At 39.0% G+C, this 288,358-nt stretch overlaps 2 protein-coding genes and 1 long non-coding RNA gene across 4 annotated transcripts; 2 read left to right on the top strand and 1 right to left on the bottom strand.

Annotated features, from left to right (window-relative positions):
- Positions 1 to 17,567: 17,567 nt before the first annotated feature.
- LOC127514417 (uncharacterized) lies at positions 17,568 to 20,743 on the bottom strand. The gene is made up of 3 exons (XR_007930628.1): positions 20,577 to 20,743; positions 20,206 to 20,321; positions 17,568 to 18,044 (listed from the first exon to the last, which is right to left on the bottom strand). It is a non-coding gene; the product is annotated as an uncharacterized LOC127514417 (long non-coding RNA).
- A 54,882-nt stretch (positions 20,744 to 75,625) lies between these two features.
- Positions 75,626 to 222,591, top strand: prkcaa (protein kinase C, alpha, a). Its single transcript, XM_051897540.1, has 17 exons — positions 75,626 to 76,004; positions 76,720 to 76,751; positions 127,379 to 127,461; positions 156,616 to 156,727; positions 156,900 to 157,028; positions 176,825 to 176,981; positions 178,932 to 179,066; positions 179,650 to 179,743; positions 189,222 to 189,362; positions 189,754 to 189,927; positions 192,164 to 192,255; positions 192,394 to 192,456; positions 193,535 to 193,673; positions 198,319 to 198,399; positions 201,354 to 201,461; positions 213,230 to 213,370; positions 218,957 to 222,591. The coding sequence occupies exons 1-17, from the start codon at positions 75,835 to 75,837 to the stop codon at positions 219,119 to 219,121; spliced, it is 2,016 nt and encodes a 671-aa protein (XP_051753500.1). The 5' UTR covers positions 75,626 to 75,834; the 3' UTR covers positions 219,122 to 222,591.
- Positions 222,592 to 223,548: 957 nt separating this feature from the next.
- cacng5a (calcium channel, voltage-dependent, gamma subunit 5a) lies at positions 223,549 to 282,713 on the top strand. 2 transcript variants are annotated; one of them, XM_051897543.1, is made up of 7 exons: positions 223,549 to 223,735; positions 247,638 to 247,874; positions 269,997 to 270,038; positions 271,683 to 271,769; positions 273,611 to 273,751; positions 278,836 to 278,981; positions 280,531 to 282,713. In XM_051897543.1, exons 2-7 carry the CDS (start codon positions 247,679 to 247,681, stop codon positions 280,786 to 280,788), a joined length of 870 nt encoding a protein of 289 aa, XP_051753503.1. In that variant the 5' UTR covers positions 223,549 to 223,735; positions 247,638 to 247,678; the 3' UTR covers positions 280,789 to 282,713. The 2 variants fall into 2 exon arrangements, with proteins under 2 accessions (XP_051753503.1, XP_051753504.1); XM_051897544.1 differs by lacking the exon at positions 269,997 to 270,038.
- The last annotated feature ends 5,645 nt before the right edge of the window (positions 282,714 to 288,358 follow it).

Raw genomic sequence — 288,358 nt, 5'->3', positions numbered from 1 at the left:
TGTTCAGCTGGAGCTCTTGAAGAATATCAAGCAGCTGAAAGATATCAGAATAACTGAATTTATAATAACTGAACAATTTACCTTTAAAGTCATCAAAATATTGCCGTTCTGGCAAGGTTCTCTTAAAGTTATGAACAATCATTCTTTCAAAATGGAATGTTTGCACAACCAAGAAAAAAAAAAAAATTTTAAACTGGAGGTTTGAATGTTTATGGAACGTATTCATAACTTAATGGGAAACGTGCAAAACGTGAAAACGTGTTCCAGCTTTGATGTGTTCTAGATGAGCTCGTGTCACTGGAAGCGTCTGCATTCATGTCCTCATTCACATAAACAAGAATATATTGTCCGTATGATCAACAGCTCATGTACACGTGCTGCTGTCAGTGTGTTTCAGATGATTCACATTGAGTTTGCAGCTGGTAAACGCATTACGCTGTGAGCTGCTGCAAGAATTGTTCCATTTCCCTGCAGCTCCAGAATTCCTCCAGTTTAATCTTTATTCCTGAAACAGTTTAAAGCCTCTGGGATCTGAAGCATCCATGAAGAGCTGGAAAAACTCCAGCACCACAGAATGAAGTCTTTGTCTTGCCAGTCATGGTGTCTGTATGAAGGAACCGCAACAATGATTTAGAGTTTAGCTTAAAGAAAACACTCATGTCTTTCACATTTACCCGTTTAGCAGATACTTTTATCTTAAAGTGTCTTACAAATGAAAAAAAACAAAACACAAGCACTTCATTTCAACTGAGCAACAGTATTAGAATTTAGCACAAATGCTCGAACAAATATTGTGTGAATCAATGAATGTAACAATCAGTTGTTTACCAAACAACCAATCACAAACCGACTCCAAATTGCCTTAGTTTAGGGCTTGGGTTTGTGTTGGGGGATAGAATATAATGTTTGTACAGCATTAATAATATGTCTATGGAGAGTCCTCATGAAACACAAAAAAGTGTGTGTGTGTGACTCTTATCAGGCTCACGCTACTTGATGCCATCAGATGAGACAATAATAGGGTCTGTCATTAGCGTCACAGATGCACAACCACACACAAAAACCACAGTAACGCTGCATTATGGGAGGGAAATCACTCACTGTTTGATTTTGTTCCAGGAAGGTACAAATGTGTGTCAGGTTGAATGAGGTCAAAGTCTGCTGCTGTTTCACTGTCTTACTGTATGTGCCAGAACACAACAGTTAAACAGACAGTCAAACAGATAGATAGATGTTTACCATTTTTGGGGGCCCTAAGCAAAGTCAGGACGTGAGGCCCTCCATGCCCCAACATTGCATTTTACTTTGAAATGCACAACAGTAGCCTAATATTGATCAGAATTAAGTGAGAATGGATTTATCTAACTTTGAACTGCATAACAACAGACAAAAATTGTCTACAATTTGGCTCCTGCTCCTTTCAGCTATAAGATATAGTAAAACTTCTTGGTTTTATCAGAAGTCTTGATTTTGTCAATTGTCTTCCATATTCAAAAATTATACAGGATCATTTTAGCTATAATCAGTTAACCCTCTTGATTTTAGCTTGAGAAAATAACACAGGCATAACACAGGCACATACAGCAGTCGGTTTCGGTCTGTCTTGTCGCTCACACAGGTTTGCAAAATTGTGCAATGGCTTGAGCCCCTGCCCCTTTGATCGCGAAAGTGAAAGTGCCCTTTGCGGTTGCATCATGGTGCCCGCGCGTTCCCATTCCCCACCCCCCTGGGACGCGATTTCGGCCGAGGGAGAAACCCACATTTGTTTTCTTTCTTTTTTAAAGGGTTAGTTCACCTAAAAATGAAAATTCTGTCATTAATTGTCATTCCAAACCTGCAAGACCTTCGTTCATCTTCAGAACACAAATAAAGATATTTTTGATGAAATCCATGAGTTTTTTTTTATCCTCAATAGAAAGAAAATTACCACATTCAGTGTCCAGAAAAGTAGTAAAAACATCGTTAAAATATTCAACGTGACTACAGTGGTTCAACCTTAATATTATGAAGTGTCAAGAATACTTTATGTGCACAAAAACAAAACAAAAATAACAACTTTATTCAACAAATTTGTCTCTCCCCTTTCATTCTGCTATGCTATTTTCGTTGCAGTGCTTCCAGGTTCTACGTCCGAACGGCAGCTCAGTATTGGCTCTGATCACATGAGCAGCATGAGGCATGTGTGTGATGCTGACACAGGAGCCGGCCAATAACAAGTTGGCATTCAGACTAGGTCAATTTACAAAAATTCCCATGATCGATCGCCATTTAAATTAACGATTAATTTAGCCTTAAAGCCCCTATTATGCTATTTTAAAGGTTCCTAATTTTGTTTAGGAGGTCCCCTCAACAGGTTTATATGCATCAAAGGTTAAAAAAACACTTTCATTTTCTCATAATATACATTGCACATTACAACATTATCCACTGATGCTCAAACAACTCATCTGATGCTTCAGTCTCTCTAAATCCCTCCTTTCCGTGAGCCTGCTCTGCTCTGATTGGCCAGATGGAACATTCTGTTGTGACTGGTCTACTGCTTATAGTGCCCAAGTGGCAACTTTCCCCAATTTCTCTTGAAGCCAATACGGAAGTGACTTAAACAGCAATTCATCGACTGGCCGCTGGGGACAGGCTCCAAAAGAGAGCAGAATCTCATTGAGCCCCATGTTAAAATGCCTAACTTTACAGCAGAAAGAATAATGTTTACAGCCTGGTACAAATTGTGGTTTTAGGTCTATACAGCTAATTTTGCCCTTCATGACAACTGTGAGGGGGGTGAATTTTTTTATAACTCATCTGTTTAAATTATATTAAGCCTTAAAGTTCTGCATAATTAAGGGCGTGGCCACTTGAGTGACAGGTGGGTTGCCGCTGCTGTCAGTACTAGCCGTATGTCTGCTGTCTGTCACCTCAGCTAATTCCAGCAGCTGAACTTGGCATCTCTGCTGTGTTTGTGCTTTTTTCGGGATTGTTTCATACAATTATCAAATAATATGGCTTGCTGTGCCGTTAATGGTCGAGACAGATGTACGTCTGTGTACATGTGCATAGTCTTGGCATTGGCTAAAAGTTTTGTCCACCAGATTTACTACAATGACAATGGCTGGAGAATATGCCTCTCAAGAAACCACAAAATCCAACAGCACTGCTTGGATATTACAGCTAACTGAAACTGCTACACTATTTTGAAAAATTATACTTTGGACGCGGGCTCATTTGTTTGTGAGAGTCCAATGTATACGATCGTATACAGTTTTACAACATAAACGCTGCTTAGGTTGCATAATTTCTTGAAGAATGATGATGGAGAGCAGATCGTTCAGAAGAAATGTGATGCAAACAATGGATGATATATCAATATTTCATGGATTTTTTTTAGACAAAAAATGCTGTTGGATGTTTTTCATGCTCATGGACATTTTACCCAAGTGGATTCATCTCGCGATCACTATTTTATTACAAAGGTATGAAGTCGATTTTGCGTGTTGTCATTTGCACACCTGACACAAATTACAATATTACTGTTGCTGGAGCATCTATATCGTAAAACAGACACTGCAGATTGACAGTAAACCTTTAGAACTTTCAGATGAGATAACTTATCTTTATTAATACAAATACAGTAGTCAACATCTGAAGTGGATCAAAACCTTTCATCAAAGTTGTCCTAAAACCTTCTTCTTAGGACAATTTTTATGAACTTTTTTGATCCACTTCAAATGTTGACTACTATATTTTAGATCAGTGTTTCCCAACCACATTCCTGGAGGCCCACCATCACTGCACATTTTACATGTCTCCTCAATAAAACACACCTGATGAAGGTTATCAGCTCATTAGTAGTGACTCAAAGATCTAAAATGGGTGTATCAGACAAAGGATACATGCAAAATATGCAGTGCTGGTGGGCCTCAGGAATGTGGTTGGGAACCACTGTTTTAGATAGTATCTAAGATAGATAGATAGCTCCTTAGCCTGAGCTAACTTATAATGTCAAGCTAGGCAGGCGTGGTTTCAGCAACCAGGCACCTCAGTTCCAACCACGTCCCGCCTCTTTGCCCATTTTCAGTTATCCAGGAGTGACGCACTGCCAAGATAGCAATGGCCCACTTTAGGCTTCAAAAATGCTCCTCAGAACCTAGCCTGCGTGGGAGTACTTTCCTCTGGGGTCATCTGGGTCTTTCCTTTACTGCATGTAGGGTGAGGTTTCCTTCACTGCATGGGTGTTGATTTGAGAGTGTAGAGTTATTTGCATTATTCACTACACCTTTTTAAATTTGTTGGTTGGTGCACGTGTGCTCTTGAGATTGTGGGTCCTTGGTCCAGTGACTTTTTCTCTTCTTCCTGTAGGATTGGTTGATCTTGCATTCAGTAATTGTGGGTTATGATTTTAATATTTGACTTAAAGTCTAGACATCTTAAAATTGTGATTCTCTCTTTTTAGATGGTTATAAATGTGAAGTTGACTGCTTACTCAGAGATTTCAGTACTGATTGTTAATAAAAGTGTTGTACTTGAAGGTCACGTCTCTGTTTTTCATTAACTATAGAACTTGTGTTGCTTTGGTGAGTAAAGTACAGTTGGTTGTCTTAAGTGAACATAAACAGTTTAGAGAGTAGGCTATATCAGATGTATATCAGTGTATTGGATCTGTGTATTGTTAGAGAAATGCTTACTTAATGCATTACAATTTAACTAAATTAGATTTTAGTTGACTAAATCTACTGTAAATGTAGTCGACTAAAACTAGACTAAAACTAAAACAATTTCCGATGACTAAAATATGACTAAAACTAAATGGCATTTTAGTCAAAAGACTATAACTAAATAACTAATAACTAGACTAAATCAAAATTTGCTGTCAAAATTTACACTGCTTGCTACACAATATAAAACGCATTTTGAACACTCGGTAGAAAATATATACATCAATAATTAATCGTAGGCCTACTTACAGGTTCTGATTCTGAGGAGCAAGTTGGTCCACAGTGCGTTCTGTCCCATCTTTAATGGATAAGCATTTTGTAAATCCCATTTAGACCTTACGGAGATTTAAGAAGCCATCATCAAGAGGTTATCCTGCTTCTATACTGTATTGCTGTGGTAATTTTAACCACTGACTCTTCACATCCTCATCCTTTGGAAGTGTTTACGTCTTCTCGACATGTAGTGTTTGAGGGCAGGTAGAACATAGGCGGGCATTAGGCAAATGTGTTACTTTTTTTTTTTTTTTTTAATACATATTTTTATTGAATTATACAGCGCATTTAACAAACAAACATAACATACACTTAAATACAAACATACCTTATTCAAATCCCTCCCCCTCCACAATAACCCTGACAGTCTTTTAATTTAAAAAAACAAACAAACAAAAAAACACTCTTCATGGAACAACTAAACCCAATGAATTCACAACAATTTATTAAAATAGTGTTCTCATTAATGTTATGTAATACGACAGTCCCAATCATAGTTATTATTAGTCGTGCACTGCTGATTGAGCTGTGCACACTGAGGTGCTGAATGAACACCGGTAAACTGGAGCACTTTGTTAGCACGTTATTTAACTCAAAGAAACGCATCCTATATGAGATTAATCACATATATACAAAATAAACATAATATTACAAATTATATCTGCACAAAATGACGTGAATGTACAAGTGAACTTAAACTAAGTTATGTGCTATAGCCTATTCAGAATGTCAACGGGATGATACAACTAATCCCAAATAACGGCAACTAATCCCAAATAATTCATAATGTTTTATTACAATATTGTTCTCTTTATAATGTTATTTAATATTACAGTCCCTATCAGAGTCATTATTAGTTGAGCTGCATGCGATGAAGCTGAAGCTGATCACTGGCATGCTTTACAGCATTAATTCTTAACCAAATGTATCCTATATGAGATAAATCAGATATAGATAGGCCTACACACAAAAAAAACAATATTACAACTTATATTTGCACAAAACAAAAGGCTGCGAACGCACACGCAAACTTATAGTCATGATGAAGGTGTAACTCTAGCAGTAAAGTGGTCCCAAACATAACTCTGGCACGCTCGCTTAATTTTTCTTCGTGTCTGCTTTACGTGTTTCGCGGTTGAGCAGCACTTGCACACATGAACCTGCCTAATCGACGATCGATAAGCTTTATCGATTAAATGTATTATTGACAATTAATTGATCGTCGATTAATTGTTAACATCCCTAGTTCGGATGTAAACATGGAAGCTCTGAACTGCGTTCACTGTGTACTAGACTGACAGGATAGAGAAATTGTTGAATAAAGTCGTTATTTTTGTTTTGTTTCTGCGCACAAACGTATTCTCGTTGCTTCATAACATTAGGTTGAACCACTGCAGTCATGTTGACTATTTTAACAATATCTTTAGTACCTTTCTGGACCTTGAATGACAGTAATTACGTTGCTTTTTATGGTGGATAAAAAAAACTTGGATTTCATCCAAAATATCTTAATTTGTGTTCCGAAGATGAACGAAGGTCTTACGGGTGTGTTAATTAATGACAGAAATTACATTTTTGGGTGAACTAACCTTTAAGTGCCACTTGGATGCGTGCTTCATGATTGCTTCTTTCTACTTATCCAGACTGCCCAGTAATAAATTAGGTCAAAAGGAATTATCATTTGCATTTGCATTGAATTATCATTTGCATTTGCATGGTTTGCTGTGGTGGTGGTTAACAACGCAGTAGCGTTCAGACAGATAGACAAATACAGATAGACAAACAGCAGTGGTGCTGCAAAAACAGATGTGTCAAAAAACAAAGCACACGGCTGTGTTGACAGCATTTTGACACATGTTGTGTAGGATTTTAACACACAATGTGTAATTTAAAAAAAAACTGCCTCTTGGACAGATTGGCACAATAAATGTGTTATCTCCTGGGCGGGCAGTTTGTGTTTATGGAAATAAAAACAATACATATGGTAGCACATAAAAAGCTCTAAAATGAATAAAAATCATATATAAAAATAAATATACATTATATTAAATTTATTAAACTTAAAATATTAACGGCTGTTTTTTGTCGGCTAATCACGTCATGCCTCTTGTCTTTTTTAACTGTGGCGGATCGCGCTCTTTTCACCAAAGACTTAAAGGGACTTTGTTTTCACTCTGGCCTGGTTTGAGGGGAATCACGATGCTGTTGGACCCATCCGTAAGTTACAGCAGATAATACTTGTTAAAATGTGTAGTGCTGAAAAAAATCGATCAAGGAAATAGTTAGCTAACAAATACGTTGTTAATTACTTGGAAAGGGGTTCTGCCAATCTCATGTTAATCTTGATTACTAGAGTAGTAGTACATCCTTCATATCTCCAAAAAGTCATTAGTTTAATCATATTTATAAAAGATACTCGCTGTACCGAGTATTTCTGAAAACAGCCGAGCGCCTGGAGGTGTGTCCTGTGAGCGAGCTAGAGTCACGAGTACGCGCAGCTTTTGTGTAGAGATCATCTATAAGCTATCAATAGTCAGCTAAACAACTGTATTTGAACACACAATACACCATCACATTATCCATGGATAACTTTTGAATCACTATAATGAATATAGTGTATGAATGATGAATAATGAATTTATGAATTCACTACGTTCATGTTGTTTACATTATATGCACTTAGGCACCTATTGTCAACAAAACAGACATTTAAATCAGTTTTACTCATCACCTGCGGTTCCGACTCATGACCGGGATCATTATCGCTGTGACCGCTCCATCTTTCAGTTTCAAACGATCTGTAAATCCAGTGTAGAACTGGGCCTTGTTTATGAAACCATAAGCGCCGATCATGAGGGCTCGAGCAGCCACGGAAAAACATGAGATATTCTCCATTCATTTTAACCAATAAAAAAGTCATTGCAACTATCAGTTTCTATGGTTATTTTAATAACAAATATCGAGAGCACATCAATGTAATGTGTGAGAACAAATCTCTCGTCCCTTGGTTCTCAGGGAGCAGGGGCCCCCTCCCCTATGCCCCGTTACGTTTTCTCTGGCTTCGGCCGGGGTGACGGTGCGTTAGCGTGTAGGCAGGGTGATCTGAGGATCACGGTCAGGGCTTCCCTGCCGAGCGCCTCTCCGCGGGCCCCTGTCCCCTCTACCTCACTGCAACCGGTGGTGTTGCCGATCAAGCGCGCTGGTCCCTCTACGGAGTGACCAGCCGTTTCCTTTGGCGCACCCGCGGATGACCGCATGTCGATCGCGGCGTCGGAAGGTGAGCAAGAGTCTTCAGGAGCTGGTCCCCAGCGTCCTGCCCCGATGCCTTTCTTCCCGGAGGTGCATGATAAGGTGACCAGGTCCTGGCGGACGCCCTATAGCGTTCGTGCGAGACCCGGTCCCTCGTCCGCCTTCACCAACCTGGATGGTGGAGAGGCTAGGGGATACACGCGGATTCCCCCGGTCGAGCAGTCCGTTGCGATGCAGCTGTGTCCAACGGCCGCCGGCTGGTGTGGTGAGCCGCGTCTCCCATCCCAGGCCTGTAAATTCTCGTCAGGACTGACGGCGAAAGCTTACAGAGCCTGCGGACAGGCTGCCTCCGCCCCGCATGCCATGGCCCTTTGGCAAGTTCATCAGGCAAAAGTGTTAATGGACATGCCCCAGGGAGGTCTTGACCAGCAGCTGCTTGGGGAGCTGTGTGCCGCCACGGACCTCGCCCTCCGGGTGACTAAGGTGACGGCACGTTCTGTTGGTCAAGCGATGGCCACGCTTTTGGTCCAGCAGCGCCACCTTTGGCTGACCCTGGCTGATCTGAGGGATACCGACAAGTATCGGTTCCTGGACTCCCCCATATCACAGGTCAGCCTTTTCAGCGATGCGGTAGAGAGCTTTGCCCAGCAGTTCTCTGCCGCCCAGAAGCAGGCTGAGGCAATCAAACACGTCCTGCCCCGGCGGTCCGCTGCTGCCTCCACCCCGCTGCCGGCCGCACAGCCTCAGGGCCAAGCCAGGTGGCAAATGGTCGAGGAAGACGCGACCCTGAGATGGGCGACCTGGCGGGGAAGGTTCCTGCTCTTCGGGAGAGGACTCCATCGTCTCTCCCACCCCCGGAGGAGGGCCGGGGGGAATTTGTGAACTTGTCTGTCCCGCCGCTGGCTCTCCAGAGTCCAGCGGTACCCACTTTGTCACAAAAAGAGCAGTTTCCCAATCCTCCAGGTCACAAGAGAGCGTGGCTGTCAGTGCGCGAGGCCCCGCCTTGCCACTCGCAGCCCACTCTCACTTCGCCAGCAGGTCCCAGTGTGATGGCCGAGGCCGCCTCCCAGCCGTCTCCCATTCACACTGTCACTTCGCAGAGTCTGACCCCACTTCGGCCCGCTACGCCGTCCGAGTCGGGTCCCAGCACTCTGCTTCGCTGGCCCACCCCCGGTGCATCTGTGGTGCCTTTGGTCCCGCTGGCTCTGTATCTGGAAGCCTGGATAGCGCTTCCCAGCCCGTCCCACTGGCTCATTCGCACTATCAGACTCGGCTATGTGATTCAGTTCCCCTGGCGTCCCCCGGTCTTCTGGGGTGTCCACTACACTCAGGTGTCCCTGGACAATGCACCTGTTCTCTGGGCGGAGATTGCTGTCCTCCTGGCGAAGGATGCAATCGAGCCGGTCCCTCCAGCCGATATGAAGTCAGGGTTCTACAGCCCCTACTTCATTGTACTGAAGAAGCGCGGTGGGCTACGGCCAATCCTGGATCTGCGTGTACTGAACTGGTCCCTTCACAGGCTGCCATTCAAGATGCTTCTGCAGAAACGCATTTTCGAATGCATCCGTCCCCAGGATTGGTTTGCAGCGATCGACCTGAAGGACGCGTACTTTCATGTCTCGATTCTGCCTCGTCACAGACCCTTCCTACAGTTTGCGTTCGAGGGTCGGGCATATCAGTACAAAGTCCTACCCTTCGGGCTGGCCCTGTCACCCCGCGTCTTCACGAAGGTTGCAGAGGCGGCCATTGTTCCGCTCAAGGAACAGGGCGTTCGCATCCTCAACTACCTCGACGATTGGCTCATCCTGGCCAGCTCGCGGGAGCAGTTGTGCGAACACAGGGACATGGTGTTAGCTCAGCTCAGCCGGTTGGGTCTTCGGGTCAACTGGGACAGGAGCAAACTCTCCCCAGGGCAGAGGATCTCTTATCTCGGTATGGAACTGGATTCAGTTGCCCGGACCGCGTGCCTCACCGAGGAGCGCGTCCAGTCAGTGTTGACCTGCCTGAGTACGCTCAAGCGCAGGACAGCGGCCCCACTGAAACTCTTTCAGAGGCTCCTGGGGCATATGGCATCCGCAGCCGCAGTCACGCCACTCGGATTGCTTCATATGAGGCCGCTTCAACACTGGCTCCACGGCCAGGTCCCGAGATGGGCCTGGCAGCGCGGTACGTTCCATGTCCCCGTGACACCGAACTGCCGTCGCACCCTCACCAAGTGGTTGGATCCTTCATTCCTGCGGGCTGGAGTTCCCCTCGAACAAGTGTCCAGGCATACTGTGGTCCTCACAGATGCCTCCACCACAGGGTGGGGAGCCACGTACAACGGGCATGCAGCATCGGGTCTGTGGACGGGGCCCCAACTGCATTGGCATATCAATTGCCTCGAGTTGCTAGCAGTACGTCTTCCACTGGGCCGCTTCCAGGAGCTGTTGACAGACAAGCACGTACTGGTCCGCTCGGACAGCACTGCGGCCGTTGCGTACATCAACCATCAGGGTGGTCTACGCTCCCGCCGTATGTCGCAACTCGCCCGCCATCTCTTGTTATGGAGTCAGAAGCATCTGAGGTCGCTTCGTTGCATTCATATCCCAGGCGTGCTCAACCGTGCAGCCGACGAGCTCTCACGGCAGCCTCCGCTTCAGGGCGAATGGAGACTCCATCCCCAGGTGGTCCAGCTGATCTGGCAGCGCTTCGGCGAGGCACAGATAGATCTGCCACTGCCAGTGGTTCTATTCCCTGACCGGCGGCACACTCGGCACGGATGCCCTGGCACTCAGCTGGCCCCAGGGCCTACGCAAGTATGCGTTTCCCCCAGTGAGCCTTCTCGCACAGCTCCTGTGCAAAGTCAGGGAGGACGAGGAGCAGGTCTTGTTAGTGGCTCCATACTGGCCCACTCGGACCTGGTTCTCAGAACTCACGGTTCTCACGACAGCACCTCCATGGCCCATTCCTCTGAGGAAGGACCTCCTGACTCAGAGACGGGGCACCCTCTGGTACCCGCGTCCCGACCTGTGGAAACTCCATGTGTGGTCCCTGGACGGGACGTGGAGGTTCTGAGTGATCTCCCGCAAGCGGTCGCAGACACTATCACCTCCGCTAGAGCTCCTTCTATGAGGAACCTCTATGCGTTGAAGTGGAACCTGTTCATCGAATGGTGAGAAGAGAGGACCCCCGATCATGTTCGGTCAGAGCCGTGCTTTCCTTTCTGCAAGAGGGCCTGGAGCGAAGGCTGTCTCCCTCCACCCTCAAGGTGTATGTTGTCACTATCGCCGCACATCACTATGCAGTTGATGGTAAATCGCTAGGGAAGCACGATCTGATCGTCAGGGTCTTGAGGGGGGCGAGGAGACTGAATCCTCCCCGGCCCCCCTCTGTACTCTCTTGGGATCTGACCCTGGTTCTTACATCTCTCCGGGGTCGTCCCTTCGAGCCTTTGCAATCAGCTGAGTTAAAATTACTGTCCCTAAAGACCGTCCTCCTGGTTGCATTGGCCTCGCTCAAGAGGGTAGGGGACCTGCACACATTTTCGGTTGATGAATCGTGCCTGGAATTCGGGCCCGGTGACTCTCACGTTATCCTGAGACCCCGGCCTGGATATGTGCCCAAGGTTCCTACCACTCCCTTTCAAGATCAGGTAGTGAACCTGCAAGCGCTGCCTTCGGAGGAGGCAGACCCAGCCCTAGCTTTGCTCTGTCCCGTCCGCGCTCTGCGCCTGTACGTGGACAGAACGCGAAACTTCAGGACCTCAGATCAGCTCTTTGTCTGTTACGGAGGCCAGCAGAAGGGAAAGGCTGTCTCCAAGTAGAGAGTGGCCCACTGGATAGTGGACGCCATCACCCTGGCGTATGAATCCCAGGGCGTGCCTTGCCCACTCGGGTTGAGAGCCCACTCCACCAGAGGAGTGGCCTCCTCCTGGGCGCTGGCGCATGGCGCCTCGGCGATAGATATCTGTAGAGCTGCGGGCTGGGCGACACCTAACACGTTCGCTAGATTCTATAGCCTTCGTGTAGAACCGGTATCTTCCCGTATACTCGCTTCCACCAGCCGGTAGACGCGAAAAGCCCGTTCTAGTGTCGGCTTGCAATGCCACTCCCGCCCCCCTGGGCCGGATACGTGCATCCTTTTTACTCCAATCGAGTTCCCCGCTTGGCGAACCCTGTCGAGTTCCTCCGCCTCCCCCTTCGGCTCAGACATCGCGGAGTGTCTGATGCCAGGCCAAACCTCCGTCACCGACGTTGACGTTTGGCTGGGTTCCACATGTCGTGACCCCTCCACGTGAGTGGTCCCATGTGTGTATTTGTCCATGGTCAACTCCCTACGGCGAGCTCGTGTCTTTCCCTTAGCAGAGCCAGCTCTGCTGTCACCTGTCAGATGAGTATCCCCCTACCCAGGTGGAGCCATCCCAGGTACTCCATATGCATACTGCCCACGGCCAGACCATATGTGTAATCTCCACGTAAATTCCTCCCCTACGGGTGGGTAGTGGTCTCCGCAGCGTCCCCCACGGGTTCGCTTCCCCAGTGTAGTCTAGTTTACTTAGTGGGTATGTCGGAACAGCAGTAGACTCTCTCGGCGTAAGCTCGCCTTCTTCCCTGTCTCACTGGTGCCCCGGGTGGCTAGAGCTTGCGCTGGGCACTGGAAGGGGTTCATACTGTGGCGCTTTATTTGGGATCCCAATTCGTCGGTTACTACTGACGTATGTCGAACGTGACCGACTGAAAGGGAACGTCTCGGTTACGCATGTAACCCTCGTTCCCTGAAGGAGGGAACGGAGACGTACGTCCCGTCGCCACAGTTGCTGTACCCTCGCTGTAGTGTGGACTAGATTGTCTCTTCAGCGAAAAACAGAGTGCGATGGTATCTGCTCCCCTATTTATACCACCTGGCGAGGGTGGTGCGCATTATGCAAATATCGCACGCCAACTCCATTGGCCTGTTGTAGTTCACTCGAAGCTGATAGGGCTCTCTAGCGATATCCCAATTTGTCGGTCACTACTGACGTACGTCTCCGTTCCCTCCGTCTCCGAACGAGGGTTACATACGTAACCAAGACGTTTTTGTACAGTAAATGCATTGTTAATGTGAGGATATTTTAGGTGACTTTTTTGTGCAATATAATTTGCAATCCATGTGCTGTCTGTCTGTCTATCTATCTTAGGCCTTAACTGTTGTCAGTTGGCCTTTAAATTACTCATGATATACTAACTTGCAGCTTACTACATCATCTGACTGTTTGATTGATATTAGAAATGAATGTATTTTGTTGAGATCAATACTTTGTTCTTCAATTCTTTGTTTTTTGTATCTTTGATTTAATCAGCAGTGGAGATGAACATCGAAGGGACTCCCACAATGGCTGAAATCTTTGAGTACTAATGCTGCTTGGATATGCTGGGTGTAGGTCTCACTGCAGTTCAGTCTTTACTTATTTTCTTCTTTTACATAAAGGGATAGTTCAACCAAAAATCATTTACTCACCCTCATACTGTTCCAAACCTGTGTGAGTTTCTTTCTTCTGTTGAACACACAAGAAGACGATCTTAAGAATGTTGGTAACAAGACAGCTGATGTTAGCCATTGACTTCCATAATATATTTTTATATATTTTTTTCCCAACTATGGAAGTCAAAGGCTACTGTCAACTGTCTGGTTACCAGCATTCTTTAAAAATATCTTTTATGTTCAGCAGAAGAAAGAAACTCATACAGGTTTGGAACATGAGGGTGAGTAACAACAGTAACAATAACATTTTCATTTTTTGGTGTAATATCCCTTTAAGATATTTTAATAGACAATGCAAAAGTTCTGATATTGTTAGTAACACTGATATATTTTGAAAATGTTTCCTCTTTTAAGCTCGATATTGAGTTTGGATAAATAAAAGATGGAAAGACTGAGAAGTTGAAAGCTGAAGCTACCATGGAAAGGAGTAATTTTCTCTTTTAGAGTGGATGGAATGCCAAGCAGATGCTATGTAAGTGTGAAGTCTTTACTTACACACACATCTCTTGTTTAATTTATTATAATAAATATTCATTAATATATGACTTGACGTGAAGGAGGACAGATGCAGGTAATTGCACATGTCGATCTCTGACTGTTTAGGTTTCTTTAGTTCAAATCTATGGAGCTGCTGTAAATAATCACAATGGTACACAAAGTCTTAATGAAAAAAAAAAACCACCTCTTCATTACTAACTTATTTAATGTTAAAAACACATGCATTGAGTGTAAAATGATGAGGGTTTAGCCTTAAAAAAATAAAAATAAACCATGTTTGCAGCAGTTATTTGCCATCCATATTGTGGTTAACACAACAACCCTATTTAGGCCGCTCTTAATCCTACACTTAAACATTCGTTGTATCTCTAATCTGTTTTCATTAATTTTCAGATTAAAAAGTGCTACACAATGATGGTTGTTCTTGCATATGTTCTGCCACCGTTGCCTGGAAGTCGATGCATTGTTAAATCTGAAATTTCATTCCTTCAATTTAATTTTGTACCGGTAAGTTTTACATGGACCGTTATTTTTGTAACGATGTCTTGATGCATTCTAAACTCCTAAAATGTAATTTGAATGTTTGTCTGATCTAAAATGTTTCTTTAAATGTATCCAAAAGTATCTGTCTGACTTGAGTTTGTTATGAGAAATGTCATCCACTAGTCTTGTTACTTGTAAGTGTAATTGATGTTGGCAACACTTTGAATGAATACTGTCATTAATGGCTAGTGCATTACAAATGCACTGTCTTATGAAGAAAACTAACAAACATTCTATAGATTTTGAAAATTTACTGTTATTGACAGACTTAAAATTGTTTGTCTGATTTGGAAATCTTGTATCTGACATTTTATAAGTTGATCTTATGTTATGAGAAATGTTATTTGCTAGTCTTGACTGTGTATGATTGTTTCAATCAGTCAAGGTGTAGTTGTTGGTAACACTTTAATGTATACTGTATTGTAGATAATAGCATTACAAAGCATTTGTGTCATCTAATCATCTAAATTAAGTTTATGAAATTGAGATTTAGAGCATTTTGTTGTGCCTCTGTGAATGCATTGTTCTCTACCCTGACAAAATTTGACTATAAATTAAATTAATAAAATATTTTACATCTTGTCTGTTTTATTTCAGTTTTGTAGAATTACAAATGGATGGTAATGCTTAATATTGTTGTATGAACATTAATTAGCAGATAATGATAATTTTCAGATACACTTAATGTGTTAAAATGACCTTACACAATTTGTGTGTTAAGATGGATCACACATCTACTGTGTTAAATTTGACATAACGTGTAGTCCCTGAGCACATTTACCACGTGTTAAAATTCTGCACAACGTGTCATTTTTAACACATCTCTTTTTGCAGTGAGGTGAGAGTGTAACAGACATAGGCTAGCAAGAGCTGTGCGCGTAGACCTCACTCCCCCGATCTCAAGAGACACTCTAGCAACTGACCCTAGAGACTGCGGTCTTTAGCCTCCTTGTTAGAGTGCACGACTCCCTTGTGGACAGGCCCGGGTTTGAGTCCCACTTAGAGCGGGTGGTTCGAACTGGAGGGGTTACAAGAGCAAAAACACAATCAATGACTGAATTTATCTGTTCTATGTAGAAAATACAGAGTATATCATACTGACATATGACTCTCTCATGTTTACAACCACTGCATATTACATCAGCTGCCACTGCAATTAAAATACTGCAGTGCACATGGAAAAGACTGAAAACATCAAAGATCTGATGCTGTCACTGTCAGCTGGTCACAGCACGTTGAGCACTGTTACATTAGAAGAGGCTGAGAAAATGTTTTAAAACAAAACTATCTGCTGAACTATTGGCAGGACTGTAACATGAATATGTGCCGCATGTGGTTGTGGTTTAACAGCTTCATCATAAGCCCCTTTCACACATACAGTCTTTACTGGTAAATTACCAGTAAATTACTTGTAAAGGGATTATGTGTGAACAGGACCTTTTCAAAAACACGGCAAATCGGTTCTGGCAATTTACCAGTAAGTGAAGTTGTAACATTACCAGTAAATTACCAGTATGATGCTGTGTGTGAACACAGAATGAAGAATGCTGGTATGAGCACATACAAAGTCAGAACGCGCTGACGTAAGAAGTTTGCTCGAGAAGGCCGATCATAAAGTTCTTATGGAGATTACGCGCTGTTTACAGTAAGCTCCGCTGCTTTTTAATAGTTTTTCTGGTAACACTTTAGAATACTGTTTCTTACTTACTGCATTACTAATAAAGAATTACTGAAGAACTAATAGGTAATTCTTCATTAACACTTAAGTCACTACTGTTAACTACTAAGGAAGATGTGTTAACTAATCAGTATATAATAGAATTTTAAGATTTTGTTAAGCAACAGCTAATCAATAACTAATGAATTCTGTCATACCTCCTGAAGAACTACTATTAATTATCAACTAATTAAGGTTCAAGAAAAATAACTATGAAGTAACTACTAATGAACAGTCAAACACAATTACATTGAGCTGTGTCCCTTTCTTATTTACTAATGTTATCAGTAGTAGTATTATAAAAATGCAATATTAATAAATGCAATAAATTTTATAGAGGTTTTTGCCTGTGTGGTAAATAATTGTTTTGTGAGTGTGTTCTGTAAGAAATCGACTTTGGAAAGGAACCCAACCCCCATTGTAAATGCCTTGCCATAGCCAGCTTACCTCAGATTAGTTTTTATATTTCATATACAGTACTGTGAGTGTGTCTGTTTTCCTCAGCTTATCACATTGCCATTGAGTAAATTCTAGTATGTAAGGCAGTGACTGAGGGAAAGTGAAAATACAGGGAACCCATTAGTAATTAATAAAGAATTATCAAATAATTCTGCAGGAATTACTTAGAACCTGAAACAGTATTCTAAAGTGAACATATAGGGAACCCATTAGCAATTCATAAAGAATTATTAGATAATTCTGCAGTAATTACTTAGAACCTGAAACAGTACACTGTCAGAAAAAATGTGCAAAATTTGTACCTTTAGTACAACGGCTTGTCACTGGGGCAGTACCTTTTAATGGGACAAAATTGTACCTTAATATAAAGGAACATATTTGTACCATTCCAGTTTGTACCTTTAAGGACATTTTTTTGTACCATGGGCAACCAAAATGTACCTTTTGTTTGTTGAAACTTGCTGGTACAATATTGTACCTTCATCAAAGGTACAAATCTTGTCCCCTAAGGTACCACCCCAGTGACAAGTCCGTTTGTACCTTAACAGTGGCAAATTTGTTCCTTCAAGAACTATTAAAGGCCATTTTCCTATTGAATAACATGCACATTCAACAACTGAATTCAAAAGGCACTTTAATATCAGAAAACTGTAAATACATATCAAATACACATAAGTGGTTGAACAAACACTGTTCCAGTTTACAGTAAAATATTTCTTTGTGTAAATACATCTTTCCAGTTTACAATAAAGACTTCAAAAATGATCAGAGTATTACTTTAAAAAAAGCTCAAGTTGCTGCAATTTCACAATACAATTACACTAAAATGTTACAGTACATAAAATACAATTACATTAAAATGATACAGTACTTAAAAAAACTAGACAACCTTCCACTCCCACCCCCCACACCCCACTTTTGACATAACATCCCTGCATTTATTTAACATTAACATTTTCAAAGAACACCATCCTCCACCTCAGCTGCTCAGCAAAATTCAGTTCCATTTTCCATCCCAAGATTTTCTTCTCACTGAAGACCTGTGTCCAGTCAGACATTCCCAAAATCTTCAGTGGGATATGGTGTGGCTGGTTCTTCCTGAACAAAATGAAGAATCAGTATTAGAAAAGACAAAGTAAATTGATTAAATTTGCATTTCCACTGACTAGTTACAACTGTACCTCTAGACTTAGGGCCAGATTTACTAACAGCATGCACCAGCGCAAACCCTCTTTTGGCGTTAAAAATCTACTGTCAGGATTTACTAAAGACACACAGTGAGAGATTAGCCCTGAAAAGGCGTGGACAGTTATCTGATTGCTTATGTATTTGTAGGAGTTTCCCTTTCAGACCTTAAATTTATGGGAGGAGAGAATTTAAATGAATCACGCAACGCAACTTACTAAGATTTGCACTCGTCAATTTACTGGTATTTGCCCCATTATTTAACGCCCAAAAAAAGCATGTCTTAAAACATAGGTAATTTGTGCTGCGGTTGGTAGATTGCGTTGGTCCTTATGGAAATGAGATGTTTCGTCTGTGTTCTCTGTGTGTGCGCCTTGTCAGTAAATAACACGTAGAAATTTCCACTCCCGGTGCTTTTATGGAATTGCCCTGTTTAGTAAATCTGGCCCTTAATGTAGAATATTTATTATCTTAATACAGTTTCTTTGCATATAACACCTGTCAGATTGTGACAATTGTTCACTTTCTCCCTGAATATCACCAGAAGTAAATCAAGAGCAGCATGAAAATCCACATCTAAAAAGACATTTAGCAGCTAAAGACATACAATATTCAGTTCATTCTTTCAAAACAAGCAGATTCTAAAGCCAAAACATGCATACCACAAAGATTCACAGCTTCTCTTCTGGCATCCATGTAATGTGCTTCTATAACGGATTTCCCCTTAACCAACATAAACACATTGTACACATTTTCACTCAAAGGGTTAGTTCACCCAAAAGTAACAATTCTGTCATTAATTTCTCACCCTCATGTCCTTCCACACCCACATTACACCAGCACATTTAAGCTTCTGGAAGAACCAATCAGATTTCTTCTTGAGTGTCAAGCAAGTATGGTTGAGCTTCTGATCAATATTTATTTAGAAATAAAGGGCTAAATTAGATCTATTCTCTATATAATGTGACCGCGTTTCTTTAGAAAACTTGGATTCAGCCACTTGATTCGTATGAATTTATTTTACAATCTCTTTATTATGGAAGCATACAGTATAAGCAAATGTCAATTTGAAATGTAATGACAATGCAATATGTAAAATGGCAATGTATTTCTTATTTGAATTTACTTTGTCCATACCATGTGTGCAACATTTAGGGCAAAGTGATAATTCAAATTCAATAATATAGTTAAATTTGCCATTTCCTACACTAGTTTTAACATATAATTTGAACATATTTTAAATTTTCATAAACTGCAAAAGTAAAATGAATATATATTAAAGAAATGATTAGATACGTTTAACATGTTCAAGCAAAAATTGTAGGAAAATGATCATTTAAATGTTATTTTTCATCATTGAATTTACACTCACATTTAAGAGTTTTGCAATTGCATTTTTATTAAATACCCATGATGAATGTAGCAAAATTCATTGTGGATTTGAAAATGCATTTTGAGCTGCCTTGATGCAATGATTGACAGGGCGAGTAGGAAACATGTTCGGCTCGGAATGCATTTTCAAATCCCCATTGAATTTTGCTGTATTCATTGTGGATATTTAATAAAAATGGTCTTAAGTGTCTTAACTGTTAAAGAATACAATTAGAAAAAAATTCTATTTAAATGATCATTGTGCTACAATTTATGCTTGTTACATATTAAACATCTAATAATTTTTGTAATACATTTTCATTTTAATTTCACAACTTATAAAATGTTAAAATGTATTTTTACATACATACAATTTTTACAACTTTACATACTGCATTGCCATTTTGTTACATTTCAAAAAACATTTGTTACCTGTATGCTTGCATGTTTTATGATTGTTATGAAGATTCATAGATTTGAATGAATAGACTTTCAATGAAGAGACAGAAATCTTACAGATTTCATCTAAAGTGCAGTTTTACTGTGCTTTATTTATCAAGATTTACATTACTGTCATTATGGCAAACAACTCTGAGAACTAAAATTTCCTGTGTGTGCTCCTCAGAAGAAAGAATATCATAAGGGAATATTGTAAGATTATAACAATAATAATAATTCTAACTCATTTCGTACTAATACTTGCCTCGCAGCTGAAGATGCAGACTTGTTGGATAAGTTTGCATCAATTTAACTTCTCAAAAAAGCTGTGCTATCCGTGAGACCAGCACTGACAGTTTCCCCATCATCTTCGTGATCTGAAAGTTAACGGCACATTTGTTTCATTATTAGTTTCAAAGTACTCTAATAAAATGAATGACATGTATATGACTTAGAGATATAGGGCAGAATCAGGTAATCACATTCTTTTAAACACAGAGACCGAACAATAGGAAAATCACACGGAACGCGCTCAATTTGTCAGTATTGTTGATATACGCTCGCTGGCGTCAATGGGTGGCTGTGACATCTTATACATTTTTGATTCGGTTAAATATAAACATAAAACTCACCTTTGAATTTCCTCCTCTCTTCGTCTGATAATTCGAGTCGAGCCTCTCGCTTATGAAGTTCTTCTGACGATAAAGAAGCCGAAGTCATGGTTGTGGTGGCGCTGCAAGCGGGCACTCTCCTTCCCGCTCTCCGTTGTTTGAAAATTTCGTAACGGCTGCTACGACTTCGGCCAGTCAAGTCTTGTATTGCTATGCGTAATAGTTAACCATTAATACTTAATAGTTACAGTGGGCAGTGTTGATCAAATGTCATATTGTATATGACTTAGCGATAATTTAATACTAAAGCCATTAATTTCATTTACAAGATTAAAAAATGTATACAAATGGCTAAAGGCATTTTAGTGCATACAGGGTTTCTACAGGTTTCATCAAATCTAATATAATGTTTTTTAATGCCTTTTTAATGCCAATTTTTAAAAATGTTAATGCCATATATATATATATATATATATATATATATACATATATATATTGCTAAATGTCAATAGATGACGTCATACGGCAATTAGAATATTCATTATGTCATTAAGTTGCATTCGCATTCTGCCAAGTGTCAGCCCTTTACATTTGTTTGCTTCTCTGCTGCTACCTCTTTGTGCTCACATAATGTATTTTAATACAGCCAAATTCCCAATAAAATTGTTTCATCTATATATTTTTCTGTTTTGTTGTCAGACAATATGAAATGGTGACTGAAATGTGGCCCATTAAGACTACATACAGGGCTCGACATTAAGCCTTGTCATGTGCTTGTCCTTCGGACAAGTAAATTGGTCATTCACTTGTCTGAGTAAAACAGTTGCTTGTCTGGAAAAAATTTGATTTTTTTTTTTTTTTTTTGGTGTAAATATAAATTTATTTTGAAGCAATATCCTTTCAGAATATTCCAGCTTTGACATATATAAATCTGCATATTTGTGATATTTACACTGAGGGCATTTTTTTTTTTTTTTTTTTTTTTTACCTTTACAAGGGGCAATTTTCCCCCACCCAATCCTGTATGATTCATGTAAAATGTATGATTCATCTTTTATTTTTAAATTCTTAAATTTGTTCAATAAATTCAATTAGAATAAGACACTAAGGGCTGTTACCAATCAAATTAAATCATTTACAATAAAAAAAAATTACAACTGCATTAAATAATGTTATGGGATTGTTTTAAATATTTTTTGAAAATTCAAATAAGAAATGTTGGGGGGAAAGTGATATTTTTAAAAATGAAACTAAACCACCAGTAGGTGGCGGCAAGTAACCGTCTTAAGTGAGTCATTGAGTCATTCATTCAAACGATTCATTCCAATGGTTCACAGTATACATATAATTGGATAAAAGTAATGCGTATTTGGCGTGCTGTCCAGGGGGAGGGCTCCGAGCTCGGAATTTTGGCCCGAACCCAGAGTACTCCCCCAAAAAGCAAAAAGAGCAAAAGGACAGCTGCCGGAGTAAAGACCCCTAAAAGACGCCGAGAATTGGCGGGCTGGCGTTTCAAGAAGCCTGGTCGCTTGACCAGGAGAGCCCATGTTGCCACTGACAGGAGCGTATCACTGTACCAGGCGGACGGGCCCTACTGGCCGACAAACGAGGAGTAGTTGAAATTTGGAACGACCGATCGGGAGGGCTCTCACGACATCTGATGGGAGACCAAGGCTCCGGGAGACCAACGCTCGTTGAATCGGATGGGTAAAGCCCTACCGGCTGATAAATGAGGAGCAGTATGATTTAAACCGTCCGACCGGGGGGGTCCGTGCTGCCTCTGACGGGATCGTGCATCGCCAGGTGGACGGGCCTTATTGGCCGATTGACAGGGAGTGCGTGATTTGGAGCGCCCGATTGGGAGGGCTCTGGTTACATCCGACGGGAGACCAAGGCTCATGGCATCGAATGGGTGAGCCCTACCGACTGAAATTTTTGGAACAACCGGCCAAACGAAAAAGTATTGGTCAATAGTGAGGTGGACGGAATTGGAATGCCCGGCCAGGAGAGCTCTCGCAGCGTCAGATGGGAGACCAAGGCTCCAGGAGACCAATGCTCATGGCATCAGACGGGTAAGCTTCGCTAGCAGACAGGCGGAAAATAAAGCGCAGAGGCTCGATCAGGAGGCTCTCGCGGCGTCCGACGGGAGACCAATGCTCCAGGAGATCAATGCTCAGGGCCTCGGACAGGTAAGCCTCGCCGGACGAGAAAAAATGAGCACTGACCGGGAGGCTCTCGCGGCATTCGATGGGAGACCAAGGCTCCAGGAGACCAATGCTTATAACATCGGACGGGTATGCCTCACTAGCGGACAGGCAGAAGGTAAAGCATTGAAGATCGACCGGGAGTCTCTTGCTGCGTCCGAAGGGAGACCAAGGCTCCAGGAGACCAATGCTCGTGGCGTCAGACGGGTAAGCCTCGCCGGACGGAGAAGAATATCAAAAAGGAAGCTGATCGGGAGGGCTCTCGCTTCGACCGATGGGAGATCAATACTCATGGCATCAGACGGGTAAGCCTCGCCAGACGGAGAAAGGGAAAAGTTGGAAACTTAGCAGGAGGGCTCTTGCAGCATCCGATGGGAGATCAAGACTCGCAGCATTGGCTTTTTTTTTTTTTTTTTAAGGGTTCGATCGACCGATAAGGGTTTGATGGGCTTTTTTGATATGGAAACGGTTGGTCCTGATGTAGCTTTGGAAAGCATCTGAAGACCATCTTCCTAGAGCTTGAATCTGCTGCTGGGAGAGGCCTTTTGGGGCTGCTGATGTTGCTGCCCCGATGCGGAACGAATGACTAGAACAATTTTGCGCTGAGATGCCGGATTGCTGGAGGACTGATTTGAGGTGTTTTTGAAACCAGAAGCGTGTAGCGGGTTTATTGGAAGCATCGATGAAAAAAGGTTCAAGAGGAGAATTAGCCTGCTTTTTTCTGAATTTGAGATACGCTAGGACGGTTTGGTATGGTTGAATTGGAGACGAGAGGTTGAAAATGTATATATAGTGGCCTTTTTTAGCTTGGTCTGCTTGCTTAATCAGGTAGGAGATTGTTTCGCTGTCGATTACTGAAAGGTCTGAAATGGTGGGGTGGATTTTCGGGTCGAATTTTGAGGTGATTGCGATTTCAGAGCATCTGAGAAAGCCGAAAAAGGCAAGAATGAACATGACATCGAGGGTGCGGGCGGTATTGAGGGGCTGATAATTTGTGCAAAGGGTATGGATACATTTGGTGAGGATGTCTAGTGTTATAGGTTGTCTGGAGTCAGGGCGGGAGGGCTGGGATCGTTGGATCCCTTTGATCAGGAGAGAGGTTTGAGAGTTGTTTATTTCTGGGGAGGGGGCGCCATAAATCAGTTTGTGGAAAAATTGGACGCCGCTCAGATAGCCTTTGATGGACCCGACCTGGAGGCCCTTAACGCTGTTGAGATAGGAGATGAATGAGGTGACTGAAAGGAGAGAAAAATCGGGGAACTGCATGCTATATGCGAAATGGAAAGCTTTGAAACATCTCCATGCTGTCACATAGGATTGGATGGTTCTGGGGGAAACTGCCTGCAGAATGGTGTCGAGCGATGCGTCGAGAAGGGGTTTCAATGGGTGGTTTACGGGAATATTAGTTCTGAATAATGAGGTACTGGAGTTGGGAATTGGTCTGCTTCTGGAGCCAGCGTCCTGAATTTCTAAAAAAGAAAACGAGACAGAGAGTCAGCAATCTGGTTTTGAGACCCGGGAACATGTTTAGCAATTATGATAAATTGGTCGCATGCTGGTGAGACGTCTAGGTGAGACGTCTCAGCATTGGCATCAGAGCGGGTGAATGGGAACGGCCTTTATTAATGTACTGGACCGTTGACTCATTGTCGCAGTGCACTAATATGCTGCTAGCAGACCATTCCTTCCCCCACAGGAAAGCTGCGACTATGAGAGGGACAACCATTCGCATTTGAAATACGTCCAAAAAGTGAACTTCTACACTGCGCCATGACGTTCTACGCTAGTACGTCATGTCATTGTGTACTACGTCGCGGAAGTTAATGCTTTTTGGATGAGCTATCCCTTTAACATTGTGCTTAACCTGAACTTTTCCTATTGATGCTTTAACTTTTACTCTTCAGTGTATTCCTACCTCTTTTGGGGGGAGCCCAAAGTATAAAGCTGTTGCTTTCCTCACGTATGAAACTCGTGCTTCAAATTTCCCGCGGTCGAAGAGGGCGCTAATACGCATGCGCGAAGCAAATATCACAGATCAGACTTGTTGCGCACGCAAGTTATTTAAGGCGTTTCAACTGTACCAACTGTACCTGGTCTACCCTAATTACAAAGGGAAAGCGCGGTGCTCGCTTTCTGTCATGAATTACAAGAAAAGTTATTGTTTTTCTTAAGATTTTTTGAGTACTTCATACTTCACATAGACAAAATGTATTTTTAAACCTAGCTATTTTATAATGTTTAATATTTAGTCAAAAACGAAGTGAAAAACGATTAGGGGAAATGGCTGATATATGCGCAAATAAATGCTACTTTGCCGCCACCTGCTGGTTAAAGTGGTAATTATTGTCTTTTTTTTTTTTTTTTTTTTTTTTAAATAAGTGTTTTCTATCAAATGTTGAATTTCTTACATTTTGAAACGTTCGGTTTTACAATGGGGACAGTCTCAGAAGGATGAACAAATAATGTTTGTGGTCATGACATTAAAAATAACGTTTGAAGTGTTGTGGGAAAAACAGACACTGCGTTTTTAAAAGGTCCCAATAGCTTCGTCTTTATTGCAATCAATAAAACTGATTATTGGAAAATTGGGTAAATGTGATAAGTGCATTAAAATATGAATACAACATTAAAAAGTCAACCATTGATGGTTTTGTGTCGATGTACAGCGACTACAGAATGAACAGCTAACAGTTCACCGGAAATGCCCGAGCTGGCTTAACAACAACCAGGAAGTAACCGTGCATATAGCCCATTCGTCTGTGCTGATGGAAGGATATAGACTACGTAAATTTACTATAATCCATTCTTCATTACTTTGCAACGGGCCGGCCCACATTGTCCAGCGGCCCACCGGGGAAAACTCCCGGTACTCCCGATGGCCAGTCCGCCCCTGGCGCAAGAACTGCTCTCTCCTGAAGAGGATGAAAATGCCCGCGCTTATTATTCCATAATAATAATAATAAGTGGTGGACTGTAACAAAGTAGTACAAAGTAGTTGTAATTTTACTCAAGTAATTTTGAAAATTAAGCATTTTCTGTTCATTAGTAGTTAGGCTACTTCATAGTTATATTTCTTGAACATTAATTAGTAGATAATTAATAGTAGTTCTTCAGGAGGTATGACAGAATCCATTAGTTATTGATTAGCTAACTGTTACTTAACATAATCATATAATTCTATTACATACTGATTAGTTAACACATCTTCCTTAGTAGTTAACAGTAGTGACTTAAGTGTTAATGAAGAATTACCTATTAGTTCTTCAGTAATTCCTTGTTAGTTATGCAGTAAGTAAGAAACAGTATTCTAAAGTGTTACTGTTTTTCTATGTAAATATGCGGTAGATGGACATCTTTGACTATTGGAACGCGTCTTGCAGCTTGTTCAATGTGTCGCGCTCGAGACATGCGTTCTGTTTAATAGCATAATTGTGTACCCTATTTATTCACCCGTAAAGTAATTCTGGTAATTTTATAGTAATTTACCGGGATTGCTGTGTGAAAGGGGCTATTGTCTCTGCATTGACTGACATGTTTGTGTTGCAATATTTTCTCATTTGACCATCTTTTTCGAGAGTGAAGCTGTGGTACCAAACACATTACCAATTTATATTTACCAATCCGTTAAAGGATTATTAGGCTGCATAAATTAGGTCAGCCGGAACCGGGAACACTTCCTATAACACCTGATGTACTCGTTACATCAGAAGAAGAATGGCATCTACGCTAATATTAGTCTTTCTGTTTATCCCGAGGTTCACCGTAGTCAACCGGATCCGGGCCGTATCCAGGTGAGACCAAGGACCTGCACCTTGACACGACCACAACGCAGCCCTGACGTATCAGCAGAGATTGAGTCAACTAGATCATCCACTGTGAGGGCCTCATCGACACGACAGCCACGACACAGTTCCTCAACAACCGTCCATACCGGCGTGATCCTCAATACGATCCTCAATTGGATGGAACTGAAATAAATACTTTTAATGTTGCGATCCTATTGGACTTATGATAGCAACCTGAATTGTAACAAAGCACTGTTGGCCAGAGGAGAACTGGCACCCCGACTAAGCCTGTTTTCTCCCAAGGTTTTTTTCTCCATTTTAACACCAATTTGCCACTTGTCTGCCACCTAATGTCACCTGATGGAGTTTGGGTTCCTTGCCGCTGTCGCCTCTGGCTTGCTTAGTTGGGGACACTTGACTTGACATTTGATATTCAACAGTGTTTTAATCTGCCTGCATTGACACTATTCTTTAAGAGCTGCTGTGCAGCCTAAGAATGTACCAGTTATCAATGTAAAGCTGCTTTGACACAATCTACATTGTAAAAAGCGCTATATAAATAAAGGTGACTTGACTTGACTTGACTTGGTATAATAGAATGCCTTTACTTATGGCCATCTCTGTTCATGTTCAAGGAATAAAACTGAGCAGTTCAACTGCTTGAAGCTGCTCCAGACCTTCATGCTGGTTTAGTTGTTTGTTTAGCCATTTCCCTTATAAATATGAACCTGCATCCAGAGAACTGAAAGCGTCCAAAATACCAAATACAGTATGGTTCGTATCTAATGAGGCACAGTGTTTGTCCCATGTTTGCAGTATGATAGCAAATAAAAGTCTGTTACTTTCAGTGAGAAATAGAGGATTTTTCCATGTAAAGTTCTGAGATGTCATTCATCAGTGTGTCCAGCGGTGCCACGGCCCTCAGGAGTCTCTCAGGGGCCCTTGCAGATGGACATCAGAGCTCGAGTTTCACATGTCCTGCTGTGACGGACCGTCACGCTAATGCAGCTCACAGACATCCTGTGTGTTTTTACAGTGTAAATTACAATGTTTACATGTGTACCAACAATATGATTATTTCCACTAATCAGAGTGAGGAATTAACCACAGTAAGATGTTTACATGTCAAAAGCAAACCTCTTCACTCCAGTTTGCATGCAATTTTCATTAGTCTGATTATTCGCTAAGAATTGTGGTTATTTTTACAGCATTATTCACATATACACAGCACAAATGATGAACTCACATACAGTCGGTGTTACTGGACATTGTTTTAAAAAAAGTGCAATATGTAAGATTTTCTGTCCGCTAGAGGTTGCTAAAGGCCTATTCAAAACAAAGGCAAAGGCAAGTTTGAACACAGAATCTTGGGACATGTGGTCTTCACCTCACAGCTGGTGGAAAAGAATTGGGATAGGACTTGGGAAGAAATCATGTTCATGGATGCGATTATTAACGTTACTGTAGTATGAAGCAGAGCAGGACCGAGTGTTGTGGGAGCTGAACAAGGCCGCTGGAGTGATTGCGGAACACACGCCGCGGAACTTTTATTATGCCACAGTCGCCAGCGCTGCTTCCGCTTTTCCGGTCATGAGTATGAGGTAACACAGCTCTGTTTATCATATTAGATACATGTGAGTGTGTTGAAAATGTTATAACGTTACTCGGTGGCTGCTGTGAGACACTTGTTGCACACTGCAGTAAGCTAGATCGATTTTAGAATATAAAATTAAATGCTGGATGGCTTGTGTTGATACATGGCATGCAATTCATTTTAAAACGTACTGTATGTTGGAGAAAATTCTGTATTACTGTTACTAAAAATAAAGCTGCATCTGATTATGGTATGTTAGCTACTTCACAAAATAGTGTTTTTCTCTGAGGCATGGTAAAAGCATGGTACTTGCGAAAAATCAAGAAAATTAGATTTAAACAATAAGACTAAACATGTTGAGCTATATAACAATAATGAGTTTTCTGTCTATAAATATATCAAAACAGTTGTTCCGTTGTCTATTAAAACATGTAAATATTAAAGCGTCTTTGGTGTTTCCAAGGTTTCTACAAAAGAAAACCGGAAACCGAGGCAGACCGAGGGTTAACGCGGGTATGACGCAATTGACAGGCGACTCCTCACACGTCCCGGAGCCTTGGTTAAAATTGCAATTTTCTCACGATTTACAAATAGTTGCAAACGTTTGGGATATTGTAAGTACTCAAGTGAACAAAATATATAACACTGGCCTAGTGATTTTTGCCACATACGCCACATATTTTATTATGATTATGGTTACTACAATTATGAGCTTAATCGCATCAATTTGATCAAAGTACTGTGTTTACATGAGGTGAAGTTTAATCGCAATACTGCCTTATTCACATTATGAGAGTGCATGTTAACATAGTCAATTTATACAATAATATACAAAGGACATTAATTACTAGCTTTAGAGTCTCTCCCTCACACACACACACTGACACACACATGTTGCCAATCTGTTGTGTCAACAGTGTCTTTGCTGCTCTTGTGTTTTGTTTTGTTCTTTAGTTTCATGGTGTTTCACTTTTTTTTTGTAGGAGTTACCATCTGGGGTCAAAGGCGAGGAGTCGTGTGACAGCTCCAGTTTGATAAACACATCACAAACAGTTGTACGTCTGCACTGAAACCAGAACCTCACCAATGCCAACAAATCAGCCCTGACAGATTTTGCTGAATGAATCTTTCCATCAGTGACACACACACACACATGAATGAACAAATATACAGTTCTCCACTGTTTCAATATGTGCATTCTGGCCATCCTCCTACAATTGCTTCTTGTTTTAAAAAGCAGACTTAATATTTATCTATTTCGGGTCCTGCTTATTAGATGATGAGCACTTGAAGCTTTTTGTCATGCTGCTTGTATTTATCAAGAAGTAAAAATGCATCCAAAAAAAGGTGACAGTGTACAAGAGTCCAAAACAAGCACTGGTGGGACATATTATCATGCTCCACTTCACAGATGATGAGAGAAAAGAGAATTTTAGAATGACACAACAGCCATTTATGACTATATTCAACAACAACAACAGCTCATTCTCTCACACTCTGCAAAAAAATGAGTAATTACTTCTTTTAAGCATAAACACTTCATTTTGACACATTTTCCGGAAAACAATACTTAAAGCTGCAGTCTGTAAGTTTTGCCTCTTTGTTGCCATCTCTGTTTGAAACATCCAATTGCAGTTATTTGTGGAATTATTGTTGTGCATCGCATGGCTCCTCAGCACGGATGAATCTAATGTTTGCTGTCAGTCACCGTAGGTGCATCTGCGTGTTGTGTTCAGACTCTCACGTCAACTCAACGCACATGCGCGAGTGTTCATGAGAGCTTCACGAAGCATGTGTTTTGTGTTCACGCGAGAGCTGGCATTGTTGCATGAAAGCGCTTTAGATAATATTATTTTGTAAATAAAGTGGTAAATTTATTTATTTTTTTTTTTGCACAAACAAAGCACTCACTTCATCAAAAAGATCTTAATTTGTGTTCCGAAGATGAACGAAGGTCTTATGGGTGTGGAACGACACAAGGGTGAGTAATTAATGAATTTTCATTTTTGGGTGAACTAACCCTTAAAACAGGGGTGGGCAAACTCGGTCCTGGAGGGCCACTGTCCCTGCAGAGTTTTGCTCCAACCCTAATCAAACACACCTGAACCAGCTAATCAAGGTCTTCAGGATTACACACAGGTGAGTTTTATCAGGGTTGCAGCTAAACTCTGCAGGGACAGCGGCCCTCCAGGACCGAGTTTGCCCACCCCTGCCTTAAAACGTTTAAAAATCTGGATGTTTTGAACTTTCAGAGAACATAGAAATAACATTTTCATAACGTAATGGCAATGTTAGCTAAATGTCCTTAGAATATTTGTAGTGGAAAACAAGACAAAAATACTGAGTAAGAACATTATTTTTTCTTTCTATGTTAATATGCCATTTATATGTCATTGCACATGCACAAAACTTTCCAGTTTCAGTTTTCAAATGTTTTAAGTGTTTTAATGTCCTACTAAATGGATTAGAAAAGGTTTAAAGACCCCTTACAATTGGAATTAAATTTAAAATGAATCTGGCCAATTCATTCCGACTGATGAGGTTACATGTGACTTTTTTATTTGGACTGGACTATTTGTCTGATTACATATGGATTTTTTGGCTCCATGTAAATGCAGTATTTAGTTGGATGGTTGATTTTCCCATTGGCAGCGGATCAGATGATGTTTGATCGCGAGCTGTCCGTGCACGTCTGGAATGTCTTTGGGGTTTTCCTGTTTAACCTGAAAGTGCTGTTACAAGTGGAAATTCAGTGTGATGCTTGCAATGACATAGGCTACACCTGAAATTACACTTTTTTTTTGTTGTTTTGCACAATTTCTTTAAAACGACTGTCGTACGGGAGTCACAGCAGAGAGCTGCAGGGATCCTGTAGGAAAAGATGGAGATGTTTAGTGTCTATTTATTACATCAATGTCTATCTATAATGTAATCTATCAACATTTGTTCAACATGGACAGACAGTTTTGTTAATCAGCAAATATCACCCACATTTATTCATTAGCAGATGCTTTTTTCAAAGAACAAACTAATCATAAAGAGCTTGTGACATTCGAAACAGTAAACCAGAGGTTTAGTAAAGCATGTAGTGGGTGTTGTTGTAGATGAAAATCTGTTTCACACTCTTTCATTCACGTTTAGCTGTTTGGTGTTTGGCGCCCTCTGGTGGATGATGCTTTAAATACCACTAGTAAACCATTACAGATTTTTTTTTTTTTTTTTTTTTTTTTTTAACAATCGCTAGGACACATATTTCAATACTTAGGTCACTTTTTCAAAACTCTTCACACAGTGAGCAGAATTTTGGTGGTTTTCTAATTCTGGATGAGTGATGTGGAATCTGAGACACCTCTGTAACCCCCCACTGTCCTCTTGAGAAGGCTCAGGAACTGCTTGTTTTTCCTCTTCTGGTGCACAGGGTTGAATCGAAGTGTCAATCCCTGAGCAATCAGTGTCTTTAACAAGCTCATCCTCTACATCCTCGCCATGTCTCCTGAACCATGTAAGACACTGGTCCGGTTTGCTTTACAATCACACTTGGAACCAATTTGTTCCCTCCTCCCGTGGTGTTACGGAGATACACTGCATCCTTTGCAGAAAAAGATCTCTCCACAGCCCGTTGGTCAAGATAGAACTTTCGCAGGTATTGCTTCCTGCGAACAGCGACATCTGGATGAACAGAGAGTCCAGGCGAGTGCGCACATGTCTGTTAAGAAAATGATCCACTGGCGATTGGCCTGTAGTGCAGTTTGGAGTAGTGCGATACTGCATGAGGAAAAGAGAGATCTTGGGACTTATCATACACCTGGTGCAATGCGGCACCAGGCACGACGCAAGTGTTTTTTGCTAGATTCAGCCTGACGCAGTTATCATTTTCATGTCCTGCACCACGTTGTTTAAATAGCAAATGCATTCGTGCCCATCTGTTCGCCCATGGGCGTGCTGGTCTGAAATCGAGGTGTGTTCAGGCGGATTGCTGGCACGTTGCTATTTTGAGGCAACTGAAAACAACTGCACCATTGATCAACTAAAACTTGGTCTAAATTGGCACAGTATTATTTTTTGTTATTTAAAGGGCGTGTTAGTAATATGCACCTATAGGCGGGTGCACAATGCGCGTACACACACAGGGACGTGCAGCAGCACACAAACATGCCAAATATTAAAAATAAAAGGATTACAATGTAAAAGATTATTATTGTGTACATAAAGATAAAAATGCTTTGGTGGAATCTGGCTTGTCCCATAGATGGCAGATCCGTTTCCTCGCAAGAGAAGCATTCAGTTTTTCTGCTTGCGAATTCCGCCATGTAAATAGCGAATCCTCCATGGCATGAGCACAACTGGCTTTTAATGGGAATTATCATTAAGAGAATAGGGACAACCCTTTTAGACCATGTGCCGGGCACACCGACCATTTTTCCCGTCATTAAACTAGCAAAAGTGGATTCGGACATGCCCGAATGTGTCCGAAAAGTGCATTTTCACTGTGCGCTTTAGGCATTCTGAACACCTCCAGGAACTTCGAATATGCATCCACAAGTATCATAAATGTGTGTCCTAGAAAAGGACCAGCAAAGTCTATGTGCAGTCTTTTCCAGCTCTGATCAGGAAATTCCCATGGGTGTAAAGAGACCTGACGTGGTGCTTTTTGTGCCATCTGACGTGGTGCTTTTTGTGCCATCTGACATGACTCACAGGCTCTGCTAACCTGCTCCAGATCTACATCCACTTTAGGCCACCACACATATTGGGGTCAAGAGCTTTCATCTTTACTATCCCTTGATGACCGACATGCAGTTCTTTCAGCACACTTTTTCTCAGTCTATTATCACCCTGGTGCCCCAGAGCATGCATCCTCTCTCTGCAAACAATTCATATTTGTGTGAGTGGTAAGCTTTCAAACTTTCATCCACATCCATTGGCCAACCCTCCATGACATATTTCAGGATTTTGGAAAACACCTTGTCTCTGCGTGCAACACGTGCCACCTGGTCCGCATTCAAGGGTGCTTGTTCGAAGTGTTCAGCTATCAGTGCATGAATATTCATTGACAAGGAAGCTGTGTCCACATCAGTTGTGTCAGGCTGGGGAAAACGTAAAAGGCATTAAAAAGTATTCAATATGGTAGTCGTAAGCTGAAAGAATGATTGCCCATCTTTGAATCCTGGCCGCTGCCGTGGTGCGTAGACTTTTATGCTCTCCGAACAAAGTCAACAAAGGTTTATGGACAGTTACCATCTTGAATTTCCAGTGGGATGTTCCTCTCCAGTGGTCATGGTGTGTTGCAAAACAGCTCCAATCCCATATGCTGATAAATCGCAAGCTAAAGTGAGTGGTAGATCATAGTGTACCATAACCCTATCGTTTGTCAGCAAGTCTTTACATTTTCCAAAAGCTCTTTGCTCTGACTGCTTCCATTCCCATGGTACATTATCTCTCAACATTCTGTAGAGGGGAGACAGCCACAGTACTTTGGTTGGGCAAAAAACGTCCATAGTAGTTGACCAAACCCAGAATATCTCTCAGCTCCTTCACACAGGTGGGTGCTGGTGCATCCCTGATTGCGGCATATGGTACGACTATCATATTGAATAATTCTTTTAAAAATCCAAAAGAGGAATAAAAAGATTATCTGTTATTTCTGGCTCCTCTATGCAACATAATAAATCTTGATACAATGTGGTTACAAGTGTATCATTTTTTCTATCGAGTTTCTATGATTATATTGTCCAAAAAGCTGTCTGTCTGAAATGACAGTCAGAAAGAAACAGTTCTACAGACTAGCATTTGTTCTTTTTTCCACACAAGAAACATAAAATGAGTGTTTCCATTTTAATTTAAAGGGGACCTATAATGCCCCCTTTACAAGATGTAATATAAGTCTCTGGTGTAGCCAGAATGTGTCTGTGAAGTTTCAGCTCAAAATACCCCACAGATTATTTTATTATAGCTTGTCAAATTTGCCCCTATTTGGGTGTTTTTGTGTCTCCCTTTAAATGCAAATGAACTGCTGCTCCTGGCCCCCTTTCCAGAAGAGGGCGGAGCTTTAACAGCTTGTGCTTTGGTTGCTCAACAACAACAAAGCTGGAGAATCTCACACAGTCAAAATGACAATTGCCAGTAATGGTGTTCAGCCTTACATTGTTCAAACCGGAGTCAGACACTGATGGAGAGACTCAGGAAGAAGTTACAACTTTTAGAATGCAACTGGACGTTTCTAAATGGTTAGTGGATAAACTTATGTAGTTGCTCTGGAGTTGATTCAACTCATCGACAAGCATGTGCTGTCATGTTAATCTTTTGTGCAAATCCAGCGTTGAATTTACCCTTGTTTGTGAAGCAGTCCGGTGTAAAATGACAGCATGGCAACAACACTCTACTACAACAACTCTTCCTCTTCTCTAAAGCAGCCCAACATGGCCCTTTGTTGCATGTTCTCGGGGGCAGGGTTTATGTAAATTTTAGGGTTAGTGATGTCACCAACCCGGGAAGAAGCTCGTTGTAGTCCCTACCAACCATTTGTTGTAGTCCCTAAACAGAGAATTCTGTAAAGAAAATATCTCTCTTTGCATTAAACTTTGAGCATCATAACTTTGCAGACGGTGTTTTATTAACTTTAATCACACAGATGGCAGCAGGTAGGTTATTTTAGGCTGCTGTCACTTTAAGACTGAATGCAATATTGCATCCAGTATATTGACACACAACGGATTTCTTTCTCAACTTTTTACATTCGGTTAAGACATAACCGACTGTGTTTACTATGATACTCGCCAAGACAGATATTTCACCATACTTTTATGTGTATTTGTCCATTCAAGCGCAAGAAGTGTATTCATGCACTCTCTGTGTATGAGCTATGAATGAATGAAGCACCATGCCTCAAGTTCTCAAGTTCAAAGGCGGCAGTGCAAAACAGTGAATCTAATCACTATACAGGCAAAAAGTTCACTTCAAGAGTGAAAAAAGTGGCATTGATTTGTTTTGCTGTAAAAACTGCGCAAATGGAAACAGAAAGGACAATCTATATTATATCTCTCCATAAGCAGAGACTTTATTAAATACACAGAAAGAAAAATATTGAAAAATGTCTATACACACTCTCACAGCTGGGTGAAGTCATTATGTAGATACATTAACAATAATTTTGATTTGAACAGCTCTTTGCTTGTTAGTTGCAAAACACAAATGATTAAAGTCCCCCTGTAGTCAATAATTTTATCCCTTAAAACTCATCTTTGATCACCAAAATGACACTGTTTGTTTGTTTGTTTATGATTTAACGCCATGTGAGCTACCTCAGCTATATTCATTGCGAGAACAAAATTTTTTTTAAGGAAAAAAAAAATTAAATTAGGTTCCCTTGCGATACTACACGAGTACTGCGTTGTCCGTCTTATAAATCAATATAGTTTATTAATAAGACAAGACCCTATGGGGAAAACTCCTTTTTCTCCGATTCTGAAGCCTTTATACAATCACGCAGTGTGAACTGCTGGTGCATTTGTTCATAAAGTTTAAGAAAACGAACCAATGACGGCACGGAACGCGCGAGCCAATGGTGAGCGAGCCCGCTCGAGCCCGCCAAAAGGGGCAGGGTCTCGGGCTATATAAGTGGCCGTCTCACCGTGGCAAATCGATTCATTCTCCTTCAGCGACGCAGATATCATCTCTTCGCTGATCTACGAGACTTGAAGCCGCCTTCTCTGCAAGCAGCTGGATTTGGCGCTGATTGACTCGCCGCTCTGCAGCAGTTTATCAGCTCGCCTCCCTGCTCACCGCTCTCAAGCAGCTCGCCGCTCTCTAGCAGCCGCCACCTCAGCTCGCCGCTCAGATCGTTCCAGTGCAGCGCTGATCGCCCGCCGCTTCACAAGCAGCCAGATCAGCTCGCCGCTCTCTAGCAGCTCTGTTCACGCACCACTTCCGAGCAGCCTGGTCAGCGCTCCGCCCCCGAGCCGCCTGCAGTTCGTGCAAGTGCACGGCGTATCCTTTACATATAAAAGAGCTTTTTTCTAAAGAGCAAATTTCTGAAACGTTGCTTCAAATGTCGCGCCACGATTGTGGCACGTGCAGAGCCACTCTGCACGCTGATGACGGGCACAGTGAGTGCATGCAATGTCTGGGCCAGTCCCACGCAGATCGACCTGCTCTCATTGCGAGAGCAGGAATCTTGCCTCCTTGCGCTCATGGATAGCGTTCTTTTTAGAACGCGACTCCGCCCATCGTGCCCTCCCGTTTTCTTCCTCCCAGGAACCTGTGAGGAAAAAACAGCGGGTCAGAGGATTCTAGCGTTTGGATGAGAGTGAGCTCACGTCGGCTCAGGTCCCGCGTGCCTCACTCTCTCCACAAGGAGAGGTTTTCCCCGTCTGTTTCTCCCGCCCAGACCAACGCCCCTCTGCCATCGCGAGCGACTTGGTATCGTTCGGGGGATCTGATGATGAGTCGCAAGATATCAGCATGTCCCTGGCGGCTTCGGATGCCGAGGAGTGGTCGGGCTCGCTTCCTGACCCCGCCCCCTTGCCGTCTTTGGAGCCGATTGACACCAGAGCGTCAATCGATTCTGAGCTCACCCGGGTGCTGTCAAAGGCAGTTGAGCAGCTCGGCTTGGAGTGGTCTGTGCCTGAGGAACCCACACGCAGCCGCTTAGACGAGTGGTTCCTGCCTGGACGTTGTCAAGCGCCTCCTCAGCGGTTAGCGCCCTTCTTTCCTGAGGTGCATGACGAGCTCACAAAGTCATGGCGTGCTCCCTACTCTGCCCGCCTGCATCCTTCTGCCTCTCACGCTCTCACCTCTGTGGACGGCGCTGGGGAGAAAGGATATGACAAGCTGCATCCCTTGGACGAAGCTGTGGCCGCACACCTGTGTCCGCCCACCCCCATTGGATGGAAGACAAAGGCCGCCCACCCATCCAAGTCCTGCCTTACCACCTCGGCCCTCGCTGGACAGGCGTACACCTCGGCTGGCCAAGCAGCTTCCGCTTTGCACTCCATGGCAGTACTCCAGATGTACCAAGCGAAGCTACTCAGAGACCTGGATGAGGCTGGACACGACTCAGCCACCTTTAAGGAGCTGCGTAGCGCCACGGACTTGGCTTTGCGCGCCACAAAGACCACGGCTCAGGCTATTGGGTGTTCGATGGCCAGCCTGGTGGTGCTGGAGTGCCACTTATGGCTCAACCTGACGGAGATCAAGGACGCGGATAAGTCCGTTTTCCTTGACTCACCGATCTCCCCCACTGGCCTCTTCGCGCCCGCTGTCGATGGTTTCGCCGAGCGCTTCACAGCTGCACAAAAGTCGTCCCAGGCCATGCGACACTTTTTGCCTAAACGCTCCAGCTCCTCTGCTTCGAGCCGCCCTAAGTCTGCGCCAGCTCAGCAGCAGCCGCCCAAAGACAAGCCGCCAGTCGCTAAGCCTGCGCCACAATCTGAGCACAGATGACGCTCGTGCTCTGCTAGGCACCACCCTCCTCCGGCGCGACAGGGACCCCGGCCCAAGATAGCGTTGGACCCTGCGCCTCAGAAGTCGGCCTGATGTCCAAGAAAGGAAGAGGAGGAGGCTAAGTCCCACCGCGGCCAGACCACCCTCCAAAACGCCTCACCCAGTTTTTCTGGCACCCCATTCAGTTCCGGGTGCTCAAGAAAAAATATTTGTTGCCTGCACAGAGCCTGTTCAAATGCCCTGGCAGTGCACTGCTGTTATAGTGACAAAAACAAAAAACAAACATACTCAAAAAGAGAGCATATTTCCTCTTCCACCCTACACATGCACCACAGTCCCTCACAGCGACTTAGTGCCAGAACTAATTCAGCCCCTGTCAGGCCATCCCCAGAGTGTCAGCTTGGGTTTTGAACATAATAAAATGAGGTTATGTACTCCAATTCGCTCAAAGGGCCCCGTTTTTCAATGGTGTGGTCCAGACCTCTGTGGAAAGCAAGGATGCGCATGTCCTGCGTTCCGAGGTAAACGCCATGCTGGCGAAAGGGGCCATAGAAGTGGTCCCTCCAGCACTGAGCGAGTCGGGGTTCTACAGCAGGTACTTCCTCGTCCCCAAAAAGGATGGCGGCCTCCGGCCCATCCTCGATCTCAGACAGCTGAACAGGACCCTAATAAAGCGCTCATTCAGAACGATCACTTTGAAGCAGATCTTCCCACAAATACGCCCAGGAGACTGGTTCTTTAAGCATCTTTCAGATCCAGGGTATTTTCACATCCAGATAGCCCCCCCATCACAGGCAGTTCTTGAGATTCGCCTTCGAAGGAATGGCATATCAATACATGGTCCTCCCGTTGGGGCTGTCTCTGGCTCCCCGCACTTTTACAAAGTGCATGGATGTGGCTCTCTCCCCTCTGAGACGAAGGGGCATACGCATTCTGAACTACCTCGACGACTGGCTCATCCTGGCTCAGTCGGAGGCGGAGCTAATATCCCACAGATCTGTCATCCTCAACCACTTAGAGTGCTTGGGGCTCAGGGTCAATTTTACGAAGAGCTTGTTATCCCCCAGCCAACGTGTTTCATTCCTGGGAATAATTTTACACTCGATCCACATGAGGGCCACAGTCACTCCAGACCTGCTCTCTGGCCATTCAGCAGCTCGTGCAGGCCTTTATGCCCGGGGCTTCTCTGCCACTCAGAACGTTTCAGAGGATGCTAGGTCTTATGAGCTCAGCATCTCCAGCTCTGCAGCTGGGCTTACTTCACATGCGCCCTCTGCAGTTCTGGCTGAAACCACGGGTCCCGCCCTAAGCCTGGCAACATGGTCGTTGCTCGCTCAGTGTGAACCAGACGTGTGTCACAACCCTGGATCCCTGGACGGACCCCTGCTGGTTCCAGCAGGGCGTGGCAATCGGGGCGGTGGACAAGAGGAAGGTCGTCTTTAAGGATGCCTCCATGATGGGTTGGGGAGCTCTGTGCGACAACCGTCCGGCCTTTGGTGCATGGACAGACCTGGAAAGCAAGCTACATATCAACCGCCTAGAAATGATGGCTGTATCGAGCTCTCCAGGTTTTCCTTCCTCTCCTGGTGGGTCACACGTCTTGGTCAGGTCAGACAACATGACGGTGGTGTCCTTCATAAATCACCAGGGCAGCCTCTCTTCGAAGCCCCTCTTCACTCTAGCAAAAACCATCCTGGAGTGGGCTCAATGCAACCTGCTCTCGCTGAGAGCAGCACACATACAGGGCGTGATGAACGTAGGGGCGGACATGCTGTCCCGGAGCAACCTTCCCTCAGAGGAATGGTTGCTCCACCCCAGCTCTGTCCAGAGGATTTGGGATTTTGGGACCCCCTTTAGGGCGCAGATGGTTGTTCTCTCCGCTCTTCCTCCTTCTCAGGATGAACAGGAGCTGAACCTGCTCTGTCCTGTCAGAGCCCTGAGGTCTTACATTGACCGTTCCGCCTCCTTTCGTCAGACAGAACAGCTTTTTGTCTGCTTCGGGGGCCGTTCAAAAAGTCTTCCGGTCTCGAAGCCCAGACTTTCCAGATGGATAGTCGACGCTATAGCACTCGTTTACTCCTCCTTAGGCCTTCAATGCCCCTTGGGTGTGAGAGCACATTCCATGAGAGGTATGGCCTCCTTGTGGGCGTGGTCTTGTGGTGTTTCCATTGCCGACATCTGTGCGCCGGCCGGCTGGGCCTCTCCGTCCACATTTGTCAGGTTTTATAATCTGGAGGTCCCTGCACTTCAGTCGCAGGTCCTTTCTGCATAGGCTTCTCTGCAGTATCTACTTATGGTTCTACATTACGACCCCGACCGGATCTGGGCGTAATTTTATTTCGTGCCCTCTTCTTATATATACTCTATACTCTAAGGGATGCAAGGTTACGTTAGTAACTGAGTACGTTTTTAAATTTGATCTTAGATAAAAATTCTGAAACTAAATCAGGCCTTACTTCATTAAAAATCTTTTCATAAAAGTCAACAGAAATTGATTGCTGGTGCGCAATCAGTTGGATTTAATAAAATAAAGAAATAAAGAAAACAAATACAATACGCTTCCTGTTATCTCAGTTTCAGTTAACTTGTTTGTATTGAGTGTTGTTTATGCTGCTATTAGCGCATGTAAAACTAAATCCCAGGGATTTTGCCCAAATTTCTTTCGTACGTTCATTTCGTAAATGATGCCCAGTGAAATCTGAAATCTTGAGACTGAGCCTGCGTCTCAATGTGCATACTATCCATTCTAAATATTATGTAACATTAGTTATATTCAATACTATTTAGGGCGGATAGGGTGGATAGTATGCACATTGGGATACAGGGCAAGTCTGCAAAACTGCAAGCACATTATCGGCTGTACACTCAGTTTGCAATTGAAAAACAAACTTTTTGAAATATGCTAAACACAGTTCTCTACATTAGACACATCATTTAAAACTACAGCAGCTCATGTGCTTCATTTATAAAACACTGCCATTTAAATCCCACGCTCATTTACTGATTGCCAACGATCATGTGTGAAAACACTTACACATTATTCATTCACTTAGAAATTGTTTTGAGAAACAAATACATTTTTCACCCTTGCATTTCAATTTATTTTGTAAATAAATTCTCCCAGGTGAAAAAATACTATAGTAATTTATAGTAAATACTATAGTTTTTTTGAACCACACTATAGTAAATTGTAGTATACTGTATATATTATAGTATTTACAACACTTTGTTAATGAATGCTATGCGTACTGTATATAATAAAGTATCATTGTTTTTTTTACATTCACTTTTTTCGCCGTGTCCTTGTGGGAAGCTGGGTGGCATAGTTTTACAAGGGGTCAGGTGTCCAGTAGTCTCTAGGAAATCCTGATCTACCACCTTAGTAATTTATAATTAAGTCCAAAATAGCGAAAGCCACACATACAAGTGAAGTCACCTCTATTTCTATTGCGCTTTATACAATACAGATTGTTTAAAAGCGACTTCACAACTCCTGAAAAGCAGCTCTAACAAGCTAATAGTGTCATCATTCAGCTCAAGTCATTTCAGTGTAGGTTCGGTTCAATAACTGTGAAATTCAACAATTGTGCATAAATGCTGTATATACAGTGTATTGTGCACTTAGATGTATGTTTGAGTGCTATGACAAAATCCTGTACACTCTACTGCACACTGAACAAGCAAAAGACAGTATAATGGTGTTTTTTTTTTTTTTTTTTTTTTTTAAACATCTGTGTGTAGTTTGTGTATAGGGCTAATCATTTGATGTTTTGTGTGTAGACTTACATACACTTTTTACATACACCATTTACACTTATTACTTACACCATTTTTAGATGTGTAATGTTCTGCATGTTGTTTGCATGTTTTGTGAGAATAGGAGGTAAAGTAAGATAAGGTTAGTGCTTTTTACAGTTAGAGCTTTTTACAGTTTTATTTTATTTTATTTTTTTTTGCTTCTACACTAAAAGTGGTACTTGAAGACATTCAGTGAAACCATTCACTCATGTACCTCTTGAGACCAAATATGCAAAACTGCAAGCACGTTATCTGCTTTACACTCAGCTTGCAATTGTAAAACGCAATATGCAATATTTTTGCAATATGCTAAACACAGTTCTCTACATCACACATATCACTCAAAATTATAACAGCTCTTGTGCTTTATTTGGGAAACACTGGCATTTAAATACCACACTCATTTACTGTTTACCTAGTCTAGGTTTATGTGTGAAAACACTTTAATTCACTTAGAAATAGTTTGAGAAACAAATAAATTTTTCACCCTTGCATTTCAATTTATTTTGTAAATATATTCTGAATATGCATACAAGTCAAATCATATCTATAATCTATAATTCAATACAGATTGTTTCAAAGTGGCTTCACTATAGTAACAAATTCAAATTCTCCTATAAAGCTAATAGTGTCATTATTCAGCTCAAGTACATACAGTACATGTATGTTTGAGTCCTGTGACAAACTCCTTTACACTCGACTATACACTGAACTCCTCATTAAAACAATTAAACATCAAAAAACATGATGTTGCAAAACATCAAAAAATAAAGGCTTCAGCCTTGAACATAAAAGTGTGAGTAAAAGTGTGAAAAACAGTCTTTCTTTGAGAACAAGAAGGACAGACTTGGCCAACACTTACAGTTTTTTTCAACTGCTTACACACAAAATCTTTACTTGTCACACAATTTCCGAAACCTGACACTCAAACACCAGAACCACACACCAAATCTGCAAAACCGTTTTCAATTTTATAAAACACTTTTTGCAAAACACAACACACAATTCTCTATGTAACACACAAAAATTTAACAGGAAGTATCTTGATTTCCTTTTTCAAACACAACCAATCAAAATGCCTCACACTAACTCCTCACATGTGCAAACACTCATTGCTTTACTTAACACCAACCAATCATGGCTTTAGAATAGGCCTATAAATAGGCCAAAGGTCAAGTTATAGGTTTTGAACAACTTTTCTGTTTACTTGCTTCCATATTCATCATTTCTAAACGCTATTGAGAAATTTTTCTCCACATGGTGCTGGAAAGTGCATGATCGTCGTCCCTATGTCAACGTAACACTTCTCCAGGCAATGGAGGAGGCATGTGGAGACACTGACACTGCCTCCATCCAAGGTTGGATACGCAAGAGAGGACATAGCATGTGACGTGGATGAAGTATTGTGGCCGGACCCAGCCAGGAGGAGAGATACCGAGAGATACCGAGGGGAGCCTAGATACACCCAACCAACTCGCCTACCAACAAACACACACGCACACAACACACACATGTTGGGTTTCCATGTTCTATGGGGACATTCCATAGGCACAATGGTTTTTATACTGTATATTCTGTATATGAATGTTCCCACAAAGTCAAAATGCACTGGTATTACTATACTTGTGAAGACATATGGTCCCCTACCAGGACACAAATACACACCATTCCTTTGGAATATTCACCTTTTTCAAAATGATGCTAGTTTTTTTTTTTTTTTTTTGTCCAACTACACATGGTTGATGTATTATATTTTTTTTTACGTACTGTGCAATACTGTATTCACAACCACAAATGCTTACAGTAAATTAAAATTAAATAAATAAATAATAATAAAATAATCTTGCTTTCCTGTTTACCGTGAATTTTTCAACATCTCTCTGCCAATTACTTTCAATCTTGTACAGAAATGTACATAGCAGCTTATGAAAGAAGAGCTTTAGGTTTTGAATAACTGTGTATATATATATATATATATATATATATATATATATACACACACAAAAATAGAATATTATGGCAAATGTGTTTGAAAAGTAAGACAAATGTTTGCTTTTGAGATGTGTTTGTGATATTTTGAATGCAGTGCTTCATTTTGCAAGAGATGTGAGGCATTTTGCATTTTGTGTGTGCAATTCTTGGATTTGTGTGTAAAGGTTTGAAAAAACAGAGGCAAAGTTTTGAAAATGTGTGTAAGCAGTTGAAAAAAACTGTAAATTTAAGACATAAATAAAGGCATTGACCGCAATGATACCATGTAGAATTCGCCATTGTAAATCTCCAACTCTTTTTGCTAACGGTGGCTTATAAAGGGCTCTCCAATCTGGTTTAACATTGTTACTCATCTTAAAAACATCACGCTATGGTGTGTCAACTCTTCTATGTAAAAAGATTTTTATTAAGATTTTACACAAGCTTTATACATTTTTTTACCACTACATTCATACAAATCCATATCTTCGAACTTTTCAGATTTTTTTTCCAAAAAAAAAAAAATCCTGTGTATTCACCTAATTTTGGTGAAAGAAGCAGATTTTGAAAACTGTGTTTTTCGTTAAGGATGAACTTCCCCTTACAGTGACCTTGAAGCATTTTTTTCTTCTGCTGTAAAAACATACCGTAGTTTCTGTAGTACATGTGCAACAACTCGAATGGATTCAACCCTTAAAAAAATCAGCTACATTGTTAACTTTTTCAAAACTTGGCCCGGCCAATTTTACTAAACATCCAAGTGTTATAATTTTGGATTTAATGAATGCTGTAGTCATTGTCCCACATGCACCTACAGTGTCCAAACGTGAGCCGTAGATCAAAGGTTCTTTCAATAACCAGAATAAAAAAAGTGTACAATCAGTTCTTTTCACTTAAAAGAGATCCCATACTTGAAAAAAGATTCCTGTAAAACTCTGGCATGCTGTGTTTACTCTTCTGGGATCTAACAAGAACAAGGATTTATCCAGACATAGTCCTTCAGCAGTCTTTAAAATCAAACTGGCCAATAGCCTCCAACTTACAGTTAAAAAAAAAAAAAAAATCTATTAGAAAAGACGGAATTTTTACTACTAACCATGCAGGTTGATCAATACAAGCCAGTTGGTGCCATAAAGAAGAGGCCACCAAATTATTAATGATGATAAAGCAAGCAAGCAATGACCGAAGCAAGCATCCATGCATAGTTTTTGGAGATTTGTGGCCTGACATACACAATTGTGATAACAAATATTGCATTACCACAAAGTAATCTATACTGCTTAAGATTAAAAATTTCAATATCCATCATGGCACCAAGTCAAGACACTATATGAAAAACTTCAACAGATTATAAATAAGTCTGAGCTTGTATCACTAAAGGAGATGAGCAGTTTTATTAATATTACATAGGCTTCTTCGATGATATAAATCACATGTTTTAGTGCAACAAAAACATTTGAATTTCCACAGTTTCTGTTATTAACAGAGGTGGGAATGTCTGTATGTGTTCACCCAGAACATCCTATCAACCACATACTCACACACACACCCTATCAATCACATACTCTAGCAACACTCAAACACCTGCATAGCAAGAGCCTAGCAACCACTCAGAATCTCCTAGCAACACTTTTGCAAACACCCAGAACATCTATCTATTCTGGCCTAACTGACCAAACTATTTACGTTTTTTTTTTTAAACAAGCCAGCATAAATTTGTCTTTCAAACTTTTCAATCTAGTTATTGTTTATCTATAACACAATTCAACATTTTCTCACAACTATAAACACAATCTCAAAACTATACACCAACTTGCACAAACCTCACATTTCCATGTCAAAATAAAATGTTTTAGTCAAAAACGTATTCTCTTCTGACAAAATCAAACTTTGGCCTCAGATGATGCACAAAACTTTGCACAAACTAGTGCACTGCCCAGTGAACACTAGTGAGATCAAATCATATAACACAGCAACAAAAAACCTCTTACTGGGATTCAGGAATTATTCTGCAGCACAATGTCTTCTACACTATACAAAAATAATTTTACAGATGCAGATACAGTAAAATACAGCAATGAACTTTTGGGGAAAAATAGTTTTCATTTTACTATTGTAAACTGATTTGCAGTAGATGAAAAGAATGAGAAAAGTATATGTATATGAACTTGGTATGTACCACAGTATACTGTCAATTACAGTACAGTAAAAAAAAAAAAGTAAGTTCAGCATCCTCTGCACATTTGGCCAAATTTCATTATAGTATATAGCAGTGGCGAGCGGTGACTTTTTTAACCGGGTATGCTGGGTGGTGCGTCATGTAAAAAATGTAGCCGATGCAGTTACGTTGAATGGGTTTATAGCTAATAAACGAGACGCTCGCGTTCTCTCTAGACTAGGGATTCCCAAAGTGTGGTACGCGCACCCCCAGGGGTACGCGAGCTGCCATCAGGGGGTGCACGAGAGGAAAAATGTAATGGCGGTCTGTTTTTTTTAAGTCTGATTTTTTCATACAATAAAAAAAAAAAAAAACATGAACAGTAAACATTTCCTTTGTAATCGCTTTTATTTTAAATAAAAAATTATAATTTATTAGTTTTTGATAGAAACGTAGAAGAAGACAGCTGCTGTCTTCTACGCACTGCTCTTCTTTTATGCACTGCAGGCTAGGCTATATGCGTGCCAACTCGTTTCATTCATTCCATATATATATATATATATATTATAAATATGCTTAACTGGCTGAAATCAGGGAAACTGTCAAGTGGGACGTCTTATCTATTTCGGAGCTTATTCTCTTTAATGTTGTGGATCGTTTGTAACTTCATTGCAATTTAATTCAATGTAGCCTACTGTCGTTCTAATTTCCATAACCGTTGTGTTATGATGATGATGATGCTAGCTCCACGGTCATTTAATAGGCCTAGCCTATTGCTGCAATGTTTCTTTTACGCGGCTGAAAATAACCATGCTTTCTGTTACTAAGCCTGTGTCTGTCACTCGTCCTCTTAAAAGTGGAAGCTTGTGCGTAGCTTTGTTGCATTATATTGAAACTTTGTTGATGTTGTTATTGTCATGCGTGTTCTGGTTATTTGCGCATGATTAAATATGAGTCTTTATATGGCGATAAAGACTCTTATTTGTTGCGTTTTTTTTTTTTGAAGTGGGGATTGGGGGTGCGCCTACCCGGTTGGGACATAGAAGGGGGTGCGCAGGAAAAAAAGTTTGGGAACCGCTGCTCTAGACATTGTTAGTTTACTGTTACTTAGTTCGCTTGCTCATGACAAATAGCAACACAGCGAAAAGTATTTCTAATATGTTGGACCTTTTATTGAGAGTAGTCTACATTTACCTGAGACGTGCCCTCACAAGCAACCTTAAGAGCTTTTGTGATGTTTGAGTCGACTGAGGCGCAAAATATGCTGTATTTTTGTAATCCGCTAGCTGCCGCTAGTGTCACAGAAACGACATACTTCACCTTTAAACGTATCAGTTTAGCAAAGATTGTACATTATAGGGAGATAAGAGGGTCTGTATCTCTTACCATTGGAGAAAGCGTAACGGCTAACTTAATCACGTGCGGCACCTCTCAGCCTATTGTGTAATGGCAGTGACATCAGTGCCCGCCGTTCAAAACTCCTTCACTGCGTACCGCCAGAGTTAGCATTAGCCGTTACGCTTTTTTGGCTAAAGGTTGCAGGCTTGCCTTCCAGTGGCTTTGAGTTTAGGACCATAGACTGTAAAAAAAAAGACAGATCTAAATCAGACACGACAAATAAAAAACGCCATTGTGTCAATTTAAATGTATACCAGTACTTTTTAAATTAATAATTAAAAATAAGTATAACATAATTAGTATTAGCAGCCTATTATAAATAAAAAATAAAATGTAATTATAATTAATATAAGTAGGCTATAATAATAATAATAAAAAAATTTGTATTCTTTAAAAAATAAGTTGAAATTATGCAAACTGATGACTTTAACAAATGCACAGACTATCGATTAACATCCTCTGATAGGCCTAGTTACAGCAAAGAACTTATACTTATATACTCTTTGGTTACAGTAGGACTGTCTTAATTTATAAGTTTTCATAAAAAATCCCTATGGAGAAAATGAAATACTATGAAAATAGTTTTAGTTATGATTTTTTTCCCCATTCGGTTAAGTCTAGTTAGTTTTGTATCAAATACAATGTGATTTTCGGTGATCAAGATCTGGCAGCAGCTCATTTTTCCTCTTGGGCAAGCTATCAGCTCACAGCTTATCCTGCTTATGAAATTCGCCATAGGCCAGCAAACCAATGAGAACGCGCTACAGTGATGATGCTCCACAACAAAAGTGCGAAGGCGCAAAAGCTGGGGCACGTTCAAGCTCAAACCGGTGTGCAACGTTTTGCTATGGTTTCCGGTTGAACGACATGTTTCCTGGAAACGGTGTGCAACGGTGTGCAACGGGTTTGAGATACGTTTTCTCTTGTTTGGTGGGTGTGTCAGAAATGTCAGCCCAATCAGCGGCAACATGTATATAAACCACGCGGTATTAAAGAGACAGCTCGCACAATGGGTATGAATGTAACATAAAAATACTATACATATTTATATATTTTGCTATTGTATTGTGAAGTGACACTTTCATAAACTTTCTATACTCCTCTGATTATATAATGGTAAATATTACAATATCATAGCACAACAACAGTGATCAGCAATAATGATAAGCCTAATACTCACAATAAAATTAATAAGGTCATATAGACCATAACACAGTCTCGGAGGTAAGAAGTGGATTATCCTTCACCTGAAATGTTTGTCTTTTCATCCTGAAATGCGAGGAAAATGTTGGATCACAATAATTAGAAGTTTCCACAAATCCCTTCACTTGATTGGGGTGTTCTCTTTTATTCTGGACGGCAAGGGCAGTGACTATAACATCGAGCGTATTTTGCAGTATTAAACACGTATTTATACCGATTTCATCAGGCTCCGAAAATTCTTCAAAAAGAACACAAAGAATGGCCTTCTCAGCTGCCATAGTTGCAATGCTTGCGTCATCAGAACAGGGTGTTCAACGCACCACCGTTTCCGTTTAAAAAACGTTTTGCAACGTTTTGTCGGGGCTGAACGCAGCCCTGCTGTAGATCAGCTTACCCGGAAGTCTCCGTAACTGGCAGATTTAAAGAAAATTAACGTTGTTTGGCAAATAAATAAATTACGGACAGTTACATACGCATTGCCAATCATGTAGGCTTTATGGTACAGCTCAAACAAGGGATTTAATAGTAATTTATAATGTTAATATTAATTGCCGAGTACACCAATGCCTTGGGTATGCAGAGCATTTGCAGCTTATATGGACCGCACGCCACTGGTATACAGAACTATAGCAGTAGCCTATAGCCTATTGGTCTTCTGACACAAGACTATATCCCTAGGCAGTCATTTCTCAGTTCTGCAAAAATACAATGGCTACAAATAAAGTTGACAATCACAAGTTTGATGGTGTACAACATGTGCTACAGTTTACTGTACATAGTGAACTTTCCCTCATCTAAAGTACTGCTACTGTGTGTACTACTGTAATTATACTGTATGTGTAAGTTTTAAACCCCCGTAAATGATTCTTTCAGCTCTCTCTCAGATTTCGACTGGTGTGTCGTCAGTTTTGCTATCTAATGTTGTCATTTTAAACGTTTTGAGAAATGTGTCTTTGTTTTGAGACGAGCAAATGGTTTGGGAAACTGGGCCAACTGAATCACTTATAATGTGTTAGCAGCAATCGAGAAAAACAAAAATACGTTTAGATTCTTAACTAACTCTGCTATTAGTTTCTGTGATCGGGATCTTCTTATTGATTTCATGTTATTGTTTCGTCGGATGGCAAAAAGTCCTTTATCCACGATGAAAGTGGAGCGGGCAGTCGGAGAATTAGCTCGTCAAAAAATTACGAAATGAATCTCAGACATATTCGGATGGGATTACATTTGTCAGAGGAATTCTGAGTTAGTCGAGAAGCAGTCATTTTCCGATTCACGAACAAATGGAAAAACAATTTGTAAGTATACTTGGCTGCAGGGATGGGCAAAAATACATCAAAATGTATTTTAAAATAAAATACCAAATACCTTAATTTTAAGTGTATCAAAATAAACTACAAAATACAGCAGCCACACCATGTATCAAAATAAACTACTGTATTTTTGTATTTTAAAAATACTAAAAAATACTTTTACAAGGGAGCATGAAATTTCTTCGCAAACCTTTCATCAATTGGCCTATTTGATCTATCCCTCCACCATTACACTGACTCAGTTGATTAAGTAAACAATGTTCGATAGCAACAGCTTTTTCTGCCCGAGTCATGCAATAAATCTGACATATGCAACCAGTTAAAGGTACAATATGTAGGATTTTTAGATTAAAATATCCAAAAACCACTAGAACAATGTTATATATTTTGTTGACTTGTGTACTTACATTATCCCAAATGTTTCCAAGAATGTTTAAATCCAGAGAAATAAGCAATTTTAACCAGGGCACAGACTGTGTCCGTGTGTCGCCTATCAATGACATCATTACCCTCAATTTCCGGTTTTATTTTGTCGAAACCATGGAAACATCAAAGACACTTTAGTACTGTATATTATGTGTTTTATTAGACAGGAGAGCAACTGTTTGGATACATTCATCAACAGAAAACTCATCATGTTATATAGCTTAACACATTAAGGGCCAGATTTACTAAACGGGGCAAATTAGCGTGAGAGCGCAATTCCACAAATGTGTCGATGGGAGTGGCAAGTTTTGGCGTGATCTATTGCTGACACGCAAATTAAAGATCACAGACACAGTCAAATCATTTACATAATGACTTTTGACCTATAGGCCAACATAGCTTGGCAAACGATATGTTCGCATAATGCCATACTCTGGCATTTCAAAGAAATGAATAATCTTCCTTCTACCACGCGCTCTCTGTTCTCTGCAGTGTCTCCTCCTAGCAGCAACAATTGCAGCCATGTAGCAAAATGGGTTAAGACATGCTTTTTTTGGGCGTTAAATAATGGCGCAAATACCAGTAAATTGACTAGTACAAATATTAGTAAATCGCATTGCGTGATTCATTTAAATACTCTCCTCCCATAAATTTTGCATCTGAAAGGGAAACTCCAACAAATGCATATGCAATAAGGTCAGCCGCAAAAACAACTCAGTCCACACCTTTTCAGCTCTAATTTTACACTGCGTGTCTTTAGTAAATCCTGACAGTAGTTTTTTAACGGCAAAAGAGGGTTTGCTCTGGCGCAAGCTGTTAGTAAATCTGGCCCTAAGTCTTTTTTTTTTAATCTTGTTTTCTTGATTTACAGCGAGTACCATGTTTCACCATGGCTAATATCGATCTAGCTTACTGCAGTGTGCAACAAGTGTCTCTGAGCGAAAGCACAGAGTAGCACTATAACAACTTTCAACACACAAATGTATCTAATATGATAAACAGCGCTGCTTTACCCTACGTGCACATGACCAGAAGAAGCGGAAGCAGCGACTGTGGCATAATAAAAAATCCGCTGCTGTCGAGACGTGTGTCGCGCTCGTCTCTCATTAGCAATCGCTCCAGCGGCCTCGTTACTGCTCCCCCATGCTCTGCTTACAGTAACGTTAATAATCTCATCCATGAACATGATTTCTGCCTGAGTCCTGTCCCGATTCTTTTCCACCGGCTGTAGACGTGAAGACAACACCTCCCATGATTCCGTGAAATCAAGGTGTCATCGAGCTACGCCTTTGTTTTGAATGAGCGATCTCTAGCGGCGAAAATTTACATATTGTGGCTTTAACAGATCAAATATTTACATATCCCTGTGATCTCCCAGATGAAGGTTCGTTTTAAAGTAACCAACAGTATAATGTTTGCAAATGACTCATAATTGTATCCTAATTTAGTTACTTGGTGTTTGGTAACAAAGGGCCTACTTTGCATCAGCAAACTCAATGACAAACAAGTCATTTATAAGAAGACAACTGATGGCTCCTGTATTCATAGCTACTATTTCTAACTAATTAATCAATTGATTAATTAATCAATTGATAGCTAGTTTCTAACTAATTAATCAATTGATTTTTAATCATAAATAATGGGGGGGCAGCTGCTCGGTATAATTGTTTTCAAGAACATTATGTAAATTGGTATACTATTTAGCCTTGGCTACCAAAACGAACACCAAAACTTAACATGAACTGTTAAAAATTATAGCAATTTATGCAAAAAATTGATGGAAAGCTGGCAGCCTGCACGTTTCTTGACCACCTTCTTCCATATGGATCAATTTTCTGTTCTGATCGCAACAAGTCTCTGCAAACTATTGAGTAGGCACCAATCAGAGGCCGCAATTTTATGATGTCATCATGTAGACTTCTTACAAAGTATTTTACAGTATTTTAAAAATACAAAAATACAAAAGACTAAAGTATTTTGATACAAAATATGAAGCCATTTTCACCAACCCTATCAAATACAAATGACAAAATACTATTTTGTATTTGAAATACGTATTTGAAATACATGTATCATAAATACTGCCCATCCCTGCTTGGCTGCACTCTGTGTTTTTGATTCACAAAAAATCGGTTCATAAGAGTCATTTGTTAATGAAGCGGACTACACTGGACCCGCTGCGTGCGTGCAACCATCATGCACATTTGATTGAAAACGTGTTTTCTTGCCATTATTTTGCGTTATGCTGTCTTTTTTTATGTCATCACATTTAAGTGCCATTGCTGAAAAGCAGTACTCTAAAACACTGCTTACATTTATATTTAATTCTGTGATAATTCTAGGGTGGCAGATGGGGTGGCAAAGCTTTTTCTTATAGGGTGGCAGTTGCCACCCCGTGCCACCCTGGTAGATCCGCCCCTGATTAGATGACCTTTACGTTTTTCAATTATTCACAGTTTTTTTGATCTCCTAAAAACACCTAAATATTTTAAACTTTTTTCCAACTTAACCCATTTAGGAGTATTGGTTATTCCCACTGTTTCCCAGTTAATTCTTGCTGAAGAGATAGTTTCAAAATCTCTTAATGTTTTTAAAAATATTTCCACATCATTTTGCTTATTAAGTATTATGACAACATCATCAGCATATGCTGATAAGCAGAAAGTGCTTTTACAAGCTTGGAAAGATACCCCTTCTAAAACTCAATTTATTTAAAAGTGATTCTATTGTCAATGTGTAAATTATCCCTGACAGAGAACACCTCTGTCTTATCCCACGGCATACTTTAAAAGGAGCGCATAAGCCACCGTTAACTTCCAGTACACTCTCAATGTCATTGTATAAAAGTTAAAATAACCTATAAAATCAGAACTAAAACCACATGCCAGTAAATTTTTGCACAGGTAGTCATGTTCTACACAGTCAAATGCTTTCTCCTTACTTCCTCCAAAACCCTTCATAGTCTAGTAGCTAATACTTTTGAGAGCAATTTAGTTATAGCACAATAAAGATACAGGTCGCCAGTTTTTTATGTCTCTCACATCACTTTTTTTTTTGGCAAAAGAGTAAGGACTGCTTTTCTACAGTTTAGTGGGAGATGGCCTCCGACTAGACTGTTGCTGAGAACTGCCAGCAGATCCTCCCCTATCACAGGCCAAAAGGCTTTACTCAACTGGGATTCAATCTATCCCAGGAGCCTTGCCATTCTCCATATTTTGGAGAGCTTCATGCAGTTCTCCCAGGCTTATAGCTCTCTTGAGTGCTGCATCAGTGTCTTCAGAGACCTTTGGCAGCTTTTCAAAAAAACACTGTTCAACAACCAGATCTTCTTTGTGTTCACAACTATAAAGCTTTTCATAAAAACTTTTTGCTCTTTTCCGAATTTCAATAAGATCTGACAAAAGATGGTCTCAGAAAATAAAGAATGTATAAAGTGTTTTTGACTGTAGTTACTGTACATGTGACAAGACTATGATCTGAACAGACTTTCCTCCAAAAAAACCCAAAAACGACCCTATAGGTCATTTTTTCAAGCACCTTATTACGACCTATATTGACATTTTAAAGTCATGTGCCCTCTAGCTGGCGTAAAAATAATGACAGTGTCGTGTTACGTCTGTCGTCATGAAATGACGTATGACTGTCATTACCAATCAAAATATGTGTTAATTTAAATGAAATATGTGGACTTTTTACACCATTTGTCCTATTTCCATTTATCAAAACTCATTTTTTATTAACGACTACACCTACACCTACCCCAACCCTAAACCTATCCTTAAAGATTTATAGTGCATATACACTTTATGAGCACATGCGCTCCCTGGGATTGAACCCACGATCGCATGATTGATAGTGTTGCATATTGCAATGCTCTACCATTTGGGCTACGCGAAACCCGAAATATGATGCAGATAAAAGGGTACAATGCATTAAAATGAAAGTGTCCTGTTGCCGATAGGGGCGCAACTTTAGCAAACGCTCCTATGGGTCGTATTTCATGCATTAAAATGAAAATGTCCTGTTGTCGATAGGGGCGCAACTTTAGTAAATGCTCCTATGGGTCGTATTTCAGGGAAGTGACAAACGACCTATATGGGCGTATTGGTTGGAGGACATGTTGGATCTGAAAACTCAGCTGGGGTTATGAAACAGTTCTTAAGTAGGGCCTAAGATCTCCTGTGGCTTCCTTGAGCTATAGAGCCTGGATGATGAGAGTTATTAGGCAAACTGCAATATGCTTTTCTCTCATTTGCCTCCCTTCTTGAACAGTGGTAGGGTGTATGCTCCCCCTTGGTTGGGTGGCAGTTGTAGTTGCCCACTCCTTGTCTATGCTGAGGTTCTGATTACTGAGTTTTTAGCACCCTGCATGCTCCCTTTGGTAGGCTGCTCCAAAAGAGCCTTTTTTAGGTAATATTGCTGAGGTGCTGTCAAGGCATACCGGGCATCTCCCCTTGACATTTGATATTCAACAGTGTTTTAATCTGCCTGCATTGACAGCATTGTATGCGAACTGAACTGAGCTGGATGATGACATCACTGTTCACTCCAGTGCTGATATAGATAAATTCACTAAATTAATAACTATTGATTCTTACAACCGAATGAATCAATACTGAATTTACTTGAGATGGACAATGACACCATTTTCTTTAAGAGCTGCTGTGCAGCCAAAATTATATACCAGTTATCACTGTAAAGCTGCTTTGACACAATCTGCATTGTAAAAAGCGTTATATAAATAAAGGTGACTTGACTTGACTTATAGTTCTACTATGTCTCAGGTTGCGTATGCAACCCAGTTCCCTAAGAACTGCCATGCTTTGGGCTTGCCTGCAGGTCTCCTTCAGACAAGAGAGTTGATGATGTGTAACTCAGGCTCCCTTTAATACTTCGCATGTAATGTCATGGACTGTCATCTGCCAATGATCATTGGCTTTTGTTTACATGTGCTTTGGACACCGGTCATGCTGATAGCGTTCTCCATAGCGTCAACACCAAGATGCAGCATCTCGTTTCCCTTCTCAGGGAACTGGGTTACATATGCAACCTGAGATGATTTGTCAGTAACCAGGCTTTGTGTGGCACTGTAGAGATTTATACAGTACCTACTAATTCGGCTGCTATACATATACATAAAATATTGTCTTTTGGTGCAACAGATAGAAATAAAGTAAAATATAATTTTTAAAATGACGTATTCTTACATAAACATATAATATATTCTATATTTATTTATAAATATATAAATAACTTGTCACTACTTGTCATTTCAAAATACTGAGAAAACAAGACAAAGAAATAATTATTGGCTTCTGAGGGTTTCTATATGACAAAAATTATTATTGAAGTGCGGTCAGTAATAAATGATAAAAACAACAGATTAGTATTTTTAAAAAAGAAATTATCTTTTAAAAAGGTCATTTACATGTGACCTTTGGCAGCTGTATAAAGAGTTAAATGTATAAAGAGTTAAGAGAGTAAACACGAAAGGCTTATGTCTCACTGTTCTTGTTTTCACTCTGTTAAAAGGGAAGCCCTAAGATGGAATCTTTTCACTATGCAGACCACTGGGCATGTTTTAGTGGGTACTTCATGTTATATTCAGCATCTTATTGATGAGGATGAGAAAACGGAGGCACACCTGGTAACACCTGCATGTGTCAGCAAGCAGTTACAACATTAAATTTTGGTGTCCTGTTTCATAGCTTGGGCAAACTAAAAAGAGTGCACTACTTGTAGATTTATATCTTGCTAATGTTTCTAAAAGCATATTTGTGAATTATTTACTTCTGCATAAACAGTAACATATACAGTTAAAACTGTGCATAAAATTATAATTTACTATTAATAAATACTGCATTTCCACCTACAAATTCTTGATTAAACATGATTGATATACTAAAATTACAGTTGTCAAAGTTAACATGTATAGTACAACCCGAATTCCGGAAATGTTGGGACGTTTTTTAAATTTGAATAAAATGAAAACTAAAAGATTTTCAAATTACTTGAGCCAATATTTTATTCACAATAGAACTTAGATAACATTACAAATGTTTAAACTGAGAAATTTCACACTTACTGTATATCCACTAAATGAGCTCATTTCAAATTTGATGCCTGCTACAGGTCTCAAAAATGTTGGCACGGGGGCAACAAATGGCTGAAAAAGCAAGACATTTTGAAAAGATTCAGCTGGGAGAACATCTAGCAACTAATTAAGTTAATTGATATCAGGTCTGTAACATGATTAGCTATAAAAGGGATGTCTTAGAGAGGCAGAGTCTCTCAGAAGTAAAGATGGGCAGAGCTATGAAAGAATGCGTAAAAAGATTGTGGAATACTTTAAAAACAATGTTCCTCAACATCAAATTGCAAAGGCTTTGCAAATCTTATCATCTACGTTGCATAACATCATCAAAAGATTCAGAGAAACTGGAGAAATCTCTGTGCATAAGGGACAAGGCTGAAGACCTTCATTGGATGCCCGTGGTCTTCGGGCCCTCAAACGACACTGCATCACTCATCGGCATGATTGTGTCAATGACATTACTAAATGGGCCCAGGAATACTTCCAGAAACCACTGTCGGTAAACACAATCCGCCGTGCCATCTGCAGATGCCAACTAAAGCTCGATCATGCAAAAAGGAACCCATATGTGAACATGGTCCAGAAGCGCCATCGTGTCCTGTGGGCCAAGGCTCATTTAAAATTGACTGTTTCAAAGTGGAAAATGTTCTATGGTCAGACCGAGTCCAAATTTGACTTTCTTGTTGGAAATCACGGACGCCATGTCTTCCGGGCTAAAGAGGAGGGAAACCGTGTTATCAGCGTTCAGTTCAAAAGCCAGCATCTCTGATGGTATGGGGGTGCATAAGCGCATACAGTATGGGCAGCTTGCATGTTTTGGAAGGCACTATGAATGCTGAAAGGTATATAAAGGTTTTAGAGCAACATATGCTCCCCTCCAGACAACGTTTATTTCAGGGAAGGCCTTGTGTATTTCAGCAGGACAGTGCAAAACCACATACTGCAGCTATTACAACAGCATGGCTTCTGCGTAGAAGAGTCCGGGTGCTTAATTGGCCTGCCTGCAGTCCAGATCTTTCACCTATAGAGAAAAATATGTCAAAGACGACCACGAACTCTTCAGCAGCTGGAAACCTATATTAGGCAAGAATGGGACCAAATTTTAACACCAAAACTCCAGAAACTCATAACCTCGATGCCAAGATGTCTTCACACTGTTTTGACAAGAAGACGAGATGCTACACAATGATAAACATGCCCCCGTCCCAACTATTTTGAGACCTGTAGCAGGCATCAAATTTGAAATGAGCTCATTTTGTGCATAAAATTGTAAAATTTCTTAGTTTAAACATTTGTTATGTTATCCATGTTCTATTGTGAATAAAATATTGGCTCATGTGATTTGAAAGATTTTTAGTTTTAATTTTATTCAAATTTTAAAAACCTCCCAACATTTTCGGAATTCGGGTTGTATAAACATGTTTAATGTTATCTCATTAATGTAATTTGAATGTAAATTATTACTTCCATCCTCATAAAATGGTAAATTCAACTTTTACACATACTCTATTTTGTTTTCTTTCCTTAAAAATGAATAAATGTAACAATGTAACTAAACTACAATAATAATAATTGATTAGTTGTGTTTATATGTTTTAGTCAGTTGACAGCCCTATTAAAATGGTTTTAAAAATTTTCATTAATGTTTGCCTAAAATATGTACTGAAGAGAGTATTACAGGGGTGAGTGCCTTTACTATTATTCACTATAATACTGTACTATTCCACTATACAGTTACAGAGTCCTTTTTTTAACCAACATTGTACAACTTGATGCAGAACTGGCCAATGCAGGTGCAGTCAATGAGCTACAGATTACTGTTTATGGTTTTTACTCTTTGAGACAATTCCACATTTTCCAACCTTTATTACCTATTTAGCCATATCTGACATACTCCATACTCTAAGAACAGCAGCCATAAAAACATTTTCAACAAGATGGCACTCTGCAGGACACTTCTACAAAGAACACAGTTGAATCAATTATAATTATGTATATTACTTTTTGAACTATGTTCCATCTCAAAAAGAAGGCCATCAGCCCATTGTGTTCATATCAGCTGAACAGATATGTTATATAATATAACCATTGTTATAACCACTGTTCAGTCTGAGATACAGATTGAGGCTTGTTGCAATGTTTTAAGGAATCAGCAATATCGTTTATTGCTGATTTTATATATGAAGCTGCTATTTATTAACACAAAGCAGGTAAGTCTAAAAGAACATAGAAGAATGAACCATACGATTAACATGTTAACAGTAAAATCATGCTGTGAGGATTGTATTACCAAACATTTCCACAAGAGGGCAAAAGACTGTATTTAATAGATTTAACAGAGAGAGATAGAGAGAGAGGTGCTTTTACCATGGCACTCAGGTGGATCTGTCTATGTTCTATTAGTAGTGCATACCTTTAATTTTTGAACAGCACCAGTAGTGTTAAACACTTGTACGTAACCCTGAACCCAAACTCTGGGTGATTCATATTTGGGAATGACTGGTAGCTTTCAAGTCACAAGAAATATCCAATATAAAAAGAACCACATCTTGAGGCCCCCTTGGAAGTTTGTTGAGGCCCCCTAGTGGGCCCTGGACCTGATTGAGAACCACTGCTTGAAGAGATAATAGTCTTCTTAATAATAAATGATATCAATAAATGTTCATCATTGTTAAGCCACTGTACACTATATCCAAGAACAAGTGTTGGTGAAAATCCTCTAAAGGCAGTTTCAAATCTGTTCCAGCATCCTTTCTATGACAGCAGATGTGACTGTATCTCGAGTCAACTCACATGATAAGATAACTTCGACTGTTTGCCCATTTGAACTATAATAATGATTGCTTGTTCAGTGTCATGGCCGCTGGCATTAGCATTACTTATTTGCTATCATCTCTGTGCTCTCTGAGCTGAGTCTGACCAAAAATCTTAGATATAACAAGATGGTTCATTCATAATATTATTATAAAAATGGGAGAAAGAAAGTGCAAATGCACTGTATGGTGGAATAAGTCCCGCCTTCTGAATGAATGTGCCAGTCGTCAATTGGTATAGTCATTGTGTCACTGCAGAAGCTCTGGTTGCCATAGAAAAATGACACTGCTTTAGCAGTCTCAAGCGCGTTAGCTGGAGCAACCTGAAATATAAGCTTTTTAACGCAATTTGAGCATCATAGAAAATTATTTCCCACCTCACACTTTACTAATCCTAATTTTACAAGCTGCAGGTTACAAAACACATGCACAGCACTGACTGAAAAAAACCAAAAACTTTATTTAACATTTTCTTCTCTTCCGTATCAGTCTCCGACGAGCATTCACGAGAGCATTACAATGCATGTGTGAAGTGATGACGCAGGAGCTGGATTATCCAAACTTTTAAGCTGTGGCATGACAGTATCACAGTCGATGCAGCAGAGGCACTCCTGTTCAGTAGGCATCACCTGGCACTGATGACATCTACACTACCAGCTCTCCATTGGTCTGTCATTCAGAAGCTTGTGGCTGTGGTTGTGTTGCAGTGTTGCAATTCCCACATGAGCACCTGTACAGCGATTTATAGATTATCATGACAGAGCATGCTAATCGATGACTTGAGGATAGTTAACTCAACATCAACTACATAAATTCATCAAGTGACCATTCAGAAACGTCCTGTTGCATTCTACATGTTGTCACTTCTTCTTGAGTCTCTCCATCATTGTCCAGCTCCGGTTGAACAAATAAGGCTGAAAACCACTACTAACAGTTTCTGACATTTTCAATGCATGAGATTGTCCTGTTTTGTGGTTGCTGGAATGCCAGACATGAGCTCTTGAAGCACCGCCATCTTCTTGAAAAGTGGTCAGGAGCACCAGCTCAATTGCATTTAAAGGGACACACAAAAATGGCGTATTTTTGCTCACCCCCCAAATGTCAATTTTAACATGCTATAAAAATGATCTCTGGGGTATTTTAAACTAAAACTTAACATACACACTCTGGGGACATCAGACTTATTTTACAGTTCACACAAAAATGAAAAAGTTGTCATATTTTACTTACCCTCATGTTGTTCTAAACCTGTATGAGTTTCTTTCTTCTGTTAAACTCAAAAGAAAAGAATTTTTAAAGAATGTTGGTAACCAGACAGTTGATGGTAGCCGTTGACTTCCATAGTATTTATTACTATTCAGGGCTCAACGCTAAGGATTTTTTCTACTGGCCCGATTGGGCAAGTGACCGTTCCGTCTACTGTCCCGAGCGTCGTTCGCACTGGCCCCGGGCCATCGGGCAGTCCTTATTGTCGAGCCCTGCTATTATTATTATTTTAGTCTGGGACTAGACTTAAAGGGTTAGTTGACCATTGTTTATCTTCGGAACGCAAATTAAGATCTTTTTGATGAAGTCGGAGGGTTAGACCTCCAACTCCATAGAGATGCAATGCAACTACCACTTTCAAGGTCCAGAAAGGTATAAGACATCATTAAAAGTACTCCATATAACTCTAGTGGTTTAACCTTAATTTTATGAAGTGATGCGAGTGCGGTCTTGGCAGGTCTTGAAATTTGCTTGAAATTTGAAAATAAAACCCCAGATGAGCACATGACATATCACACTGTGTCATTATTTATTTAACAAAAATAAAGCCAATATGGAAAAGCCATGGGTGCATGGGTGAAAAACTAAGGACACCCTATGATTCAATTGCTTGTAGATCCACTTTTAACAGCAATAACTTGAGGTAATCATTTTCTGTATGACTTTATCAGTCTCTCACATCATTCTGGAGGAATTTGGGCCCATTCTTCTTTACAATGTTGCTCCAGTTTACTGAGGTTTGTGGGTATTTGTCTACACACAGCTCTCACCACAGCTTTTCAGTCAGGATGAGGTCTGGGCTTGACTGTGCAACACCTTGCTCTTTCACCCATTCTGTTGTAGATTTGAGTGTAGATTCTAGTTGCATGACCCAGTTTTGGCCATGCTTTAGCTGTCAAACAAATGGCCTCACTTTTGACTCTAGAATACTTTGTTATACAGAGGAGTTCATGGTCGACTCAATGACTGTGAGATGCCCAGGGCCTGTGGCTACAAAACAAACCCAAAATCATCACTCCTCCACCAGCATACTTGACTTTTGGTCTGATATGCTGTGTTTTTTGTTTTCACGAAACTTGGCGCTGTGCATTATGGCCAAACATCTCCACTTTGGTCTTGTCTGTCCAAAGGACTTTGTTCCAGACGTCTTGTGGTTTGTTCAGATGCAACTTTGCAAACCTAAGTCATGCTGCCATGTTTTTTTTAAGAAATAAGAGGCTTTCTCCTAACAACCCTTCCAAACATGCCATACTTGTCTTTTTCTAATTGTACTGTCATGAACTTTATCATTTAACATGTTAACTGAGGCTTGTAGAGTCTGAGGTGTAGTTCTTGGGTTGTCTGCAATTTCTCTGAGCATTACACGGTATGATCTTGGAGTAAATATGCTGGGATGTCCACTCCTGGGAAGATTGGTGTTTGTTTTGAATGTCTTTGTGAATAATCTTTCTCACTGTAGAATGATGGACTTCCAATTGTTTGGAAATGGCTATATAACCCTTCCCAGATTGATGACAGCAACAATTGCTTCTCTAAGACAATTGCTGTTTCCTTTTTGATATTGTATTAAAACACACCTGAATGCTCGAGACCAGCAAACTGCCAGAACTTCAGCTTTTATAGAGGTTACAGTTGGATCACACTTGCTGATTGGCATTTGATTAGCAGTGCCTGACCACTACATATCATATTAATTCAAAAGGAAACAGTAAGGGTGTCGTTAGTTTGTCACCCATGACTTTTCCATCTTGGCTTTATTTTTGTTAAATAAATAATGACACGGTGTGTTGTTGTTCATCTGAGGTTTTATTTTCCAAATAAAATTAGTCAATATACATATATATTGATTGATTGATTGATTGATTTATAACATTATTAATCCCCAAAGGGGAAATTTACTTGTCACAGCAGCAACAACATACTACAAATAAATACAATAATTACATTAAGTAAAATAAAAAACTGCCCCCAAAACCCTCCAAACATAACATATCAAACACAAGTCATGATCACAACTGATTAAATAATCTCACAGCAGTTGGAAGAAAAGACCTTCTGTAATACTCCCTTGAGCACTGCGAATATATAAGTCTCTTACTAAATGAACAGGACATAGCATGCACTGTATCATGGAGGGGGTGAGATATCCACTTCATGATGGAAGGAAATTTCCCTACCATCCTTACTTGCACAATTTCATCAACCGAGGGCAAAGAACACCCTATAACTGAGCTTGCCTTCCCAATCAGTTTGTCAAGTCTATTTTTGTCCCTCACAGAAATACCCCCACCCCAGCAAACCACAGCATAAAAGATTACAGATGCAACAATGAGAAAAACCAAAGAATATAGTGCTGAAAAAGATTGTTGAGCTTCACAAAATATAAAATGGCTATAAGAAAAAAGCTAACGCATTGAAAATCCCAATTTCCACCATCAGGCCAATAATTAAGAAGTTCCAATCAACTAAAGATGTTACAAATCTGCCTGGAAGAGGACATGTGTCTATAGCGTCCTAATGCACATTAAGGAGGAGAGTTTGAGTGGCCAAAGACTCTCCAAGGATCACAGCCGGAGAATTGCAGAAATTAGTTGAGTCTTGGGGTCAGAAAGCCTACAAAAAATAACCAAACAGCACCTACATCACCAGAAGTTGTTTGGGAGGGTTTCAAGAAAAATCCAAAAACAAACTCCAGCATATTCAGTAGTCAGACATGACTGGAACTTCAAAAGGGACCTGGTTCTATGGTCAGATGAAACTAAAAAAAAGAGCTTTTTGGCAGCAAACCCACCAGATGGGTTTGGATGAATGAAGCTTCTGCCATGGCCGTCCCAGTTCCCTGACCTGAACCCTATAGAAAATGAGTGGGGTGAACTGAAGAGAAGAAGCACCAACATTGAGCTGGGAATCTGAAGGATCTGTAGAGATTCTGTGATAAAGGAATGGTCTCTGATATCTTGTCAGGTGTTCTCCAAACTCATCAGGCATTATAGAAGAAGACTCAGCGCTGTTATCTTGGGAAAAGGAAGTTGCAATAATTGGGTGCCAATAATTGTGGCCAACGTGAACTAGAGAAAAACATTTATTTCATAATGAGTTTTTCCCCCCATTTTCAATTGTTTTACTTAAATGAAAGGTTAGAATTTTGTATTTTTTTTAATGAAAGATCAAAAGGATAAACAATGCAGATTTATTTTCACAGCCACCTTCCTGTGAAAATAAATCTGCCAGACATTGTGTCTGACTGAGAGCCACAATTCATCTCCCGAGTCTGGCAAGCCTTATTCAAACTCCTGGGTATCTCAATCAGTTTATCCTTCGGTTATCATCCCCAGACTAACGGCCAGACTGAGCACAAGATGCAAGAAATTGGGAGGTAACTGCGGTCATACTGCCACCAGAACCAGAACAGCTGGAGCCTGTTCCTCCCCTGGGCGGAGTTTGCCCAGAACTCTCTCTCCGCCAATCCACCACTGGGCTTACTCCGTTCTAGTGTGTTTTATGATTCCAACCACCCTTGTTCCCCTGGTCCAGTGAGCCATCGGAGGTTCCAGCTGTTAACCACTGGTTCCATCAGAGCGAGAGGGTATGGGACTCAGCTCATGTACATCTATAACGGGCAGTGCGAAGACACAAAGCCCAAGCTGATGTCCGAAGATCCGACAGTCCCCGTTACCATCCAGGACAAAAGGTTTGGCTATCCACCCGGGACATCCGTCTTCCCCTGCCCTGCCATAAGCTGAGTCCCTGCTATATAGGTCCATTCACCGTGCAGAGGCAGCTCAATGATGTCACTTATCGTCTCAACCTTCTCGCACAGTACAGTTACCGCTTCCGGCCGTCAGGAGCTGCCCGTGGAGGAGGGGGTACTGTCACAGACTCAATCATGCCATCCATCCAGCCATCAAACACCAGATCCACCCACTCATTCACAATCACCGGAGTTCTAATCACCTGCACGCCCTCATCAAGATATCCTACATAAACCACCGTTCACTTCCCCTCATCGTCTGGTCTCGGCTCATGACACTACAGACTTACCTGCTCTACTCACCTGAGTGACTTACCTGCTTTTCCTGTTCCGTCATCTGTCTTCTGTTGTCCGCATTCTGTTCCTCTCGTCATCTCCCCAGATCTTCAGCCCAGTCAGCACTGCCTTCACCACACCTGCACGCAAGGACTGCATTGCCGCCAGCTAACTCAACCAGCAACAATCATCTGTGTGCCAATCCATCTTCTTGAGCCCGAAAAAGTTATAAAAAAGTTCAAACTAATCTCAAACTTACCTGAGTAGGATCTGAAACCAGCTTCATGCAACAGACCTCTGAACTTACACTACACAGCTAACCTGCTTCTGAGCAGGTTTTATTCTTTTTCTTTTTTTCTTTCTATTTATGTAAGTCATATAGATCAGTGTCTTATACACCAACAATGAGACAGGTATACTTTTAGCCAACGTTGACCAAAAATAACCTTGTTTCAATGATTTTATTCCCTTTGATACTCTAAAAATGCATTATTGAAAAGTTGTTTTGGGGGGGCTTTAAATCTATATGGGAAGTATTGGTGCAGTATAATAAGGCCCCCACCCCTAAAAAAGACTTAAATCTCTTAATGTACCACCAAGAAAGCAAAAATATATCATTTTATATACATATACTCATATTCATTTTATATTCATATTCAACTGGCATCTCACACTCATGTCTTTGTTTATCCCCATCTTTATGGCTTACCTTCTTATGGTAATGCAATGAAATTATACAGTCCTATAATGCAATAATATGTTACACTTACCACAGCTTTACATACCCATTTCTTGAGTCTTTTTCAGATCTGAGGTGTGAACAACCAGAGTTAAAACAGGGGGGTTTCAAAAAAAAATCTAAAATATTATATACAGAGCCGGCCCTCCCTATAAGCAAACTAAGTGGATGCTTAGGGCCCCGTTGCCACTAGGGGGCCCCCAAACTATGGTCTGACCATAGACCCTGACCGTGACCTGTAACATTACCTGATTCTGACTGATCTGGGCAGCCCTACGAATGTTGGTAATGAAATGTACGGTGTTGCTGATAGAGCGACAAGCAGGGATCATAATGTTTGATTGATCGAAAACTGGCAACAGCGATGACCTACAATATATACGTAGCGACGACCGCTGCCCAGCACTGTCGCTGATATACGGCCTCTGCCTGTGTCCCAGCTCGGCCCGCTGCCGCCACCTTCCCCTTCCCTGGACTGGACTTGGATTTATTTTGGACCGTAAAAATGAAACGAGTCTATCCGTCGGGTGCAGAAAAAAGGAAAAAGCAGATGACGATGAGAAAAGAAGAGACAAGTGCAAAGTAATTTTTAGTAACATAATTAAATTTTTTTAAGATGTGGTAACATTACATTAACATCTTAATTCTGTTTTGATGGACACATCCTTAATATAACTGTTAGTCATTATTATCTTATCTTTACATATTTGATTTGCAAGCTGATGAATGGGCGTTTAGTCATAATAGAGTAACTAATAATAACTAAAACTAAATAAGAAATAATAATTCTAGGTGATAAATATCATGTTATTTGGGGTTGCTTCAACCCACGGACATGAAAAACAACCCACGGCAACAGTGTAAAAGTAGCCCAATTCCGCGGGAAAACCGCTGACTTGGCAACACTGGTGTGGTCAAAATGGGTTTGATTGTTATCCCAGCTACCTGAAATACTGTCTCAAATATTTGAACCCAATATCTATGTAAACTTGGGCAGGACCAGAACATTTGTGCCAAGGTTGCGGGACCCTGGCGACAGTGGTCACAGTTAGGATCAACATCAGAGTAAATTTTAGAGAGTCTGACCTTTGTCCAATGAGTGTGAGTATTTTGCATTGGATCCAACCATGACTGGCACATAAAGATGAAGAATGTACCCTGTATAAGATATTTTCCCATAATTCCTCTGGAATATATTCTGATAGGTCTTCTTCCCACTGAGTTTTTATAGATATTAGTGAACTTCTATGTAGGGAACATATTTTATCATAAATATATGAAATCATCCCTTTCCTATAGACATCAGTTCAAGGAATGAGTCCAAGGGAGTTGTAGTGGGGAGACTAGGAAATTGAGGATGAGTATTATGAATAAAACTGTGAACCTGCAAATACTGGGGGGAAAAAAGTTTTTGGGCATTGAAAACTTATCTGAGAGCTGTTGAAAGGATGCAAAAACATCTATATAAAAATCTTTAAACATTGATATCCTGTATGTTGCCCACTGGGAAAATGTCCTGTCCATCATTGATGGTGGGAAAACAAAATTTGACGCTATAGAGGCAGACATAGAAAAAGCTTGTAATCCATAATGGCGCCTAAACTGTCTCCAGATTCGCAGTGAAGTTTTTACAATTATGAATAGTTAATAGGGGAATGTAACAGGGCTGTTAATGTAGTAGGCAAACAAAATGGTACTTCTGTGGCAAGCCACATGGGTGAACACTGAGGCTGGAGTTAGTTTAGCCAGTACTGAAAGACTCTGAAGTTAGCGACAATGTAGTAATACTGAATGTTGGGCAAGGCCATACCTCCAAGAGACTTGGGTCGTGAAGAAGTTCTTTACAAATTCTAGCAGTCTTTTTATTCCAAATAAACTCTGAAATTAATCTGCTTAGTCTATGAGAAAAAGTCTGAGGAAAAAAATGGGGATAAGTTGAAACAAATAAGAAAATTTTGGGAGGATATTAATTTTTACAGTATTAATTTTGCCAGCTAAGGATAAAGGAAGCACGGGCCATCTTTCAAAGTCCTTTTGAACTTAAAAAGATATTGAAATCTATTGGTTATCCAAACCCCAAGGTATTTAAATTTAACCTGTGCAATCTTAAATGGCATGTTAGTGTCATGTTAGTATGTTAGTATATGGGGAGCGAGATCTGTTTGGTTACTGACACCCTCCAAATTTTCGCACTTAGCATCCAGATGAGTTAAGTGATCTTTGAGAGACAGTCAAATTCTCCAGTTCCGTTATGCGATCGCTATGATCCGAAGAAGATCGCTCCAGTTCTTTGATGGTATTAGTGTTGGATTCAACCATCTGTTGTAAAGGTTCCAACCAGCCTTTAAAGTCTGACCGCACTGTGGCAATCTTCGAGCGTAAGTCAGTAGATAATGAGTCTATTTTCTGACAAATCTCATTCTTGACAGAGTCGAACATCATCTGAAGATAAGTTATATTCCTGGATAAGTTATCCTTCACTGTAAAAAAATTATTTTCATGATTTGTTATCACAACATTTTTTCTTTTGTCAGATCAACTTCAATAATTAATGTGGTTCAGATAACATAATATTTTGAGTTTCTGTTGATTAAACCAATTGCCTTCATTGTATTAACTCAAATTTTTAATTTCAATGAATTCAAAATTTTAAGGCAACCAGTAACTTATTTTTTTAAGTTAAACCAACAATTATTTTTTACAGTGTTTGCGCACTCATTTGTCGAGGACCCGTTAGCATCGCCTGAAGAGACCGGGCCTTTGTTGCCGCCTCCCTTACCCCCATCACTCATTAATGCAAGTGTATTTAAAGCTAGTTTTAAAACGGTTTACAAAAAAAAACATGTTGTACTGTTGAATGAATGAATAAATCTGCTGCCTTCTCTGCGAGCGGTCAAAAACACATCCTCCCAGGTAAAAAAAAAAAGTGCACTAAAATACACTTTATTTCTCTACACTTAGTATGCTTCCATAATGTACTTAAAGTGCTCTATTTTTGTGCACTAATTTTGTACTTAATATACTAAAAATTCTCCTTTAGTACTTCTTAATATAATCTTAAGGACATCTAAATGTACTCAACTGTGCTATTTTGAGACACCATGAATATGAACTAAAATGTGCTTTTAACATGCTATCTCTGTATTAAAAAAATGATTTAGTCACCACTTGTAGTACACTTGAACCCGTCTTTCATACACTTTTATCAGACATAGAAAATACACTTATGAATTATTTAAAATATAATAATAATATATGATAAATATATACAAACTGTATTTATAATGTATTGGCCACATATTTGTATACATTAAATAATTAATTTCAAATGTATAGCTAACTATGTTAATATTCCCTTTATATGATATACTTAACTGCATGTTAATGGTGTCTTTAAATAGTACTGTCACGTGAAATAAGGTGGGTGCAGATGGTAAAGTATTTCTTGGTAGCGCAGAGACTGCAATGGGCAAACGGTCCTCTGACAAGAGTCCAACAGGTAATCCAAAACGGTCTCGATGGGGAATATCCAGAAAAGGAACGAGAGACTCAAACAAAGCCAGGACTAACACTGCATGAACACACCAACGATCTGACAACACAGGGCAAAATGCAGAGACATTAAATAGCGGCGCTGATGAACCCCAGCTGACCCTGATCAGCTCATCAGCAGCAACACACACTCACAGAGAGACTGAGTAAACCAGTGAACCTGTGAACTGTGACAAGTACAATCAAGTACAATCACACTATTAGTATGTCATTAGTAGCGCATTTTAAAAGGTGGGGTCTAATGCTATTTCATGCATTCTGACTTATTTACACTGTTAAAGGGTTGCACTCTCATGCTAAACATGGCAAAAGTTTCAAAACACGAGTTAGATGTATGATAGAATATTTCTGTGCCAAATACATTACTTCTGGTTTGGGATATGTTTTGGAGAGTTTTTTTTTTGAGTATGGCCCTCATCACGTAATAAGTGCGGAATTCCTTGTCACCAAAGAAGTGTGTTTTTGGTTGTGAGGGAAAGATAACCTTTTTCAGCTTCCCTAAGAACCCAGCATTAAGGGAACAGTGGATGAAGTTTGTTTTTCCGGGGCAGCAATGGAGTTGTGCATGTATGTTTGTTTGTTCCCGGAATTTCGGTGATGAATGCTTTGTAAACAAGTCCCAGTTCGATGCTGGATTTGCAAATCGTGGGTGATGAGTAAAACTGCATCAAACGTCTATGTTTTGTTGGCAATCGGCACTCAAGTGCATATAATGTAAACAACACAAACATTTTTGTTCCCTTTTTATTAGGGCCCGAGCATCGATGGTGTGAGGACCCTGTTGGAATTGCTCAGTCGATTATTCTCCTTCTCGAAATGAATCATATTTTTGAGGGCCTAAACATGCTCGAAATCTCACAAAACTTTGCACATGCGTCAAAAGTGGTGAAAATTTACGTCTGATATGGGTTTCAGAATTAGGTGTGGCAAAATGGCTCGATAGCGCCACCTACAAAATTTAAATTAAGTGCCCTTTGCGCTACGTTTCACGTACAAGTATGAAATTTGGTAGACACATGTAACAGCCCAATACATACAAAAAAGTTCATGGGTGCAAAACCTGAAAACCCAACAAGAAGTGAGATATTCTGAATTTTCTCTGCAAATTTTTTGCAGTTTTTGCCATTTCCAGATGTTGTATTTTAACGAACTCCTCCTAGAGATTTTATTAGATAAACATCATATTTGGTCAGTGTAATCTAAAGGCCTTTGTGAAGTTAAATTGCAAAGATATGGAGTTTTCGTTGAAGGGTGTGTCCGTGGTGGCCTGACAAAATTCGATGTTTCGTCATGAAACAGGAAGTTGTAACTCGGGCATACAATGTCCAATCTGCCCCAAAATTCCCATGTTTTATTAGAGTCCTGGCCTGAAGACATCTACATGCAAATATTCAGTTAGTCATAGCAACACCTGTTGACAACAGGAAATGACATGCTTTACACTTTAATTCACTCCCTGAAACACATTTAAATGTGCCATGAAGTAGCAAACATGCCAGAAACACGTTAAATCATGCAACACTTGGCCAAGAGCTAATGTATGTGATTAACGGCACAGAAAGGGAAGTTGTTGTAACTCAGGCATACAATGTCCAATCTGCCCCAAACTTCACGTTTGAGAAGAGTCCTGCCCTGAACACATCTACATGACAATATACAGTTATAGTAATAGCGCCACCCACTGACAACAGGAAGTGATGTGAAGTGTGAGTTCAAGTCATGTAGAGAGGTATGTGCAGTTTGATCGATTTATTTGTTTATTGAACTAAATGAAGTAAGAGATCAGTTGAAGCTATAGCTTATTAACTTTTAACGGATATAAGCAACTGCTGTTGTAATCAGATGTCCCATTTTGTCCAAAATGAAGAGGAAATTATGCTTGTTTTGTTGTATTTTAGCTGCGGGTACAGAGCCCCTCAGATAGATTGCAAAACAATCATCTGTGGCCAGTGTCCACCCTAGCTCCCACTTAGCACTGGCCTCAGCGAGATCAGCTTTCATATTGTTTAAATAGTGAATAGACCAAATTGTATGAGCACTCATTGTTTAGTGATGACGATATTTGTACTTGGCATTTGTGCAACAGTATACAGTGTTACATTATTACACATTTATTGTTTCTATGCATTTTTCAGGATTAAACACTGTTGGCTTGACATCTGGATATCAGTCACAAACATCTTAATTTATTTTGTTTCTTTATGCTTTTATATGTTATGTATTAATGTCTTAATATATCCAATATTCATTTACTTATGTTCTGTGCTGTATTGTCATCTGAAGGTTTTTAATGTCACAGGACAATGTTGTGAAGCAATAATTGGTAACACTTTACAATAAGGTTTCATTTGTTAACATTTTTGAATGTGTTAACAAACATTAATTATGAAGGCATACTGATCAGAGATTAGCAATTAACATTATGCAACTAAGATTACTCAGTAGCCTAAACTCTTTTCAATTATTTCACCATCACCTCTTGTACTGGGTGCTGACTGCTTAAAATATCAAACCAAAATCTGAAACACTACAATCATCGCTGAAGCCCAGCTTCAAACTGTTAGTCAGACAATCTCACAACTATGGAAGAGACAAATATTTCTCTGTACTGAATGTTGTGCTCCTTCATACTAGAGATTGCCAGTACATGATCTTCATATGTAACAGATACAATATAATTTATCATGGTCTTTTATACAGATTTTATTTCCAAAGGATTCAGAAACTTTCAAATTAATAAAACATTTTCATCAACTGTAGCAACTGTTGAATCTTTTAATTCTGACATAAAACAAGAACATTTAATAATGCATAGCAGGGCTTTATTCCTTGAGCATGTACATATAGTCAGCAGGATACAAATGAATAGTAACAATGTATGATTTTCAACCTCTTGTTGAAACAACTGTCAAATTGGATGGCGTGCAACATGACTGTTTTGAAAGAATTACAGTAGGAATGGTAAAGTCAGGGTACTGGTTGTCTCTGCAACTTCATTATTTGCCTCGGAGATCTGAAACAATAAAATACATATATATGTGCAGCTTAAAACAAACAAACAAAAAAACGTAAATGTTCTCAATGTTTATGTCATTACATTATCATCATCAGTTGAATATGTGGTGGATGTAACATGCAGTACAGGTACAAACACACTGCTGTGACTAGGGGTGTGCGATATAGACAAAATATTATGATCAATCTGAGATTTTATCGATAACGATAATTGGATGATATTTTGCTGAGCGTGTTACTGTGCTGGTACCTTGGCAGGTTTGGGACTGTTGTGGACAGCTGACTCAGGATGTTTTTAATAATCTTCATATTCAGTTCACAGCAGTAACAGAAATTATTTTTTTCCAATACGTTTCAATTGATTTTTTACCTTTTATGGGCATTTTTACCTTTATAAATCCATTCTTTAAACCTTATTATACATGCATCATCTTTTATGTCAATGTAATCAAATTCAATTATAATAATAAGACACAATAAGGACTGTCACCAATCAAATTAAATAAGTCTCAACAAAATTCATCTTTGCAATAGAGAGGAAACAGAAACTGCATCTAAAGTGGCATTTAGATGCATTTACACCAACAGTTTAATACAGCTCAGAGGTGGCAAATGAATAACCTGCAGTTACAAATGCACAAATGTTTTGATGTAAACATAAAACGTTGAATATTGATATTTGCAATGATTAAAAACATGAAAATATATAAAACTGCCAATAGATGGCAGCAAGTCATCGTGACTGAGTCATTGAGATTCAACCGATTCATTCAAACGGCTGATTCATTCAGGAACGAAGCATTTGACTATAATAATACATCGTAGTCATTGAATCATTGATTCAACCGATTCGTTCAAAAAGCTGATTCGTTCTGTAAGCATTAACCTCTGTGTGTTGCTCAGAGACGCAATTACAGTGCTGTGGCTTTATTTTGAACCATTTTCGTTGGCGAAATAGAGCAAAAACAGGCAATATGGTGTCACTAAATACTAACTTGTTTATTAAACTTGAATAAATCAATGTCACATTTGTTATCATGCTGATATCTGGAGAAAAACTGCACTCTTCGTGTGATATTTATTAACTACATTAAAATTATATAAATATAGACTAAATCTTGCAGTGAAAGCGTGCATTCTAAATGTACAATCGCTAGTCTAATCTACAAGGCTACATCATGTAATGTATGTGTGCATTCTCTGGGTGTGTGTGAGGGATATAACGTTACTTGATGTCAGATCGCACGTTGTTAAAACGACAATGATTATCGCAGATGATATTTATCGGACACCCATATCCTCAACAAATAAATAAATAAATAAACATTATATTTTCATTATCGTCTATACAACATCTCTCATCAGTCAAACCACTGTTATGCGTTCTGTGGAGTTTGTCTAAATTCCTAACGTTGTATGATATGCACATTAATTATTTATGAAGTAAACATAAGAATCCATCAATACTTAAAATAAATATGTTCACACTCGGACTAAACAGAAGTTAATAAACTATAGCTTCAACTGATCTTTAACTTCGTTTACTTCAATAAATACAGATAAACGATCAAACTGCACATACCTCTCTACATGACTCTGGTCGACAGCTGATGACGTAACACCCAGGTAGGCACGCCCTCACGTGATAATAATTGGTCGATTAATAAGCTTTAATCTTATTGGCTGAAGAGTACGAATGATCCAGATGCAGTGGTAGGGGAGTCTCAGAAATACACGAGGTCATAGCCTACAAATCCAAGTTGATTCACACGCGAATGTGAGGATAAACTTGTAAGTTTCAAACATTCGAAACTTTTGTGCACAGTTGTATATCTATAAATTGTGTTTTGCATTTGTGAATTGTATTTTATTAATATATAATTTTATTTTGCGCATGTGAATTGCTTTTTGTGAATGTACAGGTGCATCTCAATAAATTAGAATATCATGAAAAAGTTTTTTTTTTCTGTAATTTAATTCAAAAAGTAAAACTTAAATATATTCTAGATTTATTAGACAAAGTAAAATATTTCCAGACTTGTTTGTTTTAATTTTGATGATTACAGCTTGCTGCTCATCAAAATCAAAAAATCAGTATCTCAAATTATTAGAATATTTAATTTCAAGTTCTATTAAATTACCATTCTCAGGGTATAAATACTGGGTTTAGGTCCGTAATCCCAACAGCAGTCATAGGGAAGTCTGCTGACTTGACAGTTGTCCAGAAGATGATCATCAAGACCCTCTACAATGAGGGTAAGTCACAGAGGGTCATCGCTGAAAGAGCTGGCTGTTCACAGAGTGCTGTGCCAAAGCATATTCATGGAAAGTTGACTGGAAGGAAAAACTGTGGTAGGAAAAGGTGTACAAGTGGAAGGAATGACCGCAGGCTTGAGAAGATTGTCAGGCGAGGCCCATTTAAGAACTTAGGAGAGCTTCAAAAGGAGTGGACTGAAGCTGGAGTCAGTGCATCAAGAGCCACCGCACACAGACATCTTCAGGAAATGGGCTATACATTCCACGTACCAAGCCACTTCTGAACCAAAGACAACGTCAGAAGTGTCTTACCTGGCTAAGGAGAAAAAGAACTGGACTGTTGCTCAGTGGTCCAAAGTCCTCTTTTCAGATGAAAGTAAATTTTGCATTTCATTTGGAAATCAAGGTCCCAGAGTCTGGAGGAAGAGTGGAGAGGCACAGAAACCATGTTGCTTGAAGTCCAGTGTGAAGTTTCCACAGTCAGAGATGATTTGGGCTGCCATGTCATCTGCTGGTGTTGGTCCACTGTGTCTGTCCACAGTCAATGCAGCCATCTTCCAGGAAATTTTAGAGCACTTCATGCTTCCTTCTGCTGACAAGCTTTATGGAGATGCTGATTTCATTTTCCAGCAGGATTTGGCACCTGCCCACACTGCCAAAGGTACCAAAAGCTGGTTCAATGACCATGGTGTTACTGTGCTTGATTGGCCAGCAAACTCGCCTGACCTGAACCCCATAGAGAATCTATGTGATATTGTCAAGAGGAAGAGACACCAGACCCAACAATGCAGATGACCTGAAGGCCGCTATCAAAGCAACCTGGGCTTCCATTACAACTGATGCAGTAATTCATGCAAAAGGAGGCCCAACCAAGTATTGAGTGCATAGAAATGAACAAACTTTTCAGAAGCCTGACATTTCTGTTTAAAATATCTTTTTTTTTTTTTTATTGATCTTATGAAGTATTCTAATTTTTTGAGATAGCAAATTAGTGGGTTTTTGTTAAATGTAAGCCAAAATCAAAGTACTTCAGTCTGTGTGCATTGAATTTATTTAATACACAAGTTCCACAATTTGAGTTGAATTACTGAAATAAATGAACTTTTCCACGACATTCTAATTTATTGAGATGCACCTGTATATAGTTTTTTCACGCACGAGAATTGTTTTTTGTGCACGTGAATTAGGTTTCACGCATGTGAAATTGGCTATGCATGTGTGCTTCATGTTTTTTGCGTGAATTATTATTGAGTCAAAACTGTCTCCATAGAAGTGTGGCAAATACAAATGACTGACATAGTCTTCCTACTGTATATTTGCATACTTAAATGCATATTGCCCGTGCTTTGTTTTCCTAAAGTCACCGGTTGGCGGTGGCACGGGTGCGAGAGCACTTTCATCGCTGCTTGCAGCTTTAATTTAATTTTAGTTTTAGTATAACATGCATATTTTTATTATTATTTTTTTTTTAATTAAAGAAGAAACCAATCCAATGTATAGTTGACATTTTAGGCTTAATGCTATAGAAGAGCAAATTTCTTCAGGAAGATTGTTTTCAGCTTGTTTATTTTCTTATGAAAATATGGCATGCAGTCAGATGATACTTTTTTTAATTAAGAAACTTTTCATCATTGGGTGTCAAGTCAAGCCTACCCAGCTAAAAAGATCTAGGCGCTACTGCAACCAGCGTAAGTCTTTCTGGTCACGGTTTGATGTCTTGCTGGTTAAGCGAATTAACAAGCAAATTAAAAATTAGTGAGGACTGAGAAGACCAAGATCATGTTGAAGAGCAGTCTCCACAGCAAAACATCCAGCAGGACGTGTATAGACATGCAGTTCTGAAAGAAAAAGAAAACCACACGTAGATGCAGACTTGTGACAAAAGTCTTCGACGGCAATCTTGTGGATTTCTCACCGAAACTTGCACACTGGTTTCTTGACCGCCGGATGACGCTCACTGCACGGGACTCATGATCCAGTGGCGAGCGTTATTATCCACTCCCAGCAGAAGGACACTTCGGTGACGTCACCTCGAGCGAGAAGGAAGCACAGCGCTGGCTGGAAGCTGTCACACAGTAGTTGTGGTGAAAGCAGGAGAAACCCTTTCCGCACGCGCACCCAACTGTTGCGCTACACGGACGAACGACACGGCAGAAAAACAACGTTATATTTTTTGACAGCAACTTCTACCTACTCTTCGAGGAATTATTCTCTCGTGTTTCTGCAATGGCTGATATCATACAAAGCAACGACCAATCCTCATCTGACGTTGCAAATCGATTCGCCCGTAAAGGTGCTTTGAGGCAGAAAAACGTCCATGAAGTGAAAAACCACAAATTTATTGCGAGGTTTTTCAAACAGCCGACTTTCTGCAGTCATTGCACGGACTTTATTTGGTGAGTAGATCATTTAATACTGCAATTATTGCAATTTAAGTGTAAGTTTAAAGATTAGTGTAAATTATGCAGCTGGCCTGTTACCAGACGAACACTTAAAAACAGACACTGGTTTAAGCATTTAAGAAACCAATTGCTCCTAGTTCAGTTGTGTTAAAAAAATTCCCATACATAAAACACATGTTTAGAGTTTACCGGACTGTCATAGAACTTCACACTGCTCACGCGCTGTAATTGCTTTCGAAATAGAATGTATTTTGTCTTTGGACAAAACTAATGCAAAAGTTGCTTAAGTTTCAGACTACTTCAGTATTCCTCATGCTTCACCGTTTACTGGGGTTGCCATGATTTGGGGGTGATCAGTTTGTCCAGACTCATAGTGGGGCATTGACATCATTGATTCACACTTGTTGATAGCTTATGTAGTAAACTATACAAATTATACGATTTAATTTTGAACATGTAAGCGTGAACTGCTGTAATGATCCAATTTATGGCTCCCTTTAAAAAGTTACTGTGAAAGTACATGCCCTTTTACGATTTCTTATGTGCATTGAGACAAATCAAACATTAGATACCATAGCTGTCCATGTACTTTTTAATCAAGGGATTGTTTGTTCAGTGGAAGAGAACTGATAGCTAAAAGCCCATTAAAGGATTTAGAGAGACAGGTCTCTAATACATTGTTTCTCTCTCTCTCTCTCCTCTTCATCAGGGGGTTCGGCAAGCAAGGATTTCAGTGCCAAGGTAAGCAGCCATAGATGTCCTGCTTATTCTCTGAATGGTCACTCTTATAGGTCCTAACTTGAGGAGACATTGCTGTGGACCTCAGTTCAAAACAAGACATCATCTAGAATTAGTTTCCTTTCCACACATGATCAGCTCAGTTCAATGCCACAGAACAAGCAAATTGCAGATTGTAGTAGATTCACTGTATCTGGTGATTGAGGCCTAACTTAGCAGAGAAGGAATGAGCTGTAATGTCTCTTATAAACATCCCTTGGTTGGCCTTGAACTAAATAACTCTGACTTAAAGACAGAAACCTAATAGCTTGGTACCTCAGTGAAAAGACTCACACAGGGGCAGTTCATGGAAAAACAAGTATGGAAACTACTTATGAATCATACATGTTGCGTAACTTGTTCTTTCAAATTTTAGATGTTTTATTCAGTTGAAATTTTGAATTTTTGCTCACATTTTACACTTGAAATTATGAAACAAGCATACACTTGCAGCTGTTATCAGAAGTAACATTGCTGATTTCTGTGTATTGTGTTCCTCAACTTTTACACAATAACCCACACAGAATAGCCAAGTATATTTACATATGCAGTTATAATTGAGCTACAGCAGGTTTTTGCGTAGTCAAGCCAAAGTCTCCTGAGTTTCTTTGTCCAAGAGTCGCTCTGTCCAAGTATACATGAAACAATGCATAATTACATTTTTGAAGTATTAGTTACGCCTTGCTTGTCACCTTGTCAAAGCCAATTGTATTGTGTATGTGGGCACATGCTGAATAAAGCCAAACTACAATTACATTACCTAGGGCCCCGTTTCCACCTTGTACTAAGTTGTTTTCGGCGCTCCAATCACAAGTGGTCACTCATCAGTCCTGTGACACTGTTGTCAAAGATGCATTCAGGGCGAATTTGAAAAATGAGGTAAAAAAAACATTCTGGACCCCATTTCCACCTGTATTTAACACTGACCACATGTGATCAGCTCACCAAAAACCCATCTACCAGGTGGAAACAAGGCCTGGGTAATGTTAGTCCAACTTCATAAACTTGACTTGTGCGATTTCAATCAGGCCCTGTTTACACCTAGTATTGATATTTACAAGTAGTAAAGATGCGTTTTGGTCGATCGGCTCACAAGTAGACGAGGGAGACACATTCCTGTTTACACCTTGTGTTTGTCTCTTTTGTCCACTTTCAACCACTTCTTTTCTGATTTTTTTTTTTTTTTTTTTTTTTTCCCCTGCCTTTTTAAATTATACTTTTTTGAAGGTGAATGTGGATGGACTGATGTTCATGGTATTTTTGTCAGTCTGGCAGAAGACGAGAGGGAGAAATATGTTTATGTGTTGCAAATCGTTAAGGAAATCAATATGAAGGCCAAAACATGATTTGAAAGTATTTGAAATATCTGAATCAGTATTAATTGTATATACTTTGGTCAGAGTTTTGCTCAACTGATAATGACCCAGATAATATGTTTGAGGTCATGCATATGGTAAGGATAAGAATGAGATTATCATGAGTGTATTACTCTGCTCTTGGGGCAGGCGCTGTCAGCTGAGTAGCAACCTAAGTCTCCAGTTCCCTGATAATTCTTAGGCTTTGGTTGCATCTATCTCTAGATGTTTGGAGTATTGTCCTCAGGAGTCCACATTTCACCTAAAACTGAGCTCTTGACATGAGATCATCAGCTGTGATTCAGCTGCCAATACTTGCTTTGCAAGACTGAGTTCGATTCAAGCCCTCTGCCCCTGCAGGTCTCTTGTCTCATTGTATTATTTGGTTGGGAAATGTAGTATGTTTGTATTATCAATGTGCCATTATCAGTATTAGCAGCCAATATTATCACCAGAACATAGAATGCGTAGAGTGACACTCGAGTCTGTCTGCTGCGTATATATTGCACACAAAGAATGTGAGCTGCTCATTCAAGGCAATTTTTTCCAGAGACATACCACAATGACAAAAGCATTTTCCATTCTGCACGCAGGGCATCAGCCTCAGTTGTCATTGGTTTAGAATTAGTAGTCATCTCTCGGATATACAGATTGCAAACTGTACTTGAGCCCATATGAACGTTACCACAGAGCTTAATTTTTAAAGGGGTGGTTGAGTATGATTTCACTTTTTTAACTTTAGTTAGTATGTATGTTGCTGTTAGAGCATAAACAACATTTGCAAAGTTACAACGCTCAAAGTTCAATGCAAAGGGAGATATTTTCTTTTAAAGAATTCACTGTTTAAAGACTACAACTAACAGCTGGTAGGACTACAACAAACTTCTTCCTTGGTTAGTGACATCACTAACCCTAAAATTTACATAAACCCTGCCCCCAAGAACATGCAACAAAGGGGACAAGGACATGTTGGGCTGCTTTAGAAAAGAGGAATAGTTGTTGTAGAAGAGTGTTGTTTCCATATTGTCATTTTACGCCGGACTGCTTTACAAACGATGGTCAATTCAATGCAGGATTTGCACAAAAGATTAACATGACGGCACATGCTAGTCGATGAGTTGAATCAACTCCACAGCAACTACATAAATTTATCCACTAACTGTTCAGAAACGTCCAGATGCATTCTAAAAGTTGTAACCTCTTTCTGAGTCTCTCCAATGTAAGGCTGATCACCGTTACTGACAATCATCATTTTGGTTGCGTGAGATGCTCTAGCTTTGTTGTTGTTGAGCAACCGAAACGTGAGCTGTTAAAGCTCCACCCTCTTTTGGAAAGCGGGTCAGAAGCATTTACATTTAAAGGGACACACACAAAAACGGCATGTTTTTGCTCACACCCATATTATCAGTGGGGTATTTTGAGCTCAAACTTCACATATTCTGGGGACACCAGAGATTTATATTACATCTCGTAAAAGGGGCATTATAGGTCCCCTTTAAGGAGAATCGAGCAGTTCCTGCACCCAAATGCAGAATAAAACTTTCATACTAACCAACCAACCAAGTCTGGTTTAGTTTCAGATACATGTCAAATTCTTGGAAATGGAATTGTTGTATTCATGTCGGTTGTATTCATATGGTTTTGAAAACTTTTTAAGTTGAATTTTAACTCAAATGTAATGTGCTGCAACCAGCAAGTAAAAAATGTTATAGGCCTAACATATTTTCTTCACATCTGGATTACATGTGTAATGAGGGTAAACCTCTTAACATTTATTTTCAGGAAAAAAAAAAAAAAAACTTATTTTTTTCAGTATACATACAGTAGATTTTGTAAACATATTGTGCTTGAAGTCAATTGGTTTGTGTGATAACACAACGAAGCATGCCAAATTGTGCGGACAAAAAATATTTAGCCAGGCATTCATACAAAGAAATTATGAACACATGCAAAAGTCAATGTATGCATTTTCCTGTGAGCTTTTTGATTTTCTATGCATTTTTTTTTTTGCATATAAAATAAAACCCCTAGCTGTAGTTTTCCTTTTGCCAAATAATTTTGTCAGATAAATAACCAATTTTAGTGTTTTGTTCTTTCCTCATATAATTTTTGTTCTTTCCTCATTTAATATATATATATAATCTTTTCCTCATGAAGAGTCATTTAAAAGAAATATCCTCTCCGGACATCACTTATGGCCATTACTGTACATATCTTTAAATAATGTGATTATGTAATTCACTGTGATTCAAATATTATTTTTAGTAGTCACCTTCTTTTCGGATCATTACTCATCAAATCCTTGGCTCTGTAAACACTGCAGGTGTCATGATGGTCACAGATGTGGAGGTGTACCTTTAATTTTACCAAGCTAAGTGCTCATAATAAATAAATAAATAAATAAATAAATAAATAAAACTGCTTGCTCACAGATAACACAATATCTGAGTGGGTGAGTTGTTTAGTCTCTTATTAGTCAATCTAGCCTTCGCCCATTATATAGGCTGATTTCCAGAATGTTCGCAAAAATTAAGAGGCGGGACCTTTCCCTAGTCATAGATGATTACACCTCCACCCCATGACATTGGGGCTCTATTAAGAACTTACAAAGCTGAAGAGAGGTAAAAAAGATGCTTGTCTCCCTCTGAAGCTTTACCACCAGTCTCACTGTTTGACAGTGTTACCTTAAAAAATGAGTGATTTATTTATAGCTGTTCTCATAATTTGAGCCAGCTCTGGGATTGAGCCAACTCTAGTGCATGGCTGCTGCAGTAACTGCTTTCCGATATGTATTTCATATCTATTTTATGGTTTAGAAATGCTTTTCATCAGCACAGTACACTTGGATCGGCACGCGTCCCTCTTATGTGCTCTTTACAAAAGTTTATCCAGTGTTTTATTTTTCAGTTACATTATATTTAAATTATTTGTAAAAATATAATTATTTGCAAGTGTATTAATTTAAGGATATTGCTTAAATTGTTGCCAATCCGTTGCCAATCTCTCTTACATTGAAAGTAACATCAGATTGGTTTGGCCCTTAAATATGCCTTTCAGCCTAGCAGCTTAAACTGCTGAAATTACTGATATCATTTGAATGATGGCCTTCAGAAGTGACTTATGATGATTGTCCATATGTCCAATCCCTCTTTTTAGTAAAACCACTTACTACTTACCAAAGCTGTTCATGGTATTGGCTCTCTCATAACTAACTCTGCTACCAGATCTAAAAGAAATGACTAACCAAGGATTGAACAGCAGCGTCAGCATCAATTTTTGGATTGTATTTCCAAGACATGACACAATAAAGGAAAGGATCAGATGAAAACATTTATAAGGTGCCACAATGAGAGACAAAAAAACTTGAAAGAATATATTAAAAGGATAATTATAAAAAGATACATTAGAGTTACATTGCTCTTAATAATCTCTGCAGAGGTCCAGAGCCTTGATAATTGTTAAGAGCACTTTAATGTAACATGGATTTTTTGCACTGAACTGTAACTCCATATTTTAAGCTGTAATCCTTCAGCCATTCATGAGGTGAGCTGCCCTCAAGCTTTTAATGCTAAATCTATATTGTTAGTTCCCTTTAGCATTAATATTTAGCATTCTTTCTTTTTTTTGTTACAAAATGTACTCCGTAAGATAAGCATTGTGGCAACATTTCAGGCAAATCCAGATTCTAAAGGTCTCAGTAGTTATTTATGCGCACAGTAGGGATAGACATTTTAGTAATATTTCAAGAGAGACTGGGTGGAGGGTATAATCTGTCTACCTGTTTGAAAGAAAGACTTCAATATAAAGCTAGTTTGTAGTTGTCATTGAATGATGTTTTTAGTTAAAAGTCACATCATGTATGATTAGTGACGTAAGTATGGCCGTGGCCAGTGGCCTGTGACAACCAGACTCTTTTGTGCTTTCATGCATTCAATCCTAAGATATGTTTTTGAGTATGAGATCTTTAAAAGAATACAGTAGCATGAAAAATTATTCTTTTTTTACTCACAGTCATATCATTGTAATCCTGCATGACATTCTTTTTTTTGTGTAACACACAAGGAGCTTTTTTCTAAACAGCTCTTTTCCATGTCTTTTCCATCTTTTCAAAATTAGAAAGTTGTTTTTTTTTTTTTTTTTTTTTTTTTTTTTTAAATAGATATCACTATACTCTAATATAGGGCTCTATGAGATCTGTTAAAGAAGCTTCCATAGTAAATGAAATGCAGTTGCAAGCAGAGTTTATTGCAACAAAAATGAATGTACAAACTCAGAGTACAGTACTCAGTGACATAAACAAAAAGAGAGAGCACACAGGCAGCATATTCAAATCGTAAGCAAACAAAAGGGCCTTATGTGAGTCTAATGCTAACTGAAATCCAACTAAAACTGAGGGTAGATATTTTATCCAGCTTATTTTGCATCACGGAAGTAAGCTATTTTCTGTGAATGTGTGAGACTTCCGATTCATTAGCTGCTATAGGTAAAAAACTTGAAGAATAAGAAAGTGTAGTAAAACTATGCTACAATTCAGCGTGATTATTATAAATTAAAATAATATGATAACAAATACCAGTTTGCAATACAAGCAGCATAAAGGACTGTTTTTGTACAAGTAAAATAACTGGAAGCGAATAACACTGGAAGCCTTGCACATTCACATGTTACAAATGTTGCAGCCGCTCTTACGTTAAAAAATATCCAAAACTATTAGTCCATATTGATTAATGTGGGAATTAGGAGCAGGTGATTACAATTTAGAAGGCTGGTGAGGTTGATCTCTTGACAGGTATGGCCGAAGGACAAAATGAAGTATTTCAATTTGTCCCAAATCCTGTTTTCCAAATATTTTAGTTAATGGTAAACATTTTATCATTAAAAAGGGTGTCTAATCAAATAAACTCATATTTTCTTTTGTTTAGTAAAACAATTATTGAAAAGTTAAGTATAAAAATTTAACAATTAATTTACAACATAACCTTGCTTTAATTAAAATATTTTTGGAGCTTATATGTTATTGTAGGTTTGTACCATTGTTGACTGACTGCTTTTGACCCACTGGCTTCAGTTTTTTTTTTTTTTTTCCCAACCAAAAAATTTATTTTAGTCCATGCCTTTTTTTTTTTTTTTTTTATGTACACAGCTTTGTTGTCTGGACATGCCTAGTTCATATCTTTAACCCAATCCTCTCTGATGAGAGCTTGAGAGCTTGTGCTTTTCTGATGATGCGTGCATACAGGATCATCCAGTCATCTGTACCTCCCATACACCTTCTGAAAAGCTCCTCTCTGTTTGAGCTGAGAGCTTCAAATGGGAAATCATTGGGTCTGACACACCATCATATTTCAGACTTTGATATGGACATTTCACTCTAATGGATACTCTCTTTTGTGGGGGGATAAAAGGAATAAACTGTGCTTAAAAGATCAGTGGATTATGTGATTATTCCGAAAAGAGCTTTTGTCATGAAGTTCATAAGCTGTATATTATTTTGAAAGACAGTCATAAAAAATATCATTATCATTAAACTGCACTCAGCACTAGATGTAATTTGCAATATTGCATTTTTGAATTGCAGCTAGTCCGACAGAAATCAGAAACATGCCAGAATGCATCCACATATTTTTGTATGTGAGGGGAAAAAAAATGTTAGTGGTCAAGTGTTGATGCTTGTGTTGAAAAAGTATTGTTTAAAGTATTGAGTAATATTTTATATTAAATATTAATCATTTGTTGATCTCAAAGGCCAACATGCTTTTGATATTTATTGGCCAAAGGACTTCAGAGAAACTTCCTAGGATTAGTTCATAAAAGTATAGCACAAAATCAAGTATGAAAAAGATTGGTTTAACTGACTGAAAACATCAACCATTGTTTTCTGATAAAAAAATAAATAAAAAATATCATAACTGTAAAATGAAAATTGATGTGCAAAGTTTAAATTATTTTTATGTGGTATTTAGACCTTGAAGTCTTGTCTCAAATTTTAATTTTAATATCAATGTGGTACCAAAATACCATTAGTTTTAACATCTCTAGTGTGCACTGTTTAGGGTTGGATCAAAACCAAAAGTTTGACTTCAGTACGATACCAAGCTCTGGTTTCTTGGTATTGATACTAAATCATTACTGTAGACAACAAATAAACCACCTCAGATTACTGATGAGATGAAACTGAAAATGGTCAACTTATAAGTCCAAACAAAATGTTTCATTTGTACAACAGGGCACAACAGAATTAGAACAATTAACTCAAGAGTAAACATTTAAAACATATTACATAGAACAAAGGATTTCAAAAATCACTGTTTTGAGTCTAATTTTTACCCAAAAATACCTGACCTTCATTTAGTTTTGTAAACGATTATGGAACACAATACTAAATCATGCTCTTACCCAACAACCAGTACCTTTAAGCAGCTTGGTTGCTGCTGTGATTCTGTGTTGGGTCATTCGAGTGCTACTGTCATTCATTTTGTTCACTTCTGCAGTTGGAATATTATGGAGAGCTATGGATTAACAGTCCATATTCACATTGGTGCTATTGAATTATCCAATGAGGAAGTGATGTTTAGATGCAAGTGTGAAGGGGGTGGGGGGGTGGTTGGGTGTTTCAGGGAAAGCCGCATTATGAATGCACAGATCAAGCAAAGCTCTGCATTAGTGTATATTACTGCTGTGTTGCCTGTGCAAACACATTAGTCATGTAATGCATCCACTCTATATTACTGTACAATCTGACCGTAATTGCACATAGTTTTGTTTGGATAATATTATTTGATGGGGAAGCATGGATTCTTGTCTTTTAAAGGGGAGAGAGTGGTAGTTGGTGGATTTTTGATGGGAGATAACAATATGACAGTAATTGAACAAATGGAGAGATGAAGGCTTTTGGCTTCCTCTTAAAGCAGATCATCAAAGCAGATGTGCTTGTGTGCTTCTGGTGAACTGCAACATTATACTTCCACTGTTCACATCTCTTTGCACCATCATTTATAAAACAGGCAGTCTCTCTCTCGCTCTCTCTCTCTCTCGCTCTCTCTCTCGCTCGCTCTCTGTTTACACCTGACATTAATGTGCCCCTATTATGGCATTGGAAAGGTACCTATTTTTGTTTTGGGAGTCCCCAACAACAGGTTTACATGCATGCAAGGTCAAAAAACACATTCATTGTCTTATAATATGCATTTATTTTTACCTTATTTGCTCAACGACAATTACGACAATTGCGAGACAATTGCTAGCAAACACATATTGCTGTTAGCTGGTTAGCTGGAGACCTAAAAGCTGCGCAGTGCATAAACAACACACACAACTAAATACGTATTGTGCGTGTTACAGAGAACATAACATAATTAATCATACTTACAGGTTGTGATTTGAAGGAGAAAGAAGCTGGTCCAAATAAACTGGGTATTGACCCATCCTTCAATAACAGCCGGCTTGCGAATCCCTCGCATTTAGGTTGAAGAAGCAGTCGTCTGTAAAATGACAGGAACACAGCACAAGATTCGGGCTATACTGCTGTGGTATCGTTGTAAAGATGAACTTTAACCACTGATTCTTCACATACTGACAGTGTTTGAGGGGTTTCAAGTTTTCCCTGGTGTCTGCACACGCAATAAGTGGGTGGGCAATATGCAAATGTTTAATGTTCTCGTTTAATTGACTCAGAGTCGACTCTTACTTTTGAGAGACAATAACTTTATTTACAGTGCACTTTCAGATTTAAACATTTGCAGGATGTTTTCATTCACTTAGAGCTATGTTACACACTACATGAAAGGTAATTTTCAAAAATCCATAATAGGGGCACTTTAAGGTCTGTTTTGCTTGATCTGATCACAAGTGTTCAAGCAAAACACATTACTACATTATTGACGTTAGTCTTTCAGAGCTGTTCAAAACTGAAACACTTATGTCTGATTCAAAACAGTGAAGCAGAACCTGGCCATAAATGACTGTGCTTCTGGACAGCTATCTATTTTGAGCTATTCTGTAATTTGGCAGCTAACGAGTAGTTTTGCACCTAAATGTTTCATGTTAATAGCCAATGTTTCATTCTGTCACTGAAGGAGTGTGTTTTTGGTTGTGAGGGAAAGTTTACCTTTTTCAGCTTCCCAAAGAGCCCAGTGTTAAGGAAACAGGATCAAGTTTGTTTTTCTGAGGCAGTAACGGAGTTGTGCATGTATGTTTGTTTGTTCCCGGGAATTCGGTGATGAATACTTTGTAAACAAGTCCCAGTTCGGCGATGGATTTGCAGATTCCGGGTGGTGAGTAAAGTAATTTCCACTGAAACAGGAAGACAGGGTGAGATATATCGAACAGCTCCTCCCCTTTTTAAAAATAGCCATATCGCTTTAAAATATAGCATTCTGTGCAGAATTCAAATGGGTCTGATACATTCTGTGGTCTGCGCCGACTCGCGCATATGATCTGCTCTGTGCTATCATGTCTCTGGACGCTCTGGTGCTTAGTCAGTTTGATCCTAAATTAAAGGGTTAGTTCACCCAAAAATGAAAATTCTCTCATTAATTACTTACCCTCATGTCGTTTCAAACCCGTAAGACATTTGTTCATCTTCAGAACACAAATGAAGATCTATTTAATGAAATCTGAGAGCTTTCTGTCCCTCCATTGACAGTCTACACAACTACCACTTTCAAGCCCCAGAAAGGTAGTACATCATTAAAGTAATCCATGTGACTCCAGTGGTTTAACCTCAATCTTATGAAATGACACAAGTGCTTTGCAAAAAAAACAAAACAAAACATTTACCACTTGGGTCACATGGATTACTTTTGTGATGTCTTTACTACCTTTCTAGGGCTTGAATGTGGTAGTTCTATAGGCAGTCAGTGGAGGATCAAAAAGCTCTCAGATTTCATTTGTGTTCCGAAGATGAACTAAAGTCTTACGGGTTTGAAACGACATGAGGGTGAGTAATTAATGACAGAATTTTCATTTTTGGGTGAACTAACCCTTCAATGTCAGATAATTGCTGTAAATAAGGACTACTTCAGTATTTTTGTTCTTCATTGTTTTGCTTTAGATGTTAGATGTTTAAACGTTCATTGCCTCTTACGTCACACAGGGTTCCACAGGGTTCTAGAGCACATTCTAGAGAAAATGCTCACTCTTCAAAATCTAATGGGAAACTAAAAGATGAATGAAATATAAATATAATATGGAAGTATAAATTAAATAAAAGATATTGATTGTACTGCATGTTACCTTGCTTATTGAAGTCCACATGTCATTCTATCAAGAATTTATGTTTCTAACCACAGGTAGCTGTCCAACCACACAACTTTGTGTTTGTGTTTGTAAATGTTTGTTGGAACTATGGTTTCAGAACTTGCGACCGTAGTTGGCTAACAGTGCTTTTGGGAAAACATCCCAGGATGATTCACATATCCTCAGGCATGCACAGATGTTTAATATTTTTGCATATGACTGAGAGACAGCAGCTGTAGTGCACAAAACATTACAAGAAACATGTATTACAAAAAGAGTTTTTTTTTTTTTTTCTAATTCCTTAACCTACAGCAACTCATTTGGTTGCAAACTAGTGGCCTTGAGACAATGGAAATTTCCTTTGTTCAATCTTACATTTGGTCTGCTATCAGGAGACAAAAGCTTAGGTTGCTATAGTGACTCTCAGGACAGCCTCTGTGACTATAGTCAGGGCTTCAGCCCTTCACTGTGATTAAGATTCAGTGAGGTGGTCTAGTGATTCCTCCTTTAAAGTAAATAAATAAATAAAGACTAGAGAACCATTAGCTCCTAAAAAAACTACAATAATTCAGTTAGGGTTTTTCACATTGTTACTACCATTTTAGTCGCAGTCTGGAGTCCTGCACTGTTTCCGAAATTGCATATTGTATAGTAGGTACCACATTTGGTTTGAAACTTCATGACCTTTGAAAAAGTATGTTCTATATAGTAGTAATGTATAGTATGTGTGAAATTCGGATGTACTACATCCACCATGTTGTTACTGTCATGTGACCTACCAGCGTCAGTTGTTTTGTTCACTGCCACTCACAAATCCTCTCCCATAGCCTAATGGGATAGTAAAGTGTCTATCGACTGCACAGTTCAGAATCTTGCGGTGATAGGTGTCACGTTCACCAGCTGGAGTGCCCATGAGTTCTTCCGACTTTGTTGTTCTCCCATTCCCCACAATCCTGTGCCTGGACTCATAACTCATAATTTCTCCCACCTGTTGATCATTTACTGGTTTCAGTTTGCCTATTTAAGCTCTTGTGTTTTAGTCGTGGGTCATGAGTCGTTGTTTGTATTTATTTCTCTGTTGTGGTACCTGGATGTCTTGTTCCTTCCTTTGTGGTTTTTGGATTATGTTCCTGTTTCTTTGTGTGCACTATTTGCCAGTTTCCAGGTTTGGAGTGTCTGTATTTTTTGCCTTTTGTTATTAAACTGTGTGTGCATTTGGATTCTCTCTCTGCCTCATCAATACATTACAGTAGGTCACATTACAGTAGTACTTTTCACCTACCATTTTAATAATACTATAAATTCTGACATACTAGTACTTGGCTCACATACTGTTTTTTGCCCTCTTATATGTTATGGAAAAAGGCATATTCAGATGCAGCTCTGGACAACTCTTGCTGAGCCTCATGCTCAAGCCTCTCCTTTACAGACAGCAAGCCAAGTATGTTTTCCCTTATTAATCTAGAAAAAGTAAAATATTTGGAAACACATCTATCCATTCTAGCCAGGAAAACACATGCTGAAAATCAAGCTATGCATTTCAGGGGTGATTTTAAATTTCATTAGTAGAATTCATTAGTTCATTAGTCTGATGTCTATTCAAGACTAATGAACTAATGAATCTCAGCATGGCAGAAATCGCTTTTGATCTCACTGCAGGTTTTCCCAGAATTGTGTCGGATTATAGGGCTGAACTGGCTATGTTATCAGGCTTTACCTGCTCTACTGAATCTTAAGCAACACAGCAAAATAAAGAATATTTTATCTTGGTTGTGAAGCTGTTTCTGAATCAACATCTGACTCATTTATTGAACTGCAAGTTTTGGTTCTTTTTAGTAGAGATCGACAGATAATCATTTTTTTCCTGGATATTTTTCCTGATATTTAAGCATTTTCCTTAATTGTATATTGGTTTTGTAATATTGTATTGACCAGTAAATCTAGCAGGCATTTCAAGAATTGCGTGGTCAACATATAGGTTACTCTCTAATTTTTTATCATGTCTGTATCGAAATTAATTGAATTAATGATTACTGATTGATTGCCCATATGACATATTGTTAGAGATGGACATTGGTAGCAATTTTTTTTTCTAATAAATGTTGGAATGTTCCTGATGTCTTAAATATACAGTATACATACACAGTTGAGTGCTTATGTTTGTGTACTCATTGCAGAATCTCCAAGAAGTTTATAATTCAAAATAAAGAAGAATCATAAAAAAAATCCTTTTTTGTTTGAATTACTGCCCTAATTAAAGTTGATTTGGAACCAAAGTTGTGTTCATCTATTCTTTCCTATTGTTATGAGTAAAACAGATTCTTGAATGAGAAAAAATGTAGTAGAGCAGGATTTGATTTTGTCCATCGAGGATCGTTATCATTTGCTAATTGCTATGATCTCATGTCAGTGACTGGTTGCTGGAGGGGGGGGATTATTGACCAGCACTTGCACCATTAGAAAAGAGTTGTCGTTGCGAGGGCACATTAATTTAAAAAAAAAAAAAAAAGATGATGTGTTTTTTATAAATCATTTGTAATGAACTCTGATATATTAAATAAATAATAATTGTCAGTTTTGATTTCCTAGTGACTTTAAGATATTTCACTTATCTGACAAGACAAAACGATAACTGAATTTAAACAAATGATCCTGTTCAAAAGTTTGGACCTTGGTTCTAATTATGGTGTTTATTGAATGATCAGCGACAGTTTGTATGTTTTCTGTTAGTTATGCATGAGTTCTTGCTTTGCCTTGCAAATACATTGTCCTATACATTATTTCGTTTTTCTAGCGTATGCACATTTGAGCTCTTGACTGCCCAAGAATGGCTATATGATGTTGAGAACCAGCTTTTCACACCGAGGACAACTATTACAAAAGGTGCAGACATTCATTAATGCTCAAGAAGGCAACACACTTTATTAAGAAGCAAGAGATTGTAAACTTGTAACCAGGATGATCAGTATAAAATTGTTATTATTATTTAAGTGTTAGTATTATTTATCATTTATCTTATGTTCCTTCTGAAGGGCAGTACTAAATAAATAATAAAAAAAATTCACTTATAATATTTGTATAAATTCTTCACTTTCATATATTCTATAAATTCAGCAATTTTGTATAATTTTGTTCTCCCCTGTATATATAAATTGAAAGGTGGATTGTGAATTCTGTATAATGAGTCTATTTTTAAGTGACAGTATTTTTTAGACAAGAACCTGAATATTTTACCTTTTCTGACACTTCAGCTGAGGGCCATAATGTCCTATGATGGGGAGTGTAGTATTTTATGGCTCATTCTTTATTAAGAGTAATTGCAGCTCCAGCCGTCCAGACAGCACTGCAGCTCAAATGTGGCCCATGAGGTTGATGTAGGATGTGGGAAATGACTCTGCAGTCACCTAAATTACTATGGCTGAGGTGATTTATTTACCATGAGATGAATGTAACTCTACTCTCCAGTGATACTGATAAACTAGTCTTTGAATTTATTCTGTACTAAATTCACAAAATTATACTTGGTAGAATGCACTTGCACAGCAGTATACATTTTAGAAGTTTAATTCTTAAATCGCTCCTCTCTTTTACATTCAGTTTCTCCCAGATTCATACCTTCTCTCCATTTTGTGGATGTGTGCTGTAGCAGTGTAGTAATGTTATTTAGTTATTTTATGTAGTTTTGCTGGCAGATCCCAGGGGGTTGACCTCTATAATAATTATCCATGATGGAAAGGTCAGGCAAAGACTTGTAATAAAACCTCTGGGTATTTATGAGCAGGACGTTACCTACTAATTCACCAATATTATGCTATTATGCAAAATTCACTTTTATAAGGTGTTTGAACACTTTATTACAGTCCATCGGAGTTGTTTTATGGATATAAAGTTTACCAGTTTATTAAGCACCCCCGAAAAGGCATAAGGTCTGTATATATTTGTTTACTGTCAGTTGTAATGAGTGTTTTTGTGTAATTCACAAGGGAGAAAGGATTTATAGATAAAAGACTTTAATGCGCACTTCTTGTACTGTTTTATTCAGCTCTTATGGTGATTTTCTGGAGTGAAAATGTTTTGTGTGATGTACAATAAACTTCATAAAACTCATCAGTAATGATTTGGCCATCAGACGGGGTCCGGTACAAGAGGCTTGTAGTGGATAAAAGCAAGATGACAACATAAGTTATAACCGCAATTAAACTGAGCTATACCTGTTCTGTCTCCATGCAGCATATATTCTCTGGCTCTGTATGCATCATTTTCAGACTCTGGTTCGAAATGAACACAGCTACATTGAGTTTCTGACATTATTAGTGCGTGAGATAGATCTGTCACCAGAGCTCGGAGTATCAGCTCTTGAAGCTCCGCCCTCTTAGGCCGGGAGCAACAGCTCATTTGCATTTAAAGGGACACACTAAAACGGCGCATTTTTGCTCAACCCCAAAAAGTGGCAATTTTAACATGTAATAAAAAAATATCTGGGGGGGGTGTTTTGAGCTAAAACTTCACATACACACTCTAGGGACATCACAGACTTATTTTTACATCTCTTTGTTTGCATTTATACTGTATGATGTTTCAGAACACTGCTTTCTGCAACAACCCTGAATAAGCATTTAATTTAAGCACACCCCTAATTCATTTAAGAATTAGGGGTGTACAATGTATCATGATTTTAGATTGTGAATGATTAAAATGCCTCCACGATCTGCCTTTGAAGAGGGATCGTAGAATCGTGCTACAGTGCACATTCTAGCACTTGCATTTCTGGTGCCTCTGTCCCAAAATACTGTACAACGTGACGAACGTTCACATCACGTTTAGCAACGCAGCGGTCGGGTTACACTCACGTGACATTTCAGTTTTTCACCATCATGAAAGTTTATTATTTGCATGTGTTTTAAAGCATTGCCAGTTAAACTTTTTATTTGCACGCTGATCTGACATAAGCTTTTCTGAGCGCATACTTCCCAGTTCGGATTTGTATCAGTTTATTAGATCCATTCAGTCGGTCTTAAAGTGACAGCCCCCTAATAAACCTGCTGTTGTCTGTGTCATTAATGTTAATCAAACAAAATAAAAAGAGAAAATCACTCACTGCTCTTGACTAAATAATTTCAGTAGCTTTAATAAGAATCAGTGTATATTTAATCCATACTGTGAAGTCTATGTACTGTTTTATTTTTATATTTGTTTATTCAATTTCCTACTTGAATGCTACCATTACAGTGAATACACCTACTGTAGCTGAAAATGTTAATGCACTGTTTATTTAATTTGTTCTTTTTCTTCAAACTAAAATCAAAAGCGTGATAAGGCTTTGTCTCCTCATCAAATCGCAAAAGACTGCAGTGAACTCCATCTTTGCATGTGCTTAGCTTAGTTTAGCGTGCATTTGGGAACGTAGCAGCCACCAGTTACGCATTATTTTCACATTTGCATAGTTGACGATTACAGAATTTCATTAGATTTGTAATGAGATGCATTTGTAAACTTGTTTTCCACCAAAATAAAAGCCTGACTGCAGTTTCCGTCAAAATAAAAGATCACGTTTATCTCTTTTAAGTATAAAAATTATGACAAAACTAATTTATGAAAATTTCATTTATTTTTCCCTGGAGGGACCGAGGTGAACCCACTATAGTTTCACAAAATCCAGGGGGAAACACTGTGATGGTATGTACATTAGGTCACTTCATGTGTTTTTACTGATCAGATAGCTGTCTGATCATTAAAAGACCAAGGCTGAAATTTCTGTAATAAAAATAGTTCTGAAATAATGGAGACGAGTTGAATTTTAAGACTGGGGGTGACAACAGCACGGAATAAAGGCACACTAGCCTGCTACGTTTGTGCCGCTGCCTCAGAAGACAATGTAGTCCAGCGTGCGGTGGCCACACTTTGTCATGCTTTAAATAAGACAATGTCTGTATTGCAAACCTCTCCATGTTGCTGCTGCTGTTGTTATTTTTGGCATATACCTACCAATGCAAATATCCCAGAAAACGAAGGAGCGCCATGGGACACACAAATCAGTTCTAAATAGTTCCGATACACAGTGTGGATAAATCCAGATCTTCTTCTTCTTCTTCTTCTTCTTCTTCCTCTTCCTCTTCTTCTTCTTCTTCTTCTTCTTCTTCTTCTTCTTCTTCTTCTTCTTCCTCTTCCTCTTCTTCTTCCTCTTCTTCCTTTTTTTTTAACCTATCTGCATATTGTAATGTCTGTTCTGGGTTTGAGTTTTGTTTCAGTCGTGATCTTGTTTGATTTGTAGTGTCCTGTTCATTTTTTTTTTTTGAGTTAGTTTAGGTTTCCTTTGTGTTATTTCTTTAGTTGCCATGGTTTTTATATAGCCCTTATTTTCAGTTGTTCTTTGTCAGATCTCATCTCAAAAAAGTGGTTGTTCTGTTTGTCATGTTTTTGTTTCCCTGACATCCTGAGAAGTGTAAATTTTGAATTTTGTTTTCATTAAAACTGCTTACAAATAGATCCAGTTCTTTCATTTCCATCTTTGTTTCAACCTCTTGCTGACACATATCTCCTGTGCTGTAAACTGTATCTCACTCTTACTTATCGTTAACACACTAAATACAGCAACAAACTTCCTTGATTTGAACTTTTTTCATATCCTTTGTATTCACACGTTTTATGTTATGCTTAGACTTTACATTCACTGAAGACATAACTACATATACAGTTAATATCACATCAAATGAGATTTTTGGTCAAACCTTCACTTACTCCTCAATCAACTAATTGTTGTTTCAGAAGTCATTAACAGAAATATATGTGCAACTTTTAGCTGTTGGTGGCGCCTGAGGTGGAGACTCCAGATTTGCCACCAGGAATTTTCCGACACTCCCCACACACAAAACACAATTATACGATTTGTTTAATAATACTGTATTACACACCAAACTCCAGCTTATTTTAACTGTGTATTTGTATTCACTTGTATAATGACTTTTGCCCATTTACAAACAGGACAGTACATTACATATCTCAGAGCAAACAATTATTATCTTAATGTGGTCAGGATACCACTAATACAGGTTTACATTCAATAGAGAAAAACAACAACAACAAAAATTAACTTGTTATATCATTCTATACTGGTCTAGTTGTTTACTAGTTGCATTCATCTCCTTTGTCTCTGACAGCAGGTTAGGCTCACTGGTCTATGGAAAGTTATGAGGGCAGTATAGCTTATGGTTACTTGTAGCTCATTGTAATTACAGTTTTATTTCACGTTAGCATGTCTAAAAACAGAAATAATCAATATAATTTATGCATCAGTTGCAAGGCAGTCATCCTCCACAGGTTGGCCATTATACCTTCCTCTTGTCTTGGTCATGGTCGTGCTCTCAAGGCTAAAGGAAATCATACAACCTGCATGAACTGTTTATCCTTACCACCTTATTTTTGACGAGCCTACTGCATTTTGAATTATGGGTGGCACTTCTGGTTTGGGGAACTTCCATTCAAAAAGACTGAAACGAATCATTTCAAATCATGAGGTTGCCCTACAAATAAAACTTAGGTTAACCGCCAGTTTGATTGAACGAGCTGTCAATTTTCCTTCATGTTTTATTTTCAGACATCATGAGAATAAAGTAATGCTTGGTATTATAACGTGACATGTTATAACAAGAATATATATGGCAAGAGCTCTTTTTAGTCGCTGCATTTTTTTCCTCATGATTATTTTCTTTTTTCCCTTTGCATTCAGCTGTAATAGTATGAAAAAGAACAACAAATACTGCACATTTGTGGTCTGTCCTCCCGATTTAATTTATAATATATCCCATTAATAATTCACAGGAATGCACAAAGAATCTCTCGTTTTGCTCCTCAAATCCTAACGTCTCTTTCCAGGTTTGTTTTCACAGGTAAATATAATTGTTTCTCTGTCAAAATGATGGAAATCTCTTTGAAATAGTATCACACAGTGCTGAAGTTAATGAACATTTTTGATTAAGGCAACGTATGTTACATAATACAGATATATATTACTAAAGTGATATTTAACCCGTCCGCTATTGCTGTGAAAATAATGGGGTTTATTCTACTTTTGGGGTTATTCATGGTCTGTTGAAAGTACCTTTTACTCTTTTAAATGTCCTTTTAATGTTCGATGGTTGAAGGGTGAAAAGAATAATGTCATCTCATTGTACCCAGTTTAAAAAAAAAACAAAAAAACATATTATTGCGTTCATAGAGCGAGATTGTTTACAGTTTGACGAAAGTTACACCCATAATTTACGCAAAGCGTCATGGGGCGTAGGAATAAGGTGGATAAGCTAATGCAGTGTTACTTATTGCGCGGCTTTAATTTGTGGCTCGCATGACAGTAAATAATACAGTTATGACCTAACGTGAAAATGAGCGGGGCAGCCAGAAATCTGCTCTCTATGAGAGCGCGCTGCAGTTCCATTTTTCACCACAGATTTACGTTGGAAATTTGTGGGGCGCTGTAGAGCTAGGGAGGGCTCCACACACCCTCCGAGAGACCGGCTGCCCGCTTAGTATCGTAAATACATGCCTGCCGAATCTATGCGCTACATTTGAACCTATATCCTGCTCACTTTACGACTTAAAATAGTATAGAAAATACGAAAAAATCTCAACCATGAACACTATAAAGAGGAAACAGAGAAACCGCCTCACCAATGAACATCTTGCATGCCTCGCAAGGATTGCAAACAACAAGCTACAAATACAACATAAAGTCAAGGAAATGCATGCTTCCACTCATCCCAGCATTAAGGTAATCCTGCTTTTTTGTCATTAAGGGAAATCATCTTGCCTCAATTAAATGATAAAGAATGATTTTCCCCCCCCGCCTTTTGTATTTATTATTGCATTGCATATTGTATGTTCAGGGATGACAGATTGATAAGCAGATATGCTATTTATGAACATGACAAAATACTATAGTAATTTATAGTAAATACTATAGTGTTTTTGAACCATACTATAGTAAAGTAACTTGAATTAACTCTAGAATGTAATTCTAGAGTTGCTGTGGTAATATAACAACTATAGTAATATAACCAAATTACTTTACCCAATACTGTACTAAGTTTTCTACAACTATAGGGTATATTATACTACAATACACTACAGTTTACTGTAGTAGAAACTAAAGTTTACTATTGCAGTTGATCAGTTCACTATAGTTAATAATACTACAGTATGCTGTAGCATTCATTAAAAAAGTGTTGTAAATACTATAATATATACAGTATACTACAATTTACTATAGTATGGTTCAAAAACACTATAGTATTTACTATATAAATTACTATAATATTTTTTTCATGTACTAAATGTAACTTTTGATAATTGGTGGTAAAAGTGGCTCACCTATTGACTTTGACCTATCAGTGTCTCATGAAAAAAATAGTGAAGACCACTGAGCTAATGCAAGGGAGGGTCACTTGTGCGTCTTTTGAAACAAATGACATAGCAGGCTTCTTCCTCAACCTAGATGACATAAGCAGGATCTTGCTGCAACTGTGCAGGCAAAAGAGGTTGAGGATTTGACAGCTAAGATGAACGCAAATGCTGGCCTTATGGCCCATGATCTCATATGAGGAGTCTGGGCATGAGGGCCAGCTGTCTTAAGCACAGACTCCTTACACTGAGAGTTGGTCTGGCTGAAAAGTCAGAAAGGCAGGCTCAGATCATGCCTTATCAGATGTACTGGATGTAAATACAGATGTGACTTTGTTCTATATGAAGGAAGTACAGACACACAGTTGAATATTGAGGGACTGTTGAGTTTTCAGGTTCAGACCCCAATCTTCTTTAAGGGCTGTTTGAATGGACTGTCAAATCTCTAAACATACTCCCTCTGGCAGAGCATGCAAGTACTCTCTCTTCTCTCAATGAAACAGATACTGCAGCACATGTTTGTTACTTTTCTGATCTCTGGCACAAGCTCATAAACCCCCCATGATATCTCAAAAACCTCCCATGGAATGCAAAACCTTAGTGTCAATGCAAGATTCTAACAGTGTGGCTGTCATATCTATGACATCTATCTGCTGTAGACCAAACCACTAGTTGTTAATGACTAGAGTTGCCAAAAGTACTAACTTCGGTACCAATTGGTACTGAAATTTTAAAAATGTGATGCTTTCAGCTCTGTTGAACAGATTCGTAAACACCTCTGATTGGCTCACTGGATATGTCTGAGATTGGCTACAATGATCAACACACGGGAGCATTTAAAAGCACACCGAAGTGTTTGAATTTGAAAGCGTTTTGAAAGCAGGAGTTTTTGAAAGCAGGCTTCTATCAGCGGACTGGTCCATAATAGATGCCTGCTTTCAAACGCTCCCTTGTGTATCTGTGTAAGCGCTGGGTGAAGAGTGTCATTGATGACTATTTGTAATGTTTTTGAAGCATTGATCAATGAAGCCAATCACAGACATATCTGATGAGCCGTGAACACAATGGCCAATCAGAGGTGTTTAGGAATCCGCTCAACAGCACCCAAAGCGTCACATTTTTAAAATTTCAGTACCGATGCGGTACTTTTGACAACAATATTAATGACGTATTTTAGCATGCATCAGAAATGTTTCTCTCTTCTTTATGTGCCATGCAGGAAATCACAGGGAAAGCTGTATAAGTCTCGACTCATTTGTGTTGCCGGAACTTGTTGGAAAAACAGCAAACAGGAACAAGCCCACAATAAACCTAAATAAATCCAGATGCTTTATGTTGAAAATAAGACTAAAATTTTGTGACCTGCACCTGCGCACTTAACAACTCCATAAACTTGATGGTTTTATAAGCCAAGCTTAAACGACAAGCCCAAAAAAGCTTATAATAAGTTGACATGGCAACACTGCAAGAGCGCGCTCTGTGAAGCAACCTTTCCAAGCATAAGCAAAACATGATGCCTCCGTCGACTGTGCTTTAGTTAAAATTGCTGAACATAATGAGACTTGTCGCTGCAATATTTCTTTGGTCAGAATAGCGGTTATGAAACGTGAAATGCCGTTAATAGTAACAGTTAATAGTAAAACGAACTTGGCTTGCTGTCCGCGGAGGAGGCTCGAACCCGAAGCTCGGCTTGAGCTCCAAGTTACCTCCCCCACACTACAGAACTGCGTGTAGGAGAAAAGAGAGAATTAGAGGAGGAGACGGGGAGGAGGAGGGTTGCTGGAAAAATTTGTCAATGAAATGACGCGGTGTTTGCAGCTTATATAGTACGCACGTATTTATGATTGACAGGACTGAATGTTTAGGCTCCTCCCGAACCTACATTTGGAACTTCATATAATTTAGGGGACTCGCTCTTACATTTAAATGCGGTTGTCACTCCTGAAACTTTACCTTGTGTATGTGGCCTATGTTTTAATCCATTTATGAGTAAGACTGGGAAAGACTGCGACACACTAGTGATCACTGAGAGAGCCATATATGGTCTGCGGTTCTCGATCGCATTTGTAAACAGACTGTGTGTTCACAGTCATGAATATGCAACTACTGACAAACTCCTTGTAACCTATTTTGTTTGTTTATATTGAGCAGATTGAAAAAAAAAAAAAAAAAAAAAAATTGAATAGTGTCAGAATGCCCATCTGTCAGTGAAGTTGAACCAAGACGCACCCCGTAGCATTGCGTTATGGCAACAAGGTCTCAGACTGTCTGACTGCAGATACATAAAAATAAAGAGAAATTTTCCAATTTTCTGATTCCTTACCGTAATATTATTGTTGATCATTTTTAAGAGGGGCACTTTTAATTCATTTTAAAAAAGTACAAGGGCTTGAGCCCCCAGAACCCCCACCCACCCTACGTGCCTGTTGGGGCTTTATCTGAATCAATTGGTACAGAGTCTAGTCTGAAAATGAAAGTTAGTTTCCTCAGTTCTGTGTAAGATTTAGGATTTGAAAAGCCAAAAGCTGCATGTTTGGTAGAGAGATAGGACAGCAGGGTACCAGACCACAACTCTTTTTAGATGGTGTACATATCAGTCAGTCAACTTAAAGATGGCTCACCCAGTCTAAGCTACATACTGTGGACTTTGCATCTACTTGAACTACTTGAAATAGCAGCTGTTGCAAACATGGGAGGGACAAGAAATGTAGCCTGTGGCTACAATGAGAACAGAAAATCTTGCTACTCTAGAGGTCAGAGGAATCCGGACAGATGTAGTGACCACAGTCGTAATAACTTAACATATCAGCCTGGTAGCCGCAGACATAACAGAGTTTGTGAATCAGGAGGTAAGCCAAATATGAAAGGCATATGCAAAATTATACTATGCCTTAATCAGACTATTTGTATACTATTTGTAGAGCCCAGTCAGTTTGCACATTTTTTCAGCATTCATGGGAGCCTGGAAAGCTTTTTTTAATGAACCATGGGTAATTTTAACTATATATCCGGGATATCGCTTTTAGTTTACAAGCAGACCTCATGTATCAAGGGAATAGTCTTTAGAGCCATGCCAAACATAAAAAGACCTTGCAATGAGAGTGCCAAATAGTGGAGGTGGAGACTTCACCAGGAAATGGTCCAATTAATTTGTTATCATACTCAAGCGTAATGTACGTATGATTTTTAAGGGTGCAAGACAACTTCGACCTCAGGGAGAGATATCCCTAACAACCTGGAGAAAGTTCTGAATGCTCTGCTAGATGGACATGCTTGAGTAGTCACAGGTGACACAAATAGACAGAGACAGAACTCAACTGAATGGAGCAGAACATAGGGTCTTGATTTTTAAAATAAATGTATTAAAAACAACAACAACAACAAAAAACCATAACGCTAATTGCTGACCTCCAGTTAAGCCATTCACAGTTTGAAAATAGCAGAGCGTAATTTGATGATTACTGTATGTGTCTTTATGGGAGCTAAGTGACACGCATGCACAGGTGATTGTGTGATTGATAGTGAAGTAGAGCAAGTAGGGAGAGTGCCATAATTGAAATTCTCCTCATAGTGCTTTGACATATAGTCCCAGCTCGTGGTCATTTCCTATCCTGTCCCCCCTTCTCTCTCTTTCTCTGTCCCACTTTGCTTCCTGATTGCTCTCTGTATTGTTCTGTATGAATCAAGGCAAAATGCCGTAAATAAAAAGAAATGATTTAATTATCTTAGTGTACCAATATTTTCATGTAAGCTGGCTTGACTGTGTATTTTGAAACCGTGACTGGCGTGACTGGAAATGAAAAATGCTAGACATTGCATTTTTTTCAGATGCTAAGTTGAGTTAAACAAACAAACAAACAAACAAACAAACAAAAACATCCTTTTAACAAAAAAAACAAAAACAAACAAACCTTTTTTTAATAGGTCTGTGCTTTGATCAGGGGAGTAAACTATCTGAGGAACACTGTTCCCTCTTTTTCAGAGAAACATGGATAATCACCAAAAATCCTTCAACAAACACATCCCTTTCATAAAGAGGAAACATTTTTCAAATTAAACTTGTGATTAAACCGTGTCATTCATCGTTAATCCAGGAAGGATGAAATGTTCAGCTACTGTAGAAGGGCAGTTAGCTTTTAACTGCTTCTACCATCTAAACTAATGTGATTGAGTTTTGTAACTGTCTAATCACTGGATAAACTTAGATTCATGACTCTTGCATATAATTTGTGTGTGCGTGTGTGTTTAAAACAACAATTTTAGCAGGTTCACTGCAGTTAGTGCTGTTGCTGTATGCAATATTCATTAAATGAAAACAGTGAATCTGTTTGCTCTAGTCCGGAGAAGAAATATTTTATTGCTTCTGAAGACTTTGCCCCAGGGTGGAGGTGGTTAGTACTGATCCTCTGATAAGATACAGCTGTAGGACAGTACGGGATGGATCGCAGTGACACCAATTGTTTATTTAGAGCTGACAACTTTTTTTTTCAACAGAGATTTTAACAGATCTTTGTATAGCATGTGACTGTTGTTTGTAGAAGGTGGTATCCATCACTTTGGCTTTCTGTTACCTGTTAGAAGTTTTGTGCTTTCGTCACTCTTATTTGCTTATATTTTAGTGTGTGTGTGTGTGTGTGTCTATTTGATGAGAAAATAGTGGAAATGTTATTGTAATGTATAACTTGAAAAAAAGTATTTTAATATATGTTTGTGTTTGCTTGAGTCTGTTCGGTCATTTTAGACATTCTTCCTTCAATGGAAAACTGCTTTAGAAGGAAACATTTTGAAAAATGTTCACTCTGCTCTTTCCTATGCAGTGTTAGACTGAGGCTGTCGATCTCCAAATCTCCAAACAGCAGCAAAAGTAAAGTAGTCCATAAGATTTAGGCCTATGCACTATATGCAAATGTGCTGAAGACATGTTATTTAGGAACACACTGAAATTAACACATTTCCTATAACTTCTTTTTTTTTTTTTATCCTAAGAATAACAACTTACTGTTTCTCATACAAAGCTTTCACTAGACTTTGAATATTGTGCACAAGGCATATGGACTACTTTAATGGAGCTCAACATCCTAAGCCCCCAGTCGCTTTCATTGTATTAGAAAGAGTATTCTGCCTAAACTCTCATTTTGTGTTTCAGTGATGATACGGTTTTAGAATTACATGGAGGTGGGTAAATGATGACAGAATTTAAATTTTTGGATGAATTATTCCTTTAATTGTTATTGTAATCATAATCATTCTCAAAAACACAACATAAGAGAACATCTGGGGTTAATCATCATTTGATAACTTGCCATAGATTTTGAATGTGTGATGCCATATTACAGATAAGCAGAATCAGAAAAGTACATCTCAATCACTATCTGCAGGAAATTAAACAGATTACCATGATTTGATGGAACATTGTTGTCGTCATTTCTTTCTTTCTTTTTTTTTAATACAGACTATTATATTAAAACTAAAGTAATGATGTTTCTGTATGATAAGAACAAATTATTTTTTTTTCTGTGGAAAAGGTTGTTCAGAAGCTGCTATTTGTATCTGCTTACATTTTGTGTTGTTTGTCTTGTCAGTGAATCTAGCTTATTGCTTCACTGAATGTCTCTCACAGGAATGAGCTGAAGTGATATGTCTTTGCACTTTCAGAGTTGTACACCACTTATTATTGTTGTTGTTGTAATATCTAATTATATGTAAGAATAAATATTCCCAGTTGATTGTTGTGACTAATGAGTGAGAAAAGGATAGTTGTCACGAGTCTGTATGTTGTAAAGTGAGGTCTGCTTGTGTATCAGATAATGTATACATGTACAAGTGATAGAACTGTTTGTCAAAGGATGGTCTCCTGTGGAAATGCCACTGTCACATGTGTTGTGTTTAGTTTGTGTCACTAAGGCGGATATTGCTTTTTTCTGTTTTTTTTTTTTTGTTTTTTTTCTCCAGTATGACTGGATACAAATTTAAGTAATTAAAATGTATTTTCTTAGTTGATACGGAGCTGTGTTCATGTGTGATTTAGAGGGAAACCAAAATAATTACACTATATATTGAAAAATCTTGTCATCGGTCAAACTGATATTTGGCAATGAATCATTACACAGTACTGTCTGGTGGTAGGATTTTAAATAGCAAGATTTCACTTTTTTGTTTTTCATTCTGTCTTACTTCCAGCAGTGGGCTGGAAGAAATATGGTGAAATGTTACATCTCAATACTCTCTTCAGTTCACACAATGAGTTACTGTCTCTGATAACTCTTAGTTGCTGATAGAACAGCATTTCAGTGTCAGTGCCCTGCAGTAAGCATCACATTTTCTGCTCTTCTGAGTAAAATTGTTCACGGCATCTGTTCACCGTGTTTTTAGGATTTCCACAGACTTTCCAACCAAACTCCAGAAGACACTGTCAACCGAAACTGTAGTAGCTGATTTTCAAAATGTCCTCACACACAAAATATGAACCAGCTCAAGAGGGAAGAAATTCCCTCTTGAAAAGATAACAGAATGTCTCTCAGCCTTTGGGATGTGGTAAAGTTGCTTTAGAGCTTTTTATTAATAGAAATAATCTTTTAAACACAGACATACACTCAAAATGACTGTATGACACTGTTTGAATGAACTGCTTTATCTTTTCAGCTCCACAATACAGCTATTGTAGTCAAGTCCAGTGGTTTTTATTGTCATTTCCCACCTTGTGACAGGGGAAGAATATGAAACACAATGTCCTAAGCTACAGTGCAGAAAAAGTGACTGTTAAGCCTAGCTAAATGTAAGTTTTCCATGGTTTTCTTGTAGATATTTTGGGGTGTTTCCAGGAAAATTATGATTTTAATAATACCAATGTGTAGGTGTAGATGACATTTAACATGACATTAGACTCTTGAAATGTGTAGTTTTGCTCAGTTTCTGAGGTGTTTCTTGGCAGTGTGTGTTCAGTGACTGGTGATGGCGGTGAGTGTGGATCTTATATTTTGTTTGGCTATGCAAATGTTCTTTATAGCAGGATATCTACTTGTCATGATAGCAATAGGAGGACAATAGGGTTTCCTGCCACATACACAAACATATAGTGAAGTAGTTTGATTAGCACAGTTTTTTCAGCGTGTTGACATATAATTTAGACTAGATTGAAACATGAAATCAGAGCATTTAATTTACGTCTGTTATGAGCCCCTGCTCTTTGTCTTGTTTTCTCTTTTCTCTATTTTTCTGAGCATAGTTGCCAATTGGATGGGGGCAGAGCCTGATTATTCCTAACACCTGAGGCCTCTGCCTATTTAAGAGCTGCTGGTGGCACATCACCTTGGCCTACCTCAGGAAACCTGTTGTAGTTTGTGTTTCTTTTCTTTTTTATAGGATGGTGAGTTTTGTTTTTTTAGTTATATTAGAATAGAGGGAAAGCATAGGTAAGTAAGCTGACCTGGAAGATTCTTTTGTGTTTGTTATTTTTTCTATGAAAGTTTTAACTTGTAGTTTAGATTAGTTAGCTCACCAGTCCTGGGGTCTGTTCTTCGTACCTTGCTTAGTACATCTGAGATTATTTGACAGATGCCAGATCTTCTAATCGTGATAACTGAACTCTGGCTAATTTGGTTCTTATAATGAATTTTCGGATTGGATTAAAATATCTGGATTAAATTGTCTGAGATTACTGTGCATTCTTGTGTCCCTTGAAAAGGCCAGATTTATCAATACTCGAAACCACGATCAGCAATGCAGCAGTTGGCTGGCATCAAGACGGTGATGTAGTGACATCATATAACCTAATTAAAACAGACACCTTTTTTTTTTTAGATTCCCAATTATTTAGGCTATATTCATGATTTCTAGTAGGCTATTTGTACAGGCTTTACATTTTTATTTCAATGTTGTAATTAGCAATTAATTTAATTTGACCCTTGAAGCAGATATGTTACGTGTCAGTATTAACAAATGTAGTACTAAGTATTAATTAAAGTTTCTTAAGGGTCAAGATCAAGTTATCTGCATCTCCTGCGCCTCCGCTTAAAAAAATGCCATCTAATCCTGTTTACATGAAATAAGCCTGCTCCTGAGCAGGTTTAAGCTTACGGACATGTTGCTATGACAGCAAGTCCAGGATGAATAACCGAACAATCCAAGATCATGCCAAATCGTCATCAGTCAAATCCAGCTGAGTTAGCGACATATGAAGAAAGAACTTTTACTGCCAATAAATTTGATCTTTTCTTGCCCTGGCCATTGCAATTTGTTTGTAACTTTTTATGTTGGTCCCTAATCTGGGTTGTAACATAAATTGGGGGCTCGTCAGGGATAGATCTGAACTGCTTTTGTTTGAAATGCTACTTTTTTTTTTTTTTTTTTTGTAGCTTGCATTAACTAAATATTTTTGATGCAATGCTGCTTTTGTTTCTGTAGCATGCTCTGGTTAAATTGTGTCTTTTCGGTAGCATGATATGTGTTTAATTGTCTTTTTTTTTTATAGCATGCTTTGTGTTTGCATTGCTATTTTTGTATTTTGTACAACCCGAATTCCGAACGTTGGGATGTTTTTTTAAATTTGAATAAAATTAAAACTAAAAGACTTTCAAATCACATGAGCCAATATTTTATTCACAATAGAACATAGATAACATAACAAATGTTTAAAAATGTTACAATTTTATGCACAAAATTAGCTCATTTCAATGATGCCTGCTACAGGTCTTAAAATAATTGGGACGGGGGCATGTTTACCATGGTGTAGCATCTCCTCTTCTTTTCAAAACAGTTTGAAGACGTCTGGGCATTGAGGTTATGAGTGTCTGGCGTTTTGGTCTTGGAATTTGGTCCCATTCTTGCCTGATATAGGTTTCCAGCTGCTGAAGAGTTTGTGGTCATCTTTCGTTTAATGATGCACCAAATGTTCTCTATAGGTGAAAGATCTGGACTGCAGGCAGGTTAATTCAGCACCGGACTCTTCTACGACGAAGTCATGCTGTTGTAATAGCTGAAGTATGTGGTTTTGCATTGTCCTGCTGAAATACACAAAGCCTTCCCTGAAGCTGCCCATACCGTATGCACTTAGGCACCCCCATACCATCAGAGATGCTGCCTTTTGAACTGAACGCTGATGACACGCTGGAACGTCTCCCTCCTCTTTAGCCCAGAAGACACAGCGTCCGTGATTTCCAACAAGAATGTCAAATTTGGACTTGTCTGACCATAGAACACTTTTCCACTTTGAAACAGTCCATTTTAAATGAGCCTTGGCCCACAGAACACAATGGCGCTTCTGGACCATGTTCACATATGGCTTCCTTTTTGCATTAAAGAGCTTTAGTTGGCATCTGCAGATGGCACGGTGGATTGTGTTTACCGACAGTGGTTTCTGGAAGTATTCCTGGGCCCATTTAGTAATGTCATTGACACAATCATGCCGATGAGTGATGCAGTGTCGTCTGAGGGCCCGAAGACCACGGGCATCCAATAAAGGTCTTCGGCCTTGTCCCTTACGAACAGAGATTTCTCCAGTTTCTCTGAATCTTTTGATGATGTTATGCACTGTAGATGATGAGATTTGCAAAGCCTTTGCAATTTGACGTTGAGGAACATTGTTTTCCACAATCTTTTTACACACTCTTTCACAGATTGGAGAGCCTCTGCCCATCTTTACTTCTGAGAGACTCTGCCTCTCTAAAGGGGGTGCACACAGTGCGATTTATAATAGTCCTTTATGATTGTTGCTTGTCAGACAAAGAAATCTCTAGCGTTAATTTTAAACACGGCTTATCTTGAAAAACGAAGACAATTTGATGTTTGTTGTAGGAGATGTCACACTGCAGGACTGTGTGCCAAATTTTCTGACACTGCCAGAATTTCGTCGGAGGTCAAATTTGATCGCAATGGTGTGACTGTCAGTGAACATGTCAAACTAGCAATCAAAGACTACAGATTTTTGCCTAGGATTATAGGAATCTTTTAGGATTCTCAAAATTTGTCTCAGACGACCAAATCGTGGCCAAAATTGCACAGTGTGCACCAGCCTTTAGACATCCCTTTTATAGCTAATCATGTTACAGACCTGATATCAATTAACTTAATTAGTTGCTAGATGTTCTCCCAGCTGAATATTTTCAAAATTTCTTGCTTTTTCAGCCTTTTGTTGCCCCTGTGCCAACTTTTTTGAGACCTGTAGCAGGCATCAAATTTGAAATGAGCTCATTTAGTGGATAAAAGTGTAAAATTTCTCCATTTAAACATTTGTTATGTTATCTACAGTACAGTATGTTCTATTGTGAATAAAATATTGGCTTATGTGATTTGAAAGTAGCTTTTTAGCTTTCATTTTATTCAAATTTAAAAAACGTCCCAACTTTTCCGGAATTCAGGTTGTAGCTTTTTTATTTATTTATTTTTGGCTGTATTTGGTTTGTTTTGGCAGTTTCATTGGTGTTTTTTTCCCCATAATGCTTTAGAGTAGAATATTTTGTTTAAAATTTAAATGGGTTTGATATGTTTTGTCTCTGTGTCTTTTTAGCCGGAAGGTGAAAGACAGTAGATCCTCAGACCCCAGAGGGTTAAATCTGTATATTTTCTGAAAATGAATTTTGTCAAGTTTTTTAAAGTGCAATTTTCCTGAGTGGAACCTAAAGTTATTACAGAAGTCTGAGCTTTATTTAAAGTCCCCCTGTAGTCAATAATTTTATCCCTTAAAACTCATCTTTGATCACCAAAATGACAAAATAGCTTGAATGTAACTCATTCAGTGTACACCCTTTGCCTCATTTAGTATACGTGAATCAATTAATTGCTAAATCTACCCGATTTTTCATATCAACAGAAAAATATACCAGGATAACCTGGGTTCTCTCGGGACTCTCCTGCTCGTTCGCTGTTAATGATATGCTAAAGCCCGCCGGCATGTTGACGTGATTGGTTACAAGGTAGTTTGTGATGTCACAAACACCAGCGATTTCAAACCGCAGGTATTTTTTTTGGTGTTGACATGAATTTGCACAGGGTTTGTCTTAAAGCATATTAAAAACACCACATAGACATTAAAAAAAAAAAAACTTCTAGACTTCTGTAGTTATGAAAGATTTAGTTGTTTTGACTGTTGAAATGGTCAGAGTAAAGATGTTAGAAATGTTCTATTTTTAAGTTATTAAAGGTAAAAAAATTTTATTTTTGTTAAAACATTTTGCAAAAAAAAAAAAAAAAAATTCGTATCACTCGATTAATTGTCAACTTATCAAATTGCTTTATTCCCGATATAATCAATATTGAAAGTTCTACTTAAATTGTTACTTAATTATTTTAGGTCGTTCACATTTCAAGAGCATATAGATATATGCATATTGGCTCCTCTTTGTTCATTTTGGCCCCTCTGTGGCTCCTCATTTAAACCTTTCTACTGTTGCCACTGCTTGAATGGAGCATTAGTGTGTGTGTGTGTGTGTGTGTGTGTGTGTGTGTGTGTGTGTGTGAGTGAGTGAGTGATTCATTGAGTGTGTGTTGATAAATGGTGTCAAGCGTGTTAATCTCTCCTGTTAAGATTACACAGCTGAACGGATTTGAGGAGTGCCAGAGCTCACAGTCTAGCTTTACACTGCAGCTACCGGAGCACAGGAAAGGCTATGCAACTCCAAGAACAATCACACACTTGCTCTTCAGTTATCCTCCAGCTTAGTTCAAATAGTGCTTACATTAATAACTGCTGAGAGAGGGGAAAAAAAAAAAAGATACAGGCAAAAGTGTACTTAAAAAACAAACATGTCAATATGATTAAAGTTAGTGTTAGAGATACTTACAAATGTGTGTGGATTAACATACAATAAATGAGTTTAAGAGTGTTCATGTTTGGTGACATTCATTATAACATTTTGCAAAATTTGTTTTTGCAGTGTTTAAAAATGGAGACAAAAGATTGAGTTGGAGACAAACTCTAAGTTTTGAATTCAAAATTTTTAATTTATGTAATCAAAAATTTGTTTTCAAATGGTTAGTTGCAACATCTAAGCCTTTTTCCCCCTGATGACAGTGGATTATGATAATACTATTTGCTATAATAATAACAAAATGAATTAGTTAACCAGTTACAAAATTTTTGAACTGAGTTAAAAGGCAGTTGCAATTTTTTGTTTTGCCAGTTGTTCTCATTTATGCAATATAGAGTACAACCTGAAATGGAACCCGAAGATCCTAGCATTCATGTACATTTAATTCATGTAGCTGTAATTCACAAGTTAATGAACTACAAGGATTATGCTAGTTGTGAATACATGTTTCCCTATTTACCACTGACTGGAATTAATTAACAAACATTTAACGGTGTGTGTGTGTGTATATATATATATATATATATATATATATATATATATATATATATATATATATATATTAGGGCTGTCGATTTAATGCGTTAATTCATTGATTAATTAAGTATAGGGAAAAAATAATGCGTTAAAATTTTTAACGCATTTAACGCACTTGCCCCACCCCCAGACCTACGTAAGTAATGTTATATTTCATACAGTTGATGATGAAGGTTGTTAAATAATTGCCTAATATAGAATTCAGTCTAGTGCTGCAAGGATATTGCACAGCACCAAGATAACCGACCTTCTCATCTGAGCTGTTAGCGATCTGTCACAGGTCGTCAATGTTAAAATATTTGAGATGACCAGTCAAATCAAACTAGGTGGGCTTTATGTTAGCGGAAGCTGCTGAGTGTGAATTCCATTGAGAAGTCTTTTATGCTTGAAATGTTAAATGACTGACAAAAATAAAAAAGAATAAACTTCAGTCTGATTCGCCGTTTTGAATAGTAGCCTAGTTAATGTTATAATTTACGTGATTCATGTAATAATTAGTAGTAGCCTAACTGTCAATGTGAGGGGTCAAGAAACAATAGCGAAGCCGTTTTCATCAGATATTAGGCATATGATTAATAATAAATACAAATATTGCAAATTAATTTAATAAACTTATTTAACATCAATAAATTAACTTCTCTAAGAAAATGATTCATGAAACATATAAATATCAATTGACCCTATGTTTACTTTCTACATTGATACAGATGAGAATGAAAAGACAGCTTTCAAAGCTCAGCTTTAAGAGGGGAAGAGACAAAGATAAGGAGACTGAGAGGAAAAAAGAAAAAGAAAGAGAAATTGAAAGAGAAAACCAACCAGATTTAATGTTATGGTATTAGCAGATAATATTATTATTATTATTATACCTAGATGTTGCACACACAGAAGAGGCAGTGTTTTCTGGTGGCACATACGGTATTTTATTTCTGTCACACACTGCAAAATCAACAAATACTATAAGAAATTCGTTTTTGTTTTAATGTGTTGAAATGGCTGGCAGTGTGACTTCGTCATATCAAAGTGAAACTCTCTTGTTCAATAACTCATGTTACACAATCCCCTGATATACAGTATGTCACAGAAAATGAGAACATTGTATTCCACCAAATAAAAACTGACTTACTGACATTAGCATAACAGTAAACAGATAATAATGCTCAATGAACATACTTAAAATGTAGACAAGCACTTTAAGTAACTATTTAACTCTGGATGACAGAATGTTATATAGACCACAAATATAATTTGTTCGCCTTAATAAGCAAATGTTACTCAACTCTCTTTACAAACAGCATTGAGCGCATTGTAATTACAATCTTTGACGATATCAAGCATTCTTTCAAGTCGCAATCCCTCGCGCAGCATCCTCCGACAGCCACGGGTGCGCCGTTGTGGTTATTTTTATTGAGTACATCAAATAGACACATCGAATTCACATGTATTTTGACATTGTACGTTTTGCATATGCCAAGTACTTTACAGAGCAAACAAAGTCTGCCCATCTCACTCTTTGAAAGCAAACTGATTCTTCCATTCTTCTTATCTTCGATGCTGATGCTACGACTTGTTTGCAATGCGTTCCTTCATTGGTATGTTTCTCATTTAGTTTTTCTCCTCTACTAACAAATTTGTCCATTTTGATCCCTAAATTTACAAAAATAATGGCTACTATTGGAATTCCGCCAAAGCTCACCCTTGTAAGTGTTCTTTAACTTAGTACTCAGTACATAGTAGGTCTGCGCATTTCTGAAAATAATATATGATCACCAAAATGATTTTATATGACAAAAAAACATTATAGTTCAAACTTATATTCATTTAATCCATTTTAATGTAATATAAAAACAAAAATTGTAAAACTGGAATTTATTTTTTTAAATGTGGTCGGCATATCGTGGGCCGCATTTGCATTTGTGACGGGCCGCATGCGGCCTGCGGGCCATGGGTTGAGGACCACTGTTTTAGATAATACTTCACTCCTGAATGAATCAGCTGTTTGAACAAATGGAATAAATTAAACATTTATCGCCACCTACTAGCAGTTTTAGTTCCTTATTTAGAGTATCATTTCATTAAAAATATCATATTTCCATATTAAAAAATGAAAATTCAATCATCATTTACTCAACCTCATGGTCCAAACGTTTGTGTAATAAATTCTATGTTGAATCAAATAAAATATTTATTTCTGAATCTACTTTTTGTAATGTTTATTTGATGCTTTACACAATAATGACTTCAAATAATCTTTTGGGGGTAATTTCTCAGCCAAATTTGATGTGCGAGTAATCATGTAATTAATTACATAAAAAAATGTAATCGCTTATATATATATCAGGGCTCCAGACTAACATTTGAGAGCAGTTCTACAGAAGGTGGCGCCAGCACCTGATTTGGTGGTGCTGGGTTTTTTTTTTTTATCATTAAGGTAATTTAATCAAATTGCTATTGTTTTGCATTAATAAGTGCAGTAACTAATAATATTACGTTTATTTATTGGAAATTTGACAGTAAAGCACTGAGCTTCAATTGAGATGCAGATAAAATTAACAGTAACATGCAAAGCATTTTTATATTATTAAATGTACCATACTGAACTCACCGACAGCATCAGTGATTATAAAAAGAGCGCTCCTTACTTGCTTTCTGTGTAATTCAGTCACAGTTTGAAGAAGTTTTTGTTTTTCATGAGACTTTTCCTACTTTTCCATATATTAGGGAGTCAATAAGTGTTTTTCTGCCACCATCTAGTAGTAATTTCATGTCTTTTTTTTTTTTAAAAAGACATGAATGTGTCTACTTTGCCTAGACATATTAGTTTTCCTTCTTTAAACTTTGTTTTACAAATCATCACATTAAAAATACATTAAAGTTGGATAATATTTAGAGCTTTTAAGTGCTGGAAAAAGTGTAAAGCACTTTACAAAGTCCTTGAAAAGTGCTTGAATTTCACTCTCAAAAGTTTGCATGAACCCTGAAATGAATAATGTAAAAGCATTCAAGTATTTCTGCCATAATAAAATTTTTTCGGTAAGCGTTACTACATTAAATACATGGTGATTTATGGACTGGGGAGCCTTAACTTGTTTGTGGCACAGTGTTTCTCTTGTTTTCCATGTCAGCGCTATTTAATCTGATATCTGTTTAGCAGATAATTCTGCGCTGAATTTGAATGCTTTCCACTAGATCTCACTGCGATGTTATTAATTTTGCAGTGAATTCAAATGCTTTCTGACTGGTTCTCCCAGCGGTGTGTAGTAAGCAGTGTCACATGATCGAGATCAGCTCACGCTGCACTGTCTATTATTGCTCAGTGCTGATAAACAGTCCGTGCTGCACAGCTCAAATGAGTAGCGGTTTCGTTTCACTTTCGTTTAGTTTGCCATTTGATGTTTTTCATATGAATATCAGTTATCAGTTGTGCAATGTGGTGGTACCAGTGCGACCTCTAACAAAATTTAGTCGCACTGGCAGAAAAAAAGGTTGCAAAATGTGACCATTTAGTCACAGTCTGGAGCCCTGTGTATATGCGTGGGTATATTTATAACCCTATACTTTGAGAAAACACTGCTGTGATTCTAATCCCCCCCCTTTTTTAAAGAAGATTGTGAAAATGCAATAGTGGATTTGTTTTCTTTTGTTAATTGGAGCTAATGCGAATGCATAAGTAATATTTCATATGATTTTCTTCCAATGCACCTCTACAGAAGTTTACCCTTATTTTTTACTTGCAGTGTTCCAAACCTGTAAGTGTAAAAAGATAACAATTACATAATGAGAGATTTATTATATATCCAATTTAATTCAGGGTGCGTTCACACTTTGCATGTTTGGTTCGATTAAAATAAACCCTGGTGCGATTGCTCTGTTAGTGCGGTTCATTTGAACGTGTGAACGCTGCCATCCGAACCCTGGTGCGCTCCAAACAAGCGGACCGAGATCGCTGAAAAGATGGGTCTAGGTCTGCTTCCAAACTTTGGTGCAGTTCGAATGATATATGAACGCAATACGGACCAAACACATGTAAATGAACGAAAAAACAGGAAGATGAGACCCTAAAAAGGACAGAATTCTCACGCATATCGGTTTTTCTCATCATAGTCGTGAGTTTGCCCATCACAGGCATCAGATGCGCGTCTCTTCACAGCAGATCGTTTGTGTGTGTGACGGGGGGATTCCCACCGCTGTTTTGACTCTTTTACACATTTTATAAGCTCTTCATGAGTTCCCAGCTGGTCATAATACCATCATATGCAGGCTACGCATACACAACAAGAGCATTTATCTCAGCACGCAGCATTGTTTTGGATGTTCGGTAAGTTCCATCTCAAAATAGGCAATACGTCATAAAATCTGACCAGTCAGGTTGTGAACGTATTCCTATGCCTTTAGGTTCGGTAATAAAATTGCCAATCTGAACGCTAATTGGACCAGGACTAAATTTTTTTTTTTTTCTTCTTTGGTCCAGACCAAACCGAACTACAGTGTGAACGCACCCACAGATGTATAAAATTGGACCAAAAGAAAACTATAGCACAAATGGGGAACAGACCATTGAAGCTAGAACATTTTTGATTCATGCCACAATTATAGGGCCACCTACTGTCTAATGGACACCACATTTTATATGGCTCCTTAGAATTACATTGTAGAGACAAGCAAGTTGTGTAAAAACTCATTCAGGAGTTAAAGACTTTGAGCAAATTCACTGCCATTACTATTAAAGGTTCTTGGTAATCATTGACTTACTATATAAAGTCCAAAGAATCTGCCTACTTTGTTTTTGCCGCATACATTGTGTAATGTTTTTGATCACTGTGGGTGTGTGTGCATTGCAATTTTTTGTTTTAAAAACACAGACGTATTTGTTTTGGCAAATATTAAACACACAAAATACTGTGAAACAGATTTTTTGTGAAAACTAGTCCTGTCAAAATAGAGCTATAGTCGATCCCCTAATCCTAGTTCATCAAGAGCATTTAAGAGAATTCTGAAAGAGGGCTTTAAGTAAAGATTGGTAAATGGCCACTCATAAATATATATTTTTCAAATATTTTTTATGCATAAGGGTTTCATCATTCCATTTCTGTATTCATCACTTAAGTCTGATTGTTTTTGCACTTAGACACATGCAGATTCTGTTTATACAGTGGGCCAGTGAGACAGATCCAGTGAGAGCAGCCCACACAACAGGAAACTATTGAATATGCGAAACTGTTGAATATGCGTTAAAGTGTTGTTTCATTATTGCCATCATGATGTGAAGGGGAGCAGGACATTTATTTTTATGTTCTGATGTGAATGTGGACCAGATCTGATTTGAAATCTGACTTTTTTTGACTGCCATAACCATTTTGTAAAGCTTAGTTTTTAGATTGTCTTATGTTACCCCGACAGCGGGGCCTGTACTTTCCTCACTGTTTTGATGTGAACTCAAAATCTGACATCCACCCATACATTCTCCAAGCTGCTTGTCATATGTAGGGTCGTGTGGATGTAGGAACCTGTCCCAGTGTCTTGGGCCAAAGGCAGGGAAACACCCTGGACAGATGGGCAGGCCATCACTGGGCTAACACAGACATACACATTCACACTCACACCTACAGGCAATTTTAGCTTCTCCAGTTCGCCTGACCTGCATGTCCTTATGGGGGAAACTGTACTGTGAGGTGACAGCACTAACCACTGAGCCACTGTGTCATCAGATATGTTACTGCAGAAGTGTTTGTGTCCCTTATGTATACATGCTGTTTCATTTTCTTTTCTTTGTCAGCTCATAACAGGTTATTAGGAATATGAAATTTATAGAAAATTGATTTACTTTATTATAATTCTTTCTCAAACAAATGCTTTGATCCATGGATATTATGGAATGTGCTAGGAAGAGAAACAGCCCATCATTCTACCTAACCGATACATCAATACCTTACTGACTAGCCGTAATGATCACCAAGTCGTACGTCAGGGTAGACATTTCACAGAAGATGGCTCTTTGGTCAGCAGAGCTGTGGATAATTGAGGCAAAGGATCAGTGTCAAACGTCATACAACTCAGTGTAATCTGCAAAAGATTAAGAGTAAGGGCCTGTTTACACCAACACGAAAGTTCAGCATTGAAATTCGGTCTGATTCAAAAGTTGTCTTGTTGCTTAAAGGGACAGTAGTATAATACATTACACTTTGAGGGAGTGTGCTGACTTTACCTAATTGATGTTATAGTGCCATGCAAAGTAGTCCCCAAAAATGATGTCCAGCCTAGGAAGATTGACATATTCAACATTTATTTAAATATTATAAAAAATTGGTTAAAGTTTTTGTAAGCATATTGTGTAGCTTTGCTTGGAGTTATTGTTTTATTTGTGATAATGCAATGAATGCAATTGTACAGACAAAATTTTTGGCCAGGCTGTCATACAAAGAAATTATGAACACATGCAAAAACGAGATGACTAATGAAATAACTAATTATGTTGTAGTCAATGTATGCTTTTTCCTGTGAGCTTTTTGTTTTTCTATGCATTTTTTTTGGATATAAAATAAAACCTGTAGCTGTAGTTTGCGTTTTTTGCCAAATTATTTTGTCAGATAAATACTGTAACCAAATTCAGTGTTTTGTCCTTCCTTCATATTTAATATAATTAAAAAAATATAAAATATTTTCCTCATATTCTGATGGATTAATTGAACTTGTAGGGTCATTAAAAACAAATATCTCCTCTGGGCATCACTTGCCATAGTTCAGTTGTACCTTCAGAGTTGCTGTAATTCAGACTAACTCTGCAATCCTAGTGAGCCTGTATTTAATTTAAGCTAACAATATATTAATTTAAACAATGTATTAATTTAAGGCAGAAACAATGAGCTCATTGAAGTAATGAATACATGTAGCAATGATTAGGATATATACTGTAGCAAAATTTGGAATGGTGCATGTTGATCCAGAGTTTGCATCATCTGAAGTCCTCACAGGGGTTGGGGTCATCTCTTCACAAGTATTGAGGCATCTGAAGTCTCCATAAAAGGCTGGATCCAAACTGGAGCTGATGTACTCTCTAGTCACCTCGGGACAGGCATCCCAAGATAAAACAGAAAAGCAAATGGAGAATAATTAGCGTAGCTGCTGTTCATAACATTAAGCAAAGATAGTCATGTGCATTTGATCTGATATAATTGGAGTATGTGAGATGCATTATGTGAATGCTTGGCAAAAGAGATGCGTCTTTAATCTAGATTTAAACTGTGAGAGTGAGTCTGAGCCCCGAATTATTAGGAAAGCTATTCCAGAGTTTAGGAGCCAAATGTGAAAATGTTCTCCCTCCTTTAGTGGACTTAGATATCCTAGGTACTACTAGAAGCCCAGAGTTTAGTGTGATGGATTGTAGGGCAATAGAAGATCGGTTAAATACACAGGAGCTAAACTAAAAACTAATTGTAGCTTGATTATTAAGGATGCAGGACAACCAGCTAGTAATGCATTCCAGTAATCTAGTCTAGAGGTCATGAATGCATGAACTAACTTTTCTGCATCAGAAACAGATAATATGTTCCGTAGCTTAGCAATGTTTCTGAGGTGGAAAAAGGCTGTTTTTGTAACGTATGAAATATGATTTTCAAAGGACAAGTTGCTGTCTAATATAACACCCAGGTCTTTGACTGTAGAGGATGAAGTAACAGTACATCCTTCTAAATGCAAATTGTATTCTAAGAGATTCTGTGTACAGGTTTTTGGTCCAGTAAATAATACCTCAGTTTTATCTGAATTTAGTAGAAGAAAAGTACTGGTCATCCAATATTTTATATCTTTAACACACTGTTAACTTGGATAATTTAGAGATTTCATCTGGACGTAATGAAATATAACTGAGTATCATTGGCATAGCAGTGGAAACTAATTTTGTGTTTTCTTATAATATTACCAAGTGGGGGCATATATACTGAAAATAGCAAATTTACTGATGTTATCTTAGATTTTTCTCCGTTTAAATAAACAAAATGGTAACAGTCTGATAGGTAAGATCTAATCCACCTTAAAGCCTGTCCCTGAATAACAATGTAATATTGTAGTTGATCTGAGAGTATTTTATGATCTATAGTAGTGATAAGTTTATTTAGCTCTTCCTTCCTATAGTTGTAAAGCACTGCAATTGTTCTTGAGGTGTGATATTTGAGGCTGTATCATGCTGTCAAAGGTTGTACATTCACAGTTGTATTTCTGATGCTTTCGGTTTTCTCAGTGAAGAAATTAAAGTCATTACTACTAAAATGAAATGGAATATTTTGTTCAGGTGATGTCTTTTTATTTGTTAATCTAGCCAATGTACTAAACAAGAACCTTGCATTGTTTTGGTTATTTTAATGAGTGAGTTTGCAGAGATGCTTGACCCAGGAAGCTTTTTGTTGGAAGAATTGTTCTACCTAGTCGATAACGTGGCGCAATATGGCAAATATCAGCAGTACACAGTATGCTGAGTCCAAGGTAGTGATCAGTGACATCATCACTTTGAGGCAGAATATCTATATCGGTAGGATTGGTTCCATGCAATATAATTAAATCTAGTGTATGATTAAAACAAAGAGTGGGTCTAGTTTTGCTTGACCCCAAAGGAGTTTAGTAAGTCTGTAAACGCAGCCCCTAATGCATCATTTGTATTATCTACATGAATGTTAAAAGAGAAAATCTGCAAAATCTTTTAGGAAATCAACATAGGGCCCTGGAGCTCTATAAACGGTAGCCAAAGCAAGAGATAGTAGGGACATTTTTCTTATATCTGAGAGTGTAACATTTAGCACAAGCATTTCAAACAAATTAAACCTTTTCTGTTTTCTGAGTAACATTTAAGAATATCTCTATAGATAGTTGCAACTAGGCATGGGCTGGTTACCGGTTTCAAAGTATACCGCGGTTTGAAAACGTCATGGTTTCAAAACCACTAAATTTTTCTGTGATACTGATCCTGCGGTATGAGGTGTTTTTTTTTACGTCGCGTCAAAGACGCAAAGTGCAGGAATCCTCCAGGCTGTGTGCAGCATAGTGAGTAACACAACCCCTCCCCGCCGTTGGTGCGAGCAGTCAGTCAGTCACCTTTGTGTATGTGTGTGTGTGTAGGATGGCAGAAGGAGGTGAACCCCTGAAACTTTTTCCCCTATCGAAAAAGATGAAGTGAGGTGGCTGGTAATGTCTGATGACTGAAACCGCAAAATGGCCTTAACAATTACTTAATAAACTGCAAAATGTTACGTTTTTATTTCATTCATGGATTGCTTCTGTTCTGCAGCGCCATTTGCGGGATTCGGAACACTATTAGCCTGATCGCCAGGGTTCAAAGCGATTTGAGGAATAGACACAGTTTCTACAGACTGTATTACATTCACATTTCTATCAATTCAGTGGGTAGAAAAAAGACTGTGATTTGAGGTTTGACTTATTAGTCATGCGGTGCGTAGCATCTTAGAGATGTTGTCCGAAAGAAGATCCGCTCTGATTCTGCTGGGGTGCAGACCATCAGCACGTAAGAGCCTAGGGGGCACTTCCACGCAAAGGTCATCCTTACCATGAAAAAAAAATTTTTTTTCCAAAAGAACAAACCCTTTTTAAAGGGATAGTTCACCCAAAAAGGAAAATTACCCCATGATTTACTCACCCTCAAGCCATCCTAGATGTATATGACATTCTTCTCTCAGACGAATACATTTGGAGTTATATTAAATAATGTTCAGGGTAATCCATGCTTTATAATGGGAGTGGATGGTGCCCCAAAATTTGAAGTCCAAATAATTGCACCCATCCATTATAAAAGAAGTCCACACGGCTCCAGGGGGTTAATAAAGATTTCAGAACTCGTTTTGTATTTCCACTCTTCTCTGCCTTGTAATCCTCGGAGAGGAAATGTTGACTGCACAGCACGCGTTTATATCATTTTTCCACGGGTGTATTTACATCCCAGCGAATAGCGAGCAGCCATAGCTTCAGTCGCTCCGGATCCTTTACAGGGAATTTGTGAAATGGTGCATCTCCCTTTGATGTCGGCGCACGTAATCACAAGACTTTAGCTTTGTTGAAGCAACCTGGATATTCACAAGAAATAAGCATTTTAACTCTAATAAAATGTAGAGTTTAGCTCAAACAATTCGCGTGGATTTCCTTTGCTGTACGCTGCTTGGTTCTTGCGAGACTAGCATATTCTCACCGGAGCTCACGCTTCGCCTGCATCTGGGACGCCACTCTTTCGTGAACGCGCGTATGACGGTTAGCGGAAGCTAGAGATTACAGGTTATAAAGTTTTAAATATGGATATTTTTCTTACACAAACGCATAGCTTTGCTTCAGAAGACCTTTATTAGCCCCCCGGAGCCGTATGGACTTCTTTTATAATGGATGGCTGCATTTTTTCTGTCTTTAGAATTTGGGGCACCATCCACTCCCATTATAAAGCATGGATTAGCCTGGACATTATTTAATATAACTCCGATTGTATTCGTCTGAAAGAAGAATGTCATATACACCAAGGATGGCTTGAGGGTGAGTAAATCATGGGATAATTTTCATTTTTGGGTGAACTATCCCTTTAAGTTGTCCATTTAAGTCTGTAACATACTGTATTAATGTGCTCTAACAGAATTTTTAAGAAAATTGCCTTGTTTATCCACAATATATGAGGTAAGCAACAGTGCTTAAATAAAATTTTCAACCAACTATATTTCATGCTTTCAAAAAAGGGATCAAAGACCCCTTTTTTTAAACTTTATTTTAACAGTAAGCATTATGAAGAAAGATGGAGGCATGCCTGAGAAATAAATACTCATTTTGTCATAACAGCACTACCTGTTGAATTTATAAGGGCTAGAATAAAGAGGTTACGACGCTTCAGTGCTCTGTCACGTCCGTAACGTTTTAAAGATTAAGTTTATGTGATATAACAATTATAAATACAAATAACTTTAAAATTTTATATGCAAAGCTAAATTATATTTATGCTTATTAGGATCGACAGTTCATCTCACTACATTGTTCTTTGCGTTATAGAGGCATCATATGCATATGACTTTGCTTCTTTATATTGCTGTGATCTGTTTCAGGCTTACCATGTATCAAAACATATCCAATAATCGCAATACTCTTTGTGCTTCGTTAGTTTTAATTTGAAAAAAGGTCTCAACTTCCAAATTCGGTCGATTTTATAACAAAATTTGAACAATAGATGTTAAACGCTCTTTAATACGTTGCGTGACAGATTACTGTAAGCGGCAGATCAAGCGCACATGAACTGATCTTCTCTTCCTCTTTGGAGGTTACAAAACGAAATATGAACAGTAGAAGGTAACATTAGGCCTATATGATACAGTACAACTTACAGAAGAGCATTGTGTCTCATAGGACACTTCCCTTGAGATGTCGCGTTTTTACCTCTTGGTTAAAAAATGAATAGCCTATTGATCATAATCCCGCGATCAAGCTGACAAAATAAAAATAATAAGATTGCAAAAATTTTGACTTGAAATAAAATTTTATCATTTTGACTCGAGACTTTGCTTTAAACTGCGCAAACTAGCCGAAAACCGTGCGATCATTTAGACACAAAACATAGATCTGACATGATTTCGAGTGATAATAGTGTCAATCGGTTCGCCTGACTATGGGAGAAACCTGCGATTTTAAACTGCTATATGATAAACTTTAATATTTGTTAATGTATTTTAGCATGCAGTTCTGTTAGAAGGAAAATTATGGTCTCTAAATTGATTCTTGAACAACGCACACGCTTGTCAACATGAAAAATAGGTCTAATCCATAACCCTTTGCAATACAGAGTATAAAGTTGTATAAAGTTTAGTAATTGTGCAGTCTTACCATGCTGGTATCCCATATTTCAATATTTGGTGGTTTAAATGCCTGCTTGAGATCTCTTTGAAAGTTTTAAAGCAGTCTTCCTTGCTGCTTTCGGATCGGTCATGTCTGTAACGGAGAACTGTCACGTCCGTAAACGTTGATATTTTTTTTTATAAATGCAAACACAAAAAAATGAAATAAAATTATTATTTTATGCTCTGTGAAGAGCCACCCCTTCTTCATTCGGTGGGCAGTATTACTTTTGGTTTGTGCAGTGTAATTCACAGAATTCCTAAAAAATATATTGTCACCTAAAACTTAGTGACTTTTTTTGTCACATCCGTAAAGCCCCGGGTATACTTTGGCTGTCCGCGTTCGTGTACGAAAATTACGTCATGCGGAGGGCTCGCGGCCGGCCGCACACCCCGTCTGCGTGCAGCCCAAATTTCGAGACCGCGCGGACGGTGCGCGTGCAACAGCGCATGCGCAAGCAGGACAGAAGAGTCCACTAGGTGGCAATACGCACAGTACTGAGCACAATGTGCAGTCGTTGAAGAAGAGTGTGTAAAGAGCGATTCAAAAACAAGACGAGTAAACTCAGAAGCATGCCTTCTCCATTGTTTTTGATTCCTGTTATCTTGGTGTATCTTCTGAACTATGTTGCAATGGTGATGCACTATTTTTCATCTCCGATCCTGCCCAGTGAATGTCCCGTTGATGACACGATGTCTGGTAAAAGTATAGAAAAAATTGTACTGCGCTTGTGTCGAACTCCGTCATGCGCGGATGCGACTGCGCGCGAGATGCGTCCGGGCGCGGAAATTGAAGTATACCCGGGGCTTAATGCATGTATATTTCCCTCATATAAATATAAAACGATTGTATAGACTGACATTTTTCTAATGTCTGGACTCCTTTAGTAAGGGATTATGAATATATAAACAGACGGTTCAATATGTCGGTATTAAATGCATTCTCTGGGAATTTATATTTCAAGTTTTGACTTCAAACTTCACGTCCATAAAAGATTCCAATTTATAAAGAGCAGCTTCTGTTCATTACACCAAGACATTAACCATTAATTTAGAGCAAATAATCTACTGAATGTCCTCATTGGTACGCGGGCGATGTGCTTGCGCACCATCTTGATCAGGCTCCTGAAGTCCAGCTTCAGAACCTCCGTCTGCTGCAGTCTAATGTTGTTCACCTCCGCGTGCAGCGCTACATCTCCGATGCTCTCGTCACCATTCAGGATGGCAGGAACCTGCACAGCGACATCGAGAACATGAGCACCAGGAAAGCAGTGACTATGCACCTTACCTTTAGCTGAGGTAGCGAGGACGTGACTGGCGATAGAGTCCCCAATGACCACAGTGTCGCGTTTTATAGTGTCGCGAAGAGGGGAGAAGTGGTTCCGGGTGGAGATCTCGAAGACGGGGGCGGTGGAGGAGGAGAGGTCCTCATCCTCGGCCTTGCTCATGCCTTACGCTGCTGAAGCACATGGTCTGTGGTGTGTCAGCGCCGGAGTAAAAGAGGGCTGGGAAGAAAACATTCTGGGTGCTCGGGGCCTGTGCAAAGAAACACACTGAGTAGAAGAAGTTTGAGTATTAATACCCGCTGCAAACTTACCGCGGATTTGTGAGCGTCAGCCCGAGATGTTTCCAGCGCTGTTCGGCATTTCCGTAGCTTGGCCTGCTTCTCTAGTAGGTCACAGACCTGCTTTTCCACGGCCTCCAGCTCCAACTGCACCGTGTGCAGCTCGAACGTGTCCTCACTTGCACTCAAAGGTAGAGACATCTGACACATTCACCATTAGAATAGATGAACAATAATTTTGTGAGTGAGAAAAGTGTAAACAATACAAGCAATAGCAGGACCACGCTACTAATGCTAACAGGCTAAAGCTAGTAGCAGATGTACGGGAAGTCGGATAAAACTAGCGATATCAAGGTAATCCCATTTTTATATAGAATAATGTTAGGGATATGTTCACCCGCTGTAAAAAGAGAAAATAATAGGTAAATTTGATTTTAAGAAGAAAACAGGCATTTAGGAATCAACTCGACGGAGCTTCAACTCAAACAGCGTGCCAACGTCTGTCAACATATGTTTTTACATAACCTGGCGCATCCTGTTTGCGCAGACATCATACATCATCAGTGCTTTTCATGCTATGCAGAGTACAGACAGATGTCAGTCACGGTCCGGAGCACCGTAAACAAACAGCAGCCACTTTTTATAGTTCCACCAAAACAACAAGCTTATGCTGCGTTCAAGCCATAACTCAGACTCAGAATTATGTGTTTCCAATGTCAGCAGTATCAACACCGAAATTAATCTGCAGCAGTCACTTACATGCTCTCTAAATTACATTTATTATAATTGTAATGTTATGTACTTTGAGACATGAGGTAGTTTAACGCCGTCTCTTGTCATGCTTTGCCGAAGCAGCTGTGTGTGTGTGTGTGCCTTCATATGGTTTGGTGGAAGCGTGGCTTTGGAGATGCTCTGAAGGGAGGGTGAGATCTTATGATTTGAAAGCTAGCTTGCTATTGCTAGCCTCTCTGAAAATGCCCTATCGCACTATTTCACTGATTATAATGGATTATTTTGTCACGTCACACCATTCACGTATAGTGTAGACACGGTGTTAGAACTTTTGTCAAGAATCAGTTTTGCTGATCAGAATCAAACATTCAGCAGCACTGTGGTCATAAAACAAATCATACAACAGGAAATGAGGGCTCCTGCACACCCTCATGACTGTGTGTCCAGAAAATCACCTTCTGTACATCTCTTAAAATATCAGATTTTACCAATTTTCTACTCAATAGCACAGGGACAGTGTAAAAGACACTCAGGACAGTTGATGGAATTGTGGACACTGCATCATCGTGAGTTTTTTTCTACGATCTCTGTTTTTAATGTCACATTTATATACTGTCGAGCAAGCAGAGGTAAATAACCATGGTGTCAGCTCTATCTTGTATAAATCTGAAAATAAATTGGTTCGCCTTACATGGTCCTGTCTTTCATATGTAGCTTTGGAAAGTCTGATTCATTCTAGTGAATCGCTTTGTTCAGAAGGTTCTTAATAAACAGATTCACCGACCACCCACTTTGAGATTTCTGGCCTTACCCTGTTGTATTTAATCATCCTATTGCTTATAATTAGTAGTGCTGTCAATCGATAATTTTTTTTTTTTAACTGAAATTAACGATTAATCATGATTAAAAACATTGGAGTTATTTTTATATTGTAATAACTTCACAGTTACTCTCCAAATAAATGTAGAAACAATTTTAAGACAGTATATTTTAAATGTTTGTTTAATGGCATTTTTTTATGAATGAAGTCCAGTATCACTGATACTAATAGGCTATTGGTACTGGTCTCTATGAAATTGATAAAAAAACATTAATTATAGACATTCAAAATTACAGTATAACTGAAAGCTGTCAATTTCAATATTTATTAGGCTTATATATATATATATATATATATATATATATATATATAATATAATAATAAATGTACCTGTGGCCTTCCTATCTGTCTAACAGGTAGGAAATATATAGAAATTGAATAAAGTTATCAAATACTTTACAGCCTTCACTGTATAGGTTCCTCCACTGTTACATATAATGTAACGCTAGATGCTGTGTTAATTGTGTTAAATATTTTTAATGCATTTGTTTAATTTTTTCAGTTTAACGTGCTAAAAATATTTAACAATTAACACGGCATCTATTTTTTCCATCATAATTTGGCTAGCGTTACATTATATAATCAAACTCTTATTCACACAATTTTGACAGCACTAGTAATTAGTAATAAGACTGTTTACTTGTTTTTTAATAAGCTTAAACTTACTACTACTTGCATTAGATTTTTCTGTTATATATAAATATATAACTATAAATATATAGATATATAAAAATATCCACTAAACATTTGGTATAATATCAACCTTATTTCTAGCAAAAATATTTATATTGTAATATTATCATGAAGTATGGACGAAGAGTACAAAATACACAATCTTTATTAATAAGCATACCAAAACACATAGGAGAGTTGAGAACAATAATTATAACCACCCAGAAAATGAAGACGAGAACCGACAAGGAGTAACTGAAACACAGGGCTATATATACAAGGGACAAACAAAGGCAACTAAACTAGACACAGGTAAGACTAATAAGTAGCTAAGGCAAATAACAAGGGTTAATCAAGAACTAAACTGAAAGGAAACACAAGAACAGAATGACAACTTAACTAAACGTAACAAATATTATCATGAAATAACATTACTCTCAGACCCTCACATACTGTATCACAAGTCATATATTCCTAAAAAAAAGTTGACCTACAGTAACATGACAACTTAAATACTTTTGTTCATCTAATGAGTAACAGGCAGTGTTGAATTTAAAAGGTAACTAAAGATTGTTAAACATATTACCCTGAATGCAAATATATTAAATCCTTCAGTTGCAATGAAATGCAACATATACTTCTACTTTAATGCACATATACTTCAACACAAATCTTAAACACAGTGATGATCAACAAATTCAGTAAAAATAGGAACTCTGAACCAGATGACAGCTAACTAACAGACAACAACAGCAGCATATATTAAACCAGTAAAAAGGAAAACAATGATTTTTTTTAATAATACACACATAATGGTTCAAGCTGAAATGCATGATGGTAGCTTGCACAGCATTGTGCAATGTACAATTATTTGTTCAGATAACTTAGTTTGGAAAGCTGGGACAACATTTGTTTTGAACAAATACTTGAAGGTCAACAAAACTACATGTTTAGAGTGTTTTTATGCAGTTCACACAAAATGATAAACTGTCTCCTTCGCCTGCTAAAAAAAGTTTGTTCAAGCTACTCTTGCACATTTTATAAAAACTTTTCAAGTTATATTTTTTACAGTTCACCTCTAGGCTATATGCTTTTAGGTTTATCTTACTTATTGGATGTTGTGAATGCAAGTAAAAATCTAATTGGTCACTGGTCCAGTAGAAAAATCCTTTGCATGGAGCCCTGCATTTTACCATTTTTTGACAGTGCAAGGTTCATGAGGTTCACAGTGCACAACTTAACAACATTTATGAATTACTAATTCTTGATATTTGTAAAAACAAACAAACAAAAAAACTTTTTTTACCTTGAAAACACTTTTTGACAATAATGTTTACATGTACACTCACAGATATTAAAAACAAAGGAAAACTTGGTATTTACTTTAAAGGAATTTTCTTCTTTTGGGCTCACTTACTATATGTCTATATTGATCTGTTTATTCACATTATTTTATCCAGACAGTGGTTACAATAGAACCTTCCAGAATATGTCATCTGTTATAATGTAATAATTCGCTGTATCTTTGAAATATGATGCTGGTGGAGATTTCACACCGAGTCAGTCATTCGTGTTGATGTGGGACTTTAGTCTTCTAATTCACACTATACACAATTACTGATCTTTTATGCCTGGCTCACACTACAGGAGTTTTTAAATCCTAACCGAATATGAAATCTGGTTGCAGCACACACATAAGGAGAATCTTCACAGATTTTATTCTCACAAATCTCAAACATGCACACACTACAAGATTTGAAATTTGTAGCGCAGTACACAATACAGGATATTATTAAGATTATCATACCCAGAAGAGCACCTCATGTGATTTCATTGGGAAGCGGATGTAAACATATTCGTCACTGACATAAACAGGTATGTTTACATTTGCTAGCAGCTTTCTACACTCACCCGGTATGTTCAAAATCATAGCGATCTGTACGGTTGTGTCATGTTTTTGAAGACGGGTTATTCAAGGAGTTGTGTTGTTGCAACACTTCAACGCTCCGTTCCGCCATCTCCACTGTCCAACGGACCCATACAGCAGCTGGTTTCGCGGTCGCAATTTCAAAAGTGCTCTCATTCACTTCTCTCATTGGCTGTTGTTAAAGAACTGACGTAATCTTCCCAATTTAAAATCCTAAATATCAAACATGTTTGATATGATTGGGGCGGCCCCCGATTTTTGTGTGAGAGCAGATTGGGAGGTGCAAGATTCAATCTGTGAACGCCTCACATTACCAGATAATCTGCACCGAACATCAGAGCCGATCGAGGTCCTCGACAGCATTTTTTTCTCTGATTCTCGGGGGGGGGGGAAAATCGGGCATAAATCAGCCTAAAACTCCTGTAATGTGAGCCAGGCATTAGCATTATCATCCTCAGTGCTGATTCAATAAAAAATATATATGCACACTCAAACCAGAGTAAGATTGTCTGTTAACATTATTTACGAAACTTGGTTTGAACTGTTAGCTCATATCTTTTTACCAGTGTTTTACAGTTTATGTGTGATTTTGTAAATGTAACAAACATCTCTCTCTTTTTCTCTGTTAGTGTGCTGTTTTGTGGTTCATAAACGTTGCCATGAATTTGTCACATTCTCATGCCCTGGAGCTGATAAAGGGCCAGACACAGATGTGAGTATGCAAATACACACACACACACACACACACACACACACACACACACACACACACACACACACACACACACAAACAAGCAAACAAACAAACAAACAAACAATGGTTCTGTTCAATGTTTCTCTTTAACATTTGACATCTTTATAAAGTATAAGTGAACTTGGTAAAGACGCATGACACGTAATTTGTGTGTCACCCCAGCTTGATAGAACAATGCTCATCTTACAAAAGACATGTTTGTACTTAAAATACATCAAACACTTTATATATTTTAAAAGAATATTTAAAGTTAAAAAAAAAAAAACTTAAGGCTGAAATATGTGTTGCATTTCTCCTATACCAACTTAATATGCTGAGACAACTATAAGTAAACCATTGATAGGTGTGTTGGTGGTGGGACTGTTTTTTCAATGACTGACTGGTGGTGTATTAAGAAAGCTGTTTTGAAAGCAATGTTTATTTTTGCAGTTTTGTGCGGTGGTGAAAAAATGACATACTTCAGCTTTTAACCAACACACGAGTACCGTCCCACTTTACTTAACAGACAAATAAATTGTAAGAACATGACTAATACTGATGAATAAACACTATAAGGTAAGGCTATTAAAAGCAGTCCCAAACTAGTTTGTGAAGGTGAAAGTGATGTGAAGGCCAAGTATGGTAACTATACTCAGAATTTGTCCAATGCATTTAACCCATCCAAGTTAGTGCACATACATTAGGAGTAGTGAGTAGTGAACACACACCCGGAGCAGTGGGCAGCCATTTTGCTGTGGCGCCCGGGAAGCGAAAGGGGATTAGGTGCCTTGCTCAAGGGCACTTCAGTCATTTTCTGCCGGTATTGAGAATCAAACCCACAACCTTGGGGGGTTACCAGTCTGACTCTCTAACCATTAACACAACTTTTAATACAATACAGTTAGTAAGTTGGAATGAGGCACCACAGTCATTTAAAAATAAACATACCTCCATGCAAATCATTCCTAGCTAACAGACGGTGTTCCAGTTATGTAATTTGTTGATACTTTTTTGGTAATTCACTTACTAATTGACAATCCAAGTACGACGTTACAAACTTGTCATTTCTTTTGCGCTTTATTTATAATAATGTTATATACAGCACGTGTCTCCGCATTTGTGCATGTAATTGTAGAGTGCACACTACAAACACAGTATAACGGCTGACGAGACAGGATAGTTTGTTTTTCTGAGGTTTTTCTGAGGCAGAAACTGAACCTGGACCAGAACAACGCATCTTTCTCAGTCACTCTTTACTTAAAACTGCGTCTGACAGAAGAGTCAAAAGCTTTCACACATTTCATAAAATAAAAGTCTTGCATCAGAAAAACATAAGATTATATTTGTTGTTTTTTCCTTGATGGCAACTCCGTGACCCAGTCAAAATGGTCTTTCGACCCACTTTTGGGTCGCAACCCACCAGTTGAGAAACACTTATCTATGACATGCTGTCAGTTATGTCAAGCAGTGGTGCTAAAATCTTATTTGATTTGTTACATTTATAAATTAGCTATCAATTAATTGCTGTAGTCAAGTTATAGTTCCACCTACACTACCACGGCACTACTAGTTTATATTTCATATTTCTTTATTTTGCACATAATAGGCCCTATTTTAACAATCTAAGCGCACAGTCTAAAGCACACGGTGCAAGTGCACTTAGGGCATGTCCGAATCCACTTTTGCTAGTTTAGCAATGGAAAAAAATGGCCGCGCGCCCGGTGCATGGTCTAAAAGGGTTGTCCCTATTCTTTTAATGAGTAATAGGTGTGTTTTGGGAGTAACGTGCAATAAACCAATCAGAGTCTCATCACCCATTACCTTAAAAAACCAGTTGCGCTCGCACCATGGCGGATTCGCTATTTACATGGCGGAATTTGCAAGTGGAAAAACTGAGAGGAAACGGATCTGCACGTGCGCGAGGTTAAAGCACACAAGCAGACCATCTACGGGACAAGCCAGATTCCACCAAAGCATTTTTATCTTTATGCACACAATATTAATCTTTTACATTGTAATCCTTTTATTTTTAATATTTGGCATGTTTGTGTGCTGCTGCACACATGCCCTGTGTGTGTAGTGCACACGCGCCTATAGGCGCATATTACTAACTCGCTCTTTAAATAACAAAAAAAAAAAAAATATATATATATATATATATATATATATATATATATATATATATATTGCGCCGTTGACTTTAGACCAGTTTTTTTTGGTCAGTGGCGCAGTCTATTTCAGTTGCCTCAAAATAGCAATGCGCCAACAATGCGCCTGAACACACCTCGTTTTCAGACCTGCACGACCATGGGCGCACAAATGGGCACAAATGCATTTGATATTTAAACAACGTGGCGCAGGACGAGAAAATGATAACTGCGTCGGGCTGAAACTAGCAAAAAACACTTGTGTCGTGCCTGGTGCTGCATTGTGCCGGGTATATGATAGGGCCCAGTGTTTCTCTTACTTGCATTTTGTATCTTATATTTCACTTAAAGTGTTACCAAATTAAGATCTTTTTGATTAAGTCTGAGAGCTTTCTGTCCCTATAGAGATTCAACGCAACTACCACTTTCAAGGTCCAGAAAGGTAGGAATGACATCATTAAAGTTCTCCATGTGACAGTGGTTTAACCTCAGTTTTATGAAGCGACGCGAGTACTTTGTTTGCGCAAAAAAAACAACATAATTTACCACAAAAATATTGGATCTGCAATGCACGTTCACAAGAGCTTAATGACTCATGCATGTTGTGTTCAGACTTGCGCATCAACAAAACGCACATGCACGAGTGTTCACGAGAGCATCACAACGCATGCGTTTTGTGTTCACGCGAGAGCTGACATTGTTGAATGAACACGCTTTGGATAATATTATTTTGTAAATAAATTGGTAAATTATGTTTTTTTTTTTTTTTTTGCACAAAGCACTCACCTCGCTTCATAAAATTAAGTTTAAGCCACTGGAGTCACATGGAGTACTTTAATGATGTCTTTTTCCTACCTTTCTTGACCTTGGAGTGGTAGTTGCGATGGATCTCTATGGAGGGACAGAAACCTCTCAGAATTTACAAAAAGATCTTAATTTGTGTTCCGAAGATGAACGATGGTCTTACAGATGTGGAACAATATGAGGGTGAGTAATTTTCATTTTTGGGTGAACTAACCCTTTAATTTTGTCTACCTTAAAAGCTGCAGACTTTTTACACTCAAATGATCACTATAAGCAAACATTCTAAAAACATTGTATTTGTAAGTAGTGTGTGCATGAACTCTCTTGGCATGTGGTGTAGTGGTGGAGTAACCAGAGATTGTGTCAGAATGTCATTCAAGCTTCTGAGACACTCCTTTTTATAGAGCACAGCATGGACGACTGTCATACTGTAGCGGTGGAATAATTCTCAGTGAGAACCGATCACAGAATCTGTGCATAGACGGAGTTTGTGTGCAAGCAGTTTAATCGAGCGTTCAGTGTTTCCAGTGTTTAAAGTCTGAACAAATGCTGCAAAGGGCAACACACATACAGTCTACTTCATTGTGATTAGCTGAAACTGCAGGAGTTATAACATTGCAAATATCCTTGTGTTACTGACCTTGAGAGCTCTCTGCTTTTCATCTGTAAATGAATACCCAGCTCCTGAGAGGGGTCAGACAAGCTCACATCTGTCTTGAGGAAAGAGCTTTAATTGGCTGAGAATTTCCTGTTGTTATATGTACACACAAGTGTAAGCAGAACAAGCTTGTTAATATTGCAAAGGCTTATTCTCTTATTGACTGGCATACAATCAAAGCCAAATGATTGTGATTGCCAACCTTAATGTGTCTTAGTGCGATCATTAAATCGCAACGGTTGTGATGTAATTATAGAAATATATAGTCTGACGCGCTGTATGGAGTGAAACAGCTTTCAGCTTCGATTCACAGAAAATGCTGCTCTGCAAGTGCTGTGTATTTGAGTCGCTTATCATTTGCATTTAGGAATGTAACGTGCACCAAACATCTGTACTGAGAGTGTAGTTTATAGATCTGTTGTCAAAGAGAAACATCTTCCTGGATCTCCCTGTGGTTTTCCGTCAAAATAAAAGCTCAATGATTTAACGTTTGAAAGCAAGAAATAAAGACATCCATGAATATTAGTATTGTAATCTTACTGTTGTTCTGTAATATAAAAATAACAAATGATTATATCATATAATTTTAATATTTTTATTATAACTATTAATAACTTGATTAATAAGCTGATCACATGCTTAACTCACTTAAGTATGCTTAACTTAACTTTTTTTTTTTTTACAGAAAATAATTCAATTTCTGTTCTAGTTATTGTTGAGCTGCAGGTTTAGGCTCACTTAAATGACTGAATTTATTTTATTTGATATAATTTTAATTTAATTAAGAAGAATGAAATTATTTATTTTAATTATTTAACCTAAAATACATGTTTACTACTTTTCCAAATATTCTATGTTGCTTAGAAATAAATATATTGTGTTCAAAGGGGAAAAAAAGCTGTTTTTTACCTAGACATTTTAGAGCTGTAATAGCAATACCGTGATACCGTGAAACCGTGTTATTTTCGCTTAAGGTTATCATACCGTCAAAATCTCATACCAGCCCATGCCTAGTGTTTGTGTGTGTGTGTGTGTGTGTGTATATATATATATATATATATATATATATAATATAATATATAGGGATAGTTCACCCAAAATTACCCCATGATTTACTCACCCTTAAGCCATCTAGGTGTATATGACTTGTGTATATTCGTCTTTCAGATGAATACAATTTGAGTTTTAAATAAATAGTGTCTTGGCTCTTCCAAACTTTATAATGGCACTGAGATTAGAGGATGAAATTTTGAAGCCCAAAAAAGTGTGTCCATCCATCATAAAGGATATCCACATGGCTCTGGGGGGTTAATAAAGGCCTTCTGAAGTGAATTGATGCATTCGTGTAAGAAAAATATCCATATTTTAAACTTTAAAAACTAATATAACTAGCTTCCGGCAAGAGTTATTTTTGGGTGAACCAACCCTTAAGTGAGTGAAATAACAGTTACTATGCATTTGAATTTTGTTTGAGTTGTTGGCCAGAAGTGGCCAAGAAAATTCTGATCTTCTGATGGTATGAGTTATAGTATGTTGTCCCAAATACCACCTGGTGGATATCATGTGAAGCACAACAAATATTTTTAAATTCTAAGAAGCGCCTGTGCTGTGAGTGTTTCTATGACAAACATTTTAAGGCCACATCTATATAAACAGAATAATTGATCTTGATTCATCAAACCATTTAATCAAATTAAATAGATGGATATTTGTGGGTGAGTGTGTTGTGTAGGGAAGTGATTGCAGATGGTCACCAACTTATCATTAAAAAAAGTCAGGAGGTGGGAGGAAGTGGTGGAGGACAGATTTAGGAGGAAAATGTTGTGAACAGTTTAAAAGTGTATGAAGTGTTTTTGTAAGTGACTTTGGCAGCAGAAACACTAGAAGAGGAAGGGGACAGGAATTGATACTTTTTTAGTACAGCTGGGTCTTTTGACTTTAGCATTTCTTTTCAGTAGAACTATATCAGTGAGCTAGGGGCTGGAAGATGTTGGATGTGCTGGTCTAGATGTGAGAGGACAGATACTGTCAAGACAGGAAGGTAAAGCAGAGCAGAGAGTATCGCCCTGTCCCAAATGGCACACTACATATGCACTTACGGTCTTGTGTGCGTGTTCGTTAAGTCCACAAGACCATAGGGTGTCCCATTTGTCAATTTAGGTTTCAGAAGGATGCTTGGGTCCTTTGTGGCCGATATGCACCCTCGATGCACACTTTTGCTGAAGCTGCGCCGAAGCGAGCTCCGCAGCAGACTTCTACCCGACAGTTAAAGTGGCATTATGTCATAAAAGTGTGGACTCGGAGGAAGATAGCGAGGGTTCCACTATGGGAAAGGGTCTATCAGTAGCATAATCATCTCTTAAGAAAATGGTTCTAAACAGTACCAAATTATGTTTTTTTCAGTTTGTAACCGTAGCAACTTTGAATCATCTGATCCAGCAGATAGCACTTTTCTGGCTTCAAGCCAGGAAGAGCAGGATGTGGCTGTCGAGGGCAAATATATGGTAATGGAGCCCTCTCAGCCTGCCTGCCTCGCGTACAGTGAACTGTTAGAGGTAATGGCACATCTGCGAGATTAGATCTTCCTTGGAAGCACGAGAAGCCACAGATCGCTTGCTGTAGATTAGACAAGAGTTTCTTAGCTGGCCATAACCGCCCAGGTCCAGTGAGTCTTCCGTTTCTGCTGGACCTTCATGCCGAGGTGGAGAGGTCCTGGAAGAAACCATATTCAGCTTGCGTTCATCTCTTTCACCACTTAAATTATGCCGATGTGGAGGGGATGTGCGAGCACGGATATGCTTCGATGTCTCCCATTGAAGATATGTTTGCAAACTTTCTTTCAATGGGGGGAACATTGATGTTAAAAACTCCAATCCTGCTGTCAAAGCCGTTAAGTACATCAAAGCTGAATGGCAGGGCATATGCAGCTGCAGGTTAGGCCGGTGGGGCTTTGCACACGATGACAGTGTTGCAGGCCTACCAGGCCGACCTGCTTAAAGACCTGGATGACGGCAAGAGTCTGTCCCCTGAAGCGGTGACTGAGCGAAGATAAGGTCAGATAGGCAAGGGTCTGCTCCTGTCTTATATCTTGTAGCTTCTATTTGGGTTTTACATAAAAAAAACATGTCATTTGAGTACTTCATTAGGGGCCAAGCACCGAAGGTGCGTAGGTACCTATTGTATCTGTTGGCATTCTTTTTTTTTTTCTTTTTTTCTTCTTCTTCTTCTTCTTCTTCTTCTTATTATTACGCTCTGTAAGTCTGTGGCAGCCCATAGAACCGCTTGCGGGAAAGTTGTGTAATTTGGCACACAGTTAGAAGACAGTCTGAACTTCGTCCATAGCAAATTGACGTCATTTTGAAAATTTGATGAAAATGAAATGAAAATTTTTCCGCCATTTTGAATTTTCTGAAAAACCTACTTTTTCAAACTCCTCCTAGGCCGTTACTCCGATTTTCATGAAAATTGAACCAGATCATCTTCAGACCATGCCGACAAAAAGTTATGGAATTCAAGTTGATTTCTCAAACCGTTTTTGAAAAACACGCAATTTTACGTAGCGCTTTTGAAAATAGACGTAAGGCTGTATCTCTGCAACGCTTTATCGTATTCAGACCAAACTTGGTACATGTCATCACAAGCATGACCTGAGGCATCATGCAGCGTTTCGGCGCAGTGCCACCTACTGGTCCGGAGATATGAAAAATTGATATTTTTGCAATTAACTTCTGATGGGTTTGTCCAAAAATCATAAATTTGGTCTCGTTGGATTCGGGCATCATGCCGAATCCAATGATATCCAATTTTCCCATATCTGCCATTTTGAATTTTGTGCTAAAATGCTGTATTTTATGAACGCATTAGCATATCGTTACGAAACTCGGTATGGGTCATCAGCACAATGCCCCGAAGGAGCCTGAGAAGTTTCGGACCAGCACCACCTTAGTGGAGAATTCTTTTTCCATATATGCTTATAACTTTTGATCTGGTTGACTTATTTTCACGAGAATCATATTGTTAGACTCTTGAATCCTTGCCGAGTCCAACGATACCAAACATGCTAGGTTTCGACGGTTTGTGCAGCGTGGTGATTTAGCGCTTAAAAAATGATTGCGAATATCTTCGAAACCGTTAGTCCGATCGAGATGAAACCAGCGTAGGAAACACGAAACCTAAGCTGGTTAACTATATGTCACAGCCCAAATGTTAAAATTTTGATAGGAAGTGGCAAAAAAATCAAAACAAAGTCGTCCATGGGTCATTTTTTATGATCTCATAGATATAAATGTCTATAACTCCAAAACAAAATGAGATATTTGCATCAAATTTGACACACACATGTATGGGGTCACCCTGAGGACACATAAAAAAAGTGGTGGGATTGTGCCTCTAATTGAACAAAACATGAAATTGCCATTAACTACAATACAGTATTATGATATAAAATGCTATATTATATGAATGCATTGATGTACCATCACGAAACTCAGGATGTGCCATCGGAACCATGCTCTGAATTTTCTCAAATGGTTTCGAGACAGACATTGTAATAACATTTTTAAAAAATGCTAATAGCTTTATATAAATGTGGCCTATTGTAATGAGACTGGTCTTAATAGATTCCGTGGGTAATGCTGAGAACATTGATGCCAATTTTGCCAAAGTCAGCAAAACTTCGTCTTCACCACTTTGATTTTCTATAAAATCACACTTTTTCAATCTCCTCCTAGACCGTTGGTCCAATTTTCACCAAAATCGAATTGTATCATCTTCAGACCATGCTGGCAACAAGTTATGGATTTCATGTTGATAGACAAAACCGTTTTCGTATACCGCAGCAATGAATTAGAGGCTTGATGCCAAAATGACTGTTGAGTTTGTATCTCTGCAATGCTTTGACATATTGACACCAAACTTTGCGAGCGTCATTGTCACCTCACTCTGACCATACCGCATGAATTTGGTCACAGCGCCACCTATTGTTCAAAAGTGATGAACCAGTAAATCCTTTTTTTTTTTTTAAATGAATTTGTTTTTTCAGCTCTTTTGCCTAAAATGATCTTAATAGTTCCTTATTTGCTCACTGTTGGAGTTGGTCTGATGCTCACAGCCATGTTGGCTGGCTTCTTGTGCCTCTTTTGTGCTTGGCCCCGTAATTGCTGCTTGCAGCTATATTTTCTATTGACATGGCAAATTGTAGCAAAAAATGACAGTGCTCCAACAACAGTTATTATCTTAATATAAATGATAATTGACATTAAACATGATATAGATACTGGAGACCAAGTTCCAGTGAAATATCTTCACAATCCTCTGATCCTCATTATGTCTATCATTATGTGTGTTTTTAGAGTGGCAGTTTCTCTCTGCAGATGGTGAGGTTGTGGGATGTGACGGCATCTGAAATACATAATTGAGTTTAGAGTTACAGTGTGTCTCTTCCATTTATGTAAAAACAGTTATGTTTATGAAGGCCAAAATTAGCAAAAATGAACAATATGTGAGCCCTTTACAATGTTAAAAGAAAAATATGAAATAAAGTCATGGGATAGCTGTAATGTTTTCTGTGACTTGGTATGTTTATGTATAATGCAATAATAATTAAAAAAAAAACTAACAATATGGGTCATAAATTCAATGTCTTTGTTACTTAGTGGAGAAGAGCAGATAAGTATTCTTAACTGAACAGAGTTACTCACACTTATAGGTTTTGTTAAACTAAAAAGAGAAAAAGACATGACTGGTAGGAAATCAGTTACAATTTGAAAATTGAAATGTATAGACATATTAAGAAAGAAATAATTTACCTGTTGAGAGCATGCTAACAGTCTTTGTAATTGGATGACTGAGCTCCAGAAAATCACTAATGAGGTGGCTTTGACAATTATAGATTTGAACAAAAAGAGGTAATAAAGAACCCTACACAGCAAAAAAAAAAAAAAAAAAAACAACAACACGAAAAATTAAGTCACTGAAATAAGGCCAAAAAACACATACTAAATATGTGTCCACAAGAATGAATGTAGAAGCCTAGAATTTTTGCTTCAAAATGAAGTGAAAATCATCCTGCCTACTCATTCACATTAACAATATATTAGGGCTGATCTGAATGCCATTTTTTGAGCTTCGAAGCTCGGTAGTAATCAGCACCGAATATTCGAAGCTTCGGCGGGAGGAGGCTGAAGATATTCTTCTCTCTAATAAAGGCATGTGTAACGAGTAGAAATATGGTATGGCCCCTTTAAGAGCTGCGCGCTCCCGGTTGAACTGTGTTGAACGACCTGAGCACCGCATGTATGCGGGTTATTTCTGTTTTTCTGTTGCTCATTTAAAGTTATTTTCTTTATTAAGTAACACTGTAGACGGCATAACATTTGCAACGGACAGTTACACGTGTTTCATGGGGAATAAAGCACCAGTTGTGAAATGTCAATCGCCTCTGTTAAGTCTGTGTGGTATCAATAACTCAAGCTAAGTGAGCTAACGTTATCGCTATTTGCTCCGTAGACAACGCGTTACAGGAGGAATCTCTGTGTATCTGTCTGCCTGTTTGCATTTTGATTATGTCGAGAACACGTTCAGAATTAATAAACTTTTAATAAACTACAGAACAGCGTGAGCCGGAAGTGACGCGCCTCATGTGGGCAGGGCTTAAATGCTATGAGAATGGACACTGCACTAGTGATATAAAACACAGGTCTGTTAACTCCCTCGGGTCGGCGGTCACGCCGGCGATACCACCTCGGTTTTTTTCTTACCAGTGTGAAAGAGACTCAAAATACTCCGTCAATGTTGCACATACAATTAAGAGTTATACACCATTTTAATCTGTGGAATATCTTCTTTTATTTGTGTACACTCAGAGTAAAAACAAAATGTTGTGCTTTTTGCAAAATAAAGAAAACTTACATGATGCGTGATCTGTCGTCTCCCTCTGAACGAAGTCCAATCTGATAGTTCTCAGAAAATGAACTGTAACTTAGTGAATACTAATCACAAAAAAATTAGACTTATGTCTAAAGAAACGTTGAAATGTCAGGTTTTAAATCGTGTAAGTCAAATCGAAAACAAAAATTCTGTGTTTATGTAATCTGTATGAAAAGAGACACATGTCAGAAGTCCGTGATTCAGCTCATTATCCACTAATGCGGCCACGCCCACGGAGCGAGCGCTATTTAGACGAAAATTCTGAGGCAATACATGTATACATCGTCTCAATCGTGTATTTATTGTCTTGTCTATCTGTATGTTAAAGCCATGGTTAGAGACCTCTGGAAGACATGCCATTAGTTCCTGGAATGTCCTGTTCTTCTTTAGATTAATTTGTGGACTAAATGTGCACAGAGCGTCCTCCGGCTGCAAGTATGAATTGAAAACACAGTATCCAGCGTTCATAGTGATGACAATAAATATTGAATAAATATTACTCCTCTGTATAGAAAATTGACATAACATATGAGAATCCATCAATATTTCTCCAAATGTGCATGCTTTTAAGCTAAAAGGCTATATGAAATGCCATAGAGGTAACATGAATGTTCAGACGCTTTGCATCACAGAAATACATTATATTTTAAAGTATATAATAGAATACCATTATTTTAAATTGTAATAATATTTCACAGTATTGCTGTTTTTTCTGTATGTTTGATATACACCATGATGAGCTTGAGACATGATCACAGAGGGTTTTTTCACAGCCTACCTGACTGAAAGGCCTCATTATTATGCAGGTCATTAGAGGTCTTTATGCGATTCTTTTGTCTTCTCAGGTGTGAATTACCTCATTATTCATGATGATTCACGCCTCCACGCATACTGTGTTTCTTGACAAAAAGTGTCTTACAAAAACTAAATCAATATATTGTTTTATATGAACGAGTAGGCAGGATAATTTTTACATCATGTTGAAGCAAAAACTCTAGTCTACAACCTCCAATACCCAGAAGTCTTGTGAACACAGATTTAATATATTCTTTTTGGCTGTATTTCAGTGACTTAAGTTTATTGTTTTTTCAATAACCACGCATAAATGTTATTCCTTCAAAAACACAAACATGTACATACATGTTCCTCACATATTATTGTAGCCTACTTTGTGCTGAATACAGTGTAATGACACTTTTTCCATTAATATGTTTATGAACAACTGAAAAAAGCACAAATGTCAGGGCATGTCAAAACTTCTCCAGGGCCCCGAAAATCCTCAGACCACAGAGGGTTAAGAGCAATACTTTTAAAAAGGTAGCCTAACATTTTTCTGACAAAAAAATCGCTCCCAAATCAGAAATTAGCAGCACAGTAATTACTGACACAGTAAAGGGTAGGCTATTTAAATAAAAGACGAATGAAAATGAAATGAACGAATGGTGATAAATAAAGAACACGCCGTCCCAGTAAAATATCACGTTTGAGTTTTAACAAGCTCCTATATTTCGCAGTAGATACATTTAGACTGATAATAACGGGTAAAAAGGCTATTACATTTTGTATCTATTCTATTTTCCACAATGTCAAAGCAGCGCAGCTTAACCCAAAATGCAGTTGTGTGCTTCAGACAGAATACTCCAGTTGCAGGGAACACATTAGAGGGCTAAGAAGACAATTTATATTTATTAAGTATAACAAGGTTGGGTTCCTTAAACTGTCCATCATATTAAAAACGGCTAGGCTATATAAGATAATTGCAAAAAAGAGTATTGTATTTCGCCATATTTTGTAGTGTAAACATATTCAAGCGCGAATGAGAACCGTTTCGCGAGGGGTATGCCAGATGTGCAAAAAAAAACAAAACAAAAAAAATTGAATATTTGAATCCCAAAATTGAAAATCGAATACCAACATACCAAACGAATATTCGAATATTCTAGTCAAGCCCTACAATATATTGATTTAAATTTTGTAAAAAAACTTTTTTGTTTAGAAAGACAATATGCGTGAAGGCGTGAATAATCCTGAATAATGCTGTGATTCACACCTGAGGAGACCCGCATAATGAGACTTTCAGTCAGTTCTTTGAGAGAGAACTATACAAGAAAGGATATACAAGACGACAAAGTCATTTATTTTGTAGTTTATTTAGAATATAGTTAACAATATAAATGAGAGTCAAAGGCACATTTTGAGTACACAGTTATACCTGGAAATAAATCCTGTTCAAGGATATAAGTGAACATCACTTACCTGGCATTCCAAAGTGTTTGGTGTTTCTATGCACTGGAGAAAAGAAAAAACAACAACAACCCTTTCCTGCTTCCAGTCAGTGATCTCACCATTATATTCATTTAGAATGTCCAGTGTGGGCCAATATCTGGTCACTATGATTCTCAAATCTGTGAGATAAAAGAAAAAACCATCTGTGAGCATGCTGATAACAGGTCATATCAACTATTGTTTTAATGTTAATGTAATGTCCACTATTAACAGAAAACATGATTTTTTTGTTGTTTTTTGTTTTTTTATCTCATGCATGCATGGCACGTATTATTGCACATCATCTGAAGATCTGATCATCTTTGTTTTTGGCTTCCTTTTGCAACAAATTTTGTATTTTGGCAAGCACTGTTACAAAGACCACAAACTGACATGAAAAGTAAAGCGTCATATTGCCCAACTAAATGAAACACTGGTCACCATAATGGTGACTGAACATTTTCAATAAAACATCAACATCTAAACCTTTGTTAATTCTCAAAAAGAAATGTAGATGAATGGCAGAAATAAAGTCAGTCTGGTTTGTAATAAGAGAGATTTAATGTCTTTTTTTAGTTGATTTCATCTAAGGCAGTGGCTGGAAGCCAGTTGTGGTTGTGTTTCTCTTTCCTTCAGTGATTCTGCTCTTTATCATCAGCTGTCTTCAAATAATCGAACAATCATAACTCAATTAATCAAGTACCTAAATTAAGTACCCAATTAACTCTAACGCTGCTTCAGTGTTACTTTTAACACCTTGCTGGTGGTTCCCATATGTACACCAAGCAGTGTTAATTTAACACTGAGGAAACTAACGCAAAGAACCATTTCAGCATATAAAGGGTTCTTCAGGACAATACGGTTCTAAATAGAATTGTTACTATGTGTGAAGAACCTTTAAACAACCATCTTTTTTTAGAGTGTACATGGCTCAGTAGTAGTGGTCGACCAATATATTACCAAGGCGGATATATTGACTGATATTTGGCATTTTTAATTATCGGCATTGACCAATTCGTTTTTCTGTTTGGCCAATGTGGCGACATCTGAACTTTTATTTTGACAGCGTCGGAGCTCACGTTCTCCTTCTTTATTTGTTTACTGTCTCTGATGTAATAAATTAGAAATAAATGGTATATGAAAACACAGTGTTTGCTTTTCAGTTATTACTAATAGAAAGGCAAAGGCTATAATACTTTCTCATCTACCGCCAGCATTCAGCAAATACACATTTTTATAATTTAAACTAGGCTTTGAATGTCTAATAAACATTTAACTTAGCAAACTTTGAAGAATCCAGCTGTGAGATCTTGTGAAGTGTGCATTTGTATCCTGAATTAACACGTGTGCACTTTGTGCGTAACGCTCGATCCATACGAATTGAATGCAGACAGGTGAATTCAGCTGTCACTGGACACACACGACTGAATAACCAAAGTCTGGCTTTATTTCGTGATTAAAAGGTTAGTTCACCCAAAAATTAAATTTCTGTCATTAATTTATCTATGACAGATGTAAATTTATAATACATTTACATTTATTGATTACAAAATTAAATTTCATTTTTTGGGTGAACTAACCCTTTAATGACATACTGACTATTAATTATCCTTTACATATGTCAAGTTTCTGTAAACCTCCAAGTGAACAGAATTATTTTTCACAAAATAATTTATAATGGGATTTCAGCCTCATCTCTCAAAAGTACATCTACATACCTTAATATTTTTATTTAAAAAAATATTTGCATACGATTATTTGAAATTTTATCTTAAATTTACTTTGCTCCACTATAAGCAAAGAGTGTCATTTGAGATACAAGCAACCCAAAGCAGACTTCCTGTTGTTGTCTGCTATAGCATGCAAATTACAGTACTTGAAATTTGAGACCACATTTCCCATTTTGACTAGACATTACATGTGATAGTGTTGTTCACAGGCATTTTTGAATTGAAGGTGATAGTAAATGCCTGGGGCAGCAAAAGCAGTTTTTGTGTCACTGATGCAGTTAAATATACAACACATTTGACATGCTTTCATAAATTTTACATCTGATAAGATGGCATCACAGTATTTTTTTTATTTTTTATTTTATTTGTTTTACTCATTCACAAGAAAAAAACTGGCCTCCAAAAGTCTGACATTAGTCTTTGTTATTTACTACTGTACCTTGTTGTCATTTGGTCAATTGTACCTTGTTAAATCCTGTCAGATATTGCCCTAGTGTTTAGTGCTGCTGCTGTGGGTTGAGCAAAGCTGCTGAAGAGGCCTTTGCAATCTTTGCATATTCCCAGCTCTTGCCAGGTAGAGCGAGAAAGTGGTCTGCCAGAACAGATCCTATGAGCAGACACCCTGCTCCGATTACCACAGAAGTGACCAGAGGAGCTGTCCTGACAAAGATTTTAACCAGTAAATATGCTTAACCATTCATGGTGAGACCATGAATTTCCCTATTAAATTACAAGCCTGCCATTCTTTTGAATACTTGCACAGATTCAAATGCAAGTCAACTCTGACTGGATAAATTGAATAACTGTGGAACTGTAGCTTTAGCATACTTCAAAGTTCACTGTAGAATTGTTTTGGTGTGGCTGTAAATGTAAGCTTTGGAAATGGCCCAGGCAATTATAGCGTATTGGTGTGACACCCCCTAGTTAGCTTGACACTCCATGAGAAAGAGATGGTAATTGGGCCTATAAATAAAACATAGATATGACAAGTGTGGTACCCACCTGCTCAAAAGAGCACCAGAAACACCTGGTCAGACAAAAGAATGGAATAATTGCAGAAGAAACTGAAAATACAGAAAAAATATGTGAGAAGAGGAGGGAATGATGGAGCAATAAGACTAAGTGTAAAGCATGAGTTATGAACGAATAAACATAGCTAGAGTAAGTTGATACCACCTGCTAAGAGTTGACTTTTAAAAGGTCAGGCTGAGCCAAGTTAAATTCTACACTAACATTTACATCTGCTCAACTGATGACAAGCTTATTACAATTAAGGTATTATTCACTGGTAGACAATTACAAAGTATTTTTACTTTGTTACTAAACTTAAGTACATTTTTCAATTATATGAACTTTAGTATTTTGGATTTTGGGACTTTTATACTTTAAAACTTTAATAACATGAGATTTTGTCCAAATGACAGAAGAAAAAAAACAACAAAAAAAAAAAAATGAGCGACCACATCACTACAGTAAACTTGTATACAGTATAACCTGTAAGTTGATGAAAACGAAATGCAATGCACTAACAATGGACAAAAATTCCATCCTAACGACGGACAAAATGTTCAAAATTCTCAGAAATTCGTTGGAGCTCATTTGAGCTTGATTTTGGTAAAATGTTAATAATATAATGACACATGCAAGCCACAATATCAACTTTGACAATGTGGTGTTTAATTATTTAAAAATAATAATAATAAAAAATAGTGTTTTTTTCCATTTCTTCAGAAGTATAGCATTATTGGAGATACGAGGTTTCCGCCCAACATCAACAATATATTGTACTGTAGGGAGTCAAAAAGAAAATATTGAGTACCACTGGTTTGAGCCTGTCATATGAAATGCCTGAAGATACTGTATCCACCTTTGTGTATCTCCATCTATATAGATTTCTTCTCATTATCTTTACACATTAACATGTAATAAAGAAATTAGGAGTATTTTAACTTAAGTAATATTTCATTACGGTATTGCTCTCTTAACTCAAGTACCTGATTTGTGTATTTCGTCCACCACTTGCCTGACACAGAAGAATTTGTCTGAAACTCTTGATTACATTCTTTTTTTGCATGCTATTTGACTTCTAAGTAAGGTATAGGGCTGCTTGATTATGGCAAGAATCATAATCACGATTATTTTGGTCAGGATTGAAATCACGATTATTTCACACGATTATTGGTGGGCAATATGATCTTTGATCTCATTTTATAACATTCACTTATTCGGCTGATTTGGATGTTAAGTTTGGCTTAGGGAGGAGCGAAAGCATACCACTGAATGTGGCAGCGGCAAAATAAGCATTTTACCTTGATGATCTTGTTTTCATAATCGTTGGAAGCCAAAATCGAAATCATGAATCAATTATGATTAATCGCACAGCCCTATAAGGTTTTTAAATTTTAGAATTTTGATGAAATTGTATCTGTTGCTTTTCAGTAAAACCATCTGCATTTGGTCATTTAGTTTTCTTCTATTTGAATTTTTCTCTGTACTGTCTGAGATCCTAAACAGGATTTTTTGAGACCAACAGCTCTTCAAGCTATAATCGCTTCTTTCAGGATGTGGCCTTATTGGAGTGAGATTTGATTGGCTGTTGCCGTGGGAGCTGGGAGACTCATCACGGTGGGTTACTAGCAGCAGGAAGTGATTGGTTGGTAAGTGCGGCTGTAAGAGGTGGATGGGTTCCATCTACCAAATGTCAGGAGTTAGAATAGGTCTGAGTGGTGGCAGCTGGGAGTCGCTTTTACACACTTTATAACCCCTGAGTGATTCTGGCAATGAAGTCTGACATCATATATTCATTACACAAAAGCTAGGATTCTCATTAATTAGTTAATGCTCTAAGATTTTGTCAAATCAAATATGAGGTATAGTTTTCCTAAACAGGTATTACAACACCTCTGCCCATTCATTGTGCTCCTCTTGCTTTCTTTCTCACAAACAGGCAGAACAACACACTGATTGTGCATTCATTCATTCTTTGTTTCTCCCTAATAACTTGGTTTACCTGTTTTAAGGGCTCTTATGCTCTTATTGCACATTTGCTTAGGTGTAACACATAACAATATTTACTTAATATTTAGAATTGTTTGCATATAAATACAGTGTTGCACTCTTTATGGTCAAAGAGGAAGGTTTTTTTAATAGTATTTAATGACTTTTCTATCAAGACTACAATGACTGATGTATACACAGTGATGTGGTCTTTATGTCTTGGGTTGCCAGTACAATTTTCCTCAGAATAAATTAACGAAGCAATGAAAAGTGTGAATAAAGAAACACTTCACTGAGGTGTGTGAATAAACGAGAATGTTCACTGAGGTGTGTGAATAAACAATGGTACTTAAGTAGTGTATTATGTAAATAGATGTCTGGGAAATGTAAATTACCTGAAATCGCTGTGGGGTCCCCATGGCTGTAGATCTTGTAAATCTTTCCTGCTTAATAACAGCCCTGAGCATAAGGATGCATAGGAAATTATGAATACTTTCAGAATGCACTGTAAGTTATATTGTAACACATGGCATGGGCTCTTTATCTGAACACACACATTGGGGCTTATAATAATGAAAGGTGTCTACTGTATGTAAAAGCAGGTCTGTATGAAAATGGCATCAGCTCTAAATCGTAGCCCAGTGTCACTGTTTGACTGAACCCAGAGAACGTTGTCCCTTATATCACAGGCTACAGCTGCAGCTGCAACTATATTTAGACCCCTTTTCCACACTCACACACACATATACATATTCTTCCCTGGCTTGCAACGTTTCTGCCTGTACCACCTACAGTGCATCAAGCAGTGTCTGTCACCCACACCCTCCGAGTGTGTGTGTGTGTGTGTTCTGTGCACACACAGACATGGTAGTGAATGGTTGAAAGGAATGACTAAGGAATTAGAAAAAAAATGTTTTTACATTTTCATAAGATTCAAGTCAAATCACATTTATTTATATAGTGGTTTATACAATACAGATCAGTAATAAAGCAGGAAAATAAGTGTTAATGTTGTAAAATTCAATTATGAAACAAATTCAATTTCAGCTGTATCTCTACAGAAGATAATAGTGTCATTGTTCAGCTCAATTTAGTTTAATGTTGTTTCAATTCAATTTAGTAGCTTTATTGAATTGAAACAACAACTCTTTATTGAAGTTTATCAATTATGAAACGAGTTCAATTCAGCTATAAGAAGTCAATATTGTCATTATTCAACTCATATCAGTTAATCTTTGATTCAGTTCAGTTCAATAATAGTGTCTTGCAAAATTAGCGTCATTATCCAGTTCAATTCAGTTCATTTTTCGTTTAAGAATGCAATTACAGTATCTCGTAATTTACTGTCAGAATATTTGCATCACATTTTTGAACATTATTTTTATTTCTGTTTGCATGTGATTGCACAATGAAGCTGTGTGATGCAGGGTTTACTCTTGTAGTTATTGAGTTATTGTGTAACTATTATAAATATTTATAATTTGTTTGTGAACTATATAGCATTTAGCATTTTCTGTATGTTTTACAGTTCACAAAGATATTAATCATATTTTTAACTTCCATGAACCAGCATACACCCAAACATGCAAAATTACACACATACACACACACACACACACACTTGTGGTTATGGGGAGAGGTTATGGTTATGGGAAGAGTTTTTCCACTGCGGTATAGAAACTGAAGTCAGGTTTATAACAGGTTTATAACTGCCACACCTTGAGTGATGCATTAATAATAAACCACAGAGTATGGCGGGAATGGGCTAATTAACACAAGCCTCAAATGAGAGACAACCCCCCATCTCCTTTACCACTTTGATCTAAAATATATGCCACATCACATTATACTCTGTGTACAATGTTGGAAGTGGCAGCAAAGTGTCCACAAGCAATGGAGGAGAAAAGAAATAACAGAATGTTGACAATGCGAGAGTGTTTATATCAGACATGTGACGCCGCTCACGCTTCCAATATAAACACTTGCATTTGCTAATATGGGCACCAAAAAAAAGTGGATTTAAAATGTGTCAGAAAAAAAGCCACTCAACCACGGCACTGTAAGTCAACCATTTAATTTAAACTATTAAATAAATAATTGATTTGTTAATAACAAATTGCTGAGAACTGCATCATGTTTAGCAACAATGTTAAAGGATAATATTAGCTATTTTAATGGTTACGAGTTACATGTTACAGAGTTTACAATGGAAACTGCTTACCTTTTGTCTTAATTCTGTATTTTGAATGAAAGCACATCACTTATGTTTCATGCACTTTCAGTACATTTTTTCAGGCGATTCAACCCCTGAGGGCGATTCAGCTCCTAGCCTTGAAGAAAAAAAATGCCCTTTCATGTTAAAATCCATGTTAATGTGAAAAACACTAACAGGGTTTTTGCTTTTGATCATCTGATTGCTTGCTTTAGAAGACAAAGTGCCCACATCACAAATGCACAGAAATAGCTGTATTATTGTTTTATAATTTCCAAATAATTCTCAGTTCTTACAAAATAAACTTGAAGTATTTATGCACAAAAGAAACATAAGAGCAAGATAAAATATATACATCTAAAATGTGAGCATGGTATAAAATTAAATGAAACGTCTTCATTCATATTGATGATTTTAAAAACTACCATCTATTAATTGGGTATTAGCCATATTTCAGAATTTTTGTAATCACTATTGGAAAAATTCACTATTGATCAACCTCTAATGCAATATGTAATCTTTGTAAAGCAAATGTGAAGAATGTTGATAACACTACAGCTATCTAGAATCAATAATAACAGTTATGAGGGGCGACAGGTATGGTTTCTGTAGTAATGAACAAAAATTCCTGAAAATGAAAATATCCTGCAATTGAGGCTATCACCAAATACTTAGAATAAAATTAGGAAAACCTTTAAAAGTTTGTATTATATTTTTTGTACATGTTTTAGAATCAGTTTTAAGTTTTTAATTAATTGTTAGCTTTACATCAACTCAGAAACACCCTGAAGTTCCCTCACAAACCTCCACGGGTTAGCAAACCTCAGTTTAGGAAACCAAAATCTAGGCCATTACTGATGACGGTGCTTGCACTTTGTAGTTTGACCTGTCTGATAATTGGATGACGTGGAGCACAATAATTTCAGAAGGCATAAGGCTTTCATACTATTAGATTTTAATGGCTATTTTGATGTTAGTGGGATTTTAATGGCAATATTGGATCATTATTATGATTTCCGGAGCAACATAGATGCAAGTGTTAAATGTTGTAGTAAGCCATTATAGCTAATTATATTCAACCATCCATGAAATATTCATCCATTTTTAATAATGGATGGTTTTCTGAAGTGAGGGAGTGTCTTTAATGTTTGGCTATGGTCAGACCTCTGAAATGAATCTCATCTTTGTCTTTGTCACATTATGTCTGAGGCCCCGCTGGATTAGACATTCTCCTTTCCTCTCTATAATGCGTTGGGAACAAAGCAAGGGTATTAAAACACCATAATCAATGCAGAGGATTTAAGGCAAACAGAACAATCACTCGTTTCTCCACTGTAGCTCTGGAGAAACTTCTTCAGGAACAAAGATGTTTTGCTTTAATGTGCCACAACATTTTTTTTTCAGGCATTTTACAAAGTGGAGAATAACACAGGCCTGGTTTCACAGATAGGGCTTAACCCTTAGTTCAGTTAGGATGTTTAAGTAGCTTTTATAAACATGCCTTAGAAAATAAAAACATTACTGGTGTGCATCTTGAGACAAAACAATGGCACTGACATATTTTAAAATATGTCAGTGCAAGTTGCTTTCAGTTAAGGCAGCTCAAACATGCATTTCACTCTTGGACTGGGTTTAAGCCTTGTCTGTGAAACTGGGGGATAAAGTATTATGTTTTATGGGCCATTATATAATATGCCATATGGCATAATTTTGGCATGATTCCCAGCTTTGTTCAGTCACTAATAGTCCTATTATAAATTTTCATGACACATGTATTGGTATAGGTTATAGGGTTTTTTTTTTTTCTTCTCAGTTAAAACATATTTATCTATGTCTAAATCAGGGGGGGAACTATGGGTAGGCCCACCCAGATTGACAGCTTGCCCACCCTGTCAGATCCAGGGAAATACATATATATATTTTCAATAATACAATTTTCTAACTTTTAACAATTTTTCAATAATTATTTCAAATGTGATTTGTTTTGTCATGCATTAGAACTCTATCCTAATAATAATAGCCTACAAATATGCTAATTTGTCTCTTCAGTTGCATCACGCCAGTAGTAATGTTATGTTCTTCTTCGCGCCAATATCCGGATTCCAACTAGCAGTGCCCCTTTTATGTTATTACAAAAATGGCTAAATTGCTATCTATGACAAAAATGACAGGACGCCGTATCAACTTGACACTTTTCTTTTGAAAGAGAACTAACAAGATAATTAGAAGTATGGTGATATTATCAACATCTTAAATTCAAAACCCAGCAGACTCTGGGCTCTATTTTAACGATCTACAGTGGGTACGGAAAGTATTCAGACCCCCTTAAATTTTTCACTCTTTGTTATATTGCAGCCATTTGCTAAAATCATTTAAGTACATTTTTTTCCTCATTAATGTACACACAGCACCCCAATATTGACAGAAAAACACAGAATTGTTGACATTTTTGCAGATTTATTAAAAAAGAAAAACTGAAATATCACATGGTCCTAAGTATTCACACCCTTTGCTCAGTATTTAGTAGAAGCACCCTTTTGATCTAATACAGACCACCATGCTTCACTGTTAGGACTGTATTGGACAGGTGATGAGCAGTGCCTGGTTTTCTCCACACATACCGCTTAGAATGAATGCCAAAAAGTTCTATCTTGGTCTCATCAGACCAGAGAATCTTATTTCTCACCATCTTGGAGTCCTCCATGCGGGCTTTCATGTGTCTTGCACTGAGGAGAGGCTTCCGTCGGGCCACTCTGCCATAAAGCCCCGACTGGTGGAGGGCTGCAGTGATGGTTGACTTTCTACAACTTTCTCCCATCTCCCGACTGCATCTCTGGAGCTCAGCCACAGTGATCTTTGGGTTCTTCTTTACCTCTCTCACCAAGGCTCTTCTCCCCCGATAGCTCAGTTTGGCCGGACGGCCAGCTCTAGGAACGGTTCTGGGTTCCACTTTTGCTAGTTTAACGGCAGGAAAAATGGTCGGCGCCCCCGGCGCATGGTCTAAAAGGGTTGTCCCTATTCTCTTAATGAGTAATTGGTGTGTTTTGGGCGTAACGTGCAATAAACCAATCAGAGTCTCATCTCCCATTCCCTTTAAAAGCTAGTTGCACTCGCACCATAGTGGATTCACTATTAACATGGCAGAATTTGCAAGCGGAAAAGCTGAACGCTTCTATAGTGAGGAAACGGATCTGCTCGTTTGCGAGGTTGAAGCGTGCGAGGAGACCATCTATGGGAAAAGCCGGATTCCACCAAAGCATTTTTATCTTTATGCACACAATAATAATCTTTTACATTGTAATCCTTTTATTTTTAATATTTGTCATGTTTGTGTGCTGCTGCGCATCCCTGTGTGTGTAATAAGCACAATGTACGCGCATTGTGCAGCCTCACATAGGCGCATATTACTAACGCGCTCTTTAAATAACAAAACAAATATTGACTTTAGACCAGGTTTCAGTTGGGCAAAGGTGCAGTCTATTTCAGTTGCCTCAAAATAGTAACGTTCCGACAATGCGCCTGAACACACCTCGTTTTCAGACCAGCACACCCATGGGCGCACAAATGGGCGAAAATGCATTTGCTATTTAAACAAAGTAGTGCAGGACGTGAAAATGATAACTGCGTTGGGCTGAAGCTAGCAAAAAACACTTGCGTCGCGCCTGGCGCCGCATTGCACCGGCTGTATGATAGGGCCCTCTGACTTGTTTAGAACAGACATCAGCCATACAATGTAAGCTATGCGTACGTTTTTAGTCTGGCCCACCATGGCATGGTTATGCAATATTTGCACTTAATATTTGTGAGCAAGGGGTTTTCTGAAATGTACACAAGCCGCATGTACTGTATTAGCTATGGCCGGTTGTCAATACAGGACTCAGACATTGTGATTTCTCTTTGTGATATAGTTGTTATCAGGACACAGGTTGGATCTCTCTCTCCTGCTTTGTTTTTGTTTTAATTTTTTCATGTGTCGGTCACTCACACTTGATCGCACCATGCAATTAGAGTTGATGCTTTAAAGTTGAAATATGTCTGCGACACTAGGAATTTCAAAAATAAAGCAACCTTGCAAACAGCCCTTCCGTGCGTTGCGCCTGAGCATCTCAACTCAAACATCACAACACAGCTCATATGGGGGTTTGAGAAGGCATGTCTCAACAAGTAGAAGTAGACTATATTAAAAGACAATAGACCATAAAAGGACCAACATATATGTGTCATGAGTAAGCAGTTGAGTAGGGAACACTGTCTAGAGTGAACGCAAGCATCTCACTTATAATATATCCATCCAATCTGCACCGGGATATATAAATATTCTGACGTGCCACAACTATTTGAGGCTGTTCACACTGGACACATCTTTATCTTACATTCTTCACCTTTAAGTCGTGGGCATTTATAGTACCGTCATTTTTTTTCTTCCAAATTAACAGGGTTCCCACTCATCCTGGAAAACCTTGAAAACCTGGAAAATTGATGACAAACTTTCCAGTCCTGGAAAACACATGGAAAATGAGAGAAAATGTAAAATGTCCTGGAAAATCTTGTTGTTGTCCTTGAAAATTATTTTTTTAAAAAGTTCTTCAGTTTTTTCTTAGCCAAGAACAAAGAGTTTATCACTGGCCAAAAACAATTGCAGAAATCACTTACAGAAAGTGCAATGTTCCGGAATGCTGAGGTTTGACATGTGAGAGTATTATTTTCAATGGTGTTTAGTCTTGTGTTGCCACTTGCAGCAGTTAGCTAATGCTATTAACTGCTTTTCACAACATTGCAGAACTTCGTGAGATTGTGCTGCAGTGATTTAAAAGGGAACTCTTTATCTCACAAATTCAAAAAAATTCTCACAATTGCGAGCTTACATAATTGTGAAATAAACTTGCAATTGCATGATATAACGTCAGAATTGCGAAATGTAAAGTCAGAATTGCATGATATAAACTCGCAATTGTGATATAAAGTAGGAATTGTGAGATATAAAGTCAGAATTTTGAGATATAAAATCAGAATTGCGTGATATAAACAATTGTTATAAAGTCAGAATTGCGAGTTATAAAGTCACTAATTTTATAGTTAAGTTATGGCAACAAACTGTAGCTACGCCTTTTAAAGACTTAGAGAGCAATATATTACTTTAGAGTGTGATCCTTGTCTTTTATTCCTGCTATCGTAAAATTGAAAATGTCCTGGAAAAGTCCTGGAAAATGATTGCTGAAAAAGAGTGGGAACCCCGATTAAGCTGGTTGAAAACATGGGGTGATACGAATTATTCCGGTGCACCCACACTTTTAGAGGCCCACCCCTCTTCCACTTTTTGCATCCACCACTGGTCTAAATGACTAAATGGATTTGTGGTAATTATTTGTTTCAAGCTGATTTTATAGTTGTTGCTAGGGCTGGACAATTAATCGAATTTCTAATTCAATTATGGATCGAATTTCTAATTCAATTATCAATATATAATACGATTATGGATGCCACTATTTCGTAATCGTTCAAAGGCACGATTACAAAAAAATATCCACTTGCATTATTCTGCTTGCTTAAGAGGTGTGTTTAGAGCATGTTACATTGCGAGAGGCAAATCATGACTACTTCAGAGTGTAAAAGGTCTAACCCAGCACAAAAAGAACTACCAGTGACGTAAGTGTACACTGATTGGTCGAACGAACGCGAAACGCCAGCACCCGCAATTTTTAAAAAGCTGTGTATACAGCCTAGGGCTGCACAATTTATAACACGACACGAAAAATAACATTGAACTTAAACGACTGTTTCACTTGAACTTAAGTGAAACATTTATCACTTGAACGTGATTCTTAGTGCAATCCTGAAATCGCAAAGGCTGTGATTATTTATTTATTTATTTATTTTTATGTGCAGCTTGTCAATGATTCCAATGCTAACCCATCTGAAAGCACTGCGAGTTTGAGTCGCTTATAATGTACATTTGAAAAAGCAACACGCGTCTTTCCAGACATGAGAAGCATTTATTAATATCTTGTCCAACAAAAGACAACATTTAATAACGTTTTTACTCCAAACTCACTTTATAACGACAGTTGAGCATCCTTCTGTGAGATGATGTGGCTTCTTATACAGAATAAGGCAGTTGTGTGTTTATTAGTCATAGCGTTTCAATCTTTTGTTTATTCAGCTACAGCGATATGACGCGTGTTATCTTTTTCTACGGCAGGGCATATTTGGAGTTTCTGTGCAAGAGTGCCCTCTGGCTTTCAGATGTAGAAGCATTTACTACTGATCACAGAGCCGTACAGCTCTGACAAGCTGGGCATAAAATAATCGCAGCCTTTGCCAAATCGCGTGAGGTTTAATTGCGATAAATCGTGCAGCCCTAACACAGCCTATATATTTACTCCACAAACTAACTCTACAAACATGGAAAACCATGATAGATGGACCTCTCAATCTTACGCTAAGGAGAAACCGAACAAAACATAATTATGTATTTCTGCTCAGCTAGTGACATTAGGCATCAACCACACGGCAAAAGCTAATACTTTTTCATATACTTTCTACTTTCTTTGTATAACAGTTCTATCTCATAACATATCAGACAGGACTGTTAAACAGATGAATGAAGACTCATGAAGATGGAGAATGCAAGTGCTCTGTTCTCGGTGCCATCAAAATAAAAATTGTGCCATCAAAATAAAATTTACAACAAGTGTAGTTTACGTCCTTTCAGAGTTCCTACTAGTGGTGTGAATGCAACCAGGAAAATGGCCCTAGGTGAACATTAGTTCTCGGGGAACCACCCTGGTGGCTAGTTCCTATAACTAAGTTCCTAGAACAACATGGTGTGAAAGCCCCTATTATTAAAGTAAAGTGCAAAAAAGAAAGTAATCCTCAGTCAATGGAAGATTCTGAAAAACATGTGGACTATAGTAAAAAAAAAAAAAAAAAAAAGAGAGAGAAAATTCATAATTTACTCACCCTCACTTTATAAACCTATATGATTTTCATTCTTCTGTGGAACACAAAAGTGTAGCAGAATGATAAAGTGAATTGAGAACAGGGGCTGTCAAGCTCCATAAAATAACAAAAAGCATGTTAAAAGTAGCTTTTGATAATATCAGGTAATATTAGTCCACACTGATGTTGGAGGCAGCCTCCATGTTTTCCTTCAGGATGTCAATGTTTGTTTTTCAATGACATAACTACAGATTATGTCTGGCTTGAATAATGTTTTCCTTGAGTTTATAATTAGATAGAAGAACCTATATATTGCTAAGTAGCTTAGGAGCCTATTTAAAGGAAAATATCCAGATTTTTGCTTCCAAAATGACTGAATAATGGAATTTAGTTTAAACCAAACACCGTCTTGCAATTCTGCAAATTAGACACTAGACGTGTCACATTCTCACACACACACACACACACACACACACACACACATATATGTATGTATGTATGTATATTATATATATATATGTGTGTGTGTGTGTATTATATATTGACCTGTACATATACAAACATTTTTTTTTTACCTTTGTAGGGGCCAGTAATTATAATTAGCTTATTAAATTCTACATTCTACTTGAATCTGCCTATCTTTGTTGTTCAAATATCTTACTTTAACCAGTTACTTTAAACAATCACAATTCTACAGATTGTTACCAATGAATTTTATTTTCATCCATCAGCTAAATAGCCTATAAACATGAAGTCATTATAGGGGTGAAGCTGCAATATCATGACAGAATTATTATGTTTGACTATTGCTCTTGAAATTGTAATGATGATGATTAGGTCAATAAAGTTATTTGGTGGGGAAAAAGCACATCATATTCTGGCTACAGACAAAACAAGCTAAGAACCATTAATGAATTTGCTTATTACTTATTATAAAGGACTGAACATTGGTTATTTCAGTAGCATGAAAAACAAAATGGTTTTTCAAACTGGGAATGTAGCAATTACATCAAGAAAGCGATCAAAGGACACCGAAGCGGTCCATGACTTCAGTCTAATGTGAGTTATGCACTTTCGAAAAAACTCTCGATATAATCTCTGAAACTGTCTATAATGCAAAATGAATCTCTTACTTGCATCTTTTCTGCCTTTTGTTGTCGTGTGAGTTCAGATTAAGAATTTAGTCAGTGTAATTTACACAATTAAGGAGGCCAATGTCACAGCATGACTTCACAACTCTTATGATGTCACATGGAATGATAAAGTTAATTATAATAGCATTCTGACTCAGATTAATTCTACAAGGCATTCTGAATTTTAGAATTTAATGAGCCTAAGTACTTGTTTGTCAGTAGCTCTAAATGGCGTGCCAAGGTGAAACAGGGATATGTTGTGAATGTTTAGTTGTGCTTTGGTCTTCTGTTACGATATAGGCCGCATTTAAACTGCGGATCTTGATGCCCAATTCCGATATTTTGACTACATCCCATATTTTTGACTTTCTTTTAAAAGTGACCCATATCTGATATCTGCATTTACACTACACTTGGAGAAACTAATAAAAAATAACACTATGATATCAAGAAATCAATTTCTATAGTACATTGAGTTTAATTTATTGACATGGAATTCATAGAAACATTTTATTGCAGTAGTTTTATCCTTAAATCAAAATCACTATATAGTACAAATTCTTCAAGACAGTGATTATGTGTACAGATCTGCTATAAAAGTTAGTATGGTCTGATGGTAGAACTTTTGTTAAGCATGTCAGAGGTTCTGGGTTCGAATCTGCCCTCATATAGTTTTTTTTTTCTCATTAAAACCAAATGTGTTCATCAGTGATTGTATATCAAGACCAGGGACATGTTTGTGTGCATTTTATTTTGTGATTTCACTGGAACGAATAGAGAATCTCCACAACGGGACTGAAGCGCTCATGAGCTGCCGTCACTGATAACAGTGGCAACGAGCAGTCAGGATAATTTCAAAAGCAACACATTTCAGCACCAAATCGCCTCTTATTTAACACAAACAAACTAAATTAATACTCTGTTAGTCAACTAAAGATGTTTAATTTGTTATAGGTATATCTGTACCACAAAATATTTCACAAAGTCACTTTTTTTCAGTGACGCACGACTCGCATTGACAGGGGAACATCCGATCTGTCCGCTTACATGGCAGGTGCAAATACATCAGATTTAATAATTAGATTTATTTCCACATATGAACGAGGTCTGAAACCAATCTGAGAATATCAGAATCCATATCCACTTTTTTCTTGCTTACACATTCGTGGGTCATATCCGATTTGTGCCACATGGGAGGAAAAAATCGGAATTGGGTCACTTGAACCATGCAGTGTAAATGCGGCCTTAGAACCTTGTGGGTTTTTTCAGACTCAATCTCCTGACTTATTCTCTGTCTTTATCTGTCTTTTTATCTGTCTAGGACCCTAGGAGCAAGCACAAATTTAAGATCCACACTTATGGCAGTCCAACATTTTGTGACCACTGTGGATCTCTTCTATATGGACTCATACACCAAGGGATGAAATGTGACTGTAAGTACAATACTAAACCAGAGGAAGTTCTAGGGTCATTGGTTGTTTAAAATTTAGCCCATACCTATATCGATGTACAGTATATGCAGTAATCATTTGATTAATTATTGGAATATTATATACTTTAAAATAAATGTTAATATGTTACATGCAAGATATAATGTGTTCACAGCCTGTGATATGAACGTCCATAAGCAGTGTGTGATGAATGTGCCAAGCCTTTGTGGAATGGACTTCACAGAGAGACGAGGACGTCTTTACATGAAGATCGAGGTGATTGGAGACAAAATGCATGTCACAGGTAAGTTTCCCTATTTTCCATGACCAAAGATGCAACAGTGCAAAACACTGTTAATTCTGTTGGATATTTATTTTCTTCTGAATACTGAGTTGTAAAGCCCCTTCTCCCATGTCAAGACAGAAATATATTATATCACTTTGTATTTTTTTTTTTTTTTTTTAGCAATATCCCTTTCTTATCTTTACTAACATCCTCTCAAATATCACTGAACTTACCTTTCCTTCTGACATTATCACCAGATACAACACACAATATGCATTCATAATGCTCTTCATGTACAGGCCTCCTTTTAAGATTTGACATAGTTCCACCTAAACATTGTGCCTTAAAAACAGCTGGTCGTCACTTTGAGTGGCTCTACAAGAAAACTTGTCTAACTGTAAAATTCTTTTGCGTACAGTACATTGACCACATGCAGACATACATACAGTAGGTAATGAACCAAAATGCCTAGTATCGCTGCTATGAGGGTGCGGTTTTAAATATAACCCAGTCACATGTGACGTTTGTTTGCAAAATCACCATCAGGTCGGGCAAAGGGACGGCTTGCAACATTGCTCAGTTAGGCTGGAATTGTGATATCATAAATTGTGGTATCATAAATGCTTAATGTCCCAGCTATTTGACTTCTGTTACAATGAAATATTACAGTGACGGCAGGACACGAAGTGTGCTTACTTTTTACTGTATAGTAGCCTACTATTATTTATGGTCATATTTCCTGTTTGTCATGTGTTTCCCCTGCTCCTCATGTGATCCTGTCATGTGCTTCCCCTGTTCATGTGTCTTGTTCTGATTGGTTCTCTTATCTATGTGTCTTGTTCTCATTGGTTCATTGTTCGATTGTGCACAGGTATCCCTTGTTAAGTCATCAGTCTTTGTGTATATATAGCCCTCATTTTTCATTTTCATTTTCTCTTGTCTTGTATTGTTTGTGTAACCGCTGTTGGTGATATTGCTACGTTCATGTTTTGTTCATGTAGTCAAGTCAAGTCATTGTTTTGTTCACTTTGTATCTTATCCAGTAAAACTGCTCATAGGTTCTAATCAACACACCTTCAGTGAGCTGCCTCATTACAAGGTGGATTACTCTAAATGGGAACAAGTGATATAGCCTAGTTTTCTAACACACAGATTTTTTTAATTTATCGAAATTGTGATGAAATTATTTACAAATAAAACTACATTTAATAATTTACTGATGTATTTCAACAGTTCACACATATTCGTTATATGTCCTTTTTGAAGCATCTATTCCCATACAACACAGAGCCGTGCACACTACATGCAGAAAAATAGTGTAAATGAATTAAGAAATTGTTCATCACTTTTTATTAAATCGTTCCTTTGTAGCCTTTTAATGTAAGAATATTAAAGCTAAAAGTTAGCCACAATTTAATTAAAACAATGGAGTTAAAATGCAGGAACATATAAGCATAACAAAATGTCCTCATGTTTCAACTGAAGTGAATGATTAATAAAACATGCTTGTGAGTTGATATCTTTTTCCCCCAAAGCCCGGGATACACTGCATGATTTTTGCAATCCTTTAAGATCATTACAAATCACACTGTGCGACATGGATCCATTGAACTTGGGCACGACATGCATGTAAACTGTACGATGATGACACCTATTGACTCGTAGGCTACGATGCAAGTTTCTATAGAAGAATAAAACGTCATCAGCATGCGCTAGTGGTTAACAAAAATACCATGTTGAATCACACTTTGGCAGCTGTAGATTTTATGTGGGCTGAAAATAAAAAAGGAAGCTGCAAAATAAGAAGGGAAAAGAACTTGAAGTAAGCTGTTTTAAGTTTTTTTGTCATGTTGATTTCATGTCGCCTTTTTATTGGCTGGTCAGTAGACGTAGGCAAGTACAGGTCGTAGCAGCAAACACACTTTGCGTTGATCATGCTGAATTTCTGACACTGTCAGAAAATGATCTTTGGTCGCAAGATCAGGAAAATGGCCAACTTTGAACCTCTCTCACTGTATGACATAAGACCACCGACTAAGAGCCACGATCACAGAAATCGCCACGATTGTTTCACAATGGCAATCTTTCGTCTGGGACAGCCAAAAATCGTGCAGTGTATCCCGGGCTTCATGCACTGGGCTCCATAAATTGGCCTACACTTTTTAAATGTAACCCTAGGCCTAAGAACAAGTTTAAGAACAGTTAAACTTATTAATTTTTGCAGGTTTGCATATAGAGATGATTGTTTGAATTCCCTATGTGATCTAATGTAAAATTAGGAATACATATTTTGTTTTGAAGCCAAAATCATTTAGTTATTTGTGTGATTCGTGCAGAAGTTTTGGCATGCGTGTGCTTTGGGGGGAAAATATTAATTAGCCAACACAACCTAAGAGTTTCATTATTTAATGAGATATTATCCATTTACATTTCAGCCTTTTTTGAAGATGACTTTTGCAGATCGGCTGATCCAGAGATTCTGTGTAGCAGATGTAAAGCATTTCTGAATGACTACAGAGAACAACACCTAATTCAAAAACAAATTTGCTTCCAAACACAAAGATAAGGTGCAGTTTAGACTTGCGGTGTCCAAAACTGATGGTTTAATTTCCCAATATAGAATAGCATGTAAGATGGAGGACTATTAGCGTCAGTAAAGACGTTAATAATGTATGATCGTGCTTTAGTTCATAATTCAGAATGAATTCAAAAAGACGTAGTTATTATTACAATGAAAATGTTAGTTTTTATTATAAATAACAATTATTTTTATGTGATGTTGGGTTTTCCCCATGAAACATAAACTAAAATCTGCTGTTTTCCACAAAATGCAGCAATCACTGGCAGTGGAGTAAAAAAAAAAAATAGCCTATATATAAATCAGGATATGAATACAGCCCCCTTGCACTATAATAATAATAAAAAAGAAATACACCACTAGACCATCATATCTCACAGTCAGTACCAGAACTATCACTTTAAAAACATGTGCATAACTGTTTTTTTTTTTGTTTTTTTTGTGAAATGAGACGAATGAAGAGTGATTCTTTCTCGCATGTTCTCTTGGTTGCTTTTCTCTCTTTCTCTCTCTCTTTCTCTCTTTCTCTCTCTCTCTCTCTCTCTCTCTCTCTCTCTCTCTCTCTCTCGATTATTGCAGAGATTTGTGTGTCCTGTAGTTCTTAAAACATTGATTTATTTTACACCATTTTTGCTTAAATTTACATAGAATTACCATGCATGTCCATTTTACTCTAAGCAAAACATATTATACAACAGTGTGACTAAATTTACATTTCAATCAGAATATTAACAAAAAGCAGTTCTGGAAAAGACTTTGAGGTTTGCTATTCAGAAAGAATTTAAAACATGGTTGTAAAGATCCCATGGATCCCTGTGGAATTTAATTATTAGGTTGACAGTATTGTTGATGGCAACAAAAAAGTGTTTGAAGTGTCTGCAGGTTGACATAGAACCTGAAGAGCGGGAAGTACCATTCTATTTTTTGCTTGGGAAAAAATAGCCTACCTAGTAAAATGAAGCAGAAATCATTTGACAAAGCAAAGCATCTGACTCTGATTGAACTTTTCAGTCATTTAAATAATGAAATATTTAACAATTATATTAAACTTTAATGACAAAGTACTGCAAGATGTATATGATTTAATTCCTTCATTATCTATGCTTTAATCATATTAAGTCCGTTTTTTTCCTGTGAATATCTCTTTGTTTTTAGTAGTCTGCCTCAGATGCTTGATCGCCTCCTAACAGATATGGGGGGTTGGAACAGTTCAGTAGCTTCATGGTGGGGGTGGACAATACAAAGGTAAATCGCCGCTCTTTTATACGGAGAGTGTCGGCTACTGGATGATGAGTGTTTTAAACTTACAGAGCAGGCATAGATAAAGTCAGTTTCAGGATAAATGTCTCAATGTATCCATCTGTATTTTATTAAGTTATAAATATTAGTTTATAAAATTATACTATAATATCAGTGTGTTATGATTGTCAACAATCTTATATTATGTAAACATGAACTGTTGAGGTAAGCGCCCCTGCTAACTATAGAAACAAATATGAATACAGTAAGATGAACTCAACAGGGCATCCAGTTCCTTTTAAAGAACAAAAGCTAAATCATTTGATTGGTTTTTGCAATTGGTGTGGATGACACTTAAGGGCATATACGGTATTATATAGCCTACAATATAATATGCAGTGCTTCCCTGAAACATTTTGCCTGAGCGAGAGAGACCCGACAAAACTTCTGTTCTTCATTTATGTTATGTTGCTTTTTTTCCATTGTGCAATGTTTTAATAGTAAGCAGTAATGCTGACATTTTTTTTTGGCAATACAAATGTAAAAATGTCGCAAGAATAAGAATACAAATCTGTACTCCTCATTTTACATCAAATCGGACACAGGGAATACAAACACTAAATTTTATATGCAAACCTGTAATAAATGAGCAGCTTAAAACTGTTCCGAGATTTAATGTAAACCTTAAAAAAAAAAGTGTAATATATTGGGGAAAAATGATAAACTTAAGCAGATTTATTATAGCATTGGTTCTTTAAATTACATTTATTTTTGTGTTATTTTCAGTTTTCAAGTGACTTTCAGTCATTTTTGTTTTGGTTTTAATGATTATCCTTTAAGTAGTTCATCTACTTATTAACTGAGGGTAATAATTATTAAAACAAATAGGCCTATACAGATTTATATGTATCTAATCACAGTCAATAGGACCAAAAATCTTTAGAGGGTTTTTAAATCTATACTAAACATATTCAGCCAGCATCGATTTGTTTAATACACAGATCTATTTTGAAATTTGATGTTTTTCGTCCGTTGCTATGGTTATTACTGTCTGTCATCTCAGTTTCTTGAATGACTCACAAAATGATAATTTAGCATGTTAAGGATGAAACTTCTTCAGGCGATTGTGACTTTCTGTTGCGATTGCCTGACAAAAACTGCTTGCAACAGATATATTGAGAACCTTCAGAAGTTTTTGTCAGCTGCAACAGAGTCTTCACTGAAATGTTCAAATTTATTGTAATGTTGCAACTTGCCATTATTTATTAAACCAAACACTTGACCATAATACTTAACTGTCTCTTATCCTAAGCATCACTAAGAATGGAAAAATATAAACGCTGTCGGCCAGCATCTTCAAGTGCAAATATTTACAATGTTTGACATAAAGTATCAATTAAAAAAATAGCCTAAACATACTACTAATAAAAATGACAGATAATGAATAACAAAGCACTGGAAAGTGTTTCTAATTAATAAGTGTACATTTAAAGGTTTCTTACTTGTGACAAATATTAAATAATGTAATCACAACATTGACATAAAGCCTACAAAAATGTGTAGCCTATAATTCTAATTCCCTATCTGTCAGTCACTTTGTCACCATGATGTCCTGTATTGTCTGCACCTGTTCTCGTTAGTTCCTGATTAGTTTACCTTCCTCCACCTGTGCCTGTTTAGCTCCCTCATCACTCTGTGTATTTATACTCCCTGTTCTGTTCATCCTGTGTCGGTTATTGAATGTGGTCATGCTGTTTGCTACCTGTTATTCTCCAGTAAACTTTAGTGTTATTTGTATCCTGCATCCCTCATCTTCTTTACACGGTAGGACCGTGACAGAATAATTGGCCCTCTAAACAAGTATATATTTATAAGAAGATGGAATCACCCGCACTGCACCACCTTCTTCGCCCGGAGAACTGATGGTGGCTGGGGTATCTGGCAGGCGGATCAGTCCATCGCAGAGCCAGGAGTGGACATTGACCTAATAGATCTGTGGTCGGCGAATCCTATTTCCACCCAAGTCCCCACTCTTGTATAATCAGTCTCTTCAACGGTTCCGTCCGGAGACCTTCTTCTGCCCTCTTCCCACCCTAATATCGTGTTACCGCTTCCATCGCTGGTTTCGGCCGGTCTCTTGGATCCGTCGGCAGCCCTGGTGTCTTCAAGCTCCTTGCCTCTGCCACCGCTGCTAGCTCCGTGCAGCTTACCTGCCTCGGGCCTCTCCAACACCAGCGCGTCACCTGCACCTTGCCTCACCACTCCTTCGTCACTGCCGTGGCCCGTCTGCCCGGAGACTCCACTGGGTTCCATCGGGACTCCAGGTCGGCCTTCGGCGGTCGACGCCTAGCTGCTGACACGGTTTTCTGAGGTTCCGGCGACGAGTACACCCTGCACCCCTACATCATCATCGGACTCATCCCTTCCTCTGCCTTCCCTGTCGCCCTCTCTCACCACATTGTCGCCCCGGTCAGCCGGATCCCCGTCGACGTCTCAGTCACGTGAGTCAGCAGCTGGGCTCCAGGCTTCCAGCACTTCGGATTCGCCCCGGTCTGTCAACCTCTCTACTACGCCGGTTCATATCTTCACCACGGTTCCGCCTCCGTTGTCCGGACCTTGGATTCTGCCCAACCCGTCACTCAGGTCTCCACCCTGGCTCCTCCCACCTTCAGCTCCACCATGGTCCACCATATTGCCGACTCTTCCACGTCATCATCCGTCACCAGCTCCACGCCCTCCACCTAAGGCCGGTTTCACACCGCATGCGTCAGCAGAGCATAAGCAGCGTGTAAGCAGCGCGTATTTTTTTCCGGCGCCCATGTTAACAGATGAGAGCTTTCACACCGCACGCAGAGGCTGCGCGGCAGTGCGTAGCAGGAGCAGAAGCAGCAGTGCCGTGATCGTTTCGGCGCTGGGTCTATTTTTGCTGCGCTGCTAATGCTCAATTAATGTGAAAGTACACCTTTGATGGACAAAATAAATATGATTTCACACAAAAAGTGCTCAAAATGCACAGAATAAGCATATCTAGTGTGTTTTAACCCTTTGACGCGTACGATCACACCGGTGTGATCAGTCTTGACTGGTCCCTGGAGCGTACGATCACACCGGTGTGATTAGAACGTTCAGCGCATCACGTGATCAACTGCCAAATTCAAATGTGCTGGCGCCAAGCTAGAGCCGGACGCGGTCAGCGCTTTTCATATCACAAATATGCAGTGTTTTCAACCATATAATGTTTATTTTAGGTTTCAGACATTTAGATACAGATGAGTACTAGCAAAACAATACATTTAGAGTTTATAAAATACACACTAATGTCTATAGAAGCGGCAATAACAATCCTTTCCATTATAATTAGACAACACTTTTTATTCATATCAGATACACATTGTGTAAGTAACTTTAAAGTTTACTCTATTCTTCCCCAGTTCACCGACTCACTTACTTTCATGTATTTCGGGAGAAGTGGATAAATTCACATGTTGTAAATCCAACATATCCGATTCTCTGTAGTGCGGCGCCAACTAACATGATGGCACCCATCACGCATGTATCTCAACTAACGTGATCGTTAAAAAGGTGTTTAAACAGCAAAACACATCCACTTGCACATATTTGACGATTGGAATATCAGAAATTTCATGCTATAGTTAACAAATTTGTGAATATTTTGAATAAAAAAGAAAAATGAAATAAAAGCAGACCATCAGTCATACAGCACTGCAGTGTGTTACGTGACAAGCAATGACTCGTCACCATGGAAACAATAAAGTGATACGTTCTAAATAACGCCTTAAAAAACTCAGGCTGGGGGCTCCAGTCAGGATATTCTAAACTTACGTGCGAAAGAGTTAACAAGAATTGGATTATGTCAGGAAAGAAAATTAATATAAAAAAATATTTATAGAAAATTTACTCATTTAAACTTCTTTTTAAAGGGATAGTTCACCCAAAAATGAAAATTTGATGTTTATCTGCTTACCCCCAGGGCATCCAAGATGTAGGTGACTTTGTTTTTATTCAGTAGAACACAAAATGATGATTTTTAACTCCAACCGTTGCGGTCTGTCAGTCGTATAATGCATGGCAATGGGAACTTCGTCTATGAGAGTAAAAAAAAACATGCACAGACAAATCCAAATTAAACCCTGCGGCTCGTGACGACACATTCATGTCCTAAGACATGAAAAGATCGGTTTGTGCGAGAAACCGAACAGTATTTATATCATTTTTTACCTCTAATACACCACTATGTCCAGCTGCCTTGAGCATCCGGTGTGTGAGGTCTGAACGCGCTCTGACAACGGAAGTGATCTCTCGCACTCATTGAAGTGTAAGCGTGAGAGATCACTTCCGTCATCAGAGCGTGTTTTCAGACCTCACACACCGGATGTCGAAGTTCCCATTGCGAGTGTTGTGAGTGTTGTACACCTCCCCATGTTAACAAACTTTCAAGACTATCAAGTTAATAAATGACCAACTTATAAAAACAAATTTATAGTTGTCTTTGTAAAGAAATGCTCACTTTATATGCAGCTTGGAGCCTCTGCTGTGATGCTGTACAAATGCTTCCAGTGTGAATACTCACGCGTCTCTGCAGCTGCAGTTCACGCTGATGCTTGCGGTGTGAAACCGGCGTAAGCCTCCGCCTCATCTACACGCCCTCTTCTCTGTCGTCATTACGGCGTGAGGACGTGCCTATCCAAGGGGCGCGTAATGTTCTGCATTGTCTGCACCTGTTCTTGTTAGTCCCTGATTAGTTTACCTTACTCCACCTGTGCCTGTTTAGCTCCCTCATCACTCTGTGTATTTATACTCCCTGTTCTGTTCATCCTGTGTCGATTATTGAATGTGGTCATGCTGTTTGCTACCTGTTATTCTCCAGTAAACTTTAATGTTATTTGTATCCTGCATCCCTCGTCTTCTTTACACGGTAGGACCGTGACACACGTTCCACACTATGTCGAGAGACTGACAAATGGAGTCTTACTTGGGAGCCCCAATCACCTCTGAGTTTTAGAAAAATGGCCAATGGAATTGGTGAATGGAATTTGCATGCCCAGCCACTCCCGCACATACAGGTATATAAGATGGTGGCACGCATCCATTCATTTAGATTTCTGCTTCAGCGTCGAGTGGTTGTTCTTTTGAATGATCGCTGTTCCATTCGTCTTTACAAGAAGGAAGCCCTCTTGCTGGTGGTCTACTGTGCATCCAGCGGTGTTTTGTCTGTGTTTTGCAAGGATAAGTGCAGCGATTCCCTCCTGGGCACTTCAGCATAAAGAGCAAAATGGAGCAAAATGTCTTTTTTAAAGATGCATTTCCGTACGTGTGTTTCTAGATGCGGTCATTTCCTGTCCTCATCTGACGGCCACTATCGAGGATGGTTCATGTCCTCATTGTGAGAACATGACCATGTCAACACTGCGCTCGCAACTTTACTTCCTCGTGTAAGGTTGAGTGCCCTCTGTTGAGTGCCCTCTACACAAAGCAGAGCTGTGAATATGATTGACACTCTGGGAGACCTAATGGTTACAGTGTGAGCATTTCCACTGGGCCAGTTCCCATGGACCTCCTGCTCCTTTAGCGTGTCGTGTCAAGTCAAGTCTCCTTTATTTATATGGCGCTTTTTACAATGCAGATTGTGTCAAAGCAGCTTTACAGTGATAACTGGCAAATAATTTTGGATGCATAGCAGCTGTTAAAGAAAATGGTGTCATTGTCCAGCTTAAATAAATTCAGTATGGATTCATTCCATTGTAAAAATCAAGAGTTATTAATTTAGGTAATTTATCTATATATCAGCACTGGAGAAAACAGTGATGTCATCGTCCAGCTCAGTTCTGTTTGCATACAATGGTGTCAATGCAGGCAGATCAAAAACATTGTTGAATATCAAGTGTCCCCAACTAAGCAAGCCAAAGGCAACAGCGGCGAGGAACCCAAACTCCAACAGTTGACATCAATTAACCAACAGGCAACAAAAATGGAGAAAAAAACCTTGGGAGAAACCAGGCTCAGTCGGGGAGCCAGTTCTCCTCTGGCCAACAGCGAACAGTGCATGATTATGATTCAGGCAGCGTTACAGGTCATAAATCCGATTGCTGACACTTCAGGGCTGCGTTGTCATCGTGTCTAGGCACAGGTCCTCCATCTGATCTGGATACGGCCCGGATCCAGCTGACTACGGTAAACCTCGGGATAAACAGAGAGACTAATATTAGCGTAGATGCCATTCTTCTTCTGATGTAACAAGTACATCTGGTGTTATAGGAAGTGTTCCTGGTTCCGGCTGACCTATTTTATGCAGCCTAACAATCATTTAACGGATGTGAAAACATATATTGATAATGTGTTATGTGTATGCCAGGTTGTTTACTGATGTTTTATAATATCTGCGTCACATATATTTCCCTATGTGTCGTGGTAGATCGGACTCTTGTCATAGAATTTGATTACGTATGTCCGTGTATTGCGCGTAAACTTGTAAACGAAATGTCATAAAAGTCCCATGAAACATGACGGGAGCCACCATGCCATATGTTTTTTCGTTTGGGTTTATTAACATTTAATTGTTTTCCCACAGAATGTGTCCATAAGAGAGATAAAAATAGATGTTAATCCATTTATTACTTAAAGCTAATATTTTAACGTATCGCAATCAGCATGCGTACAGTTTTCTATTGACTTAAACATTCCGAGGTTTGATATTTTCTGATAATGACTGTCGTCAATAACAACGAAGCTGTATAACATACTGCTGTTAACAAACCGTGACTCACTGGCGCCATCTTGCGTCCACTTAGCGACTGTATTGAAAATGACTACTCTTGTTGCCAGGGCGATTGTTTTGTACATTGTAATGGATTATAAAGTAACAAGCTGGATGTACATTATCCCTTACATCATAGGACCTTAATTTCAAACAAAACAGATAGAAAGATCATATTATTTTGTCTATATAATACAAATAGGAAAAAAAATAGGATTTGAGTATGAGATTTAAAAAAAATAAATAAATTTAGTGAGACTCGAGACTCGACCCGGTCTTGTGACAAAAGACTCCAGTGATAAAGACTTCAGACTTGACTCGTACTCCAGCTTAAAGACTTCAGACTTGACTCGGACTCCAGATAAAAGACTTGTGAACGTCTCTGGTGGATGATAAGTCTTTAGGGAACTACAACCTGATAATCAGGTTCCTCAGAGGTGCCAGGAAGTTAAATCCTCCTAGGCCACACCTAATTCCATCATTGAATCTCTCTGTAGCCTTGCTGGGCCTACAGGGAGCTCCTTTTGAACCCTTGGAGTCAGTAGAGTTAAGTACCCTCTCTTTAAAGATGGCTCTCCTGACCAGGCTCACTTACATTAAGAATGTTGGGGACCTGCAGGCATTCTCTGTCAATGAAACGTGCCTTGAGTTCGGTCCTACATACTCTCACATGATCCTGAGACCCCAGCAGGGTTACGTACCCAAAGTTCCCTTGAAATTGCATCCCTTGATATTGCGTTACTATGATTTCTTAATGTAATTATACATGTTCCATCCCAATACACTCTTGTTCTTATTTAGGGATGCGTTAAAATTTTGGACATCAAAAAAGGAAAATGGAGAAAAGCAAAAATCATCTCCAAAAATATGAACAGAATCCAGATTAGTTTTAACAGTTGAGATAAAAGAAAAATTGAAATGACTAATAAACATATTTAATGTAAACGTTAATTGTGCGCACACAGTGTGACTGTCACATGTATGTTCTGTGTTCATTCAGTTTTCATTGTGTTGTTTCTAGTGTGTATATTGGTTCTGTCTTCCCACATTCCCAGCCAGTTTGTCATCATGGTCCCTAATTAATTTGAGCATTCAGTTCAGGTGTGTCTTGTTAATCATCTCATTAGTTCTCTTTGTTTGCCATGTGCTTATATACCCTGTGTTTTCACCTGTTCTCCATTTGTCCTTGTTTGAGATAGCGTTTGGTTGTGTTTATTCCTTGTTATTTTCCAAGTTTGCTATTAAATTCTACTTCAGTTCATTCTCTGTTGTGCGCTTTGGTCACTCAACCAAACCGTGACAGAAGGACGAACCATTACAGCAAGATGTATTTCACAGCACTGCCAATTGAAATGGTCACAATGTCTCCAGATCCAGAGATAGCAGCATTGCCAATACAAGTGGTCAGTATGATTCCAGTGATGGCTCCAGCCCCTGACCAGAGTCCAGTGATGGCTCCAGCCCCTGAAAATGGTACAGAATCCGCTCCAGTATGTTTTCCAGAGTCAACTCCAGAATGCTCTCTAGTGTCCGCTTCAGCCCAGAGAGCATTGAACTCTCCATAATGGCTATAACATTTATGTGTGTCTGGGCCACACGCAGATCCTCACCAGCCCCTGAGTCCACTCCAGTGTTGGCTCCAGCCCCGGAGTCCACTCCAGTGTAAGCTCTAGCCCCTGAGTCCAATATGCCCGTGGCCATAGTGGCTGAGCCTGGGGTCCGGGAGAAGGCCACGAAGGCCCATCCTCCTTGGTCTCCTGAACTGCCGGCTCCGCCCTGGTCACCTGAACTGCCACAGTGACATTGTTTGAATACATATTTGCATTTGCATTTTCCAAGATATTTTCAAGATTTTTTTCTGTACTTGAACAGACTTTTTTTCTGTACTTGTACTCTGTACTTGTACTCTGTACGAATGAATTATACTGAGAGTTAGACACTAACTGACATCTTATGTAATATTGTATATAAAATCAGTTATAGAATCAGAACAGTTATTTTGTTCCACATATTATGTGTCAAAAAAGATTTCTGAAATGGTATAAAGTAAATATTAAGTAAATATGGTATGCTGTTTGAGGCTGTGGCTAGTGTCAAACCTAAACATCTAGAATCTATTTGTAGATGAGCTTTGTATTTTTTTTTCAAGGATAATATGGATAATTCCAGATGCTGCTGCTGAGATACTCTGTGTTGTGATGTCACAACTCTGTTACATTAAACATTACATTAGCTGTGCATAGCATTTCTACAGCTGAATTGAACTCCAGTATTATAACAGTGCTGTCAGTTGAAGAGCCTGAAGGCTCCGTCTTTAGATCCACACACAGTCTAGCTCTGGAGCTGCACCTGCACAATCAGCCTGATTACAGCATGCCAGCTAACTACACACACACACACACACACACACACAGCTGCAGTGTGATTTAGTCTGTGTGACGTTCACTGGCTGAAGAAGAAAATGCCATTAGCAGAATGTCAGACCGATGAGTTCAAGAATAGATCACAGGCTGCATTCACACTCACTGTTTGAGTGTGCACACATAACCACTTGTACATATAGGACAGCGTTTGCTTGTTGGCATGTGCATATGTGCATTTTTTGTTATTAGTATGTGTATGCATATGTGTATGTTTTTGTTAGTGATGATGATGATGTGGTGTGTTATGTCTATATTGATAAGTCAAGTCAAATTTATTTTTATAGTGCTTTTCACAGTGTTTCAAAGCAGCTTCATGTCTTCATGCCTTATAGTCACATTTAGCAGACTGGGACTCTGGCTAGCGTGTGTTTACATGCTGCTGTTGGTTAATGAAGTTTTGATGGATGAACTCGCGGTTAAATTAGTCTCTTGTCATGTCAAAAGTGATAATACTTTTCAGTTTCGCCATCTTTAATATTATGTTGGTCACTGTCGTTATGGTCACTAGTAAGAGAATACGGGCTTGGCACTCGTTGCACGTTCATACTGGCAGTGTTTCAGACGCTCCTGTGAGTTGCTGTGTGAACGAGACATTTCAAGACTCGCACCTGTAAGTAAATGCGGTTGTCAATCCCAAAATCTGACAGTGTGAACGTGGCCATAGTTGGTTGGTAACATAACTGCACTAGGTTAACTAGGTTATATAATGTATTTTATAGTAATTAAGCACCTGGAACCTTATCAGTTTGACAGAATGTTCTAATTCAAAGTACCATGGAAAGTCAAACTAACTTTACTTAAAATTTTCTTAAATTGAAAATTCCTATTCCTTAACAGTTTATCAGGCTCTTAAAGTGCCCATATTATGGATTTTTGAAAATTACCTTTCATGCAGTATGTAATGTAGTTGTATGTGAATGTAAACAGACTGCAAAGTTGTAAAGCTTAAAGTGCATCATAAATAAAGTTATACTATGGAAGTTTATTTATGCCATATGTTTTTGAAGTAAAAAGCTTGTTGAATTGCACTAACTGAAAAATATGCATTGCATTAGCCATGCTTGCATTTTAATACATTGTATTTTTAGGGCTTGCATTTTTATGGGCTAAAATTCAACGTGGTTGTATATTCAAGCTGTGAATATTTCAGTTCAAAACACATTTTCATTATTAAAAATTCAAAGGTTCATATTCACCTTTCAGATTTCACTTCCAACATATTCAGTCTGTTTAAAAATACAACCTAAAATATTCAACAGGCAATTTTCGGCCCTTTTTATTTCACTTTACAAATTCGCTGTGATCTTGTAAAGTGATCTTTTACAATGCATGATCTCCATCTGCTGTTAGTCATCCTCACAAGCAGGTGCCGCTAGCGGCTGTTAACGAAGACCAGAGCAACGGCTAGTAAGTCATCATTCATTCACAAAAACGGCACCTTTAGCACCAATTATAGCGTCATGTCTTTTTGAGTATGATGCTACAAGCTTGGCAGACCTATTTTTAGGCAGTTTCTCCCATTCTTCTTTGCAGGATCTCTTAAGCTCCAGCAGGTTGGATGAGTAGCGTCGGTGCACAGTCATTTTCAGATCTCTCCAGAGATACTCAATTGGGTTCAAGTCTGGGCTCTGGCTGGGCCACTCAAGGACATTCACAGAGTTGTCCCGTAGCCACTCCTTTGTTATCTTGGCTGTGTGCTTAGGGTCGTTGTCCTGTTGAAAGATAAACCTTCACCCCAGTCTGAGGTCCAGAGCACCCTGGAGCAGGTTTTCATCAAGCATGTCTCTGTATATTGCTGCATTCATCTTTCCCTCGATCCTGACTTGTCTCCCAGTTCCTGCTGCTGAAAAACATCCCCACAGCATGATGCTGCCACCACCATGCTTCACTGTAGGGATGGTATTGGCCAGGTGATGAGCGGTGCCTGGTTTCCTCCAGACATGACGCTTGCTATTCAGGCCAAAGAGTTCAATCTTTGTTTCATCAGACCAGAGAATTTTGTTTCTCATGGTCTGAGAGTCCTCCAGGCGGGCTTTCATGTGCCTTTTACTGAGGAGTGGCTTCCGTCTGGCCACTCTGCCATACAGGCCTGATTGGTGGAGTGCTTCTTCTGGAAGGCTCTCCTCTCTCCACAGAGAAATGCTGGAGCTCTGTCAGAGTGACCCCTGGCTAAGGCCCTTCTCCCCCGATTGCTCAGTTTGGCCCGGGCGGCCCGCTCTAGGAAGAGTCCTGGTGGTTCCAAACTTCTTCCATTTATGGATGATGGAGGCCACTGTGCTCATTGGGACCTTCAATGCTGCAGAAAGTTTTCTGTACCCTTCCCCATATCTGTGCCTCGATAAAATCCTGTCTTGGAAGTCTACAGACAATTCCTTGGACTTCATGGCTTGGTTTGTGCTCTGACATACACTGTTAACTGTGAGACCTTATATAGACAGGTGTGTGCCTTTCCAAATCATGTCCAATCAACTGAATTTACCACAGGTGGACTCCAATCAAGTTGTAGAAACATCTCAAGGATGATCACTGGAAACAGGATGCACCTGAGCTCAATTTTGAGTGTAATGGCAAAGGCTGTGAATACTTACGTACATGTGATTTTTTTTTTTTTTTTTTTTTTTTTTTTTTAATGAATTTGCAAAGATTTCAAATAAACTTCTTTCATGTTGTCATTATGGGGTATTGTTTGCAGAATTTTGAGGAAAATAATGAATTTAATCCTTTTTGGAAAAAGGCTGTAACATAACAAGTGAAGTGCTGTAAATACTTTCTGGATGCACTGTACTATATAGTGCATAGTTAACTAATAGTTTTTTTTTTTTTTTAATTTTATAAGTTATATTTATGGGCTTTTTGTGCCTTTATTTGGAGAGGACAGTAGAGAGCAGACAGGAAAGCATTGAGCAGAGACGGGGGCAGGATCGGCAAGGGACCTTGCGACAGGAATCGAACTCGGGTCGCCATGAACGCATTTGCTCCATATGTCGGCACACTAACCACTAGGCTATCGGCACCAACAAACTAATAGTTTTTACTATTCCAGTAATTTTTGTATAATGCCATAAAGTGAAATTAAACAGAATTTACAACTTTGTCGCAGTAGTTTGGAGAGGGTGCTTTTTCTATTTAAGCATGGCAATGTCCCTATATTAAAGTCCATATACTGTAGTCTGGCATGGAAAAACTTGAATGCCTTGCAGAAAGCTCAGACCTGAATCCTATTGAACACCTTTAGAAATAATTGGAACAGTGACTGTGAACCAGGCCCCAATGCCTATGCCCCAATCACTGATGCTCTAATTTTTGGATGGCAGCAAATCCCTGTACAACATCTAGGTAGAAATGCTTCCAAAAAGAATGGAAGTTGTTATGGAAGAGTGATTGTTTCCATGCTTTTAAAAATTAAAATATAGGCATCAGGGAGGTCAGACACTGACGTTGGGTGATGGGGCCTGGCTCATTGTTCCAGTTCATCTCAAAGGTGCTCAATAGGGTTTCAGGCCTGGGATTATGTGTGGGCCCATTAACTTTACTTTGTAGACACTGTACAGGCACTTTTATTCTGTAAAAAGGCCCTCCTCAAACTGTTGCATAATATTTGGAAGCACATAATATACATTTGGCCATGTAGTGTATTTTTATGTTGAAGATAATCCATCATACACCATGACTCTTGAGGAGAAGTGCAGTTAAAAAGCTATAAAATATTTACTCTTAGAGGAAGACAAGAGTAAATGGCCCAAAGGGAGGAAAACAGAGCTTTTTTTTTTTTTTTCCTCCTTGATTGTCTGTTTGTGGGCTTGACCCTCCATTTTCATACCATAGTTTTCTCCTGATAGTTTCAGCATAATAAAAACTGAAGCATACTATGGACTAGGGGTGGGTGATATGGCAAAAATATCATTTCACGATTTTTTTCAGGAAAATCACGATTTACGATTTTATCACGATTCTTCATGTTGTTTTTATTATTTTGCAAGTGACTGAGCATTACAGCCAAACTAATTTCCCTATTTTAAAAACAAAGCCTTACAAAATAACAAAATATAAAATAAAAAAAAATAAAAAAATGGCAGACATTTAGGCCAAAGTGGCGAAGATAAAAATCGTTGTCATTATTTTATCTTTGTTATTAAAAAAGAAGAAAAACATAGGCTACACATTATACAAATGAAATTAATAAAATGCTTTATTTTTTCAGCTACAGCAGGTGTATTTAACAGTAGCATTCAAGTAAAAAATTAAATGAACAAATATAAAAATAAAACACTAGACTTCACTGTATAAATTATACATTGATTCTTAATAAAGCTAATGTATTAAAGTTCTCAGTCAAGAGCAGGTCTTTTTAAATGTAATGTTAGAAATTTGTTTTAGAATGCCATGTCTTTAGAAATATGGACCTTTACATCCTGTTAGTAGCATGTCTTGCAGCTGCGTATTTTCTTGTTAACAGATTTATTTTATTATTATATTTTTACATTTTTATTTTTGTTGCATTTTTATTCTATATTGTGTTATTGTGTCTAATTATTGTGTCCAATGAAGTGCTTTGAGATGGATGGATGGATGGATGGATGGACGGATGGATGGATAAAAATAGAGAGAAGCATACACAAAGACATATGGTGTCTTGAAAGTGTAGGGCGCCTTCTAGATTTCAAACCTAGGCAATTCAGGCATTCAGGTTGTCAGTGTTGATATTTGCATTCTCAGACAGAGTGTGTTAGATGTTGTAATCTGTCAGTGTCTACTTCACACACTAAAGTCCCTCCACAGATCATCCACTATTTTCATTTACTATTTCACTATTTATTTACAGTACCTGTCAAAATGTTTTTGAAAAAAGTCCTTTTATGCTCACCAAGGCTGCATTTATTTAATTAAAAAAAAAATACAGTAAAAACAGCAATACGGTGAAATTCAAATAATATTACAATTTAAAGTAATTGTTTTCTATTGTAATAAATTTAAAAATGTAATGTGTTCCTGTGATGCATAGCTGAATTTTCAGCGTCATTACTCCAGTCTTCATTGTCACACGATCCTTCAGAAATCATTCTAATATGCTGATTTGTTGCTTAAGAAACATTATTATTATTATTATTATTATTATCAATGTTGAAAACAGTGTTTGCTGCTTAACATTTTTTGTTGAAACATTTGTGGTAAGATTAAAAGAGAGAGAAATTAATACTTTTATTCATTAAAGATAAATTAAATTGATCAAAAGTGACAGTGAAGACGTTATAATAATGTTACAAAAGATTTCTATTTATTTATTTATGTATTTATTTATTTTCTACTTGTTTATTTCTATATAATAAATGCTTTAATAAATAATAATAATTTAATATTTTAATAAATGCAAATAAATGCTGTTTGAACAAATGGAGCCTCTGGAAATGGTAAAGCTGAATGACTTACAGGTCGATGGATGTTAGTTTTTGCACAGATTTAGCATGAATCTAACACCAATTTGGTTGTCTTGTGTACATCTGCTATGCTATACAAAGCATTAATTGCCTGGGCTGTCTTTGCAGCATTGTGTGTGAGAGACCATGATAGTGATGTATAAGCAACACAAGTGTCCCTTCAGAGTCTCTGATAATTCCATCATAGCAACTTCCCCAAATTCAAATTGCCTTTTTGCTTATTTTTTTAGCAGCCTCTTTAGCAGCTGCATCGGCCAATTGATTACCTCTTATCTCTTGCTGCATGTCCCCTCACCTTGACTATGGCCACTTTGCTCGTCAGCAGCACTGCATTAATTAAATCTCCTATCAAATCAAAATGCGCTATTGGTTTTCCGTTCGCTGTCTTAATATCTCTTTGTTTCCATGTTTTGTCAAAGTCATGGACTGCCCCGTACGCATAGGCTACTTAGAATCTGTATAAATTGTGACAATTTTATCTTTTGAAAGTTCACAAGCTCTCGTTAGTGCCACTAGTTCCACTGCCTGTGCTGATTTGTATGGTAGTGATTCTGCTTCTACCACTTCGTCAGGGAGTCTAACTACTGCATAGCCACATAAATATACACCATCTGATGGTTTACAACATGAACCGTCAACATATAGACTATCCCCTTCTTCTAGGGCCGTATCTAACAGATCGGTCCTACAAGCAGTTTCGGTTTCAATTGTTTTCAAACAGCAAAACATTAAACATGTAATGTTTCCAAACTTTTTACAGGTACTGTATTTATTATTTTTTTCATTTTATAGATACATATATTTTTTTATTGTGCCCCCTGTGTTTCATTGTATTCATAGTCACACATTTTAGTGGTACACCACATGTTTGCATTTGCCTTTCTGGTTGTGACATTTATATATATTCAAATTCTAACCTTTCTGTGGATTTGAGTAGAGGAATTATGTTGCAGGTATTTCCATGTTGTCTTATGCATTTGTGTGTGTGTGTGTGTGTGTGTGTGTGTGTGTGTGTGTGTGTGTGGTTCATTTTGTCCCCCTTCGTTTTGGGGACAAAATGTCCCCACAGAGATGGCAATATCTGAAATCCTTGTCCTTTGAGGGACATTTTGGTGTAGCTTATAAGATTGGTTTAACAAATAAATAACACCAATGATCTGTATTTGCATTTCTGTTCTGACAGCATGACCCTGATCTAGAATGTTTTATAATGTGTATGTGTATGTAATAATATGTAATAAGTCAGTTCTTCATATTATGTCACAGTTCAGAGTTTATGAGCAACACCACCTACCCTATTTTATTTACGTTTCTATTTTTTAATGCTGATTTGTTCTCTTATTTGGCATGTTGTTGTGTTGCAGTTGGGGAAGGCAAGAACATGATTCCAATGGACCCGAATGGATTGTCTGATCCATATGTAAAGCTCAAGTTGATTCCAGACCCTAAAAATGAGACAAAACAGAAAACAAAAACAATCCGTTCTTCCCTGAATCCGGCTTGGAATGAGTCGTTTACATTGTGAGTCCCAACATTTTATTACATCCTGATATTCAGGATTAATGTGCCATTGGTGTTTAGTTTTATGTGCATGAACATTGTATTATTAATTGATGTTTTACCCATTACTATAATCTTCCATACAGGTTTACTGTAGCATCAGTTTTAATATATGGTTTTAACTGCTTTAGATCATGGTTCTTTAACTGATGGCCCATGGGCCAAATCTGACAAACATTTTATATAACCCTCAGATTGATTTGGATGAAATCACTATTCTGCCTGATACCTCAGAACCAAGGAGGACTGAGCGATTCACACCTTTATAAGACATGCATATGCATACCAAACATTCAAAATAACAACTATTTATATCTTCCTGGAAAATAGCATGAAATAATATCAGCTAAAAAATAAGGTTATTAAAAGTGTAAAAATAAACATAATGGAGATATAATTAATTTTGAAGTTTTATTAAGTGTTAACAATGAGATTGTGGCTTTTATAATAATTTAACACTGCTTTTGTCATTTTTTACAATATGGACAAAATTTGTCAAAAAAAAAAAAAAAAATCATTTGGTTTAACCAAAATTCTGGTTTTACCGAATGACACTTTTGGTTATACCGAATGATGATATTTTCAAACAATGCTAACAGACTGATATCTAGCTAGCTAGCTAGTTGGATTGCTAGCTAGCTAGCAAAAGGACAGTCAAACATTTCATATTTAATACAAGTTTTTAAAATATTACAACATTTTCCATGTTTTATAGCAGCTGTACTGAATGACCTGATGTTTCGGGACATGCGTATGAGCAAGTAAAAACATTAATTTTTCCAAATAGTTAAGAGAGAGTTAGCTACTTTGTTTCATGACCATGTGGTCCTTTACAGGTGTCTGAATGATATCACATCCTGTCACATGATATTGACGGCGTGACTTGATCCAAAATGGTCCCTTTATATTGGTTACTCTGAATGACTTCAATGAAATTAATTTTTCCGGACATTCTTTCTTAAAACAAAGCAACTACTTCTACACATAATTTTAATATCATTTTGCACTATGCTGACATATGGTGTTATAAAATCATGCCAGAATAAAAAATATATACATTTATTACATTTTAAGATATTTTAATCACAAATGAAATGGCTGTATTGGCCTTTGGACAGTTAAACCGAATGACCTTTGGACACTTCAAAATCTTTAAAATACTTTATATGTAGCAAAATATAATTAAAACCTTTTGGATTCAATAAAAGAGATCTAGTTGTACTACCTTACATACTTTGGATGTCATATTTTTATTATTATTATTATTATTATTAAGGCCCTTGGACAAAAAAATGACCCATCACGTCATTGACCCAAATACAAAAGTTATTAAAGATGTCACATGGCTGCTCACTGGTATAGTGGTGTGAACATTTATATAGAGTCACATCCATAGGCCAATGTACAAATCAGTGTAAGGTCACAAGTTCAAATCAAAGTATATTTATTAGGTGTAGGTTTAACTCGATCTGTACTATACAGCACTATAATAAACAAACCCCCCCCATCTAATTACTTAAGAATTGTTTGGGCTGACTGCCCAATTAAATGCATGTATGCAAATTAAGTGAAATATTTCATATTCAAAAAGAGAACATAAACCTGCCAATATGTAAAGAATTTGACAGTCTGTTCATAAATCTGAACTCAGCATTTAGTTAAGGGTGTGAACTCATGTTTCTCTTTTTGAAGGAATTTATGAGCAAACCTTAAAAAACTTTATAATTATAAATATTAACATGTTATTATTTACAACAAAAGTGACAAGATAAATAGAAATAGAAAATGTTTGGAGTTTTTAATCTGGATACTATATATTGCTGAAAGAAAGCAGCTGAAAAGCGCTGCTTTAGAATATGATGAAGGGGAGTGCTAATGCAATGCTTCATCCTGTATGCGTGTGTGTTCCAGTAAGCTGAAGCCATCAGATAAGGACCGTCGGCTGTCTGTGGAGGTGTGGGACTGGGACAGAACGACCCGCAATGACTTCATGGGCTCAATGTCTTTTGGTGTATCCGAGCTCATAAAGGCCCCAGTGTGTGGATGGTAAGGATGTGTGTCTTTGGGAAGGTCTTGGAAAGGAAAATGGCTTGATCACTGATTTTGTTCAGCAATCACTTTCTGCCATTATTAGGTATGCCCTATTAGTTAAAAACCAACATTAAATCCCCAGAAAGGTAGTGTACTTTATTATAAGCATTCTAAAACCTGCAAAACTTCAGAAGACATATATAGTCTATTGGACATATGGACTACTTTTATGGCCTTTAATGAAGTTTATTTATTTATTTGCCCTTAGAAAAAATGTTCTCTAAAAATATACTTAACAGCATATACGCTATGTTTTTGGAAATTGGTTTGGAACATGAGTGTGAGTAAAAAATGGCAGATTTTTATTTATTTATTTATTTTTTACTGTGCAAGCTAGTGTTAGTGTTCTGAAATTGTGTGATATTATTTGGTATTATTTTTAAATATTATTTTGCTGTGGAAAACATATAATGATATTGCTTTTCAGACTCAGAATGAACACTAGGCAGTAAACAGAACTGTGGGTACTTGAAATGTACTTTGATGAATACCATAAATAAACAATCAACTTTTTACCATCTCTTTACCTGGGATGCAGGTACAAAATGTTAAATCAGGAGGAGGGAGAGTACTACAATGTGCCCATTCCAGATGAAGATGACGAGGATACTGAGCTCCGACAGAAGTTCGAGGTGACTCTTTTATTATCCTTATTTTTTTGTTCTTTAGGAAATCTATTTTGGACACAAATGAAAATATAATTTTGTTTATGTCAGGTGAAACAGAATACAGTCTGAGGCTCAACCAACAGTAGATTAGACTGTGGCTCTTACAAAACAACTCTTTATTTTCTAATTGTTAGCAATAAGCTTTTTGTTAACTAAAAATAAAGAAGGAGAATTTAAACATTCTTTGATGGCTAGAATTAGCAGGTTGGTGAATACCAATAAATTATTAGAGCGACCCTTAGGCTGACTGCTGAGACTAAAGACTAATGAGAGACACAGCAAAAGTTTAGTGTGAAACACCTTGTTATAATTTCCGGAGTAACATGATTTGAGACTCAGATCTGTTTAGCAGGTTAGCTAAAGCTGATCTGCCAGTATGTTATAGCTGTTGTTTTTATGTATCTGTCAGATATTTTGTTTAGGTAGAAACATGATTAGGAGATATTAATATTTCATCTGCTTGTTGATTTCCTGAGACATATACTATAGATGCTTGTACACATAGAAATACATTATAGCTGCCTTGGGGTGGTTTATGTCTATGTGGCCATAAAACATTTAAAGCTAGTTGCACACTAGATGAAAAGCACAATGCCACATTATTCACCATCGTCTATTAGAATCAGTTTTCTTGTAATTCTTTGTTTCGCCAGATGATGGCAGTGATAGCTTTTCTTGTTTTTTAGTGTTTGTAGATGATTTTGAAATTCCACGAAGCATATGTGCTTGAGGAGCTAAACATAAGCAAACCCCATTAGTTGTGTTTAGAGTTTTAGTAGATTTACATAGTGTATTCTATTTTATTAAATTTTAAAAAATTTAATTTTGTTCTTTTGAATTTTCTGTTCATTCAATTTTTGAAAATCAGCACCTATCTTTTGGGTGATCTGTTAACTGTCACACCCCCCTTTTCAAGCATCTGAATTTAAATAGTTGTAATTCATGAATGCTTTTGAATACAGACCTAATTTGGACACACTGCATATTATTGCAGAAGTGAAAGCTGCTTCAAAAAATTAATGTGTATAAAAGTTATAGAAGTATGTTTTCTGTAAATTAAACATTTTTTTTATTTTATACAAAATATATATTTTAAGAAAAAAGTTGGACTCTAATATTGTTAGAAAACCAAAGCCATGTCTATTTTTGTTCAAAATTTGAAGATGATATCATACAAATTGAGCCCTTTAAATAGGTTAAAAAGTACCATATCTATGGTAAAGCAAAGTCCAATTTCAAATGTTTTTCACAGGATGAATGTGTTTAAGCTTTCGAATGATACCTAATTTATGATGATTACTAAAATATTTGACAGGGAAGAGGGCAATAAAAAAGCATGTCACGTGTCCCGCTACCGGGACACTGACAAGTTAAATTGAGAATTAACAGGTTAAATTCTAGTACCGGTGTAGAATTAGATTTCTTAGAATCACACTGCACCTGATTCATTACTCACAGTCAAGCCTTTAAAACCTTTCTCAGACCACAGCCAAATCACCCTCTATAAAACAGTCTGAAACAACAACCAACACAATCAGGACAATGAACAAAATAATATCATTCAAATGGACAGAAAACGATATACCCACACCGCCATGCTAAAGGGATGAGTGCCTAATTGGCTGAGCAAAGTCAAAGACTCAAAGGAGTCCTCACCCCTACACCAGCAACATCATAGACTGGAGCTTCTCAAGAATGGAGGCCTCAGCAGGCGTTCTCTATTTAGGCCAGTGTCCAAGGAGGCTCACAGAGAGCCTAACACTCAGAGCTAACTGGCCTGCGAAGCTCTGCAGAGTGGAGGCCTAAAACAACACTCTCAAAACAAGAGGTGGCCTAGGAACACCCAGTGCTTCCAAACAGGTTTGAAATATACTTGTGGTGGTAGCCAGGTGAAAAATCCTCTGATTACCCATGGAACAAAAATAGTCTACTACATGTGACAAACAACAAATAATGTGTGATTTTTAACAATATTTTTATTTATTGAAATTCATTTTAATTACATAGGCTACTATTAATTAATTAATTACATACGAATATAATGCATTATTTTGCATTGTAAATTATGCAAAATTACAGCATTTAAATGGTAGAGTTCTCCTTGCTTTGTCATATAGTGTCTCTCTCAGTGAATGGGACACAGATTTTACTGATACTAGTAAAATCTATATATTGAATAATACGTGTCAAATGTTCTTATAGGCTTTTCTTCCTGTGGGGGAGCATCCCAGCCAGAGACAACAATAGTTTACTATAAATTAAATGGATATCAAATTAAATACAAAATACCAATAATGCCCCCCCCCACAAAAAAAAAATCTTATTTTGAAATGTCTAAACTATTGCAGGCTGATCCTTTAGATGAGAGAGATGAAATATGCATTCTTACAACCATCTCTAAAACATATTATATAAAGGCCATAAAGTAGACACTGTCATAATTTATCAACTCGAGTTCATTAGCAATCGCTTGGCATAAATGTGCGCTATTCATTGATTGGGTATCACTTTGAAGCAGTCTGATGTGCTGTTGCGTAAGCCTGTAGAACGCGCAACAGCGCCGCCTTTGTGACATATCCACCTTGTCTCTGCAGCGCACGTGGGAATGTCAGCTGGAGTAAACAGTTCTCGCGCACACAGAATGAGCAGGTATGAAACATGTAGGGCAATGGGAGATTTTCCACTAGTTATTTGATTGCAGATGGTTTCATTATCTCGGGCGGATAAAAAAGTATAAGAGGATAAAAATAATAAAAGCAAAAATGTGTCTCCAAATATACTTGGGTGGCCGTTAAAATACCTGGGCGGCCCGCATTAAAAGTCTATGTGTGGGAAGCACTGAACACCCCAAACTAAGATCAGTAGCCAAGGAGGCTCCCAGAGAGCCTAACAACTTAGCATACTACCCTACCACCTAGCCGAGCTCTAGGAGCAGAGGCCTCAATATGACGACTCTCCTAACGAGAGGAGGCCAACTACGCCCCACGTATGCGAAACCGTGCAGGGAAGTTTTCAGAGGGCCTACAACCTGCAACAAGATGTCCTAGCGGAGCTCTGGTGAGCGGAGGCCTCAATAAAGATAACTCTCTGTAGCGAGAGGAGGCCTGACTATGCTCGCAGTAGATGGCCGAGCTCAAGGAGCGGAGGCCTCAATATAATGACCCTCTAAAACGAAAGGAGGCCTAAGCATGCTCCACGCATAGGAAACCATGCAGGGAGGCTCACAGAGAGCCTACAACCTGCAACGTGGTGTCCTAGAGGAGCTATAGCGAGCAGAGACCTCAATAAAGATAACTCTCTGTTGCGAGAGGAGTCCTGACAATGCTTGCAGTAGATAGCCAAGCTCTAGTGAGCAGAGGCCTCAGCATGATGGCTCTCTAAAGCAAGAGGAGGCCTAACTATGCCCCACGCTCCAGAAATCTTGTAAGGAGGCTCATGGAGAGCCTACAACTCACAGATGCTGCCCTAGCAGAGCTCTGGCGAGCAGAGGCCTCAATGAAGATAATTCTCTATAGTGAGAGGAGGCCAGATGACGCTCGCAGCAGATGGCCAAGCTCTAGGAGTGGAAACCTAAACTTGAAGACTCTCAAGGCCGAGAGGAGACTAAACACACCCCACGCTCAGGACACCATGCAAAGAGGCTCACAGAGAGCATACGACTTGCAAACGTTATCCTAGCGGAGCTCTGGCGAGCGGAGGCCTCAATGAAGATGATTCTCTATAGTGAGAGGAGGCCTGATGATGCTTGCAGCAGATGGCCAAGCTCTAGGAGCGGAAACCTCAACAGGAAGACTCTCAAGGCTGAGAGGAGACTAAACACACCCCACGCTAAGGACACCATGCAAAGTGGCTCACAGAGAGCCTACGACTTGCAAACGCTATCCTAGCGGAGCTCTGGGGAGCGGATGGCTCAATATAGACAATCCTCAGTAGAGAGAGGAGGCCTGTGTAGCAAATTAGCTCAAAAGGGAAATATGAATAATTAATCATAACCCATTATAATTAATTATAAATATTTGGATCAGTTAATCGAATTGATTCAATTGATGTAGATGAATTAAAATTACAATCAATTACTCTGTTCGTCCAGCGAAAATTTAGTATTGATCGTCTATCAACTCTTTAGAAAGAATATTTTCCGTGGCCACAGAAAAATAACTCTTTCTTATCATGTAACTGTGATTATAATCGTTAAATTGACAATGGTTTATAAGCAGACCACAATCAACTCGCATGAAAAGGGTGGTAATTCTCAGTCGGGAAACCAGACATCACAGAGTCTGCATGGGCGAGGGGTTGTGAAGATTAACTTTTAGAATTGTGTGTTTGTCCGATTCAGTTGTAACACCTGACAATGCTCGCAGTAGCCAGGGAGTCTCACAAGGGCCTAACAGCATAGGAAACTGCCTGGCTGAGCTCTAGGAGTGAAGGTCTCAGCATGATGAAAAAATGAGAGGAACCTAGCTACGTCCCACTAGCTATCCCAAAGCTGCTGCTCATAAGACTTTTTTTTTTTTTTTTTTTATGGAGCTAGCAACCTGTTATACAAAACAGGAGTGCTCCAAAGAGGCTCAGAGGGAGCCTACAACTCAGAACTGCATTGAAAAAGGGGCAGAGCAAAAGCACCCTCATAGAGAGAGGGCATGACATGCCTCCTGAAGGGCAGTAGCTAAGGAGGCTCAAAGAGAGCCTACTACTTAACATACTGTCTGCCATATATAAAGCATTCACATCCAGCCTCTAATGCCGAACTACCAGTAAGGCAGATGATGGAACAAAGCATACTGCCAAAACATCATAGGTCCAGCTTCAGGGCCAAATGTAAAGAGTGGCAGTAGGGGGACAGAAGGGTGGGATGAAGGGAAGGATATTATTTAGCCTCTGAGACCCTAGAGCATTTTTCTCAATGCATGTGCTAAACAGCTTGGAAGGTGAAACCGGTGCATCAAGGAGAAAGTTTCTCTCTTTCTCCCCGATGTTGGCCAGGTTTACCCTGAGATGCCTCTGTGTAACCACCATGGCCACCACAGATCGTCCGATCGTGACGGCAGTCTGTTTGGTGGCACGGAGAGCCAAATCTGTGGTATGGTGCAGCTCCTCTGCCGCCTCAGGGTGAGCCCCTAGCCCTGATCCAGGTCCTTCAGCAGATCAGCCTGGTAAGCTTGCAACACGGCCATCATGTGTAAAGCCGCCCCAGCCTGACCCGCTGCCGCATATGCTTTGCTGTTCAAGCGTGATGTAAGATGCAGCTGCTGAGTTGGCAGAGACGGCGTCTTCAATGTGAATACTTTGCCAATTGAAAGATAGCTCACGAACTTGTTTAATCAGCGGCATCGACGCATAACCATATTCCTGCACCCCTTCCACATCAGCATATTTTGCCTGTGAATGTGAGAAGAATATGGATTTCCCCAAAATCTCTGCACCTCGGCAATCTGGGAGAAAGGGAAAACTCGTATGAGCTGGGCGGTTATGTTCCGACTGGAATCGTTCATCAAGGCGGCTATGAGGGAGCTTGCACCTCTCGCGCTTCCGTGGCAAATCTAATCTTTCAGTAGCATGAGACATAACATCCAACAGCTCATCATATGTGGGGCAGGCGAGCTGCGAATACTCAGAGACATCCTCGATTTCAACAGCCTCTGCCTGCTCCTCTTTCCTCCTTGCTCCTGAACCGCGAGGTGCAGATCTCTGTCTTGATTCCCTCGTGAAAAGGGACAGACGAGAGCGCAACTTCCTCAAAGGGAAGCACTCGCAATGCACGCAAACAGCCCCCTCAAGGACTGAGCGTACATGCTCCTCGCCCAGACACACAACGCACATCTCATGTGTGTCATTAGGTGTCAGAAAACGCTGAAATGGATGAACACACTTTTTAAAACTCATAGCACTAGTGCTGGCCATAGCTTGCCTATCTAGACACATGCTGAAATGGACGGTCTCCTGAAGACAAGAAAGAGGCTGATGTATTTCACAGGTGCCCTTTTATACTCTTGGCCACACCTGCTGTGACTTCATGGGTTGCCGCCTGCCAATGTCAAGTTCATTGTCGTGTTTAGACTCATGCTTCAGACACCTGCTGTCAATAAGTTTCAGATATAATCCTTCTGGGAAAAATTCTATGAAATAAAGTGCCTCCACTATGCAGATGACCTGGTTGTTCTGTCACACACTAAAGAGTCTCTGCTGAAGGGTTACTGTCAGCCCTGGGCCCTGACAGTCAACCTCCAAAAAACTAAAGTTATGAGTATTCAGAAACATTCCAGATCTCAGGGACTAACACACACATTCACCCTATCACACAGATCCATTCAAAGACATATACTTCCCTCCCCCTAGAAGCCAAACGACGAATACAGGAAAACAACCGGACAATACCTTCTCCTTCTAAAAATCCAAAAAAGAGCCATTCAATTCTGGAAAAACCTAAAGACATCACATACCATAATAAAGCGTTGATGTTGTGTAGACCCAGCAAGCACAGTCTGGCCATTGAGACTGGCCAGCACAGACAGACGTGGTTCTCCTTTGAGAGAGTCTCTGCTTCCACTGCAGTTTGGGAGTGATGAAAACAGAGCTGCACTTCCTCACGGAATATGAAACCATCAGAAACCACTATTACCTCAAAATTAATAAAATATAGCCCCAAGATTTGTAGATTGCTAATGGACTCTTGAGGGACAACCATAACAAAGAACACCAAATGATCATTCGATAAAGATACTCACACCACAAACCCCCCATTGCACTTGAATGTGGATAATGTTGAATTGAGTTCATTAGTAAACTTATATTTCAAATATTTTAATATTTTCAATGTTTTCCTTCTCTATTGCTTGTTCAAATCAAATGCTATTTCAGTTGTTCTAAACTATTTTCTGTTGTTTTAATGCATTGGCAATGCAAAATTTACTTTTGTCATGGCAAAAAAAGATAGTTGAATTTCATTTAAATTGAATAAGACTATAATATGACTTTACAAATAATACAAAATAAATGTCATGAACAATTCAGGCCATTTTTATTGATTTCTTTGAAACTATCTGACATACAATTTCAATTGCCAGTGTCTCACTAGCTGATATTTCAGAATTGAATTCTTTTTTTTTTTTCTTTTTTTTTTTTGCTGTGCATGAACATATATTCTATGCAAAATACATATCTCACACATTTAAAGTTTAAAGTACTATATGAATCACATCCTCATTCAGTTTATTACAGTAGTTTATGTTTGTGCAGTGCTCTTTTCCCCCCACAAGCTTCACTTATGTAAGTCAGATAGAAAATTTAGAGGCAGCTGTTTATTATGCCACACCCCTGTCATTTTTAATCAGTGTGTGTGACAGACCTCCGACTGAAGAGGGCAAAATTTCATCAAAAACAGTTGGCAGGTGAGAAACCCCAACTAAAAGTTAGTTCTTATGAGTTGACTAGTGAGATGCCCCATTAACCCAGGCTTTCTGACTTACACCCACATACTGAGTAGTCAGACTTTGCCAGAGGTAAGTGCACATAACTTTGGGTGGGAAGATTAGATAAATATTGTCTATTCCTTTTCACGCTTATGTGTGTTACGCGTCTGCATGTATATCTCTGTTTACCCCTCTGATGTGGTTTCAGGATCAAACATTAGAGGACCTTGAGCAGGTGCGTGTCAGCAGCAGCGTGCAAATATGTGTGTGTTGATTGGCTGGCTGGTTTTGTGCCATTTTATCTGCATCACTTTTTTTATAAAATGGTCGCTACATTAATCCAGCTTCATCTTGAAGTATGTGAGGGTGTAAAGACTATTTGTTGTGTATGCCTGCTCATGGGGCAGTGATAGGTTTCTGATAGTTACATAGAGGTATGCATAGATTTCATATTATTTACATTCAATACAGTGTATAAGCAAAGGTATGTGAAATCCAATGCATGGAAAGCAAATTGGTGCCATCTGGTGGGAGAAATAAAGAAAATCATTTGGGATACCATGGTTTAACCACTAGACGCCTGTACCGAAGAAAGAAAAAAAAATATATATATATATATATATATATATATATTTCCTTTGACAGCAGCTACCTTCATACTATCCTGACTGAATATTGGGACAAATCCACTGCTTCATAAAACTTGCATTGCCATGAATATCACCACCTTGTGCCTCTGGGTCGACGAGTGTCTGTAAGTGCTTCTATATACCACCTAAGCAATTCTTTACACTCCAAGACACCTGACGCGCTGGCATTTGTATTCTATACAAATTCCTAACCTCCAACTCAGAGGGCTCAAAATGTGCTTATCACAGAAGGCTGAAAAAGGTTCCTGACTTCAGAACTTGCCTATACAGGTCTCCAATCTTTGCTCTGGTGTGTCCCCTCACTGGCATCCTATAGCTGTTCTATAGTTTCAAGGGTTTCTCTGTAGCTGTTACAAACTTGCTTGACAGATGTTGTCCATATTCACCACCATCTCATTGGACACATGGCTAGTATGGCAACAACTTCATCGCAACCAAACGTTCGAGCTTCTTGTGTTTAGATGACTCTCCTATCACCACAGCTATGCTCTGAAAAGGACTAAGTCCAGTGAGTGGTTATTACACAAAGAACTTTGTTCCAAAATATATTACTGTCCCAATATATTACTGGCTCTGTCAAAATACTAGAATTGAAAACACTCATTCGGAAGGTTTGGACAAAAACTAGAAACAGTCATATCAAATAGGTTAGACTGAATCAGATATTCTTCAGTAAAAGATGTATTGTGTGCTGCTGTTGTAGTTTGAGCCCAGTCCGGCAGCTTGGCATAGAATCTTGGCCCGCTGACTGACTTCTGCATGCTGTGCTGGAAAGAATTTCATCTGCCTTGGGAAACTGCATGGACACTACCCAGAATTAATCAGGAAGGCAGATTTAGAGTGAGCCTTGTTGTGTATGGATTGTGTTATAGGACATTGGTAGGAAATGCAGATGCTGCTGCAAAGAGTGGATTATGCTTTATTGAGCTGCATCTCTAAAAGCTTATTGGGCCTTAGTCAGGGTAGACAGACACAATATTTATTCTTTCGCAAATGTTAGCCATAAAGTCTGTTCAAGGGGTTGTTGTTTTTTTTTTTTTTTTTTTTTTTTTTTTTGACACAACATTAAAAATGTCTTTCCAAAATAGTTCCTGGTGGCCAACTCTTATGAACGTGATATGAAATTAAGACATAATTAAGTCAACCCATCAAACAGACTGTGCATTTATCTCTATCATAGCCTCATTTTCATTTGCAAAAAATAAATAAATAAATAAATAAATATGTAATCTACCAAGACTAAGGTCTAAATTACAGAAAACATGTTCCAGCATCTCACTTGCATAAGGGATTCCAAATGCATCATGGGAATTTTTCAAGCATCTGAATGTTGCCTTTAGTTCTAACCTGTTTTTACAGTTATTGTTTATTTGTGTGCAGAAAGCCAAATTGGGTCCGACCAAAAAAGCCACCACCCCTGTGGATGACAGTGGGTCCAGTTTACCTTCCAGCAGTATAGACAGAGTCAAGCTCACAGACTTTAATTTCTTGGCAGTATTGGGAAAAGGCAGTTTTGGAAAGGTGAGTTTGCAAACACTTCACCATTATTAGGTGTATTACTAATTGCATACATTTACTCACCACCATATGATTGGCTCTCCATTTCTATATGCAAATTCAGTCATTGGAATATATTCATTTATAAGGCATTACCTGCATTTCTTTCTTTATTTATTTGTTTATTTATTTCCTCTATATGTATGTAATAATTTTTGTACTGTGAGATATTAGATGCTGCCCTTCTTGGCCTGCTCTTTCTGAATAAAGGCTAAATAAAATTAAAAACAAAATGATTAATGACAAAAAAAAAAAAAAAAAAATGCTTTTTCTTTTTCAGTGAAAATGGTTTGGTATCATAAGTTTGCCGATGGCCCTCACTGGCAGTTTGAGCTTTTGTTATCTCCATACTCAGGTGATGCTTGCTGAGATGAAGTCTACTGATGAACTTTATGCTATAAAGATCCTGAAGAAGGATGTGGTCATCCAGGATGATGACGTTGAATGCACCATGGTGGAAAAACGAGTTCTAGCTCAGCAGGACAAACCTCCATTCCTCACCCATCTCCACTCCTGCTTTCAGACTGTGGTGAGGAACTCTGTCCTTGTATTATTATTTATGCATTGGGTGGACAAGTTTATATTGCATTAAAACGGAAGCCTCTGTTAACCAGTCATTTTGTCTGTGGGCTAAATGGTAATCCCACTAATGGCACTCACATACCAAACATCCGCCTTTCAGAATCAGAATTTCTTAGAAGGATTGAATACTTACAAAAATCCTTCATTATTTTTGTTTGTTTGAGTCTTGTTTGTGTTTGGCAACTAAAATACACATTTACAGTGATCCCAAAAGGTATTTAGACATAAGTCATCCTAAAATTGTATGAATGTCTTTGCATTAGCCAACTAAACTAAATATGTACTATATATATTCAGTTTGGTAAGTTTAATATATAGTTCAGAATGATTAAAAAAAAAAAAAAAAAGTATATTTTAAAAACAACCAACAGGAATTAACACACATGTACATTATATTAATTAAAGCTGCTGTCCGTAACTTTTTTTGTTCAAAATTAGAAAAAAACAAACAAACAAAAAAAAACATAATGAGCGTATACATCATAAATCCATTTTCCAAACCGTGTTTTTGTCTTATAATGAATCACTATGGTACATCTATAATAAGTGTTTATATTCTGACTATTTTAGACTGGTTTGGGTCTTACCACTGCGGAATAGCACAGTACCTGTCTGACTCATCATAGACATAAAAAGAGAGAAATAGCTCTGGCTACAGTGTTCTTCCACAAGACGCATACAGTTCTGTTTATTAACCACTAGAGCGTCAAAAGTTATGGACTGTAGCTTTTATATAGTTTTAGTTTCTTAAAAATCTCTTCCAATCTTTGCAGCATTTTTTGTGGGGGATTTTCATAAGTACAAATTTGTAAAGACATGGAAAAAGCAAATACTTAATACAGTAATGCAACATACAGTATATTAAAAATACAAAAGGGAAATATATACTACAGGGAAATATATTTGAACATACATTTAAAATAGCAGTTGGACTTTTTAGAAATCTGTGGTTCTGTTTTTTGTTGTTATAGTTGTTGTTGTTTTCTCATATTTGAAATGGTTTCCATAAATGTTTACAACATCAGCATTACAAAACAATACAAACACTTTTTTGTGGTATTCCCAATTTGTAAATGTAATACTTGGTTAAAATAGTTATGAGGTTTAATATGTATTTATTTCAATATAGTCGCATTTAATTTAAGAAAAAAAAAAAAAAAGCTGAAAAGTGTTTATGCACAGAGCATGCGAATTGACAGGGTGAATGAGAGGGATCCATTTACTGAAGATTTTAATGAAATGACTACAATTAAATATCATAACCAACAAGCGAAAAGCACAAGATCAAAACACCTAGGTAACAGTCCATTAGAAAGCAAACAAAAACTCAATACCTAGGCAATAGTGACCTCTGATGGTGAGGTGATGGTGCAAACTGTTGTTATGACAGACAAAGAGAAATGAGACATAGAGCAGATCTACTCCAACCATAAAAAAAGTACTAAAGTTGTTAACATTCACACACACAGACACACACACACACACACACACACACACACACACACACACACACACACACACGCACGCACGCACACGCACACTCACACTCAAAAAAAGTTTAACTTATTCATCCACCAAATGATAAGTTCAGCCACCAAATGTGACTTAAGAAAGATATATATTAACTCTTTACAATAGATTAATGGCTGCAATCCACTACACAACTTTTGGCCAGATTTTTGCTACAATTAGCACTCTGGAGGAGTTGATGCTAGTTGTTGAAAGTCAACAGATTCAATCTGTAGATTTTGGTCAGTCGAAAGTTTATAGATTTCACAAAAATTGTGTAGTATATGATGAGCACAGACTGCCATTTTTAGTGTGTGATGCCCTTTTTTTCTGTAACTATTTACAAAGTTAGCAAGTGTGCGATGCAAAGTGTTTTGAAATTTGTTCATATTTTAAAAGTTGCGGTGTATTCCAGCCTTAGGTGGAAAAAAAATCTATTATATAACAACAGATGTGCCTTTTTCGACTGTATTATTTACTATTCATAAAATGATTGCAATATAATGTAAGAAATTAGTAATTAGTAGATCAATTGTTGATTGTCAATTCCAAAACTTTTGAAAATGGTACTTAATTTAGACAAAGCCTTTCAGAGAAGGACAGCGTAAAAGTTTGTCTTAATAGTTTCATATATATGTAGTTGTTTTTGATGGGTTTTTTTTTTTTTTTCAAAGGATCGTCTATATTTCGTGATGGAGTACGTTAATGGTGGTGATCTTATGTACCACATCCAGCAAGTGGGCAAATTTAAGGAGCCACAGGCAGTGTAAGCAACTCCATTATTGTATTTATACATGTGTATACCATATCTAGATTTCTTGGTTTGAGCTTTAAGCATACAGCACTTTATGTGTGTTTGTAGACTAAGGTGAATTTATGTGAAAGAATCTGCTTGTTGTTGCAGGTTCTATGCTGCAGAGATTGCTGTTGGGCTCTTTTTCTTGCACAAGAAAGGAATCATATACAGGTGAACACATAAAATCCACATTCAAATCCACATTCAAATATTTCTGTCAATAGTTTCAAAGTGTAAGCTAGTTGGCTGTAATCGGCAGATTGACTGCAGTCATTTAGAAGCCAATAATTGGCACTTATGGCACTAGGGTAAAAAAAAAAATGGCATGCAGCTTTTATCTGTCTGTCTGCCATTCAAATGGTCAGTTAGGTCCTTAGCCTTAGAAAATGTTAAATGTCAACCTCAAGATGTTTTGTTTATCTTCAGTTTTATTTCTATTTTATATTTCCCATACATTAAAGAAAAAAAAAATCTTTCATTTGGAACTATTTGGAACAAAAAAGGGCTGATGATTTAAATGAAAGTGTAAAATGTGAGTTAGATAATTAAAAGTGTATTTTTACAGCAATGAACTGAATGTCGTGTGATTTTGGTTGTTAGATACAGTAGTAAAAGTCATTTGTGTCTCTATGTTTGAAAAAAGAAAAGAAAAGGTCATGGTACTGTATTTGTGAAATGTGCCAAATATTGCCTTGACTCCTATTAAATAACATTAAAAAAAATACAAATAATCTCAATCTTCAACCAGGAATTCACTTAAATCTGACTCTCTTTAGGAGCTAAACCTAGTTATTTGGCTTGTTTTTCTTTGAGTGACTAAATTGGCCTAGGGAAATAGAGCAAACAGATGAACTGACGTCAGCAGGAATGAAAGAGACAGACCTTGTTTTTTTTGTTTTTTTTTTTGCAAATGCACTGTGCATTACTCCACAGTGCATTTGCTTTTACATTAACTAAAATTATATATATATATAATTTTAGTTAATGTAAAAGCAAATGCACTGTGGAGTAATGCACAGTGCATTTGCAAAAAAAAACAAAAAAAACAAGGTCTGTCTCTTTCATTCCTGCTGACGTCAGTTCATCTGTTATATATATATATATATATATATATATATATATATATATATTTAAACAGCAAGACAAACATCTTTTTTTTTTTTTTTTTTGTCTGTAACTCCAATTTCCTGATTTCAGTAACACCCTGTCTATGGTAATTTACTGCAGTGTTATTTTTTATTTTTTTCAGGGATCTGAAATTAGATAATGTCATGCTGGATGCAGAGGGTCATATTAAGATTGCAGACTTTGGTATGTGCAAGGAGAACATTGTGGAGGGTGTGACCACCCGTACATTTTGTGGAACACCAGACTACATTGCTCCAGAGGTGAGTGACGGAGCATGTTTCCTGCGGGCAGTACCAGTCCTAGATTCACAGCTAGTGCTGAATGTAAATGTGACTAGCAAAAGTGTTTAGGACTTGAACCCATGGGTTCCTGAACCTGTAGGTTGCTTAATTGTGGTTTGTTTCATTGTTGATTGAATCTGTATAAACAAAAACTGATTAAGGTTTTGCCTCATTTAAAAAAAAAACTACAACATGCCACTGATTTGATCCATGATTATTTAATTGAATTCTAAAACAAAGTTTCAGAGGAGCTAGTTTATCTAATCCTGTCAATTATTACGCAAGAATATATAAACAGCTGCTTACATCTCCCTTTTCACATTTCCGGGGTTCTCTGAAGCGGAAGTCATCATAACAAACACTGAATGTTCAATAGGCAAAAACAAGCACCAACTAGGGTTGGGAATCGATAATCGATTCCAATTCAGGAATCGGATCCTTAAGGTCAGGAACCTGGAACTTGTTTTAAAATTAAAATTTTGATTCCGCTTATAGATTCCTGTGTGCGCATTTTAATGTGATTTCAAACCATTTTCAAGCGCAAGACAAGAATAAGCTCAATTCGGCACTCGCACCGTGCGCTATTTTCTTTGCGCACAGAGAGTCACCTCTCATATAGTGTGCAATAATGAATTGAGTTCTTGTACACGTCTTTTTGTGCTTGAACGCACAAATACACACACAATTATGTCAAAATTATGTAAACACAGTCACAGTTATATTTTAAGTAAACGTAAACAGTTGAGAAAGAAAACGTCTTGTCTTTAATAATGTTAAAGATTTATATTAGTCCAGTTGTTTTTGCTGTGGTATTTCTGTTAAAATAGGAAAATGTTAGTGTTCTTTAGGCTGCTTAATTTTTGTAGGCTGCTGATTTTTGTTAATGGAAATCAGCTGCAACAAAACGTTTTGCCAAAAGAAACAGAAAAAATATGTTTGATATAAATGTTTGACAAAATTTTTTTTACCTTACTTGAAACTGGGAATCGATTAGAATTGTACTTGATAAGTGTAATCGGAATCGCTAAAATTTCTTAATACTGATCTATTCATATTCAAAACCAGTATTAGGCTGTCCCCTTTTCCTTGTTTACCTGTACTGAAGTTCCACTTAACTTTATTTCCCAGAGCAGGCCCTAGCATGAGGATGCTCTACAAGTGCCAGCTGCTCTGCTTTTGTCACATAAGCTCTTTTACAATGCAAGTTTTCTGTGGCACTTCCACACTTCATATTGATGACCTTTATCTGCTTTGACATCCTCAGACACACAGTCACAATATCTTTCACTCTCTGTACCTTTTTTTTGTTTTTCTACCCCACATACTCAGACCATAGTGGCATGACATGACAGTATGAGGCAGAGTTGTCTCCTAAAGCAAATCTTTAAAAGTCATCTGTAGAGGCAGCCACAAGGAGTTTTTCAACATCACATTTCTCCACACACACAAAAGCAGACCCTCGGTATCTCTCATAAGCAGACCCTCCCACATAACCAGCCTGTTCACACCAAGACGATTGTTAGGCACGAAAATTCAGTGCGATTAACATTTTCATTCAAATGAACATCAGTTAAGGCCAGTTCACTCCAAGGACAATAACTATACCGATAAAGATAAAGTTTTAAAAAAGAGTCCACACCACAACTATAACGATAAAAAAATTTTTTTCAGCTGATGAATAATAAAAACATTGACAGCCAGAATCCATAATCCATCCTGCTGTAAAGATCTCGAACATTTAATGTGGCAGACAACAAAACTGCAGCACATGCTTAGAATAAACAAAATTATATTATGTGTTGGCGTGAACTAAAATATAGTATAGTTATCTTCATAGTTATCATTCTTGTTGTGAAATGGACCTTTCAAGTTGTCTGTTCAGATCGACACATTCGCATACCCTCAATGCAACAGAATTTTTTTTTTTTCAATTGCTTTACAAATAACTGGCCAAGCACTTTTATCCATGTGTTCGTAAATACTGCTGTTACTGTCAGGGTTCTGTTTAGTTTCATTGTGTTTTTGTTCATATGCTTATATTTCTTGTGTATCCTTTCAGTGTAGAGTTTGCCTTACCCTAGTTTCCTTGGTTATTCATTAGTTAATCATTCTGTTCAGCTGTTTCCTGTTTAGTTCCCCCATTTACTCTGTGTATAAATATTCCCTGTTTTGTTCAGTTCTTTGTCGGTCATCGTGTGGATTATTTGAGTTTAATGTTCGTTGCTATTTCCTGAGTATTCTAGTTGACTATTTTTTGAGATTTCCCTTTGGATTGTAGACCTGTGACAGTTACATACATTAAAAAAAATATATTTTTCTTTCTAAGCAACAGTAAATTGCAGAGGAAGAATCTGGATCTGGCTCTCTTGAAAACATTAAAATGTAGTTTCACTGTTTTTTCTCCATGAGAAGCAGAAATGGAAAGATGCGCTGCCCTTGTGTTTGTTTGTTTTTATTGCAACATTGTGAACAATGAAAACATAAAAGCAGTTTTGAAAAATAAGTCATAGCAAATCAAATACTAACACAAATATAAGTTAATTAGTTTTTTCTATTAATAAAAAAATGCTGAACATTTGTGTTGGTGTGAACCATGTAGTCCATGTAGGAGTGGCTGTGAAATGGCTGTCTGTATGGTAAACTCTTTTACCATTTACCATTAAAAAATTAAGTTGTAGCAATGCGACTTTTAAAGTCATAATATTTTGACAATTGTGAATAAATTATGAGAATAAAGTCATTAACAATTCAGTAGCTGTAAACTTTATTTATCGTTATTAGTGTGATTTTGTGTGAAAACACTGACGTATATGAAAAAAGGTGTATATGCACACAAACGTTAGTACACACCATCAGTTTAGTGTCATTTCTGCTGGAATAAACATAAATCACGGAGTTCTACTTTTGTAGCTGGAAAATATTTTAAAAAATGTTTGCGTGTCTTTGTGTGTATGTTAGTGACCGTTTGTCCTCCACCCTTTTTTTCAGAGCATTACTCTCTCTCTCTTTCTGTCTCTTTCTCTGACCTACATATTATGCAGTGGTAATGCATGTTATCTGGGAACATGTATCTGCATGTTAACTTGAGTGTAAAGTGTGTCAAAGGTAGAACAGCAGTAACACATGGCTAACCATAAATTTGTAACTTTTTTTTGTATCTTAGTGAGAACCTCCCATTGACGTCTATTGTTTTTAAAATAATCTAATTACAATTTGGCTTGTTTCTCGAAAATATATGACCAAAATATTATGGTAACACTTTACAATAATGTCTAATTTGTTAACAGTAGCTAATGCTTTATAGCTAACAAATTTCTTATAGCATTTATTTAATCTTTGTCAGTGTTAGTTATTAAAAATGCAACTGTTCGTTTTTTATTTATTAATTTAAAGTACCTTAACTAATGTTAACTAATACTACTTTGATTGTATTAATGAATGTTAAAATTAACTTGAATTTAACCAGCATTTATTAATCTTAGTTAATGTTAACTAATATAGTTAACTAATAACCTATCATAAATGAGTCCTTAATGTTAAGTTCAAGAGGAAGGAATGTGTGGAGCTTAAATCCATTTTCTGACCTGAGCCTTTCTACTAACACATAAATCTGTTTACTTTTATCACTCACATGGGAACATAAAGTGTCAAAACAAAGAAATTACAAAGAAATTATGTTTTCCTCTATCATTCTGTCACTTGCTTCATGAGTTTGGTAAATAATTGAGCTGAGAGATGATATCAGTAGATGTTTATTTTTCACCACAGTGATTATTTAGTGTGAATTTGATATTTTCTCAGCGCATCTCAATCAGCCTGTGTTAATATGGGATGTGTACTTTATGGTTATGATTTATTTATTATGTGTGTTTGTGTGTGGTGGTTCTCTTTATTTTGAAATATAAGATTCAACTTCTAAAGCCACAAACAAAACCTTGGGCGTCTACAGCCATGATCTAGAACTGTCACATAGTGTTAGTGTGATGCCACATACAAACACGCACACACTGAATGTGCTATGAACTACATCATCCAAGAAAGCTGACTGGAAGTTGTATAAGCTGTGTGAAATTCTGGGATATGAGAAAAGGTGTGTGTTTTCATTATTGATAATTTACTTATACACATGCTCTACCATGACCGCATCCACCCAAGTTCACTTGCAATTTTGCTAGGTTCTGTTTTGTATCCAGGTGCCCTTTCACCTTTCATGGTTAAAAAAATGTACCCCTTGTAACAGTTTTTCCTCTTATATCAAGAATTAGTGCAGTGTTGTGAAACATTAAGTACACATTATGGTGATATACCAAGGTTATATATTTTAACAAAAACAAATTTTTTTTTCTTCTTCTTTTTCCAACTAGAATGTCTTATCTTATAGTTTTGCTGATCTGGTGAATTAATTTTGTTTTTGGGGTGTTTAAATATTTTGAATGGGTCACAAGACAAAGAATACAATTTATTTTAAGTGGAGGTGTTCTTCCAGATTCTGGGAAGGGGAAGATAGGAAAAGTGATTTTCTGAAACAGTAGTGTGATATTTCACATTTAACACATTGTGTTGATAGTATGTTGATCTTTAATATATATTTTTTTTCTTTTTTTATTGTTTGTTTGTTTTTTAGATAATAGCATATCAGCCGTATGGCCGTTCTGTGGACTGGTGGGCTTATGGAGTCCTGCTGTACGAGATGCTGGCGGGACAAGTGAGTTCACAAGTGTATTACCATCAAATCCTACATTGACAAAGTTACTTATAACTGTCTTATAATATAGCTTTAGCTCTGTTGTAATATAGTCTATGGAAGTCTATGTGTTTGGATAGTTAACAGAATATAACAGAAATAATTACAATTTTGTTGTCTGGCATATATAATATTGACACCAGCTACTGCAATCAGAGAGGAGCTCTGGGTAAAATGTATTTATTCACATGCACAGTTTGTTTTTAGAGAATCCATTTCATAAAGTCAAAGATAACTCAACATAATACAGTATACATCTAAGGCTCTTAATTTTTTTATTCTCTATTATTAGTGCAGTTATCCAATATAAAGTTCCAATATAAAGTAAGATCTGTTAGGCACTTCAATGTGGTGTCAAATGCTGACACAAGGGGTCCTACTTGGGAGCCCAAGCAACAAACTTCTGAAGGGCCCTCTCATTGAAGACGGCACTCACTTTCATCAAGAGGGTAGGGGACCTGTAGCAAAACATGCCTTGAGTTTGGACCGGCATACTCTTATGTAACCCTGACACCCTGACTGGGTTGCATGCCTAGAGTTCCCACTGCCCCTTTTAGGGATCAAGTGGTGAACTTGCAAGTGCTGCCTCGAGACGAGGCAGACCCAGCCTTGTCGTTGCTGTGTCCAGTATGCACCCTGTGTATTTACTTGGACCGCACACAGAGCTTTATAGATTCCGAGCAGCTCTTTGTCTGTTTTGGGTGAAGAAGGTGAAGGCTGTCTCCAAAAAGATGTAGGCCCACTGAATGTGGATTCTATTGCCTTGACATGTCGGAGTTCGAGCACACTCCACAAGTTGCATCCTCATGGGCTTTAGCCAACAGTGTCTCCCTAACAGACATCTGCAGAGCAGGGCTGGGCAAGGCTGGGCAACACCTGATACCTTTGCGAAATTCTACAATCTCAGGGTTGAGCCAGTTGACCCTGCGGTGATAATGTGCGCTTTTGTCCATGTGAGTTCCCGAGTCCGGCAAACCCAGGTACTTTTCAGCACCCTGCGGCAGTCAAATTCGGTGGAGGAATTTGATGCCAGGCCCAGTACTCGTGATGCATAAACTTTCAGTCAGCTTGTATACTGGAGCTAGGTCCCCATATGTAGTGATTCCCTGATGGTAATCGTGGTTGTCCACGATATGGTTTAGATTATGGAAAACCAGTGTCTTTCCCTATGCAGAGCCCATCTCTGCTGCTAGTCATTGCATTTGTAGTAGTTCCCCCCTTTTCAGGTAGGACCTACTGCAGGGACTTTTTTCCATATATAGTACTTCCCGAGTGTAAATCATTATGATGTATTTTTCACTTATTAACCCACCCTTTTGGGTAATTGTGGTGTTCTTCGTAGTGTTCTTTCTCCCATCCTCAATGCTCTGGCCTGCATCAGCTGTAGATTAAAAAAAACAAAAAAAACAGAAAAGATCAAGGAAGTCCGACTGAAGCAACCTCTTCCCATTATAAGTACTGTCCGTTTAGTCCCTGAGCGGTACAAAGGATGTGGGACGCTGGGTAGGTTACGATGTTGCAAGTGCACTTGTTACCCGGCACACAGTGGTTTGCCGACATATGCATCGGCAGAACCTCGTAACTCAGCTCAGCAGTTGTGCCGTTTTCCATAGGGACCCCTAATGTCAGCGTTCAACACCACGTCAAAGTGACTGACAGGTAACGTCGAAGTGACTGACCGATAGGAAATGTCTCTGTTACTGTTGTAACCTCCGTTCTCTGATGGAGGGAATGAGACGTGGTGTCACTCCTAGTGTCAGCATTCGACACCACGTCTCGTTCCGCTCTGATGTTACTGGAAGTAACTGAGATGGTATCCTTTATGTATAATTTTTATAATATTATTATTATTATTTTTATATTATTATTATTATTATTATTATTAGGAGAATTTTTTAGTGTCTATTGAGCATGTTTTTTCTCTTCTATTCCCAATGCTTTGATTTGGGCTCATTGGTTCTATTAAAGCTGCTGTTCGTAACTTTTTTTTGGTTAAAAATTATCCAAAATAAATTTTTGAGCAAGTACATATACAGCCAGTGTTCAAAACTGTCTCCTTAACTTAGCTCAATTCACAACGATAACTTGTAATAATGTTTTCAAATTCGAGTGGTACTGGTAGGTTTCCGCGGGAAATTCGAGCATGCCACCATTCATCTTTTCGTCATTACGTCACATCTGTTTACATAAAGAACAAGTCCCAGCTTGTAGGCTATATCATGTGAGGATGCTGCAGGTGGCGAATCATTTATAGCCTTTTCTCACAGCAGCTGGAATAATTAAACTTACCATTTTGATGGCGGATTGTATGGTATGACAAATGGACAATTATGGACAGATTAGACTGTATGGTAACTGAAATCTACAGGTAACGTTAATACACACTAACAGACATACATTCTCTCCAGCATTAGATTCACCCGCGCTAAGGAGCCGTGCCGATGCACAACCCACGTAAAGATGATAATTTCGCAAAATAACTGCAGTTGCAGTTTCAAACAGAGATGGTGACAAAGAGGCAAAACTTACAGACTGCAGCTTTAATAATATAATTATAAAAAAGCACTCTGGTGGTACCAGTTGTCAGTAATGTATCAGATGGTGATATCATGGTACTTCAGTATATACCAAGGTACTCTTTCATTTGTATATTCATATACCATGCATTTAAATAGTACTAAAAGGTCAAATAATACCATGGTATTTCCACCTTGTTCAAACATAATGATCTTATTTTGTTTTCCCCATTGTATGTAATGATATTATGCTTTTTTTTGTAAGGGTAATCTTAAGGTAAATTCTATAATGCCACATTTGAAGAGTGCAATAGTTTAAGAACCCATATTTAATATTACAATATATACTTAATATTCATTTTAATTTTATGTCGATTGTTATTTTTTTCCCTTTCTAAGCCTCCATTTGATGGTGAGGATGAAGATGAACTTTTCCAGTCCATTATGGAGCACAACGTCTCTTACCCTAAAGCCATGTCCAAAGAAGCAGTTTCCATCTGCAAAGGGGTGAGTTCTGCCACATAAAGAAAAAATGTTCCAGGTTCTAAAGCTCAACTGAACTTCAGCATGACTACTTCTTCTTCTTTCTTGACTCCATATTTTCTCTCTCTAATGAGGTTCCTGAAATGTGCCAAAGATTTAGTCTTTTATGGTAAATAAAGGCATTCAAGACTGAAAGGATGTAATCAAAGAGCCAAAATCCACCAATACATTATTCTTCTGTTTTGATGTCTCTATCTTGCATCTTTGCCTCTGAAACTCTTGAAGAGTTCTTTACTTAAGAGTTACAGACTTTGCATCCCCAGAACGATGGAAGTATGTGGCTGAGGCCAGAAAGCATAGGTTTAGGAGCTCATGTCATACCTGACCAGAGCTATATATCATACAAATGTGGAGGATATATCTCTGAAGAAGAGAGCTGAGTGATTCCCAAAATGAGGTCATTAGGTTCCTATGAATCTAAGATCATTATGATAGAAATATAACATTTGATAACAGTATTTCTTAAATTACATTGAGTCAAAGTTCCTTAAAATTTATAGAATTGAAAAAATGTCTCTTGTATTGTTATCACATCTTTTATCACCACTTATATTAATTGCATCTGCTTAAAGCCCATCAGAAATTCACTACAGGAGCTGATCCCATTTAGATAATAATAATAATAATAATAATAAAAACACATGAAACCCTGGTTTCCTTTTTTAATAATGTCTTATCAGGGTTCAGGGATTGGTTGCCATAAATGCAGTCTGTTGTTAATAGATTCAACTTCAGTCTGACTAAAAACCAAAACACTTTATTTTACCTTGCCAGATTTTTAGAGTGAGAGTGAAACATCATTTCTTCCTTACCTGACCAATGTGGTAAATCAGAAATGAATATTATTTTCAGCATCTTTATTAACTGACATCAACAAAGACATGACAAGATTCCATATTTTGTATTTAATTCCAGAAATTGCTATTTCCAGAACATCATAAAATTTTTTGTTTACAGTAAGATGGATATTGTCTGTTTTCTCTGAGGTGTTCTTCTCTCCTGAGATCACTGCTGTCCCTCACCTCTTCCTAATTTTGCATATGTTTGTGTTCATACAAATACAAACCTGTAAGCTACATTCCTGACAAACAAAATAATGTGGCAGTGCCATGGTAAAGTGATAGTATCAGGTGGCAGTACCATAATTCTAAATTCATGGACCATGGTATTTGTGACTGTGATAACTTTATATGGCCGCTCGCTTTAATGTTAACCTAGAAAAACAGCTAACATGGAGGCCACAGCTCTGCACAGTTTAGCTCCAACCAGCTCCAACTCACACCTGCTTGGAAGTTTCTAGTAATCCTGAAGACCTTGATTAGCTGGATCAGGTGTGTTTGGTTAGGGTTGGAGCAAAACTGTGCAGAGCTGTGGCCCTCCAGGAAATGAGTTTGAGTTTTTAACATATTGAATTTTTCAGTATACTTCAGTATACTCTCAAGTATGGAACTTTTTGCTACATTTATTATAAGAACATCTTGTTAGGTAGAGAAAGAGATGATGGTGCAAGCAGGACACGACACAGCTGATGATCTGCATCATCACACACTGTCTTACTTTTAAAATGTTCTGTTATCTTCTCTCTTTCTGTCAGTGTTAGAGGTTTAAGTTCATCTGTTTTCATTTCTGTGTATTATGAAATTTGTGTGTGTGTTATAAGCTGTGCCACTTACTAATGGATACATAGTGGCTGTCAGAAGCTGACCTAGAAATGCCCAGGACTATAGAGGGAAAATGATTTAGAAATTTACCTGAAATCAATTTTCCTGGCAAATTTAAGTCATCATTTATAATAATAATTTTTAAAAAATTGCCAAAGTTCTGAAGGTCATTGCATTGTGTTAGGTCGAGTGTTGAGGTAAGTTACTTTTAAAAGTAATGCATTACAATATTGAGCTACTACCTAAAAAGGTAACTAACTGCACTACTTAAAGCAATGTGTTATGTTACTTTTGCATTACTTTTTCCTCACTTGGGCTCGGCTTGCTATTTGTTTTTAATAACAAAAATAAAGTTCTATTTTGGCAAATTAAAGGCCCTTTCACACCAAAATTGAAATGAATAAGCCTCAGGCTGAAGAAAGTGCAAATTTACACCTGTACAATAGGGGGCGCAGCTAAACAAACCTTTCAACTGTGCTGCCATTCTGCACTGCTGAAGAATACGATGAATGAGAAGAAAGTTAAACACTCTTACTTTAGCAATAAATAAAAAGAAACACAAAAGTGATGTATATCTAAAGTCATTTTTAATTATTAGTGTGGTTTAATTAGATCATTGAAGGTCAACAGCAAAGACACTGGATAATAAAGTGAGATTAAATGCATAAAGTATATATTGTGTAATATTTTGAGTCTGCATTTAACTCTTTTTATTCATTTTGAGCAATACTGATTCTTTTTTTTTTTTTTTTTTTGGCAAGTGAGATGCGTAAATGCATGCTGACATTTATTCTAGAACTTCAATAACCATCATGTTTAGACAGCACACACAACGCCTCTGCACTTTACTCCTGATTTCTCTCAACATGAGGACAGGAGAGGTGTCAGTAAATAAATGGGAAACCAAAGTAACTTGCATTACCTTTTTGAAAAAGTAACGCAGATATTTTGTTGTAAATTTAAAAGTAATGTGTAACTTTACTAGTTACTTGAAAAAAGTAATCAGATTACTTGTAATGCAATACCCCCAACACTGGTTAGGTCTATGAAATATTCAGTCTGGATGGAGCAGTTTCTCTTTCAAAACAAAGGCGTAGCTTGATGACGCAGAGATTGAGTGTGGAATCATGGGAGTTGTCGTCTTCACCTCACAGCCAACGGGACTCTGGCAGAAATCATATTCTTGGATGAGATTATTAACATTACTGTAGTATGAAGCAGAGCAGGGCTGAGTGCTGTGGGAGTGGAACGAGGCCACTGGAGCAATTGCTAATGAGAGACGAGCGCAAAACACGGCTCGAGTGCAGCGGAACTTTTTTTTATGCCATAGTCGCCGCTTCCGCTTCTTCCGGTCAAGCGTATGTGGGGTACTGCAGTGCTGTTTTATCATATTAGATACATTTGAGTGTGTTGAAAATCATGTTATAACGTTACTCTGTGTTTGGTGTTTCCATGGTTTCTACAAAATAAAATAAAAGGGATGGGACACTAGTTAAAATTGCTTATTTATCTGTATTTAAACATTCTTGGGAACATCTCGGATAATGTAAGTACACAAGTCAACAAAATATATAACACTGTTCTACGGTTTTTTGGATATTTTAATAAAAAAATCTTACATATTGTGCCTTTAATTACAAAAATAATAATACTAATTAATTGCTGGAAATACTAATTAAAATTCTAATTACTTGACATGAAAACTATTAAGAAAGAAAAGGTATTCAAGGCTATACTATAAGCATATGCTAGAAAACATTCAAGGCTATACTATAAGCATTTGAGTTTTAAGTCAACTCTAGCAGCATTTATAATACTGACTCGAGTAGACTCACAGAAGAACAGATATTACTTAGCAGTTTCAAATTGACCACAAATAAATGCTGGTTGGATTTTCATTAACACTTATATGTAGTTTCCAGCACCCTTTTGCCACTGTTTGAAATTTCTGTTCAAAGAAATAAAAAAAGTTAGTAAGGTAGACACACTTTATATTAGGTGTTTTTAATTACAATGTACTTACATAAAAAAATGTTAGGTACAGTTTACTTATTGTGTTCATGTTGTATTGCAAAACACTTTTGCTGCTATTGAGGTGGGATATGGGAAAAGGTTAGGGACAGGTTTGGTGGCATGGTTAAGGGTGTACTCACACTAGGCACGGTTGCCTTGAACCGAGCCCGAGCGTGATTGTCCCCCCTCCCCACTCACCCGCTGGCCTGCACTAACACTGCACTTAACGTTCCAGGTCGGAGCACTCTTACGTCATATACGATGCAACTTTTTGAATGGAAGAAAACATGAAGAAATGCACTTTCACTAAGATACTGCCTAATATATAGGCTATTTATAATTTATGCCGCGCAGCGATTTTCAATAGCACTTATCAGAGGATTATTACGAAGGCAGCTGACATTAATGGAGGAATTTGCAGCTTTACTTGCAAACTACAAATCCTGTTCAACAAAGGTGAGAAGCAGACCTGTTATAAACCCAAATACACTTGAATTAATTACATGAATTGATAAGTGTACTATCAAAGTAGCAATAAAGATGTTTGCCGTCATAATGATGACAGTAGCGCACACAAAAGTAGTAGCTGTTCCGTGCTCTGGCACGGTTAGCGCTCACACTGCACGCGAACTGCGCTCGAGCCCAACCGAAACACGCTCTGGCCCACCTCTTCCAAGCGGGCCAGGGCCAGCTAAACGAACCGCGCCCAGGCACGGAATGGAGCAATCACACTAGTCAAACGAACCGGGCTTTAGGGGTCAAACGCGCTCGGGCACAGGTTCAGAGTGCCTAGTGTGAGTACACCCTAAGTTTAAGGGTGGGTTAAGGGGTAAGGGAAAGGGTCAATAATGTAATTATAGATGTAATTAAAGAAATTAATTACAGCTGTAATTACAGCAGGTATTTTTTTTTAAAACTGTAATTACTATTTAAAACACGTATGTACACAATAAGTGCATTTGTATCAAATGTTTAATTTAAATGTTAGTACATAGTAGTTAAAAACACTTAAAATAAAGTAGGACCAAAAAAAAGAGCATATTTTCTCTCTGCACCTCTCTGTCCCTTACCTCCACCCATTTTCCCCATTTCGACCGGAGAGATTTATGTGTTCACTTTAAAGTCTGAGATTTTCTGATGAATGTGTAACAGTTGTCCCTCTGGCCTCTCCTATCAGCAGGATAGATCTACCATGACCACAGAAAATGAACATATTAATTTGAGTATGTCTTGAAGGTAGCTAGCTGCTAGTGTTGTTATATTCTGTATGCAGGATTTTACTCAACTTTTTATTTATTTGCCTTTATCCATAATACAATTAAAAGTAACTCATGTAATTCTAATTTTTAAAAGTTGTAGTACAGTTCCAGTCTTTTGAATTTAATATAGATTTTTCTTAGGCTTTCTTATGCTTTTTTATTTTATTTTTTTTTTTTTTTATTTATTTATTTTTTGACAGTTGTTTCATAAACAGTAATTTAAATTGTTATGTAATTTATTTTTAGTTTAAAATGAGACCAGTCTTGTCCCTGTCTTGTGTGAGTGTGTGCTGCAAATCAAATGCTCTGCCGCACCAGCAGAACCTGATCAAATTCAAGCTATACGTTCAGTTCAGAGGGCTGTCCTTGAGATCATGACAAGAGACATCTGCATAAATATCCCAATAACCCAAAAATAAAATAACCCAATTGGCAAATCAACACTGGGTAAATACTGGACAGAACACATGATGGGTAAATTTAACCCTGCTAGTTGAGTTAAATATTTCAACCCAGCAGGCTGGGTTGTTGAGAAAAAGAACTTCTGTTTGAATAATTTATTGGATATTCTGAGTTATTTTCATAGTTTATATTCAAGCTCCAATGATCATTATTCACTTATTGACTCCAGCAGGGTGTCACATCTGTTTTTGGTTTGGTTTGGTTTCATGTTCATGTTTTCTTGTCTTTTATTTTGAAATTTGTCATAGTCATGTTTCTTGTTCTGCTGTTGGTGAGTTTGTGAAGTCTGCGCATGTTCAAATCAGGTATATTGTCGAGTTCAAATTCTCATGTCCATGTCATGTTCTAGTTTTGTTATTATGTTTATCAATAAAACTGCAATTGGATTTAGCTCAGCTCACCTTAATAGGGCCCTATGAAATCCATTTTATTTTTTCCCAAATTCCGTTTTTTTTCCGTTTTATTTTATTTTATTTTTTTGGACTTTTAATAATTAAATTAAATTTTAGTAATCAAAAAGCATGTCTAATTAATTGAAATAATGAAACTTATCCAATTTACCAACAATTTGTTAAAAGTTTAACAAAAAATTACATGACCCTATGATATATGTTTTATTCTTTTCCCTCAAATTCTGTTTTATTTTTTACCAAATTCTGTTTTCTGTTTTAACTTTTCTGGATTCCATTTTAATGGTTTAATTACATTAATACTAATTAATTTAATTCTTAAAAACAACAAAATTTATAAATTTTTATGAAATATGTTTTTTCAGAAATTCTGTTGTGTATTTTAATTAAATTTATCTTTTAATCATGAAATTAAACTTTTTTTGTCAAACAATGTGTTGCACAACAGAGCTTTACTGTTAAAATTAAAACATGGAAGAAAAACTATTATTCCTTAAAAATATAGTTTTAATAATTTATTATTAAATTAATTTATCTAAATTCTACTGTACAACACTGATATGTTTCTGTCAAGTTAAATCAAACTTTTATTTTGATGGGTTGCCTAGAGCTTTGAGTTTCTCTGTGTTTATGATGATAGTTTTCTCGAACGAAGCGGTTAATAGCTGATGAAGTGACTTTCAGAGCGGCTCTGGAGATGAATTTTGTGCGTTCATTTTCTCATATATTGAGGTGACAGAGGATGAAAACACCGTGAGCGTTGCACGTGCTTCAGTGTGTGTTCATGCGTGCATGTGTGTGTGAGAGGTAAATGAAACCGTGCGCTTCCGCGTCATTCGTTTCAGAGGCATGCAGGATTCATAGTTAAATAGTCTTTTTGCGGTTTAATATTCACGGACACTAGATTTAAGTGTACTGACCTGCTTTTTATTCATTCATCAAAAATCTGACAAATTCCATGGCATTCCGCATTATATACTAAATTCCATTTTTGTGACTGGATTCCGCGATTCCGTCCGCGTTTTCTGCATCGCGGAAATCATAGGGCCCTACCTTAAGTGGAGGTCTGTTACAGAATACGCGACTTCCAAAAAATGAACCCAGCAGTTGTCCTCCTGTTTTACACCAGGGAATTACCCCCCTGGAAGAATATGTGGAAGAGTTTTGTGGACTTTGTTGCCAGGTGGACTTCAATGATTTTGCTTTAAAGGACATTTTTCTAAATGACTTTCTTTATTACCTCATGCCTGACAATAACACTTATTGGACTCTGAGTCAGTACATCGACTTTGTTTTGCTGCTGAATGGATCACCATTTACTGTGGGAGAAGTTGAGAAGAACTTCAGTACTTCTCCCATAATAAACTCCATCCTAGCAACTCATTCAGTACCAGAGTACTCTCACATCATGGCCGCCACGCTAGAGTCTCGTCACGTCACATCATGGCTGCCATGCCAGTGTCTTGTCACATAATGGCATGAGTCATGCCAGAGTCTCCTTGCATCATGGCCATTCAAGATTCCCCTGAAGATTTCGCGGGGGGCGACATTTGCCTCTATAGGATTGGTCAAGGAAGCCATCTCTGAACTCCATGCCTGTCTCGTATTGGCCAAGGAAGGCTGTCTCTGAAACCTTTGCCTGTCCTGTTACGGCCAAGGAGGCCATCGTTTAACCCATGGTCCAGGCCCTCTTCCTCTTCACAGGCCTAGCCATCCATCCCTTCCCCTGGACCTCCTCCACCCTCGTGAACTTTTCCTTTTTTGGTTTTTGGGTTGGGGTTTTTTTTCGGGCATCTGGAGCCACCCATAGAGGGAGGGTTACAGAAGGAGGCCGTCTCTGAACTCTCTGCCTGTCCGGTATTGGCCAAGGAGGCCATCTCTGAAACCTTTGCCTGTCTCATTACGGCCAAGGAGGCCATCTTTAAACCCTTTGCCTGTCTCGTCACAGCAGTGGAGGCCATCTGCAAACTCATTGTGCCCCATGTCACAGGGCACATGTCTCTGCTCCTCCATGGCCTCCTGATCCCCAGTGGTCTTCTGCTCTGCTGAGGTGGTCATTTCCTCTGCCAGCTCTGCCCTGTTGTCCCCCTCCACTGCCTCCACCAGGCCCACCTAATCCACCATGATCTCCTCCTAGTCCTCAGGCTCACGTCTGCTTCACAGTTCAGGCCTGCCTCTGTTCCACGGTTTAGGGCCCCCACTGCTCCATGATCCAGGCCCTCTTCCTCATCACAGGCCTGGCCCTCCATCCATCCCCCTGGACCCCCTCTGCTCTTCTATCCTCATGGACTTTTTGTGTTTTGGTTTTTGTGTTGGTGTTTTGTTTGGGTGTCTGGAGCTGCCCATAGTGTTTATCAATGAAACTATACTTGCATTCAGCTTGGCTCGACTTCAGTGGAAGTCTGTTACACAGCGCTTGAAAACGGGCAAAAAAATCCAACAAACAACGGGAAAAACTGAGTGCCTACATAGCTACAATGAACTTTGTAACTTGTAAGTTGATGCACTTACTGCCTCAGATGTGACCGTTCTAATGACTGACAAAACACAAATCTCCAAAATTCGCTTGTGGAAAACCTTGTAACTCCATTTGAGCCTGATTTTGGTAAACTGTTAATATAATGACACATGCAAGTGTCTGGCCATACATAAATCTACAACAATAACTTTGACAACATGGTGTTTAATTATTATTATTATTATTTTTTTTTTAATCATTTTCTGAATAGTAGCAGTTCTGCACTAACCTGCAATTTTAGCTGGTTTCAAACACACCACGCTGAATATTACCTGCAACTTATTTTCACTTAAATTAAATGCTTTAAAAAAACTTCTGAGATCTAAACGCTAATGCCAGCACATTTCCATGGCGACTTACCTATGATGCTTTGACAACTGAATGCAGGCATTTTAGTCACATTGCATGCGTCAACGTCACATTTGCATAGGCCATACTATTTCATGATTGGTTGACTGGCAAATTAAAATATTAAACAGAACAGTAAAATAAAGTTGTTAACCAGTTAAAGGTAATTTCAAATAAGCCTTTCAGTTCAGAATGATTAAACTTGATTTCGTTTCTGTTTATGTTCCTGTTCAAATTTTGTTAATTTCTGATTCATTTTGTTCATTTCCAGAATTTACCCAACAGTACCTATCTACTTAATCTATGCAACATTCTTTAGTGCTAGTATTCAACAATATTATATAGATTAATATATATAGATGAAATGCACTAAATTTATAACTGATGATTTTTACAATGGAACTAAAACAACACTGAACTGACTCAAGCTAAACAATGACACTATTTTCTTCTAAGGCTGCTGTATAGCCGAAACTAACTTTGTTGCATAATTTTCCTGTTATCACTGTAAAGCTGCTTTGAAACAATCTGTATTGTAAAAAGCGCTACATAAATAAATTTGACTTGATTTGAATAGACACTGTGTACAAAACATGCATCTAAATGGACCAGAGGTTTAAATGCAGATAAACTGCCATCATGTACAAAGATTCTAAGGTCCAAAAATCTTCCAATACAAGTTAAAATGGCAATTATGATCTCACAGACTTATTTATTTTGTCAAAGCTGGTCAAAGTTGATCTTTGCATTTTAGTATAATTCATTGACAAACAAGCTCAGCTTTTCTGCATATGTACAATTTACATTTATTATTTTTATTATTAATTATTTACGGTGACCGGGAGGGGACATGTTCGATTCATTTAGTTTTGTCGTGGCCATGACATATGAACTCATGGGAACGTGATAATAAGTCGTGGCCACAAGATCATTTTGTTGAGGTAACGACATCCTTATGTCGTGGCCATGCGATGTAAAGTCTCAAGATCATATGGTGAGGGAACAATATATTTTTCATTATGTTGAGGAAACGACATCTATTTCTCATGGCCATGAGTTAAATGTATAAACATAGTGACCATAGCAACCTGGAATTATCAGAAATGGATAAGACTATAATAATTCAATTCAATTCAATTCACATTTATTTGTATAGCGCTTTTCACAACGTTACATATCGTTTCAAAGCAGCTTTACAGAGAATGCATGTCAACATTACAATTTGGAGAATGCAGTTAGCTAATAATGTAATAATTTAGGCAATTAATATACAATCACTGTTAGCAATTTAATTGAAGGTAGAAGCAAAGAGCTCCTGGAAAAATGAATTACATATTAACAATAATTAGGATATATAGAAATTTGCGAATGTGCGTGTTGATCCAGATGTTGCATCTTCTGAAGTCCTCGCAGGAGTTGGCGCCGTCTCTTCCAAAGTTTTAGTCATCTGAGGTCTTCTTAAGAGGCTGGATCCAAACTGAAACTGATGTACTCTCTAGTCACCTCGGGACGGGTGTCCCGAGGTAAAACGGAAAAGCAAATGGAGAATAATTAGCATAGCTGCTGTTCATAACATTAAGCAAAGATAGTCATGTGCAATTGATCTGATATGAGATGGATTATGTGAATGCTTGGCTAAAGAGATGTCTTTAATCTAGATTTAAACTGGGTGAGCGAGTCTGAGCCCCGAACATTATCAGGAAGGCTATTCCAGAGTTTAGGAGCCAAATGTGAAAACGCTCTCCCTCCTTTAGAGGACTTAGCTATCCTAGGTACAACCAGAAGTCCAGAGTTTTGTGATCTTAAGGAGCGTGAAGGATTGTAGGGCGATAGAAGATCGGTTAAGTACACAGGAGCTAAACCATTTAGAGCCTTATAGGTCATTAGCAGTACTTTATAATCGATACGGAACTTAATAGGTAACCAGTGTAGAGATGATAAAATTGGTGTTATATGATCATATTTTCTTGACCTGGTAAGAACTCTAGCAGCTGCATTTTGTACTAATTGTAGCTTGTTTATTGAGGAAGCAGGGCAACCAGCTAGTAATGCATTACAGTAATCTAGTCTAGACATCATGAAAGCATGAACTAACTTTTCTGCATCAGAAACAGATAACATATTCCGTATCTTAGCAATGTTTCTGAGGTGGAAGAAGGCTGTTTTGTAACATATGAAATATGATTTTCAAAGGACAAGTTGCTGTCTAATATAACACCCAGGTCTTTAACTGTCAAGGATGGAGTAACAGTACATCCTTCTAAATGCAAATTGTAGTCTGAGAGATTCTGTGTACAGGTTTTTGGCCCAATAAGTAATACTTCAGTCTTATCTGAATTTAATAGAAGAAAATTACTAGTCATCCAATGTTTTACTTCTTTAACACACTCTGTCAGATTGTGACTGTCAGATAAATAATATTTATTTTTAATTATTATATTTATTATTATTTAAGTTTTATTTAACAGGGACAATGGACAGTCAATGACTGTCACAGTATTAGCTAGAGATCTAAATTTCATCTGCAGGAGAAAATGAACGCATAACATACCTAAAACATTCATCAACAATAACATATTCCTCACCTAATAATTGAAAATGCATTCCAAATAATATAATACAAATACAAAAATATTTATAAAGAAGATACACTATGGGTATTGCATCTAAACTAAACATGTAAATAAATAAAATTAAAAAAAAAGAAAGAAAACTACCAAAATTATTTAACCAATTGCTAAAGTACAAGATGTTCAGTGATCAAGTTTGACTCATCTTTTACCATCTTACACCCCCCAGTTTATTATCGATACAGTAAACTGCATGGAGTATTTATGACTTAATTTTTAAGAAACTATGTGGAAAAAGAATGGAAAAAGGAAATGGTGATCAATTACACTTTCATAATATACATTCATATGCTATTAAAGCTAGAATAATTATGTTGATAATTGTTCATGTTCATGCTATTTGTCTACTCACATCTGAAATTGATATGAAATTTTAAGTTGAGCATATTATGGATGTATGTATTTTATTTATTTTTTGTTTTGTATTGCAGCTGATGTCAAAACACCCTTCTAAGCGCTTGGGCTGCAGCCAAGATGGAGAGAGAGATATTAGGGAACATGCCTTCTTCCGTCGGATTGACTGGGAACGCCTGGCAAACAGAGAAATACAGCCTCCATTTAAACCTAAAGTGGTAAGACAATCTATGCAGGTCTATACATTTTCAACTTACTATGTGTGTATTAATGTCATACTGATTGATATACTGAAAAAATTAAGAAATCTCTTGCTGTGTTTCAACCACTTCTTTTTCTTTTTTGTGGCATTTATTAAATTATTTATGATGATTAAGATTAAGATACAGGATTATTGAGTGGTGCAGGGATTTAACAGGGATAACAGGGATGTTATTAAATAGTTTACCCTCATTGTTCTTCTGGGGCCTGTTCTTCGTACGTGGATTGCTCAGTTATCTGGATTTTACTGTTGACGGTTTGACATGATCCAGAATTGTTAGGTTCTTCGAAGCTCATCCCGGAGTTGCTGTCATAGCAACAGGTCCGAAAGCTTAAACCTGCTCGGGAGCAGGCTTATTTCATGTACACAGGATTAGATTGCTTCTTTTTAAGCAGAGGTGATACTTAAAGTCTGTCCCAGCCACTACTACTTTCAAGAAAGCCAGCCAACTGCTGCATTGCTAATCATGGTTTTGAGTATCAATATATCTGTCCTTTCCAATGTACACAAGAACGCACAGTAATCTCAGACAACTTAATCCAGATATTTTAATCAAATCCGCAAATTTGTTTGGAGAACCAAATTAGCCAGAGATCAGTTATCACAATTAGAAGATCTGGCATCTGTCAAATCATCTCAGATGTATTAAGCAAGGTACAAAAAATGGACTCCTTGTGTTAGGAATGCAGTTATGATTGAGCAAGTCAAGTTGTTGATTACTGAAAAGATGGTTAGTGTGTAAATAAGTGGTCCTGCATGCAAATGTTGGCCTATTCATCTGTCTTGACTGACTAAAAGTTAATAATGAAATAATGATCCTTTTTCACTGAGGTTTAAATTCTGAAAGTTACTATGTTTTTTACATAGTACTGTTAGGACTGTTTTCATAGTACAATTAACTGAAAAGTTCAACTCAAGTTTATCTAAAAAGTATATCACGTTAATCCCTAGTAAATGGCCCCTGAACAAAGGTATCATATAGAGTGAAAATAAATTTAGCCAAATAGATCCAATTGTGATCTTTGTGACACACTATATAGTATACAATGTTTAAGGCTTTATACGTAAATAAAACAGTATTTTATAATGAATTTGGAGCCAACCAATGTACGAATGGTTCAACTTTTTTATGAAGACTGCAGGACATCCAACCAGTGATGCATTAAAATGTAATCTAATTTTGTCATGAATGCATGAACTAAATTTTCTGCATCTGGAAAAGACAGCATGTCTCATAACTTTTAAACACTCCTAAGTTAGAAGAATGCTGCTCTAGAAACATTTTAAAAATAGTTTTTAAAAGACAAATTGCTCCTTAACTGTACAAGATGATTTAACAGTACATCCATTAAGTGACAAAGGTTCAGGTGTTATGGGATGGCATGTTGGTGCCTGTATATTTTACAACTTATAACTGTATATTTCATCAAGTAATATAAAGTTAATATAGCACTATACTATAATATAATACAGGCAGTAAAATCGTAAGCCACGCGATGAAGAGTTCATTGTGTTCATTGGGCTCATTATGTATAGATGTTGGCACAGGGTCATACACATAAATACAAAACACCATCAGGGTAACACACCTGACACTTAAATAATACAATAAACATTAAATAACACAAAACATCCTCATGTACAAAAATAAGAATAAACAAAATTATTTCTATAAAATATAATCATATGTGATGTATCATGCAGGGACTTCTGTTTTTCCCTGTAAATTATATGATAATTCATAGATTTAACTAGCAAAAATCATAAATTGACTGTATTTTACAATAAAATTACAGTGAATAATACCATATGGTAAAGGTAACTTGCAGTTAACCAATTAACAGGTTTTTACTGTAGCATTTTTTCTGTAAAAATTACAAACAAAAAAATTACAGTGATCAACCTTTCTGCAATCAAATCTAGTCTTTCTGTAATCTATAAAACTCATATAGAATGGCAACACTGGCAGCACAAAGAACACTGATAACCACTCTGACACTAATGTGTAATTTCTGTGCCCTCTTATATTTGTTCTGATAATTCTAGTTTTTCACTGTTATTTGGTGAAACGTATTATGAATTGGTATTGCTTTTCTGAGACTGTGGAGGAAGAGAGAATATTTTTCTGCCTGTGGAGGAAGAGAGAATATTTTTCCAAGATACTAAAAGCTTGGAGATAGAGCCATTTGTCATTTTAAATAGCTTTAAAATAAATTGTCCTTCGTGCGGTTGTGTGTATGCGTGTGTTGAATGAGCGAGAGAGAGAGGGATGAGCTGCAAAAGCAGTCTGCATACATATATGACTTCTAAAGTGGGTCACACTGTAGTTGTTTGTTACCCCTACACAAGCACACATGCTCACCCACACATATATCATTGAATAGGGCATTCTGTCACATCACAGGGGACAAAACAGAAAAGAAGAGAGGTGTTAGTATGTCTTGAGGATTTGTGTTTGTGTGTGTGTCTTAGTGTTTTGCGATGTCCTATTGTTTTCTTGTTATGTGTGAGTGTGTTATGAACATCACCTATCACTTTTAATATTTTTTTTTTTGTTTTGTTTGTTTTTCAAAAATTGTCTAATGTCCCCTCAGGACATCCTGAAGCTGAACTGCAGCTTCCTCCCATTGCCAAAAGTAGGCCAGATACAAACCCTGTGTCCCTTTTACACTAATGGTGGGGGTTAAACAGGCTTAATTCAGCACAGCTACCATTTCAAACATTTAGCTAATCATTAGTTCCACTGCTGACATAGGGAGTGCCCTACATGGACCTCTGTGTCGAAAAACCGGTCTCTGTATTTGTGTGTGATTATGACAGTTGCAGATTTAAATGATCTGCATGTTTACATTGTTTATCCTTTGTCTATGTTTGTTGGGGTGTTTAAGTGCTTGTAAGAGCACGACCAGATTCCTCCTCAGTTTTTCATCATTCACATATGATGGCAAAATCTGCCTCATTAGAGAGCATGACGCAGGAATTTATGTCTGACCATCTCTCCTAGTGCTTGAGTCACCATTCATCTCTCCTTTCAAATATGTCATACAATGAGAAGGGGGGAGGGGTGTCTTCTATTTTAAGGCACATCTTGAGCTGCATGTCTTATAGAATCTGGCAGCTTTACAAAAGGAAACTCCATATTCTTCCTTTCTTTCTTTCTTTCTTTCTTTCTTCCTTTCTTTCTTTCTTTCTATTAGTCAAATAAAGATATTAATTACATGATATGCCAAATAATTAATCAAATTAATTGCAAATAATCACTTATCAGTCTGCACTATTTTGTAATTGTTAGTCTATGTACACATGAATCAGATAGTTGTTGTGTCACTTCTTGCTGTTCTTGAATTCCTTAGATGGTAGGAAAATTCCTTTACGTACAGAGGCACGATTAAAGGAATGGTTCACCCAAAAATGAAAATTCTGTTATCATTGATGTGCTCTAATTTATGTGTGCGGATCATTGTTTAGATGTAAATAAAAGGCTAAATTAAATCTGTTCATCATATAAGTGATCATATCTGGTCTCAAGACTTTGATTTAACCACTAGATTCATATGGATTTGTTTTAAAGGGTTAGTTCACTCCCAAATTAAAATTTTCTGTCATTAATTACTCATCCTCATGTCATTCCAAACTCATAAGACTTTCTTTCATATTCAGAACACAAATGGAGATCTTTTTGATGAAATCTGAGAGATGTCTATCTCTCCATTGACTGCCTTTGCAACGACCACTTTGGCTCATAAAATAGATCATAGAGATTGGAAAACTAATCCATATGAATCGAGCGATTTAGTCCAATTTGATTGAAGAGACTTGATTTAATTTAGGCGTTTACTCACATGTAAATATTGATCAGCGAAAATAAGCAGAAGCTGAACTGAACATGAATAACACACAAGAACAAACCTTTTCCGGAAGCTCAAACGTGCTACGTAACCAATGAGGTTCATTCTCGTGTGTTACGCAGCATGTTTGAGCATAAAATTTGGAAAGTCTTACGAGTTTGGAATGACATGAGGGTGAGTAATTAATGACAGAATTTTCATTTTGGGGTGAACTAACCCTTTAAGACTCCCTTTTGAACTTTTTGGATCAACTAAGTTTAGGTTTTCTAGTGCCTCATTTATAAAACGTGCATACGCACAGATTTGATTGATTTGGACATTGACTGGTGCTCTTTTATATGATAATGACATTAATTAGGGGGTGTTCAGCTGGGCACAATTTCCAGATCATTTGCGATTTATAGATGTCACATCTGGAAGAGAGTCACACACATGTTTTTTTGTGCATACATTTGTTATCTGAATCATACGTACACTGATTTGAGAAATGATCATAAGATCAAATGTAGGATGGTTTCTACAGATATTTTATAAATGAGGCCCCTGGACTTTATGTGGAGAGACAGAAACCTCTCAGGTTTCATTGAAAATGTCTTCATTTGTGTTTCGGAGATTAACCAAAGTCTTATGGGTTTGGAATGACATGAGCAAATGATGACAGAATTTTTATTTTTGGGTGAACAAAATGTATTGTAATACATTCTTGCATTAAATTGTCAGCCTTCATTTAAACATTGAGTGTCATACAAGTCATACAAGAAAATATTGGCTGTTCTTGTATTAAAACAATTTGTGAAAGCTTTAACATAAAAATGGGCTAAAAACTGCACACCCTATAACCCACACATGTATATATCATTGACACAGAACCTTGAATCATTGATTCGTCATAATAATAGGGTTATTATAAATGTTCCTCTGGTACTTTTCATACATATGGTATGGAGTTTAAAGAAGTCTACTAAATGATGGATTAAGTGTCAGGTATTAATATACCTCCTACTTACAGTAGTTTAGTTAATTTGTCAAGATGCTCTGAGGTGCAAAAGTATTCATGGGCCTGTCAAGAAAAATAAAAAATGAGAACTATGAGCCTATTGTGATTACAATGTTGTTTTGTCACACATAAGATTCTAACAAATAAATACATGAAGTTTCACACTGCATTTTATGTTTTAAACTTGTTTTAGCAAATTAAAGCAGAGTATTTATGGCAGAAGCTGCTGTCAGGTGTCAGTGTGTTTGGCTTCCACAGCTGTGCAAGCTAGGAGAGCCAATTGCATCATCCAGATGAAGAGGAACTAGGGCATATAATCTGAAATCTGAGGAGTGTTAATCTGTGCATTGGACATGAAGAAATTGGGAACAGAAGTATAAATAGGCATCAAAATCCCATATTTTCTACAAAAAAGTGTAAAAACTTAAAACACTTTTCTTACAAACTAAACATACAATCCCTATCATGCAGAATTCCAACCAAAGATAAAACAGTTAGTCGAGCTATTAACCATTTTTGTTATCTGCCTTACAATGTCTAATTTACAAATGTTTGACTTTTCCATTTGTGTCTAATTATACACATTTTCTAAGATTAAAACTACTTGGTTGTAGTATTACAATAAGCTGTGTCAAAAATAATATTTTATTTTCTGTAATCTTTTTTCTGACTTGCTACTTCTTTTTTTGTTTTATAGTGTGGAAAGGGGGCAGAGAACTTTGACAAGTTCTTCACACGCACACAGCCACAACTGACCCCTCCTGACGAGCTGGTTATCGCCAACATCGACCAAGCAGAATTCGATGGATTTTCCTTTGTCAACCCTCAATTCGTCCATCCCTCCATCGTTAACACTGAATAGGAAAAAGAAGGAATGAATGTGAATCTACCTACTACCCCAAAACTCTGCCCTTACCTTTACCCTTTTATCTAACAAATGTTAAACCAAAACCACAATTATCTCAAATGATGTCCTGTCTTTTTTGTTTAAAAATCTAGCAATTATTTTTTCCCATTTTTGCATCATTTCAGTGTAGGCCAGTCGAAGAGTTTACCTTAATGATTGAAAATGATTAAAAAAATAAAAGACTGAGTAACACTCAAACTCTGTTTAGGAAGGGCTGTTTACATCACAAACTGACCGTCTTTGTGCAGATCGGTTTTTAAAAGTCTAGGAGGCCATCTTATCTCAAGCCACTGGTGGCTGACAGAATGATTTCACCACATCTGCCCCAAGTCCCATAACAGATACAGAGTTGTGTGCTTCCTAAGACAGTCTTCCCATTCAGGATTTTTAAAGGTAAGCGCCAAAGCTGATGGGGTTTCTGTCTTCCCCTTAGCACTATACCAATTTATCTATTTACAGAAGTACTTCTGGTGTCCGTTTCAGTACTCACTTTTTGGAGTCTCCAGTGTTTTCTCATTGGAAGTGTCGTTAAATGTTTTAAATAAAATATTGAACATCTCAGTCTTATATTTGCACATATTTCAGGTATGAAATGACAATTTGGCACACCAGTTTACCAACTAGTTTGCATTTTGTTTGTTCTATGGTAAAAAGCGTGCCAAGAATTGCCACAGTCCACAAGCCAACAGAGCTTTAGATGCGTGAAATTTTTATGAAAAATGTCAGGTTTTAACATTTTTAAAAGAATAATATATGTTGGTTTAGTAAAATATCCTCTTTTTGCCATAGAAAATATCCTGGACACATGAGAAAACACGTGTTTGTGTGTGAGTGTGTGTGTGTGCGTGCGTGCGTGTGTGCATTGTTAATTTTTCAGTAATGAGTGATATTGAGAAAGACTGATAAATCATTGGCATATAAGTAAATACTGAATAGTAAATGTTAATTTCTGCTGTACCTGCAGAATTACCTTTACATTATTATGCTTAGATTTAACATAACTTATTGTAAAATGTAACATCATTATGACACATTTCTCCTCCTGCTGCTTCAAAATTTTGCTAAAACTTAATAATACCGGCTATTTAAAAAGTATAAGAACCTTTTTATACCAACTAAATGTGACTTCATTACATTACAAAGGTATGTCAGTAGGGCAAATTTACAACTGAGGGAAACGAATGAAAGTGAATTTGCATTAACATAAAGCTGAAGTACAATTATTAGCTGGTTTACATGTTTTAGTAACTTTCATAGTCCACTTTTGTGATCATTGTCCCTTTTAAATGTAATTTTTTATTAACCATGTCGTCACACGGTCAGCTGATATAATGCTATTATTCAGGTAGATATTTGTGTAATTGTTGTTATCATTGGTGTGTACTGCTCTAAACATTGTAACATGACATGGAAATGACCTTGTACTTTGCATAATGTAATCAATTACAAATGTGTTTTCCCCATTCGATTTTCCAACTGTATTTTGTCAAAACACCACTGCCACTGCTTTTGGCTGTTATGTGTGACCTGATTGGATTCCATGGTTTTAAAGTGTTAGCTGATTGGCTGCTGTCATCCTACTATGGTCTGATAACTTGTCTGTGCTTGCATGTTTAGGTATGGAAAGGATCCACTTGAAAATAATTGTGTGCATTTTTTTGGAGAATGTTTTATCAATGGAAGATAAATTTGAGATTATACGATTATTACAGCATGGAGTATGAGCCAGGCAGATACATACAAAATATTTTTTCTCTTTTCACATATTTAATATTGTAACTCTGAACTTCATTTTAAATATTTTAATGTCTTCATATTGTAGTTTGTGGTGTAGTTTGAATGTCCTTCCCATCTTTTGCTTCTGTTAGTAAATCAAAGTAAGTAATTCAAATTCTTTAGTAAGTTTCAGAATTAGATAAATTACTCAGATAGGATGAATCAGCTTGGTTAGATTTTAAATCACACGGTTTCAGTTTCTAGCACTAATATACTTGCCAGTTTTATGTATTTATTTTTTTTTTTTGCCACATAACCACAAATATATGGAAATTTGGCACCATGTCTGTAGTTTAGATCAAATCACTTCTGTCTTCTTTTGTTTCTGAGGATTTATTTCTTGCTGTAGAAGCCCTTCAGTGCTAAATTATATTTGTTCAACTCTTATGCAAACTCCCATCTTTCTTTCTTTTCTTGTGTCTCCAAAATCCTGCTTTGCGTCAGTGCCATGCCGAACTCAGCAAGAGCAGCGTTGCACTAACTGCGTAGCCACAACGATGATTGCCAGTATTCAATCCAGTATTTTGTGCACTAGTCTCATGTAGCTGTACTGTTAACTGAAGGCTGTTACTGCTCCTGAGATAGCAATATTGCATCTCTTGCTCTGTGTATCTGCCAACCAATCATGTGCACTACTTTGGCTGTTGTAAAGAAAGTTGTGAAGCCATTTTTTAAAAAACAGGTTTAATGTGGCATGCTTTGAGTTTCTTCTACTGTAAGATGATCCATCTGCCTTACCTACTCCTTACTATTCCTGTGCTGCTGAATGAATGATTGAATACATGAGCAACTGAATGAATGAACTGCTAATATTTTTGCTTGTTTCTTTGCCTCAGGTGTTTAGCTTTCCCTTGAAGGGATGGTTTTTCCCAAAATTAAAATTCTGTCATCATTTACTCAGCCTCATGTCATTCAAAATCTGCATGACATTCTTTCTTCTGCGGAACACATTTGAAGATTGTTGGTAACCAAAAAGTTACCATCGACTTGCATTAAATTGAGAAAGAAAAAAAAAATCTTGGAGAAAATTATCATTTTTGGGCGAACTGTCCCTTCAAATATGCTCTATTAGTCATCTCTTGTCTTCAAATATAACGAATTTTGAAATATTTTTGACACCCAAAATATAAAAACAATGGAATTACCTTTTCCCCATTAATCGGCAATCCATATGTGTTCCTGTACTTATGTGTTTGATGAATATGAAAGCAAGAATTTTGCTCCTCGTTTTATCTTAATATTTTGTTCCCCATTTCTTTTAGTGTTCTTTATGTGTAGTTTGGTATTGTACATCACACCCTGTTGTCCTTTTGCTTTGTGTATTTAATCCACTTGTTTTATTGACATCTGTTGAGTTGAAGATTGTTTTATTTATCATTTAGAGGACAGAATCAACAGAATGCCTTATTTTGCTCTCTTTCTGTCTCTCAAATAGCAAGGTCCTGAATTGATTCCAAAGCCCTATCTCTCTTCTTATACTAATATCATCCATAACCAAGTAAAATAAAACCAAGTAAAATGTTGTATTTTGTAGCAGTGTATGTTAGTCCTGCCTTTGTTGTCTTAACATAATCTGTGCTTTTCCATGCAATCCACGTTGCCATTTATACCTAATGTATGATATTGCAAATAAAGAAGGGAAAATGAAACTCAGTGTGTAGGTGTCCCTTCTTGAAGATGAACCTGACACTGGCTGTGGTGCTCTGTTATCTTGTCTCATGTACCAGAGCAGTGTGCAGATAAAAATTTCATGCTGAGAGAGTCAAAAGAAGCATGTAATGGACATTCTGAATGTTTTATCCAGCTGCTCAGGACATTGTCAGTCCTCTTAATATTTTTCTGTCGAGGGACAAAAAATCCTGTTGGTCTCCAGTAAAATGAGCTACTGGGGACCAGCAGGATTTTTTTGTCCCTTGACAGAAAAATATTTTGATTAGCTGTAAACATCAAAATTCCTCTGCTCTGGATTAAAACCCTATACAGACCATAGACAGCTTTTTGTGTGTGTGTGTGTGTGTGTGTGTGTGTGTGTGTGTGTGTGTGTGTGTGTGTGTGTGTGTGTGTGTGTGTGTGTGTGTGTGTGTGCGTTCACTTTCAGACTTTTACAAGCCTGTATTTGGGTCTTTTACTTTTAAGTACAAGCAGTACACTGCCCACGGACAAGCACCATTTGTATTGCGCACAAAAGCCTTGTTCCAAAGCCCCGGTGCTACTCATAGGAGACATGGGAAATCTAGATTATAATCTGCCACTTTATTACTGGCCACATGTTGTTTTTGTTATTGTTATTAATTACAGATTTAACTGACCCTAAATATCAAGCTAAATAATAATAAAAATGAAAAACGATTTGTTGTAATCGTTCACCCAACCCCTTCCTAAGTGAAAGATAGCCTATTATATGCCGCAAAGCGTTCCGAACTTTCAGTTGTCATGCTCTAAACTACAACAATAGCACATTACTCCAAATACATCATCCATAACATGACAAAGCAATACTCTACATACCAATAACACAAACAGTACGTATACACGCAGCCGTTGTGTTGTTGTCAGTCCGTGACCCGTCAGTGACGTGCAGAGAGAGGGAGAGAGATGTTAGAGCATCACCAGCATTAAGCCCAGCACGATGAGAGACGCGTCTCACCATAAACATGTGTGAAGGGTTTTAGAGGTTCGTCTGACTTCAGCAAACCTCTCTGTGATGAGATACAGGCTGATGAACATTTGCGTGCATCGCGCTTTATCAGAGAAGAACTGAGGAACGCGCGCTACACAGGCACGTCAGCGCAGGTATGTGGAACTAATAATAACTGTTGTTTGCGTTGTTTTATGGCATTGAATAATTTTGGCTCAAGTGCAGATTTGAAGTAGTCTACTACATTTGATATGACGCGTCCAGATTCCACTGAACATCAATGTTATCCACATTTCCTTGTTAAAGGTCTCACTGAATCAGAAACTTTTTTCTCTGATTGTATTTGCTGGGAATGATTTTTGAGCAATGCTGTTTTTGTCAGCGAATGCAAATGGTGGAGAAGATGGACTCAGCATTTACAGAAGTTAAAGTTGAATCATTGTCGTTCTATATCGTGTGTGAAAGTGCGTCTTGTGTGAAACAAACAACACCTTAATGAAGACAACCAGTTCATTAATCAACATTAAATGCTGTCAATACATGCAGAAATAGATACAGATATATATAATGATGGCTGCCACAGTGTATTCTGTCGTTGGAGGAGGGTTCATAGTTTCAGCACCAAGGACAGATTCTGTCCACGAGCTTGAAGTAATTTGCTGTCATTCCGAATTTCGCTGAGTGGATTTATTTATTTATTTATTATTAGGCCTATTATTATTATTATTCACTCTCACTTTTACAGTCTATGTCAATTATACCACCACATACACTCTTGATTACAACTACTAATATTTTTTACTAACATGTTTTAACTTATGTTTTGTAACGTATAGAGGGTATGCATTGACGTCACTTTCCCGCCGGAACACGCCCCCACAGCTGGACTGAGTGGCAAAAGACCCTGCTGCATGACTAGATTTAATAGGGGAAACTGCGAAAACGCGAGTAAAACATGAGTAAAACAAACGATTGAATTAAAGGTTGGACTCGATAGTGTTCCTGTTACAATTTACCAAAGATCGAGTAATCTATGGATATTGACATGCAGTCAGGAATCGTGTTTCCAGACATTTATGTGCCTGATTTCGAAGCCGGGGAAATACATAAAGCGAATTTGCCTGTGATCGCTTTATATAAATATAATATAGGTAGGTCTAAATCCGGGTGTTGTGTTCACTTATATATATATATATATATATATATATATATATATATATATCATCCAGTCCTAAAACTTCTATAATTTTTGTCAGTGTTTATTTAAAAACACCCAATTATGCAGAAGATGGTAAATATTTAATTGATGAGTTGTAAATATATAAAAATACAATATATAGGTTATGATTTTAACCTAAAATTCAACATATTTACAAAATGATAACTGCAAATCCACACTTCGCTGCCTGGAGTCCAGTTGTTTCTGTGAACTGCAGCGATGCATTTGCTCCTTTTTTCTTTTCTAGCTTTCTGCAGTCTAAAAAATATACCTCAGATTTCTTGTCAAATCTGTTTGTACAGTCAATTGCAAAGCTCTTTCCCATTTTGAATGTGTTTTGTGTGTTTTTTTTCTGCGGCATTCATGCTGAAAACCAATGCCACTCAGTCTTTTGCCACTCAGTGGGCGTAACCGCAGTCACTCCGGCCGACAGTGTCACATGCATACTCTCAATAGCCAGGGCAATATAGGGTGTCAATTTACCAGTCCAGTTCAATGCCAAACTAACCAATGAACTTCTGTTGATTATGAGAGTGCCTACTTTTGGCGATCTACTGTAGTTTTGCCATGGCACGACTTTGTTTGCAATGTAGACACTGCATGCATTGCAGTGCATTTAAAGTTATTACAGTATATTAAAATACTATAATATACCATTTTGCCAGTTACATTCTACCAAAAACTGTGATAGATTTTGTAAGGAAGGGGCACTGGTAGGGGGCCTGTGAGCCATTTTATAAAATCATACTGTGCTTATGATTATTACTATATAATGATTTTCAGCTTGAAATTACATAATGCATGACAGTGACTCTAAAATATGTATTTTAGGCATAGAAGTGGTGTTTTTTTCAGTTTCGATATTTGGGCTAGGGTCATTGGGCTAAAGAGGATTGTGAAATGGGATTAGATCACATAATCCAATCTTGGTTTTGATTTGAACCAAACCTTCAGTATTTGTTCAAAACTTTTTGTAGTAGGATTGGGATACCTTTGATCCAAAAAAAAAAAAAAAAAAAAAAAAATTACAGCTTTTACAGCTTGTGCTTTGGATACTCCAGCAGCAACAAAACTGGAGAATCTCACACAGCCAAAATGTCAGAAATTGTCAGTAGCAGTATTCAGCCTTATATGTTTGAACTGGAGTCAGAAACAGATGGAAAGACTCAGGAAGAAGTTACAACTTTTAGAATGCAACAGGACATTTTCTAAATGGTTAGTTGATGAATTTATGTATTGAAATGTATGTAGTTGTTGTGGAGTTAACTTTATTCAACTTACAGATTAGCATGTTCCATCATGATCATCTATAAATTGTTGTACAGGTGCTCATGTGGGAACTGTAGTAGGATGCCTACAGAGAATATATGCTGCATGGAGATGAAACACATATAGTTTTGTTTAATTACGGTTATAATTCATATAATCATCCTCAGCCACATTAGCTGTACAGCATGCTAACAAGCACATTCAGAAACATGATTTGGAAACATTCACAAAATTTGAAGTGTGATACTAGTTCTGGATAAGAAGTTTGAGCACAAACAGTTGGTAATGACCCATCTTTCAGAATCAACATTTGTGCAAATCCAGCGTTGAACTGATCCTTGTTTGCATCAAATAATTTGCATAAACATTAGAGTACAGAAATGGTATACTGTTATGATTAGTGTGCATGTGTGTAAAGTTCATGTAACAAAGTTTTTGTGCCAGACTGGTGGGCATCTGATTCTGGCCTTTCTTTGAGCTACTGGTGTGGCAACTAGCTTTGATACCTCTGTTAGGGGCATTATCTGAATTGTTTTGGCCAGGACATGGTGAAAGGTGTATTGCGTTCCACACTTTCCCGTCATCAAGGATGTGTGTCCTGTCCTTTTTTCCCCAGCACTGTACAAGGTGGACTGAATTTTAACCTGCCTTTTTTTTTATTTTTATTTTATCTTCACATGCTTAAACACAATCCTTCAAGACAAGGTTAATGCGCTCCACAGCCCCATTAGCTTGAGGAAAGTACAGGGAGCTATGAACATGTTTGATATTCCTGCTTACAAGGAAATCAGCAAAGGCAAGGAATGTAAATTGTACACCATTGTCAGTCACAATTTCCAAAGGGTTGCCAAAATGGCTGAATGTCATGGCAAGAAAGTCAATGACAGTATAAGTAGTGACATTACTGGTGAATGCAATTTCTGGCCACTTGCTGTAATAGTGAACTAAAGTGAGTGCATACCTGCAATCCCAGGTCTGAGTTAGTGCTTGATGGTCCGTATGAAGGGTGCATCTATGGCCCCACAAAAAAGTTTGCCACAGACCATGATCAGTCTATGATCAACGGCTTTGGCTTGTGAAGGGTTTATTGATGAAAGCGCTTTAGCCACTTTACTAGAGCTGTGGGTGTCAGGCAACCAGTAGCCGATAAGGGCAGCTTAGTAGGGAGTGGTCCAAAGAGTGGTATGGTGCCCCGCTCCCTCAGTAGCCCCCTCTGATTTAGTCCAGGGGTAGCAGCCTGACATATTCATCGGCTGTTTTTATCCCTAGGTGACCTGATTTGTCAGGTAGAACACTTCCCTTGGGTCCAGCAGTGATGGCTTTCTATTCGAGGGCCCCTTTTTTTATTTGCCCCCCCGCCCCCCTCCCCCTTTGAGGTCACAAATGTTCTATAGAAGCACCTTTGTTTCCCTTGTGGGGTTTGGGGATGAGTGTTGCGAGGGTGTGGCTCTCTCCTGATGCCTCTTCTAGGTCTTTGAACTGAATGCTTAAATCTATACTCCCCTTAGTCGGGTTGCCTGTGTAGGTGGTCCCTTGGTTAGACTTCAGTGTAAACGCCCACTGCTGTGATTGGCTAACATCTTTCCATTTGAAATAGCCAAGTATTACTCTCTCGAAAACTTGGCATTATAATGGCATTATATTTAGATTGTGGCATGAAAGGTTGCAGTGATGAACACTGTAGCCGATCACAGACATGTTGAGCGCATGAAAGCAGTGATCTCGTCATTGTAACTCAATTTCTGCACACTAACGAATGCTTTCATCATAACTAACAGTGCAAACTCAATATAATTAAGAGATTCGAACTCGGACACTGATAAACTTGCGCTGTTTGATTGACAGCTTCAGCGCGCGCTGCTCCAACGATTACAAAGGTAGCTGCCATCACCTGTCCTTATGACGACGAGACCCTGAATTCATTGTTCTGGATCGGGGTGAACTACCAACACCCAATATACCTCCTAGAAACCTCAGGACTTGACTGAAGGGAGGCCATTATCAGGTGTCTGGAGAGTGTCTATCCCCAGTCCAGAACACAGCCAGACCCAAAGCCCAACCAACCAACACCCTCGACCGCAGAGAATTTGCAAGTGTCCTCCGCAGATGGAGACCAACCCCCCTGCTGCGATGAGTGAGCCAGATCCCGAGGAGGACAGCTCCGACTATCGCCCCGGAACAGGAGCCCCAGAGTGAGTCTGACCAGGAGTGTGAGCCCACGACATCAGCAACTGAGGGAATACAGGTGGAAAAGGTTATCAAGGACTGGCTGATCAATCTGGACACAGAAGTACTGCCTCCCACCCTATCTGACCCTATCCTACCCTGAATCATCTGTTTGTTCCTCGTCATCACTGGTTGAACCAAGCATAGAAAATGTATCGTCAACCTGTTGGGAATTGGAATTACCATTATTAATCACGTCAAGCTTCACACCGGCTCCACCTCAGTCCTCGGGCACTCTGGCTCCACCTCAGATGCTTGTCACCACAGCTTTGCTTAGGTCTCCAGTACCAGCAATGTTGCTCAGTACCATCGGCTCTCCGTTTGTGCCCTGGGATCAATTGGCTTCACCTCCGTCGGTCGTCACCAGGATGTTGTTAGCCCCGTCAACACCTTGGCTCCTCCCTCCCTCGACTCTGCCGTGGGCTGTTGTCACTGCCATGCTCTGGGTCTGTATCAGTGGGCATGTACCTCCTCACCCATCTCCAGAGCCCCCACCTTCCCTCCGTTGTCTGTTGTTGCAGCGCAAGTTTGCGCTTTTTCGGAGGGGGCGTAATGTCACACATATGTTCAGTCATTTTTTAGTTTTCATTGACTTTTAGTTTGTTTTCAATAATCACGTGTGTTCCTTTGTTTTTTCTTTCCCGCCACTCTTTAGTTTCCATGGTTACAGTCATTGTTAGTTCCTTAATATCAGCTGTGTTTTGATTAATTATCTTGTTTGCGTCTGTACTTAAGTTCCGCTGTCTACTGAGTTCATTGTCGGTTGTTGTTTGTGTTTGTGTTGGACACACTGTTACGCCTGATTACCTGCTTGTGTATTAAAAATTGTTTATATTTTTATATCCTGTCTTCAGTCTTCATCTTCTTCAGTACTGTGACAGTATCTTTATGAATTAAATCATTTATTTTATTCAAGGCATCAGGGGTTTCCATCACGCAAAAAGACTGATGCGATCATGTGACACTCTTTTTGGTGACTCACATCACGTCCCTGTATGTTGCTTTGCATTAAATAAAATGATTTCCAGTATAGTAACAATTTTATAAATAAAATAAAATGTACACAAACCTGTATTTTACTGAAGAAATGCACCAATTCGATGACGCTGAGAACTGCGCTCTCCTGAAGAGGATGCGAAGAGCCTGTGATAAATAACTGCTGGGTTGTTAAGTCTGACCCAGGAGCTGAGTAACACAAAAACTACCCAAACACTGAAAAAATAACGCAAAGAATTACCCAAAAGGCTCAACACAGCATTTGGATTGAAAAAATAACTTATTATTTAGAGTGAAGAAGCAGCATGTCCATGCAAGAGAGAAAAACTTTGTTCTTAATTTATGTTGCTTTGTACTATTTTCATTTTGCACTGTTTTAATTGTACGCAGTAACGCAAATGCAAAAGTAAAAAATGTAGCAAGAATAAGAATACAATTCTGTATTCCTCATTATCAAATAGCACTGGGAATACAAACACTAAATTCTTTGTGAAAACCTGTAATAAATAAATAGCCTAAAACTGTCCCGAGACTTCATGTAAACTTTGAAAATGTGATAACTTATGGGGGAAATTATAAACGTAAGCAGTTTTATTATCGTGTTGGTTCTTCAAATTAGTTTTAATTAATTTTAACATACAATTGTTCACATCATTATATTAGCCTATTCTGGTTGAGTACCATCTGTAAGTAATGACGCAGCGTGGAGTTCCTTTGAAAGGGAATGTCTAGGGTTTGAGAGGGATTGAGACGCTGCGTCTCACTGCCATACTTCAGCCATGCCTGCTGCGTCTTACTTCATACAACCTGTAGCTGATGACTTATTGTTCGGGCACCCTTTTATACTGCATGCCAGTGCGCCAGTGATGTCATTCTACTACCATAGCCAATCCTGATTAGCATGTAGCACACATGCTTCAGACACCGGTCATGCTGGGGGAATTCCCATAGCGTCATATGTAATGCAATGTCTCGTTCCCTCTCAGGGAGCATCTAGGTTACTAATGTCAACTGATGTATTAGGGTCTTGCCTGGGAGCCCAATCACCTTCAATTGGTAACTAAAAGAGCCAATGGACATTGGTCAATGAGATTTTCATGCCGAGCCACTCCTACCCAGACATACAGGTATAAATATTCACATTCATGTTTTGCTGAGGAGCCGAGACAGGATCCCAGCCATTCAGCTGTGATTCAGGGCTGTGACAGGAGGAAGTAACAGGGGTTACATTAGTAACCTACAAGTTCTCATTTAGTCAGTCATGTTCGACGGGGATGGAGTTTCCATTCTCCCAGGAACGTGTTGTGAGAGCTCGGAGCATGCTGCGGCGTCATGCCCATCTCAGGACTCGGCCGTGTAGCCAGTGCTGAAGCGGTCTTATATACATCAACCCAGCGGTGTTACCACTGCTGCGGGGAGCACTGGGGCCTAACCCAGAAAGCACATTGTCCCAAAGTAGAGGCAGTGAGTGTGGTGTGACACTTACCTGGCTCTGTGAGTCCCGTGAGGGACTCGCTAGGGAGGCATAAGCAAGCAGTGCGCCCTCGAAATGCAAACTCCCTGTCCGTGGTGAAGAAAGGGGTGGCTGGTAGTGAGGAAGTGGGGCATCGCTCACTGCCAGTGAATGCCCAGTATGGCCCAGAGGTTGCACTTTTATTGAGAAAGTGAGTACCAAAATTAAACGAAACAGAAGATTCTCCACCTAGCCCTCCTAGGGGGATGGAGTGGTGCATTTGCCATTGATGGACGCTTTGAGTGTTTAGCGGTGGTCTGGATGGGGTGCGTCACCTTCTGCGGGGGGCTCGACAGAGCAGACGGGATGACTCCAGTCACACCGGAGCTGGTGTAGACGCTGCAGGGGGATTCCCTCAGCAACAAGCAGGCTGAGGCCCAGCTCGTGGTGGCCTGGTGGCAGAGGTGTCACACCTCAGTCTGCTTCTGGACTGTTGAGAACTGCTGGGCGAAGTCCTTGACAGTGTCCCCGAAGAGGCCGGCCTGGGAGATCGGGGCATCGAGAAAGTAAACTTTGTTCATGTCCTTCAGGTCCAACCAGAGGTGGTGCTCCTGACCCACCAAGGTGGACATCATCTGGCCGAGGGCCACGTCATGATTTTTGTCGCCCGGAAGGCAAGGTCAGTTGCCATGCGCTGTTCCTGCATCAACTCCAGCTCAGAACTACCCTCATGCATCTCTTTGAGAGCTTTTGCCTGATGGACCTGCAGGATGTCCATGGCATGGAGGGCGGAGGCAGCCTGTCCATCCGCACTGTAAGCCTTAGCAGCCAGGGCTGCAGTCATCTTACAGGCCTTGGAGAGGAGGCGCGGACAATTCCACCAGGTGTCAGCACTTTGCGGGCGTAAATTTACCGCAAATGCATGCTCCACCTGTGGAATGTCCACGTAACACTTGGCGGCCCTGCCATTGAAAGTAGTGAGAGTGGAGCAGCTTCATGCAGTAAGGTTGGACATTGTATGCCTGACTCATGGTGAAACAACAAACTTTCGCCATGAGTGATGTTGATCTGGTTAAATCTCTATAAGGAGTTAATCACAGTATAAAACATGCCTGTGACGAGCAGGGCGGGTGAGAGCCGTGAAGGAACGTGTTAACGAGGAGCAAGTGTTAATGAGCGTCAGCTGCGCGTTGCACCAGTCTCGAATCTCTCACAGAGGAGCTTCGAAAGCATAAAAGGGGAACGACGACAGTGAAGGATGAAAGAGGACCAGGCCTGGACTTTATTTTATGTTTTTTATTATGTTTGTGTGGCCGGCAGTCATCCGTGAGGGACTGCCGGCATTACTTTTGTTGTTTGTTTATTAGTTTATATATTAAAGTGTTAAACGTTCGCCGGTTCCGGCCTCCTTCTTCTCATAGCAACATACCATGTTACAATGCCATTTCGTTTTGCCAGCAGGTAGTGCTATGAGTGTAACCGAATATTGCCATGTAGATGTCTTCAGGCCAAGACTCTTATCAAATGTGTGACGTTTGGGGCAGATCGGACATTGTGTGCCAGAGTTACAACAACTTCCTGTTTCATGGCGAAAAACATTGAACTTTGTCAGACCGCCACGGACACACTCTTCAGTGAAAACATCTCAGGTTACACATGTAACCATGGTTCCCTGAGAAGGGGAATGAGACGCTGCGTCCCCTAGAGGGGAATGAGACGCTGCGTCCCCGCTATGGGGAAATGCCTTCGGCATGACTGGTGTCTGAAATTTGAGTCTAAACACGACAATGAACTTGACGTTGGCAGGCGGCAACCTATGACATCAATGCAGGTGCGCCTTTGGGTATAAAAAGGCACCTGAGAAATATTTCATCCACTTCTTGTCTGAAGGAGACGTGCAGGAACCATGGGAACCATGGTTACCATGGTTACATGCGTAACCTGAGACGTTCCCTTTCGAATGGGAACTCGTGCTGCGTCCCCTAGAGGGCGCTATGGGGAATGGTATACCCACGCTGCCATGCTGAAGGGATGAGTGCCTTAATGGCTGAGATAAGTCAAAGACTCAAAGGAGTCCTCAACCCTACACCAGCAACGTCATAGACCGGAGCTTCTTAAGAACGTAGGCCTCAATAGTATGCCTCAAAGAGGGAGGAAGCCTAACTACATTCTCTTATTCAAGCCAGTGTCCAAGGAGGCTCATTCAGAGCTAACTCGCCTGCGAAGCTCTGCAGAGTGGAGGCCTAATATGACACTCTCAAAATGAGAGGTGGCCTAGCAACACCCCAAACTAAGGTCAGTAGCCAAGGAGGCTCCAGAGAGCCTAACAAGCTAGCATACTACCCCACCTCTTAGCCAAGCTCTGGGAGCAGAGGCCTCAATATGAAGGTCTAACTATGCCCCACGCTCAGGACATCTCGTAAGGAGGCTCAAAGAGAGCCTACAAATCACAGATGCTGTCCTATTGGAGCTCTGGCAAATGGAGGCCTCAATGAAGGAAGCTCTCTGAAACGAGAGGAGGCCTGACAACGCCTGCAGCAGATGGCCAAGCTCTAGGAGCAGAGGCCTCAGCATGACGACTCTCTAAAGTGAGAGGAGGCCTAACCACATCCCACACATAGGATACCGTGCAAGGAGGCTCATGGAGAGCCTACAACCTGCCATATTGTGTCCTAGCGGAGCTCTGGCGAGCAGAGGCCTTTATAAAGATAACTCTCTGAAGCGAGATGAGGCCTGACGATGCTTGCAGTATTACGATGTTATGATGTTATGTTCATATAGTTATATATGTTATATGTAATATATAACATATATAATATATAACATATATAATATATAACATATATAACTATATGAACTATATTTCTCCACTGACATTCTGAGTTGTTCAAAGTGTTTCTAAGGATATTGATTGTTAGAAGACAGCTGTCTGACTCGTGAATATGAACATGGTTTGTTTAACATTAGCAACACATTATTATGTTTGATAATGTAGTCAAGCAAAACGCTAATCATATTAATTACCGTTATATGTCCGACGTAAAAAGCAATACCTTTATGCAGCATTTACCTCAGTAAGTTGACTTGAGTGGATCTCGTCTGAGCTCGAGTGAGTGGAGGCGGGGCTAATTATCATATTCATAGATCCGTGTATATTAAATGAGGCAAGGATGTAGAGTTACATTCAAGCTATTTTAAGGTATTAAGATTTTTTTTTTTTCACAGGAAAAACATCTTAATATGTAATTTTGGTGATTAAAGATGAGTTTTAAGGTATAAAATGATTGACTTACAGGGGGACTTTAAGATTGGGCTTTTAATCGCTGCTGTTTTCATATTTGATTTGAGCACATTTTGCCTATATCAGCCGTCTCCATCGCACAATGGATAAGGCTGAAGTCTCCCTTCAAACAATCTGGGACACCATACAACAGACAAAATCTGATATGTTTGCTCATTTCGATGAAAAAATCGTTAAAATACAGTGAGCTCAAACGAAGACAACATGGATGACAAAATGCCAAAATGCATCCAAATTTTTGAAAAAGAAAATGCTTACCTCAATGAGAAAGCAGAAGATGCTGAAAACAGAAGCCGTCTGTCTAATCTTCGCTTTGTTAATATCCCGGAAAAAAAGTGAAGAGATATGATATTCTTCCTTAATCAGCTGATCGCACAGTTGCTTGGTAATGAGCACTTTCCCACAGTCCAGTCATTTAAAGAGCGCACCGCTCTCCAACTTTCCTATTTGGGTCAAAACTTTATCCGAGACCTATTGTGGCTAAGTTTCTGAATTTCCAGAACAAAGTTCGGATCCTCTGTCTAGCAAATAGTAGTTATACAAATAGTAGTATACAAATACAGCCATACTCAGTGTGTTGACAAAAAATTCAGATGTTGGCATTTATAAATCAGAGATGGAAGGGGTTGTGCAGTGGTGTAAAGAACACAACTTTATGTTAAGTGTTAAAAAAACTAAAGAAATGATCTTTGACCCAAGGCTTGTGGGTGATCATAGCCCAATTTCAGTTTATGAGGAGGAAGTTGAACAGGTAACAACATATGTGTATTTAATCATCTACTTTGATTCTCTGCTACAATGGGCTCATCAAGTGGAGTATGTTTGTACACAAGCTAGTCAGCGCTTGCACTTTTTGCGAAGGCTTAGGGTTTATGGGGTGGATAAAACTATCATGTTATTGTTTTACAGATCAGCTATTGAATCGACAATATGTTATGGTTTTACAATATGGTTTGGTGATCTGTCTGTTAAACTAAATTGGTATGTTGCCCCCATCTTCTCTTCAGGAGATTTTTGAGAGGTCTGTAAAGAAGCAGAGCCTTAAAGGTATTGGTGACCCAAGCCATAATCTGCATAAGGAGTATGAGTTGATGCCCTTGGGCAGGAGATATAGGGTACCAACGTGTAAGTTAAATAGGTACAAATTTTCTCTGATTCCATTATCAATTAAGTTATTGAACAATAAGTGATGAATTGTGTGTGGGCGAGGGTAAGGTGATGGGTAACATAATATTTACTGCTATGTACAGATGTATGTTGTTGTGGCTTTTTTTGTTTGTTTGTTTTTGATAGTTGATTGTTGTATGTTTGATCTGTTCTCTTGATTGATTGCATAAGACAAATTTCTCCTGAGGGAGATAATAAAATGGAATACTTACTTACTTACATACTTACTGTGAGTAGGCTCCCAAAACTTGTCTTGGGACAATTTTTTTTTTTTTCTCTTATGATAATGTTTTGGATCTCTCTATTCTGAACTTTTTTTTTCTTCACTTATTTGTTGTCCTGCTATCAGCTTACGCTGTATTCATATGCTTTTCTGTTTATGGATGAATTCTTATTTACCATATAGTATGAACTCAGTGATGTTATTTCCATTGTAACTATGAGTGTCTGACTTCTATATTGTGGGTTATCTTTCTTGATATTTATTTTTCTGTTTTTTATATCATTGAGTTAAATAGCCTAATCAGGGCCCTCTTTATGTTTATATTTTATATTTTGTAACAGACTGAACCTGCAGTCCCCTCTTTTTGATTATTTTCTTTTCTTTCTTTTTTCTGGTTAGTGCATTGACCTCTTTGATCATGTTTTTGTTTTTTTCTTATGTGTTTTATATATGTGTCATTGAATGTGTTGTTTTGCAGCTCTTATCCCCCTTTACCCAGATCAGTACCATGACGTAGTTTTATTTTATATTTTTCTGATGAAACTATAGACTCATCTAAAGGCTTAAAAAATTTTCATCTCAATATTAGAAGCCTTCCCCCCAAAACTGACCTTCTTAGAGCCTGGGTTTCTCTTTACAAACCTCATATTGTCACCATCTCTGAAACTGACATGATCAAATAAGTGACAATGAAATTAACATTGAAAACTTTGTTTTATTTAGAGCTGACAGACCCTTCAGAGGAGGTGTTGCCATATATGTTGCTGCTCATTTAAATTCAGTGTGCGTAACCGGCAATTTTGAATGTTTGTAATGCTAAATTTAATGGTATATACCACATTTTTTAATGAATGTCAATGAATAAACTGCTTTTATGGTGAACACTAGGGACATGCAACTACCAAGCGACTACTGAATTGTCTCTAGCAATAATTTTGATCAAACAATTAAAATATATGTAACCACTGTTGTTGTAATGTTGACCACATCTGAAATGGGTCATACAATTGACATTATTCAATAAGTCCAAATAAATACGTTAGAAAACTTATGTTCTTTTCTACAGCAACAGTACACTCCTGTATACAATGGAAACATTTCTACCCATTTAGAACAATAGTCAACAACCATGGGGAGGTATTTGTTTTGTTTATTACTCTTAGGGTATTACTCTCTGCTTTTTCCATGTTTGGGTAGTTTTCGTGTAACCCAGCTACTGGTTTAGAGGCTGGTATTATTTCACTGACAGTTGAAATAATACATCCCTCCCCATCCGCCCTCCGATGCAACAACCCAGCGGTGGCTTAGTTACAACAGCAACTCAGCTGTTGGGTTACACAGAGTGCTGGCTCTTTGCAGCCTCGTCAGGAGAGAGCAGATCTCAACACCAAAGATTTGGTGTTTAACTTCAGTAAAATAAAGGTTTGTATATGTTTTATTTCCTCTATAAAATCTTTACAGTGCTGTAAATCATTTTATTTAATGCAATGCAACATACAGGGATGAGATGTCAGTCAGCTGAATGTGTCAGTCAGCACGATGGTCGTCTTACATGATGGAAACATCTTTTTCTTTGAATAAACTTATTTTTATTTGTTATAATACAGTATATTATTAATTTCTATGTTCATTTTTTTCCCTCAGAGCTCTGTACTGTTTGTTTATGTGCAGGTTATAAGGAGCCTGCCACGATATCATTCGGTTATTAAAGACGCAGAACAGCGGTCTGAGGTTTTGCAGCTCCCCTGCGAACAGCGGCCCATCACCGGCTCAGATTTCGGCAGCACACCACTGTGCTTACGACAGGAATATACATGGAAAATAGAAGAAGACTAATCAAAGTGGAGAGGAGAGAGAACTTTGAAAACTGGCTGCAGCGAGTTTTGGCCATAGTGCTTTTAGTCTGTTCTGGGTAAGAAAAAAAAGTGAAATATGGTCAAATTTGTTTTCAAACGTAAGTTATTTAATGTAAAAGTTATTAAAAAACTTTTAAAAAGCAATTTCATTTAACAGTATAAGCTGTATAATTGAGTTCACTCACACATGTACATGTTGTTTTAACTCACCTATATTTTTGTGCATTCTTCGGTGTTCTTGCTTACCTGAAAGACCCACGTATAGAAAAAACTATGATTTTTTTTCACCTTTTGTATGTTGTTGTAGGAGGCCTCTAATGCAGAAATAAATGGGTTTTTACATTTTTGACATTTTAGTATGTTTTTATTGAATTGTTGTAATATTGCAACATTGGGCCTGTGGGGTAGCAGAATTTCAGTGATTTTACTCACTGTCTAAATGTAGAGAACATCTAAGAGTTCATTTGCAGGGTGTACTGCTTATGTAGCCCAATATACTAAAAAATCACAATAATGATTACCAGTTAAATCATATTTTTATGAAAAATGATTTATTATAAAAAATATGCTCAGATTATAGCAAAACCTGATAAACTGAATGGTATTGTGGTATATGTTTTCAGTTATGGTAGTTCCATGTTGTTTATGGATGCTCCTTTCTCTTGAAAACTGTACTCTTTGCTATTATCTGTCAGAGCTTCTGATACAAACCTTCGGAAGTACTCCAGTGGTGTATGGAAAGAAATGGCATCATCAGTGAAATCCTTACCAGAAAAATCAGTTTTGAGACATAGGATAAAATCCTTTCTCAGCTAGCGATACCTGTCATGGGGCATGGTCTGTGTTCTTGACTGGCTTGGTTTTGTTGGCGTTATGTCCATAAAATCATCATAGGGGCAGTCACATAGTTTTTTGTGTCTCTTTTCCAGTTCACAGACATCTCCACATTCTTCTTCATCAATTGTATCAGAGTCCCATCTCAAAGCCACTGTTCCTGTTTTGGATGACATAAATGACATAATATACATTGTAGATAAGACAGTCCTGTCTGGTAGCATTCTGAAATGAAAAAAAAAAAAAAAAGTCTCAGGTTACGACTGTAACCCTTGTTCCCTGAGAAGGGAACGAGACTCTGAGTTGATGATGACGCTTTGGGGGAACGCCTTTCGCATGACAGTGTCTGAAGCACATGTGCAACTAGTCCAATCCTAATTGGTGCTGCATCACCTCGTGATGTGTGACGCGGAAGCTACAAAGGCAAGCCGACAACACAGTAGCATCAGCTTTGATAGGCTGAAGCAAGCCTCTCCCAGGCATGCAGGAAGTATGACAAAGGGACGCAGCGTTTCGGTCCCTTCTCAGGGAACAAGGGTTACCCTCTTGGGGGGTCCGAAGCATACCAACAACTGGTCAGTCTTTTTCACCAAGCAGTCATACAGAAGTAGATGTAGCTTCTCATGGTCCGCCGACACAGTCGGAGGATGAGGGCCTGTAGGACTATAAGCCAAGACCAAACGTCTGAAGAGTGCCAGGGACAACTCTAGTCAAGGCTAGATCCCCCTGCCTGGACTCTAACCTGAGTTGCAGGCCTCACCCTCATAATGCCACAAAGGAATCAATTACCAAGTAATGCTCCCCCAGAGGTCTACCACTTAGTGGTGTGTGGAAGGCAACTGGTCATCACACAGACTTTAAGTGTGGATGGGGAAAGACTGGAAGAGAAACGGTCTTGAAGGAATTCCAGCACTGAAGCCACTGGGCAGTTAACTGGGTCCAACTAACAGCAAAAGTGTGCTTTGTCTAATGGTATAAAGATTCCTCGTTGGGGGAGCTCTAGATTGGAGCTGGTCTCCCCAACCTCAGTTGAGAGACCTGTATCCAGGAACTGATCCCCTCTAGGGTCAGCTCCACTCTCGCTAGAACTCCTGGGAGCAGAGCAATCAGAGAAAAAATGTGTACAGACAAAGCCTCAGCTAAGTCTGCACCATGGAATCTGGACCCGCAGGGCTGGATGCGTAAGGGAGTGTCAGTGTTTTGCTTGTTATGTTCTGTTTTGGCCTCTAGAGGTCCTCATGGTGCTCTCATGCCCAGCTTACTCTGCTTGTAATTAGTGTTATTAGGGTCACGTGTCTCGTTCAGCTGTGTGTATTTAAGTGACTCTGTCTCATAGCTTCTTTGCTTGGTGTTTAGGTGTTCTGAAGCCAGTTGCCTAAGTAAGTGTTCTCTATCTCTGATAGATTGTTATTGTTATTTTTTGTGGACTTTCTCATCTGGAGTTTTTGCTTCAAGATCTTTTGAATCTTTAGATTATTTCTTGTGGAATGGCCATTTGGACAGTTTTTGTTTTTTGAGAACTTCTTTTGCTGTTTTTGCTTCAGCTGTGGATTTTTTGTTGCTTGAATTTTTATTAAAAACTTATTCTGCATCTCAACTTCTCCAAAGTGCGTCATACTGTTGGGTTCACCATTCTCCAGTGGCTGAAGGATTGGGAATCTGACTCTCACGCCGGAGACCCGAGTTCTAGTCCCGGCTCTGACAGGGAGAATCAGAGCCGACAGTGGATCATCTCTTGTGACGGCAACAGATCTGGGTAGAATCTCCATTCCCCGGGCCTCAGCCCCTGCCTCGACAGGACGCCTGCTCCCAAATTTTGGTCCCCAGGGATATACGTTGCTCTGAGTGGGAGCAACGTGCCCTGGGATCATAGAAGGACCTGATGTGCTAGTCTGCACAGAGTTCGCAACTTCAGGCCCCCCTAATGATTTATGTAGGAGACTACCGACATATTGTGTGTTCGTACTAGAACATGATGCCTCCTGAGGTCTGGAAGGAAGTGCCTCAAAGCTAGAAGCACAGCCATCATTTTGAGGCAATTTATGTGCCAAGAGAGATAATGCCCTCTCCACAGACCCCTTGAAAAATGGCATTCCATGACCGCTTCCCAGACTGTGAAGGACCCAACACAGGAATCTGGGACAGGAACCATGGTTTCTTCCACATAGCCAGAGAACAAAGGCATCTGTGTGTAACTCTGCCCCTGTGGAACGGGTTTCCCCTGGTCCTGAGCTACCACTGCAGGGGTCTCATGTGCAGCAGGCCAAAAGGTATTATGTTGGATGCAGCTGCCATAAGCCCCAACACTCTCAGAAAGTGTTTGACAGTGATGGCCTGGCCTAGCTTGGTCCTGGTGACTATAGCCAGGATGGTCTTGATGCGAGCGGGAGGCAATTGTGCCCATATTGTAGTCAAGTCCCAAACTACACACAGAAATGTAGTTCTCTGCTGGGGAGATAGTGAGCTTTTCTTGGCATAAAGCTAGGCCGAACGGAAGAACCCGAAATTGGACCACTTCGCCCCCAAATGCGAATCTCAGGAACTTCCTGTATTGAGGAAGGATAGCTATATGAAAGCATGCATCTTTTAGATCTATCATGACAAACCAGTCCTTGAACCTCATGATTAGTGGGATAGTTAATATCTTGAACCTGAATCTCCTCTGAGAACGGTTCAATTGCTGCAGATTTAAGATAGGATGCAACCCCCACCCTTCCTTGGAACTATGAAGTTGACAATAGTCATGCCACCCCCTAAACACGGGACACACTGAGATAAATTTGGTAGAAGTTTTCATGCTTCTAAGTAATCTACTTGGGGGATCAGTCTCTCGAGACTAACCTTTGCATATAGAAAGTTCGGTGTTCCCTTGGGGCCAAGCATGGAGAGGGAGGAACCTCTTAAGTGCATGGAGGTCCCTTAATAGGTTGGCTTGCTACGCCTGCATTTTTTTTTCTTGTGTGCCTGCACTAGCCTGACCTGCTGCCATACATGCTCTGCCCACCACATTAGGTGTAGTTTTGGCAGGGTTTGGTGGGCAGTGTCGGGGCCTTAAGGGGTGATGCAACGTCAAGGAAGAGAAAAATGCTAAAGTCTCTTCCACTTAAGGCATCATCCCATAGCCATTCTCCTTCATGCCAGAATCAAAGAAACTCAAAATTTTCGATGAAAACTGCTTTTCCCATAATCTCGATACCTCGGTATGGAGATCAGAAAAGGAAGGTAGGCCTCGATGATAGAGGCTGTGCTTTACTTTTGCAGGAAGCACTCATCTAAATGACTTCTCATGTACATATCCTGCTTAACAGCTAGCCATAAGATATTTAATCTGCTTACAGCAAGAACACAAACCCCAGAAGCTCCTATAAACGAGGGATGGAGGTGGCGAGTCCTCGACATCCCCTGCCTCGATACTAAGGAAATCAACCTCCTCGGAGCTAGATTGACCCAGCATAGGGCCCTCACTTGGGGTGGAAGAAGCCACAGAACGGGCTTCCGGATCCCTCGCAGGAGAGCTGGAGCTGGCAGATGAGGGCCAAGAAAGGACCGAAGCCATCTCAAACTCCTCTACCAGCTCCAATCGCAACCCCCGTGATCTGAGACGACGGCGGCAGACGCCTCGGCAGACATGGGACCCAAACCACGGAAGCACGAGCCTGGCCGCTTATTTGAATATGGCCAGGTGGGAGTGGAGCTTCCTTAATGGCAAACTGCCTATGCATGCTCTGCTCCCAGCCGCCTTTTTAATTCATTAGAATTCCATGCAGCCATAACACACTAGACAAGTAAAGCATGCTCTGAGTAACGCAGTGTTACACAAGCTCTCACAAACAGGCAAGCGTATATCTACTGTTTAACACAGGGAGGATGAATGCAGTGGAACACGCACTGACAATCAATTTAGCTATAAATAAATAAATATAAGGCCTTTAGAAGAGCATGCTCAATCCTACTGCGCTGTCTGGAGAATATTCGTCCTTACACAGAGATATTTTAATTACTGCAGTTTAATTTCATTCAGCTCTCTGACTGATACACACACACATGGGCTATAGCTATTTGAGTGACACTGGAACACGCAGATGTCAGTTTAGCTATAGACAAGGCATTCTAGAAATTGAGGAACACATTCAATTCTTACCTTATTGTATAGTGTGAGATCTCAGATCTTAAATTAATTTACTGCAGACTGAAGTTTAAAGATAGGGGGGCAGACTCGGTTTACAGCTCTCTGCATTCATTTAAGCATTCGTTCAAACAAGCCGCGCAGCGCACGCTGCATATGTCACACACACAGACAGAGGGGTTTTATGCTATCATCCGCACAATGAAAAGATAAATGACTTTGTATAAGCTTAAAATTTCGATTAAACTGCCTGCCTTCTCCACCATTAAATGTAAGCAAATTAGCTCAAAATAAATAATTAATTAATTTATAGGGAACTTAAAAAGAGTCACTTATTTTACGAGCGAACAACTGAATTGTCCAGCATTTATTTGCATGGGCCGTAACTATAAGCTCTGTAGCAGATATGAAAACACTATTTATTAGCACATATTTATTATTACCATATTCGTATGCACATAAGACAAGACACTTCTCTTTAAAAATATAAATTAGACTTTATTGATTATTCTAACACATAAACTAATATCTAACACACACACACACACACACACACACACACACACACACATACACATTCAAGCTGCAGAAAGAAAGGAAGTGAGGAAAGAAATGAGTTTCAAGAGAGTGAAATGATGAAATCAAGTTCCTAGCAATATATGCACTTCATAAGACCTGGTTTGAACGAACCATCAATCATTGCTTTAACCCTTCTATCGCTTCTTAGGCAGGATTGTTAGACTTTATATCAATTCACCAGTTCAACTAGAATCTGGAGGTACTTGCGTTTGACGTTTGTGTCTTTAAATGGGGATTCCATTTGTTGGCATTTTTGGCTTGGAGAAGGCGTTTCCCAGGTTCATTGCTGAAGGTCTTTTCATGTCTGGATTGATGTCGTGGAAAGCCAGTCACGTTCTGGTGTGTTGGTGGAGGAGTGGAGTCTCCCTCATGGAAAAGTAAAGAAACTAAGTAAAAGAAAGGAAAGTGAGTGCATGAGACAAAAGTAGTTGGATGGCTTGAATGAAGCTAATTGTTCTTATTTTCATCTGATCTTGATCTGCCTTTGTCTTGTTTTCATCGTCTGCTCTACTCGTCTTTTGTCATTGTCTGTCTGTCTCATCCTAAATTGTCTTCATGTACTGAATTTTTAAACGGAGGTGTTTGTCCAACCTCTTTGAGGAAGTCTGACCAATTAGGTATCGTCTTTGATTCAGAGGTGGCTTTTCTTCTCCCCGATCATAAATTAAATGTTATCTGTGGTCTTTCAGAGAGTACAGAGAGCACAGTTTAGACATGATTTCTCTAAAATTAATACGATACATTTTACACAGATTTCATTCAAACCAAAATTTAAGTTACGAACAGAGATTTACACTCATACAAGACAAGGCACACTTTCAATCAGCCATTCAATAGTTATAACAATTACATAAATTGTGAGTGATCTGAGCATAATAGTCACAAGTATAGGTTTTAGACATGATATAGAATTATGCAGTTGAACGATGTTCGATTCGAAGTCCGTTTAGAATTGTTTATGGAACAATTTGATGCAGTTTATATATAAAAGAGACTCTGTGGGGTTTTCTGTGGATTTCAACTCTGTGTCACTCAGAGGTCAGAAGAAGAAGGCCTGTTTTATCTTTCTGTCTTGGGGATCAAACACACTCTGGTGTTATCTCCTTGCGGCTCAAGTTGGGTTGTATTTTCAACCATTTAGTCTTGAGTTTACTGCTCAACATTTATAATGTTCTTCTTTAACTAGGCTCTTTCTTTGAAGCTTGCAAGGCAGTAAAGCACTTAGCTGAGGGTTTTGTAGACTGAATGGAGCCGCAAATGACAAATTCTCTGATTTTGGGTCCTGCGTGTTGATTTGGAATCTGGAGTGTTGAGATGAGCTTTGTTTGGAATTATGTTTGCAGAAATCATCTGGAAGATTCATTTGTCTGGTTCACCCTCAATTCCTACAATACCAACCTGTGAGTCCTAGGAATCATTGTCTTTGAGTGACTTAGGGGTTGGAAATTAGGTGACTGCATCCACTTTTGCTGGATCTTTTTTTATTCCACTGCTTGAAAAAATGTGTCCTAAGAAAGTCAGAGTCTAGTTGCATGAAGTTACACTTGTTTAGATTGAGGGTTAGACCAGCTTTATGGAGACACTGGAAAACTTGGTGAGGATGGTGGAGATTTTGTTCCTCGTCCTGGGAGAATACAACAATATCGTCAAAGTAGATGATCTTTTCCATTAGCTGCTTGAATGTTGCAGCAGTATTTTTGAGCCCAAAAGGAAGATGACCAAATTCATATAGTCCCGATGAAATGACAAAGGCAGTTTATTAGTATGCTATCAGGTGTCATTTCCCCCTGCCAGTATCCACTTTTTAGGTCAAGTCTACTGAACACTGTGGCATTATGCAAGGATTCCAGAATATCTTGGATTTGTGGCATTAGGTATGCATGGAGGTGAGTTTTGGCTAACCATAATAGTCCATACACAGTCTTGAAGTGCCATCCTTCATTTGCATTACTACAACTGGTGCTGCCCACAGAGAAACTAAAGGCCCTGATAATCTTCTTGGTCAACAGATTAATGACTTCGGATTCAACAAACTGCTGCTTGTCTATGGACAGTCTATGGATCAGTGGTGAGAATTTGGTGTTTTACAAGGTTGGAATGTTCTATTTCATGGGTGCATACTGCGGGCCATTGAAACATGCCTGAGGCACAGATGATTGGCCAGTCCTGCAGCCATCATTCATATCCATACTCAGCAGCTATGCAAGCTCTTCAGTTGCAATGTGGTCAACCACAATAGCAACAATCCTTACAGCACAAGAGATCAAACAAAATGATGCTCACAGTTTCCAGAGTTTTGCTCTCCGTGTCAAGTCATCTTCTTTTATATAGCGCTTTTCACAATACAGATTGTTTCATAGCAGCTTCACAGTGCTAATAGGAAAATTAATGTACAGAGAATAATGTACAACCGAAATTAATGTACAACCGAAAACAGAAGACTTTCAGTGCGTTCTTGCCGTTCATTTACGTGTTTTAGTCTATAGGTTTGCATTTGAATGTGTATGTGTGCAGACGCTTAGTCTTGTTTTTACAAAGTGACATTGCCAAATTACTTGTCTGGCCCACATAATACAGAAAAATTTGTCATTTCCGCGGATCTATGCGAACTGGAATCATTTTGATAACGTTTTATCTATACATAGGGAAAGGAAAGGGAAGGAGGTCTTCGCAGGGGATAGTTTAGTTTACACTTCAGGGCTGCATTTTCGCCATGTCTAGGTGCAGGTCCTTCATCTCATCTGGATACGGCCTGGATCTGGCAGACTATGGAAAACCTCGGGATAAACAGAGAGAGACTAATATTAGCGTAGACGCCATTCTTCTTATGATGTAGCGAGTACATCAGGTGTTATGGGAAGTGTTCCTGGTTCCAGCTGACCTAATTTATGCTGCCTAATAATTTACATGATTTGAATTATAGAAGTAGATAATGTGTTATGTGTATGCCAGGTTAAAGAGATGTGTTTTTAGTCTAGATTTAAACTGACAGAGTGTGTCTGCTTCCCGAACAATGCTAGGAAGACTGTTCCAAAGTTTAGGTGCTAAAAAGGAAAAGAATCTACCACCTGTGGTTGATTTTGATATTCTAGGTATTATCAACTGGCCTGAATTCTGAGATCGCAATAGATGTGAGGGACTAAAATGTGTTAAGAGCTCGCTCAGGTACTGGTGAGCTAAACCATTTAGTGCTTTGTAAGTAATTAGCAAGATTTTAAAATCTATACAATGTTTAACAGGGAGCCAATGCAGTGTTGACAGAACCGGGCTAATATTGTAACGCAGAGTCAGCAGAGTGAGGATCCATCTGCAGTTTTATTTTGGTCTGAGTCAAACAGTACAGGGTCAAGACACAGCAATGGCGATGGAGAAGGCAAAACAGAATTGTAAACAGGGACAGGCTTGAGTCGAGGCAGGCGGCAATCATACACAGTCCAAAAATCAGGCAAAAGGTCAGGACAGGCAGCTTACAATTACAATCCAATAAACAGGCAATAGTTGGGGTGGGCATCAGAGAATTAAACAACAGGAATCAGTCCAAGATCAAACACAGAATAACCATCCACAAATGAAATGACCACCGTAGCAAATCAAGACTTCGCAATGGTGGTGTGTGTGTGGCGTTCTTAAATAGTGTGTGTGTGATGAACTGCAGGTGTGTGTGTGTGCAATCAGTCCCAGGTATGAGGTCCGAATAGCAACAGTCAATATTCTGGTGACAGAAAAGGTAGATTCGAGATCAGCCTGTAATTGACTAATTCTCTAGGATCAAGTTTTGGTTTTTTAATAAGAGGTTTGATAATAGCCAGCTTAAAAGTTTTCGGTACGTATCCTAGTGACAAAGATGAATTAGTGATATTAAGAAGAGGATCTATGGCCTCTGGAAGCATCTCTTTCAATAGCTTAGTCGGTATAGGGTCTAACATACATGTTGTTGATTTTGATGATTTAACAAGTTTTGACAATTCTTCCTCTCTTATAGCAATGAATGAATGGAATTTTTCCTCAGGGATACTACAATGCACTGTCTGACGCAATACTGTAGTAGACGGTTGCATGGTTATAATTTTCTCTCTAATATTATCAATCTTGCGAGTAAAGAAGTTCATAAAGTCATCACTGCTGTGCTGTTTGGAAACATCAGAAGTTGAAGCTTTATTTCTCGTTAATTTAACCACTGTATCAAATAAATACTTAGGGTTGTGTTTGTTTTCTTTGAAGAGATTTGAAAAATAAGCAGATCTAGCAGTTTTTAAGGCCTTTCTGTACGCAATCATGCTTTCTCTCCACAAAATGCGAAAAACCTCTAGTTTTGTTTTCTTCCAGCTTCCATTTTTCTGGCTGCTCTGTGAGCATGCTGTTGTCTTTGGAGGGACCCAGAGGGATGGAGTTGAGCTGCTGCTCGCATGTAGATGTAGCAAGTACTTAAGAGATAGCTTCATAGTTTCTCCAGCTGCAAGGGAAGTTCAACTCCCCAAATATTAACCCGTACAACCTACTTTGCTGGATGCAAATTAACCATAATAACCATAATTAGCCATAACCTTAATTAACCTATTTGTTGTTCAAATGTGGGGGCGGCTGTTGGGAATTCTTCTCCTTCAAGTTTAAAGTCTGCTACGTATGTGACATTCTAAGTCATGACTTACATAAGTAACGTAGTGCAGTGTTTCCAGCACGTACGAGCTTAGTGTAACTGCCTGTTCACTGTTACTCCAGCAGAGCAGTCAGATTGCGTGCTCTCACTCAGGTGCAGTGTTTATGTGTAAGATAAAGTTTGTGACGAAAAAACTCTTCTCTCACTACAGCTCCTGATTTCTGCAGCTTGCACCCCCTGTTGATGTGAAAGATGAGTTTGTGTGGAAGAAAGGCACTGACACTCCTCAGCAGTGTGTTTGCTGTGTGTAGTCTGGGGCTGCTGGGCATTGCCGTCAGCACTGACTACTGGCTCTACCTGGAAGAGGGGGTCATCCTGCCTCTCAATCAGAGCACTGAAATTCGTATGTCTCTCCATTCAGGGCTTTGGAGGGTCTGTTTTCTTGCAGGTAAGTGTGTGTGTGTCTGTGTGTGTGTGTGTGTGTGTGTGTGCTTCCTAAGTGACACTATTACAGGGTTTCTACAGGTTTCATCAAATCTAATTTAATGCTTTTTAATGCCAATTTTAAAATGTTTAATGCCATGTGTATATATGTGTATATATATATATATATATATATATATATATATATATGTCGGTAGATGACGTCATAAGGCAATTAGAATATTCATCATGTCATTGTTGCATTCGCATTCTGCCAAGTGTCAGCCCCTTTACATTTGTTTGCTTCTCTGGTGCTACCCTTTTTGCTCACATAATATATTTTATTACAGCCAAATTCCCAATAAAATTGTTTCATCTATATATTTTCTATTTTTGTTGTCAGACAATTTGAAATGGTGACTGAAACAGTAGGTAGCATCAAGTAACTGTCTTAATAAGTGAATCATTCATTTAAACGATTCATTCCAATGGCTGATTCATTCAAGAATGCGGCAGTTGTTTATGAATGAGTCATTTAATCTTTGACTCAACCGATTCATTCAAAACGCTGAATCACTCAGTAACGAAAACAAGGCGCTATGGTTCTGCTGTTATCTTTGTTTGAAACTATTTTTGCTGCTCAAATAGAACAAAAACAGTCAATGTTCCTTCTAAAATGTAAGTGACTTAATATTAACTATTTGTTAACTGAACAGTTGTATGAAATCAGTGTCACATTTTTAATCGTGACGGTAGCCTTTAGGAAAACAGCATTCATGGTCGTGTGATTTTGCTTACTTGTATCAAGTTATAAAAACTTCTTTTTGTGTGTACTTCGCTCATGTTTCCATTTCTCCTCGAGATGGTGCGCGAGCCTCAACAGCGCAACCTTATCGTCGCTACATTATACAGCCTACTATTATCCACTATGGATCACCACTTAAACTAAATGTAACAAAATCAGTCAATCTCGCGTTTTTTTTTTGTTTTGTTTTGTTTTTTGGTATTGACGTTGCCCCGGCCGGGCAAGTAAAATTCTCTTTCGCTTGCCCCTTCAACAAAATACACTTATCCCGGACTAATTGACAAGCATAGTGTTGAGCCCTGACATATTAAACCAGCGCTAAAATCCTGATTTATAATCTAGACGTTGTCTGACAAAATCACCATACACATAATATAAAGACATTTGCTGTGATTTTGGCTATATGTACTCGTAAAATTATCACTCAGGTTAGAAGCAATAGTATCTATTTTGTTTGTTCTCTGACATCCTCAACTGAATGCGCTGCTCCTCTCAGCCACTCACTGAACAGAGCAGACACAGGTACGCCTGCGGCAGGAAAGCAAGATCTCACGCTCGTGCGGCAGTACCGGGGAATCTCGGAAGCTAGATCAGGTTAACAAGTATATTCGTCACAATGCGCTTTCTTGGAAAGAAGTTGCAAAAGGGGTCTGAAAAGTCGCTAAGTTGGCAACACTGATTCAACCTTCCGTCTCCAGGTCCCAGCCCGCCGCTGTCCAAAACGGCGGTAATTTTGCACCAGCCGGAGGCAATTACCAAACTGGTTCCATGTGTATCACACCAATGTACATATTTTGCGATAGCAAATCAAAGTTATTAATTATGAAGGCTATATTCAATATAAACTGGTATTTTTTCCTTCAAAAGTATCTAAAAAAAATTGATGCCTGTAGGAATAAAATTTAATGCTTTTTAATGCCATTTAAGGCCTTAATTTTCGCAAAATCCATTTTAATGACTTTTAATGCTTTTTAATGCTCCACGGATACCCTGTATTAGTGTTTTATAGTGTACATTTGTTATATAGTTAAATACATATAGTTAAATCACTCCGGAATGCCGCCAAAACTTCAGCCTGTGGTCAGACCCCTTGTTTCTTCGGGCAGGAGTGCCCCTAGAGCAGGTGTCCCGGCATGCTGTGGTGTTCACAGATGCCTCTGCCGCCGGCTGGGGTGCCACGTACAACGGGCATGCAGTATCAGGGGTTTGGACGGGCCCCCAACTGCATTGGCACATCAACTGCCTCGAGTTGCTAGCAGTACGCCTTGCCCTGAGCCACCTGAAAGGGTCGTTACGGGGCAAGCATGTGCTGGTCCGTACGGACAACACTGCGACTGTTGCGTACATCAACCCTCAAGGTGGTCTACGCTCCCGTCGCATGTCGCAACTCGCCCGCCATCTCCTCCTTTGGAGTCAGAAGCATCTGAGGTCGCTTCGCGCCATTCATGTTCCTGGTGTGCTCAACCGTATGGCCAACGAGCTCTCACGAGCTGCGCTGCCGGGAGAGTGGTGACTCCACCCCCAGGTGGTCCAGCTGATTTGGAGGGAGTTCGGAGAGGCTCAGGTAGACCTGTTTGCCTCGCCAGAAACCTCTCACTGCCAGCTGTTTTACTCCCTGTCCGAGGGAACACTCGGGACAGATGCACTGGCACACAGCTGGCCCCGGGGCCTTCGCAAATATGCGTTTCCCCCAGTGAGCCTACTTGCACAGACCTTGTGCAAAGTCAGGGAGGACGAGGAGCAGGTCCTGCTAGTTGCGCCCTATTGGCCCAACCGGACCTGGTTCCCGGAACTCGCGCTCCTCGCGACAGCCCCTCCCTGGCACATTCCTCTGAGGAAAGACCTTCTTTCTCAGAGACGGGGCACTCTTTGGCACCCGCGTCCAGACATCTGGAAACTCCATGTCTGGTCCCTGGATGGGACGCGGAGGTTCTAGGTGACTTACCCCCCGAGGTACTTAACACCATCACTTCGGCACATGCACCATCTACGAGACATGCTTACGCCTTGAAGTGGAACCTGTTCGTTGAATGGAGCTCTTCTCGCCGGGAAGACCACTGAAGATGTTCGATCAGAGTCGTGCTTTCATTCTTGCAGCAAGGGTTGGAGCGTAGGCTGTCCCCCTCCACCCTCAAAGTTCATGCTGCCGCAATTTCCGCATACCACGACCACATCGATGGCAAGTCTGTTGGTAAGCACAACCTGGTCGTTAGGTTCCTTAGGGGGGTGAGACAATTAAATCCTCCTCGACCCCCCTCCTTACCCTCTTGGGACCTTGCTCTGGTGCTTCGAGCTCTCCAGAATGCTCCCTTTGAGCCCTTGCAGTCAGCAGACTTAAAGATTCTGTCTATGAAGACTTTGCTGCTGGTTGCGTTGTCCTCCATCAAGAGGGTAGGGGACCTGCAGGCATTTTCGGTCGACGAATCGTGCCTAGAGTTCGGGCTGGGCGACAGCCACGTGGTACTGAGACCCTGGCCTGGCTATGTGCCCAAGGTTCCTACCATTCCCTTCAGGGACCAGGTAGTGAGCCTGCAAGCGCTGCCCCCGGAGAAGGCAGACCCAGCCCTGGCTTTGCTCTGTCCAGTTCGCGCCTTGCGACTGTACATAGACAGAACTCAAAGCTTCAGGACCTCAGACCAGCTCTTTGTCTGTTACGGAGGCCAGCAGAAGGGAAAGGCTGTCTCCAAGCAGAGGATGGCACACTGGATAGTGGACGCCATCGCCTTGGCTTACCAAGCTCAAGGCGTGCTCTGCCCGCTCAGGTTGCATGCTCACTCTACGAGAGGTGTTGCATCCTCCTGGGCGCTGGCTCGTGGCGCCTCGCTGACAGACATTTGTAGAGCTGCGAGCTGGGCGACACCTAACACGTTCACTAGATTCTATAGCCTTTGTGTAGAGCTGTTCTCCTCCCATGTTCTCACCTCAGGTCAGAGGCACGGAGAGGCCCCGGCTTAGTGTCGGCTTGCTGCGCTTACATGCGCTTATTACTCCAGAGAGTCCCTACAAGGCAGACCCTGTTGAGTCCTCCAATCTCCCTTCGGCAGCCGACGTGGCGGAGCGTCTGGCGCCAGGCCTATACTCCATTGTATCCTTGAGAACTGGATTTAGGCTGGGTTCAATATGTGTGACCCTACAGGGATCCCATATGTGTAGCTCCACGGTTGCTCCTAACGAAGCCCGTGTCTTTCCCTCTGGGAGAACCCACCACTCATCAGGTTGGAGTCACCCCAGTACTTCCATATGTAGTACAGCCCTATGGGGTTAGTCCATATGTACATCTCCACATAACTCCTTCGGGGAAGGATGTGGCTTCCACAGCGTTCCTTTCCCAGCGAAAGGGTACGCTTTCCCAGTGTTATCCAATGGTCTCACTGTATGGGTTTTTGGGGAACAGCAGTGATTGACACTCTCTGTGTTAGCCCTGTCCCACCGTCCTTAGGCAAGAGGGTTCAGGTGGCTTGCAACAGAGCGCTGGAAGGGGGCAGCTCCTGTGGCACTTTGGTAGGGATTCCTATTCGTCGGTCTGTCCGACGTACGTCGAATGTGACCGACTGAATGGGAATGTCTCTGTTACATAGGTAACCCTCGTTCCCTGAAGGAGGGAACGGAGACGTACGTCCCGTCGCCACAGTCGCTGTACCTCGCTGATGCTGCCGCCTAACTTGTTCGGCTCCTCAGCGAAAACCTGAAGATGCAACGCACCTGCTGCTCATTAAATACCCGCGCTGCGAGGTGAGCAGCTGATGCATATGATTGCATGCCAATGTGCATTGGCTCGTTTACACTCGAAGCAGATTGGCCTCTCTAGCGAGATTCCTATTCGTCGGTCTGTCCGACGTACGTCTCCGTTACCTCCTTCAGGGAACGTGGGTTACCTATGTAACCGAGACGATCCTCAGCCAACGTCATTCCTTGTACGAGTACGCTAAAATGAATACTCAGTGCACTCTGCAGCTGACATCTCATCCCCTGTTTGGCTATGGTGGTGAACGCATGGTAGTAAAGGGCAAATGTGACCCGAAATGCAAGCACAGAGACATTGAAATGGTTATGACATTTTATGTAGTTGACACAAATGCACCCTCGTCATAGGTCCAAAAGGATACATAGACTTTGGCCTCAACAAACTTGTAACAGTTACAGAAACACAGATAGAAGTGCCAGTCTTGGGGGAGTATGTAGATGTTTTCAAATGGATCAGACTGTTTCCTGGTGAGTGTACCATACACTTAGACCCACACACAACCCTAGTAGTCCACCCACCTAGACGTATTCCTCTTGCATTATGCAGTGGCCTTAAAGATGAGCTTAAGAGCATGGAAAGGCAGGATGTTATTGTTAAAGTCACAGGGCCAACCAAATTTGTTAACTTCATGGTTGTGGCTGAAAAACCACACACATGTCAGCAAAGTGTGTGTGGACCCGAGGGACCTTAACAAGGCTTTTAAGCAACCTCATTACCCATTACCCACCCTTGAAGATACAATGTCAAGGCTAGCTAGTGCCTCATATTTTAGTGTTCTAGATGCTAGATCAGGCTATTGGCCTATTAAGCTCACTGAGGAATCATCAAGACTGACCATCTTCAACACAGTCTTAGGGTGTTACCGTTTCCGACGTCTTCCCTTAGCACTGATTTCAGCCCAAGATGAGTCTTACTTACTTAGTTCCTCCTGCGCCGCAAGGTGCATTGGGCGGCAAGGCTTCTCCAACGGGCTCGATCGGCCGCAGTAGTTTCGGCTTCGTCCCATGAGATGCCGATGGCTCAGAGGTCCTCAGTGAAAGTGCGACGCCAAGTGGCTCGTGGTCAACCTTGTTTTCTCTTGCCATGAAATGGCTTTCACAGGATGGCATTTTTCGCATGCCGAGTTGGTGGTAGTCGAAGGACATGGCCGGCACTCAGTGACAACATCTTGTAGTGGGCGGGTGTCAGTTCGGCGATGGACCTCAATGTTGGTAATGTGATCCCGATACGTTACCCGCAGGATTCGCCGCAGGCATCGTTGCTGGAGACATTAAGCCTACGTGCGATCCTCGCCGATGTCTGCCACGTTTCCACCACATAGATTGTCGTTGGTATGACAATGCTGTTGAACAGGCGCACCTTGGTCAGAAACTTATGAAAGTTTAAATGGGGTCATGGCCATAATCGATGATATTTTCATTTATGGGAAGACCAAAGCTGAGCATGATGAGCACCTCTTTGCTATGCTAAAGCATTCCAGAGAGAGAAGAGTGAAGCTCAATCCAGAAAAGAGCTATTTTGGGCATCACCTCACTGCTGTGGGAGAAAAGCCTGACCCTGCCAAAGTCTCTGCTGTGAGAGACATGAACAACCTAAAGATAAAGGAGAACTTGAGACAGTGCTAGGTATGATTAATTACCTCTCCAAATTTGCACCTGGCCTCTGATGTCAACGCACCACTGCAACAGCTCCTGAAGGAGTCAAGTGAGTTCATCAGCATGACAAAGCCTTTCAAAATCCCTATCTGAAAGTGAAATCAATTATGCTCAAATTTAGAAAGAACTCTTTTCCATACTGTTTGGCCTCAAGCGTTTCCATCAATACATCTATGGCTGCCAAATCATTGTTGATAGTGACCACAAGCCCCTTGAGTCAATAATGCGGAAACCCCTGGCATCAGTTTCCCCAAGACTACAGAGGATGATCCTTCAGCTCCAGAAGTAAAACTTCACCATTGTACATTGACCAGGCAAGGACATCCCTGTCGCAGACATGTTGTACAGAAAGTGGACAGTAGTCCCTGCAGTTCCAGGAACTGAAAGGAGTCATACAAAGAGGCTGGCCTGAGAAAAAGAGAAAATGTTCCATGAGTGTGTCTCAGAGTTCTGGAACCACCACAATGATATTTCATACCTGCATAGAATAATCTTCAAAGGTGAAAAGATTGTCACTCCTACAAGCCTTTGTTCAGACATTCTGTCATGTATACATGCCAGTCACCTAGGCATTGAGCCTGTGACATCATGTTCTCCCCTGGGATGGGGAAAGAAATAGAGAACATTATTAGCAAATTCTCAATCTGCCTCACGTATCGCCCCTCCAAGACCAAAGAGCCCATGATCAGTTACAAAATCCCAGATCGGCCATGGCAAGTAGTGGCAACTGATTTGTTCACCTGGAACAATGAGGACTATCTTGTGACAGCTGACTATTTCAGCAGATATTTTGAGCTGGACAAGCTCCACAGCACAACCTCCACTGCTGTGATAATCAAACTAAAAGCTGCTTTTGCACGACATGGCATCCCAGAGTCTGTCATTTCAGACAACGCCGCCCAGTACAGCTCGGGTGAGTTTGATACTTTTGCAAGAACATTGGAATTTACACATACCACCACAAATCCATACCACCCACAAAGTAATGGATTAGCAGAGAAATCTGTTCAACTGCAAAGATGTTGCTGTTAAAGGCCAAAGCAGACAAAAGTGACCTATACTTCAGCCTTCAGCTCCTATTGACTATAGTCAATACAGTTTATGCAAATTAGCCCAAAAAGGTTTGATTGTGTCCTTGCTGCTAAAGAGATAGCCCTCATGTTCTGTATCTGAAAAGTGTTTAAGAAATCCTCATGTTCAGGTAAATTCTGTGTGCATCCAGAGCCTCCTTGTACACCTCATAATCTTAATGCAAACATAACACTACATGCCAAATTATTGTCTGATGACACTGATGCTGTGTGCTCTGCTACAAGTGACTGCAATTCAGCTAGCCCGTGCCTTAGCACAGACTAACGCTACATATAAATGACTTTAGTTTAAACAATTACATCATGGGAAATAGGAGTGTAATCCATATCCAGATTATAAAACCTGGTAAAAAATGTGAGGAGAGGACTATCCTGCCGCTATACATATATCCTTCAAAGATGCCTTGGAAGCTAATTCTATACAGGAGGCAGTCACGATCAAGGCCTTCAGATCTCCTATACTTATGAGGGATGTTAAGGCCATCAACAAAACCACCTTAAGAGTCAAAAATCTCTTAGGTACTGACTCCAGAGGCTTGAATGGAGGCTCAGTGAGCCCTTCTAAGACCACAGACCTCATTATGTAAACCAACAACATTACAGTTTAGCTTTCTGTACTTTATGATAGAATATCTAAACAAGCATATATTCATACAAACATTCATAACAGCAACAGCATACAGCATACAAACATTCATAACAGCAAAAAAAAAAAAAAAATGTTATTCAAGGATTGACATTAAGGTTTTTAGCCTATATTGACTTCAATTAATCAATTATGTAATGTTATAAGTTAAACGTAGCAACAACAAGAAGGCTGTTTAACAGAGACTTAAAGGTGGGGTAAGCCATTTGGACATTGTTGATATTTGAAATCAACCCAAACAAACTCACCCCTCTCTTCATTGCTCCACCTCCAAAATTCACCCTCCAATCCTAACCACTCTGCTCTGAGTCGGTCTCCAACCCCAGCCCATTCGCTGCTGGTAGGTAATGACGCCAAACACCGCATTCTCTCAGTGGTTTACCTGCACAACACTCACTAGCTGGCCACTGTTACACATGCAATGCGAGAGTAGATGTCTGTTTATCACAGCTGACGCGCAACAAAATCATGCTTCATGAAAAATAAAGCGCAGATGATGAACGAATGACAAGGAAGCACAAAAAAAAATTATCGTACAGTACACAAGAGTAAATACAAACAAGAGTTTGTTGTTAGTCGCCAACAGCACAGCAGCTCCAGACAATCAATGACACTCAAATCCAGTGTTAATCAAAACAGCCTTCGCGTCTGTTTTCAGGCCTTCTCGCTTAGCTCTCTGCAGTGCTGGAAAGCTTTTCTAATATTAACGTGGGTCTTAAAGCGCTTGTCCAGTCATAAACCTTAATTCCAGTGACATTCTTTTGAGCTCTTTTGTATTGTCTCATCTCTCATTCTGCATCTCTCTTTCTGTTTTTCTTCAAATCTCCCTCTTGCTCGTTCTGTATCCTCGATCATCATACGCCCCTTATGCTAATTGTTTACACGTTTGTTGTTGGTGTTGGCCCTGACTAACTTCCAAAAAGTGTTTTTGAAAAATGACTTACCCCACCTTTAACTTTAACTTTACTCTGTACATTGTGTAATCATCAACATCTTTCATAGACTTTAGCATCAAAATACATATGCTGTTGTAGGGTAACAATTAGGGGCCAAGGGAGGTAATAGAGAGGCATAGGCGTAAGACCAAAAATTATTAAGCAGGCTGGGGTGTTACTTACACCTCAGTGATAAAGAGAAAATAAAATAAAAATAAAATAAAGAAGAAAAAATTAAAATGAAAATATTTATAAATGCTTTTCTCTGTATACACTTGGTTCTTATACACAAAAGAACAAAGAAAATTGCTTAAACAGCAGCAAAACAGCCCTTTCAAATTCAAGAGCACACTGGCCCCCCTCCTCTGTCCCCAAAGGTTAAGAGGGTCTGCCTTAAGCCTTGTTTATAGATTCACATGGCTCGCACCACAAGCCTCCACTGACTGCATGCTCTCCTCCCCAAAACGATGAGGCGTGTGTTCTCGACGCGCTCACTGTTGTACTATTGTTTGAAATGATCGGGTGGCTCGGATTAATTGTCCTCTAAACCATCAGGAAGCAGTGGTGAGATAAAGTAAGGTACACACGTGACAATGTTTGTTTTTATTACACTTCACCAAACCCACGCTACAAAAGAACCAATGAATCATGTTGTCATGTTTAGTTTTGGTTTTGTTCATGTTCATGTTTCATGTCTTATTTTTGAAGTTTATTCATGTCTTGTTATGTTTTCATTGCCATGTTACCTGTTTGCCATGTGCTCCCATGTCATGTGATTCCCTTGTCCTCATGTGATCATGTCATGTGTTTCCCTGGTCTCATGTGTTGTCATTGGTTCATTGGGTTGATTGTGTACAGGTGTGTCTTGTCTAGTCATTAGTCCTTGTGTATTTAAACCCTTATGTTTGCCATGTGTCTTTGTCATGCATTGTATCCCTGTACCACTGTTGGTGAGTTATGTTCATGTTTTGATTTGCCAAGCCATGCCATGCCATGCCATGCCATGTGAAGTTTTTGTTTGATGTTGGATTCTTTTAAATAAACTGCCCTTGGGTTCATCAAGCCTTGCCTCCAGTGGACTAATATTACATATGTAAAGCCCAGTAAACCTTGAGATTATTACTTGTGACATTAGGAGAACATATGTACGTAGTGATAGATACTCGCGTCACCGATGACATTGTGTTTGTTTTTGTTTTGTTTTTTTTGTTTTTTTTCAGGTGTGGTTATAAGTACATCAGATGACCACTTCCCCACCTCTTAGTTCGGGACACCAATCAAGGCCTTTTACCTTGGCAGTATGAGAACACTCCCAACAGGGGACTGTTCAATTATTTAGAATTAATGTAAACTGGAGGAAGATTGGTGAGATATTTTTAAAGCCCAGGATACACTGTACGATTTTAGCAATCCTATAAGATCATTACAAATCACACTGTGCGACATGGATCTTTTAAACTTGAGGACGACATGCATGTAGACTGTACGATGATGACACCTATTGACTCGTAGGCTACGATGCAAGTTTCTAGTAGAATAAAATGTCATCAGTATGCGCTACTGGTAAACAAAAAGACCATGTTGAATCACACTTTGGCAGTTGTAGTTTTTATGTGTGCTGAAAAAAAAAGGAAGCGGCAAAAGAAGGAAAAAGAGCTTGAGGTAAGCAGTTTTAAAGTTCAGCGCCATGTCGTGTTGATTTCATGTCGCATTTTTATTGGCTGGTCAGTAGACGTAGGTCGAAGCAGCAAACACACTGTGCGGTGATCATGCTGAATTTCTGACACTGTCAGAAAATTATTGTAGGCTATCTTTGGTCGCAAGACCAGGAAAACGGTCGTCTTTGAACCTCTCACTGTACGACATAGGACCACCTATAAAGAGCCACAATCACAGAAATCACCACGATTGTTTCACGATGGCAATCTTTCGTCTGGGACAGCCAAAAATCGTGCAGTGTATCCTGGGCTTAACACAAAGAAGACACAGGTGTAATAAAATAAATGTTATTAACAAGAATAACTAACACAACTACTAAATGAATACCATAAATAAAGTGCACGACACATGTAATGTGATTCCAGATAAGGAAAGAAGAAGTCAGGGTCAGCATTACTGAGGCTCGTGCTTTCAGTTTTCACACTGTTAGATTAAAATCTCAATCTCAGGTAGATTATTTGTAGTCTCAGTCATCAGTTAGAAACAGGCACCTCAAACCCTGTGGAGTGTGGCAGCAGCAGCGCGAGATATCTAAGCAGACACAGAGCAAGTGTGGTACAAAGCATTCTCAAATTTATTCAGGAAGAAGGGTCATATTTATGGGCACAGGTCAAACAACATCCCCATGATGTCTCGAGTATCCAATCATCAAACCTTACCATATATGGCATTTCAAGAAATTTAATAACAAGAAATGTATGTGCTTAAATGTGTGTGTGTGTGTATCTTCAACTTCTGATTGTGTGCGAGAGTGTCAGTGTGTCCAAGGACTATTTCTTTTTTTGTCTAGGTGTGTCCATCATGTGCACGTAACATAATGGAAAAAGGGTGATCACCAAACATTCTTTTTCCATGGTGCTGTACTTTGTCTCTCTCTTAGAGCGCTTCTGACCGATGCGCAGCCGCTCCTCTCCCTCTATCTCCTGGGACAGGATCGTTCAAAGCCCCCTGTCCGACACATCAATCTACAGTAAAAAAGGGAGAGAAAAGTCAGGAGAGTGCAATAGCGGTCCGCCACACAGAGTAGCCTTTACCAGGGTGAAAGCCTGATGACACATGATCAGGGGTGCCCAAACCTGATCCTGGAGATCTACCTTCCTGCAGAGTTCAGCTCCAGCCCTGATCAACACACCTGTTAGGTGTGTACGGAGCCCCGGACATGACATGCAGGAAAAAAATAGTAGGCTAAATTGTGCGCACAATTTACTAATTCGTTCCCTCGATTTATAAATCAGGAGAATCCTGTCCATGAGACGCTGAAAAGTGGCCGGTGTCGAATTTCGACACAGCATGTGATAATCCACACAGAATCATGCAGAGCCTCTAATTCAGTCTGAACCACCTTTTTCTTGTGTTCAGGTAAACGATACGGCTGCGCACCACCACGCCCAGCTCAGTCTCAATATGATGCTGAATGAGATTCGTTTGACCAGGCACTGCTGAGAACACGTTTGCAAACTCTACTTGTAACTTAGCTACATCAGTGAGTTGCAAGGGCGAGAGGTGATCTCCTCTGGGGGCCAGAGTGAGAGATTAAACTTTGGTGCTCACGTCTCAGGGGTCCCGGTTCAGCCTCTCTCACCTGCGTGACCGCCCCCCTCCCATGCTCTCTCTTTCCACAAGAGACATCCGCACACAAATATCCCAACAATTCACTAAAAGCGTATCTGTATCTGTTAAAGTCTCAGTCTTGCAGGCAGGGACTCAGAACTTGTATCTGTTAATGTCTCTCCCCTTACAGGACTGAGAACCAGAAGAAGTGTCTGTTGAAAGGGTACATTTATTCCTTTCTGATGAGGAGGAAATTGTAATTTGGCACTTCTCCATTCCAGTGCTGTGATTGGCTGCTGGCATCAGAGGGGGCACACACAGTGTAGCCCACCCACATTTGCATAAAGCACACAGTTAGAAATCTTTAAAGTGTTTTTAAAGTTTTACCAATGCATTTTTCACTTTCCAAACCACCACAGAATACATTTGGAAATATTCTAAATATTGCTCTATATAAACAAATAGAGTCTAAACAAGATGGAAAAAGATTGAACTGTCTACATTCATTCATTTGTACATTAACAGTTGAATTTGCGTAAGATGTTGCACTACAAATAGCTGTCACCGAGAATACTTATTTCTCTGAATAAGTATGAAATAGAAGTGTGTAGTTTACATCAGATTTAAAGTTTCCAAACATAGTTATGAATGGATTTGGATGGATCATTGTGGTCTCCATTTGTTTCAGCCACTGCTGCTGCATCCGGAGGTCCTGAGGAATTTTAATGGAGGTCACAGGCCAAAACCTTAGGAATTAGTCTCTAGATGGGTGAAGGGCAGAAGGGCAGTGGACGATCTCTCTTCTTTTCACAAAAACAAAGCGAGACGAAAGCGTAAACAAGACAAAAAATTCTTACAATTAGTTTTAAGTGCAGCACCAGTGTGATGAAAACAATAATCCACTTGGAATTTAATCCTGTATTATACACAAAGAGAACTCCTAACCATGGGATAGAAGAATTGCTTCCTGAAGAGAAGAAATCTGAAGAATCATGGCACCATGATGGTATCAGTGCCATCAGCTAAACAATTGTCTTCAAACAATCATCATATCTGGGGAATGTTTCCAAAGTGTCAGCTACTGAGGCAGCATCAAGTTGAAAGGCTACCAGAGAACTACAAACTAAGAGTCCACATAACAAAAGCACACAGACACAGAACCATTACAGGAGTGAATGGACTTTTTTTTTTCTTTTTTTTTTTTTTCTTTTTTTTTGTTTGTAATAAATGTTAAAGGAACAATAGAAAACGTCTATTATATATATATATATAACGTTCCCTGAAGGAGGGTACGGAGACGTATGTCGGACAGACCGGCGAATAGGAATCTCGCTAGAGAGGCCAATCTACTTTGAGTGTAACTAAAATGAGCCAATGCACATTGGCATGCAATTATTTGCAGCAGCTGCTCTGCCCTGCTCTGCGCGGGCATATAATGAGCAGCAGGTGCATTGCATCTTTAGGTTTTCACTGAGGAGCCGAGCAGGTGAGCCGGCCACGCAGCGGGGTACAGCAACTGTGGCGACGGGACATACGTCTCCATTCCCTCCTTCAGGGAACGAGAGTTACTTTTGTAGCCGAGACGTTCCCATTCAGTCGGCCACATTCGACATACGTTAGACAGACCGACAAATAGGAATCCCTACCAAAGCGCCACGGGCACTGCCCCCTTCCAGTGCTCTGTGCAAGCCTCCTGCACCCCCTTGCATAAAGGCCGGTGGGACTGGGCTAACACAGAGAGTGTCGATCACTGCTGTTCCACACAACCCATTCAGTGAGAGTATTGGATAACACTGGGAAAGCGTACCCTTTCACTTCGAAAGGATCGATGCGGAAGCCACATCCTTCCCAGAAGGAGTTATGTGGAGATGTACATATGGACTAACCCCGTAGGGCTGTACTACATATGGAAGTACTGGGGTGATTCCAACCTGATAAGAGGTGGGTTCTCCCAAAGGGAAAGGCACAGGCTTCGTTTAGGAGCAACCATGGAATACACATATGGGATCCCTGTAGGGTCACACATATGGAACCCAGCCTAAATCCAGTTCTCAAGAATACAATGGAGTATAGGCCTGGCGCCAGATGCTCTGCCATGTCCGGCTGCTGAGGTCCTGAGGCTTTGAGTTCTGTCTATGTACAGTCGCAAAGCGCGAACTGGACAGAGCAAAGCCAGATCTGGGTCTGCCTCCTCCAGGGGCAGCACTTGCAGGCTCACTACCTGATCCCTGAAGGGAGTGGTAGGAACCTTGGGCACATAGCCAGGCCCGGGGTTTCAGTACCACGTGGCCAGTGCCCGGCCCAAACTCTAGGCACGACCAAAAATGCCTTCAGGTCCCCTACCCTCTTGATGGAGGCCAATGCAACCAGCAGCAAAGCCTTCATAGACAAAATCTTTAAGTCTGCTGACTGTAAGGGCTCAAGGGGAGCATTCTGGAGTAAGGTCCCACCAGAGTAAGGTCCCAAGAGGGTATGGAAGGAGGTCGAGGAGGATTTATACATCTTGCCTCCCTAAGGAACCTGATGACCAGGTCATGCTTACCAACAGACTTGTCATCGATGTGGTCATGGTATGCGGATATTGCGGCAACATGAACTTTGAGGGTGGAGGGAGACAGCCTACGGTCCAACCCTTGCTGCAAGAAGGAAAGCATGACTCCAATCGAACATCTTCGGGGGTCTTCTCGGCGAGAAGAACACCATTCAACGAACAGGTTCCACTTCAAGGCGTAAGCACGTCTCGTAAATGGTGCACATGCCGAAGTAAGTCACCTAGAACCTCCACGTCCCGTCCAGGGACCAGACATGGAGTTTCCAGAGGTCTGGACGCGGAGATCTCTCCAAATCAGCTGGACCACCTGGGGGGTGGAGTCGCCACTCTCCCGGCAGCGCGGCTCGTGAGAGCTCGTCAGCCACATGGTTGAGCACACTGAGGAAATGAATGGCGAGAAGCGGCCTCAGATGCTTCTGTCTCCAAAGGAGGAGATGGCAGATGAGTTGCAACATGCGACGGGAGCGTAGACCACCTTGGCGGTTGATGTACGCAACGGCAGTGTTGTCCGTATGGACCACCACATGTTTGCCCCGTAACGGCCTCTTCAGTCGTCTCAGAGCAAGGCAAACTGCTAGCAACTCGAGGCAGTTGACGTGCCAATGCAGGGCCCGTCTACACCCCTGACACTGCATGCCAGTTGTACGTGGCACCCCAGCTGGTGGCAGAGGCATCTGTGAACACCACAGCACGCCAGGACACCTGCTCTATGGGCACTCCTGCCCGAAGAAACAAGGGGTCCAATCACGGGCTGAAGGCTTGGCGGCATTCCAAAGTGATTGCCACTCGGTATGTGCCGCATTGCCACGGCCATCTCGGGACTCGGCCATGAAGCCAGTGCTGAAGCGGTCTTATATGAAGCAAACTGAGCGGGGTTATTACCACTACAGCTGCCATATGCCCCAGAAGCCTCTGAAAGAATTTCAGTGGGACCGCTGTCCTGCCTTTGAACATATTCAAGCAGTTCAACACCGACTGAGCACGTTCCTCTGTGAGGCGTGCTGTCTGATCGAACAAATCCAACTCCATAGCGAGAAGAGAGATCCTCTGCACAGGGGAGAGTTTGCTCTTTTCCCAGTTGACCTAAAGGCCCAACTAGCTGAGGTGACTGAGCACCAGGTCCCTGTGTTCACACAACTGATCCCGAGACTGAGCTAGGATGAGTCAGTCATCGAGATAGAACACCCTGTTCTCTCATGGGAACAAGGGCTCCCTCCACGACTTTTGTCAAGACGTGGGGAGACAGTGCCAGCCCGAAGGGCAGGACCTTGTACTGATATGCCCGCAAAGCGCAGAAACGGCCTGTGCTGAGGGAGAATCGAGACCTGAAAGTACACATCCTTCAGGTCGATCGCTGCAAACCAATCTTGGGGACAGATGCACTCGAAAATGCGTTTCTGCGTGAGCATTTTGAACGGTTGCTTGTGGAGGCTCCAATTCAAAACTCGCAGATCCAAGATTGGTCGTAACCCACCGCTTTTCTTGGGCACAATGAAGTAGGGGCTGTAAAACCCTGACTTCATATTGGCTGGAGGGACCAGCTCTATCGCGTCCTTCGCCAGTAGGACCGCGATCTCCACACGCAAGACATGGGCATCGACAGCTTCCACTGAAGTGAAGTGGATGCCCCCGAACTTGGGGGGACGGCGGGAGCATAGCCGCATAGCTGAGCCTGATGGTCCGAATGAGCCACGCTGCAGCCAGACAGCTCGACGGCACACGACACGCAGAGGAGTGAGAGGTCTACTCTCGCTGATCTCCGCGGCCTCCCAGAGTGTTGGGCAGACCTGCGGCTGTGCTTTCACACACAAGCGGCAGCTGGCCAACAACAGAGGGGACTCAAGCTTCCTGGAGAAAGAAGAGTCGCGACCTGTGTGTCGACGTGATCATGTTCTCGTGCGAAAACATGAATCACCCACGAACATCGTTTCAGCACAGTATGCCCAGACATGTGAAACAGTGATCGTGGCCATCAGTGAGGACAGGAAATGAACGCATCCAGAAACACACGGGTGGAATGTCATCTTTGGAAGACGCAACTCACACACATGTAAGCTCTTTTAGGAGACTTGCTCTCTCTTGGTGCTGATGCACACAGGGAAAAGATCACGGCAACACTGACAGGTAATGTGCAGCCTGTAGTGTGCACTCACTCTCACTGAAGGTGCAGCTCTTACCAGCTGTAATAACAGCTTTTTAGCGCACTGAAAACGCGCACCGTCACCAGCTGTAAGAACAGCCTTTTAGAGCTCACTAAAGGCGCACACACACAAACAAGAGGACTCGATCACAGCTGTAGTGCGTCATGCAAACACCAATAAAGAGAAAGCTTCTTTCTTGAAGAACTGGCTCTTTTTAGAAAACACTGCTTGCAGATTAGAGACAGGAACAAACAAACCGCTTGTCTCCGAAACAACAAGCTAAAGATGTAATGCATCATTACACTATATACCTGCGCAGAGCAGGGCAGAGAAGCTGCTGCAAATAATTGCCAATGTGCATTGGCTCATTTTAGTTACACTCGAAGTAGATTGGCCTCTCTAGCGAGATTCCTATTCGTCGGTCTGTCCGATGTACGTTGAACATGACCAACTGAATGGGAACAAAAATTACAATTCTATTGTTTACTCATTCTCATGCTGTATTAACGCCATAGGACTTTCTTTGGGAGACAAAATGAGTTAATTTAATAATTATCTGGTTTGGTAAATTCAGTTAAATGGCAGAACATGTGTCAGTAAAAAAGTCCATACGGCTTGATCAATTATTTTCCCCCCAAAAAATTGGTGAAAATCATCACAATATATTTATGTCAGCCATTGTTGTGTGTTCATGGCAGTGTTTAAATCTCACAAGCTCGCAAGTTCACACAAAATCATTTACAGCAGATATTAAGATACATGTAACACATGAACATGTTTTGTCTCAAATTAGATCCTTATTTGTTTGATTCTCTGTCGTATATATTATTTAAGTTCATTATCTCCTTCTGTGTTCCACAGAAGAAAGAAAATGGGTTTGAAAAGACAAAAGTACAGTTGAGTTTACGGTGTAAGAATTTTTATTTTTGTGTGAACTTGTTCTTTAAATATTTGGGTATAACTTTACAATAAGGTTCTTTAGTTAAATTAATTAACCACATTAGTTAACATGAACTAATAATGAACTGCACTTATACAGCATTTATTAATCTTTGTTAATGTTAATTTCAACATTTACTAATATATTATTAAAATCTTGTTAACATTAGTTAATGCACTGTGAACTAACATGAACTAACAATGAAAAAAACGTCTCAGGTTACGCATGTAACCATGGTTCCCTGAGAACAGGGAACAAGACGCTGCGTCAGAGCGCTAGGGGAACCGCCTCCGCGGGAACCAGTGTCTGAAACACATATCCAATCTCGGCAATATCATATTAACCGGTGACAGCCCATGACATCATAACCATGCGACCCACAAGTATATAAGGGGCACCCAGATAACATGTCATCCACTTATCGTCTGAAGGGACTGTAAGCAGGCAGGCCCCGAGGCATGGCTAAGAGATGCAGTGTCTCATTCCCTGTTCTCAGGGAACCATGGTTACATGCGTAACCTGAGACGTTCCCTTTCGAAAGGGAACTTGAGCTGCGTCAAAGCGCTAGGGGAACGATATACCCACGCCGCCATGCTGAGGGGAGTGCATGCCAACGTATGGCAGTGACAACTGTCGGAATCAAGCAATTTCAAATAAAAAGCCAGACCCACTCACCCTACGGGTCACAAATGAGCTGTCAGTGACAGCGCTCCCAGTGGTCAAAGACTCAGCTATAAGCCTCAAAGCAGCCTCCATATTTTACATATGAAGGCCTGGAACCAACAACTTCAACAGAAGGGGTCCCTTTATAGGGAGCGTGGCTAGGGGGCCCGAAGGCACCCCAGCCAGTCACTTCTCAGGGGAATGAAGTCAATCCCGAATGCCACCAGGGAGGCTGACCTGGCTTCTAGCTGAACTAGTAACCTAGTCTGCCAACAACCTCTCTGTTTCCTCAGAAACAGAGTCTCTAGACACAGAAGTCTCATGAAGAGACATCCAGAAAGAGGGACTGCAGAAAGGGCAGTAGACCAACTCAGACCGGGTCTTAGGAGAGCAGGACTCAGCGAAGTGCTATTGACCCCTGCAAGCGAGGGGAGTTACTCTGCTCGATCCTAGGATCTACAAAGCACCTATGTTTCAAGGCGCTAAGGAGGCTGTGCACTCTAAAAAGGAACCCTCGCGAGGGGAATGCTCACAGCCTAGGGCTGATCTAACTGGGAGGCCTCGAGAGAAGCCTTCAACCTCTGACCAGACTTAGAGAGCTAAGTACTCAAACCCACCCTCAGAATGAGGAGAATACAAGCTCAACCTATTAGGTCAACCAGATTATAGGCTAGAATACAAAGGTGAGCTAGGTTAGCCAAGCCAGCCATAGTAGCGTGCTGTCTCAGGGAGGCCAGAAAGGCCAACCACCTGATAACAAGGCCTTGCTGACCGATACCCAACTGCTGGGGACTTGCATCAGCGAGGCCAACAGTGGCCAAGTACCTGGTATCGAGTCTTGACTGGCAGAGAAGTAACCATACTATGGGGAATTCACCTTCAGAGGGGCCTACTAAAGCCAAACATCTCGATGGCAAACGTTCACTGGCTGAATGTATTGATTACTAGCTGTCATGTGCCCGCTTATTAAGGGCTGGCTCTCAGGGAGGCCTGCTAAGGCCAACAAACTGAAAACAAGCAATAGCTGGTTGCCAGATACCCATGCTGCTGGGGACTTGACCTCAGAGAGGCCTGCTAAGGCCTACAATCTGAAGCAAGCCCATGCACCTCTACCAGAAACCCCAATACTGCTGGGGGAATAGCCTCCAGGGTGGCCTGTTACGGCCAGCTGCCTGGTAGCCAGTTCTATGTGGCTAAATACACTAAAAAGTACCCGCACAATAGGGAACCTGTCACAAAGAGGCCTCCTAAAGCCTACTTATCCAAAAGCAAGTCATTGCTAGCTGCTAAGAACCCCAAACCATACGGGTTTTGCCCACAGGGAGGCCCACCAAGGCCTGCTACCTGACAGCAAATTCCTGCTAGCTTTCACATACCTAAAGTGCTGGGGACTCGCTCATAGGGAGGCCTGCTAAGGCCAGCTACCCAGAGCGTGTCTTGTTGCTACAACATCCACACTGATGGGGGCACAGAGGAGCCTGTTAAGGCCTACTCTCTGACGGCATATCAAAATAGCTACCAGAAAACTCATTTACTGGGGCTGTTAACAGGGAGGCCTGTTAAGGCCAGCTACCTGACAGCGCATGTGCTGGCTGCTAGGGGCCCAACATGGTAGGGACTTACTCTGAAGGGAGGCCTGTTACCTTATAGCAAGTCTAGTAGCAGAGATGGTGACTGGGACCTATCACATCGCCAACGAGCAGTATACTCAGTAAAAACACTTTTTACCCTTTAAGCAAGGGGAGTACAAACATACGCCAACATGCCCTGGAGGAGGCCGACCTGGGCCTACTACTCCCGATGAACACGGGCGTCAGCTCGTGGCAATGCTGAGCTGCAAGGAAGTGAACTAAATGACCAGCCCGTAGTGAAGGTCAAATACTGCTCGACCTGAGCCACAATGGTGCAGGGCAGATAAAACAGAGCTATAAACGAAGTACTCAGAAAACACCTTGTTTTACAAGGGAGTACTATCTGCCTAACCCTGAGAAGTACCAGGGTGGAGGCCAACCACCAAGACACTACTCATGACAGAAATGATATCTGTACTCAGCCCCAGGGGAATGGGGGCCTTTCATAGGAAAGCCACCCACTATTAACCCAATGCTTGAATGTCTAGTACAGCGGGCTTAAGAGGAGCCTAGCGAAGGCCTACCTGAGCTCAACTTCTGAAATGCGGGCCGCAGCAAAAGCATTTACTAATCACAAAATAGAAAAAGGAAACTCATCTATTCTGCCTCTACACCAATCTGCACTATACAGAAGGGGGGCGGGCCTTGGCCAGACGAATCTCAAATGAGAGGAGGCCAGCACTAGGGATACAAAAGGGAACCTACACTCACTTAATGAGGGGTCACAGGCAGGAATGTTCAACAGACTGCCCTCACTATCCCTAGTACTAGCCTAGGCCAGCTAACAGGGTGGCCCGGGTGAGGGCCAGCCCATAACGCATAGATCTACCTGGTGCTCCTCAGAGCAGCGGCCTCTACAGAACAACTCTCAGCTGAGAGGAGGCATAATCACTCAAAATGTAACTGTAACCTGTAACTGTAATCTGCCGGCAGCGTGTTACATAATCTACAACAGCTCAGCATACACGGGACAGGGTGGCTGAGAGGATTCAGTAAACTTACCCTCTCTATCCTCCTTGGCTAGAAGTGCACTCGTCGCTGGACCTGAGGATGCAGATGACAACGCATCCTCTCCCGGCGGCTCGCGAGAGTAGGATCGCCAAGGAGGATCGCATGAGCGGTCACACCCCTCTCAAACTGTTCGGCGAGCTCCATCTGAGAGCCCCGTGATCTGAGTCTCCACTCTGCCTCAGCGCAAGCGGGACCCGAACCACCAGGTCCAGATGCTGAGCTCTCTTCCCTCGAAAAGAGAGTCCGACGAAAATGGAGTGTTCTTAACTTAGGAAAACACTACAGTTTGCACAGGCAACTCCCTCGAGAATTTGCAGTGCGTGCTCTTTCCCCAGACAGAGAACGCACAGCTCGTGTGTGTCATCTGGTGTCAAATAACGAGGACACAGATCCACACACTTAGTAAGCCTACTAGATACTAGTAGCCTACTAGTGCGTTTCATAATTGCCACGATAGTGTTTCACACAAAACAGTCCTTGAAGATGAAAAGAGGTTGACATGTTATCTGGGCGCCCCTTATATACTTGTGGGTCACATTGTTATGATGTCATGGGCTGTCGCCGGTCAATATGCTATTGCCGAGATTGGATATGTGTTTCAGACACTGGTTCCCGCGGAGGCGGATCCCCTAGCGCTCTGACGCAGCTCGAGTTCCCTTTCAAAAGGGAACTGTATTTTCATTAACTAATGCTAACGAAGATCAGTAAATACACTAACAAATGTATTGCTCATGGTTAGTTCATGTTAGTTAATGCATTAACTAATGTTTAACTAATGAACCTTATTGTAAAGTGTTACCATTATTTGTTTAAAGCCATTCAGTGATATGCATTCATTTACTTTCTGCTATCTCCTGTAAACTCAGTTTTAGTTTCCAGTCCTTTTCTCTAGCTAATCTTTTAACACTGTACATTCTTGCATGGCAGATCCTGTACCTCTTTATATTTAACTCTGCAGTGCCTTTACCTCGCAAATAGCATGCTGGAATGTTTTATAATTTTGGTAATGGGACTTTGTAAATATACAGGCAATAAGTGATTTCAGTTCCTCTTCCTTTTATAGAGTTACCAGCCCCAGCTCGAGTGTTACCAACTGTTAAATCAGGTATCCCTCTCTCTCTCTCTCTCTCTCTCTCTCTCTCTCTCTCTCTCTCTCTCGCTTTCCCTCTTTCTCTCTCTCTCTCTCTCTCTCTCTCTCTCTCTCTCTCTCTCTTCCTTTCCTTTTAGGAAGACATACTGTATACTTCTGTTCAAAAGTTTCGGGTCAGTCAGATTTTTTTAGTTAGTTCTTTTTAAAGAAATTAAAACTTTTATTCAGCAAGGATACATTAACTTAATCAAAAGTGTCAGTAAAGACTTTTATAATGTTACAGGAGATTTCTGTTTTAAATTAATGCTGTTTTTCTATTAATTAATGAATTCTGAAAAAATATATAACATGGTTTCCACAAAAATATTAAACAGCACAACTGATTTCAACATTAATAATAATAACAAATGTTTCTTGAGCACCAAATTGGTATATTATAATGATCTATGAAGGTTCATGTGACATTAAAGAATGGAGTAATGGCTGCTGAAAATTCAGCTTTGCCAACACAGGAATAAAGTACATTTTAAACTATATTAAAAAAAAAAGTTGAAAACAGTTATTATTTAAATTGTAATAATATTACTCAATATTAATGTTTTACTGCATAAAATAAATGCAAACTTGGTGAGCATAAAAGACTTCTTTCAAAAACATTAAAAAATCTTACCGACCCCAAAGTTTTGAATGGTAGTGTATTTAACAAACTTAATATAATTATTATTGCAGTGTATTGCACAGTGAAAATTCTTTTTTTCAATCAAATTCTGTTCATTTTGTTTTTTTAGATCTTGCAAAATAGATATTGTTTGCAGACACTGTGCAAGTAATTCTTAATGGATTATATAACAGGATTTTGCACTAGGGTCACATCCATATGGTCCAAATGGTTCTGGACAAGTGGGTTATTGAGTGGCCTTGTTACTAAAAAATGTTTGACCTACAAACCTTTGCACCACCAGTAGTGTAGCTGACATACTGATTGTGGTCCTATGAATTAAAAACAAATTGAATACTTTCAAATATGTGTCTAGTTTGCCTAAAACATCAGAAAAAATGTCCATTGAAAGCGTCAGGTAAACTATGGCAAATCTCACAAAACATATTTGAATTAGTTGATCACAGAGATGTAACATTTCTTCTTCTTCTTCTTAATGATAATTCTGACATGACAACTCTCGGGAGATTGGTATAGTAATAGAGATTGGCATGGTAATGGATATGGCAATGTTAATGTATTTGGTCTTAGCGGAAGAGATCTGCTACGCTGCTGCTGCTGCTGCTGCAGAGCAAGTAATAAGACTTGCTACTGCCAATGCATTTACAGACATTGCTGTGAGCATGTAAGACATGCTGCTGCTGCACATGTAACATACATGAATTAACCCCCATAGCAGATCCGATACAGGTGGAGCTGGCATATTCTATCACTTTTATCATTTAGTGTAATTATATTCTTTCCAACAATAATCTGTCAATATTTGGAAGTGTGTTGTTTTTAAAAAAAATTTATTAATTAATTAATGTATAATATCAGGGGCATCCCCAACCCTTCTGTTTAATCTAATGACATGACTTTATTTAAAACGAGTATGATAATTTTACAATAATTTTTTGCTGTCTTCACGGTAGCACTGTTCATGGTTTTATTTTTTCAAGGAGAGGAGAAGGGTCGCTGCTTCACTATAGAGTATGTGATGCCCATGAATGTTCAGATGACATCAGAATCTACGGCCAGCGTCTTGAGTGAGTGAGAGTCTCTTTTCCTAAACTTGATTTAAAAATGGCTTTGTGAATGTTGTTTAGTCACTGAGCTCTAAAGCACTAATGAGGAGAATTGATTCTACAAGACTGGAATTTCTCTCACTGCACTATGGGAGTGTTCATGCTTGGCAGGTTTGTTTAGATTAAAACAAATTTGCTCTGTGGTTCATTTGAATAAGCATGAACGCTGCCATCCCTGGTGCGCACCAAACAAGTCCACTTTCACATGAACTCTGGTGCGATTTGACGGAAATATGAATGCAACACGGACTAAAGACATCTAAACAAACCAAAAAACAAACAAACAAACAAACAAAAAAATCCTTAGGTTGGGTGTTAAAAATGACAGTGTGGACACTAAGTGAATCATGATAAATGTATCATTTTCTTTTTTGGTCCTGACCAAAAGAACAAAGAGAACCAAACTATAAGTGTAAACACACCCTAAATGTACTGCACTAGGACCTACTACTATAAATATTTAGGATTTGTTTTACTTTAGGATTTGTAAGGATTTGTTTAAGTTGTTATCTACTGAGATTTGGTTGGCTGCTGGCAGCCATTTTTGTTGATCTGGTAAGTATGGACTTCTGACACAAAAATAAATGATAAATACATATTATAAACCTCGGAACAGCCTCAAAATTGAACCACCTTAAAAAGTGTGTATAAGTGTTTCAAAGGCAATGAGTAGTTACAACATTAATTTGATTTAGCTAATAGACGTTAATTGATAACTATGGCATTCTTAAAGCAACATATTTACAGCATTTTTAACAATTCATAAAGTATTGTAGTTTCCAGGTTGTTTGCTTGTATTCACGTATTTTGTTATTATTATTATTATTATTATTATTTAGATCCAGGGTCAAATTAGATTTCGGATTTCAGATATTTTTCTGTTCAAAATTCTTAACTGTTCATTAAATATCTATGGTAGAAATTAGTAATAAAATCTGAGATGAAATGATTAAGTTGAAGTATTACATTTTCAGAAAAAGTAAAATATATGAAAATGTGTTATAGTTAGTCTTTTGACTCTTGATTTGTGCTTTGCATATGTATGTCACTGTGTCAGAGGTCTCTAGGGTTGAATGATTTTCAGTTTGTCTTAGTACCAGGAATTGATATCCAATAACACCCCGTGTTTGTCTAGTCAACTAATCAGTCTCATTTAACCCCTAACATGACACTCACATGCAGGGGCATGTCAGGAGCATTATAAATGTGTGTGTGTGTGGGTGGGTTAGGCTCAGGCACTGCTTTAAAAAAGGGGTGGCCACAAGTGACCAAAATGAGCACAATGAAAAATTCAGATAAAAACATGTTAAAATGTATAATACACGTGGTTATCTTATAGGGAGCTATTTCAACATTAAATTTAATTTAATCACTGCAACCTGATATATAGGTTGTTTCAGTGATGTTAAATATTTTTTGGCTTGAATAAAATTGAATAAATAAATTTTCTCAGTGTAGATCATAAAGTATGATATCTGTAAAGCCAATGTTTATTTCTTCCTTAAACTTTTAAATCAGATAATGTTGGTGAAATTGCACGTGATTAAAGTTGCCAGATTCCAGTGGGGGCCAGTGCCAGCTGGCCACCATGTAGGACTGCCCCTGCTCACATGAACACCAAGCCTCACATGTACAGTTCACCGAAAATTTGGTGTACAACCTGGAGTGCATTAACAAACAGACAGTTTAATTATATATTTGCTGTTTATATTTTTGTTACATTAATAATGGGATTACACATATAGGTTGTAGAAGAATCAGGTATCCATCATCAGTAATTATTTATTTGGGTTTGTTTCTAGAAATGATCCGCTCTGCTACTCCTTTTCCACTGGTCAGTCTATTCTTCATGTTCATTGGCTTTGTGCTGAGTAATATTGGACACATCCGTCCTCAACGCACTATTCTGGCCTTCATCTCTGGAATCTTCTTTATCCTGTCAGGTGGGTTTGAGTTCAAAGCTGTAAAAAGTGTGGTAGGAAAAGGTTACATCCATATTTACAGTAGGAATGAATCGTGTAATTTTTTTTGGCAATAATATACTTTTTTATAATCACTTTTAGAGTACTAGAATTCTATTATAATGGCTGAATGGATAAAAAACATATGTAACCCTTGTTCCCTGAAGGAGGGAATGGATACGTCTGAACTGACTGACAAATTGGGTAATGCTTTGAGAGACCAATCTACTTAGAGTGCATATTGGCATTCAATAATTGCATCTAGCTGCTCTGTCCTGCAGCGTGGGTAGAAATGAGCAGCAGGTGCTGCTTCCACTGAGGAGCCAAGCTAGTAACTTGGCCATACAGCAAAGGCACAGTGACTGTGGCGACGGGACATACATCTCCATTCGCATACTTGCGTAGGTCCTGGGGCCAGCTGTGTGCCAGTGCATCCATGCTGAGAGTCTCCTCGGTCAGGGAGTAAAACAACTGGCAATGGGTCGAGTCCGGAGAGGCAAACAGGTCTACCTGTGTGGCTCCAAAGATGTCCCATATCAACTGGACTGCCTGTATGCCAGTAGGACGTCGATCTCTGTCTGTAAGACGGGGCATCGCTGCTCTGCACAGAGGTGAAGTGGATGCCCCTGAGCTTGAGGGACGCTGGGCGAACTGAATTGCATAGCTGAGTCTGATGGTATGGATGAGCCAGCGAGACAGGCTGGGGAGTGCTAGCCAGGCTCCCAGACACCTTGCAAGCAGGACCAATGGGACCACAGACGTTCCAGGGGTGGGGCAGCAAAGTGGAACACAGGTACTCGACTTGGCAGGCACTGGGGCGGCCACGAAGTGGAGTCTGAGTGTGGCAGCACTTACCTGGTTCCAGGGTGGGGCAGAGGGTGCGTGAGAAGAGGGGAATGGGAGTGGCAAGGCATCTGTACTGCGTCGCACACTGCCGTCCGCGCCCTCTTGTGACCCAGAGATAAAGGAAACTGCTCTTTTGTTGAAAATGTGGGTACTGCTGGGCTCTGGGGAGCCAGCGGCAGAACAGAAACAAAATGAAACAAAAGATTCTCCACCTGGCCCTCCTCCAGGGGAGGGAGTAGTGCGTTCACCATCTCCTGAAGAGTAGATCCTCCCATCTCTGGGTCACCCGTCTCAGGGCCGCTTGCCCTTACACCTGCCGCCTGGTTTGGTGGGGGGCTGGATGGGCAGGGCACTCCTCCTACGGCCGGCTGACTGCTGCCTAGGTGGAGGCTGCCGCTTAGGCTGAGCAGGCGCGGAGGCGGCCGCAGGGGGACATCCTCGGCAATGAGCAAGCGGAGGCGCTGCAGCCGGCGACTGGGTGGAGGCAGCAGCTGGTCGCCGGGGTAGGATGTGCTTGATTGCCTCCGTCTGCTTCTGTGCCGCTGAAAACTTCTGGACCACGTTTTCAACAGCGTCACCGAAGAAGCCGGCCTGACAGACAGAGGCAATGAGGAACCGAACCTGGGGGTCAGGGTCACCAAGAGGTAGCGGTCTTGGGACACAGTTGCATCGGCACTGACCCCACCATCGAGGGTAATGAGGGAGGAAGAGGGACCAGACCGGCATCAGGCAGAATAAGGTGCCGTCTACGATCTAGTCACCTCTTCATGCACAAGAAAGGCACTGGGGCGAGGCACTGAGAACCAGCATGGGCCGCCCCAAGAAACCAATCGTCCACCATGTTCGGGACATGGTGGTGGATTCCACTCAAGCCTGATGCTCACGGCAGCCCAGGATAGCAGTCAGCTCTGGGTCTGGCTCGGGCAACGTTGCCACACCCAAAGGGGGCAGTACAGCCGAATCTTCATCCCTGGAGGACATAAGCTCACTCTCCTATGCAGCGGCCGATCTGGTCATCCGCCGGAGCCCCATAGGAATGACTGGTACCGCGTGAGATGGACCAGGATGCTCTCTAGGAAGCTCCACGGCTTGCGGTGTAGAAGAGGAATGAGGGGCCTAAGGAGGTTGTCTCGACGGGGTATTCCTCACTGTGATCCTCAGGTCCCCAAGGCTATTAACTGAAGTAGGCTTCTTCTGAGGTGGTCTCGACACCGCAACGGTCAAGTCAAGTCATCTTCATTTATATAATGCTTTTTACAATACAGATTGTTTCAAAGCAGCTTCACAGTGATAACAGGAAAATTAATGGACAGAGATTGTTTTGGCTTTACAGCAGCTCTAGGAATAAGTTGTGTCCTGTTCCCACAGTAAGAACATGAGGCATCCATGAATGCCACTTCAGAGTGCCTATGGCCCAAGAATGTGAGGCAGTGTTCATGACCGTCAGACAGAGCCAGGTAACGACCGCATCCAGAAACACATGGTTTGAATGACATCTTGAAAAAGACACAGGGTCAAACCGTGTAAGCTCTTTCAGGAATTTGCTCTCTGCGGTGCTGAAGCGCACAGGGAAATGGCCGTGGCAACACAAACAGGATGATAGTGCAAGCCTGTTGTGAGCACTCTCATTGAAGGCGCTACCTCTTTAAGCTGAATTAGCAGCAACCCACTGAAGTGCACGCTCGGGGAGAGCCGTGAAAACAGCTGTTTTTGTCTCACTTTCTCGTGGGATCGCAACCACCACTGTCCACGCTGTCACACCAACACCAGCTCGCAGAGGCTCCTTCCTGAAGAATGACTCGTCTGAGTTAAAGACTCTCAGTAAATTTGCAGAGCAGGAACAACACATCCACTCGGCTCTGAAGCGAAAAGCAAATATGCGACGCACATGCTGCTCATTTATACCTGCGCTGCAGGACAGAGCAACTGATTGCAATTATCCCATGCCAATGTGCATTGTCTCGTTTTAGTTACACTCGAAGTAGATTGGTTTCTCAAAGCGATCCCCAATTCGTCGGTCAGTTCCGACGTACAGCGAACATCACCGAATGAAAGGGAACTAAGCATTAACTAAGAAAAACGGTAACACTTTAGATTACAGCCCGGAAAGTACTGCATAATTACAATGAATTTACAGTGTAATTTTTGATAATTATAGTGTACCTATAAAGTAAGTACGTGTAAGTATAGGGGAACAATATGTAAAGTCTTGGGAATAAAGGGGTAACAACCAGGAAAATAACAAATTATTTATACTGTAAGTATTTTAGAACTAAGGGGTACTTATACTATTATGATAGACAACAATCTTACGTTTGGGAGCAATTTAGCGAGAAAGTGCACTGATTAAGTTGTTTCAAGGCAAGTAGAAAGAACTATTGCAATCTTTTTTAATACATGGGGAAATATACTTTAGTTTCATGTAGTTACAGGGTAAGTATGACATTGGCCGTGAATAAAATAAAATAAAATTAAAAAAAATCTGATATCACTGACTCCGAAACTTAATTAAAAACAGGTCTACAACACTTATTATTCATTTTTTTTTAAATCAACTTTTCATTTCAAATTCTAAAGTCCTGACAGAAAGTAACATGTTTTGTCCTTTTTTGGTTGTTGTTGTTGTTGTTTCTCTTGCTTGGCTTCCTCCTCCTCTTGTTTCTCAACTGATGAATCTTAAGAAGGAATCCCATTGCTATTCTGTATTAAAAGAAAATACAGTACACCCAGAAATTTTCTCATGGTTTAGGCTATTCATCTTTTCGCTTCCGAACAACTGTCACCAGCACCTGCATGAGAGTTGACTTTGCGTCCGACGAAGCATATTGTAATGAGCAACGTGAAGCTTTCATGACATTCTCGCGGGAGATTCATGTGAAACTCGCGCGAGAACTGCCGTCTCTGTTATTCTGTCTTGTTTGTTTCTCATTATCATTATCTGTTATTCTGTGTATTTTGTTGTGAGCATTAATTTAAAAAAAAAAAAAAAAAACGGCATCCAACATCCCCGTGACTTTTCGCGTGAGTTTCTCGGCACGCTTACGTCACACTTCAAGTTACGTCAAGCAAGAACTCTCAACCCTCTCATGCACGCGCAGGTGACAGTTGGTCGAAAGTTTAAAATTTTTAAATATTTGGTATTTTTCCTACAAATACGTATCGTTTCACTTCAGAAGACATTGATTCATCCATTGGGGTCGTATGGATTACAGTTGTTATTGCTGTATGTGCTGTTTGATGCTTCGACTTTTAGGAACACATGAGCTTGCATTATAAAGCGTTCCCAGATATGATTTATTTTTCTAAAAACCTTTGTTTGTGTTCATCTTAAGAAGGAAAGTCATATACATCTCAGATGGCATGAGGGTAAAAGATGGGTAAACGGTGAGCACATTTCCGGGTGTACTGTATTTTCTTTTAATACAGAATAGCAAATGACATGGGATTCCCTCTTAAGATTCATCAGTGGAAAGAAAGATAAAGAAGAAGAGGAACAAGAGGAGGAGGTAGCCAAGCAAGAGAAATGAATAAGAAGTGTTGTAACTTTAAATCTGTTTTGAAATAAGTTGTTTTTCAAATAAAGGTTTCCGAGTGATAATTACTTACCCTGTAACTACATGAAACAAGAGTGTAACAAGCACCGCTTTAATTTACGGCCCGCAATGTCATACTTACCCTGTAACTACATGAAACAAAAGTATATTTCCCCATGTATTAAAAAAGATTGCAATAGTTCTTTCTACTTGCCTTGAAACAACTTAATCAGTGCACTTCCTCGCTAAATTGCTCCCAAACGTAAGATTGTTGTCTATCATAATAGTATAAGTACCCCTTAGTTCTAAAATACTTACAGTATAAATAATTTGTTATTTTCCTGGTTGTTACCCCTTTATTCCCAAGACTTTACATATTGTTCCCCTATACTTACACGTACTTACTTTATAGGTACACTATAATTATCGAAAGTTACGCTGTAAATTCGTTATCTAAAGAGGTAATCTAAAGCGTTACCAGAAAAACTAAAATAATAACAATAATTTCAAAAAAAAAAAAAAAAAAACTTCTGAGAAAGCAATTCATGCTTGAAGACTGTCCAGAAGAAATAGGTGACAACTGTGTTCAATTCTCAGAACTTCTCTGAAAGCCAGATAACTTTTTTTTTAGTTCAGTATGCTTCACTCTTCCTCTTTTTTTCCTGGCTCATTTTCTCTTTATTTCAGGTCTGTCCCTGGTGGTTGGTCTGGTCTTGTATATATCCAGTATTAATGATGAGATGTTGAACAGAACGAAAACGAATGAAGCTTATTTCAGTTATAAATATGGCTGGTCTTTTGCTTTTGCTGCAGTCTCCTTCCTGCTTACTGAGGTAACACTTCTGCTTATCTTTTCATCTTTGTGTATATATTAAAAACAGTGGGTCTCATTCACTAACTGTGCGTAAAATCTGTATTGATTATTTTTTTTAATAAATTAATTTACCAATTAGTTCACACAGAAATTGTTTAAATTTAGAACCAATAATCAAGCTCATACTCCCAGTGGCCTAATAAACATGTGTATATACAGTATATTACTTTGTGTATATATGTGTGTGTGTGTATATATATATATATATATATATATATATATATATTACAGAATTACTTTCAGGTCAGATGTTTTTTCATCCCTTGATTTTCAATGGCAAGTTACCCTGGACAATTCCAGTAAAGCCAAAACTGCTTTCAACACTCCCTCAGTGCTGGTTCAGATTTGGGCTTATGCCCCAGTCATTAATTTAAAGACTGTTAAACAATACCATAATTAATAATAATTTATTCAAATAGACATTTTTTTCCAGTTGGCTGGCTGTCTTGATTGAGGGTGTCTTGATTAGGGAGCTCCTTGTTGGTCAGGACCCCGTGCGACTCTGCACAGTGGCACATTGGAAGGTGGATGCTTGGGAAGTAAATGACTGGACCTCAGTTTCTTCATTACCACCTGCTGTGTATGGCTGCATTGGAGAGAACAAGAGAGATTGCAGTTATGTTTACTTGAAAATTCAATTTAAATATTTGGTAATACTTTATTTTGATGGTCCACTTTAGACATTCTACTAACTATACGTAACTTTGCAACTACATGTCAACTTATTCTACATACCCTAACCCTAAAACCAAACCTAACAGTCTACTGTCTACTACTGTCTAATGTGAGTTAGTTGACATGTAGTTGCAAAGTTACTTACAGCTAGTAGAATGTCTAAAGTGGAACATCAAAATAATTTTAATCTGATTCACTTGAATAAAAATATTACTGTGTTGTGATTTGCTCCTGTATTAGGTCACTCTCTGCCTCCTAGAGCACCACTCAAGATTGTAGCGATCCTTTCATCAAAAGCAGATATATCAAATGGTCTTGGTCCACCACCTGTCTCTTTTTTCCTTAGTTTGCAATGAAATTCTTCTTTTTGCATTAAACAACTTTTTTTAACCTCTGCAACCAAATATTTGATGAAACCGCACCAATGGCCTCCATTACCGCATCTCATGCTACTTATTTGCCCCTGCCTGTTACCCTTGTGGACACACTTTTGCACAGCATGTCTTTTCTGGCTTCCAACCTCAAAATCTCCCATTCATTGATAAAAGTTTTTGTAGTTGTTAATGTTGTTTTATCTTTATCTTTTGCCTAAGCAACATCTTTCACTATAACTTTCTCTGCACTTGTGCTGTGGTGCAGAAAGCCTTAACATGGAGTTGGTTTGGGTTTGTTTGTTTTTGTTTTTTGTGCATGTACAAGTATGAAAAATCAACACAGTAATTAATGAATGAGACTCAATGAGTATCCTAGATGCCCAAAAGAAATGTAAAATATTTTGATGTATTTTATTAATTTCACACATTCTACAGTCTCTCTCTGTTTGTCACCATCAGGCAGCAGGTGTGATGTCTGTCTACCTGTTTATGAAACGGTACACTGCAGAGGAGATGTACAGGCCACACCCAGGTTTCTACAGACCACGCCTCAGTAACTGTTCTGACTATTCTGGTCAGTTCCTGCATCCAGATGCCAGGGCTCGTGGACGCAGCCCCTCAGACATCTCCAGTGTAGCATCCCTCCAAATGAATTCAAACTACCCTGCCCTTCTCAAGTGTCCTGACTATGATCAGATGTCTTCATCGCCCTGTTGAGATTGCAAATACACATTAGTGATATCTGAGAAGAAGAGAGCTCTACAGCTAATTCTTGAAGATGCTGTGCCCAGAAATGGCTTTGGCACTGGAGATCATGTGTGTTTGGACGTTATTTACTTGTCTTTGAGAGCTTTCAGTACCAATGCAGTTTTTCCTGAGTTTAATACATCAGTTGATGGTATCATGTTATTTGCAGTGCACCACACTGATGTGCAGCAAATAGTAGTTATCGCTGCCTTTTTCTTAAAGGTGTGGGTTTTATTTTAGAATATTTTTATTCAAACAGTCAGTTGGTTCTTTGCAATTTTTTAATCAAAACTGCAGTTTTAATTTAAAAAAGATGTATGTTTAAAAAAACCCATAAAACTAGAAATGATGGTATAAAATAAGTATTTAAATTATTAAAATTATTGACTAATCGCAGCCATGGACCGGCATGCCTGTTTGTTAAAGCACTTACTAGAAAAGAATATAATGTGACACCATTAATATGCACTTGTCCTTAATAACCATAACACAGAGCTTAAATATTGATGTTTTATGTTATTTTTATGTGTTGTGGTGTCACTGAGGAAACTAGTTGTGGTCTTTAGATGAAAATGAATTTTGTGTTTGATATGAATGTTAATATTATTCTAGACTTCTAGATTATTTATTTTATTTATTTATTTATTTTTTATTTTTATTTATTTAGTTATTTATTTTCTTACACTTTATTTTGATGGTCCGCTTTGGACATTCTCTTGACTATAAGCAACCTTGCACCTACATTTCAACTAATTCTCAATAGACTATTAGTTTAGTATTAGTAGGCTGTTATGGGTAGGGTTATTAGAATAAGATATTAGGGTTAATAGAATAAATTGACATGTACTTGCAGAGTTACTTAAATTCAGGAGAATGTCTGTTGGGGAGGGGGAATCAAAATAAAGTGTTAGCAGATATTAAGTACACAGTCTACTAATACTCTACTAATACTCTATTAAGAGTTAGTAGACATGTAGGAACAACTTACTTATTGTCAACAAAATGTCTAAAATGTGTTACTTTTTGTTATATGCTAGTGCTTTACATTCTGATCTAATCAGAAGATCAACACATCAATGCTGGGTTAAATATGGACAAACCCAGCGATTGGGTTGTTTTCACCCAGCCATTTTTTTTTTTTTTTTCAACAAAATTTTGGGTTAATTTTAAGTCAGCCATATAGTAATTTTTAATCAATAGTTGAGTTAAATAAACAGCTTCACAAACGAGGGTCATGGATTTGCACAAAACATTAACATGACGGCACATGCTAGTCGACGAGTTGAATCAACTCCACAGCAACTACATGAATTTATCCACTAACCATTCAGAAACGTCCAGTTGCACTTCTTCTTGAGTCTTTCCATCAGTGTCCCACTCTGGTTTGAACAATGTAAGGCTGAACACCATTACTGACACTCATCATGTTGGTTGCGTGAGAGTCTCCAGCTTTGTTGTTGTTGAGCACGAGCTGTTAAAGCTCCGCCCTCTTTTGAAAAGCGTGCTGGGAGCGGCAGCTCATTTGCATTTAAAGGGACGCACACAAAAACTGCATGTTTTTGTTCACACCCAAATAGTTGCAAATTTGACAAGCTATAATAAATGATCTGTGGGGTATTTTGAGCTGAAACTTCAGACACATTCTGGGGACACCAGAGACTTATATTACATCTAATATTACAATTATATTACATCTATTACATCTTTAACCGAACCGCTGGGTTTGTCCATATTTAACCCAACTTGGGTTGTTTTTAACCCAGCATTTTTTAGAGTATATTATAAGAAATAAATAGTGTATTATTGATTGTTTCACTGCGGTATATATTATAAAAAGAATAAACATGTAAAATTCTATGTATGTTTTATAATAAATTTCTCCACTGTATATATATATATTCCAATTGTTATGATTTATGTATTACAAATTATTATAGATTAATTAGAGTTTCCTCTCTTTATTATGAAAGAGAGAGTTGGCCTATTGAACCCTTACAAGATTTAATCAAAATAATCTCTGTCTTCTTCTTGCATATACCATACATTGCTAGTTGAATTTGTCTGAAAACAAAGAGCCAGTAAGAAACAAAAGCTTAAAATAAGAACATATACTGTATATTCTGTTACTCATGCTCAAGATGGCAAAGCAACTCACCCAAAGGAAAATGTTATTCCAATTTTTGGCCGTTAAATTTAGTGAATTTTATATCTTATGATTTCCAAACAACTATGTGAATATCACAATGAAGGATTGCCAGAGGAAAGAATAGGAGTTAATATCTCTGGTAGTCCGAAATGTACAGCACATCAAATAATTTTTGCCACTTTCTTCTTAAAGTCATCTTCTTTTTTTCTTTTTTCCAGAACATAATACTGTTTCATTGAACTTTTGTACATATGGGCCATAAAGAAGTTTAACATGTAAATATGTTAGACTTTTATATTGATGTTACACTATACTAACATGCAGCCACTGTGTAGGAAGTGTGTAGTATGAAATATATTACATGATTTTAAAAGGTACACTATAGAAAAGTTAACATTTAATTCTTAATTAGAAATTAATTTCTTAGAAAAAACTGCATTCTTTTCTTACCCAATCTCACTACAGTAAGCTTACAATAATGATACATATTCAGTGTTGGGTTTGATAATTCATGTCCTTAAAGAAAAAAAGGTCCAGCTTCTATGACAGCAGATATATTACTTACTAGTCAGGAGAACATATTTTTTGAAAATACATTAGAATTTTCTTCTTAGCATCAGAAATTTCTAGCTTGTCATATCTGTTCTGATATGGAAAACATAAGCAAACATATTTTAAACCATCAGATTCATCCAAGCAGAATAGCAATGCTTGACCACAATTGATGTAAAAATTTTCCTCCATATTCAGAGAAACTTGCAATTTTATGTTTTAACTACAGGTGGATACAGGAATCCCAGAAATTCTCAGTGTACCTTAATCTGCTTTTATAAATTTAGAAAAAGTGTGTACGGAATGTATATTTTTCAAATACAAAAAGTTTACACATTAAAAATTTTGTCATTATATACTCATCTTCAAGTCATTTCAAATCTGTATGACCAACTTTGTTCTGTGATTCAAAAGATATTTTGAAAGTCACTAGGGTACAAACAACACTGGACCCAATTGACTTTCATGGTATGGAAAGAAAAAAGAAAAAGAAAGAAAGAAAAAAAAGACTTTCTTTCTTTTTTTTTTTACAGAATTGTTCAAAGTAACTTCTTTTGTGTTCCACAGAAGAAAGAAAGTCATACAGGTTTGAAAAAACATGAAGGTGAGAAAACAATGACATTTATAAAAATTTTTGGTGAATTATCCTTGATGTGAAAGATAAAGATGTGAAATGAACTTTTACAGTTGTTTCATATGTGCAATATACAATAGAGATTAAACAGTAATTTCTCTGTGACTGTTGGTTTGTCAACGAAATAATTCCAAAATATATTACAGCTTGCTGTGCTATTCAATTAAATTACGTTCCCTTTCAGTCGGTCACGTTCAACATTATTTCAGAACATACTGACGAATGGGGTCTCACCCAAAAGCCCAATCACCTTCGAGTGGTAACAAAACGAGCGGAATTTGCATTGCGATCTCCGCCCCGCTCTGTGGGTATATAAGGACCAGCACGAGCATACTTGCTTTTGCTTCTGAGCCAAGCACTTCTCTGCTTTGCAATCACCGGAGTGTTTCATACGAGTCTTCAGTTGGTGTTGGTGTGACGGTGCGGTTCAGTGGATATCGTCTAGAACAGCTTCCTGCTTTCTGTTTCCAGCTTCTGCGGTCTCCCCTGGGTGCTTCAACCCTTCTAAAAGAGCTTTTTCTATTTTTTTAAATAGAATTTCTCTCATGATAGGCATTAATCATGTTTACATGACAAACTCGAGAGCTTTGAAGGCGGTCAGAAGTAAAGATGACAATCTCGATCTGACAATTTCTTTTTAATCACATAAGGGCCAGTATAACGAGCTTGCAATGACCCACCAAGCACCGGTAACAACACCAAAACTTTGTCACCGGGGCTAAAACTCCGTTCTCTGGCTTTCTTATCCAAACCAAGTTTTCATCTCCTCTTGCGCTTTTCACAAGATTTTGCTTGGCTTATTCATATAAACGTGCATAAAATTGTGAAACATACTCAGGAAGAGTGCTGCTTTTTGGATCAGAGAGCCATTTTTCTTTTAATATGGTCAAAGGACCGCTCGGATTGTGGCCAAAAACCAGTTCTACAGGGCTAAACCCAAGTGATTCTTGTACCACTTCTCGTGAAACAAAAAGCAACCAAAGAATTCCTTCCTCCCAGTCTCTCTCAAGCTCAAAACAATAAGAAGCATAGACTTTAAGGTCTGGTGAAACCTCTCCAGTGCACCCTGACTCTCAGGATGATAGGCAGTGGAGACGTTATGCTTGATACCAAGTCGTTTAAGCACTTGAGAAAAAAACGTACGAGACATAAAATTTGTTCCCTGATCACTTTGTATCATGTTTGGTAAACCAAAAACTAAAAATAACTTGATGAGTGCCTTAGTGATCGCTCTAGCGGTGACGGAACGCAAAGGAACTGCCTCAGGAAAACGCGTAGTCGCACACATAATAGTTAACAGGTACTTGTATCCAGACTTTGAACGTGGAAAAGGAAAAGGAAAATCCACTTTATCTGAAACGAAACGATCAACAGACTTGGCCATAGAACGAGTAACTGCGCACGCAGTGAAAACATCAGGATACTTAAGTGCACAATCATCAGCGCTAACAATGAGCGGTACAGAGACAACTTCAGGTGATACACTAGCATAACTCCACAGACTACTTCCAGCTAAATCATTTCCTAAAATGAATGTTACATCAGGAACTGGAAGAGATGAACGAACACCCACTACCACGCCGCCAATTCAGATTTCAAATTAATTCTGTGTAACAGAACCTCCATAACTCCCATTTCAATATCTCGAACTAGAGCAGCACTACCCGTGGCAGTCTCCTTTGACAATGGCAATACCCCCTTCTAAGATAAATGAAAGACTGGCACCCGTATCCTGAAGAATACGGATGGGCACAGGCTTATTCAAACTGGAAATGAACACAGTTCCACAATGCAGGAAAGGTCCATAACCAGTTTTAGTGAGACGAACATCACCATCAGACTCAGGCGTAATGCAGTCAAATTTCGGACTGGAATCAACGGGGATCAAACCAACAGATTTTGTATTTGACTTCCTTTTAAGAACAGGGCAGTTTGCAATTAAATGACCAGAGGCCTTACAATAAAAGCAAACCCTATCACCAGTCAAAACGGTAGGCTTATTACTGAACGATTTACGAGGCAACACAACAGGTAGATCAACAGGAATTTTATCTCGTGGTTTTTGAGATTACCTTACCGGTAATCACGCATTGCAAGAGCAATGACCAGACATTTTCAGGCCACTTTAAAAAAGCTGCAACTCTCTTGAAAAGACAAAAATACTTCTCAACGTCCTTCTCACAAAAAGGAGGGACCATCCTCCGATTTCAGCAACATCAAAATCATCAGAGGCAGCGAGAGCCGCCTTAGAGCTCATCTCTAATTCCATTCGTTTCACAGCAAACTGATGATCAAGTTCACGCTTTCACAACTCTAATTTGGCGTTTTCTAGCTCTAATTCTTTTTATTTAATTGCCAGCTCTCTTAATCGAATAGTATTTTCACTTACTGAAGGATCAGCCACTTCCTCCAAAACACTAGCATTTTCTCACGGCATTTGTAAAACGCCCAACTCAACCAGAGAGCCTTTAAGGACGTTTCGCAAAGTTTCCTTCAAAGTCTTATACCTAGGAGCTATTTCAATTTTATAAGACTCTGCAATTTGCAATAACTGCTCTTTTGTGCATGATAAAAGCAGTTCCTCAGAAGGAGACTCCCAAAATATATCAACTACCGAAGTCATTTCGATGCACTTACAAAAATAACGAAATAATGGTTTCAACATGTGATTTTCACAAAACATTCATAAATGAATTAAACCACTAAATCATTTACACAAATCTTCAATTTACCTGACTAAGTAAAATATAAACTAAATTTGGCCGCTATACTAAATTACCACAAATAATACGAATTAAGAATGAACTTAAGTTACCGATTTAAATTTACAAAGTGAATAACCAAAAGCGATCCCACAACACGTATTTACCCCATTCAAACATTAAGTTAATTCCCTAGTCTTCAGTGGCGTTAGGGGCTCAATGCCACTTTAAATGCTGAAATCATGAACACCTGCACACCGATCCCATTGACAAGATCAGCCGCAGGTGAACTGAAGTGCACCTCCACTCCGAATAACCACTAAAATAACAAAAATAAATAAAGTGGCAGGTTCAAATCTACCTGTCGACTACAAAATAAATAGAACAAATACTCACTTGGGACACCAGTAGTTATTCACAGACGAAAAATAATCCAAACAATCACGACGAAAACATGGCCATACACATCTTTTCTCCCACATTATAATAAAATAATAATAATAATAATAATAATTTTAGACGAGCCCCCAATTATGTTACAGCCACTGCCATGACACAAAAGAGGGATAACACAAAGGCTCGGTCAAATAGGGGAATTTATTGAAATAACATAATTTAAACAATGGGTGGGAGAAATTAAATAAAAAGCAAATAATTAAATAAAATACATACTACATGTAACAGCTACTTTTGCTGGTGGCCAGGGTGATGGTGTGGGCTTCCCCAACGAGACAACCTCCTTGCGCCACACCCCCCTTGCAAACACCACAAGCTGTAGAGTTTCCGGCTGAGTTTTCTGGTCCCTCTCGTCAAGGTCCCATCATCTCATTCGGGGCTCCCGCCCGCTGCTGCCTTTACAGCCTCAGCCTTCTCAGCCCCCTTGCTGCCTCCTCCACTCCCGCTCGGCCTCAGCCTTCTCAGCCCCCCTGCAGCCTCCTCCACTCCCGCTCAGCCACAGCAGCAGCCTCCACCTAAGCCGCAGCGAGGAGATGGCCGCAGATGGCCTGCCCCTCCCAAACCTGCCAAGCACCAGGCGAAGCGGCGATCCTAAGACGGGCAACATGGAGATAGAGACATCAGCTCTGAGGGAGATGGGAGCAGGACCAATCCTTCCCCCGGAGGAGGGAAAAATGACGCATTCGTCCTATTGATTGGTTTACAGCGATCAACCTGAAAGACGCATACTTTCATGTCTACATTCTTCCTCAATACAGACCATTCCTTCGGACATACCAGTACATGGTTCTCCCTTTCGGGTTGTCCCTATCTCCCTGTGTCTTCACGAAGGGCGCGGAGGTAGCCCTGGCTCCACTCAGGGAGCAGGGTGTTCACATCCTCAACTATCTTAATGACTGGCTGATTCTAGCTCACTCTTGAGAACAGTTGTGCGAGCACAGGGACTTGGTGGCCGTTCAGGTCAACTGGTAAAAGAGCAGACAATCTCTTTTCTCAGTATGGAAATAGACTCGGTCACCATGTTCACACAGCTTACAAGCGAGTCAATTC

This window comes from Ctenopharyngodon idella, chromosome 6 (assembly GCF_019924925.1).
Source record: "Ctenopharyngodon idella isolate HZGC_01 chromosome 6, HZGC01, whole genome shotgun sequence".
Classification (NCBI taxonomy): Eukaryota; Metazoa; Chordata; class Actinopteri; order Cypriniformes; family Xenocyprididae; genus Ctenopharyngodon; species Ctenopharyngodon idella.
This window is presented reverse-complemented; position numbering and strand designations above follow the sequence as displayed.

Coding starts and splice junctions, on each gene's coding strand:
- prkcaa (XM_051897540.1), top strand. CDS start 75,835: ATGGCTGATATCATACAAAGCAACGACCAATCCTCATCTGACGTTGCA. Junction 76,005..76,719: donor CATTGCACGGACTTTATTTG/GTGAGTAGATCA, acceptor CCTCTTCATCAG/GGGGTTCGGCAAGCAAGGAT. Junction 213,371..218,956: donor CTCCATTTAAACCTAAAGTG/GTAAGACAATCT, acceptor TTTGTTTTATAG/TGTGGAAAGGGGGCAGAGAA.
- cacng5a (XM_051897543.1), top strand. CDS start 247,679: ATGAGTTTGTGTGGAAGAAAGGCACTGACACTCCTCAGCAGTGTGTTT. Junction 271,770..273,610: donor ATCTACGGCCAGCGTCTTGA/GTGAGTGAGAGT, acceptor GTTTGTTTCTAG/AAATGATCCGCTCTGCTACT. Junction 278,982..280,530: donor TCTCCTTCCTGCTTACTGAG/GTAACACTTCTG, acceptor TGTCACCATCAG/GCAGCAGGTGTGATGTCTGT.